This window comes from Heptranchias perlo, chromosome 11, assembly GCF_035084215.1.
Source record: "Heptranchias perlo isolate sHepPer1 chromosome 11, sHepPer1.hap1, whole genome shotgun sequence".
In the NCBI taxonomy this organism is placed as follows: Eukaryota; Metazoa; Chordata; class Chondrichthyes; order Hexanchiformes; family Hexanchidae; genus Heptranchias; species Heptranchias perlo.
The window spans coordinates 74,709,870-74,998,227 of record NC_090335.1 but is presented as its reverse complement, the minus strand read 5'-3'; the positions used below and the strand labels follow the sequence as shown (position 1 = coordinate 74,998,227).

Genomic DNA, 288,358 nt, shown 5'->3' with positions numbered 1-288,358 from the left:
GTCCCAAAGCCCCAGGAATTTAAGCCCTCTCCGCTGCACCATCTCTTCAGCCACGCATTCATCTGCTCTATCCTCCTTAGTTATGTGGGTAGACTGGAGAAGCTGGGGTTGTTCTTGCATTTACATAGCGCCTTTCATGACGTCAAGACGTCCCAACGCTTCACAGCCAACGAAGTACTTCTGAAGTGCAGTCACTGTTGTAATGTAGGAAATGTAGAGAAAGGAAACTATCATCCCATTGGTCCCACCTGAAATATTACATATTTATTATTATTATTTTTATCTGATTCCCCCAGTATTAGTAATACTGTCAGGGATTTGTAATAAATTGGATAGCCCGGTGGTGAAGGATGGAATACTAGAGCCTGGTCTTCAGTTGCTTCCAAGCCTTTATTCACAGAGCTCCACATTACACCCACACCACACCCTCGATCAGCCCTCTTATAAATGGATACAAGAGAGTTCCCAATTGATAGGCACCACCTGAATACAATTAACACTCATTGATATAAATCACACAGATACAATTAACAGGGCGCTCTATGCTTTGAAGTTTTTTTTATTCGTTCATGGGATGTGGGCGTCGCTGGCGAGGCCGGCATTTATTGCCCATCCATAATTGCCCTTGAGAAGGTGGTGGTGAGCCGCCTTCTTGAACCGCTGCAGTCCGTGTGGTGACGGTTCTCCCACAGTGCTGTTAGGAAGGGAGTTCCAGGATTTTGACCCAGCGACAATGAAGGAACGGCGATATATTTCCAAGTCAGGATGGTGTGTGACTCGGAGGGGAACGTGCAGGTGGTGTTGTTCCCATGTGCCTGCTGCTGTTGTCCTTCTAGGTGGTAGAGGTCGCGGGTTTGGGAGGTGCTGTCGAAGAAGCCTTGGCGAGTTGCTGCAGTGCATCCTGTGGATGGTACACACTGCAGCCACAGTGCGCCGGTGTTGAAGGGAGTGAATGTTTAGGGTGGCGGATGGGGTGCCAATCAAGCGGGCTGCTTTATCTTGGATGGTGTCGAGCTTCTTGAGTGTTGTTGGAGCTGCACTCATCCAGTCAAGTGGAGAATATTCCATCACACTCCTGACTTGTGCCTTGTAGATGGTGGAAAGGCTTTGGGGAGTCAGGAGGTGAGTCACTCGCCGCAGAATACCCAGCCTCTGACCTGCTCTTGTAGCCACAGTATTTATGTTATTCCAGTTCTGGGATAATGGCTTGCTACGGGATGTCAGACACGTTGCCCTGTAGTAAGATAGTGGGATACACTAAGGCCGAGAATTTCCTGGTTGCTGCTCCCATTCCTCTGCTGGAACTGCACCAGGAGTGCATCGGTAAACCTCCACTCATGCTCATGAATGGGCCTTTACACCGCATTTCCGGCGAGAGTACCCAAGAAATTCCCGGTGTATCCCTCCTGCCTCCTCATCCGAAGTCACCTGGTTCAGACCGTTCGCACTCCCCCCCCAACTCATTCCTGGTGACCAGGGAATTTGGATTAACATCAAAATAGCCTCACTGTGTTCCGCCTGAGAACTTTTTTTTCCAACCATAAATAAGACTTTCTCAGAACTCCCACGATCCCTCCCTAACGATTACGATAAGCTCACAAAAGCTCACGAGCAGAGTGGAAAGCCAGCAGAGATGGTGATAACAGTGTGGGGAGCTTTTTACAATGAATTATTCAGGCTTCCATATGCTGACAGGAGTGCGCTCCCACAGTGCACAGCCTGTTGGTCAGGGCACTCTGATGGGAAAGGGGGCAATTAGTCAAGCTACAAACAACAGTGATCTATTGATTCTGTGCACAAAACATGCATAAAGTAATTAGAGATTATATACTGAGGGAGATATTGTTTTAAATTTGGCTTGTCCAATCCAAGGGGGCTGAAGGTGGGAGGGGTTGGGCCTTGTTTGCTATTCTGACAACAAATGCAGAAAACGGACAGCTGTTCTACAGCTTTATGGCCAATGAAGTTCTTTTGAAGTGTAGTCGCCGTTGTAATGTGGGAAGGTTTCTCTTCCCTTCCTCTCTTGAGTCTCGCTGGCATTCAGGCCTCTCCCAAAGGTGCGCTCTTCACCTATGGGCCAAGACTTTGGGGACCAGCTGATCACTGAAGCCGAACCCCAGGCCCAGTCCTCACCCAGTGCCCACACAAGTGGACTTGCCAGGAGAGATCACTGGACAGTGATCAGCAGCAGGGTCTCAGCTTGGATTTTTTTGCCCCCCCCCATTAGGGGCTCAGGCAAATTGTAGCACCTCAACCAGCACCCCGTGGAGATCATAGGGACATAGGAACGGGAGTAGGCCAGATTTGAAATTAGCAATTGACCCCGAGCCTCAACAGCTTTCTGGGAGTGAGAGTTCCATATTTCCACTCCCCTTTGTGTGAAGAAGTGCTTCCTGACATCACCCCTGAACGGCCTGGCTCTAATTTTAAGGTTACGCCCCCCCGTTGTTCTGGACTCCCCCCACCAGAGGAAATAGTTTCTCTCTGTCCACCCTATCAAATCCTTTGATCATCAGCTAACTCAGCACAGAGTGGTGGATGGATCTTCCTGTCCTGTATGGCTCAGTTCCACACTGCGCACTGCGTCGACCAACTGAGCACTTTATTGTTCTTCTAGCAGTAAATTCCCTGTTCATTTTTTTTTAATTCGAGAGAAACTAGGTGGCAACATTGAGGAGAACACCTGCCTCTCACCTTCGTGAGCTGGGTTTGATTCCAGCTCAGATGGAGGAGGTGACCATCTCCAATCCCTGCTGGCTGTCAGGGCCCGAAATGAAAAAAAGACAGAAAGGATAGAGAGGCACCGGGGAAGGTGCAAAAAAGATTTTCAAGGATGATACCAGAACTGAGAGGGCACAACTATCAGGAAAGGCTGAACAGGCTGGGGCTCTTTTCTCTAAAAAAGAGAAGGTTGACGGGTGACCTGATAGAGATCTTTAAGATTATGAAAGGGTTTGACAGGGTAGACGTAGAGAAGATGTTTCCACTTGTGGGGGAGACCAGAACTAGGGGTCATAAATATAAGGTAGTCACTAATAAATCCAATGGGGAATTCAGGAGAAACTTATTTGCCCAGAGAGTGATTAGAACGTCGAACTCACTACATTAAGGAATAGTTGAGGTGAATAGCATAGATGCATTTAAGGGGAAGCTCGATAAACACATGAGGGAGAAAGGAATAGAAGGGTATGCTGATAAGGTTAGATGAAGAGGGGTGGGTGGAGGCCCATGTGGAGCATAAACACCGGCATGGACCAGTTGGGCCGAATGGCCTGTTTCTGGGCTGTACATTCGATATAATACGATGTACAGTTAGGCCATTCTCAACCCAGATCGCTTGCATTAGGGCTCACAGCTCCTCGTTCAGCATAAACCGACACTCAGAGATGGTCGGTTTGGGAAAATAGGAATGTCACACTGTTGCTGCAGGAGGTAGTCAGTTGTGATTGGTGCTGAAGCACATTGTTTAGACAGTGCAGAGCGAGCTTTACTTCTGTACCTGCCCTGGGAGTGTTTGATTGGACTGTGTAGAGGGAGCTTTACTCTGTATCTAACCCGTGCTGTACCTGCCCTGGGAGTGATTGATGGGACAGTGTAGAGTCATAGAATCATAGAAGTTTACAACATGGAAACAGGCCCTTCGGCCCAACATGTCCATGTCGCCCAGTTTAAACCACTAAGCTAGTCCCAGTTGCCTGCACTTGGCACATATCCCTTTATACCCATCTTACCCATGTAACTGTCCAAATGCTTTTTAAAAGACAAAATTGTACCCGCCTCTACTACTGCCTCTGGCAGCTCGTTCCAGACACTCACCACCCTTTGAGTGAAAAAATTGCCCCTCTGGACCCTTTTGTATCTCTCCCCTCTCACCTTAGATCTATGCCCCCTCGTTATAGACTCCCCTACCTTTGGGAAAAGATTTTGACTATCTACCTTATCTATGCCCCTCATCATTTTATAGACTTCTATAAGATCACCCCGAAACCTCCTACTCTCCAGGGAAAAAAGTCTCAGTCTATCCAACCTCTCCCTATAAGTCAAACCATCAAGTCCCGGTAGCATCCTAGTAAATCTTTTCTGCACTCTTTCTAGTTTAATAATATCCTTTCTATAATAGGGTGACCAGAACTGTACACAGTATTCCAAGTGTGGCCTTACTAATGTCTTGTACAACTTCAACAAGACATCCTAACTCCTGTATTCAATGTTCTGACCAATGAAACCAAGCATGCTGAATGCCTTCTTCACCACCCTATCCACCTGTGACTCCACTTTCAAGGAGCTATGAACCTGTACTCCTAGATCTCTTTGTTCTATAACTCTCCCCAACGTCCTACCATTAACGGAGTAGGTCCTGGCCCGATTCGATCTACCAAAATGCATCACCTCACATTTATCTAAATTAAACTCCATCTGCCATTCATCGGCCCACTGGCCCAATTTATCAAGATCCCGTTGCAATCCTAGATAACCTTCTTCACTGTCCACAATGCCACCAATCTTGGTGTCATCTGCAAACTTACTAACTATGCCTCCTAAATTCTCATCCAAATCATTCATATAAATAACAAATAACAGCGGACCCAGCACCGATCCCTGAGGCACACCGCTGGTCACGGGCCTCCAGTTTGAAAAACAACCCTCTACAACCACCCTCTGTCTTCTGCCGTCAATCCAATTTTGTATCCAATTGGCTACCTCACCTTGGATCCCGTGAGATCTAACCTTATGTAACAACCTACCATGCGGTACCTTGTCAAAGGCTTTGCTAAAGTCAATGTAGACCACGTCTACTGCACAGCCCTCATCTATCTTTTTGGTTACCCCTTCAAAAAACTCAATCAAATTTGTGAGACATGATTTTCCTCTCACAAAACCATGCTGACTGTTCCTAATCAGTCCCTGCCTCTCCAAATGCCCGTATATCCTGTCTCTCAGAATACCCTCTAACATCTTACCAACTACAGATGTCAGGCTCACCGGTCTGTAGTTCCCAGGCTTTTCCCTGCCGCCCTTCTTAAACAAAGGCACAACTTTTGCTCCCCTCCAATCTTCAGGCACCTCACCTGTAGCTGTCGATGATTCAAATATCTCTGCTAGGGGACCCGCAATTTCCTCCCTAACCTCCCATAACGTCCTGGGATACATTTCATCAGGTCCTGGAGATTTATCTACCTTGATGCGTGTTAAGACTTCCAGCACCTCCCTCTCTGTAATATGTACACTCCTCAAAACATCACTATTTATTTCCCCAAGTTCCCTAACATCCATGCCTTTCTCAACCGTAAATACCGATGCGAAATATTCATTTAGGATCTCACCCATCTCTTGTGGTTCCGCCAGAGGATGACCTTGTTGATCCTTAAGAGGCCCTACTCTCTCCCTAGTTACTCTTTTGCCCCTTATGTATTTGTAGAGGGAGCTTTACTCTGTATCTAATCCGTGTTGTACCTGCTCTGGGAATGTTTGATGGGACAGTGTAGAGGGAGCTTAACTCTCTATCTAACCCGTGCTGTACCTGCCATGGGAATGTTTGATGGGACAGTGTAGAGGGAGCTTTACTCTGTATCTAACCCGTGCTGTACCTGCCATGGGAATGTTTGATGGGACAGTGTGGAGCGAGCTTTACTCTGTATCTAACCCGTGCTGTACCTGCCCTGGGAGTGTTTGATGGGACAGTGTAGAGGGAGCTTCACTCCGTATCTAACCCATGCTGTACCTGCCCCGGGAGTGATTGATGGGACAGTGTAGAGGGAGCTTTACTCTGTATCGAACCCGTGCTGTACCTGCCCTGGGAGTGTTTGATGGGACAGTGTAGAGGGAGCTTTACTCTGTATCTAACTCATGCTGTACTGCCCTGGGACTGTTTGATGGGACAGTGTAGAAATCATAGAAATTTATGGCACAGAAGGAGGCCAATCGGCCCATTGTGTCTGTGCTGGCCAGGAAAATGCTATTCAGCCTAATCCCACTTTCCAGCTCTTGGTCCGTAGCCCTGTAGGTTACAGCACTTCAGCTGCACATCCAAGTACTTTTAAATGCAATGAGGGTTTCTGCCTCTACCACCCTTTCAGGCAGTGAGTTCCAGACCCCTACCATCTGGGTGAAAAAATTTCTCCTCAACTCCCCTCTAATCCTTCTACCAATTACTTTAAATCTATGCCCCCTGGTTATTGACCTCTCTGTTCAGGGAAATAGATTCATTCTATCCACTCTATCGAGGCCCTTAAATTTTATACATCTCAATTAAATCTCCCCTCAGCCAAAGAAAACCCAGCCTATCCACTCTTTCCTCATCGCTAAAATTTTCAAATGGAGTGAAATGGGGTCAAATGAAGAGAAATGGGGTCAAATGAAGTGAAGTAGATTTAAGTGAAGTGAAATGGGGTCAAATGAAGAGAAATGGGGTCAAATGAAGTGAAATGGGGTCAAATGAAGAGAAATGGGGTCAAATGAAGTGAAATGCGGTCAAATGAAGTGAAGTAGATTTAAGTGAAGTGAAATGGGGTCAAATGAAGAGAAATGGGGTCAAATGAAGTGAAACAGGGTCAAATGAAGTGAAATGGGGTCAAATGAAGAGAAATGGGGTCAAATGGAGTGAAATGGGGTCAAATGAAGTGAAAATGGGGTCAAATGAAGAGAAATGAAGTGAAATGGGGTCAAATGGAGTGAAATGGGGTCAAATTAAGTGAAATGGGGTCAAATGAAGTGAAATGGGGTCAAATGAGGTCAAATGAATTGAAATGAAGTGAAATGTGGTCAAATGAAGTGAAATGGGGTCAAATTAAGTGAAATGGGGTCAAATGAAGTGAAATGGGGTCAAATGAAGTGGAATGGGGTCAAATGAAGTGAAATGGGGTCAAATGAAGAGAAATGAGGTCAAATGAAGTGAAGTAGATTTACGTGAAGTGAAATGGGGTCAAATGAAGTGAAATGGGGTCAAATGAAGTGAAATGGGGTCAAATGGAGTGAAATGGGGTCAAATGAAGTGAAGTTGATTTAAGTGAAGTGAAATGGGGTCAAATGAAGTGAAATGTGGTCAAATGAAGTGAAATGGGGTCAAATGAAGAGAAATGGGGTCAAATGAAGTGAAATGGGGTCAAATGAAGAGAAATGGGGTCAAATGGAGTGAAATGGGGTCAAATTAAGTGACATGGGGTCAAATGAAGTGGAATGGGGTCAAATGAAGTGAAATGAGATCAAATGTAATGAAATGGGGTCAAATGAGGTCAAATGAAGTGAAATGAGATCAAATGTAGTGAAATGCGGTCAAATGAAGTGGAATGGGGTCAAATGAAGTAAAATGGGGTCAAATGAAGTGAAATGGGGTCAAATGAAGTGAAATGAGATCAAATGTAGTGAAATGGGGTCAAATGAAGTGAAATGGGGTCAAATGAAGTGAAATGGGGTCAAATGAACTGAAATGGGGTCAAATGAACTGAAATGTGGTTAAATAAAGTCAAAGGGAGGGAGCTTTACCCCTGCTGTAGCTGCCCTGGGAGTGTTTGATGGGGCAGCGTAGTAGGAGCTTTACCTGTGTTGTACCTGACCTATGCGTGCTTGATGCTAACACTCGGTGCCCGAAAGGATAAAATAACATATCTCTCCTTGATAACTGCAATGAAAACCAGGATGGTTGCTTGCAAGCAGAGTTTTTGAATCCAAAATATTGTTGTGACATGGAGGGATCCACTTAGTGAGAGAGGGGCTCTGCTGCTTCTGTAAACAGTGCATCCTGGAGCAGACGACCTCCTTGTGACCAACTTGTGGCTGTTCAGCATTTCACAGATATTTTTCCTTCATATTGCACAGGGATCGGCCAAGATCAAGTCAGGTAGGAGAGCTGGTGGGGCAATAATTAGAACCAAGCAGGACCATGTGGAGAGAGGATTTCTCAAAAGAAATTTGCCCAACTTGTACTACTTGTTGGTGTGCAGGAGCAGGAACTGGTGGTGGTCATTTTTTCTCATCCTTGTTTTCAATTCCCTCCATGGCCTCGCCCCTCCCTATTTATGTGACCTCCTCCAGGTCCACAACCAACAATAACAACAACTTGCATTTATATAGCGCCTTTAACTTAGTAAAACATCCCAAGGTGCTTCACAGGAGCGATTATCAGACAAAATTTGACACCGCGCCACATAAGGAGATATTAGGACAGGTGACCAAAAGCTTGGTCAAAGAGGTAGGCTTTAAGGAGTGTCTTAAAGGAGGAGAGAGAGGAGAGAGATGGAGAGGTTTAGGGAGGGAATTGCAGAGCTTAGGGTCTAGGCAGCTGAAGGCACGGCCGCCAATGGTGGGGTGATGAAAAACGGTGATGTGCAAGAGGCCAGAATTGGAGGAGCGCAGAGATCTTGGAGGGTTATAGGGCTGGGGGAGGTTACAGGGGTAGGGAGGGGCGAGGCCATGGAGGGATTTGAAAACCCTCCGAGATCTCTGCGGCTCCTCTAATTCTGGCCTCTTGCGCATCCCCAATTTTAATGGCGGCCGTGCCTTCAGCTGCCTAGGCCCTAAGCTCTGGAATTCCCTCCCTAAACTTTTCCATCTCTCTACCACTTTCTCCTCCATTACGATGCTCCAGAAAACCTACCTCTTTGACCAAACTTTTGGTCGCCTGTCCTAATATCTCCTTATGTGGCTCAATAGCACTCCTGTGAAGCCTTGGGACATTTTACTACATTAAAGGCGCTGTATAAATGCAAGTTGTAGTTGTAGTCAGGCGAGCAGAGGAGAAAATGGCGTTGGGGTCGAAATGACATCACTTGACCTCTATTTTGCATATACGCATGAGATTCCCGCCTGCCTCGGACGGGAGTTCTGGCCGCCAGTTTTCAAGCCCTCCCAAAAATCAGAACAGGCGTCAAAGCGGCCGTTAGTTGGTGCTCCGCTCGGCTCCTCTGCCACCCAAATTTTGATCGCAAACAGGGCAGGTCGAGAGAGGAAACTGGCTCCATTATAAAATAACAGGCAGCGGCTGCGTTACAGATGAAGGGCCTCCGCACAAATAAAGTGAATAACTAACTCAAGTGCGTGACGTTGACACGGTGTGGGGCATTAGAAAGGTTGTTCTCCAACCATGAGCCCTTGCACCACTGATCTCTGCAGTGCCTTCCATGCTGCAATGGGGCACCTCTGAGCTGGGACATCAGCTAAATGCCACTCTCTGGCATGGGGATCGGTTAAGCTGCCCAGAGAACAGTCACGTTATGGTGTTGATACCCGTGCCTTTTAACGTACTGAGATGGAGATTTGGGTCTATTTTTCTCTGGTTAATGCTCCGTCTTGTCAGCGCTCTGCCTTGAGCCCCGTAGGTCCTGTGAAGTATCACGTCTGACGGATTAAGAATGTCATCTGTAAGCAGCTCAATGCTGCGATCTTTCTCTCAGCCACACAAGGAGCAGGTGAGATAAACAAGAAAAGCTCATCTGCTCCACCTAGTGCCCCAGACACTGCTCAATGTTTATCGCTCTGATGTTAGGATCAAACATGAATAAAACAAAGAAAGAACTTGCATTTCTATAGCGCCTTTCACAACCTCAGGAAGTCCCAAAGCACTTTAAAGCCAATGAAGTACTTTTGAAGTGTTGTCACTGTTGTAATATAGGAATCATGGCATCCAATTTGCGCACAGAAAGCTCCCACAAACAGTAATTCGATAACGACCAGATAATTTGTTTTAGTGATTGATTTCAGTTGGTTGAAAGATAATTATTGGCCCAGGACACCGGGGAGAACTCCCCTGCTCTTACATCGAGGTACATCGAAATTACAGCATAGAAACAGGCCATTCGGCCCAACTGTCTATGCCAGCCTTGATGCTCGACATGAGCCTCCTCCCTCCCTACTTCATCTGACCTATCAAGATACCCTTCTCCCCCATGTGTTTATCTAGCTTCCCCTTAAATGTATCTGTGCTATTCGCCTCAGCTACTCCTTGTGGTGACGCATTCCACATTCTTACCATTCTTTGCGTAAAGAAGTTTCTCCTGAATTATTAGCGACTTTTATATTTATACCCTCTAGTTTTGGACTCCCCCACAAGTGGAAACATTTTCTCAAACCCTATCAAACCCTTTCATAATCTTAAAGACCTCTATCAGGTCACCCCTCAGCCTGATCAGTCTTTCCTGATCCTCCCAGTTCTGATCTCATCCTTATGAATCTTTTTTGCACCCTTTCCAATGCCTCCAGATCCTGTCTATAATATGGAGACCAGAACTGTTCACAGTACTCCGTGTGGTCTAACCAAGGTTCTATGCAAATTTAACATAACTTCACTGCTTTTCAATTTTATCCCTCTATAGGTGAACCCTAGAGCTCGTTTGCCTTTTTTATTGCCTTATTAACCTGCATTTCTGCTTTTGGTGATTTATGTACCTGTACCCCCAGATCCCTCTGCTCCTCTACCCCATTTAGACTCTTATTATCCAAGCAGTATGTGGCCTCCTTATTCTTCCTACCAAAATGTACCACCTCACACTTATCTATATTGAAATTCATTTACCAATTACCAATATTCATTATCCATTCTGCATGCATTTTTTTATTATTCGTTCATGGGATGTGGGTGTCGCTGGCGTGGCCGGCATTTATTGCCCATCCCCAATTGCCCTTGAGACAGTGGTGGTGAGCCGCCTTCTTGAACCGCTGCAGTCCGTGTGGTGAAGGTTCTCCCATAGTGCTGTTAGGAAGGGAGTTCCAGGATTTTGACCCAGTGACTATGAAGGAACGGCGATATATTTCCAAGTCGGGATGGTGTGTGATTGGAGGGGAACGTGCAGGTGGTGGTGTTCCCATGTGCCTGCTGCTCTTGTCCTTCTAGGTGGTAGAGATCGCGGGTTTGGGAGGTGCTGTCGAAGAAGCCTTGGCGAGTTGCTGCAGTGCATCCTGTGGATGGTACACACTGCAGCCACTGTGCGCCAGTGGTGAAGGGAGTGGATATTTAGGGTGGTGGATGGGGTGCCAATCAAGCTGGCTGCTTTGTCCTGGATGGTGTCGAGCTTCTTGAGTGTTGTTGGAGCTGCACTCATCCAAGCAAGTGGAGAGTATTCCATCACACTCCTGACTTGTGCCTTGTAGATGGTGGAAAAGCTTGGGGAGTCAGGAGGTGAGTCACTCGCCGCAGAATACCCAGCCTCTGACCTGCTCTTGTAGCCACAGTATTTATATGGCTGGTCCAGTTAAGTTTCTGGTCAATGGTGACACCAGGATGTTGATGGTGGGGGATTCGGCGATGGTAATGCCGTTGAATGTCAAGGGGAGGTGGTTAGACTCTCTCTTGTTGGAGATGGTCATTGCCTGGCACTTGTTTGGCACGAATGTTACTTACCACTTATCAGCCCAAGCCTGGATGTTGTCCAGGTCTTGCTGCATGCGGGCTCGGACTGCTTCATTAATTGAGGGGTTGCGAATGGAACTAAACACTGTGCAATCATCAGCGAACATCCCCATTTCTGACCTTATGATGGAGGGAGGGTCATTGATGAAGCAGCTGAAAATGGTTGGGCCAAGGACACTGCCCTGAGGAACTCCTGCAGCAATGTCCTGGGGCTGGGATGATTGGCCTCCAACAACCACTACCATCTTCCTTTGTGCTAGTCATGACTCCAGCCAGTGGAGAGTTTTCCCCCTGATTCCCATTGACTTCAATTTTACTAGGGCTCCTTGTTGCTACACTCGGTCAAATGCTGCCTTGATGTCAAGGGCAGTCACTCTCACCTCACCTCTGGAATTCAGCTCTTTTGTCCATGTTTGGACCAAGGCTGTAATGAGGTCTGGAGCCGAGTGGTCCTGGTGGAACCCAAACTGAGCATCGGTGAGCAGGTTATTGGTGAGTAAGTGCCGCTTGATAGCACTGTCAATGACACCTTCCATCACTTTGCTGATGATTGAGAGTAGACTGATGGGGTGGTAATTGGCCGGATTGGATTTGTCCTGCTTTTTGTGGACAGGACATATCTGGGCAATTTTCCACATTTCCAGTATTGTAGCTGTACTGGAACAGCTTGGCTAGAGGCGCAGCTGGTTCTGGAGCACAAGTCTTCAGCACTACAGCTGGGATGTTGTCGGGACCCATAGCCTTTGCTATATCCAGTGCACTCAGCCGTTTCTTGATATCACATGGAGTGAATCGAATTGGCTGAAGACTGGCTTCTGTGATGGTGGGGATATCGGGAGGAGGCTGAGATGGATCATCCACTCGGCACTTCTGGCTGAAGATGGTTGCAAACGCTTCAGCCTTGTCTTTTGCACTCACGTGCTGGACTCCGCCATCATTGAGGATGGGGATGTTTGCAGAGCCTCCTCCTCCCGTTAGTTGTTTAATTGTCCACCACCATTCACGACTGGATGTGGCAGGACTGCAGAGCTTTGATCTGATCCGTTGGTTGTGGAATCGCTTAGCTCTGACTATAGCATGTTGCTTCCGCTGCTTAGCATGCATGTAGTCCTGAATTGTAGCTTCACCTGGTTGGCACCTCATTTTTAGGTACACCTGGTGCTGCTCCTGGCATGCTCTTCTACACTCCTCATTGAACCAGGGTTGATTCCCTGGCTTGTTGGTAATGGTAGAGTGAGGAATATGCTGAGCCAGGAGGTTACAGATTGTGCTGGAATACAATTCTGCTGCTGCTGATGGCCCACAGCGCCTCATGGATGCCCAGTTTTGAGCTGCTAGATCTGTTCTGAATCTATCCCATTTAGCACGGTGGTAGTGCCACACAACACGTTGGATGGTGCCCTGAGTGCAAAGATGGGACTTCGTCTCCACGAGGACTGTGCGGTGGTCACTCCTACCAATACTGTCATGGACAGATGCATTTGCGACAGGTAGATTGGTGAGGACGAGGTCAAGTAAGTTTTTCCCTCGTGTTGGTTCGCTCACCACCTGCCGCAGGCCCAGTCTGGCAGCTATGTCCTTCAGGATTCGGCCAGCTCGGTCAGTAGTGGTGCTACCGAGCCACTCTTGGTGATGGACATTGAAGTCCCCCACCCAGAGTACATTTTGTGCCCTTGCTACCCTCAGTGCTTCCTCCAAGTGGTGCTCAACATGGAGGAGGACTGATTCATCAGCTGAGGGAGGACGGTAGGTGGTAATCAGCAGGAGGTTTCCTTGCCCATGTTTGACCTGATGCCATGAGATTTCATGGGGTCCAGAGTCAATGTTGAGGACTCCCAGGTCCACTCCCTCCTGACTGTATATCACTGTACCACCACCTCTGGTGGGTCTGTCCTGCCGGTGGGACAGGACATACCCAGGGATGGTGATGGAAGAGTCTGGGACGTTGGCTGAAAGGTATGATTCTGTGAGTATGGCTATGTCAGGCTGTTGCTTGACTAGTCTGTGGGACAGCTCTCCCAATTTTGAGGATGGGGATTTTTGCAGAGCCTCCTCCTCCCGTTAGTTGTTTAATTGTCCACCACCATTCACGACTGGATGTGGCAGCACTGCAGAGCTTTGATCTGATGGGGATGTTTGCAGAGCCTCCTCCTTTGCAGAGATCAAAAGTCCCCAGATTTTAGTGAGGAGGACTTTGCAGGGTCGACTGGGCTTGGTTTGCCGTTGTCGTGTCCAGTGCCTAGTGGTCCGATGCCGGGTGGTCCGTCCGGTTTTATTCTTATTATGATTTTTTTTTAGCGAGATTTTACAACTGAGTGGCTTACTAGGCCATTTCAGAGGGCAATTAAGAATCAACCACATTGCTGTGGGTCTGGAGTCACATATAGGCCAGACCGGGTAAGGACGGCAGGTTTCCTTCCCTAAAGGACATTAGTGATTTAAAGTAATTGGTAGAAGGATTAAAGGGGAGTTGAGGAGAATTTTTTTCACCCAGAGGGTGTTGGGGGTCTGGAACTCACTGCCTGTAAGGGTGGTAGAGGCAGAAACTTTCATCACTTTTAAAAAGTACTTGGATGTGGACTTGAAGTGCCGTAACCTACAGGGCTACGGACCAAGAGCTGGAAAGTGGGATTAGGCTGGATAGCTCTTTTTCGGCCAGCGCAGACACGATGGGCCAAATGGCCTCCTGTGCTGTAACTTTCTCTGATTTTCTATGATTCTAAATGTTGTAATACCTTTTTCGACCTCTTCTTCGAATACCCTGCCCACCTTGTTAGCCGCCCTAGTAAATACTGAGGCAAAGTAATTATTCAATATTTCTGCCATTTCGCTGTCATTACCTGTGAATTTATCTTGCGCATCCCTTGGTGGCCCTATCCCTCGCCTGATTTTTCTTTTGTTACTTATGTGTGGGTCGAATACTTTACTATTTCTTTTTATATTCCTTGATAATTTAATCTCGTCGTTCCTCTTTACTTTCCTAATTGTTTTTTTGACTTCTTTCCTAACCTCTCCGTATTCCCTTTTGTCATCCTTTCTTTGATTGTTTATGTACTTAGTGAGTGCCTTTATCTTTAGTTTCAATGTTGTCCTGATTTCTTTATTCATTCATAGTGTGTCATTACTGGCTAGTTTGTTCGAGCTTTTTAGAGGAATATATTGCTCCCGAACGCTATTGACCACAATTTTGAATATTATCCACTGATATTCCATTTCTTTGTCTGTCAATTTTTTTTTCCAGTTTACCTTCCCTAGTTCCATTCTCATCCCCATCACTTTGCTGATGATTGAGAGTAGACTGATGGGGCGGTAATTGGCCGGATTGGATTTGTCCTGCTTTTTGTGGACAGGACATTTGACTATGGTGGGCATCAACGATTAACCCAATTCTGTCCTCAACTGATATCTACGCACACTCACACCTGGGCAATTTTCCACATTGTCGGGTGGATGCCAGTGTTGTAGCTGTACTGGAACAGCTTGGCTAGAGGCGCAGCTAGTTCTGGAGCACAAGGCTTCAGCATGACAGCCGGGATGTTGTCAGGGCCCATAGCCTTTGCTGTATCCAATGCACTCAGCCGTTTCTTGAGACATTCCTGGGACATTTTATAAGGTTAAAGGTGCTATATAAATGCAAGTAGTAGTGGTAGTAGTAGTAGTAGTAGTAGTAGTAGTTGTTGTTGTTGTTGTTGATCTGTGCATTGGGCCTGGTGTTGAGATGTCACTGGCGGAGGGGTGAAATTGTGCCTGAGACGGCCATATGCCTGGATGTAGGGCAGATTTAGAGGAATGTTGGCAGTTAAAGGTGTGGCCACATAACGAAATAAACATGGAGGTAACATTTTCGAAGGTTGCTGGTATTCTTGATGGGTGTATTTCAGCAAGGGGTCAGCTGTGGCTCACTTGCCTACCCGCAGACTCCCACCAAAGTTACGGCCGGAGTCTGTCCCTCCACTCTAGAAACATGTTGGATCCCTGGTGCGGGCTGAGTTCGCTGATCAGAGTATCCCTGGGGGAGAAATATCAGCCCCCGCGGGCTCCTGCTCCTGATCGCTGTCCAGTGACCCTCCCCCACCCCACCCCGGCCTGGTGGAAAGTGCGTGTGCGTAGATATCAGTTGAGGACAGAATTGGGTTAATCGTTGATGCCCACCATAGTCAAATAGCTTGCTAACATTCACTGTCCAGCCTCATACGTGAAGAATGACCACTGAGGTGAAGCGGGGTTCGGGCGGCTGGGTGGCACCTATTGAACTGCACCTCAACAACGGTCAGTGCCTGCGGGAGATAGAAATACTGAGGTCACCTTTTCCTAAATCCAAGAGTGGAAGGAATGGGCCAGTAAGGCAACACTGTGCGCGTGGACAAACACATCTTTTTTTAAATGTCGCATTTGAAAACTGACTTTAATTGTCCAATTTTCAATGATCAAAGCTATCTAGCGAAAGGAGAAGGGGTCTCCCTGAGAGGAGGGGGAGAAAATATGGGGGGAGAAAAGGGCAGATGAGGGGTGGAGGGGGGGGGAGGGGGACATGATGAAAGATGAAGGCAACATTCAGTTGTCCTTTTTACAGTGAATTACTGGGAGGGAAATAAAATGAAAGACTTGCATTTATACAGAGCGTTTCACAACCTCAAGGTCCCAAAGTGCTTTACAGACAATTAAATTCTTATATCGATGTGTGATCACTGCTCTAATGTCACAGCCAATGTGTGCACAGCAAGATCCCACAAAGAGCAATAACCAGATTTATCATTTTGTGATGTTGGTTGAGGGATAAATATTGCCCAGGATACTGGGGAGAAGACCACCAGTTCTCTGAAATCTTTTACATCCACTTGAGAAGGAAGATAAGGCCTCAGTTTAATGTTTCACCTGAAAGGCAGCACCTCCGACAGTGCAGCACTCCCTCAGTACTGCACCAGAGCGTCAGCCTGGATCATGTGCTCAAATCTCTGGAGTGGGGCTTGAACCCATGACCTCCTGACTCAGAGGCATGAGTGCTACCCACTGAGCCACAGCTACTGTTGCTGAATTGCGGACAGGTAATACTGTTGTCATCTTTGTGTCGGTGTCTCTGTCTCCTGGGGCTCTCTGTGATTGGGATGTGACACTGGGCAAGTGATGAATTAGCCCATTTCCTACGCTGGCCGTGTTGTTACGTGATGCCGTTCAGTGCACTTTGCCCCAACGTGTCAGCGGGGAACGCTGTGAATATCTTGTGTTGAACTTTGCAGTCAGGGTCACCAAGGAAAAGGATTTCGGATCTCGTCTCTGGATTCCGATCTCTCCCCCCTCTGCACAGACATGAGCCTCGACACCACCATTCAGGAGCAGGTTAAGGTAAGAGGATCTGGTATATTCTCCGAGCTGTTGAACTCTATCTGTAACACACTGCACACACTTTGGAAATGCAAGGAAGCTGCAACTTTACCAGGAGTGCTGTGAACCAAGTGCACGTGACATGCAAAAATAGGAGGAGAAGTCACTGGAGAAAGAATCAGATTTAAACTGAATTTGGGAACTTATTACAGTAACAATGGTGGACATTGGCCTCTGGGTGTTTACACATTGCTCTCGGAGACTGTCCAGTTGGCTTCCCCTAGGTCCTAACACCCCTTGTGTTACACACACATAAATGGGAGAGCTGGCATAGAGTTATACAGAGAGTAATAGAGGGCTGGCAGTGAGTTATACAGAGAGTAATAGAGAGATGGCAGTGAGTTATAGAGAGAGTAATAGAGGGCTGGCAGTGAGTTATACAGAGAGTAATAGAGAGCTGGCAGTGAGTTATACAGAGAGTAATAGAGAGCTGGCAGTGAGTTATACAGAGAGTAATAGAGGGCTGGCAGTGAGTTATACAGAGAGTAATAGAGAGCTGGCAGTGAGTTTACAGGGAGTAATAGAGGGCCGGCAGTGAGTTATACAGAGAGTAATAGAGGGCTGGCATTGAGTTATACAGAGAGTAATAGAGAACTGGCAGTGAGTTATACAGAGAGTAATAGAGAGATGGCAGTGAGTTATAGAGAGAGTAATAGAGGGCTGGCAGTGAGTTATACAGAGAGTAATAGACGGCTGGCATTGAGTTATACAGAGAGCAATAAAGAGCTGGCAGTGAGTTATAGAGAGAGTAATAGAGGGCTGGCAGTGAGTTATACAGAGAGTAATAGAGAGCTGGCAGTGAATTATATGGAGAGTAATAGAGAGCTGGCAGTGAGTTATACGGAGAGTGAGTTATATCGAGAGTAATAGAGAGCTGGCAGTGAGTTATAGAGAGAGTAATAGAAGGCTGGCAGTGAGATATACAGAGATTAATATAGAGCTGGCAGTGAGTTATACAGAGAGTGAGGTATATAGAGAGTAATTGAGAGCTAGCAGTGAGTTATACAGAGAGTGAGGTATACAGGGAGTAATAGAGAGCTGGCAGTGAGTTAAACAGAGAGTAATAGAGGGCCGGCAGTGAGTTATACAGAGAGTAATAGAGGGCTGGCATTGAGTTATACAGAGAGTAATAGAGAACTGGCAGTGAGTTATACAGAGAGTAATAGAGAGATGGCAGTGAGTTATAGAGAGAGTAATAGAGGGCTGGCAGTGAGTTATACAGAGAGTAATAGACGGCTGGCATTGAGTTATACAGAGAGCAATAAAGAGCTGGCAGTGAGTTATGGAGAGAGTGATAGAGGGCTGGCAGTGAGTTATACAGAGAGTAATAGAGAGCTGGCAGTGAATTATATGGAGAGTAATAGAGAGCTGGCAGTGAGTTATACGGAGAGTGAGATATATCGAGAGTAATAGAGAGCTGGCAGTGAGTTATAGAGAGAGTAATAGAAGGCTGGCAGTGAGATATACAGAGATTAATATAGAGCTGGCAGTGAGTTATACAGAGAGTGAGGTATACAGGGAGTAATAGAGAGCAGGCAGTGTGTTATAGAGAGAGTAATAGAGGGCTGGCAGTGAGTTATACAGAGAGTAATAGAGAGCTGGCAGTGAGTTATACAGAGAGTAATAGAGAGCTGGCAGTGAGTTATACAGAGAGTAATAGAGAGATGGCAGTGAGTTATAGAGAGAGTAATAGAGGGCTGGCAGTGAGTTATACAGAGAGTAATAGAGAGCTGGCAGTGAGTTATACAGAGAGTAATAGAGAGCTGGCAGTGAGTTATACAGAGAGTAATAGAGGGCTGGCAGTGAGTTATACAGAGAGTAATAGAGAGCTGGCAGTGAGTTTACAGGGAGTAATAGAGGGCCGGCAGTGAGTTATACAGAGAGTAATAGAGGGCTGGCATTGAGTTATACAGAGAGTAATAGAGAACTGGCAGTGAGTTATACAGAGAGTAATAGAGAGATGGCAGTGAGTTATAGAGAGAGTAATAGAGGGCTGGCAGTGAGTTATACAGAGAGTAATAGACGGCTGGCATTGAGTTATACAGAGAGCAATAAAGAGCTGGCAGTGAGTTATAGAGAGAGTAATAGAGGGCTGGCAGTGAGTTATACAGAGAGTAATAGAGAGCTGGCAGTGAATTATATGGAGAGTAATAGAGAGCTGGCAGTGAGTTATACGGAGAGTGAGTTATATCGAGAGTAATAGAGAGCTGGCAGTGAGTTATAGAGAGAGTAATAGAAGGCTGGCAGTGAGATATACAGAGATTAATATAGAGCTGGCAGTGAGTTATACAGAGAGTGAGGTATATAGAGAGTAATTGAGAGCTAGCAGTGAGTTATACAGAGAGTGAGGTATACAGGGAGTAATAGAGAGCTGGCAGTGAGTTAAACAGAGAGTAATAGAGGGCCGGCAGTGAGTTATACAGAGAGTAATAGAGGGCTGGCATTGAGTTATACAGAGAGTAATAGAGAACTGGCAGTGAGTTATACAGAGAGTAATAGAGAGATGGCAGTGAGTTATAGAGAGAGTAATAGAGGGCTGGCAGTGAGTTATACAGAGAGTAATAGACGGCTGGCATTGAGTTATACAGAGAGCAATAAAGAGCTGGCAGTGAGTTATGGAGAGAGTGATAGAGGGCTGGCAGTGAGTTATACAGAGAGTAATAGAGAGCTGGCAGTGAATTATATGGAGAGTAATAGAGAGCTGGCAGTGAGTTATACGGAGAGTGAGATATATCGAGAGTAATAGAGAGCTGGCAGTGAGTTATAGAGAGAGTAATAGAAGGCTGGCAGTGAGATATACAGAGATTAATATAGAGCTGGCAGTGAGTTATACAGAGAGTGAGGTATACAGGGAGTAATAGAGAGCAGGCAGTGTGTTATACAGAGAGTGAGTTATACAGAGAGTAATTGAGAGCTAGCAGTGAGTTATACAGAGAGTGAGGTATACAGGGAGTAATAGAGATCTGGCAGTGAGTTAAACAGAGAGTAATAGAGGGCTGGCAGTGAGTTGTACAGAGAGTAATAGAGAGCTGGCAGTGAGTTATACAGAGATTAATTGAGAGCTGGCAGTGAGTTGTACAGGGAGTAATCGAGAGCTGGCAGTGAGTTATAGAGAGAGTAATAGAGGACTGGCAGTGAGTTGTACAGAGATTAATATAGAACTGGCAATGAGTTGTACAGAGATTAATAGAGAGCTGGCAGTGAATTATACAGAGAGTGAGTTATACAGAGAGTAATAGAAGGCTGGCAGTGAGTAATACAGAGAGTAATATAGAGCTGGCAGTGAGTTATACAGAGAGTGAGGTATACAAAGAGTAATTGAGAGCTGGCAATGTGTTATACACAGAGTGAGATTTACAGGGAGTAATAGAGAGCTGGCAGCGAGTTATACAGAGAGCAATAGAGAGCTGCCAACGAGTTATATAGAGAGTGAGTTATACATGGAGTAAGAGAGAGTTGGCAGTGAGTTATACAGAGAGTAATAGAGGGCTGGCAGTGTGTTATGCATAGAGTAATAGAGGGCTGGCAGTGAGTTATACAGAGAGTAATATAGAGCTGACAGTGAGTTATACAGAGAGTGAGGTATACAGGGAGTAATAGAGAGCTGGCAGTGAGTTAAACAGAGAGTAATAGAGGGCTGGCAGTGAGTTGTACAGAGAGTAATAGAGAGCTGGCAGTGAGCTGTATAGGGAGTAATAGAGAGCTGGCAGTGAGTTATACAGAGAGTGAGTTATACAGAGAGTAATCGAAGGCTGGCAGTGAGTAATGCAGAGAGTAATAGAGAGCTGGCAGTGAGTTGTACAGGGAGTAATAGAGAGCTGGCAGTGAGTTATAGAGAGAGTTATAGAGAGAGTAATAGAGGACTGGCAGTGAGTTATACAGAGAGTAATAGAAGGCTGGCAGTGAGTAATACAGTAAGTAATGTAGAGCTGGAAGTGAGTTATACAGAGAGTGAGGTTTACAGGGAGTAATAGAGAGCTGGCAGCGAGTTATACAGAGAGTGAGTTATACATGGAGTAAGAGAGAGTTGGCAGTGAGTTATACAGAGAGTAATAGAGGGCTGGCAGTGTGTTATACAGAGCGTAATAGGGGGTGGCAGTGAGTTATACAGAGAGCAATAGAGAGCTGCCAGCGAGTTATATAGAGAGTGAGTTATACATGGAGTAAGAGAGAGTTGGCAGTGAGTTATACAGAGAGTAATAGAGGGCTGGCAGTGTGTTATGCATAGAGTAATAGAGAGCAGGCAGTGAGTTATACAGAGAATAATAGAGAGCTGGCAGTGAATTATACAGAGTAATAGAGAGCTGGCAGTGAGTTATACAGAGAGTAATTGAGAACTAGCAGTGAGTTATACAGGGAGTAATAGAGAGCTGGCAGTGAGTTATGTAGAGAGTAATAGAGGGCTGGCAGTGAGTTGTACAGAGAGTAATAGAGAGCTGGCAGTGAGTTATACAGAGAGGAATAGAGAGCTGGCAGTGAGTTGTACAGGGAGTAATAGAGAGCTGGCAGTGAGTTATAGAGAGAGTAATAGAGAGCTGGCAGTGAGTTATAGAGAGAGTAATAGAGGACTGGCAGTGAGTTGTACAGAGATTAATAGAGAGCGGGCAGTGAGTTATACAGAGATTAATAGAGAGCTGGCAGTGAGTTATACAGAGAGTGAGTTATACAGAGAGTAATAGAAGGCTGGCAGTGAGTAATGCAGAGAGTAATATAGAGCTGGCAGTGAGTTATACAGAGAGTGAGGTATACAGTGAGTAATAGAGAGCTGGCAATGTGTTATACAGAGAGTGAGGTTTACAGGGAGTAAAAGAGAGCTGGCAGCGAGTTATACAGAGCGTAATAGGGGCTGGCAGTGAGTTAAACAGAGAGTAATAAAGGGCTGGCAGTGAGTTTTACGGAGAGTATTACAGAGAATTACATAGAATTTACAGCACAGAAACAGGCTATTTGGCCCAACAAGTCCATGCCGGTGTTTATGCTCCACTCGAGCCTCCTCCCTCCCTCCTTCATCTCACCCTATCAGCATACCCTTCTGTGCCTTTCTCCCTCGTATATTTATCTAGCTTCCCCTTATTTGCATCTATGCTCGTCACCTCAAATACTCCCTGTGGTAGCGAGTTCCACATTCTAATCACTCTTTGGATAAAGATGTTTCTCCTGAATTCCCTTTGGATCTATTTGTGGCCCTTAGTTCTGGTCTCCCCCACAAGTGGGAACATCTTCTCTACGTCTACCTTATCAAACCCTTTCATAATCTTAAAGACCTCTATCAGTTCACCCCTCAGTCTTCTGTTTTCCAGAGAAAAGAGCCCCAGCCTGTTCAGTCCTTCCTGATAGGTATAACCTCTCAGTTCTGGTCTCATCCAAGTAAATCTTTTATTGCATCTTCTCCAGTGCCTCTATATCCTTTTTATAATATGGAGAACTGTTCACAGTAACCAAGTTCAGTCTAATCAAGGTCCTGTACAAATTTAACATAACTTCCCTGCTTTTCAATTCTATCCCTCTAGAAATGAACCTCAGTGCTTGATTTGCTTTTTATGTGGTCTTATTAACCTGAGTCGCTACTTTTAGTGATTTGTGTATCTGTACCCCAGATCCCTTTGCTCCTCTACCCCATTTAGACTCTTATTATCCAAGCAATATGTGGCCTCCTTATTCTTCCTACCAAAATGTACCACCTCACACCTATCTATATTGAAATACATTTACCAATTACATGCCCATTCTGCAAGTTTATTAATGTCTTCCTGTATTTTGTCACAGTCAGTATTAACTGTACCCCCCAATTTGGAGTCGTTGAAATTGTACTTCCAACTCCCAAGTCCAAATTGTTTATGTAAATATTGAACAACAATGGCCCCAACACCGATCCCTGTGGAACACCACTTCCCATCTTTTGCCAGTCTGAGTAACTACCTTTAACCCCTACTCTCTGTTTTCTGGTTTGTAGCCAGCTTGCTATCCATTCTCCTACCTGTCCCCTGACTCCACATGCTCTGACCTTAGTCACGAGTCTATTATGCGGTACCTTATCGAAAGCCTTTTGAAAATCCAAATATATTACATCTATATTACTTTAAATGATGTGATAAGTATTGATGACTGCCAATCAACCTCTCTGGCACTTAAAATCGACTATTACAAGTGTGGAGTCTTCCTCCTTCAGGTTGTGAATTAATCTAGGAGATTCTACAAATGTCAAATTTTTAATTTTTAATTTTTTTTCTTACTTTTCCATTCTGTCTCTTTTTTTCTCGCTCTGTTAATCCTTTTCCCTCTCTTTACTTCTCTCTCTCTGTCCTTGCTTTGACGCTGAATATACTCTCCTTCTCGTTCCTTCCTGTGTTTATTTCCCAATCCTGAAATCTGATTCGTTATGGAGATACCCAGTTGCTTGCCCTGTTCACTCAGGTCCGAGATGCCCTGTTTCCCTCGCTGTGCCGTTATCAGCAACTCAGTGGGCACAAATGTTTTGAGCTGAAGGATGCAGGGGCAAGTCTAACTCACGGCAGATGCCATCGGATGCCCTGCAACAGCAAATTCTGTCCCGTCGTTCATTGAACTGTTAATAAAGCAAGTGTTAAAAGTGTAACAGCACCACTTATTGGGAAGGAGCAGTACTGCCTGAATACAGCTTTAAAGAGGCAAAGATGTGGTTTCGAAAGAAAGACACAGCTTGCAGTTATATAGCGCCTTTCACATCCTCAGACCATCCCAAAGCGCTTTAAAACCAAAGGATTATTTCGAGTGCAGTCACCGTTATTTATAACACAGACTCCAATTTGTGCACAGCAAGATCCCGCAAACAGCAAATGACCTGTGTGGTTTTTTTTTTGGAATGGGGATGTTGGTTGAGGGATGAATATTGGTCAGGATGACACCCTGCTCTTCTTCCAACAGCACCATCGGATCGTTAATATCCACCTGAGCAGGCCCTGGGTTTAACTTCTCATGTAAACCTCCGACAACGCAGCACTCCCCCGGTGCTGCACTGAAGTGCCAGCCCTGGGTTACGTGCTCAGGCCCGTAGTGCGGCATGAATCCACGGCCTCACTGACTCAGAATGCCCACCAATGCCAGGCTGATACGATATAACACTGTGGGGGATGCGGTGGGGGGGAATTCATGGAACAACCCAGAAGATCCTGCCCGTAAAACTCCACTTCCAGCACTTTTATTTGCTGCCATGATGCTTTAATGCAAAAACAAATGAGATCTCTGCTAGAAAGAACAATTTGCAATTCTATAGCGCCTTTCAGGACGTCCCAAAGCGCTTTACAACCAATGAAGTATTTTTGAAGTGTAGTCACTGCTGTAATGTAGAAAGAGCGGCAGCAATTTGCGCACAGCAAGATCCCACAAACAATGCGATAATGATCAGATAATCTGTTTTAGTGACGTTAGTTGAGGGATAAATACTGACCAGGACACCAGGGAGAACTCCCCTGCTCTTATTCAAAATAGTGGCCGTGGGATGATTTACATCCACCTGAGAGGGCAGACGGGGCCTCGGTTTAACGTCTCATCTCAAAGACAGCGCCTCCGACTCCGCAGCACTCCCTCAGTGCCACATTGGGAGCGTCAGCGTAAATTTTGTGCTGAAGTCTCTGGAGTGGGACGTGAGCCCACAGCCTTCATTGACTCAGAAGGTGAGAGTGTTACCCACTGAACCATGGCTGACACCTTAAACTACACTGTAAACGGTTCTGATGTGTTTTAGTGGTGCACATCAAACCCCAGCCTCAGAGGAGCGACCCCTCCTGAACTGCTGCCACACTTTCCCCAAGTCCCACATCAGCCATCCTGCGGCCTTTCACAGTGAGATTGTCAATTAGTGCAAGTGCGTTCAGAGCGGGCAAATTGAATCTTAAAGCAAACAAAGAGAGAAAGGATTGATCCCATTAGTCTGGGCCAGATTAGGACCCAGGTCCCAGAGGTCAAAGGGCAGTGTCCTAACTGACTGCATTATTCAGCTATCGTCGGATCTAATGGGTGATGCACATCAAAAGACACGAAAACTCCTCCCTGGAAGTGTGTGTTTTGCAGCGTGACTGAAATTTCGGACAATTTTTGTTCTGATGGATGTTGGTCTCCTTCACTTTTCATGCAAAATGTCATTAATGCAGAGGGAAGGTTTGGCAAAGGTTTGATATTGGCTTTTCACCACTGGGATCTGGGATTAACTCCAGCCTGGACTGGGCTCACAAGATAACACTGCCCCTAACACCGCACATTAAGTAAGTACTATCACTCAGAGATGCCATTTCCTGGTGTGGGAAATGGAGAAACATCAAACTGGTGTGGATGCTCTTTGGAGATTATGACTGAGGTACATTCTTGGGGCTGTTTGGAGGGAGCTTTACTCTGTATCTTTCCTGTGCTGTACCTGCCCTGGGAGTGTTTGATGGGACAGTGTAGAGGGAGCTTTACTCTGTATCTAACCCGTGCTGTACCTGCCCTGGGAGTGTTTGATGGGACAGTGTAGAGGGAGCTTTACTCTGTATCTAACCCGTGCTGTACCTGCCCTGGGAGTGTTTGATGGGACAGTGTAGAGGGAGCTTTACTCTGTATCTAACCCGTGCTGTACCTGCCCTGGGAGTGTTTGATGGGACAGTGTGGAGGGAACTTTACTCTGTATCTAACCCATACTGGAGCTGCCCTGGGAGTGTTTGATGGGACAGTGTGGAGGGAACTTTACTCTGTATCTAACCCATACTGGAGCTTCCCTGGGAGTGTTTGATGGGACAGTGTAGAGGGAGCTTTACTCTGTATCTAACCCGTTCTGTACCTGCCCTGGGAGTGTTTGATGGGACAGTGTAGAGGGAGCTTTACTCTGTATCTAACCTGTTCTGTACCAGCCCTGGGAGTGTGTGATGGGACAGTGTAGAGGGAGCTTTACTCTGTATCTAACCCGTTCTGTACCTGCCCTGGGAGTGTGTGATGGGACAGTGTAGAGGGAGCTTTACTCTGTATCTAACCCGTTCTGTACCTGCCCTGGGAGTGTGTGATGGGACAGTGTAGAGGGAGCTTTACTCTGTATCTAACCCGTTCTGTACCTGTCCTGGGAGTGTGTGATGGGACAGTATAGAGGGAGCTTTACTCTGTATCTAACCCGTTCTGTACCTGTCCTGGGAGTGTTTGATGGGACAGTGTAGAGGGAGCTTTACTCTGTATCTAACCCGTTCTGTACCTGCCCTGGGAGTGTTTGATGGGACAGTGTAGAGGGAGCTTTACTCTGTATCTAACCCGTTCTGTACCTGTCCTGGGAGTGTTTGATGGGACAGTGTAGAGGGAGCTTTACTCTGTATCTAACCCGTTCTGTACCTGTCCTGGGAGTGTTTGATGGGACACTGGGCATCAGTCACTATCACTAAACACAAAAAAAACCCAGAAATTCTATTAATTCTCTTTTCTCATTGGCCTCAGAGTTACTATGGGAAACAGCTGAAGCGATCTGCAGATCTCCAGACCGATGTGACCTGCTCCTTAAAGTGTGCCCCCCCGGGTAAATCAGCCTGTGAAGCCATGGCCCTCATCCACCCAGAGGTCTCCCAAAGGTGCTTGTTTTTCAGGGAACTGCCTTGTACCCATTGGAGGCTGGTTGGTTGTGTTGATGTGGATCTGTGTGAATTTGATACCCCTCATAGGAACATAAGGAGGCCATCCAGCCCCTCGAGCCTGTTCCGCCATTCAATTAGATCATGGCTGATCTGTATCTTAACTCCATCTCCCCGCCTTGGTTCAGTAACCCTTAATACCCAACAAAAACCTATCAGTCTCAGTTTTGAAATTTTCAATTGACCCCCAGCCTCAACAGCTTTTTGTGGGAGAGAGTTCCAGATTTCCCCTACCCTTTGTGTGAAGAAGTGTTTCCTGACATCACCCCTGAACGGCCTGGCTCTAATTTTAAGGTTCTGCCCCCTTGTTCTGGACTCCCCCCACCAGTGGAAATAATTTCTCTCTATCCACCCTATCAACCCCTTTAATCATCTTAAACACCTCAATTAGATCACCTCTTAATCTTCTAAACTCAAGGGAATACAAGACCAGTCTGTGCAACTTGTCCTCATAATTTAACCCTTTTAACCCTGGTATCATTCTGGTGAATCTGTGCTGCACCCCCTCCAAGGCCAATATCTCCCTCCTGAGGTGCGGTGCCCAGAGCTGAACGCGGTAACTCCAGATGGGGTCTAACCAGAGCTCTGTGCAGCTGCAACATAACTTCCACCCCTTTGAATTCCAGCCCCCGTTGAGATATAAGCCAACATTCCATTAGCCTTTTTAATTATTTCTTTGGACCTGCCCACCAGCTTTTAGTCATTTCCGCCTCCCGCAGGTAACCCCTCTTTCTGGGGTACAGTTCCAAGGGAGCAGATCGCCCTCTGGTTTCTCACCTGCATGGCCATTCCTCAGCAATGAGCAAGGGCAGCGAGCGCTGGTGGACTATTTGACTGCGGAGGGCATCACAGGGAGGCCGATCCTGTCCTAAACTGATGTCTGCACATAAAGTTTCTGATGTGGGGATTGCTGGACAATGATCAGGAGCAGGAAAGGCGTCGCTCTCTCTCTTTCTCCCTAGCTTCGAGATTCTATCTGAGCTAAATCAGGGCATCTGAAACCTTCTGGATTATGTATGTATGTATGTATGTATATATATGGGGAGAAATTATATAATCATTTGTTTTTCCAGGTATTTCGGATGTGGACTCGTGGTCCCGGAGAGACTGGAAGGATGTCATGTGTTGGATCTGGGAAGTGGGTCAGGTCGAGACTGCTATATCCTGAGCAAGCTGGTGGGACCCAGTGGTCATATAACTGGAGTGGACATGACTGATGAGCTAGTAAGGCAGTAGAAGAATTATTATTGCTGTGATTATTGTCCTCTAATATACACTCCAGGGACAATTTTTCTTCAGTTTTATTACCCTTACGCTACCAATTGTCTTGCCGTCTCCCCTGACTCAGTCCTCGAGTCACTCTCTGGTACCTCTTCCAAGTGGCCATTCTTCATATGTCAGCCTGAACAATAAGGGGTGGGAAGTTATTCAACTGTGGAAAGCATCACGGCTGAACTCGATCTTGTCCTCAACAACATGCGTACATAAACCATGCGAGCATCCCTTCTTTCCAACAGGAGCCATTTGACAGTAGACATGAAGAAAGAAAGATTTGCCTTTACATAGCGCCTTTCACGACCGCAGGATGTCCCAAAGCGCTTTACAACCAATTAAGTACTTTTTGAAGTGTAGTCACTGTTGCAGTGTAGGAAACGCAGCAGCCAATTTGCGCACAGCAAGATCCCACAAACTGCAATGAGCTAAATGACCAGATAATCTGTTTTTTTAGTGATGTTGGTTGAGGGATAAATATTGGCCAGGACACCCGGGAGAGCTTCCCTGCTCTTCTTGAAAATTATGCGATGGGATCTTTTACGTCCACCCGAGAGGGCAGGGTTGGGGGAGGGGAGGGGAGGGGTGGGGGGGTGGGTGGGGAGGGGAGGGGGGGAGGGGAAGACGAATTGCTCTGGCCGCTCGATGTAAAACATTGTAAATTTATTCAACATGGACTCCTGGAGTCACGACACTCACCAACCAATTCTCCTTCTTCTCTCAGACCTGGGATCAAATCCAGCCCAGGTTGATGACGAGTTTGGTCAGGTAATGCCCAGTAAAATACAGTACAATCATTGCCAACAGCTGGCCAGCTTAAAACAACACTACAATCCACAATAAACAACAATGGGGCCTCAGGTGCATGCGATCTATGGTGCGCTGAACACAGGCAAGACAGCCTACTCCAGCCGTGAGCAACGGGGCGGGTGGAATTGAATGGAGCTTTTCAGCTATTTTGGACATGGTGATGCATGCTGTACCTTCTGGTGCGCAGTGTGTTAGAGCCTGGGCTCAAATCCAGGCTAGACCGATGGGCTGAAAGACTTCTTGATCTCCTTTGTGAGACGAGTTTCGGCAATCTCAACCTACTTCGGAATGGGGACACCACCAAATAGCACAAAATGGGCAATCAAACAGAGCAACTGGGACAGGACATGGAAAGCTGTTCCATTCGGAGTACTCCTGAGATTGGGACTGAAGCATAGTGTTGGGGCAGTGGTGGAGGGAGCTGTCCTCTGAATCTGATCCTGTACCTGCCCTGAGTGTTTGTTGGAGCAGGGTAGAGGGAGCTTTACTCTGTATCGAACCCGTGCTGTACCTGCCCTGGGAGTGTTTGATGGGACAGTGTAGAGGGAGCTTTACTCTGTATCTAACCCGTGCTGTACCTGTCCTGGGAGTGTTTGATGGGACAGTGTAGAGGGAGCTTTACTCCATATCTAACCTGTGCTGTACCTGCCCTGGGAGTGTTTGATGGGACAGTGTAGAGGGAGCTTTACTCTGTATCTAACCTGTGCTGTACCTGCCCTGGGAGTGTTTGATGGGACAGTGTAGAGGGAGCTTTACTCTGTATCTAACCCGTGCTGTACCTGTCCTGGGAGTGTTTGATGGGACAGTGTAGAGGGAGCTTTACTCCATATCTAACCTGTGCTGTACCTGCCCTGGGAGTGTTTGATGGGACAGTGTAGAGGGAGCTTTACTCTGTATCTAACCTGTGCTGTACCTGCCCTGGGAGTGTTTGATGGGACAGTGTAGAGGGAGCTTTACTCTGTATCTAACCTGTGCTGTACCTGCCCTGGGAGTGTGTGATGGGACAGTGTAGAGGGAGCTTTACTCTGTATCTAACCTGTGCTGTACCTGCCCTGGGAGTGTGTGATGGGACAGTGTAGAGGGAGCTTTACTCTGTATCTAACCTGTGCTGTACCTGCCCTGGGAGTGTTTGATGGGACAGTGTAGAGGGAGCTTTACTCTGTATCTAACCCGTGCTGTACCTGCCCTGGGAGTGTGTGATGGGACAGTGTAGAGGGAGCTTTACTCTGTATCTAACCCGTGCTGTACCTGCCCTGGGAGTGTTTGATGGGACAGTGTAGAGGGAGCTTTACTCTGTATCTAACCTGTGCTGTACCTGCCCTGGGAGTGATTGATGGGACAGTGTAGAGGGAGCCTTACTCTGTATCTAACCCGTGCTGTACCTGCCCTGGGAGTGTTTGATGGGACAGTGTAGAGGGAGCTTTACTCTGTACCTAACCCGTGCTGTACCTGCCCTGGGAGTGTTTGATGGGACAGTGTAGAGGGAGCTTTACTCTGTATCTAACCCGTGCTGTACCTGCCCTGGGAGTGTTTGATGGGACAGTGTAGAGGGAGCTTTACTCTGTATCTAACCTGTGCTGTACCTGCCCTGGGAGTGTGTGATGGGACATTGTAGAGGGAGCTTTACTCTGTATCTAACCCGTGCTGTACCTGCCCTGGGAGTGTTTGATGGGACAGTGTAGAGGGAGCTTTACTCTGTATCTAACTCGTGCTGTACCTGCCCTGGGAGTGTTTGATGGGACAGTGTAGAGGGCGTTTACTGGAGATGGGTGAATGAGTGTTAAGCTTGTGAACAATAACCTGTTTCCTCAATCCATGATCCAGATCCAAATCTCTCACAAGTACATCGCGTATCATCAGGAGAAGTTTGGATATAAGGAAGCAAACACAGAGTTTGTCCAGGGATACATTGAGAAGTTGGGATACGCTGGGATTCAGTACAACAGCTTTGATGTTCTAGTGTAAGTCTGGGACAAATCTGATCAATTTGTGTTCGATGCCCTTTTAAAATATGGCTACAGACTTTCTTGGCCAATTCTCTCCCGTCCTCTCCTGAAGACACTAACTGTTTCTTTGTGATGGTTCTATTAATCGTGGGCAGCCCTCCCAGTACCTCCTCCAAGTGGCCATTCTTCACGCACAAGCCTAGACAGCTTATGCTGGTGGTTATTCCACAATGTGGGGCATCACAGCTGAGCCCGACCTACGACAATGACTGACCTCCTCAGCACCGAATCGGGGGGGGGGAGCATCTCCCCGCAGTGTTGAGGTCCAATGGGGACTTTCCACTGGGCAGTTCCTGATTGCTAATGGCCTAGGAGAAACACCCCATCTGGAGTTGCTGCGTCCAGTTCAGGAAGGATATATTGGCCTTGGAGGGGGCGCGGCGCAGATTCACCAGAATGATACCGGGGCTGAAAGTGTTAAGTTACGAGGACAGGTTGCACAGACTAGGCTTGTATTCCCTCGAGTTTAGCAGATTGAGGAGTGAACCGATTGAGTTGTTTACAATGTTAAAAAGATTCAATAGGGCCGATCTGGAGAAGCGGTTTCCTCTGGTGGGGGGAAATCAAGAACGACTGGACACAATTTTAAAATTAGAGCCAGGCCATTTAAGAGTGAAATGAGGAAGCACTTTCTCACACAAAGGGTGGTGGAAGTCTGGAAATCTCTCCCCTCAAAGCTGTGATTTCTGGGGGCCAATCAGAACTTTCAAGACTGAGATCGATAGATTTTTGCTGGGTAAGGTATGGAGCCATGGCTGGTAAATGGGGTTGAGGCACAGGCTCGAGGGGCTGAATGGCCTCCTTCTGTTCCTATGAGTCCATCAAGTGCATTTTTAAAAAACTTTCTAACATCTTGTCTCGTATTTTTTTCAGCTCGAACTGCGTCATCTGTCTGTGCCCGGACAAGCGGGCAGTCTTCGAGGAGGCCTACCGGGTGCTTAAGGTTGGTGCTGTCTTCTGGCTGGCGTTGGGTTGATTACTGTTCTGGTCAATAATTGTCTGGCGAGGCGAGGGGTCGCCACGTATCAGAGGCCCCAGAGATTTCCGTGTGTTAAAGGCTCCGCTGACAGGGTGCTGGACCGCGCCCGTGATCTCCTTGGCGCACGTCTGCCCGCCTTGGTGGTGAAATTCTTCGGAGGCACCGTGCTGAGACCAGGCACTGTCAATACCCCGGACCTATCCTCACCCAATATCTGCCTGCCTGCTTAGAAACGATCGGGAGGAAGCACCGCGGCTGATTTTCTTTCTCCCCACCTCCTTAGCCCCAGGACCGATCGCACGGCCAAGATCGGTCGGGGGGAGGGGGTTAAGCACGATGAGGATCATGGGGGGGGGGTGGGGGTTGGGGGGGGGAAACAAGGGGGAAGATTTGCCCCCCAGCCAGCGGCCGGTCCTGTGATGCTCCCAGCGTCACTCATTGCTGGCCACCTTCACCACGGGTAACAAGTGAGGCAGAAGGGGAACCAAGGTGGGGGGAGGGCAAGGTAGCGAGTAAGATCGGTCAGGGAGACCAGAGATGGAGAGAAAGGACAGATCACAGATTTAAAAATATTAAAGAGGGACTTTGGGCCCCACCCATCCTCACTGGGCTCCCACAGTGAGCAGCAAGATCCCAACTTTAATCCCTAAAACCTACCTCTTTGACCAAGCTTGTGGTCACCTGTCCCAATATCTCCTTATGTGGCTCGGTGTCAAATTTTGTTTGATAATCGCTCCTGTGAAGCGCCTTGTGACGTTTTACTACGTTAAAGGCGCTATATAAATGCAAGTTGTTGTTGTCTGTTGCAGGAAGGCGGAGAGATGTATTTCAGCGACATGTACGCAAGTGAGCCCCTGGGTGAAGAGCTGAAGAAGGATCCGGTGCTTTGGGGTAACTGTCCTTTCTCTCTGGAACACTGCGCACGTCATTGATTGTACAGCACATTGTACGGCCCTTTTGTATTTAGAGTAAACTGGGGCAAATGCCTACTCCAAACTCTCGCACTTATACAGCGCCATTAATGCGGTAAAACATCCCAGGGTGTTAATCAGACAAGAATTTGACGCCGAGTCACCGAAGGTGATATTAGGACAGGTGACCAAAAGCTTGGTCAAAGAGGTAGGTTTTATGGAGTGTCTTAAAAGGAGGAGAGAGAGGCGGAGAGGTTTAGGGAGGGAATTCCAGAGCTTAGGGCCTGGGCAGCTGAAGGCACGGCCGCCAATGGTGGAGCGATTAAAATCGGGGCTGCGCAAGAGGCCAGAATTGGAGGAGCGCAGAGATCTCATGAGGTTGTAGGGCCGGAGGGGGTTACGGAGATAGGGAGGGTGCGAGGTAAATGGAGGGATTTGAAAACAAGGATGAGAATTTTAAAATCGAGGCGTCCCTGAACCAGGAGCCAATGTAGGTCAGCGAGCACGGGGGTGATGGGTGAACGGGACTTGGTGTGAGTTACATTTACTCAGTGTGAACAGGAGCTAGCTTCAGCAGAGTAATTTCTATCTCCATTGCTCATTATTTGTGTGAGTAATGATGTCACCCTGTTGGATGCGGAGGAATCTGAAGCTTCCTGAGGCAGCAGTGAGAGGGCTCAAGGTTTTCAATCTTGTTGCTGACAGGGGAGGGGCTCGCAGGCGCCCTCTACTGGAAGGATTTAATCAGTCTGGTGAAGGAGCTTGGATTCAGCACACCATACCTTGTCAGAGCAAGTAACATCGCAATCCAGAGGGCCGAACTTCTCAAACAGACTGGTAAGTGACTTTGTTGTGGTTAATATTCTATTACTCCCTGTATAACTCACTGCCAGCCCTCTATTACTCTCTGCATAACTCACCGCCAGCCCTCTATTACTCTCTGTATAACTCAACGCCAGCCCTCTATTACTCTCTGTATAACTCACCGCCAGCCCTCCATTGCTCTCTGTATAACTCACTGCCAGCCCTCTGTTACTCTCTGTATAACTCACTGCCAGCTCTCTATTACTCTCTGTATAACTCACTGCCAGCTCTCTATTACTCTCTGTATAACTCACTGCCGGCCCTCTATTACTCCCTGTAAACTCACTGCCAGCTCTCTATTACTCTCTGTATAACTCACTGCCAGCCCTCTATTACTCTCTGTATAACTCACTGCCAGCCCTCTATTACTCTCTGTATAACTCACTGCCAGCCCTCTATTACTCTCTGTATAACTCACTGCCAGCCCTCTATTACTCTCTGTATAACTCACTGCCAGCTCTCTATTACTCAGTATAACTCACTGCCAGCCCTCTATTACTCTCTGTATAACTCACTGCCAGCCCTCTGTTACTCTCTGTATAACTCACTGCCAGCTCTCTATTACTCTCTGTATAACTCACTGCCAGCTCTCTATTACTCTCTGTATAACTCACTGCCAGCCCTCTATTACTCTCTGTATAACTCACTGCCAGCCCTCTTTTACTCTCTGTATAAATCACTGCCAGCTCTCTATTACTCTCTGTATAACTCACTGCCAGCTCTCTATTACTCAGTATAACTCACTGCCAGCCCTCTATTACTCTCTGTATAACTCACTGCCAGCTCTCTATTACTCTCTGTATAACTCACTGCCAGCTCTCTATTACTCAGTATAACTCACTGCCAGCCCTCCATTACTCTCTGTATAACTCACTGCCAGCCCTCTATTACTCTCTGTATAACTCACTGCCAGCTCTCTATTACTCAGCATAACTCACTGCCAGCCCTCTATTACTCTCTGTATAACTCACTGCCAGCCCTCTGTTACTCTCTGTATAACTCACTGCCAGCTCTCTATTACTCTCTGTATAACTCACTGCCAGCTCTCTATTACTCTCTGTATAACTCACTGCCAGCCCTCTATTACTCTCTGTATAAATCACTGCCAGCTCTCTATTACTCTCTGTATTACTCACTGCCAGCTCTCTATTACTCAGTATAACTCACTGCCAGCCCTCTATTACTCTCTGTATAACTCACTGCCAGCTCTCTATTACTCTCTGTATAACTCACTGCCAGCTCTCTATTACTCAGTATAACTCACTGCCAGCCCTCTATTACTCTCTGTATAACTCACTGCCAGCTCTCTATTACTCTCTGTATAACTCACTGCCAGCTCTCTATTACTCTCTGTATAACTCACTGCCAGCTCTCTATTACTCAGTATAACTCACTGCCAGCCCTCTATTACTCTCTGTATAACTCACTGCCAGCTCTCTATTACTCTCTGTATAACTCACTGCCAGCTCTCTATTACTCAGTATAACTCACTGCCAGCCCTCTATTACTCTCTGTATAACTCACTGCCAGCCCTCTATTACTCTCTGTATAACTCACTGCCAGCCCTCTTTTACTCTCTGTAAAACTCACTGCCAGCCCTCTATTACTCTCTATAACTCACTGCCAGCTCTCTATTACTCTCTGTATAACTCACTGCCAGCTCTCTATTACTCTCTATAACTCACTGCCAGTTCTCTATGACTCTGTGTAACTCACACTGCACATCCCCTTGACCATTGACTCCTCTCTGGTAATTATGTATCCTAGGAGATGTGAAGTATGCCTCTGGAACCTATCGCTTTTTCAAACTCCCAGCAGACGGGAGTGATAAGAAGGCTCGGGTCACGTATAAAGGAACAGTGACTGATCACCAGGAGCAGCTGCAGTTTGATTCAGTTCACACTTTCAAAGTAAGAAGTCTTAAATAAAGCAGGAGCTGGCGTTGATATAAACATTTAGATAATATTGCAGCTGATCGAATCTCCTCGAAATATCTCAAAGGGCTTCACATACAATGTTTGGTTAGCTTGTGGGTAAGTGAGAATTTTCTTCTATCGCAAGAGCTCCAAAACACAACCTCTGCCGTCCTCCCATTACAGGTCAGTGGGCACCACTCCTGCAACCCCATGTTCGAATGTCTCCAATCAGGTTTCCACCCCTCCCACAGCACTGAAGCCGCCCTAAGCAAAGCCACGAGTACCATGCTGTGTGACTGTGACCCTCATTATCCCTCTCGTTCTCTCTGCAGACACGGTCAGCCACACCATCTTCTTCCATTGCCTTTCCTCTGAGGCACAGCTCAGTGGGACTGCCCTCGCTTGGTTCCACTCTCACCTATCGAATGATAGCCAGACCACCTGCAGCCACGGCTTCTCTTCCCATCCCATTCACGCACCATCTCCTTGACCCCCTCCCTCCGAGGATCTATCCTTGGCGCCCCTCCCCCCCCCTCTTCCCCATCTGCATGCTGACCCTGCATGGTTAGCCGTGGGTAGCACTCTCACCTCTGAGTCAGAAGGTTGTGGGTTCAAGTCCCGCTCCAGGCTGACACCCCCAGTGCAGTACTGAGGGAGTGCTGCACTGCCGGAGATGAGGAATCGCTCTGGGAGCGGCAGTGTAAATTTTGTACTCAAGTCACTGGAGTGGGATTCAAACCCACAGCCTCCTGACCCAGGCGAGAGTGTGCGGCCCACTGAGCCTCAGCTGACATCATGGATAGGGTGTCAGCTTAGATCACACACTTCCCCCCTGTAATTTCTTCAGGATTTGCTTAACATAGGAACACAGGAACAGGAGTAGGCCATTCAGCCCCTCGTGCCTGCTCCGCCATTTGAGAAGATCATGGCTGATCTGTGATCTAACTCCATATACTTGCCTTTAGCCCATATTCCTTTGGTTGCCAAAAAGCTATCTATCTCAGATTTAAATTTAGCAATTGAGCTAGTATCACCCCATCCACCACCTTAAACATTCACTCCCTTCACCACCGGCGCACAGTGACTGCAGTGTGTACCATCCACAGGATGCACTGCAGCAACTCGCCAAGGCTTCTTCGACAGCACCTCCCAAACCCGCGACCTCTACCACCTAGAAGGACAAGGGCAGCAGGCGCATGGGAACAACACCACGACCTGCACGTTCCCCTCCAAGTCACACACCATCCCGACTTGGAAATATATCGCCGTTCCTTCATCGTCGCTGGGTCAAAATCCTGGAACTCCCTTCCTAACAGCACTGTGGGAGAACCTTCACCACACGGACTGCAGCGGTTCAAGAAGGCGGCTCACCACCACCTTCTCAAGGGCAATTAGGGATGGGTAATAAATGCCAGCCTCGCCAGCGACGCCCACATCCCATGAACGAATAAAAAAAAATTGCCGTTTGCGGGAGAGAATTCCAAACTTCTACCACCCTTTGTGTGTAGAAATGCTTCCTAATCTCGCTCCTGAAAGATCTGGCTCTAATTTTTAGACTGTGCCCCCTACTCCTAGAATCCCCAACCAGCGGAAATAGTTTCTCTCTATCCACCCTACCTGTTCCCCTTAATATCTTATAAACTTAGATCAGATCACCCCTTAACCTTCGAAACTCTAGAGAATACAACCCCAATTTGTGTAATCTCCCCTCGTAACTTAACCCTTAAAGTCCGGGTATCATTCTAGTAAACCTACGCTGCACTCCCTCCAAGGCCAATATGTCCTTCCGAAGGTGCGGTGCCCAGAACTGCTCACAGTACTCCAGGTGCGGTCTAACCAGGGTTTTGTATAGCTGATGTTTTTATTTGAAGGTGATGTTCCGCTCCCCGCAGCCTGCTGGTTTTCTCTCCCTCAGTTTGTCTTGGGCCCTGGGAGTCGGAGTGGATGGACAGTTCATTCCCCAAACACATGCTGCTCTTCGGCTGGCCACCAGGTGGTGTGCAAGAGCAACTTGGACACAACTCCCTCCAATTTTCTCTCCTGATTTTCAGTCACTGTTTCTCTTCCCACCTCTCGAGTTCAGACTTCAACTACATAGAATTACATTGATTTCTACAGCACAGGAACGGGCCGTTCGGCCCAACAGGTCTATGCCGGTGTTTATGCTCCACGGGAGCCTCCTCCCTCCCTACTTCATCTCACCCTATCAGCAAATCCTTCTATTCCTTTCTCCCTCATGTGTTTATCGAGCTTCCCCTTAAATGTATCTACACTATTCACCTCAACTACTCCGAGTTCCACATTCTCACCACTCTCTGAGTAAAGAAGTTTCTCCTGAATTCCCTATTGTATTTGTTCGTGACCATCTTATATTTATGACCTCTAGTTTTGGACTCCCCCACAAGTGGAAACATTTTGTCTGCAGCTATCCTATCAAACTTTGTCATTATCTTAAGGACCTCTATCAGGTCATCCCTCAGCCTTCTCTTTTCTAGAGAAAAGAGCCCCAGCCCGCTCAATCTTTCTTTATTCGGTATAACCTCTCAGTTCTGGTATCATCCTAGTCAATCTTTTTGCACCTTCTCCAGTGCCTCTATATCCTTTTTATAATATGGAGACCAGAACTGTTTACAATACTCCAAATGTGGTCTAACCAAGATTCTATATGTTTAACATAAATTCTCTGCTTTTCAATTCTATTCTTCTAGAAATGAACCCCAATGCTTTGTCTGATTTTTTTTTTTGTGGCCTTATTAACCTGTGTCGCTACTTTTGGTGATTTGTGTATCTGTACCCGGATGGGGATATGGTTCCACAGATGTAACTTGGTCCCCTAAAACCTTGCCTAAATGGCCTTCTTTATGTGTGAGCACAGTGAGTGTCAGCGGGCCATTCTACCCTGGAGGCATCACAGCTGAACCCAATCCTATCCTCGGCCAACCTCCACACACATGCATTTTGTGGAGAACAATCGGAGGAGGGACCACCCGATTGACTGTCCCCCCCCTCCCTCACCCAGGGGCACTGAGGCCAATGGTAATAGCCCTTGCTGCCACCCTGATTGAGATTAACTTAGACCAGGGATGGAATCTGAGACTTTCCAGTGTGTTTGGCTCAGTTTCACGTTGCCTTTTACCTGGTTTAGTAGCTCCTGACAAAAACACGCTAAGTGGAAAGTCATCGCTATCTCAGCTAGCAGTTGCAAACCCGATCTACGAGTCAGACACAGAGAAAATCCTTCTGTGCCCTCGCCATATTGTTCAACCTCTGTCTCTGTCCAGCTGCTGGCTGAGACAACTGATAAAGTAGGAGTCGGTGTGAAGCCGCACGATGGCAATGTCTCATTGACCTTGGCTCAGTGGGTCTCACTCTCTCTCATCTCTGAGTCAGAAGGTTGTGGGTTCAAGTCTCACTCTAGAGACAAAATCTTGGCTGATTACCCCCCCCCCCAGCGCAGTACTGAGGGAGTGCTGCAATGTCGTCTTTCGAATGAGACGTTAAACAAAGGACCCGTTTACCCTCTCAGGTGGACATTTAAGATCCCAGGGCACTATTTCAAAGGAGAGCTGGGGAGTTTCTCCCCGGTATCCTGGCCAATAATTATCCCTCAACCAACATCACTAAAACATTTTAATTGGTCATTTTTCTGAAAGCTGTTTGTGGGATCTTGCTGTGTGCTAAATGGCTGCCGCGATTCCCTACATTATATTACACTTGAAAAGCACTTCATTGGCTGTGAGATGTCCTGAGGTTGTGAAAGGTGCTATATAAATGCAATTCTTAACTTTTCCTTTAACATGGTTTAAATGCAAGTCTTTCTTTCCATAAAGCATAACGTGGGAGGAGACTCGTGTGGAGCATAAACACCAGCATGGACCTGATGGGCCGAATGGCCTGTTTCTGTGCTGTACATTCTATGTAATTCTATATAAAAGGAGAAATACTTCTTCACTCTTTCTTGCTTATAATTATGCCAACAGGGACAAAGCCAGTAAAACAGCCTAGGAACCTTTTATCCTATGGGTTAATGGTTCAATGTTCTGGTGAATTTCATCAAAAGTAGCACTGTACTAAACTGAACGGCCATACAACATAAGGAGTCTATCTTTAATTCCTACATTAGATCAGTCCTAAGCATACCGGCATCAATGGTGAGCATATCCTTTAAACAGTACACAGCATCTCTCAATCCCAGACCTAGCTTCTGCTGAGTGTTCTCGGGAGTGGTCTGAAAATGGCAGAGCCAGAAAGGAAAGCGACATGACAAATTCCGCCTGAAATAGCTGGCGCGTTTACCACATTATAAACAGCGCCTTTGTAATTGAGTCCTACGGTGATGGCAAATGGTTGGCGCCATTTGCCCACTGGATAAGCGAGGACGGTGTGGGTGGTGTTTACAAAAGAAAGGACTTGCATTTCTGTCGCGCCTTTCACAACCTCAGGACGTCCCAAACGCTTTACAGCCTTCGAAGTACTATTTTTTTTTAAAAGTGTAATCACTGTTGTAATGTAGGAAATGATATAACAATAGTTTTTTTCTTATTCATTCTCAGGATGTGGGCATCGCTGGCAAGGCTGGCATTTGTTGCCCAAATGCCCTAGTTGCCTCACTGGTGGGCCACCTTCTTGAACCGTTGATAGTGGTTTAATACAACTGAGTGCCTTTCTAAGCCACTTCAAAGGGTAGTTAAGAGCCAACCACGATGGTGTGGGACTGGAGTTAGAAATATTAAATGGTGTGGGTGAGATGAACCTAGATCATTGTGAAAGAGGAGGGAGGGGAGCGCTAATTCTTCGCACATCTTTCATTCAATTTTACTTCCAGGTCCTCGTTTTCAGCCGCCTCTCGTTTATTTCTTGCAGACGGACGAAGCAGTGGAGGTTGATGGGGAGCTGGCCGTGGTCCTGAAGACCTCTCGCTTTTCCCCTCATTTCGTCATTCAAACCACTGAGTGTGAGGCACCCTTAAAAGACGGCCCTCAGCAGGCGAGGGGATACTTTTCAGTTCAAATCTCTGCATGTTCTGCTGAGAAAGTGAGTGTTTCATTAAATAAAAAAAAACCCGCGCACAGCTCTGGAAGTAGTCCAGAAGATTGAGATATCACCCAGTGCATCACTGAGCCACATAGACTGGAAGGTCTTAGATTTGATCCCTGGTCTGTGCTGAGTTAGTACCTGTTCCTCTTGAACACGCTACACTTACCACATATCATGTCTCAAATTACTCACATACTGTATCATAAATTGATATTTTCTGAAAGAAATCTATCCGATTTGCGTTTGAATGAATCAATATGACCAGCTTCCACCGTCTGCCTAGACAGCCTGTTCCACAGATTGACCACTCGCTCACTGAAATATTGTTCCCGCAGATTAGTTTTGATATCGCAGCCTTTCAGCTCTCTGATATATTACATAGAATAGAAGCCATTCAGCTCTCCGATATCTTATATAGAATAGGAACCTTTCAGCTATTCGATATAAGAAGGGTCCTTCATTTAATTAGTCTGGGCTGAACTTAATCTTAGCTCCCAGAAGTAGACAGACACTGGTCCATCTGCCCAGTCCAGGGGTCTTAGGTATTAAGAGGTTAGTTTTTGGATCGAGTGTCGCCTGTGTGATTGGAATGCATACTTGCGGCATAAAGACCAATGATCCCGATTCGCAGTCTGCACAATTTTCCATCCATTAGTTTACAGAAAAATCGCATGGGCTTCAAATTAGACGTGCTGACCTCTCCATTCAAATTCTTGATATGCATTCCTGTCAAGTAAACTTTTGCATCAGGAGCACTCAATCATAAAATTTACCGTAAACGCCCACTCCCTCGACCACCAGCGCACCATGCACCAAGTACAAGGTGCACTGTTGCAACCCGCCAAGGCTTCTACAGCAACACTTTCCAAACCCGTGACCTCCACCACCTAGGAGGACAAGGGCAGCAGGTGCATGGGAACAACGCCACCTCCAAGTCCCACACCATCCCGACTTGGACATATATCGCCCATTCCATCATCGTCGCTGGGTTAATATCCTGGAACTCCCTACCTAACAGCACTGTGGGAGAACCTTCACCACACCGACTGCAGCGGTTCAAGGCGGCTCACCACCACCTTCTCAAGGGCAATTAGGGATGGGCAATAAATGCCGGCCTCGCCAGCGACGCCCACATCCCAAGAATGAATTAAAAAAACCTTAGATTCCCAAGTCATTCGCCCTAGAGTGCGTCAGAGAAACTGGTGATCAACTGTAGACCTCGCTATCCCCTCTGTCAATGAGGGGAACAGAATGCAATGCAGCTTCATCCTGTTTTATTTCATCCCATCAGCCAGGCACCTCTCCTTCCATCTGCCGTTGTATTTGACAAACTGGAAACGATCGGTCACTCTCTGTCCAAGAATGTTGGTGAGTGAGGCCCAAACCACAATCTTCCAGCAGAGAAGGAGGCCATTCGGCCCATTGTGCCTGTGCCGGCCGAAAAAGAGCCGTCCAGCCTATTCCCAGTTTCCAGCTCACGGTCCGTAGCCTTGTAGGTTTCGGCACTTCAAGTGCACATCCAAGCAGATTTTAAATGCGATGAAAGTTTCTGCCTCTGCCACCCTTTCAGGCAGTGTGTTCCAGACTCCCACCACCCTCTGGGTGAAATAAATTCTCCTCAGCTCTCCTCTAATCCTTCCACCAATTACTTTAAATCTATGCCCCCTGGTTGTTGACCTCTCTGCTAAGGGAAATAGGTCCTCCCTATCCACTCTATCGAGGCCCCTCATAATTTTATGCATCTCAATTAAATCTCCCCTCAGCCTCCTATGTTCCAAAGAAAACAACCCCAGCCTATCCAATCTTTCCTCATAGCTAAAATTGTCCAGCCCTGGCAACATCCTCGTAAATCTCCTCTGTACCCTCTCTAGTACAATCACACCTTTCCTGTAATGTGGTGACCAGAACTGTACGCAATACTCAAGCTGTGGCCTAATTAGTGTTTTATACAGTTCTAGCATAACCTCCCTGCTCTTATATTCTATGCCTCGGCTAATAAAGGAAAGAATCCCGTATGCTTTCTTAACCACCTTATCTACCTGTCCTGCTACCTTCAGGGATCTGTGGACATGCACTCCAAGGTCCCTCACTTCTTCTACATCTCTCAGTATCCTACCATTTATTGTGCATTCCCTTGCCTTGTTTGCCCTCCCCAAATGCATTACCTCACACTTCTCCAGACTGAATTCCATTTGCCACTTTTCTGCCCATCTGACCAGTCCATTGATATCTTCCTGCAGTCTACAACTTTCCTCCTCACAATCAACCACATGGCCAATTTTTGTATCATCTGCAAACTTCTTAATCATGCCCCCTACATTTAAGTCAATCATTAATATATACCACAAAAAGCAAAGGACTGAGCCCTGCGGAACCCCACTGGAAACAGCCTTCCAGTCACAAAAACACCTGTCGACCTTTGCTTCCTGCCACTGAGTCAATTTTGGATCCAACTTGCCACTTTCGCTTGGATCCCATTGGCTTTTACTTTTCTAACCAGTCTGCCATGTGGGACCTTGTGTAAAGCCTTGCTAACATCCATGTAGAGTACATCAAACACACTACCCTCCTTGTTACTGCCTTCAAGTTAGTCAGACACGACCGTCCTTTAACAAATCCATGCTGTCTGTCCTTGATTAATCCATGCCTTTCTAAATGATGATTAATACTCTCCCTCAGAATTGTTTCCAATAATTTGCCCACCACCGAGGGAAGGCTGACTGGCCTGTAATTACTCGATCTATCCCTTTCTCCCTTTTTAAACAACAATACAACTTTAGCAGTCCTCCAATCCTCCAGTACCACGCCTGTAGCCAGGGAGGATTGGAAAATGATGGTCAGAGCCTCCGCTATTTCCTCCCTTGCTTTTCTTAACAGCCTGTGATACATTTCATTCAGGCCTGGCGACTTATCTACTTTCAAAGATGCTAATCCCCTCAATATTTCCTCCCTCATAATGTTTATCCCATCCAATATTTCACACTCCTCCTCCTTAACTACAATGTCTGCATCGTCCACCTCTTTTGTGAAGACAGATGCAAAGTATTCATTAAGAACCACACCCACATCTTCTGCCTCCACAGACAGGTTACCTTTTTGGTCTCTAATAGGCCTTACTCTTTCCTTAGTTATCCTCTTGCTCCTTATGTATTTATAAAATCTTTGGGTTTTCCTTGATTTTACTTGCCAATATTCAAACTAAATCCAGAACTGCTCCCTCTCTTGTTGGACTTGCTGCGTACTGGCTAAAAAAGTTCTCCTGAGTGCATTTTTAGAATTCTGGGCCCTCTATACCTTTTACACTGATTCTATCCCAGTTAATATTCGGGTAGTTGAAATCCCCTACTACTGTTTTTGCACTTCTCAGAAATTTGCCGACATATTTGCTCTTTTCTCCCTCTGACTGTTTGGGGGTCTATAGTACACTCCCAGCAGTGTGACTGCCCTTTTATTGTTCTTCAGTTCAACCTATATGGCCTCTTTTGATGATCCTTCTAAAATATAAGAACATAAGAACATAAGAAATTGGAGCAGGAGTAGGCCAATCGGCCCCTCGAGCCTGCTCCGCCATTCAATAAGATCATGGCTGATCTGATCCCAACCACAAATCTAAAGAACACAAGAAGTCGGAGCAGGACCCGGCCACATAGCCCCTGGGCCCTCTCCGCCACCCACAGGGCATTGACCGATCCGAACTCAGCTTCATGTCCAATTTCCTGCCCGCTCCCCATAACCCCTAATTCCCTTTACTTCTAGGAAACTGTCTATTTCTGTTTTAAATTTATCTAATGATGTAGCTTCCACAGCTTCCTGGGGCAGCAAATTCCACAGACCTACCACCCTCTGAGTGAAGAAGTTTCTCCTCATCTCAGTTTTGAAAGAGCAGCCCCTTATTCTAAGATTATGCCCCCTAGTTCTAGTTTCACCCATCTTTGGGAACATCCTTACTGCATCCACCCGATCAAGACCCTTCACAATCTTATATGTTTCAATAAGATCGCCTCTCATTCTTCTGAACTCCAATGAGTAGAGTCCCAATCTACTCAACCTCTCCTCATATGTCCGCCCCCTCATCCCCGGGATTAACCGAGTGAACCTTCTTTGTACTGCCTCGAGAGCAAGTATGTCTTTTCTTAAGTATGGAGACCAAAACTGTATGCAGTATTCCAGGTGCGGTCTCACCAATACCTTATATAACTGCAGCAATATCTCCCTGTTTTTATATTCTATCCCCCGAGCAATAAAAGCCAACATTCCGTTGGCTTTCTTGATCACCTGCTGCACCTGCATACCAACTTTTTGATTTTCTTGCACTAGGACCCCCAGATCCCTTTGTACTGCAGTACTTTCCAGTCTCTCGCCATTAAGAAAATAACTTGCTCTCTGATTTTTCCTGCCAAAGTGCATAACCTCACATTTTCCAATATTATATTGCATCTGCCAAATCTCCGCCCACTCACCCAGCCTGTCTATATCCCCTTGCAGGTTTTTTATGTCCTCCTCACTCTCTACTTTCCCTCCCATCTTTGTATCATCTGCAAATTTTGATATGTTGCACTCGGTCCCCTCCTCCAAATCGTTAATATAGATTGTAAAGAGTTGGGGACCCAGCACCGACCCCTGTGGAACACCACTGGTTACTGGTTGCCAGTCCGAAAATGAACCATTTATCCCAACTCTCTGCTTCCTGTTAGATAACCAATCCTCCACCCATGCCAGAATATTACCCCCAATCCCGTGATTTTTTATCTTAAGTAATAATCTTTTATGTGGCACCTTGTCGAATGCCTTCTGGAAGTCTAAATACACTATGTCCACTGGTTCCCCTTTATCCACCCTATACGTTATATCCTCGAAGAACTCAAGCAAATTTGTCAGACATGACTTCCCCTTCATAAAGCCATGCTGACTTTGTCCTATTAAATTATGCTTATCTAAATGTTCCGTTACTGTCTCCTTAATAATAGACTCCAAATTTTACTCACCACAGATGTTAAGCTAACTGGCCTATAATTTCCAGCCTTCTGCCTACTACCCTTTTTAAATAACGGTGTTACATTAGCAGTTTTCCAATCTGCCGGGACCTCTCCTGAGTCCAGGGAATTTTGGAAAACTATCACCAAAGCATCCACAATCCCTACTGCCACTTCCCTCAAGACCCTAGGATGGAAGCCATCAGGTCCAGGGGATTTATCCGCCTTGAGTCCCATTATTTTACTGAGTACCATCTCCTGAGTGATTTTAATCGTATTTAGCTCCTCCCCCCCGAGAGTCCCCTGTTTGTCCAGTGTTGGGATATTCTTAGTGTCCTCTACTGTAAAGACTGAAACAAAATATTTGTTCAGCATTTTTGCCATCTCCATGTTTCCCACCATTAATTTCCCGGTCTCATCCTCTAAGGGACCTATGTTTGCCTTAGCCACCCTTTTTCTTTTTATATAACTATAGAAACTCTTGCTATCTGTTTTTATATTTTTTGCTAATTTCTTTTCATAATCTAACTTCCCTTTCTTAATCAATCCTTTAGTTACTTTTTGCTGTCTTTTGAAGAATTCCCAATCTTCTATCCTCCCACTAAGTTTGGCTACCTTATATGTCCTTGTTTTTAGTCGGATACTATCCTTGATTTCTTTACTTAGCCACGGATGGCTGTCATTTCTTTTACACCCTTTTTTCCTCAGTGGAATATATATTTTTTGAAAGTTGTAAAATAACTCCTTAAATGAACACCACTGCTCATGTACCGTCTTACCCTTTAATCTATTTTCCCAGTCCACTTTAATCAATTCCGCTCTCATACCATCATAGTCTCCTTTATTCAAGCTCAGTACGCTTGTTTGAGAATCAACCTTCTCACCCTCTAATTGGATATGGAATTCAACCATGTTGTGGTCGCTCGTTCCAAGGGGATCCTTAACTAGGACATTATTAATTAATCCTGACTCATTACACAGGACCAGGTCCAAGGTTGCCTGCCCCCTTGTAGGATCAGTTACATACTGCTCAAGAAATCCATCCCTGATGCACTCAATGAACTCGTCCTCAAGGCTGCTCTGCCCAATTTGATTTGTCCAGTTAATATGATAATTAAAATCCCCCATAATTATGGCTGTTCCCTTATTACATGCCCCGACTATCTCCTGATTAATACTTCTTCCAGCAGAGTTGCAACTATTAGGAGGCCTATATACTACGCCCACTAATGTTTTTTTTCCCTTATTATTCCTTATCTCCACCCAAACTGTTTCATTATCTTGATGCTTTGTCCCAATATCATTTCTCTGTATTACAGTGATTCCTTCCTTTATTAACATAGCCACCCCACCTCCCCTTCCTTCCTGCCTGTCCTTCCTGATTGTTAAATACCCTGGCATATTTAATTCCCAGTCGTTGTCACCCTGCAGCCATGTTTCTGTAATGGCCACAAGATCATACCCATACGTAGTTATTTGTGCCGTTAACTCGTCCATTTTATTACGAATGCTACGTGCATTCAGATAAAGAACTTTCAAATCTGTTTTGTGACGCTTAGTTCCTGCTTTTTCCTTTTTTAACACTTTACCTATTACTCCATACCTTCTGTCCCTTCCTGTTACGCTTTCCTCTCTCTCCCTGCTCAGGTTCCCAACCCCCTGCCACTTTAGTTTAAACCCTCCCCAACAGCACTAGCAAACACTCCTCCTAGGACAGCGGTCCCGGCCCTGCCCAGGTGCAGACCATCCGGTTTGTACTGGTCCCACCTCCCCCAGAACCGTTTCCAGTGTCCCAGGAATTTGAATCCCTCCCCCTTGCACCATTCCTCTAGCCACGTATTCATTTGAAATATCCTCCTATTTCTACTCTGACTAGCACGTGGCACTGGCAGCAATCCTGAGATTACTACCTTTGAGGTCCTATTTTTTAATTTACCTCCTAACTCCCTATATTCTGCTTTTAGGACCTCATCCCCTTTTTTACCTATATCGTTGGTGCCTATGTGCACCACGACAGCTGGCTGTTCGCCCTCCCCCTCCAAAATGTTCTGTAGCCGCTCCGAGACATCCTTGATCCTTGCACCAGGGAGGCAACACACCATCCTGGAGTCTCGGTTGCGGCCGCAGAAACGCCTGTCTATTCCCCTTACAATTGAGTCCCCTATCACTATAGCTCTGCCACTCTTTTTCCTCCCAGCCTGTGCAGCAGAGCTACCCGTGGTGCCAGGAAGTTGGCTGCTGCTGCCTTCCCCTGATAAGTCATCCCCCCCAACAGCATCCAAAGTGGCATATCTGTTTGAGAGGGGGATGGCCACAGGGGACCCCTGCACTACCTGCCTGCATCTCTTACTCTTCCTGGTGGTCACCCATTCACTTCCTGCCTGTATACCCTTTACCTGCGGTGTGACCAACTCGCTAAACGTGCTATCCACGAGTTTCTCTGCATCGCGGATGCTCCACAGTGAGTCCACCCGCAGCTCCAGCTCCGAGATACGATCGGTCAGTAGCTGCAGGTGGACACACTTCCCGCACACATGGTCGGCAGGGACACTGGTAGTGTCCATGACTTCCCACATCTTGCAGGAGGAGCATATCACGGGTGCGAGGTCTGCTGCCATGACTTGCCTTAGCTTAGTTACCCCTTTTAAATTACGTTGAAATTAGAAAATGTTAACTATACTAGGGACCTAGGTTCACTAAAAAAAACCACTATCTGCTATAAAACCTGCAGATCTTCCCTTTCTTATTACTTTACTTACAGTAAAATGGTAGAAATACTCACCTGAACCTACTCACCAATCAGCTGCCTCCCCTGTGCCGCGTCACTTTCTGACTGGTGACGTCACCCCGAACTCTGCCGCTGGTCTCAGAGTCTCGCTCTCAGAGTAAGCTCTGGTCTCGCTCTCTCCGCGTTGTTTATATCTCCGCTCTGGTCTCGCTCTCTCCCGCCGCTCACCGACTGGACTCTCGCTCTCTCCGCGCTGTTTATATCTCCGCTCTGGTCTCGCTCTTTACCGCCGCTCACCGACTGGACTCTCGCTCTCTCCGCGCTGTTTTTATCCCCGCTCTGGTCTCGCTCTCTCCCGCCGCTCACCGCTCTCAGGTCCACTACCGCTCTGCAGGAAAAGCAAGGCAAAGCAGCACCTCCTTCCCCCACTTTACCAAACTCCCACACGTACCGAACTCTCAGCACACTATGTTGTCCTCACAGCTGTAATTGTTTCTTTAACCAATATTGCCAGCCCCCATCCTTTTTTATTCTCCTTTCTATCTCGTCTGAAAACCCTGTAAACAGGAACGTTGAGCTGCCATTCCTGCCCCTTTAAGCCATGTTTCTGTAGTAGCTAAGATATCAAACTTCCACGTGTCTATCTGTGCCCTTAGCTCATCTGCCTTATTCACTATACTCCTTGCATTGAGGTATATATCATTAGGCACTGCCAAACTCTTTTGTTGTTTATTATCTGACCTTTGTTTCCTCTGCCTTCCAAACTCACTTACTAATTTTCTGTCTTCCATTTCCAACTCTGCTTCTCTCCCTTCTGAATCTTCAGAGAACGTAATATCCTCCTATTTCTATACCCACTAGCGTGTGGCACTGGGAGTAATCCGGAGATTACTACCTTTTGAGGTCCTGCTTCTTAATTTCTTTCCTAGCTCCTTAAAAAATCATTCCCCTTTCTACCGATGTCATCGATACGGATATGGCCCACGACCTCCCGCTGTTCACCCTCCCCCCCTCGGAATGTTCTGCAGCTGCTCAGTGACAACCTTGACCCTGGCACCAGGGAGACAACATACCATCCTGAAATTACGTCTGCGGCCGCAGAAACGCCTGTCTGCTCCCCTAACTATTGAATCCCCTATCACTATTGCTTTCCTCCTTTTTTTTATTCGTTCATGGGATGTGGGCGTCGCTGGCGAGGCCAGCATTTATTGCCCATCCCTAATTGCCCTCGAGAAGGTGGTGGTGAGCCGCCTTCTTGAACCGCTGCAGTCCGTGTGGTGACGGTTCTCCCACAGTGCTGTTAGGAAGGGAGTTCCAGGATTTTGACCCAGCGACAATGAAGGAACGGCGATATATTTCCAAGTCGGGATGGTGTGTGACTTGGAGGGGAACGTGCAGGTGGTATTGTTCCCATGCGCCTGCTGCTCTTGTCCTTCTAGGTGGTAGAGGTCGCGGGTTTGGGAGGTGCTGTCGAAGAAGCCTTGGCGAGTTGCTGCAGTGCATCCTGTGGATGGTACACACTGCAGCCACAGTGCGCCGGTGGTGAAGGGAGTGAATGTTTAGGGTGGTGGATGGGGTGCCAATCAAGCGGGCTGCTTTATCTTGGATTGTGTTGAGCTTCTTGAGTGTTGTTGGAGCTGCACTCATCCAGGCAAGTGGAGAGTATTCCATCACACTCCTGACTTGTGCCTTGTAGATGGTGGAAAGGCTTTGGGGAGTCAGGAGGTGAGTCACTCGCCGCAGAATACCCAGCCTCTGACCTGCTCTCGTAGCCACAGTATTTATATGGCTGGTCCAGTTCAGTTTCTGGTCAATGGTGACCCCCAGGATGTTGATGGTGGGGGATTCGGCGATGGTAATGCCGTTGAATGTCAAGGGGAGGTGGTTAGACTCTCTCTTGTTGGAGATGGTCATTGCCTGGCACTTATCTGGCGCGAATGTTACTTGCCACTTATGAGCCCAAGCCTGGATGTTGTCCAGGTCTTGCTGCATGTGGGCTCGGACTGCTTCATTATCTGAGGGGTTGCGAATGGAACTGAACACTGTGCAGTCATCAGCGAACATCCCCATTTCTGACCTTATGATGGAGGGAAGGTCATTGATGAAGCAGCGGAAGATGGATGGGCCTAGGACACTGCCCTGAGGAACTCCTGCAGCAATGCCCTGGGGCTGAGATGATTGGCCTCCAACAACCGCTACCATCTTCCTTTGTGCTAGGTATGACTCCAGCCACTGGAGAGTTTTCCTCCTGATTCTCATGGACTTCAATTTTACTAGGGCTCCTTGGTGCCACACTCGGTCAAATGCTGCCTTGATGTCAAGGGCAGTCACTCTCACCTCACCTCTGGAATTCAGCTCTTTTGTCCATGTTTGGACCAAGGCTGTAATGAGGTCTGGAGCCGAGTGGTCCTGGCGGAACCCAAACTGAGCATCGGTGAGCAGGTTATTGGTGAGTAAGTGCCGCTTGATAGCACTGTCGACGACACCTTCCATCACTTTGCTGATGATTGAGAGTAGACTGATGGGGCGGTAATTGGCCGGATTGGATTTGTCCTGCTTTTTGTGGACAGGACATACCTGGGCAATTTTCCACATTGTCGGGTAGATGCCAGTGTTGTAGCTGTACTGGAACAGCTTGGCTAGAGGCGCAGCTAGTTCTGGAGCACAAGTCTTCAGCACTACAGCTGGGATGTTGTCGGGGCCCATAGCCTTTGCTGTACCTCCCTCCCCTGGTACAGCTGAGCCACCCATGGTGCCGTGAACTTGGCTATGACTGTATTCTAATATTAACATTCACCTGTACCACTTTACATCCTTATCCATATGAACATAGGAAATGAAGCAGGCCTGTTCCGCTATTCAATTAAATCTTGGCTGATCTGTATCTTGACTCCATTTACCCGTCTTGGTTCCTTAACCCTTCATACCCTCGCCTAACAAAAATCTATCAATCTCAGTTTTGAAATTTTCAATTGATCCTCAGCCTGAACCATTTTTTTGGGGGAGAGAATTTCAGATTGCCACTCCCCTTTGTGTGAAGAAGTGCTTCCTGACTTCACCCCTGAATGGCCTAGCTCTAATTTTTAGGTTGTGTTCTCCTTGTTCTAGACTCTCCTCACCAGAGGAAATAACTTCTCTCTATCTACCCTCTCAAATCCAATACCTGTACGCCTTGGTCATAATTCTTGCTGCTAATTCTCCGTTCACTGAGCTACTGTTGGAAACATTAATTGTGAATACTAGATTGTGAAGCCAACTGGAACACTGTTCTTTCAGCTCGGAGACCCGGATTTCAATCTAGGCCTGGATGCACTTTGCCAGGCACAAGGCTGTTTCAATAAAGTTTAGACGGCCGCAATCCAGTTCTCAAGAATATTTATTCTAGTGAGCAGAGAATGGAGATTTGAATTTTTGAAAAATGAATTGAAAACAACTAACTTCAATGGGAAAACCTGCTTTACGCATCCATGACTTTACAAACCTCATTCAGAATATTATCTCAAAGTAAGCTGCGAAAGTAGGAGCAGGTAACAGAAATTTGCATTCGAGAAATGAACTAATTTTTGAGACAACAGCTACTTTATTAGGAAAATCTTTACTCAAAGTCCAATGGCTCCCTGTTCCTGAATATGTTGATTTCAAGGTGTTTGGCCTCCTTTACAAATCCCGTCACGGATTTGCCTTTCCCTCAGAGTGATTTCCTCCAATTCTTAGGCTCAAAACTGGCTATAATTCAGCATTAAAGTAGAACTGAATTAGCAGTCTCACCCAGTGAGGCCGTAGGCCGGTTATGTGGAACGCTGTCACGTGAATGCTTTTCCGGGGATTGGGGCTAAGGCGTATTGTAGGAGCAGCGTAGCAGGAACTTTACTCCTCAACTATAGCGCTGATCTGGAAGTGCTCGACGATGGCGATGGTTGACAAAAAATGGAAAAGATGTTTCATCCACCAGTATTGGAATTCCTCACCTTAAAACAGAGTTCATTATAATCAGCGTTTTATTTTTACGCAGTCTCTAACTCTAACAAATTCTTCCTCTCTTCCTCAAGTACTGCCACCTGAATCCCTTCCTGTTGGCCGATAAACTGGGATCATCCATTCGGAAATGCTCCAAAGCTGAGAAAGACGGTCTTTGTGCAAATCAGACTGAAGGGCCAAGCAAAGGCGAAGAGACTAAAAGCTGCGACAGCTAAATATTTACCCCGTGTCTTAAAGGGCTCTTGCAAACTGATTCACCAACACTGAATAAAAAAGAATAAATTGCTATTGTTTTATTTATTTACTTTTTAAGGCTCCACCTTCCCCGGCCTTCATCACATGGCATTCATTGATGAACAGAATTGGCAGGTGAGCTGGCTTTATATATATTCCCATTTCCCGCCCCCCCCCCCCCTCCTTTCCAGAAGATTCTGGCTCTTGCTGGGGTAAGGCTACACTTGATCTCCTTATACTGTGCACTGACCTGCTCTCCATCGTACAAAAAAAAAGCACATGGAGGCACTGGAGAAGGTGCAAAAAAGATTTACTAGGATGATACTGCGAGGTTAGAACGGTCAGAAAAGTCTGAACAGGTTGGGGCTCTTTTCTCTCGAAACCAGAAGGGTGAGGGGTAACCTGATAGAGGTCTTTAAAATTATGAAGGAGTTTGATAGGAGAGACGTAGAGAAGATGCTTCTACCTGTGGGGGAGACCAAAACTAGGGACGATAAATATAAGATGGTCACAGAGAAATACAATAGGGAATTCAGGAGAAACGTCTTTATCCAGAGAGTGATAAGAATGTGGAACTCGCTACCACATGGAGTAGTTGAGGCGACAAACATAGATATATGTAAGGGGAAGCCAGATAAGCAAATGAGGGAGAAGGGAATATGCAGATAGTGTTCGATGAAGTAGGGTGGGAGGAGGCTCGTGTGGAGCATAAACACTGGCATAGACCAGTTGGGCCGAATGGCCTGGCTGTACATTCCGTGTAATTCTATATAATATTATTGTCATAGGTAAGTGTGGGGAGCAAATTAGAGACAGAGAGGCAATCTGTCCACTCTAACAATATGCAAGGTGGCCATGTCAGTGTTACATCTGGCCTGTTGGTTGGGTATTGACAGGTGCACATCTGTCCCACATGGTTAACTTTGTTTGTTGCTGCAGAGCCTCTGGGTCATGTGGTTTATCCCAGATTTGGCCTTATAGGAGTAGGCCATTCAGCCCCTCGAGCCTGTTCCACTGTTCAATTAGATCATGGCTAATCTGTATCTTAACTCCATCTACCTGCCTTGGTTCAGTAACCCTTAATACCCTTACCCAACAAAAATCCATCAATCTGTCTGGAAATTATCAGCTTTTTGAATGAGAGTTTCAGATTTCCACTACCCTTTGTGTGAGAAAGTGTTTTCTGATATCACCCCTGAACGGCCTTGCTCTCGTTTTAAGGTTATATCCCCTTGTTCTGGACTCCCCCGCTAGAGGAAATAGTTTCACTCTATCCACCCTATCAAATCCTTTAATCATCTTAAAGACCTCAATTAGATCACCCCTTGTTCTTCTATGCTCGAGGGACTACAAGCCTATTCTGTGCAACTTGTCCTCATAATTGGGCAGCAGATAAAAGGTGCCCCCGCCTCATGGAACCACAGAGTGGATCTGGGCACAGGTGGCTGTTCGCTCCCCCCTTCCCAGTGAATTGGATATCCAACTGTGCCTCAGTACTATGTTTCAAGATGATAATTCCTCAGGGTTGGATATAGCAGGCTTGGATGAAGATGACGAGTTACCTCTGGAGAAAAAAGGACATTGGGGCCGATTCAAATTGTTTCCGCCGGATGGAAGACGGGCAGCATTTTGGCTGCTCATTTGACGCCCTGCCCGATTTGCCCTTTCATTAACCTCGGGGGAAGCGGGGATGGGGGGGGTGGCGTATGTTTGTAAAACGGATAAGTGATATGCTATCACCTGTTTCCCACCCGACTGGACCAGTTAAAATCGACCCCATTGTTTCATTAATTCACTGGGCAACACACACGGTGAAATAGCAGAGGCACTGCTGCAGATACCAGAGAGACAGACAGTATAACTCATGCAATCTGAGCACAGCAGAGGAATATGGACATGTGGGTGTTTTCAAGCGCATCCATGACTTTACAAACCTCATTCAGAATATTATCTCAAAGTAAGCTGCGAAAGTAGGAGCAGGTAACAGAAATTTGCATTCGAGAAATGAACTAATTTTTGAGACAACAGCTACTTTATTCGGAAAATCTTTACTCAAAGTCCAATGGCTCCCTGTTCCTGAATATGTTGATTTCAAGGTGCTTGGCCTCCTTTACAAATCCCGTCACGGTTTTGTCTTTCCCTCCACCCGTGATTTCATCCAACTGTACATCCCAACATATACACCATTTTCAACGAAAATTAACTTTTATAAATTTAGAAAAGATATTTTACTTTTTTTTCAAACTATAGAACATGGGAAGACATGCCGGTTGTATATATAGATTTAAAATGTTAAAAGGATAAAAGGAATACTGATTCTAATTGTTTCGAATGTCAGCCGTGACTCAGAGGGTAGCACTCTCAGCTCTGAGTCAGAAAGTCTTCGGTTCCAGTCCCACTTCGGAACTTGAACACATAGAGCTCGATTTTCGCACCTGCGATCAGGTGCATTCCTGGCGGGGGGGGGGGGCTACGAAAATCGGGGCTTCCCGGGGCGGGTCGGGAACCCGGCTCTAACCCGCTCACTTCCGGGTTTCCCACTGATGCGCTGATATGCGCGTGCAGCCCCCGCATGTGGGTCTCCCGCCGGCAATTAAAGCCAGCGGGGTGCCACTTAAGGTATTCATTTTGGTATTTCAAGTCGTTTACAGACCTGATTAACGAGATATTTTAGGAGGGGTGGGATTTTACAAACAACTGGGACTGTTTCCCGTACTGGGGGAAACACTCCCAGTTCAAATGGACGTGTTGCAGCCATCAGCCTGTGGCAGCTGCAAAGGTCCATTTGACAGGTGGTGGGGGGAAACCCTCACTCATTGCAGGAGGCCACTCTGTCACTTTGGACAAAGTTTGGCCTCCACCACCCTCCTCCTAACAATAAAATTCACCAACTTGCACACTTACCCCGGTGTCCAGACACATGTACCTACCTTGCGGACCCCCTCAGATGTACATCTTCCGGATGGGGGCCGCCGTAGCTGCAGTCATGACCTCCTCAGAGGGCGAACAGCATCACCAGCCTCACCGGCCACGCCGTCCACCTCTGACATGTGGAGCTCCACAACACAGTGCTGTGACACATCCACCTGCACAGCAGGAGGGAGGGCAACGGCAGAGAGAGATGCATCGCAGAGGGCACTACCCTCGCCACAGGGTCCACAGACCGAGGCTCAGCTTCCTGGACCTCTCTGAGCAGCAGTGCACACGGAGGCTCAGAGTCACTCAACATGTAGTCGTGGACATCTGCAGCCTCCTTCATGCCAAGCTGCTCCCTGCTGGCCCGAGCACCATCTTCATACCTGTCGCTGTCAAAGTCACCACTGCCCTCAACAACTTCTCCTCCGCATCCTTCCAGGGTGCCACTGGGGACATCGCCGAAGTCTCACAGCCGTCTGCACAAAAGAGCCCTGCAAATACACCTACACCCACTCTGCAGTGACACAATGGGTGTCATCAGGTGTGGGTCTTCATTGTGATCCTCAGGAAAGGGCATTATTGCACAAACCAGACAAGATTCGCAAAGACGTGGCAGTAGTGGTGCCAATATAATATGTTATGTGAGTTGCTCAGAAATTAAATATAAGTAAAAACCATGACAAACCCTCAAACACCCTTGTGCATCCCCTTCATGCTCACGACACGTTTGCCTTACGCTTCCTACTGCACATATGTGATGCATGCCCTGTGGCTGCAGCACAGGTAGTGGCAGGTTGAGTGAGGCTGACCGTGAAAGAGATGCATGAGAGGGTGAGTATGAGATAGAGCCATGAGATTGTATGAGGATTGGGTTGAGTGGTAGTGGCGGGATGAGTACTGGTGAGGTGAGTAAGTGCAGGTAAGATGAGGATGAGGTTTGAGTGGGTGTGAGGGGTGATGTGACAGAGTAGTGTTGGCAGTGCAGAAGGAGATGTGGGGTGGGGGCAGTGATGTGGCAGATGGAGTTTAGGGGAACGAGTAAGTGTACTCACTTTGGCTGACCTACTTAGGTCATTGCAGCGCCTCCTGCACTGTATGCAGGTGGGCGATATGTTGGTGGTGCAGGTGACCTCCTCTGCCACCTCGAGCCAGGCCTTCGTGGTGGCAGAGGCAGGTCGCTTCCTCCCGCCCGCCGGGGGGATGATCTCTGTCCTCCCCCTCCTCCTCACCCCATCCAATAAGAGCTGGAGTGAGGCATCATTAAACCTGGGAGCAGCCTTCCCCCTGGGCTGCTCCATGCTGTAATTTTTCCTATTTCTTGCAGCATCAGTCAGTGGAGGACTGCCCCTTTAAATAGGGCTCCTCCAGCTGACAGACCTTATTGCGCATGTGCAGTCCGCCTGCCGCACAGCTCAGCAGCGGGGAACCCGGAACAACAGGTAAGTGGATCCAATCAGCCTGCGATTGTGCGCAGGGCAGACTGATTTCACCGGGCTCGTTACCCACGCGCCCAATCGACCCCCCGCCGCGAACCCGCCGCCATGGTAATATCAGGCCTATAATCTCGGCTGACACTCCAGTGCAGTACTAAGGGCATGCTGCGCTGTTGGAGGTGCCGTCTTTCGGATGGGATATTAAACTGAGGCCCTGTCTGCCCACTCAGGTGGATGTAAAAGATCTTGTGGCACTATTTGAAGAAGAATAGGGGAGTTTTCCCAGTGTTCTGACCAATATTTGTCCCTCAATCAACATCACTAAAACAGATTATCTGATCATTTATCTCATTGCCGTTTGTGGGACCTTGCTGTGCGCAAATTGGCTGTTGCAATGCCCTATCTTACAACAGTGATTACACTTCAAAACGTACATCATTGGCTGTAAAGTGCTTTGGGATGTTCTGAAGTCATGAAAGGCGCTATACAAATACAAAGTCCTCTTTCTTTTTTGGAGAAAATAAGTTAATTAACAACTTAAATTAAGATTTAAATCTAGTTTTGTTTCTAATTTGAAAATAAAAACTAATACCATCAAAAAAAAACTTTACAGAATTTACTGCTTTTAAAATATGACAGAAAAATAAAAAATTCAAATTCACCAATTTTATCTATTGTTTAACGTACAATTGCAGCTGATGTTATTGAAGGGATGTCAGGATTGGGATTATTGTGGTTGAGACGCACTCTGCATTTTAGTGCTGGGTCAGATTTCCTGAAACTATAACTGTCAATGAAATTAACAAGAGTTGGAAAAGTTTGATTGCTTGAATGACATACTATTAAAAAAAATGACAATAAAACCAGCAGATCTCCCGTGGCATTGCTCATGATGATTCAGGTGCGCTGCCTTATGGCAATAGGGGTGTCAGCAATAAAGTGATGGGAAAAGTGTTACAGGAAGCAAGTGTGACACTTAAAGGGAGTGTGCATCATATGCAAGACTGTGAACGTATTATATAGGTGGAAGTAAGATAGAAGAGACAAACTGGACATACCCTGCTCAAAGTTTTGGAAACAAGATGCCAGTGAGAAGCAAGTCTTCACCAGCTGCAGCATAAAGTTCCACACACAACAACTTGCATTTATATGGCACCTTTAACGTAGTAAAACGTCCCAAGGAGCTTCACAGGAGTGGATTCAGAGAACCGTTGACACCGAGTCACATAAGGAGATATTAGGACAGGTGACCAACAGCTTGGTCAAAGAGGTAGGTTTTAAGGAGCGTCTTAAAGGAGGAGGGAGTGGCGGAGAGGTTTAGGGAGGGAATTCCATAACTTGGGACCTTGGCGGTTAACGCCTGATGCATAAAGAGGCAAAGGGAAAGAAAAGAAGTGAAATCCTCGTGTTTTGACTGAGCTGCCTGCCCACTGTTGGCTGCTGGGTTATTCCAGTGCCGAGTGGAATGGGAGTCTGGTTGGAAGTCAGGCACCAGATTTCTTCCCGTGCGTGCCTGGGACTTCAAATCACCGAAACTGGGAGAAAAACACGGAGAGCCCAGTCTTGTTTAAAAATTCAGAGTCTCCGTACTAAATGCGCCAAGTTTGACATTGTTGACACATGATGGCTTCTGGTGCCAATAGAATTCTACCCCGCCTGATCCTTCAGGAGAAGAAAAATTAGGGAAGATTAAAAAAGAGTTTATAGAAATCATTAAAACCAATAAAGCAATGCTTTCTTGAAAAGAGAAACGTTTTGGGTAGATGTTTGGGCAGGAGTTCTGACGAAGGGTCTATGCCTAAAATGGTAACAGCAAAATCTTGCATTTATATAGTGCCTTTAATGTAGTATAATGGCCCAAGGTGCTTCACAGGAGCGATTATCAAATAACATTTGACACCGAGCCAAGGGAGACATCAGGACAGGTGACCAAAAGCCTGGTCAAAGAGGTAGGTTTTAAGGAGCGTCTTAAAGAAGAGAGCGAGGTTTAGGGAGGGAATTACAAAGCTTAGGGCCTGGACAGCTGAAGGTACGACTGCCAATGGAGAGGCGAAAGAAGTGAGGGATGGACAAAAGACCAGAGTTCTCGGAACACAGAGATCTCAGAGGTTTGTAGGGCTGGAGAGGTTACAGAGGTAGGGAGGGGTGAGGCCATGGAGGGATTTGAAAACAAGGATGAGAATTTTAAAATCAAGAGTTTGCTAGTCCTGGAGGTCAATGCAGGTCAGCGAGCACGGGGGTTATGGGCGAACGGGATTTGGGAGTGAGTTAAAATAATGGGGCGGCTGAGTTTTGCAGGAGCTGAAGTTTACGGAGGGTGCAAGGTGGGAGGCCGGCCAGGAGAGCATTGGAATAGTCGAGTCTGGGGGTAAGAAAAATACGGATGAGGGTTTCAGCAGCAGTTGGGCTGAGTTGGGGGCGGGGACGAGCGATACTATGGAGGTGGAAGTAGGCAGTCTGTGTGATGGAGAGGATATGGGGTCGGAAGCTCAGCTTTTGGTCAAATAGGACGCCAAGGTTGCGAACAGTCTGGTTCAGCCTCAGACCGTGGCCAGGGAGAGGGATGGAGTCAGTGGCTAGGGAAAAGTTTGTGGTGGGGACCGAAGATATTACGGAGGTGGAGGTAGGCGGTTATTATTGCAGAGTTTGCAGTGGGTTTAACTGCAGATTCTCCACAGGTTGGTGTTGGGACCTCTGCTCTTTATGGTATATATTAATGACTTGGATTGCATATACAGGGCATAATTTCAAAGTTTGCAGAGGACACGAATCTTGGAAATGTAGCAAACAGTGAGGAGGATAGTAACAGATTTCAGGACGACATAGACAGACTGGTGAAATGGGCAGACACATGGTAGATGAAATTTAATGCAGAGAAGTGTGAAGTGATTCATTTTGGTAGGAAGAATGAGGAAAGGCAATATAAACTAAATGCTACAATTTTAAAGGGGGTGCAGGAACAGAGAGACTTGGGGGTGTACGTACACAAGTCTTTGAAGGTGAAAGGACAAGTTGAGAAGGCTGTTAAAAAGGCACGCAGCTTTATGAATAGAAGTATAGAGTACAAAAGCAAGGAAGTTATGCTAAACCTTCATAAAATATTGGCTCGGCCCCAGCTGGAGTATTGTGGCCAATTCTGGGCAACACACTTTAGGATGGATGTTAAGGCCATGGAGAGGGTGCAGAGGAGATTTACTAGAATGGTACCAGGGATGAAAGACTTCAGTTTTGTGGAGAGACTGGAGAAACTGGGGTTGTTCTCCTTAGAGCAGAGAAGGTTAAGGGGAGATTTGATAGAGGTGTTCAAAATCATGAAGGGTTTAGATAGAGTAAATAAGGAGAAACTGTTTCCAGTGGCAGAACGGTCAGTAACTGGAGGACACAGATTTAAAGTAATTAATTGGCAAAAGAACCAGAGACGACATGAGGAAAAAAAATTTAGGCAGTGAGTTGTCTGGATCTGGAATGCACGGCCTGAAAGGGCGGTGGAAACAGATTCAAAAGCAACTTACAAAAAGGGAATTGGATAAATACTTGAAGGGGGAAAAATTTGCAGGGCTATCGGGAAAGAGAAGTGGGGGATTGGGGACTAAATGGATAACTCATTCAAAAAGCCGGCACAGGCAGGGTGGGCTGAATGGCCTCCTTCTGTGCTGTATCATTCTATGATTCTAATAATTCTGATTGAGTTTGCAAAAGGGGGCGCGGTGTTTCGATTGAGAGTTCTGGAGGCGGAGTTTGCATTTTATTAGAAAATTGTTTTGTTGTGTGTCTGGCAAATTAGAGAATGCACATCACCCTCCCTCCTTGCAGCTCCCCCCTCCCGTCTCTGTTGAACCCCTCCCTCTACCTCCCCTCCTTCTCCCCACCATGTTGAGCTCCTCCCCCTCTCCCCGTCCCCCCTCTGTTGCCCCTCCCGGTCGAGCCCCTGCCCCTCCCGGTCGAGCCCCTCCCAGTCGAGCCCCAACTCCTCTCCCACTCCTGGTTGAGCCCCTCCCCTTCGAGCCCCTCCCAGTCGAGCCCCAACTCCTCTCCCCTCTCCCAGTCGAGCCCCTCCCCCTCTTCCCTTCCCAGTCAAGCCCCTCCCCTCTCCAAGTCGAGCCCCTCCCTTCTCCCATCTCCCTCCCCATCTATACCCTCCCCCTCCCAGTCGAGCCCCTCTCCCCCCCAAGTCGAGCCCCTCCCCCTCCCTCTCGCCCCTCCCCCTCCCTCTCAGTCGAGCCCCGCCCCTCCAGTCGAGCCCCGCCCCCCCACTCCCCTCGAGCCCCTCCCCCTCGAGCCCCTCTCCTCTCCCCTGGAGCCCCGCCCCCTCCCAGTTGTGCCCCTCCCGGTCGAGCCCCGCCCCTTCCACTCTCCACCTCGAGCCCTCCCCTCCCTCCTCCCGGTCGAGCCCCGCCCCCTCCCCTCTCCCCCTCCCGTCCCCCTCCCGGTCAAGCCCCGCCCCCTCCCACTCGAGCCCCTCTCCCCGCCCCCTCCCCGTCAAGCCCCGCCCCCTCCCACTCCCCCTCGAGCCCCTCCCCTCTCCCCCTGCGAGTCGAGCTCCTCCCTTCTCCCCTCCCAGTCGAGCCCCTCCCCCCTCAGTCGAGCCCAACCCCCTCTCCACTCCCCCTCGAGCACCTCCACGTCGGGCCCCGCCCACTACCCCTCCCCCTCGAGCCCCTCCCACTCGAGCCCCTCTCCTCCCCCTCCCACTCCCAGTCGAGCCCCGCCCCCTCCCCTATCCCCCACGAGCCCCTCCTCTCCTCCTCCCACTCGAGCCCCTCTCCTCCTCCCCCTCCCAGTCGAGCCCCTCCCACTTGAGCCCCTCTCCTCCTCCCCCTCCCAGTCGAGCCCCGCCCCCTCCCACTCCCCCTCGAGCCCCTCCCTTCTCCCCTCACAGTCGAGCCCCGCCCCCTCCCCTCTCCCCCACGAGCCCCTCACCTCCCACTCGAGACCCTCTCCTCCTCCCCCTCCCAGTCGAGCCCCACCCCTCCCACTCGAGCCCCTCTCCTCCTCCCCCTCCCAGTCGAGCCCCTCCACTCACCTCCCACTCGAGCCCCTCTCCTCCTCCCCTCCCAGTCGAGCCCCGCCCCCTCCCACTCGTGCCCCTCCCCCTCGAGCCGCTCCCTTCTCCCCTCCCAGTCGAGCCCCGCCCCCTCCTCTCTCCCCCACGAGCCCCTCAACTCCCACTCGAGACCCTCTCCTCCTCCCCCTCCCAGTCGAGCCCCACCCCTCCCACTTGAGTCCCTCTCCTCCTCCCCCTCCCAGTCGAGCCCCTCCCCTCCCACTCGAGCCCCTCTCCTCCTCCCAGTCGAGCCCCTCCCCGCCCCCTCCCACTCGAGCCCCTCTCCTCCTCCCCCTCCCAGTCGAGCCCCGCCCCCTCCTACTCCCCCTCGAGCCCATCCCCCTCGAGCCCCTCCCTTCTCCCCTCCCAGTCGAGCCCCGCCCCCGCAGTCGAACCCCGCCCCCTCTCCTCTCCTCCTCGACCCCCTCCCTTCTCCCCTCCCAGTCGAGCCCCTCCCCCTCAGTCGAGCCCCGCCCCCTCTCCACTCCCCCTCGAGCCCCTCCCTTCTCCCCTCCCAGTGGAGCCCCTCCCCTTTCCTCCTCGAGCCCCTCCCTTCTCCCCTCCCAGTCGAGCCCCGCCCCCTCCCTCTCCCCCTCGAGCTCCTCCCTTCTCCCCTCCCAGTCGAGCCCCGCCCCATCCCACTCCCCCTCGAGCCACTCCCTTCTCCCCTCCCAGTCGAGCCCCTCCCCCTCAGTCGAGCCCCGCCCCCTCCACTCCCCCTCGAGCCCCTCCCTTCTCCCCTCCCAGTCGAGCCCCGCCCCCTCCCTCTCTCCCTCGAGCCCCTCCCTTCTCCCCTCTCAGTCGAGCCCCTCAACCCCAAAGTCGAGCCCCGCACCCTCTCCACTCCCCCTCGAGCCCCTCCCTGTCGGGCCCCGCCCACTCCCCCTCCCCCTCGAGCCCCTCCCACTCGAGCCCCTCTCCTACACCTCGCACTCCCAGTCGAGCCCCACCCCCTCCCCTCTCCCCCACGAGCCCCTCCCCTCCTCCTCCCATTCGAGCCCCTCTCCTCCTCCCCCTCCCAGTCGAGCCCCGCCCCCTCCCCTCCCACTCGAGCCCCTCTCCTCCTCCCCCTCCCAGTCGAGCCCCTCCCACTTGAGCCCCTCTCCTCCTCCCCTCCCAGTCGAGCCCCGCCACCTCCCACTCCCCCTCGAGCCCCTCCCCCTCGAGCCCCTCCGTTCTCCCCTCCCAGTCGAGCCCCGCCCCCTCAAGCCCCTCCCCCTCGAGCCCCTCCCTTCTCCCCTCCCAGACGAGTCCCGCCCCCTCCCCTCTCCCCCACGAGCCCCTCCCCTCCCACTCGAGCCCCTCTCCTCCTCCACCTCCCAGTCAAGCCCCTCCCCTCCCACTCGAGCCCCACTCCTCCTCCCCCTCCCAGTCGAGCCCCTCCCCTCCCCCTCCCACTCGAGACCCTCTCCTCCTCCCCTCCCAGTCGAGCCCCGCCCCCTCCCACTCCCCCTCGTGCCCCTCCCCCTCGAGCCCCTCCCTTCTACCTCCCAGTCGAGCCCCACCCACTCCCCTCTCCCCCACGAGCCCCTCCCCTCCCTCTCCCACTCGAGCCCCTCTCCTCCTCCCCCTCCCAGTCGAGCCCCTCCCCTCCCACTCGAGCCCCTCTCCTCCTCCCAGTCGAGCCCCTCCCATCCCCCTCCCACTCGAGCCCCTCTCCTCCTCCCCCTCCCAGTCGAGCCCCGCCCCCTCCTACTCCCCCTCGAGCCCATCCCCCTCGAGCCCCTCCCTTCTCTCCTCCCAGTCGAGCCCCTCCCCTCCTCCCCTCCCACTCGAGCCCCTCCCCTCCTCCCCCTCCCTGTCGAGCCCCGCTCCCTCCCACTCCCGCTCGAGCCCCTCCCCCTCGAGCCCTCCCTTCTCCCCTCCCAGTCGAGCCCCGCCCCCTCAGTCGAACCCCACCCCCTCTCCTCTCCTCCTCGACCCCCTCCCTTCTCCCCTCCCAGTCGAGCCCCTCCACCTCAGTCGAGCCCCGCCCCCTCTCCACTCCCCCTCGAGCCCCTCCCTTCTCCCCTCTCAGTCGAGCCCCTCAACCCCAAAGTCGAGCCCCGCACCCTCTCCACTCCCCCTCGAGCCCCTCCCTGTCGGGCCCCGCCCACTCCCCCTCCCCCTCGAGCCCCTCCCACTCGAGCCCCTCTCCTACACCTCGCACTCCCAGTCGAGCCCCACCCCCTCCCCTCTCCCCCACGAGTCCCTCCCCTCCTCCTCCCATTCGAGCCCCTCTCCTCCTCCCCCGCCCAGTCGAGCCCCGCCCCCTCCCCTCCCACTCGAGCCCCTCTCCTCCTCCCCCTCCCAGTCGAGCCCCTCCCACTTGAGCATCTCTCCTCCTCCCCCTCCCAGTCGAGCCCCGCCACCTCCCACTCCCCCTCGAGCCCCTCCCCCTCGAGCCCCTCCGTTCTCCCCTCCCAGTCGAGCCCCGCCCCCTCAAGCCCCTCCCCCTTGAGCCCCTCCCTTCTCCCCTCCCAGACGAGTCCCGCCCCCTCCCCTCTCCCCCACGAGCCCCTCCCCTCCCACTCGAGCCCCTCTCCTCCTCCACCTCCCAGTCGAGCCCCTCCCTCCCACTCGAGCCCCACTCCTCCTCCCCCTCCCAGTCGAGCCCCTCCCCTCCCCCTCCCACTCGAGACCCTCTCCTCCTCCCCTCCCAGTCGAGCCCCGCCCCCTCCCACTCCCCCTCGTGCCCCTCCCCCTCGAGCCCCTCCCTTCTACCTCCCAGTCGAGCCCCACCCACTCCCCTCTCCCCCACGAGCCCCTCCCCTCCCTCTCCCACTCGAGCCCCTCTCCTCCTCCCCCTCCCAGTCGAGCCCCTCCCCTCCCACTCGAGCCCCTCTCCTCCTCCCAGTCGAGCCCCTCCCATCCCCCTCCCACTCGAGCCCCTCTCCTCCTCCCCCACCCAGTCGAGCCCCGCCCCCTCCTACTCCCCCTCGAGCCCATCCACCTCGAGCCCCTCCCTTCTCTCCTCCCAGTCGAGCCCCTCCCCTCCTCCCCTCCCACTCGAGCCCCTCCCCTCCTCCCCCTCCCTGTCGAGCCCCGCTCCCTCCCACTCCCGCTCGAGCCCCTCCCCCTCGAGCCCTCCCTTCTCCCCTCCCAGTCGAGCCCCGCCCCCTCAGTCGAACCCCACCCCCTCTCCTCTCCTCCTCGACCCCCTCCCTTCTCCCCTCCCAGTCGAGCCCCTCCACCTCAGTCGAGCCCCGCCCCCTCTCCACTCCCCCTCGAGCCCCTCCCTTCTCCCCTCCCAGTGGAGCCCCTCCCCTCTCCTCCTCGAGCCCCTCCCTTCTCCCCTCCCAGTCGAGCCCCGCCCCCTCCCTCTCCCCCTCGAGCTCCTCCCTTCTCCCCTCCCAGTCGAGACCCGCCCCCTCCCACTCCCCCTCGAGCCACTCCCTTCTCCCCTCCCAGTCGAGCCCCTCCCCCTCAGTCGAGCCCCGCCCCCACCACTCCCCCTCGAGCCCCTCCCTTCTCCCCTCCCAGTCGAGCCCCGCCCCCTCCCTCTCCCCCTCGAGCCCCTCCCTTCTCCCCTCCCAGTCGAGCACCGCCCCCTCCCACTCCCCCTCGAGCCCCTCCCTTCTCCCCTCCCAGTCGAGCCCCTCCCCCTCAGTCGAGCCCCGCCCCCACCACTCCCCCTCGAGCCCCTCCCTTCTCCCCTCCCAGTCGAGCCCCGCCCCCTCCCTCTCCCCCTCGAGCCCCTCCCTTCTCCCCTCCCAGTCGAGCCCCACCCCTCCCACTTGAGCCCCTCTCCTCCTCCCCCTCCCAGTCGAGCCCCTCCCCTCCCACTCGAGCCCCTCTCCTCCTCCCAGTCGAGCCCCTCCCCGCCCCCTCCCACTCGAGCCCCTCTCCTCCTCCCCCTCCCAGTCGAGCCCCGCCCCCTCCTACTCCCCCTCGAGCCCATCCCCCTCGAGCCCCTCCCTTCTCCCCTCCCAGTCGAGCCCCGCCCCCGCAGTCGAACCCCGCCCCCTCTCCTCTCCTCCTCGACCCCCTCCCTTCTCCCCTCCCAGTCGAGCCCCTCCCCCTCAGTCGAGCCCCGCCCCCTCTCCACTCCCCCTCGAGCCCCTCCCTTCTCCCCTCCCAGTGGAGCCCCTCCCCTCTCCTCCTCGAGCCCCTCCCTTCTCCCCTCCCAGTCGAGCCCCGCCCCCTCCCTCTCCCCCTCGAGCTCCTCCCTTCTCCCCTCCCAGTCGAGCCCCGCCCCATCCCACTCCCCCTCGAGCCACTCCCTTCTCCCCTCCCAGTTGAGCCCCTCCCCTCAGTCGAGCCCCGCCCCCTCCACTCCCCCTCGAGCCCCTCCCTTCTCCCCTCCCAGTCGAGCCCCGCCCCCTCCCTCTCTCCCTCGAGCCCCTCCCTTCTCCCCTCTCAGTCGAGCCCCTCAACCCCAAAGTCGAGCCCCGCACCCTCTCCACTCCCCCTCGAGCCCCTCCCTGTCGGGCCCCGCCCACTCCCCCTCCCCCTCGAGCCCCTCCCACTCGAGCCCCTCTCCTACACCTCGCACTCCCAGTCGAGCCCCACCCCCTCCCCTCTCCCCCACGAGCCCCTCCCCTCCTCCTCCCATTCGAGCCCCTCTCCTCCTCCCCCTCCCAGTCGAGCCCCGCCCCCTCCCCTCCCACTCGAGCCCCTCTCCTCCTCCCCCTCCCAGTCGAGCCCCTCCCACTTGAGCCCCTCTCCTCCTCCCCCTCCCAGTCGAGCCCCGCCACCTCCCACTCCCCCTCGAGCCCCTCCCCCTCGAGCCCCTCCGTTCTCCCCTCCCAGTCGAGCCCCGCCCCCTCAAGCCCCTCCCCCTCGAGCCCCTCCCTTCTCCCCTCCCAGACGAGTCCCGCCCCCTCCCCTCTCCCCCACGAGCCCCTCCCCTCCCACTCGAGCCCCTCTCCTCCTCCACCTCCCAGTCGAGCCCCTCCCCTCCCACTCGAGCCCCACTCCTCCTCCCCCTCCCAGTCGAGCCCCTCCCCTCCCCCTCCCACTCGAGACCCTCTCCTCCTCCCCTCCCAGTCGAGCCCCGCCCCTTCCACTCCCCCTCGTGCCCCTCCCCCTCGAGCCCCTCCCTTCTACCTCCCAGTCGAGCCCCACCCACTCCCCTCTCCCCCACGAGCCCCTCCCCTCCCTCTCCCACTCGAGCCCCTCTCCTCCTCCCCCTCCCAGTCGAGCCCCTCCCCTCCCACTCGAGCCCCTCTCCTCCTCCCAGTCGAGCCCCTCCCATCCCCCTCCCACTCGAGCCCCTCTCCTCCTCCCCCTCCCAGTCGAGCCCCGCCCCCTCCTACTCCCCCTCGAGCCCATCCCCCTCGAGCCCCTCCCTTCTCTCCTCCCAGTCGAGCCCCTCCCCTCCTCCCCTCCCACTCGAGCCCCTCCCCTCCTCCCCCTCCCTGTCGAGCCCCGCTCCCTCCCACTCCCGCTCGAGCCCCTCCCCCTCGAGCCCTCCCTTCTCCCCTCCCAGTCGAGCCCCGCCCCCTCAGTCGAACCCCACCCCCTCTCCTCTCCTCCTCGACCCCCTCCCTTCTCCCCTCCCAGTCGAGCCCCTCCACCTCAGTCGAGCCCCGACCCTCTCCACTCCCCCTCGAGCCCCTCCCTTCTCCCCTCCCAGTGGAGCCCCTCCCCTCTCCTCCTCGAGCCCCTCCCTTCTCCCCTCCCAGTCGAGCCCCGCCCCCTCCCTCTCCCCCTCGAGCTCCTCCCTTCTCCCCTCCCAGTCGAGCCCCGCCCCCTCCCACTCCCCCTCGAGCCCCTCCCTTCTCCCCTCCCAGTCGAGCCCCTCCCCCTCAGTCGAGCCCCGCCCCCACCACTCCCCCTCGAGCCCCTCCCTTCTCCCCTCCCAGTCGAGCCCCGCCCCCTCCCTCTCCCCCTCGAGCCCCTCCCTTCTCCCCTCCCAGTCGAGCCCCGCCCCTCCCTCTCCCCCTCGAGCCCCTCCCTTCTCCCCTCCCCCTCGAGCCCCTCCCTTCTCCCCTCCCAGTCAAGCCCCTCCCCCTCAGTCGAGCCCCGCCCCTCCCCTCACCCTCCCACTCGAGCCCCTCTCCTCCTCCCCCTCCCAGTCGAGCCCCGCCCCCTCCTACGCCCCCTCGAGCCCCTCCCTTCTCCCCTCCCAGTCGAGTCCCTCCCCTCCTCCCCTCCCACTCGAGCCCCTCCCCTCCTCCCCCTCCCTGTCGAACCCCGCCCCCTCCCACTCCCCATCAACCCCCCCCGCCCTCGAGCCCTCCCTTCTCCCATCCCAGTCGAGCCCCACCCCCTCAGTAAAGCCCCGCCCCCTCTCCTCTCCCCCTCGAACCCCTCCCTTCTCCCCTCCCAGTCGAGCCCCGCCCCCTCCCTCTCCCGCTCATGCCCCTCCCCCTCGAGCCCCTCCCTTCTCCCCTCCTAGTCGAGCCCCGCCCACTCCCCTCGACCCCATGAGCCCCTCCCCTCCCCCTCCCACTCGAGCCCCTCTCCTCCTCCCCCTCCCAGTCGAGCCCCTCCCCTCCCACTCGAGCCCCTCTCCTCCTCCCAGTCGAGCCCCTCCCCTCCCCCTCCCACTCGAGCCCCTCTCCTCCTCCCCCTCCCAGTCGAGCCGCGCCCCCTCCTACTCCGCCTCGAGCCCATCCCACTCGAGCCCCTCCCTTCTCCCCTCCCAGTCGAGCCCCTCCCCTCCTCCCCTCCCACTCGAGCCCCTCCCCTCCTCCCCCTCCCTGTCGAGCCCCGCTCCCTCCCACTCCCCCTCGAGCCCCTCGCCCTCGAGCCCTCCCTTCTCCCCTCCCAGTCGAGCCCCGCCCCCTCAATCGAACCCCGCCCCCTCTCCTCTCCTCCTCGACCCCCTCCCTTCTCCCCTCCCAGTCGAGCCCCTCCACCTCAGTCGAGCCCCGCCCCCTCTCCACTCCCCCTCGAGCCCCTCCCTTCTCCCCTCCCAGTGGAGCCCCTCCCCTCTCCTCCTCGAGCCCCTCCCTTCTCCCCTCCCAGTCGAGCCCCGCCCCCTCCCTCTCCCCCTCGAGCTCCTCCCTTCTCCCCTCCCAGTCGAGCCCCGCCCCCTCCCACTACCCCTCGAGCCCCTCCCTTCTCCCCTCCCAGTCGAGCCCCTCCCCCTCAGTCGAGCCCCGCCCCCTCCACTCCCCCTCGAGCCCCTCCCTTCTCCCCTCCCAGTCGAGCCCCGCCCCTTCCTCTCCCCCTCGAGCCCCTCCCTTCTCCCCTCCCAGTCAAGCCCCTCCCCCTCAGTCGAGCCCCGCCCCTCCCCTCACCCTCCCAGTCGAGCCCCTCTCCTCCTCCCCCTCCCAGTCGAGCCCCGCCCCCTCCTACTCCCCCTCGAGCCCCTCCCTTCTCCCCTCCCAGTCGAGACCCTCCCCTCCTCCCCTCCCACTCGATTCCCTCCCCTACTCACCCTCCCTGTCGAGCCCCGCCCCCTCACACTCCCCCTCGAGCCCCTCCCCCTCGAGCCCTCCCTTCTCCCCTCCCAGTCGAGCCCCTCCCCCTCAGTAGAGCCCCGCCCCTCTCCCTCTCCCCCTCGAGCCCCTCCCTTCTCCCCTCCCAGTCGAGCCCCTCCCCCTGAGTCGAGCCCCGCCCCCTCTCCACTCCCCCTCGAGCCCCTCCCTTCTCCCCTCCCCCTCAGTCGAGCCCCTCCCCCTCAGTCGAGCCCCGCCCCCTCTCCACTCCCCCTCGAGCCCCTCCCCCTCCCTGCAGTTGAACTCCTCTCTCGACCGGCCATGACGGTGGAACAAAATGTTCTTCAGCAGCACTCGCAGAAGGTAAACCGCCACCTCCTCATCCCTCAGATAACCTCCCTCGCCTTTTACCACCCTGTGACAGCCCCCTTAAATCGTTCTTTTAATTATTATATATGAAAAAAAAATCCAGCGCCACTCCCTTCTGAGGCCGGGCTGAAGCGCTTGTTATCCCCGTCGGTCCCACTACGCCAGTCGCAGGCTTCGGGCCTCGCATAGCAACAAGAAGAATAATATTAATATCCAGTGCTGGCTGAGGTGATACTAACCCAGGGGAAAGGGGAGGGGGCGGGGTTGTGTTTTAATTCTGGTCAATAATTAATTTAATTCTGGTTGTTTTTTTTTGTCTGGGTGTTTGTTATCGGGTTGTAATATTGTAGCAGGGCTGGGCAGCAGTTTCTGGCTTGCGTCTTGTGTTTACTTTTAGATATTGTAACATTTCTCCCGTCAAACTCAGCCCAGCATTATATAATTTCCCCAACCCCTAATAAGGGACATTTTATAAAGTGTATGTGTTGTGTATATAGCATCAAATTCAATTTGATCTGATATGACATTCTTAAAAGGATGTGAATTACATTGTGTATTTTTCGTATAATGGCTATTTTTTTATATATAACACATTCTTGAGATATTTTACTTATTGAGTGCTGCCAACCTACCGTCTTTTGGATGAGACATTAAACCGAGGCCCCCGTCTGCCTTCTCAGGTGGACATAAAAGATCGTACGGTACTATTTTAAAGAGCGGGGGGTTTTCTGGCCGATATTTATCCCTCAATCGCTGCAAAAAAAAATCATCTGGTCATTAGCGCTTTGCTGTTTGTGTGGGACCTTGCTGTGTGCAAATTGGCTGCCGCGTTTCCTACATTACAGCAGTGATTATGTTGTGCCTCGTTGGCTGTAAAACGCTTTGGGACAACCTGAGGTTGTGAAAGGCGCTATAAAAGAGTCTTTCCTTTTTTATTTATAAAACAAATTGTTGAGCTGTTTCCATATTGAGTATCGATTAGTTGTGAATTATAATGTATATTATGTGTATACTGTTATATAACACACTCCTGACATTTTCTCACTGTGTATTGAAAAATCCCGGGTTATGATGTTGGCCTAGATTTGAAGGGTGGCCGAGAGATGCAGCTTTTAAGATGCTTTTATTTGTTGCTTGTGATTTTTTTTGATAAACACTTTTTTTTTCCCTGCCCCCTCTTCCTTTGATTGAGGGATGTTGAAACTAAACCCCAGGTTTTGAGTGGGGGACCCACCTATCGGCAGAGTGCTGGGATCAGTTGCCCCTTTGATGGAATTCAAGGATTTTTTTTTCAGGATTCGTGGATTGCTCCTCTACAGATTGGTTTTGGAGAGTTGAAGGCAGATAATGGGGGTACCACTGAAAGCTTTGAAACTTTTCTATCTTATAATCAGATCTAATTTTTTTCTTGCAAGTTTTGTACTCTTTTCTCTGGTATCCCAACCAAGAGCCCATTATTCATTTGACGGTTTAGATACTGTGTTTGAGAGTCGTGAGATGCATATAACTTATGTATGGGTCAGTTGTAGCTTTCAAGACGGAGCGATAGATTTTTGTTCGGGTATCAAGGGATATGTTTCAAAGGCGGCTAAATGGGGTTGAGGTACATAGCGGCCATGATCTAATTGGTGGCGTAGACTCTATTGTCTGAATGGCCTACTACTGTTCCTATGGGCGATGGAGCTCGTAGAGGTAAGCTCAGAGTGATCTGGCCTAAGTGTGGGATAGGATGTGGGCGACAGAGTTTTGGATAAGTTGGAATATGTGCAGGACAAAGCTTAGGGAGTTGTTGAGGACATTCAAGAGGTTGATCTGGAGGTAACGAAAGGGTAGATAAGGGTTTCAGTGGCGGTTGATATTGGGCAGGGGCTAAGGTTAGCGTTGCAGAGGTAGGAGGTCTCAATTTTATGTGGTGTGAAGTTCAGCTCTGGGTTGAACAGGATGCCAAAGTTGAGCACTGCCAGGGAGGGGGGGTGGTGCAGGGGAGGGGCAAGGGCTTTTCTACCAAGGGGATTATCACATAACATGATGTCTATACATCTGCATTCTCCAGCAGGGGTCACTGAATAGAGATTAGGACCCATGTTCTGAGACTAGTTGCAGTGCCTACTCTACCACCCTGACCAAGGTGTCTCACATTAGAAAGTACTATGTTCCTGCACTGTGCTGAGTTAACTATAGGGTGGCAGCAGAGGCACTTTGACTTGCCTGCCCCTAGGTTAACCGTCCATGTTTTCCGCTCCTGATTGCACTTCAGCCCACAGAGCGAGTGTCAAAGAATGGCCAACTGGTGAGGTGACAGAGGGCAGCCATTGTCTGTGGATAATATAAATTATGTGTACACTTTATAATCCAAACCTGGCAGATTGTTAACGTAATACAGACCACTATCACAGGTTGAACTGTGATTTACGGTGTGTTAGTATGGATACATTACATTTATTTAGAGTGCATGCCGGGGGATGTGGAGTACAGGCTAGGATGGTGGGGCCCACCACGACAGTATTTTAAAGACTGTCGTAGTGATCATTGGCGAGATAACAGTTTTTGTACGATACACGGCCTCGGCTGTATATGATCATGTGACAGGACAGATCAGCGATGCAGAAACGCCTGTGACTGAAGCTAAAAAAAATGATGCATCTGAAATTGCCAACCTTAACCAGCACAAAACTAAGGAAAGGGCTTATCAGGATTTATTTTCAGCTTGTTAAAAAAAATGACCACTTTGCTTTTGTTTAAATTTTCAAATTGATTCCTCTTGACCCTTGAAGGACACTGACTTTTGCTGGGGTTTGGTTTCACAGGCACTGGCTGCCGTCTGATACCTCGAGCACGTGACGAACATGTGTTATTCCCATTTGATGAGCATCAGCCGGCTATTCGATCGTGAAAGGGCATCACAGCTGATCCTGTTTTCACCTGACTTGCTCAGATGCATACACATCCAGCAGGGGTCACTGAGTTGATCAGGAGTAGGGACATTAGCTGATCTTCCCTCTGCCTAGCTGACTGATACAGAAACCTAGTGTAGTGCACCAAAAAGTTTCCCTGCTGAGATGAGCTAACTCAACATGGACCAGGGATCGAGTGTGGGACCTTTCTGGTTTGTTTTGCTAAGTGTTACATTCTGTGGTGCCTTTAGCCACTGGGTTGAAGAACTGTTATGTGAACAGAACAACCATTAAGTTTGGAGTTACTGCAACTTTAGTGCGGGTCTTTATTACGTCTAAAGTTGGGGAGCATGATTTGGAGATTCACTCCCTCTGTAAAGGTTCTGCTGACTTGGAAGTGAAATTGTGCAATTGAGGATGTTGAGTTTGAGCGTTTAAACTGATTAATTACAAGGTCCAGAATGGTTTTAAGTTGATTTGCAGGCCTGCTGCTGTGCATGAAACACAATTAGCAGCTGATAAATGTTAAATCAACAGCTTCTCCAGAACAAACATTTTCAGCCAGATGTCATAGATCACACATAAAGCCTGGAAAAATTACATAGAATTAACAGCACAGAAACAGGCCATTCAGCCCAACTGGTCTTTGCCGGCATTTATGCTTCACATGAGCTTCCTCCCATCTTACCCTATCAACATAGTCTTCTATTCCTTTCTCCCTCACGTGTTTATCTATCTTCCCCTGAAATGCATCTTGCTGCTCGCCTCAACGACTCGTTGTGGTAGCACGTTCCACATTCTTATCACTCTCTGGGTAGGTGATGTGCTACAGTATGTTACAATGCCGGTGGACCGTATAGAGTGATGTACTTGTATATGGTTTGTACCCTTCCGAGTATAATGCACGCCAGTAACACACACAGTACTGTGTTAGTTTATTTAAGAAAAGAACCGCTTATTTTTAATGCCTTATCACATCTTTGCCGGGTCTCAGTGTTTCATAGGGAATGAATTGCATTGTACAGTTACTTTTGTTATGTAGGTAAATGTGACAGCCATTTTGTGCATGTTTACACAAACAACATTGAAATAGATGTTTTTGGCGGTGTTGGTTGGGGGACATGTGTTGGTCTGGGAGAACTCTCTACTCTTCAAATATTGCTGAGATCTTTAATGTTCTCCTGAACCACTGGAACAGGCAGACTAGGTCTTGTTTTAATGGCTCCTATCCAGTCCCAAACAAGATCCCACTCATTAGACTTGCCGACCTCTGTTGGCTTTGTTCCCCTCAGCACATCGTATTCAAAATCCTCCTCTACAGATCCCTCCTTAGCCTCACTCCTCCCTGCCTTTGTGAACTTTTCCAGCCCTGTATCCCCAGAACAACCTTCTCTCTTCTAACTGGTCTACTGTGTGTTTCTTCCCTCCCTCTACTGTTGGTTGAAGAGCCCTCAGCCCCCACTCTCTGAAACTCCCTCAGCCCCCACTCTCTGAAACTCCCCCTAAACTCATCTGCTTTGTGGTATCTCTCCCCACCTTCGACCATGCTTTCAGCCACCTTCTTTAATTTCCCCATTATTCCAGTCTGATCCCTAACTGAAGTAGCTTTGGGACATTTTACTAAGTTAAAAGGTACTTTATAAATGCAAGATGTTGCACTTATGTTACATTGATCCTACAAGATGAACAGGACACTTCAAATCTGCCTGAATGAACTGACAACTCCTGCCTGCACTGGTTAATCTGATTGACAGGTTGAGATGGTTTACATATCTACCGAGCTCCCCGATAACTTGGTGTCTGATATGCTGCTGAACCGTACAGAACTGCGCTGAGTTAACTGATAGCAGCCGAGGCAGCAATTGGAACGCTACAGGCATAGGAAAGGAGTAGGCCATTCAGCCCCTTGCGTCTGTTCCACCATTCTGTTGGATCATGGCTGATCTGTACCTCAGCTCCATTTACTCACTTCATCTGCATATCCCTGATGCTCGTGTAACAAAAATATATCGATCTCAGTCTTGTCCCAACATCCACAGCCTTTTGGGGGAAGAGAGTGTTCCTGATTTTCACCATCCTGTGTGTGTTGAAGTGCTTCCTGATTTCACTTCCTCGCTTTTATATTCCAGTTCCCTTGAGGTAAAGGCCAATGTTCCATTAGCCTATTTGATTACTTTTTGTACCTGAGCACTATCTTTTAGTGGTATATATAGACACCTAAATCCCTTTGCTCCTCCATAGCTCTTAGTCTCTCACTATTAAGAAAATATTCTGATTTGTCTTTCTCTGATCCAAATTGGATGACCTCACACTTCCCCACACTGAACTCCATCTGCTATAGTTTTGGCCACTCACTTAATCTGTTTATAAGAACATAAGAACATAAGAAATTGGAGCAGGAGTAGGCCAATCGGCCCCTCGAGCCTGCTCCGCCATTCAATAAGATCATGGCTGATCTGATCCCAACCACAAATCTAAAGAACACAAGAAGTCGGAGCAGGACCCGGCCACATAGCCCCTGGGCCCTCTCCGCCACCCACAGGGCATTGACCGATCCGAACTCAGCTTCATGTCCAATTTCCTGCCTTTGTATCCCTTTGTAACTTCCTGCTTCCATCTATACAACGTACTATGCCTCCCAAATTAGTGTCATTTGCAAACTTGGATATACAACTCTATTCTTCCATCCAAGTCAATATTATACGGTGACGAGCTGAAGTCCCAGTACAGAACCCTGGGGAACGCCACTTATCACGTCCCACCAATCAGAGAACAATTCCTTTATCCCTACTCATGTCTCCTACCTTTCAACCAATTACCAACCCATGTCACAAGGTTTTTGATGATTTCTTGTGTGGAACCTTATCAGATGCCTTCTGAAGGTCCATATAGACAACATCCACAGGCACTTTCCTAACTACCATGCCAGTGACCTCAAAAAATTCAGCTAGATTAGTGAGACATCTACATTGACTCTCTTTGATCAGCTTATACTTGTCCAAGAGCTCAGTCACTCTGTCCCTGATGATTCCAGTACTGATGTTGAAGTGACAGGTCAGTAGTTATCTGGATTCTCCTTCCCACTCTTGATTACTGCCCAGTGATTGTGTCTATCCATGCAGCTCATTCATTCAAAGCACCTGTTTTCTCTCTGAATTCGTTTGTCTGTGGCTGTTGCATCTGTTCCATTCCTATTTAGCAGCTTGTTAATGGTATTTGTGCTTTTCTGATCTTGTACTTGCATCAGGTGCTCACAGATGGGGTATGATTTCTGAGCTTTTGTTTCAGTAGTTTGTAGTTTGTGAATGTGTTTTTGTTAGGAAAGGATTATAATGTGATGATATTGATGGAAGATATCCAGAATTTTGTATGCCTCGACCCATTGCGGAATATTAAATCCTTTCCCGTTCATTCTCATTGTAAAGCACTCTACGGGAGAAAACTTGCTGCTGTTCCCCTACTTCCGATTGTAGTCTTTCCATTTCCTTAGTGGAGATTGTGGCTGGAGGCCTACTCCCGGGCTTCACAACTGTCTACCAAGCACATGGCAAGACAGGTCTAGGCATGACTACTCCACTGACTAGTCCTTACTGTGTTCCTTCATTGCCTCTGAGTCAGAAGGTTGTTGGTACATGTTCCGTTCCAGAGACGTGAGCACATAATCTAGACTGACACTTTAGTGTAGTACTGAGAGAGCTTTTGGCTGAGACGTTAAACTGAGGTGGCTCTCGGGTGGCTGTAAAAAAAAAAATCCCATGGCACTATTTGAAGAGCAGGGCATTCTCCTAGTATCCTGGCCAATATTCATTCCTCAATCAAAAACAGATCAGCTGGTTATTGATCTCATTTGCTGTTTGTGGGACCTTGCTGTGTGTGAATTGGCTGCTGCATTTTCCTACATAAGTGACTGCATTTCAAAAGTGCTTTATTGGCTGTGAAATGCTTTGGCGACCCACCACCACCTTCTCAAAGGTAACGAGGGGTGGCAATAAATAATGGCCCTGCCAGCGATGCCCACACCCCGAGAATGAACTTTTAAAAACCTTCCCATACCCACCAGTACTTCATCCTAGTTAGGCTATCCAAAAAGCTCTCAGCAGCCACAATCCAAATTTTGCTAGCTCAAAATCTACATTTTTTTTATAACAACTGTGGATCCAGTAGGAAAATGTTCCAATTTTTCATTAAGCTTCACTGAAATCCTAGTGAATTAGTGCCTAAAGGGTGTGTGAATGCCCACTGTTAACGCTCTAGTGAAATCATAATTCGTAGTCTAGCCGTAACCTTTTATACACAATCTTCTTGTTACTGCTGTCCTGTGGTTCGGATCTTAAAGGGAATGAATATTGGTTTCAGTGAACAATGGGCACTTGGTGCCAGTCCTTGTGGGAAAGAAGCAGTACCCCCCCCAGCAAGAGTTGGTGCTGAGAGGAGGGGAAGAAAACTGGGTGGTGGGAAGGACTATCTTTGAAACAAATTCACATTGGTGCTGTGATTTTTAAAAAGGTCGAGTATTGCACCATTTAAAATAAGATATGTAGGGCAATGTGCTGAATTTTTTTGTTACTACAGTGTTGCCACTTTTTTTTCCTTGATTGACACCAACACGTTGCTGAGCTCAGTAACCCCAAATCTCTCCTCCCTCTCCTCCCACCCCTGACGGTGTCATCAGCACTTACTATTTATCAAAAATTGTTCAAATGCCACCTGAATCAGACAAAAACAATTAAAGCTAACGATAAGTCTCTAATGGTTTGATTTATCCATTGCAGTTTTTTTTATTTTGCCAGTTCTCATCCCTTTACTCCTCTGCTGTCTTCCAAAAGCACTGACCCTTCCTGGGGTACAGGCCCACTGGCATTAGTTGCCCTCTGGTGCTTTGCCCGACTGGCCATTCTGTCTCCCAAAATCAGATTAAAAGATGTGACTGTAGGTAAGCAATGGTGAACATTTAAAGAAATATTTCATAATTCTCAACGCATATACATTCCCTTGAGAAATAAAAACTCCACAGGAAAAGTGATCCAACCATAGCTGACTAGAGAAGTTAAGGATAGTATTAGATTAAAAGAAGAGGCTTACAATGTTGCCAAAAAGAGTAGCAAGTCTGAGGATTGGGAGGGTTTTAGAAATCAGCAAAGGATAATTAAGAAATTGATGGAGGGAGAAAATAGAATGAGAGTAAACTAGCAAGAAATATAAAAACAGATTGTAAAAGCTTCTACAAGTACATAAAAAGGAAGAGATTAGCAAAAGTAAATGTTGGTCCCATAGAGGCAGAGACAGGAGAAATTATAATGGGGAATAAGGAAATGGCAGAGACATTAAACAAATATTTTGTATCTGTCTTCACAGTAGAAGATACAAAAAAACAATAGTGGGGAACCAAGCATCTAATGAGAGTGAGGAAATTAAAGTAATTAAGATTAGTAAAGAAAAAGTACTGGAGAAATTAATGGGATTAAAAGCTGACAAATCCCCTGGACCTGATGGCCTACATCCTAGGGTTCTAAAAGAGGTGGCTGCAGAGATAGTGGATGCATTGGTTTTATCTTCTAGATTCCATAGATTCTAGTGGATGTAGTATATTTGGATTTTCAAAAGGCATTCGATAAGGTGCCGCACGAGGTTGTTACACAAGATTAGGGCTCGTGGGATTGGGGATAATATATTAGCATGGATTGGGGATTGGTTAACGGACAGAAAACGCGTCATTTTCGAGTTGGCAGGCTGTAACTAGTGGAGTGCCGCAAGGATCAGCGCTTGGGCCTCAGCTATTTACAATACTTATCTAATGACTTAGATGAGGGGACCGAGTGTAATGTGTCCAAGTTTGCTGACGATACAAAGCTAGGTGGGAAAGTAAGCTGTGAGGAGGATGCAAAGAGGCTGCAAAGGGATATCAACGGGATAAGTGAATGGGTGAGAAGGTGGCAGATGGAGTATAATGTGGGGAAATGTGAAATTATCCACTTCGGTAAGAAGAATAGAAAAACAAAATATTTTCTAAAAGGTGAGACACTAAGAAATGTTGGTATTCAGAGCAATTTGGGTGTCCTTGTACACGAATCACAGAAAGTTAACATGCAATGTTAGCAAGCAATTAGGAAAGCAAATAGTAGGTTAGCCTTTATTGCAAGGGGGTTGGCGTATAAGAGTAAGGCAGTCTTGCTGCAATTATATAGGGCTCTGGTGAGACCATATCTGTACTGTGTACAGTTTTGGTCTCCTTACCTAAGGAAGGATATACTTACCTTAGGGAAGATGCAACGAAGGTTCCCTACCTTGGTTCCTGGGATATGAGAGTTGTCCTATGAGGAGAGATTGAGTCGAACGGGCCTATAGTCTCTGGAGTTTAGAAGAATGAGAGGTGATCTCATTGAAACGTATAAAATTCTGAGAGGGCTCGACAGGGTAGATGCTCTGAGGCTGTTTCCCCTGGCTGGAGAGTCTAGAACTAGGGGTCATAGTCTCAACATAAGGGGTCGGCCATTTAGGACCGAGATGTCGAGAAAATTCTTCACTCAGAGGGTTGTGAATCTTTGGAATTCTTCACCCCAGAGTGCTGTAGATACTTCGTCGTTGAGTATGTTCAAGACTGAGATTGACTTTCCCGCCCTATCCCCATCAAGGGATATGGGGATAGGGCGGGAAAGTAGAGCTGAGGTTGAAGATCAGCCATGATCTTATTGAATGGCGGAGCAGGCTTGAGGAGCTGTATCACCTACTCCTGCTCCTATTATGTTCTTATAAAAACGCTGACCCTTCCTGGGGTACAGGTCCACTGGGGCCAGTTGCCCTCTGGTACCTTGCCCAACTGGCCATCCTTCATTTTCAAGGCTATTCTGAGTGTCAGCAGGCATTTTCACCATGCACGATATTGCATGCCAGTTCTCACTGACTTCCAAATGTGCATGATTTCCAATATGTGTGTTGGGATAATAATCAGGACAAGCAATGCTGACTGGCTTTCCTCTCCCTAGCTGAGATGCATCGAGGACAATTGTAACACCCCAAACTGACTGAAATAAACAAACTCAGCAATACAGACATCAAACGTGGGATCTTCTAGTCTGTATGGCTCAGTTGTATTTTGCCTTTTACCAACTGTGCCACTGGAGGAGTGTCCAAATATTTATTATTTTCCCTTTTCCTGAGTGAATGTCTCATTGTGCACCACCTCCGACTGAGACTGCATGCAGGCGATCTGCTCCCACACTGCAATAATGTTAACTGTGGCTCAGTGGTAGTCATAAAGTCGTGGGTTCACGTTCCACTCCAGAGACTCGAGCACAAAATCTGGGCTGACACTCCCGGTGCAGCATTGAGGGAGTGCTGCACTGTCGGAGTACCCTTCTTTGGGATGGATGTAAAAGCTACCAAGGCACTATCCAAAGAAGAGCAGGGGAGTTCTCCCTGGTGTCCTGGCCAATATTTTATCCCTCAACAAACATCACTAAAAAAACATTTTCTGGTCATTATCTCATTGCTGTTTATGGGACCTTGCTGAGCACAAATTGGCTGCCGTATTTCCTACATCACAACAGTGACTACACTTCAAAAGTACTTCATTGGCTGTAAAGCACTTTGGGTTGTCCTGTGGTCGTGAAAAGCACTATATAAATGCAAGTTTTTCATTTTTCTTTTTTGCTAGTGGGTATTTGAAGTGAGTTTTCTCTGACATTAAACTGTGTTACCCTCTGGGTAATAGGAACATAGGAACAGGAGTAGGCCATTCAGCCCCTCGTGCCTGCTCCACCATTTGATAAGATCATGGCTGATCTGTGATCTAACTCCATATACCTGCCTTTAGCCCTTATCCCTTAATACCTTTGATTGCCAAAAAGCTATCTATCTCAGATTTAAATTTAGCAATTGAGCTAGTATCAATTGCCGTTTGTGGAAGAGAGTTCCAAACTTATTAGCCTCTGCTTGAAGACTCCCTTTTAAGAGTAAGGCTGAGATCTGGAACGTGCTCTTGGGTAGACCACGAGAGTGATCCAATTCCTATCTAATGGGAGTGAGAGCTCCAAGGTGCTGCGACACCACATTACCCTACATTGCTTAATTTTGATGGCATCACGCACTTTTTTTTAAGTCATATGGGATGATGGACTTCAGTTATGTGGAGAGGCTAGAGAAGCTGGGGTTGTTCTCCTGAGAGCAGAAAAAGTTAAGGGGAGATTTAATAAATGTGTTCGAAATTATGAAGGGTTTTGATAGGGTAAATAAGGAGAAACTGTTTCCACTGGCAGGTGGGTTGGTAACCAGAGGAGACAGATTTAAGATAATTGGCAAAAGAATCAGAGGGTAGATGAGAATTTTTTTTTATGCAGTGTGTTATGATGATGTGGAATGCAGTGCCTGAAAGGGTGGTGGAAGCTGATTCAATAGTAATGTTCAATGAGGAATTAGATATGTACTTAAAAAGGAAAAAAATTGCAGGATTGTGGGGAAGGAGCAGGGGAGTGGGACTTACTGGATAGCTCTTTCGAAGAGCTGACATGATGGGCCGAGTGGCCTCCTCCTGTGCTGTAAGATTCTATGACATTTCTAATGTTTCGATGATTGAATTTCCAACCCTTTATACTGTTTGGTACCCAGTCCGTGCTGCGTTGGTTGATCTCAGCCACGGCAACAATTGGGATCAGTGCCCCTGGGGTAGGAAGGGGAGAAATCGGGCATGGTTTAATTTTGTGATGGCCATCCAGCAACTCCTGCTGAAAAGCATCCTTGCGTGTGGATGTTGGGAGAGGACATTCTCTCCTTCGGTCTCTCCACTCCTGCAGGTGTAGTCTCCTTCCTGAGTGCCAGCAGACCTCCAGTATCTCAAATAGCTGCCGTTCATGTGTCAGCCCAATGTATTTTGGCAGACTATTCTACTGTGTATGACATCGTGCAAGAGCCCAGCCCTGTTTTTAACTGTGATCCACATTGACGCTGTTTCTGGCTGGAATCAATACCCAATAGAATGGTTGACTGCAGGTACTCTTGTCGATTTTTTCCTTCTTATTTTCCCATGCCATGCCTGAGATCAGCTAACTCAGCGCAGGCCAGGAAATGAAACCTGCGACTTCTTGGTTCGTCTGGCTTCTTGCTACACTGGGTAGTGCCTTCATCAGGGTAACTAAAAGGTGCATTTGGTGCCGACAGTCCTTAAACCATCTGCACTGGTAGTCTTGCAGTTTAACGTGCGTGACCGGTATTGCGACTTTGTACATTTTGGACCGATGGAAATAATCATTTTAATTAAATAGTTGTGTGTAAGCGCCTTGGAATGTTTGTACTACGTTAAAGGCACTATAGAAATGTAAGTTGTGTGTACAATAATGTGATCATCACGTGAGATTATAGCTGTTGAAAGGAGCTACTGGCCTAAGATCTGTCTCCCTATTAGGGATGATATATTTAGTTTAGAACAGACAGAATTAACCTAGATTTGTGTCCACTTTGCAAGCTTCATTCTCTTTTTTAAAAAAAAATCTCATTTCAACTCCCACCACCACCTTGTAAGTGAAATAAATCACTGCAATTCAGAAAGAATTTCATTGATCCTCATTTCATAATTACTAATTTACATTACAAATGACACAATATACTTGTTTTCTCTACATTCTCCCCTCTCCTTGTGAAGATGCTATCTGGAGCCTGGAGCCCTCCAGTGCCCATTTTCTATATATAATAGGGGTTGGGGGGGTGGTGGGTCACAAGTGAGCCAGATATAGTCCTCTTCCAACGCCTATACTCGCAGTGCTTTCTAGTGAGGGTGCCTGGATGGTAGTCGGGAACAGAAACTGGCTGACTTCACCACTCTCCCCCCCACCCCCCAATTCTATCTGCTACTTAACTGTGAAATTCTTTCCAGCAAGAGTCAGTATCTTTGGGGGAGGGGATGGCTAAGTGATTATTCTTGTGTGGCAATAAATGGTTCCGTGGCCCAAAGTACAGCCAGAGCTAATTACTATCATTTAGCTCCTGTTTTTATTAGTAATGCGTTACTTGATGGAGCCTACCAGTTGACTGTACTTTCGTTCCATTGCGTAGAATTTAGAGCTCAAGCAGGCTACTTGGCCCAACAGTTCCTTGCCAGTGTTTATGCTCCACACGAGCCTCCTCCCACCCGACTTCATCTTACCCTATCAACTTAACCACCTATTTATTTCTCCCTCATGTGTTTATCTAGCTTCCCCTTAAAGCCATCTATGCTATTCGCCTCAACTACTCCACGTGGTAGCGAGTTCCACATTCTAACCAATCTCTGAGTAAAGAATTTTCTCCTGCACTCCTTATTGGATTTATTAGTGACTATTTTATATTTACGGCCCCTAGTTTTGGACTCCCCCACAAGTGGAAACATCATCTCCACGTCTACCCTATTGAACCCCTTCATAATTTTAAAGACCTCTTATCAATTCACCTCTCAGTCTTCTAGCCTGTTCATCCTTTCCTGATAGTTATAAGTTCTGGTATCATTCTTTTACATATGTTCTGCACTTTCTCCAGTGTTTCTATATTCTTTTTGTAATATGGGAACCAGAACTGTGCACAGTATAATGTGGTCTAACCAAGGTGCTGTATAAGTTTAACATAACTTCATACTCCGGTTTCAAGTTTTTTTTTTGTTAGAGCATGAAATGGGATTTTTCTGTAGTAATGGCAATTAATTTTTTTTTCTATTCTTTAGCATCAACAGACACTAATAAACCAGCTGAGGGAGGTCACCGGTACCAATGACATCCAGTTATTGCAACAAGCTTTACAGGTACAGTACAGTTTTATAATAAAAGGACCTCCTTGATCAGTTCATAACTGCCTTGCAATTTATCTAGCAATAGCGTTCCTGTAATCTGTGGACTTTATTCGTTCTTAGGATGTGGGTGGTGCTGGTGAGGCCAATGTTTATTGCCCATTCCCTAGTTGCCCTGAGAAATTGGTGGGGGTTCTCCTTGAACCACTTTGGTCCTTTTGGTGATGGTGCTGCCATGATGGTTTAAGGAAGGAGATGCCAGGATTTTGACCTGGTGACGATGGGACCCTTTTGAAGGGTTGATCAAAATGTGGTTTTATGGGCAGTGCATTACTGTTGCAACAAATTATGTTTGTAAAGTCCTGGTCAGGTTTGAGCCAGAAATTTTACACCAAGTGAAAATATAATTCTGGCCTTACTGATAATTGGATGGCAGCAAACTGAGGCCAGGTGGATTGGTAACAGAAGGGTAAGCTACCTCCTCGAAGTAGGCGTTAGTACCTTTCGCAGAGGCCTTGGGGACATGTCAGTAGTCCTCCCTCTTTGGCAGTAGTGACGTGTGGAACCAGTGGTATCGTTAAAGTGCTGAAAGATTGCTCTCACAGGCCAGAACATCCCAGGTTCAATTCTTAGCCAGTGCTGAGTAAGTCAGGGTGTCAATTGGAATGTGACAATTTGCCTCAGCGTCCTAAACTAGGGAGGGAAAAAAGTAAGCCAGGTTTCACACCCCTGATCACTGCCTAGAGACTCCTGCTGAAAAGTGTGTATGGATGTTGGCTAAGGATTGGACTTGGCTGTGATGGTTTCTTAGCTGATACTTAACTGGGCGGCTGTTATGATCTGGAATGCACTGCCTGAAAAGGTGATAGAAACTGAATCAATAGTAACTTTCAAAAGGGAATTGGATATAAGCTTGAAAAAGAAAAATTTGCAGAGCTTTGGGGAAAGATTGGGGGTGTGGTATTAATTGGACAGATCTTTCAAAGAACCAACACTGGCACGATGGGCCAAATGGCCTCTTGTACTGTATGATTCTATGGGCTCACACATGAAGGCCAGCCACTTGGAGGAGGCACTTAAAGGAAGTGCCTAGTCCAAGTGTTACTATGCTCATGTATGATTCAGTGCCTTTAGGAGCTGAGGGGAGAAAATTGGTGAAAAAAATTGTCTTAAGTGGGATTGAATACAGAGAATGTACTGTATTATTCAATCTCGGGATGTGGGCGTCATTGGCAAGCCTGGCATTTATTACCCATCCCTGTTTCCCACAAGAAGCTGATTGTGGGCCAACTGAATGGCTTGCTGGCTACTTCAGAGGACAGTTAAGAGTCAACCACGTTGGTGTGTGTCTGGAGTCACATATAGGCCAGACCAGGTAAGCGTGGCAGGTTTTCTTCCCTAAAGGGCTTTAGTGAACCAGTTGGGTTTTTACCACAATCCAATATTCGTGGTCACTTTTACTATTACCAGCCTTTCTATTTCTAAATTTATTTTAAAAACTGAATTTATATTCTCAAACTGCCATGGTGGGATTTGAACTCATATTCTCTGGATTATTAGTCCAAGCAACGTAACCAGAACACTACCGTACCATGCTTGCCCTTTAAAGGTACGGACAGTTCAGATTATTGTGGACAGCATCAAAAGGAAAAGAGACAGATGCTGTAGTGGAATCCTCCTCCACTGATTTTGAAAAGGGAAATATATCGCCTGCAGTCTGAAATTTGAGAACCCATTTTTCTATTAAATTTTGTTTAAGTTGAAACTAACGTTTAAGAGGCCGAGACATTGTCAATAGTTGACATGTGTCATCGACTGAATCTAACATGACCATCTCTTCTTGATAGATTAACCCAACCACCTGCCTTTTCACGCTATGCCTCAATATCTCTAGAATACAGCCAATTGCCTCCCAGTCCCCCATTCAAGTAAGTGGCAGGTGGTCAAGTGTCACTCTACTCACAGGTCAATATTTACTATTTAGAAATAGAAAGGCTGGTAATAGTAAAAGTGACCACGAATATTGGATTGTGGTAAAAACCCAACTGGTTCACTAATGTCCTTTAGGGATGGAAACCTGCCGTTCTTACCCGGTCTGGGCCGATATGCGACTCCAGTCCCACACCAACGTGGTTGACTCTTAACTGCCCTCTGAAGTGGCCTAGCAAGCTGCTCAGTTGTATTAAAAGACCTCCACGCAGGGGTTCAAGAAGAAAGCCCACCAACATTTTCTGAGGGCAACTAAGGATGGGCAATAAATGCAGGTTATGCCAGCAACACCCACACCCTGAGAATGAACTTAAAAAAAACGCAGTGAGTATTGATACCACTGTGTCAGCCAATGAATTAGTGGTGGGGTGGGACTTACAGCAAACGGGGTCTATTTTCACAGCAAATGGGGTCTATAAGCAAAAATAAGAGAATGCTATTGAACAGGCTACCCAAAATGGTGGGAATGGAGTAGAGTTTAAGGTGAGGCTAGCAAACACCTTGCCCTCCGTGCGAATTGTTGAGAATTGTTCGAATGTGGAACTCGCTACCACAAGGAGTAGAGACGAATAGCATAGATGCATTTAAGGGGAAGCTAGATAATCACATGAGGGAGAAAGGAATAGAATGTTATACTGATAGGGTGAGATGAAGAGCGATAGGAGGAGGTTCGTGTGGAGTTCGCCTCTCAGTCTCTTTGCTGGAGAAAAGAGCCCCAGGCTTGTTCAGCCTTTCCTAATAAGTATAGAGAGAAACAGTTTCCACTGGCAGAAGGGTCGGTAACCAGAGGACATAGATTTAAGGTAATTGGCAAAAGAATCAGAGGTGAGATGAGGAGAAATTTTTTTTTGCAGCGATTGTTTTGATCAAGAATGCACTGCCTGAAAGGGCGGTGAAAGCAGATTCAGTAATAACTTTCAAAAGGGAATTGGATAAAAGCTTCAAGGGGAAAAATTTGCAGGGCTATGGGGAAAGAGCAGGAGAATGGGACTAATTGGAGAGCTCTTTCAAAGATTTGGCACAGGCACGATGGACTGAATGGCCTCCTTCTGTGCTGTATCATTCTATGATTCCAAGATTCTTATCAGTTAGTCATACATTTACCTACTTTATCTTGGAAACTCTGATGCCAACTTTCCTTTGCTTGGATATGCATCTTTCTCTGGGGCTGGAGTATAAAGGTTCCCAGGTGTTGCTGTTCTTAACTGAGCATTGAGAATACGTCATCTCAATTTTCAACCTGCGACAGCTTGTTTATACCTGGCAGCTCTCTGTTCTGCCTGAATAAAGAGAGAATAAAGTTGGGCTGCACTGGAGAGGCCGTATTTAGCCGATACAAATAGTTATTGCTTTTGGGGAAAGGGGTCTTTTTGCAGCTTTCTGGGTAGCAACATTGAATAAAGTACGATATAGATTCCTGCTCTGGCGAATTAACTGAGTTTGTTCAAAAGCTATGAAGCGACCAGAGGAAAAAAGATAACATGCCAAAGCTCCTGACTTTATAAGTGGAGGTAAGCAGGGTCTCTGGCTTCAAGATCACATGCCTGTGGTGGAAGTTTGGAACCGAATTGCCCCTCCATGGTGGACTTTGTAAAACAAAGGGTACCTGAGGGTACTAATTGACCAGCCAACCTGGCCCATTAATGGAACTGAGAAGGAAAGGACTGGGATTCGTCCAGCTCAGCTTTGGACGATCCTGCAAGCAGCCAGAAGCTCCCCAGGATTCTACAGTTAAGTTGTGTAGTTTTAACTGGTTAAACTCCACAATAATTAAATAGATACTAGAGGGACCCTAAATCTAGGCTCTGCCAACCTATGCCTAAGCTCTCTGCACAAGATACAAAGGATGTGTGGCCCAGCTAAGAGTTCCATATACAAATGCACGGAGTATAAGGAATAAATTAAATGAACTACAGGTTCAAATTCAAATTGGAGGGTATGACATGATAGCTGTTTCTGAGACATGGCTGCAGGATGGTCAGGATTGGGAACTAAATATACCGGTTTATAAGGTCTACAGGAGAGATAGGGGTGGAGTAGCCTTAGTGATTAGAGATGAAATCACTTCAATGATAAAGGAGGATATAACGAGAGGTAAGCAGGCAACAGAGACCTTATGGGTCGAATTGAGAAATAGGAAAGGATCTAAGACTATAGTGGGAGTTGTGTATAGGACCCCTGGCAGCAGCTCTGAAGTGCTAGATTATATAAATGCAGAGATTAGACAAGCGTGTAACAAAGGCATGGTGGCCTTATGGGGGACTTTAACCTTCACATAGATTGGGAAAAGCAGACTAGCAACTGTCAGAAAGGTAGTGAATATCTTGAGTGTGACCGGGATAGTTTTCTACAGCAGTATGTCCTGGAGGCAACAAGGGGGCAAGCCATACTAGATTTAGTAATGAGCAATGAACCAGATTTAGTTAACAGCTTAACTGTGCGTGAACATCTATCCAATAGCGATCATAAGATCGAGTTCAATGTAGTGTTTGAAAGGGAAAAAAGTGAATCAGCTGCTAAGATTCTAGACTTGGGCAAGGCCGACTTCAATGAGATGAGACAGAGACTGTCCACAGTAAACTGGGCAAATCTGTTAATGGGTAAAACGACTGATGATCAGTGGGAAATGTTTAAAGAAACATTTAACGAGATACAGAACCGGTTTATACTCCTGAGGGGCAAGAAGTCGACTTGCCAAAAAAAACAGCCATGGACAACTAAAGAGGTAAGGGACAGTATAAAACATAAGGAAAGGGCATACAAAAAGGCAAAAAATGGCACAGATCCTGGTGAATGGGAAAGATACAAAGATCAACAAAGGGTCACGAAACAGATAGTAAGAGCTACAAAAAGAGACTTGCAAGGGATATCAAAACCAATACGAAGAACTTTTATAGTTACATTAGGAAAAAAGAGGGTGGTCAGGAGCAGTGTTGGCCCCTTAAAAACTGAAAGTGGAGATATTGTCATTGACAATGGGGAAATGGCGGACATGTTGAATGATTACTTTGCGTCAGTATTTACAGTCGAAAAAGAGGATAGCATGCCGGAAATCCCAAGAAAACTAATATTGAAATGGGGACAGGGACTCGATAAAATTAACATAAGTAAAGCAACAGTAATGAAGAAAATAATAGCACTAAAGAGTGACAATTCCCCAGGACCAGATGGTTTCCATCCCAGGGTTTTAAAGGAAGTAGGTGAGCACATTGCAGATGCCCTCACTGTAATCTTTCAAAGTTCTCTAGATTCAGGAACTGTCCCTCTAGATTGGAAAATTGCACATGTCGCTCTGCTTTTTAAGAAAGGAGAGAGAGGGAAACCAGGGAATTATAGACCAGTTAGCCTAACATCTGTGTGGGGAAAATGCTGGAGTCTATAATTAAGGATAGGGTGACTGAACACCTCGAGAATTTTCAGTTAATCAGAGAGCCAGCATGGATTTGTGCAAGGTAGGTCGTGCCTGACAAACCTGATTGAATTTTTTGAAGAGGTGACTAAAGTAGTGGACAGGGGAATGTCAATGGATGTTATTTAAATGGACTTCCAGAAGGCATTTGATATAGTCCCACATAAGAGACTGTTAGCTAAGATAGAAGCCCATGGAATTGAGGGAAAAGTATGGACTTGGTTAGGAAATTGGCTGAGCGAAAGGCGACAGAGAGTACGGATAATCGGTAGGTATTCACATTGGCAGGATGTGACTAGTGGAGTCCCGCAGGAATCTTGGGGCCTCAATTATTCACTATTTATTAACGACTTAGATGAAGGCATAGAAAGTCTCATATCTAAGTTTGCCGATGACACAAAGATTGGTGGCATTGTAAGCAGTGTAAATGAAAACATAAAATTACAAAGGGATATTGATAGATTGGGTGAATGGAATTCAATGTGGACAAATGTGAGGTAATCCACTTTAGATCAAAAAAGGATAGAACAGGGTACTTTCTAAATGGTAATAAGTTCATAACAGTGGAATTCCAAAGGGACTTAGGGGTTCAGGTACATAGATCATTGAAGTGTCATGAACAGGTGCAGAAAATAATCAAGAAGGCTAATGGAATGCTGACCGTGATATCTAGAGGACCAGAGTACAAGGGGGCAGACGCTATGCTGCAGATATACAAAACCCTGGTTGGACCGCACCTGGAGTACTGTGAGCAGTTCTGGGCACTGCACCTTCGGAAGGACATATTGGCCTTGGAGGGAGTGCAGCGTAGGTTTACTAGAATGATACCCGGACTTCAAGGGTTAAGTTAGGAGGGGAGATTACACAAATTGGGGTTGTATTCTCCAGAGTTTAGAAGGTTAAGGGGTAATCTGATCGAAGTTTATAAGATATTAAGGGGAACAGATAGGGTGGATGGAGAGAAACTATTTCCGCTGGCTGGGGATTCTAGGAGTAGAGGGCACAGTCTAAAAATTAGATCCAGACTTTTCAGGAGCGAGATTAGGAAGCATTTCTACACACACAGGGTGATCGAGGTTTGGAACTCTCTTCTGCAAATGGCAATTGATACTCGCTCAATTGCTAAATTTAAATCTGAGATAGATAGCTTTTTGGCAATCAAAGGTATTAAGGGATATGGGCCAAAGGCAGGTATATGGAGTTGGATCACAGATCAGCCATGATCTTATCAAATGGCGGAGCAGGCACGAGGGGCTGAATGGCCTACTCCTGTTCCTATGTGTCCTTATAGAGAATGAGTCTGCCCTCCTATTGGCCACAGAAATTGCACATAAGTACATTTCTTAACAGCTGGGTTACAAAGTTCTTAAATATGGTGTTGGTTTCCACATGTGTTGGGTTCATGGCTGCCTCCTGGCTTCATACTCCCCACGCCTCTCCCTACATCCTGAACCTTGCCCCTTCAGCATCACACATTCTCCAATTAAGTATAACTGCAGAGTAAAACTTGTTCTACTCTGCCCCGTCACATGCTGCCTGGCCCATTATTACATAAGCGTTAGCTGTGGCTCAGTGGGTAGCACTTTCACCTCTGAGTCAGAAGGTTTAGGGTTCAAGTCCCACTCCACACACTTGAGCACAAAATCTAGGCTGACACTCCAGTGCAGTCCCAAGGGAGTGCTGCACTGTCGGAGGTGCCGTCTTTTGGATGAGACATTGAATGGAGGCCCCGTCTGTCCTCTCAGGTGGATGTAAATGATCCCATGGCACTTTTGAAGAAGAGCAGGGGAGTTCTCCTCTGTGTCCTGGCCAATATTTATCCCTCAATCAACATCACAAACAGATTATCTGGTCACTATCACCCTGCTGTTTGTGGGACCTTGCTGTACGCAAATTGGCTGCCGCGTTTCCTACATTAGAACAATGACTACATTTGAAAAGTATTTCACTGGCTGTAAAGCGCCTTGAGACATCCTGAGGTCGTGAAAGACACCATATAAATGTAAGTCTTTCTTTCTAGCTAGATGCAGGGTAAAGCTCCCCTCAACTCTGCCCCAATAATACACCTCAGCTCAACCTCACGAGTGTTGCTGACCAGTGATGCTTTTTTTTTGATGTCCCAAACCAAGCACTCTGTGTATATGGCAGGTTAATGTCAGTCATTGCCAAATAAAGGGTAGTGTACTCTGGGTGGGGGACTTCAATGTCCATCACCAAGAGTGGTTCGGTAGCACCACTACTGACCGAGCTGGCCGAGTCCTGAAGGACATAGCTGCCAGACTGGGCCTGCGGCAGGTGGTGAGCCAACCAACACGAGGGAAAAACCTACTTGACCTTGTCCTCACCAATCTACATGTCGTAGATGCATCTGTCCATGACAGTATTGGTAGGAGTGACTACGACAGTCCTCGTGGAGACAAAGTCCCGTCTTCGCACAGAGGACACCATCCAACATGTGTGGCACTATCACCGTGCTAAATGGGATAGATTCAGAACAGATCTAGCAGCTCAAAACTGGGCATCCATGAGGCGCTGTGGGCCATCAGCAGCAGCAGAATTGTATTCCAGCACAATCTGTAACCTCATGGCCTGGCATATTCTTCACTCTACCATTACCAACAAGCCAGGGGATCAACCCTGGTTCAATGAAGAGTGTAGAAGAGCATGCCAGGAGCAGCACCAGGCGTACCTAAAAATGAGGTGCCAACCTGGTGAAGCTACAACACAGGACTCCATGCATGCTAAACAGCGGAAGCAGCATGCTATAGACAGAGCTAAGCGATTCCACAACCAATGGATCAGATCAAAGCTCTGCAGTCCTGCCACATCCAGTCATGAATGGTGGTGGACAATTAAACAACTAACGGGGGGAGGAGACTCTGCAAATATCCCCATCCTCAATGATGGCGGAGTCCAGCACGTGAGTGCAAAAGACAAGGCTGAAATGTTTGCAACCATCTTCAACCAGAAGTGCCGAGTGGATGATCCATCTCAGCCTCCTCCCGATATCCCCACCATCACAGAAACCAGTCTTCAGCCAATTTGATTCACTCCACGTGATATCAAGAAACGGCTGAGTGCACTGGATACAGCAAAGGCTATAGGTCCGACAACATCCTGGCTGTAGTACTGAAGACTTGTGCTCCAGAACTAGCCGCACCTCTAGCCAAACTGTTCCAGTACAGCTACAACACTGGCATCTACCCGACAATGTGGAAAATTGCCCAGGTATGTCCTGTCCACAAGAAGCTTGCAAATCCAATCTGGCCAATTACCACCCCATCAGTCTACTCTCAATCATCAGCAAAGTGATGGAAGGTGTCGTCGACAGTGCTAACAAGCAGCACTTACTCACCAATAACCAGCTCGCTGATGCTCAATTTGGGTTCTGCCAGGACCACTCGGCTCCAGACCTCATTACAGCCTTGGTCCAAACATGGACAAAAGAGCTGAATTCCAGAGGTGAGGTGAGAGTGACTGCCGTTGACATCAAAGCAGCATTTGACAGAGTGTGGCACCAAGGAGCCCTAGTAAAATTGAAGTTAGTGGGAACCAGGGGGAAAAGTCTCCAGTGGCTGGAGTCATACCTAGCACAAAGGAAGATGGTAGTGGTTGTTGGAGGCCAATCATCTCAGCCCCAGGGCATTGCTGCAGGAGTTCCTCACGGCAGTGTCCTAGGCCCACCCATCTTCAGCTGCTTCATCAATGACCTTCCCTCCATCATAAGGTCAGAAATGGGGATGTTCGCTGATGACTGCACAGTGTTCAGTTCCATTCGCAACCCCTCAGATAATGAAGCAGTCCGAGCCTGCATGCAGCAAGACCTGGACAACATCCAGGCTTGGGCTGATAAGTGGCAAGTAACATTCGCGCCAGACAAGTGCCAGGCAATGACCATCTCCAACAAGAGAGAGTTTAACCACCTCTCCTTGACATTCAACGGCATTACCATCGCCGAATCCCCCACTATTAACATCCTGGTGGTCACCATTGACCAGAAACTTAACTGGACCAGCCACATAAATACTGTGGCTACGAGAGCAGGTCAGAGGCTGGGTGTTCTGCGGCGAGTGACACACCTTCTGACTCCCCAAAGCATTTCTGCCATCTACAAGGCACAAGTCAGGAGTGTGATGGAATACTCCCCAGTTGCCTGGATGAGTGCAGCTCCAACAGCACTCAAGAAGCTCGACACCATCCAGGACAAAGCAGCCCGCTTTATTGGCACCCCATCCACCACCCTAAACATTCACTCCCTTCACCACCGGCGCATAGTGGCTGCAGTGTGTACCATCCACAGGATGCACTGCAGCAACATGCCACGGCTTCTTCGTCAGCACCTCCCAAACCCGCGACCTCTACCACCTAGAAGGACAAGGGCAGCAGGCACATGGGAACAACACCACCTGCACGTTCCTCTCCAAGTCACACACAATCCTGACTTGGAAATATATCGCCGTTCCTCCATTGTCGCTGGGTCAAAATCCTGGAACTCCCTTCCTAACAGGACTGTGGGAGAACCGTCACCACACAGACTGCAGCGGTTCAAGAAGGTGGCTCACCACCACCTTCTCAAGGGCAATTATGGATGGGCAATAAATGCTGGCCTTGCCAGCGACGCCCACATCCCATGAACAAATATAAAAAATAGTTTTGAGCTGTGAGCTGATGCACACTGGAAGTGAGACCACCCAAGCCCATTTCACATAGGACCCTTATATCCAAAAGAGAGCGTAGACATTCATCACATTAGCCTACTCATCACATTAGTCTACGCTAGGAGTTATGTCCATTTAATTTTACCCTTCTGATGGGTATCACATTTCTGGGCAATGAGAGATTGGTACCATTCATCATGTAATGAATAGCACCAGTGTGTTGACACGTCCTCATAATGGATGATCTGACTGGGAAACGTACTAACGCCAAAGTTGGGTCAGGAAATGTGACCCATGTGTCTTGTAATTGAAGTAGCACCTCCGTACCCATCTGTTTGTACCTTGAAAGTGCTGACATAGTATCAGTAGTGTTTTTGAAATGTATGCTTCTGTAGAGTTAGAGTTGAGTGGAGCACAGTTTTGTGAGTCAGTCTGTTGTATGGTATAGGTTTTCATTATTGTTTTGTTGAATTTTTCTCGCTTTCTCACCCAAGGCACTGACTTGCTCCTTGAGCCTTTGGTGACTCTGACTAACCTTCCTGTGTGAACATCGATAGGCGATGCGAGCATGGGAATTGGGGGGGCAGAGAGAGAGAGTCATCACAACTGACCTGATCCTGTTCTCACCAGACTTCCACCCATATGCACTTTACAGCTGGGGTTACTGGATAGCATTCGGGAGCTGCACTGGTTAATGGTTTTTAACTCCTCAGTGCCTTTATCTCCTTGGCCATCAGGGGAGCTTATGTTCTTGCTGGGGTTCCTGATGTATCTCATTGATAGCAAGTCCATGCCAGAGGTTCCATGTGCAATTGCGATGACTGCTTTTGATGTCCAATCCAAATATGTTCCCTCTCTTCCTTCTCCCTCCTTCCATACAAAGAACTGAAAATAATTTCCCATCTGGGTGTGCTGATACAAGACATTGGTTGGGCCATCGTTGGAGTTTCAACATGCGATTTTGGGCACCCCATTATAACAAGGATGTTTGAGCCATGCGAAGCATACAGTTAATAGTCACTAGAATGATTACAGGAATGATAGCCCAGAGTTATGAAGAAAGGCTGGAAGAATTGGGGATTTTTCACTGGAAATGGCTGAGGGGGAATCTAAAAGATTCTCAACATTATGAAAGGCTTTGGGTGGGTAACTAGTGAAAGATTGTTTCCACTAGTTGGCTAATCGACAGCAAGGGGGCATGAACTCAATTATTATTTACATAGAATTACATAGCATTTACAGCACAAAAACATCACGTGATGTCGGCCCAACTGGTGTGTGCCAGTGTTTATGCTCCACGCGAGCCTCCTCCCACTCCTCTAATCTCATTGAAACATATGAAATTCTGACAGAGCTAGACAGATTGGATGCAGGGAGGATGTTTCACCTGGCTGGGGGGGGTGTCCAGAACGAGGGGTCACAGTCTCAGGATCTGGGGTAGGACATTTAGGACTGAGATGAGAACTTTCTTCACTCAAAGGGTGGTGAACCTGTGGAATTCTCTACCACAGAGGGCTGTGGAGGCCAAGTCACTGAATATATTTAAGAAGGAGCTAGATAGATTTCTAGACACAAAAAGCATCAAGGGTTATGGGGAGAAAGCGGGAATATGGTATTGAGATAGGAGGATCAGCCATGATCATATTGAATGGCGGAGCAGGCTGGAAGGGCTGAATGGCCTACTGCTGCTTCAATTTTCTATGTTTCTATGAACCCTATCAGCATATCCTTCTCCTTTCTCCCTCGTGTGCTTATCTAGCTTAAAGAGCGAAGGGGGAAGTTGGAAGAATTTTTTTCACCCAGTCCATTCGTAGAATGTGGAATGCTTCGCCATAAATAGCTATAACATTTAAAAGAGAATCGGATAGATATTTGAAAAGAAAGAATATAAAAGAATGCATGGAAGTTGCATTAGAATAGATAATTCCAGTTGAAGAGCTAGCAGCTGTATAGATGTGATGGGCTGAATGGCCTCCTGTGGTGTAATTTTTATGATTCTGTGCTTCTAGCTCAGGCCTGGGTTATCATTTGTCCTCCCCTCACAAAATTAAAAAAGGAAGAGGAAGTAGTTGCTAAGTTGTGATGTTGCATTTGGCCATTACTGAAGTTAATGCCGTTGTTCTTGTGTGGGCCCCGATGCATTGTAATGGGAGTAATGGCTGCCTGCCAGGGACAATTTAGTACATTGGGTTGTATGCAGAATATCATATTCAGCTACAGATGGGTTACATGCCAGTAAAAGGTCACAGCATTTTAGATGAGCACTTAGTTGCTAAGACACTGATCGCTCCAGCAGAGTTGTCACCAGGTTTATTTAGTGAGTTGGTACCAGTATGCCAGCTGAAGAACTACACTTCATTAAATGTACTTTAATGTACCAATGCAATCCTTGTGTAATACCCTTATTTATCACCTCCACAATGCTCTTGAGTTCACTACCAGGACCACACCTTGCATTTATATAGCGCCTTTAATGCTTACGGTCATCAGTGATGGACCTGTAAACAGCAGTCCTTCACGCCTCGAGTTTGTTACAAGGCAGTAACACACCTTGGGGTTCAGATGGTATGGACCCTGTTCATGAGGTCATTGAAGCAACAACAGTTGCATTTATCTAGTACCTTTAACATAGAAAAATGTCCCAAGGAGCTTCACAAAGACGTAATAAAAAAAAAATGGATGCTGAGCCAAAGAAGGAGCTATTAGGCGGGGGTCCAAAAGCTTGGCCAAAGAGGTTGTTTTCGAGGAGGGTCTTAAAGGAGGAGTCAGAGGTAGAAAGCAGAGGGATTTAGGGAGGGAATTCCGGAGCACGAGGCCAAGGTGGCTGAAGGCACGGCTGTCAGTGGTGGGGTAAAAGGAGGAAGATGCACAAGAGACCAGAGTCACAGGACTGGGGCATTTGGAAACAGGGTGGTGGGTGGGTGGGTTTGGGGGTTTTCAGCTGGAGAGGGTTACAGAGATAGGGAAGGGCAAAGCCATGAAGGGATTTAAACACTAGGATGAGAATTTTAAACTTGAGGCATTGGGGACCAGGAGCCAATGTAAGGGTGATTGGTGCAGGATAGGATATGTGTTTTGCATGTGTTGAAGTTCATGGAGTGTGGAGAATGGGAGGCTGGCCAGGAGAGCATTGGAATAGTTGAGTCTGGGGGTGACCAATGGCATGGATGAGGGTTTCAGTGGCATATTGGATGAAGTAGGTGTGAGGTGGGTGATGTCATAGAGGTTGGAAGTAGGTGGTCTCGGATGGAGAGGTTTTGGGGTTGGAAGTTCAGCTCGGGGTCAAATAGGGGACCCAAAGTCGCCAACATACTGATTCAGCCTGAGACAGTGGCCATGACAGGGGATGGAACCGGTGGCAATGGTATAGAATAGGTGATGGAGGCCGCATATGATGACTTTGGTCTTCCAGTATTTAACTGGAGGAAATTGCAGCTTATCCAAGACTGGATTTCAGACAAGCAGTCTGACAGCACAGGCAGTAGATAGGTGGCGGAGAGGTAGAGCTGGATGCTGTCAGTGTACATGGGGATGCTGATCCTATTTCTGCAGATGATATTGCCTAGGGGCAACGTGTAGATGAGGAAGAGGAGAAGGCCAATGGGTCGGTGCTGCCCTCTGTGGCATTCGTTCCAGCCTCATTGTCGCTCTCTATGTGGTACTCAATCTAGCCCGCCTTCCTCTATGCACTCGCTTTGGCAACGAGTATCCTGCGTTCTTGTTCAAAGTCCAGCGCATTGTCTGCTGTTAGCTTATCTCTCGTGCTTTTGCAGGCAAGTAATGGGGATCTCGCAGAAGCTGTGGCTTTCCTGACTGAGAAGAATGCCAAAGCACCACAACAAGAAGAAGCCTACTATCACACAGGGCAAACCGGCAACGATCGGTACATCAGCGTGGGAAGCCAGGCTGACACAAGTAAGTGAAAAGTAAAATGCTGCGGGTGCTGGAAATCTGAAATAAAAACAGAAAATGCTGGAAATGAAGTCAGGCAGCATCTGTAGGGAAAGAAGCAGAGTTAACGTTTCAGGTCGATGACCTTCCGTCAAATGAAAGATTTAACAGTTTTTGAGCAAGTACAGAGCCAAGCAAAAGGGGGGAAGGAGGGGAGGAAAGAACAAAAGGGAAGGTCTATGATAGGGTGGAGGGCAGGAGTGATGGTGCAAGGCATGGAGGGTGGTAATGGGACATGTAGAGAAACAAAAGATGGATTTAGAGGAGTTGTAAATGGCAACAGACCATTACCAGCACTTGATGTCCGGAAAAAAAATGGGAGCAGTGGTTATGATCTGAAGTCATTAAAATCACTGTTGAGTCTGGAAGGTTGTAAAGAGCCTAATCGAAAGATGAGATGCTATTCCTTGAACTTCCGTTGAGCTTCATTGGAACAGTATAAGAGACCGAGGTCAGAGTGGGAGTGAGATGGGGAATTAAAATGGCAAGCGACCGGAAGGTCAGGGTCACGTTTGCGGACTGAGCGGAGGTGTTTAGCAAAGTGTTCACCAATCTGTGTTTGATCTCCCCAATGTAGAGGAGACTGTGTTGTGAGCAGCGAATACAGTATAACTAAATTGAAAGAAGTACAAGTAAATCACTGTTTCATCTGGAAGGAGTGTTTGGGGCCCTGGACGATGGGAAGGGAGGAGAAAGGGCAGGTGTTGCATCTCTTGCGCTCACACAGGAAGGTGCCGTGGGGAGGAGAGCGGATGTTGGGAGTGATGGAAGAGTGGACCAGGGTCTCGCGGAGGGAGCTTTCCCTTCGGAATGCTGAAAGGGGAGGGGAGGGGAAGATGAGTTTGGTGGTGGCATCGTGCTGGTGGTGGCGGAAATGGCAGAGGTTGATACGTTGAATGTGAGGGCTGGTGAGGTGGAAGGTGAGGACAAAGGGGGACCCTATCATGGTTCTGGGAGGGAGGGGAAGGAGTGAGGACAGAAACGCAGGAAATGGGACAGACATGGTTGAGGACCCTGTCAACTACAGTGGAGGGGAATTCTTGGCTGAAGAAAAAGGAAGACATATCGGACGCACTGGTGTTGAAGGTGGCATTGTCAGAACAGATGCGATGGAGACGGAGAAATTGGGAAAAGGGAAGAGAGTCCTTACAGGAAGCATGGTGGGAGGATAGCTGTGGGAGTCGGTGGGCTTACAGTAGGTATTGGTTGACAGCCTATCCCAGCAATGGAGATAGAGAAGTCGAGGAAGGGAAGGGTCGGAGATGGACCATGTGAAGGTGAGGGAAGGATGGAAATTGGAAGCAAAGTTAATGAGATTTTCCAGTTCAGGGCGAGAGCAGGAAGCAGCACCGATACAGTCATCAATGTACCAGAAAAAGAGATGGGGGGGGGGACCTAAGTAGGACTGGAACTAAGAATGCCACGTATCCCACAGAAACCCAGGCATAGCTAGGACCCATACGGGTTTCCATAGCGACACCTTTACTTGGAGGAAGCGAGTGGAGTCAAAGAAGTTGTGCAACATAAGAGCAAGTTCAGCCTGGCGGAGAAGGGTGGTGGTGGATGGGAACTGGATGGGCCTCGGTTCAAGGAAGAAACGGAGGCCCACAGGCCATCCAGGTGGGGGATAGAGGTGTAGAGGGACTGCACGTCCATGGTGAAAAGGAGACGGTTAGGGCTGGGGAACTGGAAACTGTTAAAGTGGTGGAAGGTGTCGGAAGAGTCACGGATATAGGTGAGAAGAGACTGGCCAAGGGTAGAAAAAATAGAGTTCCGCGGGGCAAGAACAGGCTGAAACGATGGGTCTACCCAGGTGGTCCTGTTTGTGGATCTTGGGAAGGAGGTAGAAGCGGGCTGTGCGGAGTTGGGGGACTATGAGGTTGGAGGTCGTGGGTGGAAGATCTCCAGAGGAGATGAGGTCAATGACTGTCTGGGAAACTATGGCTTGATGTTCGTCAGTGGGGTCATGGTCCAGGGGGAGATAGGAGGAGGTGTCGGAGAGTTGGCGTTCAACCTCCGCAAGGTAGAGGTCTGTTTAATCAACAACAACACCGCCCTTGTCAGCAGGTTTAATGACAGTGTCAGGGTTGGACCTAAGAGAACGGAGTGCTGCAAATTCAGAGGGAGGTAGGTTAGAGTGAATGAGGGGAGTAGAGAAATTGAGACGGCCGATGTCATGTCAGCAGTTCCCAATGAAAAGATCAAGAGGGTAAGAGGCCAGAGGGAGGGGACCAGATGGAACAAGAGTTCTGAAGATAGGCGAAAGGGTCTGCTGTGCAGAGGGAAGATTCCTGGCCAAAAAAGTGGGCGTGGAGGCGAAGGCGGATGGCAGAAGAGCTCTGCATCGTGTCGAGCTCGAAATTCATTGAGGTGGGGCAGAAGGGGATGAAACAGCGGCCTTTGCCGAGGACTGATCGTTTGGGGTCAGAGAGGGGAAGGTCAGAGGGGATGGTGAAAACACGGCAAAGGGTGAGATTGGAGGGAGGAATAGGAGCAGAGGAAAGTGAAGGGGAAGAAGGATCAGGAGGGGTGTTGGAGTGATGTGCGGGAGGGAAGGCTTGTTACGAAGTAGTTGTCTTGACAACAAAGCTGCCTTCCGTTTTTGAAGAGTTGCCGAGCGAGCTGATTATTCTTCTTTACGCTAACTTCAGTACAGATGACCGGTTGCTTCAGCATTTGCATTATTTGATCTGTGGTTTTGTTCCAGTTGTCTCTCACTATCGTGCGCCATAACCTTTGGTAGCCACAAAAAAAAATGAGCAAATGAATCCTAGTGTTGCATCTTTTTGTTAGATATTTTCAATTGAAAAATTCAAAAACTGAGATTGACCAGTTTTTGTTGGGTAAGGGTTACGGAACCAAGGCGGATAGGTGGAGTTAGGATACAGATCAGCCATGATCTTATTGAATGATGGAACAGGCTCGAAGGGTTGAATGGCCTCCTCCTGTTCCTATGTTATATTTCCTTGAGTTTACAGCTGACAAATAAATGTACTGTAAGTTGCCACACAGGATGCTTCGAATCGAATGGAATGACTTGACCCATCGATCCGCTCCAAACATTTTGAAAGATCTGCAAGGCAGATCTCCGCACAAGGAGAGTGGCAGCGTTACAAACTTCAGGTCTATCCTAGATATTTTTCTTGGGTTAACATGACTGGTCCCTCCTGTAAGTGGATCTTGCATCCCTTACAGAAGTTTACTTTCGCTACGCAATATCCAGACGTGACCCGGGGAGCAGGAGCTGTAACCTTGAAACCCCCTTGATACGTGGACAGGATACCGTAATCGACTGTACATAACGTAGTGTGTGCTTCGGTCTTCTGAAAGATGGAACTGATGAGCACACTACTGAGATAAGATCAATGTAAAATCAAGATGCTGGTTTATTTTATAGATTATATGTGGTTGAACAGAGTGGTCATTCCAGACTCTCAACTCCTTCTGTAATGGTTTTCGTAACACACAAAACAACAAAGCGTGATACACAATCCTTATTTGTGGGATAAATACTTTATTTTTCCTTTTTGATTATCTCTAGCTAAAATCGGACTGTCGATCTCAATTTCCGTCCTAGGCTCTAGTCTGATTCTCGCAGCGTGTGATACATTCTTTTGCTGTCTCTGTGGACAGGAAATTCGAACACAGTGAGCCTGGATAGTTCGCAGGAGAGGCTTAACAAGCCTCATTGTTTGATCAGAAGACAGGCCACATTCCAAAGACTGGCCTGTCCAGCTTGCCTGAATATACACCAACCATCCCCCTGAAAATTTGGCTGCACAGTGAATATTAAACCTTTGTGAATTACATTTAGCTTAAAGATATTACTTTCAAGGCCTTCCAGAACTAAGCTACGTGTTTGCCTTGTTCTGAGGTTTGTATATCAACTAGACTAAGATGTGTAGTCTCTACAGAAACAGTGAGCAGTAGCCAATTGTAATAGTGTGTGCGCTCTGACTAGCAAGAAAGAATTCCATAAATACTTCATCATTGACACACATGCTTCATTTTTATCACCCCTGTGCTCGCTGACCTACATTGGCCCGGCAATGACCCGAATTTAAAATTCTCATCCTTGTGTTCAAATCCCTCCATGGTCTCGCCCTTCCATATCTCCATAACCTCCTCCAGCCCTACAACCCTCCGAGGTCTCTGTCCGCCTCTAATTCTGGCCTTTTGCGCATCCCCAATTTCCATCACTCCATCATTGCTGGCCCTAAGATCTGGAATTCCTTCTCTAAACCTCTCCGCCCCTCTACCTCTCTCCTCCTTTAAGACGCTCCTTAAAACCTACCTCTTTTGGCCACCTGCCCTAATATCCCCTTATGTGGCTCGGTGTCAAATTTTGTTTGATAACGCTCCTGTGAAGTGCTTTGGGATGTTTTACTACACTAAAGGGGCTATATAAATGCAAGTTGTTGTTACATCATCACAACATGAACTTTCTGATCCAAATCAAGGTCTCTGAGAAATGGAGTCAAAGCTCGCTTCTTCCTCTTGACTGCCCCCATGGGACTAGGCACAGGCAAAATGGTTTTGGTTCAACACTGCTCTGTTTGTTGCATTGAAGATGTTAGTGGCAGGGGTCATGCTGGGTATTTCCTAGTGAATGGACGTTTTGTGCTGTAACTTCTGTCGCTTACACAGTACCCTGTTGAGGGAGGCCAAAAAGACTTTGCTAGTGCCATGCAAGATGCAGTAATGGCAAGACAGTGATCCACACAGTGACTGCTATCTGAGATCATTGCCCTAATTCAACAACACAGTTCATCCTACTGTCAAATATCAGTTTGTGTCCTATGATATGCTTATCATTTATCCAGTTTACAGCATTGTGCATGTACAAGAAACTTGTAATGATCCATGCTGCACCAAATGTGAGCTAGCGTCAGCTTCTACATAAAACCTATTCTGAGAACGGGAGCTGAGTGAATGCTCCACTTCTGTCCACTGTAAACACAAGTGGAGTCAGTTCTCTGCCTCTACTTAGTGTGTGTGTGTGCATCATGTAGAGGTGATTGGGGTCTGATGAGAGTGAATTGTCATCTTTTGCCTATCCTGCATTGTAAACTGCCCTGTCCATTGTTTTGGATGTTCTTTTTGGGAAAGTGGGAGGGGGTGTTCCTGCAATTTTCTCTCCCTCTACCCACACCCTCTTCTCCCTTGAGGGGCTGTTGCAGGAGTACAGTTCTGTGAGCACTAGCAGCCCTCCCAACAACTCCTGCAGCCATTGTTAGTGTGCAAGCCAAGAAAATGAGTGGCAACAGAAGAATGGGGTAACCAAGAAGATAGATGAGGGCTGTGCAGTAGACGTGGTCTACATGGACTTCAGCAAAGCATTTGACAAGGTACCGCATGGTAGGTTGTTACATAAGGTTAAATCTCATGGGATCCAAGGTGAGGTACCCAATTGGATACAAAATTGGCTTGACGACAGAAGACAGAGGGTGGTTGTAGAGGGTTGTTTTTCAAACTGGATGCCTGTGTCCAGCGGTGTGCCTCAGGGATCGGTGCTGGGTCCGCTGTTATTTGTTATTTATATTAATGATTTGGATGAGAATTTAGGAGGCATGGTTAGTAAGTTTGCAGATGACACCAAGATTGGTGGCATTGTGGACAGTGAAGAAGGTTATCTAGGATTGCAACGGGATCTTGATCAATTGGGCCAGTGGGCCGATGAATGGCAGATGGAGTTTAATTTAGATAAATGTAAGGTGATGCATTTTGGTAGATCGAATCGGGCCAGGACCTACTCCGTTAATGGTAGGGCGTTGGGGAGAGTTATAGAACAAAGAGATCTAGGAGTACAGATTCATAGCTCCTTGAAAGTGGAGTCACAGGTGGATAGGGTGGTGAAGAAGGCATTCAGCATGCTTGGTTTCATTGGTCAGAACATTGAATGCAGGAGTTGGGATGTCTTGTTGAAGTTGTACAGGGCATTGGTGAGGCCACACTTGGAGTACTGTGTACAGTTCTGGTCACCCTATTATAGAAAGGATATTATTAAACTAGAAAGAGTGCAGAAAAGATTTACTAGGATGCTACCGGGACTTGATGGTTTGACTTACAGGGAGAGGTTAGACAGACTGGGACTTTTTTCCCTGGAGAGTAGGAGGTTAAGGGGTGATCTTATAGAAGTCTATAAAATAATGAGGGGCATAGATAAGGTCGATAGTCAAAATCTTTTCCCAAAGGTAGGGGAGTCTATGACGAGGGGGCACAGATTTAAGGTGAGAGGGGAGAGATACAAAAGGGTCCAGAGGGGCAATTTTTTCACTCAAAGGGTGGTGAGTGTCTGGAACGAGCTGCCAGAGGCAGCAGTAGAGGCGGGTACAATTTTGTCTTTTAAAAAGCATTTGGACAGTTACATGGGTAAGATGGGTATCGAGGGATATGGGCCAAGTGCAGGCAATTGGGACTAGATTAGTGGTATAAACTGGGCGACATGGACATGTTGGGCCGAAAGGCCTGTTTCCATGTTGTAACTTCTATGATTCTATGATTCTATGATTCTAATGGAGCACGATAGCACCACAGGGGAGCTCGATCCCATTCACAAACACATTTTTCCAGCAGGAGCCAGAAATGGGAACCCTACCTGAATTTTTTTCCCCCCTTCCCTGATCCAGTGGTGCTAAGGCCAATTATAGCCCTACTGCCTGCCAGATAAGCTAATTCAGTATAGATCAGGAATGGAAACTGGGACTTTCCAGTCTGTGCAGCTCTATACAGCATTGCATTGTGTCTGTAGTCTTGACTTCCACCTGCCGTTCCCTTTTGTAGAATCATACAGCTCAGAAAGGAGGCCATTCTTTGAATTAGAACCACTCCCCCTGCTCTTCCCCATAGTTCGACAATTTTTTTCCTTTTCAAGTACTTATCCAATTCCCTTTTTAAAGTTACCATTGAACCTGCTTCCACCATCCTTTCAGGCAGCGCATTCCAGATAACAACTCACTGCGTAAAACAAATTGTTCTTCATCTTCCCCTGGCTTTTTTCCCACTTTCCACTTTTTTTTTCCTCAGTCCTATACAAGAGGCTTCTCCTGCCACCTGCCATTTCGCTTCTGATAAATGTTCCCAACTGAAATGTTAACCTGTCTTTCTCTGACTGAATTGCAGGGCATTTACAGCCTTTTCAGTTTTTTGTTTTCATTTCAGATTTCTCTAGCATCTGCATTTTTAAAAAAAAATCTTGAACTCATTCTTGTTGCTTCCTGATACAATACTTCCCTTTTGAGTTCTTCCTAATCAAGAGGTTTTGATATTCTCGACCCTGAGAATGAAATGCACTTGCTGCAAGTGCAGTGCTGTCACTAGATTTATTGTTTAGAACACCAGTGCCAATATTGACAATTCTGCTCAATGCTCTTGCTATTTTCTATTCTGCAGGAGAAATCATACTTGAGCCGATATGTGTAATGCGTGATGCACTTAATCCATCACCTTAAATTGCTCCCCCTCAGTGAGCAGACCTATAACCACCAGTATTCACCCAAGTGTTATGTAGCTCAAAGTATTCTCTACAGATACAACCAAGGCCACTAATTTATAGCGACCGGGTAAGCCAAATTCCATTTTTAATTACACGGCTTTCTGGGATGTTTTAGGGATCACGTCCTGCAATTCCGTTCCATTTTCTGTGAAAACTGCAAGTCATTTGCCTTTGATAAAAAAAATCCTAGTTTGTAAGGATAGAATACCTAATTGTATTGCTGGTTTTTTTTTCCACATAATATAAACATTTCACCAAAGTCGTTGTAGTTGCACAGATAGCTGTTGTAATTTTACCTGTACTGACTGGTCTTTATTACCCTCCAGAATAGCTTTTTTTCTTCACCGACCCCCCCCCCCCCCTCCCCCTCCCAAACCCCCAAAATAAATTTGAAATTTGTTCCTAACTCAAGGATTTTGTTTGTGGTGGTTACAGATGTTATTGACCTTACTGGAGATGACAAAGATGACCTTCAGAGAGCAATCGCACTGAGTTTGGAGGAATCCAACCGAGCATTCAGGGAGACTGGCATCACGGACGAGGAGCAAGCCATCAGTAGGTGAGGGGTCAGGAGAGGATCCTGCAGCAGCACTGCGATGCTGTTTTAACTAACTCTGTTGGGGGGGGGAGGCCTGCCTAATTACAAACCTGCTGGAGGAACCCTGCGTGAGGCAGCGGAGTGGCCAGAAGAGGCGACGGTCAGTTTTATCTTTTTACTCTTCGGGAGGATTCCTTTGGGGGAGGCGGGGGCGGGAACCAGGAAAAGCAGGAATGATTTTCTGGGCCGCAGAAGGAATCCTTGGGTCTCCCATGTGTTAGAGGAGGGGTAATTGTGTGTGTGTTCTTCTAATCTACTCCTCAAATAGGGTTTGAAACATTGAATGTCAGATGTCACAGATTTAATAAACATACACCGAACAGGAATACATACGACAAAACTTTGTGAGTTTTAGCCGGAGAATTCAAACATTCCAAGCTTGGGATACTATTACTATATAAAGAGAAATCAGTAGCAGTATAACATTAGCAGATTTCAAGACAGTCTGATTAACTCTTTGTTTACACCTGCCTTCCCCCTCCCTCCTCACACTGGCATATGTTAGGAAAACCCCTAACACTTACATTATGCTGGGGACCATTCCCTTGGGTCTCCGGCAGCATCCACCCCTCGCCTAGCAATTAAAATGGCTTGGGTGTGCCTCCCACTTCGGGCCCCCACGCACCGACCCCACCCAGAGTTAAAATCGATTCTCCACCCCCCCCCCCCCCAGGGTCGTGTCAGCATCAAGCACCCCAGGTCAGATGCAACATGGGTTAAAAGCAAAGGGAGGCTCCCTCTACTCTGTCGCAACAATATGCCTCAGCCCCAACCTCGGAAGAATACCCCCTATGGCATTAGAATAACATTTATTTCCCCCTTCGCCCCCCACATCAGTCCTGCCTGTGGCCACCAGTTACGGAATTGGGGTCAGTTTTGTGCTGTGGATCCACAGTGTACTGGATTGAGACTGTGCAAACTTTGTTTCGCACAGGGCCCTTACAGCCAGCAAACTGAAGGGACTTTCACCCAGTCAGTCTGGGCTGTGTCTGAACCTGTGTTCTAGAGATGGAAAGTCAGTGTGAGACCTGTTCCTTCCTTCCCTTGAAACTAGGTTGAAAGGTGCTTGTGGAGGAGTACTGTGCTTTTTATTACATTACTAAATATTATCAGGCTGGTTTGCTATTAGTTGAAGATTTGAGATTGCAAAGTATGTTCTGGGGCTCAGGTCCATCGGTGCTGCAACAAGTGCATCAAAATACTTCTTATTAAAGAAAAACTTGTAGCAATGGTGCTACTGCTAGCTAAATGTGTGCTTCATTTATACTCGGGACCTCCATTAGAATGCGATTGATGAGAGGGTGGGGGACTGTGAATACTTCCCACTGCCATGTTCTGATCTCCCAGTGAGGGGTGCTAAAGTATGATCTGAGATAAGAGTTCCTTATTTTTTCGGAATTTGCCAAGGTTAATGGAGTAAGAGAGAGTCGTAAGTAAATTTGGATGCACTGATTAGGTGAAGCCAAGGTTGGGTTGTAAAAGGCTGAAGATCGCACAAGGAATTTTCCACAGCATCTTGGGAACAAATAAGTTAGAGTTGGAGGTAGTGTGATGAGCATTGATTTCAATACATCGAGGGTGTAGGGTGAAGGAAGGGCCTTACAGAGGCTAAAACCTAAAAAGAAAGAAAGATAGGTTAACTGGGGCTCTTCATCAGTGCTGCTGGAGGCAGGTGTTATGGAAAGTAATGTGGCTGTCAAAATGTGTTTTGGCAAATAAAGACTCACAAAGAAAGAGGGATGGGGAGAACCGTGATCAGCAGGATGAAAGACAGATGAAAATCATGTACCGAGGAATAGATCATTTTCAGATCTGCTGTAACTGGAAGAAAAATGGTCGCAAATCAAATAGATATAATGGCGTTAGGCGAGTGGGTGCAGTGGTTTCGGTGCTGATCTTTCACCTCTGGGGCCTAGGTTCAGCACCAGACTGCTGGGATGAAAGTTTCTTCTGTCTGCTGGCTGTAAGGGTCTAGATGAAATCAGTTTAAATAATCTCAGTTCCTAGTGAACATGAGCCCCCAGAAAAAACTGCACGTGGTTCTGCGCGGGATTATAGACCTCTTGCAGGGAGGCTGCTGTGTGAAACCTCTTCCGAGGTTGGAGCTATAGGCTTTAGACATTGCTCAGGCAGAGCAGAGGGGGGACTGTACTGTTCATCCAACCCTGCTGTACCTGATTTCGGAGTTCTTGATGGCAACAGGTGGGTGATAGAAGTGGCAAGTGTTCCACTTACTCCGAGCTGAGATCCCTCAGCTTCGTGAGCACAAAAATTCAAACCACTTTTTTTTTTAGAAAAAGACCGTCAAAGGTGAGTGTTCTTTTTATCTCTGTAATATTTGAATCTTCCATGGATTAGTGCTTCAATACTCTTTTTGCCTCCTTCCATGCAAGTCAGTCTTTTATATTTTTGATTCAGCAGTGAGTGCTGATGACATTCACCGTGTTACTGCTGCGCTTATTTAGTGCATTGGTATCAATATGCTGTGGGGGAAAAACTGCACTCAAACTAAAATGCTCCTTGCTGGATACTCTGTACTCACCTCAAAATTGCTCCCACACCCGCCTTCACCATTGACAGACCTGTAACCACCGGCACTTTATTGTAATATTATACAGTCCAAAACACGCTCTCTTCAGACACCTTCCAGGCTTGGAAGGATAGAATCTAAAATTGTACTGCTAAATGTTCACTGCTTGTGTTGTATAGAAATTTTGGACACTTGACATTATGCTTAACTGAAGTGAAAAAGTGGCTGTGAAAATTTGAAACGGCAGCCATTTTGCTTTATTGAGATCAGGTTTACATGTTCCTATGTTTAATATCAATATTTGTTACCTCACATTCCGCCTCAGGAGCTACTTTTAAGCAAAGCAACTGATTAAAAAAGCATACGAGGTCCTTGGCTTTATAAGTAGAGGCATAGAGAACAAGAGCAAGGAAGCTATACTAAACTTTTATAAATCACTGGTTAGGCCTCAGCTGAATTATTGTGTCCAATTCTGGGCACAGTCTTAGGAAGGATAAATTCCCAGCCTTTGAGAGGGTGCAGAGAAGATTTACCAGAATGGTACCAGGGATGAGGGACTTCAGTTATGTGGAGAGAGTAGAGAAGCCGGGATTGTTCTCTTTAGAGCAGGGAAGGTTAAGGGGGAGATTTAATAAAGGTGCTCAAAATTATGAGGGGTTTTGATAGAGTAAATAAGGAGAAACTGTTCCCACTGGCAGGAGGGTTGGTAACCAGAGGACACAGACTTAAGATAATTGACAAAAGAACCACAGGGGTGAGGAGAATTTTTTTTTTACGCAGGGAGTTGTTATGATGTAGAATGCGTTGCCTGAAATGGTGGTGGAAGCAGATTCAGTAGTAACTTCCAAAAGGTGAATTAGATAAATACTTGAAAAGGAAAAAATTGTCGGGCAAGAGTGAGGGAGTGGCACTAACTGGATAGTTCTTCCAAAGAGCTGGCACAGACACGATGGGCTGAATTGCCCAGGAGTTAAAAAGGAAATCGAATCTGAAACTGATGGACTAAATAAAAATTGCTTGTAACTCTTCAATTTGTGTAAGAGGTCATGCTGATCAAAGGTTTTTAGTTTCACTTTTCTTGTGTTTCTTCTCCCCCACTGCCCATTGCAATCGACAAAGCTTCATCGGTGAAGTAAGAACGATATGCCACAGTCCGCATTGCTTTTCACAGCTTCCTTGAGACCTCTGGAAGCAGCTGAACTGCCTTCGAAGACAACACTTCATTCACACGTTTTGAGTCTTTTCTGCACCATTCCAGTATAAATAGAATACCTACCAGACGTGTGCACGTAATACCTATTTATATTCCACTGACAGGGCTCATGTTTCTGACGAGCTTGTGAATTATGAGGTTAGCCTCAACCGTGAAATACAGATGGGCATTACATACTTCCCCAATTCATTATCAGTTTCTCTTTTTAGTCTCAGTTTTGGTTCCTTTGGTCTTGTTCTACCTTCAGTTTCTTTTTTCTATTTGTGTTTTTTTTTCTTGCTGTGTTTCACCAGTGCTCTTGCTTTCCCCCCACCCCCCCCAAAATGCCTGGTCACCAAGTCTCCCTTTGCAAGTAGCGTAGCTCCTACTTGTGATGCTTCTCATTTTCTTTTTCACTTCACTATCACCAGCTGGAGGTGGTCTTCAGCAAAAAACACGGGACTAACACTGCATCCCTATCTTGTGTTCCTGGGGTTTTTCAAAGTTCAAGAATCCTTTTCCCCGTTCCAAAGAAAAGAGAGACACCTTGTCGGTTCAATTAGCAAAGGTGTGGAACTGAGCCATTAGGAATAGAAAGTTCCTTGGTTCAATCCCAGTTAGCCGATCTTGGGAGTGTAGGGACAGAAGAAAAATTCCCGTCAAGAGTTCCTGCTCCTGACCACAAAGTGCGCGCGTGTGTGGGCGCAAACTCGGCTGTGACGTCTCTCTGGTTGAATAGCCTGCTGTTGCTCACTGCTCAGGCTTGTGCTCGAAGCGTTGTCACTTGGATGAGGCATTCCCAGAGAAGTTGGTGTTTGAGTCAGCCCCAGCATTAGTCAGTGCCTTCAGGAGAGGAGGAGAATTTCTTTTGTGCAAAACTAATTTTAAAAAGAATCCTGTACCTGGAAGCTGTCAATTGGTGTAACTTTTTGCATTGGCACTGTGAATTTCTCTCTTGATCGGTTGTTGCACACTGCTCTTTCAATAATGGGACTTGGGTTTGAATCCAACGCAGAGTGATAGACTAGAAGTTTGCCTCCTTTGAGTGATTCAAAAGTAATTCATTGGTTGTGAAGTGCTTTGGGATACCCTAAGGCGGTGAAAGGCACCACCTAACTAAAGGTTCTTGGTTGGGAGGGTCTGGGAGATTTGTGGGGGGTTAGTGCGGGAGGAAGGTTGCATGGAGGGTTCTGGCAGGAAATGTTGAAGGAATTCATATATTGATTGAATACTTTTGGGTGATTATTTTTCTATTCAAAAGGATGGCTATCCTTTTGGAAGGGAATGGAATGCTTCTCCACTTCTGTTGTCCATTATCAGTGTTGGGCACTCCCCAAGTTAGATATAGAGTAGAGCAGACCAGCTATAGAGCAACACTGCTTCTATTGTGTCCCATCAATGGGCCTCAACTCCGCCCGCAAAAGAGTACCTCTACTTGAACCAATGTCAGTTTTTACTTGTTTCGCTCAACCCCTTCATTCTACCCTTTCTCTTTCTGGGGTAGAGTTCCACACTCCAGTACTTCATTGGATAGTGTTTAGGAGTTGGGAATCCTGGCAACTTTTTCTCTCCCTACCCAGGGCTACTGAGATGGACAATAGCACTGTCATTGCTATTCTGGGTGAGGTCAGCTAACTCAGCGCGTCGTGGAGAATTGAACCTGGATCCTCTGTTATGTGTAGCTTACTGAGACACTGGGAAATGCATTTACAAGGGGAGAAGAGGGAGCCTCCATAATACTTTGTTTTAATGGAAAGTAGTAGTTTATTGAAAAGCATACTATAGAGAGACTGTAAACTAACTTTTGTGGTTTTGTTGATCTGTGTACTTGTGTACCCATGAGAGACTCTTAAGATATTTGCCTCGATGGCTGTGTTCATGAAGTAGACTTTACTGACAGCGTGAGTAATTGGCTGCAGATAGTCCTGGTATCCAGTCGCACGATGAGCGCAAATGTTATCTGAAACCAAAGCCGATGAGATCATCTAAACATTTGAGCATATGTTGCTGTGTGTGTTTGAAGTTTATTGAGCTTTTTAGGTCGCTAGGACATTTTGCCCATGAGGACGTTGACATTGCTTCCTATCCTTAGGGTGAAGAAGAGGAAAGTGTGCAAATATTATATTAAAACTAGTCGATGTGCTGTGGCATAATCAAGGCCAAAGTCAGGTTAAACAGTTAGAGGATGGGTTATAACTGAGTTGGATAAAGGGGTAGGGAGAAGGAGGCATATGAGTGAGAGGAGGAAGAGCAGGAGGAGGATCAAATGGGTGGAAGAGAGATGGAGGTCTAAGAAAGAGGTGATAGGGGGAGGAGGAGGGGAGAGGATTGACTATTCCACTATTCCAATGCTTTCTGGCCAGCCTTCCACTTTCCACCCTCCGTATCATGAGCTCATCCAAAACTGCTGCCTGTATCCTAACTCGCACCATGTTCCATTCTACTATTACCCCTGTGCTTGCTGGCCTACATTGGCTCTTGGTCCAGCAATGCCTCGATTTTAGAATTCTTATCCTTGTGTTCAAATCCCTCTGGCCTCGTCCCTCCCTATCTCTGTTGACTTCCTCCGGCCCTACAGCCCTCTGAGATCTCCAAGCTCCTCCAATTCTGGCCTCTTGTCCATCCCCCCCTTCCTTTGTTCCACCATTGGCAGCCGTGCCTTCAGCTGCCTACGCCCTAAGCTCTGGAATTCCCTCCCATAACCTCTTGCTTCTATCACCTCCTTTTAAGTTACTCCTTAAAACCTACCTCTGACTAAGCTTTTGGTCATCTGTCCTCTATGTGGCTTGGTGTCAAAGTTTGTTCGATAATACTCCTGTGAAGCGCCTTGGGAGGTTCTACTACGTGAAAGGCTCTGTATAAATGCAAGTTGTTGTTGATTGTGATTCGTGAGCAGCACGAGTTGGAGGCTGTGATCCTCTCTCTAAGGGGAGGTGACCCACCTTACTCATCGGGGCTGGTTTGGTTTGTGCTCAATGAGGGGGGGGGTGCGATTTGAGCTCAGCATGGGGTTTTGCAGTTCGTGATGGGAGCGTTTGGGGCTGGGATTCATGCCCGGCGAGGGAGGATTGTGCCTCGAACTCAGCAAAGGGGAACTGGGGGTGGTTTCTACTCAATGGGAAAGGGGCTGCGATGTAAGTTGCCTACCTTCCTCCCGGTTGTTTTAGCACACCTAACGCTCGTGTTAATTTACCAAAGCAGTTGCTCCATTACTTCTGACCTAAAGATTTGGCGGCTGCTGTCACTCGGAGTCTTCCAGTTCTTGCCTTTCGCTTCAGGGGGGGGGTGGGTTACAACTTGTGGCCCGATTTGGGGGTGGAGAAGGGGGGTTGAGATTTGTGCTCGGAGGGGATGGGGGAATGATTTATTGTCTGTGGTTGAAAGTTGTTCTGGTTATATAAATGACACCTCCCGGGGCATATCAGATACCAATGCAACCCAGGTAGACAAAGGTTTGGGCATCCCTGCTGCACCCTAATCCAGGGTGCTTAATGGGACAACGTAGAGGGAGTTTAAATCTGCATCCTCCTTGCGCTGAACCAATCCTAGAATTGCTCGATGATGCCATAGTCCTGTAGTGGGAAAGTGTTCAGTTCCCCAGCACTAACATTTCTGACTTTGATGAGCACAAAATTCACAAAGTCATTATAAAAATAAGGAACTTCTGCACCAATACACTTCATCTCCCATTGCCCCATCGTGATTAGAGAAGGGCAGCTTGCATCCTGCTATCAGTGGATCATGCTGTCGGTCAGATTTCAGCCACTGCACCCATTCCACTTTGTCCATTCTTAGGGGAACAGTAGGATTTACAAATCAGCTTCTTCAATTTGGAGTATGTTGTACTATTTCATAAAAACATAGAATCTTACAGCACAGAAGGAGGCCATTCGGCCCATTGTGCCTGTGTCGGCTCTTTGAAAGAACAATCCAATTAGTCCCACTCCCCTGCTCTTTCCCCATGGCTCTGCAAATTTCTCTCCTTCAAGTATTTTTATACACATGTTTCAGATCCCTCTCAACTTTATAAGTGGGAGAATGGAGTCTACTCTTAATTCAGGGTTGCTTAATTCGAAACACTGGATAATTTGAATTTTTTTCAGACAAAAAATGATCAGATTATCTGGAGTAGACTGTGTTGTGCCGTATTGCTGATCATTCTTTGCAAGGCTAAATTAATTAGGTGTATCAGTGTTGTCCTTGGACTTATATAGCACATTTGTACTAATTCTACAGGAAATTATTCCACCTAACCTTGTACACTTTAATGTGTGATGGGCTTCTTGTGCTATACCATAAATCCATCGCCTCACATTGCTCCCACTGCCAATAATTCGCTTTGGTGTTACACAGCAGAAAATGCTCTCCCTGGACACAGCCCAAGTTAGAAGGACAGACCTATAATTGTATATTTGGGAGGGCTTTCATAATTCCAGTGGGCACTAGTATGAGTACTCTGCAAGCTCACTTTCACCCAAATCCGAGCAACAGCACTAGAATATCTTCGATTAGCGTTTGCTCATTCACAGTTTGGTCTGGTAGCATTTTAACTTTTACTTTTTCTAACAGAGTCGGGGCTGCTGCTTTTTAAAGTTCTGACTGATTCTCAAAATTGAGACTCTGTCTGAAATAAGAAGCAGTCTGTGAAAAATCGGAACAAGGGCTCCTTCATTCCCAGCATCACCTGATCGTTAGTCTTGCTAAGGTATGATCTGAACAGATTTCTTATTTGATAGTATTTGATGTAATTTTTATTTTTATTGACACTAAAGAGTGCTGGAAGCTAGTATCGCAGAAAACAAGGCCAGCTTGAAAAGGACTCAAGGAGAGGTATGGAGTGACTCGGTGAACCCACACGACCGGAAGCGGCAAGACAACTGTCCTGTCGGGCTGAAGAACGTGGGAAACACCTGCTGGTTCAGTGCAGTCATTCAGGTGAGAGCCCGGTTTGTTCTTTCTCTCCAAAATGTAATTTTCTCCTGGAGGCCCGGGCAGGGGTTACCATCCCACAGGTGCAGGGTGTGGTTCCAGAAACATCTTCCACCCCAGGCCATCGCTTCTCCTTTGTGAGCTGTGAGGGATGAGAATCATCAGGCTGTTCCACTGCAAGGGGAATCGGAATCGAGCCCAACCTTGTCCTCACATTGACGTACACGTATGTACGGCAGGAGTCACCTAGGTTCACCTTCTTGCCTTGTCTGGCTGAATTACAGGCTGAGGTAGTGGGGAAGCTGTAACCTTTCCTGAAGACTCCTTCTTTCATATAAGAAAGAAAGAACTTGCATTTATACAGTGCCTTTCATAACCTCAGGATGCCCCAAATCGCTTTACAGCCAATGAAGTACTCTTGAAGCTGTTGTGATGTAGGGAAATGCAGCAGCCAATTTGTACCCAGCAAGATCCCACAAATAGCAATGAGATAATGACCAGATAATCTGTTTTTAGCGATGTTGATTGAGGGATACTGGAGAGAACGCCCCTGCTCTTCGAATTAGTGCCTCAGGACCTTGTCCGTCCACCTGAGAAGGCTGACGGGGCCTCGGTTTAACCCCTCATCTGATGGACAGCAGCTCCGACAGTGCAGCATTCCCTCAGCGCTGCAGTGGGAGTGCAGTGTTCGCTGTTTTTGATCTGATTGAATGAGCTGTGGTGCAGAGTCCTTCACAAAACAATTTATGGTATTAACCTGAATAGATCCAGGCCAGGGTTTTGCTCTCCTGGGGAAAGCAGATATATTCCACAACAGTTTGTTTTGCTCTACCATCTCCCTCCATCCCCCCAGTGCTGGAATGATTGGCCGGCGACAACCGATTTAGAAACCAGCGAGCCTGGAAGTGATACCGAAGCTGGTGGATCAGGTAGCTGCTACCATCAGAGTGACTCAGTTGTTTATGTAAACTAGTTGTACTTGTTTTTAAGGGAGCAGCCTACTCCAGCACGCTTGCTGCGTTAATTGATCCTGTCACGCGGCACGTCCTATTCGTTCTCCAAGAATTATAGAATCTTACGGCGCAGAAGGAGGCCATTTGGCCCCTCGTGCCTGTGCCGGCTCTTTGAAAGAGATATCCAATTAGTTCCACTCCCCTGCTCTTTCCCCATAGCCCTGTAAATTTTCTTCCCTTCAAGTATTTATCCAATTCGCTACGGAAAGTTACTACTGAAGCTGCTTTCATCGCCCTTTCAGGCAGCGCATTCCAGATCGTAACAACTTGCAGTGTTGGTAGGGTGGGGGGGTGGAAGAGACACACATGTGCGATGTCGGTTGCGGGGGTGGGGGGGGGGGGGGGAAGAGACGCCTGTGCGATGAGAGCTGGGGTGAGGGAAGACGCCTGTGCGATGGGGGGGGATGGAGAGAGAGAGAGAGAGAGAGAGATGCCCGTGCAATGTCGGCTGGGCTGGGAGGTGGAAAAGAGACGCCCGTGCGATGTGTGGGGGGGAGAGAGACGCCCATGCGATGCCGGCTGTGGGTTGGGGGCACGGGGGAGAGAGACGCCAGTGCGATGCTGGCTGTGGGGGAGGGTGAAGAGGGAGAGACGCCAGTGCGATATTGGGTGGGTGGGGGCAGGCGGTGGGAGACACCCGTCCGATGTCGGCTGCAGTGGGGCTGGAGGTGGTGAGAGAGACTCCCGTGTGATGTCGTCTGTGGGGGGCCGGGGGGGAAGAGACGCTTGTGTGATGTCGGCTGAGGGGGTTGGGGGTGAGGGTGAGGGAGAGACGCCTGTGTGATGTCGGCTTGAGGGGGGCGGTGGGGAGAGACACCTGTGAGATGTCGGCTGCGCTGGTGGGGTGGGGTGCGGGGGGTGCGGAGGAGAGTTGCCCGTGCCATGTCGGTGGGGGGATGCGGGGATGCCCATGCGATGTTGGTAGAGGTGGAGAGGGGAGTGAAGCCTTTGCGATGTCGGCTCCACTTTAATATAATGTGTTTATAAAAGTGCCCACGGTTTGCAATCAGCTGCCATTCACTGTCGGTGTAAACAAGTGATCATGATTCTGTTCCACTGCAGTAGATCCAGTTACAAATTGGCAAAAGTTATTGAGGATTAATAGCTTCATGGGGCTTTCACTGACCTTGACATGTTTATTTGGAGATCTCGTGGGTCAGGAGTTAAGTACAGAAATGCCCTATAAATTATTATTAAGGAGCACTTACTTTACATGTAGAAAATTCTTTTACCTCCCTTTCTTCTCCCTTCACTGCCTCTCTCCCCCCCCATTGATTCCTCTGCTGTAAGTGACAGGAGTCTCCTCAGATTAGAAATAGTATTTTGTCATTGCATTGGAATTGAAAAGTGTCACTAAGTGCAAACATCTCATACCAAGATGCAGTAAAGACCTAGAGCCTGATGTTTCGGGAATCAGTAATCACACGCCTACCCTGTGCTCTCAATGGCACCGTGCTTTCATGATGCACTGCCATGCTGCACCCTGCATGGAAATTTCCATCGCCCATGTGCTAAAATCTTTCACCTTGGCGAAGACCAATTAAGAGGAAAGAGGCAAAAAAAAATCACACAGGAGTAAACAAATAGGTCCCTTTTGAAATTGCACTCTTAGTGTTTCTTAAAATGTTTACTGATCAGGGATCTTCAAACTGGGTTTGTGGTCCATGCCTGGCCTATGAGCTCTGGCAATGGGACACTTGAAACACACGGCAATTCTGTTCTACCTGTGCTCATGTCACTTAAGCCTCTGATCTGTCCTGTCTGAATTTTGGGAGCCTGGAGTTTTGTAAATGGCTGTTGTCTGATTGATCGACAAATCCTGAATCAAAACCAAGATCCCTCAGTTACAGCAACTTGAGATATATGCAGAACATGGATTTTAGCAGCGTGGAAGGCTCCTTGCTATGTTCAGGTATGAAGGATGAGAAAACACCATAAGGCCCATATGTTCTTCCTTGCATTCTTCACGCGTCGGTGCAGATCGGATAGCCTGCCCTCGATATGTCTGTCTTGAGGCATATTTTTCTCTGTTGCAAAGTTGCGTGTCTGGTTTGTTAAGGAATGTCCCGATAGCCATACCTCACCCTCAACAGCAGAGACAGTCAGATCATTTGCGGTAAAACATTCCATGTTCCAATAAACCTTTGTGGGGAAAAAGAATTCGTATAACTTCAGCCTTCATTCTTCAGGTGATAATCCCGAGTCTTTGAGAATAGATATCAGTCTTTCTCCATTTGGTCTTTTTCTTTCATTTATCGCTTTGTCGTATATACATAGAGCTGTTTGGTCTCCTCTGTGTTAAAACTCCAGCACTGACTGTACCTAACATGCTGTTTCTTTTCAGTCCCTCTTTAATCTGCTTGAGTTTCGGAGACTGGTCCTCAACTATGTACCGCTGCCGACTGATCCTCAGGATGTGCCTCAAAATCAGAAGGTGCGTGACTTCTCGACATCTTTGCGAATGCTTACAGCTGGCACTTGGGACACTGGGCACAGCAGGTACCTTGTCAAAGCCTTTGACAAGGTACCGCATGGTAGGTTGTTACATCAGGTTAGATCTCACGGGATCCAAGGTGAGGTAGCCAATTGGATATAAAATTGGATTGACGGCAGAAGACAGAGGGTGGTTGTAGAGGGTTGTTTTTCAAACTGGAGGCCTGTGACCAGCGGTGTGCCTCAGGGATCGGTGCTGGGTCCGCTGTTATTTGTTATTTATATTAATGATTTGGATGAGAATTTAGGAGGCATGGTTAGTAAGTTTGCAGATGACACCAAGATTGGTGGCATTGTGGACAGTGAAGAAGGTTATCTAGGATTGCAACGGGATCTTGATAAATTGGGTCAGTGGGCCGATGAATGGCAGATGGAGTTTAATTTAAGTAAATGTGAGGTGATACATTTTGGTAGATCGAATCGGGCCAGGACCTACTCCGTTAATGGTAGGGCGTTGGGAGAGTTATAGAACAAAGAGATCTAGGAGTACAGGTTCATAGCTCCTTGAAAGTGGAGTCACAGGTGGATAGGGTGGTGAAGAAGGCATTCAGCATGCTTGGTTTCATTGGTCAGAACATTGAATACAGGAGTTGGGATGTCTTGTTGAAGTTGTACAAGACATTAGTAAGGCCACACTTGGAATACTGTGTACAGTTCTGGTCACCCTATTATAGAAAGGATATTATTAAACTAGAAAGAGTGCAGAAAAGATATACCAGGATGCTACCGGGACTTGATGGTTTGACTTATAGGGAGAGGTTGGATCGGTTGAGACTTTTTTCCCTGGAGAGTAGGAGGTTTAGGGGTGATCTTATAGAAGTCTATAAAATAATGAGGGGCATAGATAAGGTCGATAGTCAAAATCTTTTCCCAAAGGTAGGGGAGTCTATGACGAGGGGGCATAGATTTAAGGTGAGAGGGGAGAGATACAAAAGGGTCCAGAGGGGCAATTTTTTCACTCAAAGGGTGGTGAGTGTCTGGAACGAGCTGCCAGAGGCAGTAGTAGAGGCGGGTACAATTTTGTCTTTTAAAAAGCATTTGGACAGTTACATGGGTAAGATGGGTATAGAGGGATATGGGCCAAGTGCAGGCAATTGGGACTAGCTTAGTGGTATAAACTGGGCGACATGGACATGTTGGGCCGAAGGGCCTGTTTCCATGTTGTAAACTTCTATGATTCTCACGGTGACTCACCCCACCACTCTTAGCAGATGGAAACTAAATTAATTATTATAATCTGAGGCACGCATCCCACTGAGGGTTGGGCCTATTCCTGGAGGTATCGTCACATGACCCTTGAGCCTCCAACCGCCCCGCCCCCACACACCCACCATTGGTCACCCGACGCAACCATCCTCGCGATGCCCCGCCTTCCCACGGCCAATCGGAAAGTGAACAGGCTACTCGTTACCCAAATGGATGATTCTAGACTGTCATACCTGAACAGCCTGTCTTCTCGCCCCCACCCACCGCCATCTTCAATATTTTTATAACTAATAAATGAAAGTGTTCAAAGAAAATGGAAACAAAAACTCTTTTTAATGTCCCTATGGTTTTTCACCCGGGCTGCTGGAAGCAGTGTCCAGGAGATTAATCTTTCATTCCTGGAGACTCCAGGACTATCCTGGAGGCTTGGGGACCCTAATCCCACTGGGCAGCGGTGGTGGGCTTCCACTAAAGCAAACACGAGATGCGTGTGAGCAGACCAAGGACCGGCTTTTTTTTTTAAAACAAAATACATGCAACACTTGTGCTTTTGCTATCCAGGTTTCATTTCTCAGACTCACCGGCTGGCCACTCCTGAAGCCAGACTGGCCGTTGCTGGAGGCTGTGCATGCTGCCTGTGTCAGACTTACCTTCGTCTTTAACACAATATAATAGAATTGTGGCCAAGGCCTCATTCCCCCCCCCCCCCCACCCCCCCCCCCCCCCCCCAACCTGCACTGTAGCATCCCCTGGTGGTCAATAAATGATGTATTCCAAGTGTCAAGACAGGTAACCCTGTAAAATGAAATCATTGGATTTCCTTTATATGTGAATCATTTTCTCCTTTCCTACCCAAGTCATCATTCATATATTCTTAATAAAACTTGCTAATTTTGTGCTCTTCAAGGGGAAGGTTTTCAGTAACAGAGGACATAACACTTTCCATTTCAGGCATCAAGCCCTCCAGGTCAAGGTGCTATACAGCATGGCAGAGATGCAGAATATTGAGATTATGGGGTAAAGCTTCTTCCACCCTGTTCCAACAATGTGCCCGCTACAGTGTGACTTTTCTTTCCCATTTCTTCACACCAGCCATGCTGTAGCCCCTCTGAGTGAAGTGCTATTTTTCTTTACTGAATTAGAAGCAGTTTTTGCAGTGTGCCCTTACACACTAGGAACTGGATTGAGACTGCACGAACTAATGCTTCGCTGGGCCCTCAGTCAGCAGGCAGCGGACCCTCATCCCATCATTCTTGGCTGTATTTGAAGCTAGGTCCCAGAGGAGAAAGGCCAATGTCTAACCCTCGTTCCAGTTTTAAAAACTGACCTTTTTTGCTTGTGTGTTTAATGTTTCCCCTGTTTATTCCTCTAATGCCTCCTCCTCCTCCTCCTCCTCCTCCTCCTGTGGGATCTCTGGCACAATGACACTTTTAGGATGCACATCATGGAAGGAGAATTCCGTAAATGCTAGTAATTTTTCCCGACAATATGTTTTTTGGGAGATGGTTTCTCCCACCCTTTTCCCCTAGTCACCCACTCCCCGGTCCAGACAGATGTCAGGCAAGTGGCCTGGTTGAACTCTGCTATAAATAGATACAACAGTCGCTTGGCTATGGCTGTGCCCTTCAGTTGGCCTTCCCCCACCCTTCCTTGCAGAAAGTGTCTAGATCTCTAGTTGTCACCACCTACTTCCTTCCCACTACCATCAACAAGATAGCTTTCCAGAGACGGTGGACAAACTGTGTGGGAGTGTTGAGAAGGTGGCAATGACGACAGTGCATCTTGACAATTGGCAGTACTGAGTTAGTACAGCAGTGTGAACATTTGCCTTCGGGATTTCAGTAAAGTGTAATAATGGTGGGTGTGTGAACTATGAACAAAGCCAAACGGTACAGCTATACCGTCTAAGCTCAGGCTGTACCTCGATAGAGTGCTTTGAGCTGTAGGACACTGGGGTGAAGTGCAGGTGTTTACAGGTTTATCCTATAGGTGGTGGAAGCGTTTTGAGATGATGTATTAAGAGCATCGCACAAGAATGGTATTGGCACAACATTGAAGTGTTGTGAAGTGTGATTCTTCCCTTGTAGCTTATTAGTATTGATATGTTAAATTAACCTGGTGACAACACAGCTGCTAAAACCAATGCAGCTAAGAGCAGGTCTGATGAGAGCATATTTTGAAAAAAACTCAATATTGGAGGACAATAGGTCATTCTTTTTCACTTTAACTCGTCTATCTGCATTAATCTACGCGGACTTTGAATAAACAGTGTTGCAGATGGCATCGATCCAACTTGCTGTTTGCCCTTTTTCTATAAATTTTTTGTGCTCAAGGTTGCTGGATGTCACTGCTAGTGAATGGGATTCTTTCTGCACCACGGTTCCCCCCAGGTTAAATATAGCAGAGAAGATGTAGAGTAAACCTCTCTTTCCCCCCCCCCCCCCCCCGCCCCCGCCAACACTTCTCTCTCTCTCTCTCTCTCTCTCTCTCTCTCCACTACTCCAACATCGTTCTAACTCAGAACGACACTCTTACTGTGTCACTGGGACATTTCCAACGATGAGTTAGCCTTGTAGCTTTAATGAGCAAGTGCAAGATTTTGACATTACCAGCAGTTTTGTGCTGTTGACCTACCATCACTAGGAACTAGAGTGAGACTGCAAAAAGTTATTTGGTGTAGGGTCCTTTGCTTATAATAGAGAAGGGGGATACTTTAATCTGTCACTCTGGGCTGAATGAGAACTTAGGGCTCCCAAGTGGAAAGCACAACTTAATAACCCACACACCTTCCCATTTTTTAAATGACATTTCCATTTACAATATTCCAATAAGAAGTTTTAGCAGAATGAGTAAAAGATAAGTTACCAGGAGGTTCCGAGCTCGATTCCTGGACTGTGCTGAGTCAGCTGATTGTGTTTGAGTGATCCCAGCCAGTGGCCTTGGTGTTTCTAGGCTCGGGCAAGGAAAATCAGCCAGGATTCCTGTTCCTGATTGCAATCCATGGACTGCTACTCATGTCAGGTGAGAACAAGACCTCGTTTGATCATGGTGACCTCCATGGGTGAATAACCTGCTGACTCTTCAGCATGAATATGGAGCTATTAGGGCCTGTTCAACTGTATCCCAGCAAGAGTCAGGAGGTGAGGTGAAAAATGGCAAGAAAACATAATGTTGCATCAACTTGTACTTGATTCTATTCTGTGCAATTAAAATTGCATGTTAGGAAGTCTAATCAAGAGTTCATTCTCTCTCTTTCCTCCTCCAAGCCTCACCAGAACATTTTGATTTCAACATTGGGCACAGTTCACCTGTAGCATCTGTATTAGATCTATGCTCACAAGATGAATTTGCATGACTGTTGTAATTGCACTGCATTTATTTTAATAGGGTCTATGCACATACCCCTGCAGGTTGCTAGACTGCTGGCTGGCAACTGGAGCAAGTAACTAGCACGAACCTAAAAGGCTACTAGATCAAATGATTGTAGCTGGTCTTTAGGAAATAAAACAGTTATGCTTGAGTGACTCAGAGCATGTGAGGAGGGCGGAGGGGTCTGAAAATCCCTGAGCTTGGATCTGATGTAAGAAGAAAATCTCTAGGCAGCAAATGATTTGAAAATAGTCAAAACAGAGAGAATGCCTTATCTTCCTCACCCATTTAAAAAAAAAAATCAGTTGCTTTGAAAAAACAAATTTACTTTGTTAATGTCTAGTTATTTTCCCTCTTTGTGGAGGAAACTTTCATTTTTTTTTCTTTTCTGAAGTTGCTGGCTCCCTGTGGTGTACAGCTTTAATCATTCTTCGGGTTGTGGGCGTCGCTGACAGGGCCGGCATTTATTGCCCATGCCTAGTTTCCCTTGAGAAGGTGGTGGTGAGCTGCCACCTTGAACCGTTGCAGTCTGTGTGGTGAAGGTACGCCCACAGAGCTGTTAGGTGGGCAGTTTCAGGATTTTGACCCAGGGGCCGTGAAGGAAAGGTCGATTATATTTCCAAGTGAGGACAGTGTGTGACTTGGAAGTGATGGTGTTCCCACGCACCCGCTGCCCTCGTCCTTCGAAGTAGTGGAGGTCGCGGGTTTCACAGGGCCCTTCAGTATCTCACCCGAGTGACCGTTCCTCATGCGACCCTGTACAGCGACTGTCTGTATTTGCTGCCTTTTATAGGATAAAATCCCAGATAAAATCTATCCATCTGTGGTAGAGCCCCAACAGTGTGTAGAGGATGCTATCCACTGGCAGGATAGAGCACCTCATTATCTTGCTTTCATTTCTTTCTCCATTTGGTCATCTCTGTCTTAAAAGCGTGACCTGTAAAAACCCTAGCGCTAATTGTGCCGAATGTACTGTGTTTTTCTTCCACCTTCCTCTTCTCTTCATTCCTTCTTTAATCGACAGGCTATCTTGGGTTTGTGTTTTGGGAACCCCTGTTCATTTTTTTTCCCCCTAATCTGCAGGAGCGTCGGAATCTTCCATTTATGCGTGAATTGAGGCATCTATTTGCGCTCATGGTTAGCTCCAAGAGGAAATATGTGGATCCCTCAAGAGCCGTGGAAATACTGAAAGATACCTTCAAATCCAATGACTTGCAACAGGTAAGTTGGGAGGGGAAAGAGAGATTTTGAAAGTTATTAAAATGTTAATTTTTTTTCCTCGCACCTGGTTACATTTGATGGTTCTGTTGATCAAGGCCAGATGTGACTCAGCCATCCAGACCAGAAGGTCCCGGATTCAATTCCTGCTACGTTAGCTGATCTCAGCTCGTAGATAGGGCATTTTAATTGGACTCGGCCCTCCCAAAGATCATAGGAATAGGCTGTTTAGCCCCTTGAGCCTGTTCTGCCATCCACTGAGATCATGGCTGATCTGTGACCTAACTCCTTATACCTGCCTTAGCCCCGTATCCCTTAATACCTTTGGTTAACAAAAATCTATCAATCTCAGATTTAAAATTAACAATCGAGCTAGCATCAACTGATGTTTGCAGAAGAGAATTCCAAACTTCTACCACTCTTTGCGTGTAGAAATGTTTTCTAACTTCACTCCTGAAAGTCCTGGCTCTAATTTTTAGGCCCAAGTTCTAGACTCCCCATCCAGCGAAAATAGTTTCTCTCTATCTACCCTATCACTTCCCCTTAATACATTAAAAAAAATTAGATCAAATCACCCTTTAATCTTCTAAATTCCAGGGAATTCAACCCTAGTTTGTGCAATCTCGCCTTGTAATTTAACCCTTGGGAGTCCAGGTATCGTTCTAGTAAATCTACGCTGCACTCACTCCGAGGCCAATATATCCGACCTAAGGTGCGGTGCCCAGAACTGAACACAGTACTCCAGGTGTGGTCTAACCTGGATTGCCACTCCTGCTTCCTATCCAGTGACTTCTGCTGGAAATTTGAGAGAGCTAGATTAGCCTATGTTGTGATGCCCCAAATGGACTGCCAACACTCATCACTGTGTAGGCTCATACATAAAGAATGGTCTCTTGGGCAAGGTACTGGAGAGAGGCGTTGCCTGTTGGGATTATAGCCAGAGAAGTCATTTCTAACAGGAAGGAACCCTCTATTTCAGGAGCGAGGAAAAAGGTGAGAAAATTAACACAAAAAAAACCCTATACTGATGTTACCTCCAGTGTATCACAAGTTAAGTGTGCACAAGGGTCTGCACCGTTGATCTTTTACTATTTCCCATCCCAACTGCATGAAAGAGATGACTACTTCTGTGCTCGTGGGCAAGAGATGCACGATAGGTCGGGCTGACCTGCCCATCCCTTCCTTTCCCCTCCCTTCCTTTCTGTGAGAATCTCTTGATCACCACCTTATGCCTCTTCCCTGATGGTGTGGCGACGGTCAGGAGAAAGAGCTTGGTATGGGGAATGATGGCAGACCTGTTGCAGCACTGCATCTCCCTCAGGTTTTTATTTGGTGTTGATTTTTCTCATTCTTGCTCTTGAAGCTATAGACTGCTGATACACGGGTCCATGGCTGCCCCCTGGTGCCTTATCCAACTGATGGTATTTTCATCTGTAAAACTAGTGTGCGCTGTTTGACTGCAAAGGGGACATCACAGTCAGTCCCACCTGTCCTCACCTGACTTCCGCACACATGCATTTTCCAGTAGGGGTCACTGGATAATGATTAGGAGGGAGAACCCTAGCTTACTTTATTACCACACTCCCTCCCCCAATGTGTGAGGCCAACTGGAATGCTCCACAGAGGCCCTGGCTGAAACCAGGAAACCCTGCGCTCCTCCAACTCTGGCCTCGTGCATCACCCCACCATTGGTGGCTGTTACTTCAGCTGCCCAGGCATAAGCTCTGGACTTCCTTCACTAAACCCCTCGGCCTCGCTTCCTTTCTCTCCTCTTTTAAGATGCTCCTTAAAACCTACCCCCTTTGACCAAACTTCTAATCACCTGTCTCTTAATATCGCCTTATGTGGCTGATAATGCTCTTGTGAAGCGTCATAGGAACATAGGAACAGGAGTAGGCCATTCAGCCCCTCGTGCCTGCTCCGCCATTTGATAAGATCATGGCTGATCTGTGATCTAACTCCATAAACCTGCCTTTGGCCCATATCCCTTAATACCTTTGGTTGCCAAAAAGCTATCTATCTCAGATTTAAATTTAGCAATTGAGCTAGTATCAATTGCCGTTTGCGGAAGAGTGTTCCAAACTTCTACAACCCTTTGTGTGTAGAAATGTTTTCTAATCTCGCTCCTGAAAGGTCTGGCTCTAATTTTTAGACTGTACCCCCTACTCCTAAAATCCCCAACCAGCGGAAATAGTTTCTCTCTATCCACCCTATCCGTTCCCCTTAATATCTTATAAACTTCGATCAGATCACCCCTTAATCTTATAAACTCTAGAGAATACAACCCCAATTTGTGTAATCTCTCCTCGTAACTTAACCCTTGAAGTCCGGGTATCATTCTAGTAAACCTACGCTGCACTCCCTCCAAGGCCAATATGTCCTTCCGAAGGTGCAGTGCCCAGAACTGCTCACAGTACTCCAGGTGCGGTCTAACCAGGGTTTTATATAGCTGCAGCATAACTTCTGCCCCCTTGTACTCTAGTCCTCTCGATATAAAGGCCAGCATTCCATTAGCCTTCTTGGGACGTTTTACTATTTTAAAAGTATTATATAAATGCAAGTTGTTGTTGAATACATTGGAGAGGTGCCTTTTCAGGTATCATCCTGTGCAGAGGCTATTGCCTTTCCTATAGAATCTAACAGCACAGAAGGAGGCCATTTGGCCCATTGCACCTGTGCCTATCCAATTAGTCCCTCTCCCCTGCTCTTTCCATGCAATTTTTTCCCCATCAAGTATTTATCCAGTTCCCTTTTGAAAGTTGTTGTTGAATCTGCTTCCACCACCCTTTCAGTCAGTGCATTCCAGATCATAACAACTATTTGCGTAAAAATATTTTTCCTCATGTCGCCTTTGGTTCTTTTGCCAATTACCGTAGATCTGTGTCCTCTAGTTACTGACCCTTCTGCCACTGGCAACAGTTTCTCCTTATTTACTCTATCAAAACCCTTCATGATTTTGAACACCTCTATCAAATCTCCCCTTAACTTATTCTGCTCTAAGGAGAACAACCCCAGCTTCTCTACTCTCTGAAGTCCTGCATCCCTGGTACCATTCTAGTAAATCTCCTCTGCACCCTCTCTAAGGCTTCAACATCTTTCCTGAAGTGTGATGCCTAGAATTGGCCACAATACTCCAGCTGGGGCCTAATCAGTGTTTTAGAAAGGTTTAGCATAACTTCCTTGCTTTTGTACTCTGCCTTTATTTATAAAGCCAAGGATCCCGAATGCCTTTTTAAATGGCCTTCTCAACTTGTCCTGCCACCTTCATAGATGTCTGTACACACCCCTAGGTTTCTCTCTTCCTGCACTCCCTTTAAAATGGCAACATTTAGTTTACATTGCCCCTCTTCGTTCTTCCTACTGAAATGAATCACTTCGTACTTCGCTGTTAAATTTCATCTGCCATGTGTCTGCTCATTTCACCAGTCTTTGTACTTCTGAAGTCTGTTACTGTCCTCACTGTTTGCTACATTTACAAGTATTGTGTCATCTGCAAACTTTGAAATTATACACTCTATACGCAAGTCCAGGTCATTAATATATCTCAAAAAGAGCAGTGGTCCCAATACCGACCCCTGGGAGACACCACTGCACGCTTCCCTCCAGTCTGAAAAACAACCGTTCACTACTCTCATGCTTTCTGTCTCTTAGCCAATTTCATATCCACGCAGCCACTGCCCCTTTAATCCCATGGTCTTCGATTTTGCTAACCAGTCTATTATGTGGTACTCTATGAAAGTCCATATGCACAACATCAACTGCAATACCCTCATCAGCCCTCTCCATTACTTCATCAAAGAACTCAATCACGTTAGTCCAACATGATTTGCCCTTAACAAATAAATGCTGGCTTTCATTAACCCATATTTTTCCAAGTGCCAATTCATTTTGTCCCGGATTATTGTCTCTACCGCCACCGACGTTAGGCTGAGTTGCCTATAATTGCCGGGTTTATCCCTCTCCCCTTTTTTGAACAGGGGTGTAACATTTGCCATCCTCCAGTCCCCTGGCGCCATCCGCATATCTAAGGAGGATTGGAAGATTGTGGCCAGAACCTCCGCAATTTCCACTGTTACTTCCCTCAGCAATCTAGGATGTGTCCCATCTGGACCGGTGACTTTTCTACTTCGAGTTCTGCCAGCTTTTTAAGTACCTCCTCTATCTATTTTTATCCTATTCCGTTTCTCTACCACCTCCTCCTTTACTGTGACATTGGCAGAATCCTCTCCTTTAGTGGACAGTACTCATTCAGTATCTGAACCGTGCCCTCTGCCTTCACAAGAAGATCACCTTCTTGGTCCCTAATCGGCCTCACTCTTCCTTTGACCATCCTTTTACTATTTATATGTGTATAAAAGACTTTTGGGTTCCCTCTCATGTTACCCGCTAATCTATTCTCATAAACTCTCTTTGGCCCTCTTATTTCCTTTCTCAGTCCTTCTCTGTGCTTTTTGTATTCAGTTTGGTTCGCTGCTGAATTATGAACCTGACATTTATTATAAGCCTCCTTTTTCTGTTTCATTTTAATCTCTATATCTTTAGTCTTCCTGGGAGCTCTAGCTTTGGATGCCCTTCCTTTCCCCCTCATGGGTATGTGTTTAGTCTATACCCAAACTGTCTCTTCTTTCAAGGCCTCTTGTTGCTCAATTACTGTTTTACCTGCCAGTCTTTGATTCCAATCCACCTGGGCCCGATCCCTTTTCAACTCTGAAATTAGCCCTCCTCCAGTTGAGTATTTTCACTCATATTTCCTAGTTTTACTCAGTATTTTTCCCCCCTTGTCCTGTTTTACAGCAAGATGTCAGTGAGTTTACACACAAGCTTTTGGACTGGCTAGAGGACGCCTTTCAGGTGAAAGCAGAGGAGGAGAGGTAAGCTTAGAATGGCTTTAAGGAAAAACTGTAGCTGATCTCTGGTGGCATTGCTCATTGGTATCTAATGCTGATCCCCGGTGGCATTGTTCGTTGGTATCTGAAGCTGATCTCCTGTGGCATTGCTCATTGCTGTCTGAAGTTCATCTCCCGTGGCATTGCTCATTGGTATCCGAAGCTGATCTCCGGTGGCATTGCTCATTGGTATCTGATCTGTGGCATTGCTCATTGGTATCTGAAGCTGATCTCCTGTGGCATTGCTCATTGCTATCTGAAGCTGATCTCCGGTGGCATTGCTCATTGGTATCTGATCTCCTGTGGCATTGCTCATTGGTATCTGATGCTGATCTCCGGTGGCATTGCTCATTGGTATCTGAAGCTGATCTCTGGTGGTGTTGCTCATTGATGCTCTGGAAGGCAGTTGTATTTAACGTAGTCATATTTCAAGCCGGGCAGTGGTCCTCAGTGATTGGTTGGTTGGGTTTGTGGGTCAGCAGTGTACAAAATTTTAAAATAAAAATCACTCGATCTCGAGAGAAGTAGGGGTTTTGCCCTCTTAACGGTGTCAGAGATGTGCAAAACTGTGACGGCGGATGAAACGGAAAGCGCTGGAAAGATTGTTCTGAGGGTTCCACTTCAAACTTTAATTGTCTTCTCTGTTTGCAGCTGGTGGGTATTTTCAGCATTTTCTGTCTTAATTCCGGATTTCCAGTATTTGGAGTTTTTCTTTCTTTTTGTGATGGTCAACGTTCTTATTGTCCAATCAGAAGATTTGGATGTGTTCTTAAAGCACCAGAATTGTTTTTATGATTGATAAGACCGGCCAATCACAGAGTATACCTTGACTTTCTGTTTATAAGCCCCACCCTGTTTGTCCAGTACTGTATTGGACTGAGGAGAAAGAAACAGACTTAGTCTGTATGCTGGGAATTGTAGTACATCAGAAGGTTGTGGGTTGAAGTCCCACTCCAGAGACTTGAGCACATAATCTAGGCTGGCACACCCAGCGCAGTACTTTGGGAGTGTTGAACTGTTGGAGGTGCCATCTTTCGGATGAGATGTTAAATCATCTCGTAAAAATTCCATGACGCTGTTCAAAGAAGAGCAGGGGAGTTCTCCCTGGTGTCCTGGCCAATATTTATCCCTCAACCAACATTAGTAAAAACAGATTATCTGGTCATTATCATATTGCTGTTTGTGGGACCTTGCAGTGCGCATATTGGCTGCTGTGTTTCCTTCATTACAATAGTGATTACACTTTAAAAGTGCTTCATTGGATGTAAAGCGCTTTGGGACGTCCTGAGGTTGTGAAAGGTGCTATATAAATGCAAGTCTTTTTATCAGTGTGACGTATACAGTGATATTGACGCATTCTGGACTTAGTTAGGCCTCTTCACTGAAGTAAAATGTATCAGAACTCAAGTCTCAGGTTTTGGTGATCGGGATTGGCCTTTGCTAGAAGACTTTCTTTGGGCCATATCTAGGGTGCAGTAGCTGATTTTATGAGTAAGTTTAATGTTTTTTTTGAGAGCTATCACGGTTTTGTTACCTTTATAAATGCTGTTTATACCACTATATATTTAGCTTGATCAGAAATAAGCGCTTTGAGAAACAAAATACAGCAATATGAATGTTTGAAGTTGCAGCCTTTCAGTTGGTTGTCATTCTATAAAATCTTTGCTGGTCTACATTCCAGCGAATCAGTGAAGAAAGACTTGTATTTGTACAGTACCGTGTCACATCTCAAACATCCCAAAAGCGTTTAATTAGATAATGAATTGCAGTATGGTTACATTTTTTTATTGTGAGCCAATGGGACACTTGATTTCCCCCCCCCCCCCACCACTACAAACAGGTTTATTGTGCAGACTCAAAATGGTAACGTGATAACCTGGAGGCAAGACTTTAGTTATATAGGTAGATCCATTTAAAATTGCAGGGACACAGCAACTGTGGATATACAAACATCTGACTGCTGGAGTAACATCCCACTCAGGGAGCACTTGAGTAGAGTGAAATCCCACACAGGGAGCTCCAGTGCAGCCGACTCCTGGAGTGAAATCCCACACACAGGGAGCACTAGTGCAGCCAATTCCTGGAGTGAAATTCCACACACGGAGCACTAGTGCAGTCGACTCCTGGAGTGAAATCCCACACGGAGCACTAGTGCAGTCGATGGTCAGAGTGCGGTGGTTCCTCTTTTGGCCGCTGTCCTTAGGGCAAGTCACCCACCGTTTGGTTAACTGGCAGCATCGTAGAGCTGAGAGATTCTGGGTCTATGAATCTGCAGTTGGGTTCAGGCGGCCTCTTGGATGAAAGTAAACGTGAGGAGTCGTGCCCCTGTGCCTGCATTCTGGGGCTCTCTACGATACAGTGGAGCCCAGAGCAACTGCAGCACAGTGTAACCTGGCAGAGCAGGGCATCGAGCACGCCCTCCAGGAACAATCGGGCACAAAAAGACACAAAATATCGAAGTATCTTTTGATAGAGTAGGTAGGGAGAAACTGGCAGGAGGGTCGGTAACCAGAGGACACAGATTAAGATAATTGGCAAAAAATCCAGAGGGGGGGAATCAGGAGAAATATTTTTACTCGGCGAGTTGTGATGATCTGGAATTCACTGCCTGAAAGGGCGGTTGTAAACAATTTTACAACACCAAGTTATAGTCCAACAAATTTATTTTAAATTCCACGAGCTTTCGGAGGCTTCCTCCTTCCTCAGGTGAACGGTGTGGAAATGAAATTTTCGAATCCTTCGCATTTGAAAATCACAGAACAATGCCTGGTGATTACTGCCCGTTGCCAAGGCAATCACAGTGAGCAGACAGAAAGGTGTCACCTAAAAGGCCACCGAATATACAAACCCCCAAAAAAAAGAGAGAGAGAGAAGGAAGATAGTCAATGACCCATTATATTAAAAACAGATAACATTTGTTCGCTGGTGGGGTTACGTGTAGTGTGACATGAACCCAAGATCCCGGTTGAGGCCGTCCTCATAGTTGCGGAACTTGGCTATCAATTTCTGCTTGACGATTTTGCGTTGTCGTGTGTCTCGAAGGCCGCCTTGGAGTATGCTTACCCGAAGGTCGGTGGCTGAATGTCCATGACTGCTGAAGTGTTCCCCGACAGGGAGAGAACCCTCCTGTTTGGCGATTGTTGTGCGGTGTCCGTTCATCCGTTGTCGCAGCGTCTGCATGGTCTCGCCAATGTACCATGCTCTGGGGCATCCTTTCCTGCAACGTATGAGGTAGACAACGTTGGCCGAGTCACAGGAGTATGAACCGTGCACCTGGTGGGTGGTGTCCTCTCGTGTGATGGTGGTATCTGTGTCGATGATCTGGTATGTCTTGCAGAGGTTACCGTGGCAGGGTTGTGTGGTGTCGTGGACGCTGTTCTCCTGAAAGCTGGGTAATTTGCTGCGAACGATGGTTTGTTTGAGGTTGGGTGGCTGTTTAAAGGCGAGTAGTGGAGGTGTGGGGATGGCCATAGCGAGGTGTTCGTCATCATTGATGACATGTTGAAGGCTGCAGAGAACATGGCGTAGTTTCTCCGCTCTGGGGAAGTACTGGACGACGAAGGGTACTCTGTTGGTTGCGTCCTGTCCATGGTAACCTCTGCAAGACATGCCAGATCATCGACACAGATACCACCATCACACGAGAGGACACCACCCACCAGGTGCACGGTTCATACTCCTGTGACTCGGCCAACGTTGTCTACCTCATACGTTGCAGGAAAGGATGCCCCAGAGCATGGTACATTGGCGAGACCATGCAGACGCTGCGACAACGGATGAACGGACACCGCACAACAATCGCCAAACAGGAGGGTTCTCTCCCTGTCGGGGAACACTTCAGCAGTCATGGACATTCAGCCACCGACCTTCGGGTAAGCATACTCCAAGGCGACCTTCGAGACACACGACAACGCAAAATCGTCGAGCAGAAATTGATAGCCAAGTTCCGCACCCATGAGGACGGCCTCAACCGGGATCTTGGGTTCATGTCACACTACACGTAACCCCACCAGCGAACAAATGTTATCTGTTTTTAATATAACGGGTCATTGACTGTCTTCCTTCTCTTTTTTTGGGGGGGTTTGTATATTCGGTGGCCTTTTAGGTGACACCTTTCTGTCTGCTCACTGTGATTGCCTTGGCAACGGGCAGTAATCACCAGGCATTGTTCTGTGATTTTCAAATGCGAAGGATTCGAAAATTTCATTTCCACACCGTTCACCTGAGGAAGGAGGAAGCCTCCGAAAGCTTGTGAAATTTAAAATAAATTTATTGGACTATAACTTGGTGTTGTAAAATTGTTTACAATTGTCAACCCCAGTCCATCACCGGCATCTCCGCATCATGTAAGGGCGGTGGAAGCAGATTCGATAGTAACTTTTGAAAGGGAATTGGATATATACTTGAAAAGGAAACATTTACAGGGCTATGGGGAAAGAGTGGGGGGAGTGGGACTAATTGGATAGCTCTTTCAAAGAGCCAGCACAGACAAGATGGACCAAATGGCCTCCTTCTGTGCTGTAAGATTCTATGATTCTATGTTTGCAGACCCAGCGTTGAAGTGTGTTTTGGGAACTTTTCCTTTGATATTTTGTTAGGGATGGCGAGAAGCCAAAGAACCCAATGGTGGAGCTCTTCTACGGGCGGTTTCTGGCTGTGGGAATGCACGAAGGTAATGTGTCAACTTGTGACAATATTAGTCAGTAAATGTCATTTTTTTATGCCTTTTTTTACAGTCAAAGGAAAAAGGAATTTTTGTGTCCCCATGTGTGGGATTTCATCTCATTCTCCACACACATTTGTCAATGCTGCCAAGTCATGTACATCACACTTTAGAATAAAACTGGGGGGAGGGCAGCAGTAAATGGGGGAATTGGGGGGAAAGCAGCAGCAAATGGGGGAATTGGGGGGAGGGCAGCAGCAAATGGGGGAATTGGGGGGAGGGCAGCAGCAAATGGGGGAATTGGGGGGAGGGCAGCAGCAAATGGGGGAATTGGGGGGAGGGTAGCAGGAAGTGTGGGAAATTTGGGGGAGGGCAGCAGGAAGTGTGGGGAATTTGGGGGAGGGCAGCAGGAAGTGTGGGGAATTTGGGGGAGGGCAGCAGGAAGTGTGGGGAATTTGGGGGAGGGCAGCAGGAAGTGTGGGGAATTTGGGGGAGGGCAGCAGGAAGTGTGGGGAATTTGGGGGAGGGCAGCAGGAAGTGTGGGGAATTTGGGGGAGGGCAGCAGGAAGTGTGGGGAATTTGGGGGAGGGCAGCAGGAAGTGTGGGGAATGGGGGGGGAGGGCAGCAGTAAATGGGGGGAATTGGGGGGGGGGGGCAGCAGGAAGTGGGGGGAATTCGGGGGAGGGCGCCAGTAAATGGGGGATTAGGGTGTTCTATCATTGGCATTATGGCCGAGCCCATCCCTGCCCTTTACCCGATGCCCATGCTTGTGCACTTCCAGCAGCGGTCTCTGGATTGGGATCAGGTGCGGGAACCCTGCCTGATTTTCCGTCCCCGGCACAGGATTGCTTAGGCCAATTGTAGCTTCCCTACTGCACGATGACTGAGATCAGCTAACTCCGAACAGACTGAAGATTGAACCTGCCTTTTTTTGTCCGCATTGCTCAGCTACACAATTCCTTCTGCAACTGAGTCAGTGAAGAACATACTTCATTTTTTAAAATGCAGACATTAAATTGAGCATATTGAACTTCTAAAAAGAGCTCAAGTTCTGGAACGGGGCTTAACACCACAACCATTTGATTCAGTTGAACATACCTTTAATTTTGCAATAGGGAAAAAATTTGAGAACTCTGAGACATTCGGGCAGTATCCGCTGCAGGTGAACGGATTTAAGGATCTCCACGAGTGCCTTGAAGCTGCGATGGTTGAAGGCGAGATCGAGTCCTTACAGTCGGAAAATTCTGCTAATTCTGCAAAGTCTGGGCAAGAGGTGGGTAGTCCCAGAAGGATTCTGATGAATTCTCTAGTTAATTCAGTGGCACCTTTGATTTGCTAGGTTTATGTAAAGCTTCTCAACCTGCTGGCCTCTTGAGCATTGGGGGTACATTGATACAGTGAAGGGAGAGGCAACTTTAAGGGAGTCCCTTTTTATTCAAAGTAGCCTCCCATTCAGTGCCACTGGACTCCACCCCTCCAGCCTGCACTGGGATTGTGTGGCACTTAACTTTTCACCAGCACAAAAGCAAATTGTGTTTCCACTGGATTAACTCCAGAACACACAGTGCAACCTCCCATTGGTGATGTGTAAGAGTGGCCCAACGAGGAGAGAGACCTTACCTCAAGTGGCTCCCAGCAGGTCTGAAAACTTTGACAATTGCGATATTTGTGAGTCTGATCTATTAGTATAAAATTGGGTGAGTTCTGAGAGTAAAGAGCACTCGCCCAAGACTTGCCACCACCTTTTAAAGCAAAATTGCTAAACACCTATATATGGAAACATTTAGCTTCGTCCAAGTATCTGCCCAGGCTGTCGGATTGCCCCGTTAATGGGTTAAATTTTTGTTGGATTGAGTGCTGTGACCGAGATTATACGACAGTCACTATTTTGAAATGCGCGACAAGGCTGTTTAAAGCGACACGTATTTTAGCAACAGGAGAAGATGGGAAAGCACTAAGTCTTGCTAGACAGCCCCACGTGTTTGAGTTTTAATCAACCGTGGCTCAATGGTATCACTCTCGCCTCTGAGTCAGAAGGTCATGGGTTCAAGTCCCACTCTAAAGCCTTGAGCACATAATTCAGGCTGACACTAGGGCGGTACTGAGGGAGCGCTGCACTGTCGGAGGGGTGGTACTGACGGAGCGCTGCACAGTCGGAGGGGCGGTACTGAGGGAGCGCCGCACTGTCGGAGGGGCGGTACTGACGGAGCGCCGCACTGTCGGAGGGGCGGTACTGACGGAGCGCCGCACTGTCGGAGGGGCGGTACTGACGGAGCGCCGCACTGTCGGAGGGGCGGTACTGACGGAGCGCCGCACTGTCGGAGGGGCGGTACTGACGGAGCGCCGCACTGTCGGAGGGGCGGTACTGACGGAGCGCCGCACTGTCGGAGGGGCGGTACTGACGGAGCGCCGCACTGTCGGAGGGGCGGTACTGAGGGAGCGCCGCACTGTCGGAGGGGCGGTACTGAGGGAGCGCCGCACTGTCGGAGGGGCGGTACTGAGGGAGCGCCGCACTGTCGGAGGGGCGGTACTGAGGGAGCGCCGCACTGTCGGAGGGGCGGTACTGAGGGAGCGCCGCACTGTCGGAGGGGCGGTACTGAGGGAGCGCCGCACTGTCGGAGGGGCGGTACTGACGGAGCGCCGCACTGTCGGAGGGGCGGTACTGACGGAGCGCCGCACTGTCGGAGGGGCGGTACTGACGGAGCGCCGCACTGTCGGAGGGGCGGTACTGACGGAGCGCCGCACTGTCGGAGGGGCGGTACTGACTGAGCGCTGCACTGTCGGAGGGGCGGTACTGACGGAGCGCTGCACTGTCGGAGGGGCGGTACTGACGGAGCGCTGCACTGTCGGAGGGGAGGTACTGACGGAGCGCTGCACTGTCGGAGGGGCGGTACTGACGGAGCGCTGCACTGTCGGAGGGGCGGTACTGACGGAGCGCTGCACTGTCGGAGGGGCGGTACTGACGGAGCGCTGCACTGTCGGAGGGGCGGTACTGACGGAGCGCTGCACTGTCGGAGGGGCGGTACTGACGGAGCGCTGCACTGTCGGAGGGGCGGTACTGACGGAGCGCTGCACTGTCGGAGGGGCGGTACTGACGGAGCGCTGCACTGTCGGAGGGGCGGTACTGAGGGAGCGCTGCACTGTCGGAGGGGCGGTACTGAGGGAGCGCTGCACTGTCGGAGGGGCGGTACTGAGGGAGCGCTGCACTGTCGGAGGGGCGGTACTGACGGAGCGCTGCACTGTCGGAGGGGCGGTACTGACGGAGCGCTGCACTGTCGGAGGGGCGGTACTGACGGAGCGCTGCACAGTCGGAGGGGCGGTACTGACGGAGCGCTGCACAGTCGGAGGGGCGGTACTGAGGGAGCGCTGCACTGTCGGAGGGGCGGTACTGAGGGAGCGCTGCACTGTCGGAGGGGCGGTACTGACGGAGCGCTGCACTGTCGGAGGGGCGGTACTGACGGAGCGCTGCACTGTCGGAGGGGCGGTACTGACGGAGCGCTGCACTGTCGGAGGGGCGGTACTGACGGAGCGCTGCACTGTCGGAGGGGCGGTACTGACGGAGCGCTGCACTGTCGGAGGGGCGGTACTGACTGAGCGCTGCACAGTCGGAGGTTGGTTTCTCAATTAGAAATAAACGTTGGCAGCTACTAACGAGTTTACCTAAAGCGGCCTAGCAAAATTAAACCGCTTTCCCATCTTCCCAGATTCACCAGGGTGACATCGGGTAGGAAACTGTAGTTCCACTGAGAGACTTGAGATACTGGAAATATTTCCACTGGAGCAGAGGAGGCTAAGGAGATTTAATAGGTATATTTAAAACTATGAAGAATTTTGATAGGGTGACTGGGGGATAAAGTATTTGGGGAGTCGGTGATGAGGGGTCATCGATTTAAAATTGTCACTGAAAGAGTAAGAGAGGGTTGTTGGAGCACGGAATGCTTTGCCACAGAGGACAATTGCGGTAGAGATCATTTAATTTTTTAAGGGAAAAGTGGATAAAATGTTTGAAGCGGAGGATGAAGCAATGCTGAGAGTGAAGAAAGCAGAACATTTTTGGATTGCTCCAGCAAACAGCTGGAACAGAAATGATGGGTTAAATGGGCTCCCTTTTGCTGCAGACCTGTGTGGCTCCCAGCACTGTTACCTCACACTAGCGGAAAGTTACCTTTAAATTATCTTTGAGCAGAGAAGGTTATGGGGAGATTTGATGGAGGTGTTCAAAATCATGAAAGGTTTTGATAGAGTAAATAAGGAGGAACTGTTTCCAGTGGCAGAAGGATTGGTAACTAGAGGACACAGATTTAAGGTAATTGGCAAAGATCCAGAGGCGAGATGAGGAGAAATTTTTTTTTAACGCAACGAGTTGTTATGATCTGGAATGTGCTGCCTGAAAGGGTGGTGGAAGCAGATTCAATAGCAACTTTCAAAAGGGAATTAGATAAATACTTGAAAAGGAAAAATTTGCAGTGCTATGGGGAAAGAGGAGGGAAGTGGGACTAATCGGATAACTTTGAAAGAGCCGGCACAGTCACAATGGGCCAAATGGCCTCCTCCTGTCCTATATAGTTGTATGATTCTGTGAAGTTGAGTGATGTTCACAAAGCTAGATTTATCGCAAGAGTGAGCTTAACAAAAAACTTGCCTGGTTTTAATTTTGTTCAGTGCTGTGGTAATCTTCAGCAACGATGATTAATTTTGTCAACAGGGCATGTGAAATTCACAAACCAGTGAGAGTCACCCTTGCACTTTTCCGGGACAGTTACGGTTCCTACCCTTTTTTTAAAAAAAAATGATCGCCTGGCCATTTTCTGTTGCAACAATTGTTTGTCTTCTGTTCCCACAGCACTGGTTCACTGCACTCCCACCTGTTCTAACCTTCGAACTTTCCAGATTTGAGTTTAATCAAGCTTTGGGCAGACCCGAGAAGATCCATCACAAATTGGAATTTCCATCCGTCTTATACATGGACAGGTACAGCAGCCCTCTAGTTTGTGTATTAATATTGAACAGGACTGGAATGGAGGAATGTCCTGGCGCTCCAGAGAAAGATCGTTGCAGTGAAGCCATAACAACAACTTGCATTTATATCGTGCCTTTTAATGTACTAAAACATCCCACGGCGCTTCACGAGCGTTATCAAACAAAATTTGACTGAGCCACGTAAGGAGATATTAGGACAGTGGATGTAGGTTTTAAGGCGTGTCATAAAGGAGGAGAGAGAGGTAGAGAGGCGGAGAGGTTTAGGGAGGGAATTCCAGAGATTAGGACCTATGAAGAGCCTAAGCGTATGAGGTATGTGTTCATTTTGTTGCAAACAGCAGAGGAAGTTCCAGCCTTCCCCATTGTGCCCCCGTCAGTTAGGACTGTTTGCAATGCAAGAAAGTCCAGAACAAATATAAACTATCAGGGACGTCAAGCTCGCTTCATGCAGAGTGCATGTATGATTCTACCATGGACTCCATTGCTCTCCTCTCTCTCTGCTGCTACTGCCTGTTGATCCCCCTACTTTCAGGAATACTGTTCCTTCCCTGATCTCTCCTGGAAAGAAAAATATCGAGCATTGTTGTTAATATCTCTGCAAATGTAAAGAATCTTACAACACCAGGTTATAGTCCAACAATTTTATTTGAAAAATTTCATTTTCAAATAAAATTGTTGGACTATAACCTGGTGTTGTAAGATTCTTTACATTTGTCAACCCCAGTCCATCACCGGCATCTCCACATCATGGCCAATACTTCTGCAGCCCTTGGTTCCCCTACTCCAATGATGCTGATCCAGCTCCCCTTTAAAGGTTTCAATTCAATTCGAATCAAATACCTTCTGTCAGAGACTGTTCCACAACAAAGTTTGTAATGGTTGTTTGTAAAGTTCCCCTTTATCACCTTTATATTCAAAATTATCAGGGGTTTTGATAGAGTAGATAGGAAGAAACTGGCAGGAGGATTGGTAACCAGAGGACACAGATTTAAGATAATTGGCAAAAGAAGCAGAGGGGAAATGGGACATTTTTTTAAGCAGCGAGTTGTTCTGATCTGGAATGCGCTGCCTGAAAGGGCAGTGGAGGTAAATTCAATAGTAACTTTCAAAAGGGAATTGGATAAATACTTGAAAAGGAAAAATTTGCAGGTTGTGGGGAAAGAGTGGGCGATTGGGACTAATTGGATAGCTCTTTCAAGGAGCCGGCACGATGAGCTGAATGGCCGTCTCCTGTGCTGTATGATTCCACGATGACTCTCCGATCTCCTTTGATGTCTTTTGATTCTCATATTTCAGGGAGTGAGATCAGCAGCTCTTTCTTAATTGGGTGGTGTGGTTATTTGAAAACAGGTACATGGATAAAAACCGAGAAATCACCAGGATCAAACGGGAAGAGATCCGACGGCTGAAGGAGCACCTTACGATATTGCAGCAACGATTGGAAAGGTACGAGAACCGGGAGTCTTGTTGGAGAATAGTAGTTAAGAATGAGCAAAAAAAGAAACTTGTCTCAGCAACTTAATTTGATCAGAGGTCTGGTAGATAAACAACAGCTGTTTTGTGCGGAGGTGTTACCACTTCTTTCTGATCTGAGTTTAGCGTAGATGCATTTAAGGGGAAGCTGGATGAGGGAGAGAGGAAAAGAAGGATATGGTGATGGGGTTAGATGAAGTAGGGAGGGAGAGAGCTCGTGTGGAGCATAAACACTGGCATAGACCAGTTGGGATGGATGGCCTATTTCTGTGCTGTACATTCTATGCAATTTTAGCAGGTAGCTCAGTGTTAAATGTTGCAATTGGACACCTCGATGGCTTAGCTGGTGTGGGACTGTGACATACAGAGCAGGATGGTCCTAGATTTGATTCCCTATCTTTACTGAATTAATTAATGGCAGTGCTGGTGCTACAATTTGCCTCAGCATCCCATGGGATGGGATGGGAGGGGAGTAATCGGCCTGGGTTCCTGCTCCTGATTGGTATCCAGTAACCCTTGCTGGAAAGTGGACATTGGGTGAGAACAGGATCACGCGTTCTCCTCCACGTGTCGTCGTTCACTATCCTAGCTCACACATGAACAAAAGCCACTTAGTGGCCAGCACCTGTGACACCGTAGCCCAGCAAGATTCATCCCCTTCAGGACAGGAGGATGGGAGAAAATGAGAAAAGTGATTAAATTTAGCAGTTGGTCGGAGAATGCTGCTTGGAATACAGGTAGATGTACCCAGAAAGGGGAGAAAATAATATTAAAACAGGCACTGAAGAAACATCTCCAAGCTGGTAATTGTACACACTGTTTATTGTTATGGATAAAGGCAGCTAAGGTAGAGAAAGAGCTTGCATTTATATAGTGCCTTTCATGCCCTTGGCCAATGAAGCACTTCATGATGGCAAGAGAATTATTTTTGATCTGTAGTGGCTGTTGTTTTGAAGGCAAATATATGCAGCAAATTTGCACACAGCAATATCCAACAGCAAGTATCCAATTCATTTATGTTGGTCAAGGACACGAGGAGAATGCTCAACTCTTCGGAAAAGTGCTTTGGGATCTTTTACACCTACCTGAACAGGCAGATATAGGGCCTTGGTTTAGTGCTTCAGCCAAAAGACAGCATCTCCGACAATGCAGCACTCCTTCAGAACTTTATTGAAATGCCAACCGAGATTATGTGCTTGGGTCCTTCTTACTCAAAAGCAAGAGTGTTACCAGCTGAGCCAAACTGACACTTAAGCCAGGTGCTTAAACTCGTTTGAACAGATCCTGGTGGTTGTGATTTTTACAAACTTTTGATTCTTGTTTTCCCCTCTTGCTCTCGCTCTTTTTCACTTTCTCGCTTTCTCTTTCTCTCCCTTTCTTTTATTTTCCCTCTTGCTTTATCCCCCCCCCCCCCCCCCCCCCCCCCCACTCTCTCCCTCCCTTTCTCTTCTATTCCTCCAACCCCACTGGCTTTCTTTTTCTCTTCCAGGTATTTAAGCTATGGTTCTGGCCCCAAACGATTCCCGCTGGCAGATGTCCTCCAGTATGCCTTGGAGTTTGCCTCTAGTAAGCCAGTGTGTACCTCACCGGTGGAAGATGTGGAACCTGCTCCCCCCAGTAGTACGGCAGCACCTCAGACAACAGCAAGGCAAGAGAGGTTCGTATATGAAATAGGAAGTTCTGAATAAATTAGCAATAAATAAATACCTTGCTGCTGAATTTTCTAGAAAAAAACCCAAAAAGGGCTACATTTGTATAGTGCCTTTTCAGATCTCTCAGATATGTTTTAATTGATTGCTTTGAAGTTGTAATTGATTATTGAGTACTGTTATATAGGCAAACATGGCAGCCATTTTTTTACACAAGATTCCAAACACAGCAGTGAGATGAATCACTAGTTACTCTTTAATGGTGTTGGTTGAGGGGGGAAAGTTGGTCACGATACCAGAATAACTTGTGCTTTTTCTCTGGAAGTTCCAAGTGATCTTCAAAACAAACCACTCCCTTGATCAGTTGTTTTTTCTCCTTTCGACATAAAAGGGTTTGTAGGACATACAATGTAAGTAAAGCATTACTTGCAGTTGAGAATGTGTACATTTTGGAGATGTTTTTGTTTGGAGAGAGTGGGTGAAGCAGTGGGTTAGAAACAGATCTGGGGCCTTGGGTTTGTAGTGTTTGGATGAAAATTTCCTCTGACTGCTGTCTTGAGAGCTGTGTTTGGATAGTAACAGTCTGGTTCCTTCTGAAGCTTGAGAGGCTGGTGCAGGAAATGGAAAGATCTCTCATCCATATAGTAGGGGATGTTGAGAGAAGAACATGTGTTACACCTACCCTTAGTGCGTAATGCCTGAAATGCTTACATCCTTCGCTTTGCGCACCTTAATATTGTGTCTGCAGTGCCCCCTCTTTTAAAAAAAAAATAAAAGGCTGTCAGTAGCACAGGAGAGATGGGACATGCAGCCGCTCCGTTCTCCAATGTTGTTTTTCTCAACTGTACTGTTCTGTGGAGCTGCAGAGTGGAGGCAGGATGCTCCCTCACAAGGATTGAGTAAATTGGAGCAAGAATCACCCTGCCGTAAGCTCACACTTACCGGTTTTTGCAAACGGTGTTGGTAGAGCTTGAAGGCTTCTTGGCTGGAGGTGGTGTGTGATTTGGATAAGCTGAGAATTATTTTATTTTAGAGAGAGGAAGCCTAGCCCTTAATAAAACCATTATATGTCAAAGAACCGACATGGACTCCAGAAGTTCAGAATAGTTGCAAAAATGCTTGGAAAGATTAACTAACTATCCTATTTTTATTGTACAAAAAACCGCCTACAGCCCAACAGAACAAGGACCCTTGGCGCCCACGGAAGCCCCCTGCACACCCCCTCTACAGCGGCCAGTCGTTCACAAACCATTTACACAGTCGAGGGTTCCACCGGAAATTCCCATGCATCCTGCACCGCGACACATCACTGAGGACGAGCTGAGTGTGTTGGAGGGTTGTCTACATCGCTGGAGGATGGAGGTGGAGAATGACACTAGAGGTATGAATCTTCCCACCCCGATCTGGTTTTATATGGTAGTATTATTGTGATGATATCATAAGACAACCCTGCTCTCCATATTCACTGAGGAATCTAGGAGAAAGGTGAGGCCCCATAGGCAGGTTACCACCAAAGTTGAAAAGAGAATATGAGATCAAGACATAGTGATTAGGTAATTCTAAATGCCTTTAGATTGTAGGAGGAAGGGAAGACTTGAGGGAAGTAAGGAATTCCACAGGTTTGAGGTTCTGGGAAAGAATGACGGTGCAGTAATATAGTAGTTCTGGTACTGATTTAGTAACCAGAGTTTAAATTCGTCATGGTAAGTTATGAAATTGAATTCAATAAATTTGGTAATTTGTGGACCAGCACCAGAAGATAATCATGAAACCTGTTGGATTGTTGTAAATGGTTCACTATTGTCCTTCAGAGAAGGGCGCCTACCGTCTCCCACCCAGTCCGTCATACATACGACTTCAATCCCACGCTGCGTGATTGACTATTTATGTTCTAAGGGCAACTAGAAATGGGCAGTCACATCCCAAAAGCAAACAACATTGTGGGTGTGCTATCACCACAAGAACTGCGATGGTTCAAAAAGAAGGCTCACCACCTCAGGGTAATTAGGGATAGGCAATACATGCAGCCTTGGCAGTGTGACCCCCAAATCCCAAGAACAAATAAATAAAAAGTTGAAATAGGAGACTTGCCACAGTGAGGATGCAGGAAGGAGAAACAGCATGGAAGATGGTGTATTTGGAGCTTAAGAGGAGCAATGGCAATAGTATTGATCAGAATGATAAAAACTGTGCGTGCGTGCGTGGAACCTAGAAAGGAGGGAAGGAATTCATATCCACGAGTTTGGGAGGTGCCAGAAGAAGCTACCCAGATGTGAAAGCAGCACTTGAGCCAGCATGTAGAAAGTCCGACAAGAGAGGGGACGGTACTGGACCTAATTCTAGGGAATGTGGCCGGCCAAGTGGAAGAAGTGCTAGTCGGTGAGCACTTTGGTGACAGTGACCATAATTCGGTGAGATTTAAGGTGGTCATGGAAAAGGATAGGGAGGGGCCGGAAATAAAGGTTCTAAATTGGGGGAAGGCCGATTTTAATAGGATAAGGCAGGATCTGGCCAAAATGGACTGGGATCAGCTGCTTGTAGGAAAATCCGCATCGGAGCAATGGGAGTCTTTCAGAAGGGAGATTGAGACCATACAATGGCAACATGTTCCCATAAAGGTCAAGGGTGGTTCCAAGAACTCCAGGGAACCTTGGATGTCGGGACATACGAGAATGGATTAGGAAAAAAAGGAGGGCTTTTGGCAGATACGAAAGGCTAAAGACGGAGGAAGCCCTAGAGGAGTACAAAAAGTGCATGGGGATACTTAAAAAAGAAATGAGGAGATCAAGGAGGGGCCATGAAATAACACTGGCGAGCAAAATAAAGGAAAATCCTAAGATGTTTTATAAGTATATTAAGGGTAAGAGGATGACTAGGGAAAAAATAGGGCCCATTAGGGACAAAAATGGCAATCTGTGTGTGGAGCCGGCAGATGTAGGAGGGGTTCTAAATGAATTTTTTGCATCTGTTTTCACTATGGAGAAGGACGATGTAGACATAGAAATACGGCAGGGGGACTGTGATATACTCGAACATATTAACATCGAGCGGGAGGAGGTATTGGCGGTTTTAGCAGGCCTAAAAATGGATAAATCCCCAGGCCCGGACGAAATGTATCCCAGGCTACTGTGTGAGGCAAAGGAGGAGATTGCGGGGGCTCTAACACATATATTCAGAACCTCTCTGGCCACAGGGGATGTGCCAGAGGACTGGAGAACCGCTAATGTAGTACCATTATTCAAGAAGGGGAGTAGGGGAAAAACTGGGGAACTACAGGCCAGTGAGCCTAACATCAGTGGTAGGAAAATTATTGGAAAAAATTCTGAAGGACAAAATTAGTCTCCACTTGGAGAAGCAAGGGTTAATCAGGGATAGTCAACATGGCTTTGTCAAGGGAAGATCATGTCTGACTAATTTGATTAAATTTTTTGAGGGGGTGACTAGGCGTGTGGATGAGGGTAACGCAGTGGATGTGGTATACATGGATTTCAGTAAGGCCTTCGATAAAGTCCCCCACAGGAGACTGGTCAAGAAGGTACGAGCCCATGGAATCCAGGGTGCCTTGGCACTTTGGATACAAAACTGGCTTAGTGGCAGAAGGAAGGGGGAAGCCTCCGAAAGCTTGTGGGATTAAAAATAAAATTGTTGGAATATAACTTGGTGTTGTAAAATTGTTTACAATTGTCAACCCCAGTCCATCACCGGCATCTCCACATTAGTGGCAGAAGGCAGAGGGTGATGGTCGAAGGTTGTTTTTGTGACTGGAAGCCTGTGGCCAGTGGGGTACCACAGGGATCGGTGCTGGGTCCCTTGCTGTTTGTGGTCTACATTAATGACTTGGATATGAATGTAAAAGGTATGATCAGTAAGTTCGCTGATGATACAAAAATTGGTAGGGTGGTGAATAGCGAGGAGGATAGCCTCAGTCTGCAGGACGATATAGATGGGTTGGTCAGATGGGCGGAACAGTGGCAAATGGAATTTAACCCGGAAAAGTGCGAGGTGATGCACTTTGGAGGGACTAACAAGGCAAGGGAATACACAATGATTGGGAGGACCCTAGGCAAGACAGAGGGTCAGAGGGATCTTGGTGTGCAAGTTCACAGATCCCTGAAGGCGGCGGAACAGATAGATAAGGTGGTAAAGAAGGCATATGGGATACTTGCCTTTATTAGCCGAGGCATAGAATATAAGAGCAAGGAGGTTATGATGGAGCTGTATAAACCACTGGTTAGGCCACAGCTGGAGTACTGTGTGCAGTTCTGGTCGCCACACTACAGGAAGGATGTGATCGCTTTGGAGAGGGTGCAGAGGAGATTCACCAGGATGTTACCAGGGCTGGAGCGCTTCAGCTATGAAGAGAGACTGGGAAGATTGGGTTTGTTTTCCTTGGAGCAGAGGAGGCTGAGGGGGGACATAATTGAGGTGTACAAAATTATGAGGGGCACAGATAGGATGGATACTAAGGAGCTTTTTCCCTTCGTTGAGGGTTCTATAACAAGGGGACATAGATTCAAGGTAAAAGGCGGGAGGTTTAGAGGGGATTTGAGAAAGAACTTTTTCACCCAGAGGGTGGTTGGAGTTTGGAACTCACTGCCTGAAAGGGTTGTGGAGGCAGGAACCCTCACAACATTCAAGAAGCATTTGGATGAGCACTTGAAATGCCATAGCATACAAGGCTACGGACCAAATGCTGGAATATGGGATTAGAGTAGACAGGGCTTGATGGCCGGCGCGGACACGTTGGGCTGAAGGGCCTCTATCCGTGCTGTGTAACTCTATGACTCTATGACTAGGATGGGCTGGGGGTTCAAAGGCAGCTTAAGAGTTGTTGTTGGGGGGATTAAGCAGTGTTTGATACAAAACCAAATTTTCTAGTGACTGACTAAACACTGGAAGAGATATGCAATGTTTCATTTAAGATCCGAGGACATAGTGAGGCCAAGAATGTCTATGATGCTGTCGTCAAAGCTAAAAGGTTGGTTGGATTGGAGAGACTTGAAGAAACAAAATTGTCACTTTTGTTTCTCCTTCAAAGGGAATGCAGGAGATCAAGGTTTAGTGGAGCCCTCGGAGAACTTGATAGGCAGAACAATGGGGGTGATGAGGAAGTATATTGAGCATTGGGAAAGCTAGAAAAATACTAGAGAAGTAACAGGCTTGGAGGACTGAGTAAAGTAATTAAACTTCACTATCATGGGTTGATATGCCTAAACCCCACTGAGATTATTTTCCTGTGACATTTTTACTAAAGCTCTTCCAGATGTTGTTCTTATTTTATATTCGTTCTTGTGCTTGCCATCTGAGCAATGAGGAAATCCTGGAAATCTGAAACAGAAAATCCTGGCAGTAAACAGTAGGTCTACCAAGATCTGAGAAAACAGGTTAGCGATTTGAGTAGAGACTTGAGTTACCTAGAATTGCATAGAATCTACAGCACAGAAACAGACCTCCTGGCCCATTCCGGTGGTTATACTCCACACAAGCCCCCTCCTATCCCTCACCCATGAACACAAATATGGCCCGGACTTCTGATGAGTGTCTGTATTTCAAACGTTAACCAGTTTGCAGATGGTGATGGAGTGGCATTTTCTATTTTTATTTTATGAGGGATATTGGTGCCTGTGATCGGAACACTTCACATCTCAAGCATTCCTTGTCCGCACTCAAGCTGTGACCCCCCCAAGTCTGTACTGAGTTAACGGATTTAAGCTCGGAAGTTGCAATAAACCTCCAGGCTTAAAAAAAATCTTAAAGTCACTCCTGCTGTAAGGTACGTGCGTGCTTGATGTGTGACAGCAGCGCTGGGCTTGGTTGTGATGCCTTCTCTGCTCAAATAACCTGCGGACAATCTCTGTCTGGCTGATGCATGAGGAATGGCCACAGCCAAAACCTGTCGAATTTTCTCGAGAAATGGGTGAAGAGAAGGGGTAAGGGGTTTTGCATTTTGGCTAGCCATAACTCGAAGCCAATCGCCGAGATCCATGGATTGAGCAGACCCTCCGAAGTGGCAATTTGGACTCTCAGCAGCCAGTTTTTTGCATATATATATTAAAAAATAGAATTGCTTACGTTCATTCAGAGTTCAGTCATTGTACCCACAGGGGTGTAAACTGTGCTTTCTGTTCAAACTGTTGATCACAATTTCTGTCGTGTTTTCAGATCTGCAAGAGAGCATCGCCAGGCTTCACCGCACGATCGAGCTGATGTACACCGACAAGACCATGATGCAAGTGAGTCACTGCCCACGTGATTCTAATCGAGCTGCAGGCCATATACCGCAGTATTAAGCAGGTCGAATGAAGGGCAGAGCCCACTAGGCTGAGCTCCATTGGTGGTGGCGCGATTAATAGGAAAACCGCAAGTGCGGGAACTCTGATATAAAAGCACCGAACAGGCCCATCAGCCTCTGAAGAGGAAAGACCAGATAACATTTCAGCTGGAACCCTTCATTAAAACCATTCTGATGAAATGTCCTCCATGGAATTTTAACCTGAGAATTTTAACAAGAATGCTATTATTTCAGGTTATATGTGCATGTTATTCTGAGGGGCTGGTTTAAATCAGTGTAACACAATAGAGTGCGGGTGTGGCAGAATTTAATGCTTATCAGAAGCTATAGCATCAGCTTATGGAGTAACTTGTATACGTTTGTGTTTTTTTAATGTAAGGAGCCCTTGTTGGTCATATCTTCCCTTTGTACTCTAGGTTCCTTACCGATTGCACGCAGTCTTGGTGCATGAAGGTCAGGCTAATGCTGGGCATTACTGGGCCTACATCCATGATCACCACCATGAGAGATGGATGAAATACAACGACATAGCTGTTACCAAATCCTCCTGGGAGGAGCTGGAACGCGACTCCTTTGGTGGTTACAGGAATGCTAGTGCATACTGTTTAATGTACATAAATGACACGGAGCGATATTTAATAGAAGGTACTACATTGGCTACATACTCATCGTTTACACATACTACATTCTGCAGATTATGTATTGTGTGGAAGGCATTTGTGTTGGAATGTTGCTTTCGTGTTTGTGAATTGTGCTTCAGTTTCTACTCATAGAATCATACAGCACAGAAGGAGGCCATTCAGCCCATCATGCTTGTGCCAGCTCTTTGAAAGAGCTATCCAATTAGTCTCACACCCCCTGCTTTTTCCCCATAATCCTGCAAATTTTTCCTTTTCAAGTGTATATCGAGTTCTCTTTTGAAAGTTACTATTGAATCTGCTTCCACCCCCCTTTCAGACAGAGCGTTCCAGATCATCAAAATGTGCTTTGTGTAAAAAAAAAAGTCTCTTCATCTCCCCTCTCTTTTTTGCCAATTACCTTAAATCCGTGTCCTTGTTACCGACCCTCTTGCCAGTGGAATTCTTCTATTCCATCTCTAAAATTGATGGCTTTCCCGTCTTCTACCAGTTCGTTCCGTTGAGAACAAGTTACTGCATTTTGAAGTTAGGTTTCGGTGGTTGAAACCATACAGCTGGTGCACTAATAATTTATTTCCTTGTAGGTTATTGCAGTCTCAATAAATAGGAGTAGAGCTGAAAAATAGAGGGTGCTCTTCTCAGTTGTTTGGTATCACCTCCCTTTCCTCTCCAATGTCCTTGAATGTGTTGTTGCCTCCCAATTGGCGCCCATCTTTCCTGCAACTTCACTTTTGAATCTCTCCAGTCAGGTTTGAAACAGCCCTAATCCAAGTCAAAAATCCTCCGTTAATGTGACCCTTTTGCACTATCCCTCCTCATCCTTTTTGACCTCTGCAGTTTTTGACTCGGTTGAAAGCCTCTCCTCCGTTATCCAGCTGAGTGGCACTGTCTTCTTCTTCCACTTCTAACTTAAATCGTAGCCAGAGCACCTCCTACAATGGCTTCTTTTCCCGCCCCCATACCGTTACCTCTGGAGTCCCCCAAGGATCTATCCTTGGCCCCGTCCTACTTCTCAACTACATGCTGCCCCTCGAAGACATCATCCGAAAACACGTCAGATTTCACGTATATGCTGACAACACCCAGCTCGACCTCATCACCACCTCTCGATTCTTCCACCGACTCTGTGTTGTCAGCCTGCTTCTTCTACATCCAGTGATGAGCCGCAATTTCCTCTAGTTAAACATTGGGAAGACCGAAGCCATCGTCATTGGCTTCTGCTGCAAACTCCGTACTCTTACCACCGCTTCCATCCCCCTCCTTGGTCACTGTCTTACGCTGAAGCTGACTGCTCGCAACCTTGGCTTTCTATTTGACACCGAGCTGTGCTTCTGACCCCATATATCCATCACAAAGAGCGCCTACTTCCACCTCCGTTACATCGCCCATCTCTGTACATGCCTCAGCCCATGTGCTGCTGAAACCTTTATCCATGCTTTTGTTACCTCCAGAATCAACTATTCCATTGCCTTCCTGGTCGGCCTCCCATCCTCCACGCTCCACACATTTGAGGTCGTCCAAAACTCTGCTGCCCGTTTACTAACCTGTAGCAAGTCCTGCTTCCCCCATCACTCCTGTGCTCGCTGTCCAAACTACAGTCGTATTTCACCGATGCCCTCAATTTAAAATTCTCACCCATGGCCTTGCCCCTCCCTATCTCTGTAATCTCCAGCCATACAACACTCTGAGATCTCTGTGTTCCTCCAATTCCGGCCGCTTGGGCATCCTTGATTTCCATAGCTCCACCATTGGCGACCGTGGCTTTAGTTGTCCAGACCCCCAAACTCTGGAATTCCCTTCTTAAACCTCCGTGTAAGCTTTTAGTCCCCCTCCTGATATCTCCTCCTTTGGTTCGGTGTCACTTTTTGTCTGATTGCACTTCTGTGAAGTGCCTTGGGATATTTTTCTACATTAAATATAAATGCAAATTGTTGTTGTTGTAAAGGTACTGTTTTCCTGTAGAGGGGGCTCTTAGTTTCATGGTACAGGAGCACCAACAGAAAGTGAGTGAGGCTGAGGAGGCCAAGCTAGAGGAACATTATTGGCCAGAAGAAAGCGAGGGGGGCAAGCACAGCAAGAAGAAAGCTTGAGGGCAGAGAAGAGGCAGGAGCTGGGAGAGATAGCCGGACACAGCAGCAGCAAAGCTATCGTCTTAACGTTACTGACCTTCATCTTTCAACCCAATTATGTCACGATGGGGCAGAGAATCCCTCCCCTGATATAAATGTCAGCAGCAGTGGATCTCTGATAAGATCTGGAGCTCCCGTCAAACAAGTCAGGCAGGCCTTTGATGAGACTTAGAATCGAAACATGGAATTTCAGACCGAGCAGCACTTAAGTTCAGGAACCTGCTCTGCAGCATCTGTGCACTAAATACAGCCAACGTTGGGTTAACACTTTAACTGTCCCAGCAGAAAGTCTCGGGCTCCTACTACTGAATTTCCATGTTTTGATTCCAAGTCTCATCAAAGGCCAGTAGACTCATGACTAAGGCATGTGGAGTCAGGGGACAAGTAGCAGAATGGATAGCAAGCGGGCTACAATACAGAAAACAGAGAGTAGCGGTTGAAGGTATTTGCTTAGACTGACAAGTGATGGGAAGTGGTGTTCCACAAGGATCAGTGCTAGGACCACTGTTGTTCACCATTTACATGAACGATTTGGACTTGGGAATCGGAAGTGCAATTTCAGAATTTGTGGATGACGCCAACTTGTGGGGGGGTATAGTCAATATCGAGGAGATAAAATACAGGAAGACGTTAATAAACGTGCAGAATGGGCGTATAATTGGCAAATGAATTTCAGTATAGATAAGTGTGAGATATATTTTGATAGGAAGAATAGTGGGGCCACATATTGTTTGGGTAATAGTCTAAATGGGGTAGAGGAGCGGAGGGATCTGGAGGTACAAATACATAAATGACTAAAAGTAGCGACGCAGGTTAATAAGCCCATTTTATAAATGAAAAGCAAACCAAGCACTGGGGTTCATTTCTAGAGGGATAGAGTTGAAAAGCAGAGAAGTTATGTTAAACGGATAGAACCTTGGTTAGACCACACTCTGGCCTTCATATTATAAAAAGGATATAGAGGCACGGGAGAAGGTGCAAAAAGATTACTAGGATGATACCAGAACTAAGATGTTTCACCTATCAGGAAAGATTGAGCAGGCTGGGGCACTTTTCTCTAGGAAAAAGAAGACTGAGGAGTGACCTGAGAGAGGTCTTTAAGATTATGAAAGGGTTTGATAGGGTGGACTTGGAGATGATGTTTCCACTTGCGGGGGAGACCAGAACTAGGGGCCATAAACATTAGATAGTCACTAATAAATCCAATAGGGAATTTAGGAGAAACTTCTTTACCCGGAGGGTGGTTAGAATGTGGAACTCACTACCACAAGGAGTAGTTGAGTCAACTAGTATAGATGCATTTAAGGGGAAGCTAGATAAACACGAGGGAGAAAGGAATAGAAGGATATGCTGATAGGGGTAGATGAAGTAGGGAGGGAGGAGGCTCGTGTGGAACATAAACACTGGCATGGACCTGTTGGGCCGAATGGCCTGTTTACATAAGAACATAACAGATAGGAGCAGGAGTTGGCCAGTTGGCCCTTCGAGCCTGCTCCGCCATTCAATGAGATCATGGCTGATCTGATCCTGGCCTCAATTCCACTTTCCAGCCCTTTCCCCGTATCCTTTGACTCCCTTGCTGATCAAAAATTTGTCTAACTCAGCCTTGAATATATTCAATGACTCAGCCTCCACTGCTCTTTGGAGCAAAGAATTCCAAAGGTTCACAACTCTGAGAGAAGAAATTTCTCCTCATCTCCATCTTAAATGGGTGACCCCTTATTCTGAGACTCTGCCCCCTGGTTCTAGATTCCCTTATGAAGGGAAACATCCTCTCAGCATTTACCATGTCAAGTCCCCTCAGAATCTTATATGTTTCAATAAGATCTCCTGTCATTCTTCTAAATTCCAATGAGTATAGGCCCAACCTGCTCAATCTTTCCTCGTAAGAAAACCCTTCCATACCCGGAATCAACCTAGTGAACCTTCTCTGAACCGTCTCCATTGCAAGTATATCCTTCCTTAAATAAGGGCACCAAAACTGTACGCAGTACTCCAGGTGTGGTCTCGCCAGCGCCCTGTACAGTTGTAGTAAGACTTCCCTGCTTTTATACTCCATCCCCCTTGACATAAAGGCCAATATTCCATTTGCCTTCCCAATTACCTGCTGCTCCTGTGTGCTAACTTTTTGTGTTTCATGCACGAGGACACCCAAATCCCTCTGTACTGCAGCATTGTGTAGTCTTTCTCCATTTATATAATATTTTGCTTTTTTATTCTTCCTACCAAAGTGGATGACTTCACATTTTCCCATGTTGTACTCCATCTGCCAAATTTTTTGCCCACTCGCTTAACCTATCTATGTCCCTTTGCAGACACTTTGTGTCCTCCTCACAACTTACTTTTCCACCTATCTTTGTATCAGCAGCAAATTTGGCCACAGTACACGCGCTTCCTTCATCCAGGTTATTGATATAGATTGTGAATTGTTTAGGCCCAGCACTGATCCCTGTGGCACCCCACTAGTTATAGATTGCCATCCTGAAAATGACCCCTTTATCCCGACTCTCTGTTTTCTGTTAGTTAGCCAATCCTCTATCGATGCTAATGTATTACCCCCAACACCATGAGCTCTTGCCTTGTGCAGTAACCTTTTATGTGGCACCTTATCGAATGCCTTTTAGAAATCCAAATACACTACATCTACTGGTTCCCCTTTATCCACCCTGCTTGTTACTTCCTCAAAGAACTCTAATAAATTTGTCAAACACGATTTTTCTTTCATAAAACCATGTTGACTCTCCTTGATTTTATTTTGAGTCTCTAATTGTCCTGCTACTACTACCTTAATAATCGATTCTAGCATTTTCCCAATGACAGATATTAGGCTAATTGGCCTATTGTTACCTGCTTTCTGTCTTCCTTCTTTCTTGAATAGGGGCGTTACATTTGCAGTTTTCCAATCCGTTGGGACCTTTCCAGAATCTAGTGAATTTTGGAAGATTACAACCAATGCATCCACTGTCTCTGCAGCCATTTCTTTTAAGACCCTCAGATGCAAGCCATGGGGTCCAGGAGACTTGTCAGCTTGCAGACCCATTAGTTTGCCTAGTACTTTTTCTCTAGTGATAGTGATTATTTTTAGATCCTCTCTCCCCTTTGCCCCTTGATTTTCTACTATTATTGATATGCTTTTAGTGTCTTCTACTGTGAAAACAGATACAAAATATGTCAGTGCCTCTGCCATTTCCTTGTTTTCCATTATTATTTCCCCAGTCTCATCCTCTAAGGGACCTATACTTACTTTAGCTACTCTCTTCCTTTTTATATATTTATAAAAGCTCTTACTGTCAGTTTTTATATTTCTTGCTAGTTTACTCTCACAATCTATTTTCTCCCTCTTTATTTTTTTAGTCCTCCTTTGCTGGTTTCTAAAGTTTTCCCAGTGTTCAGGCTTACCAGTAATCTTTGCCACGATGTACACCTTTTCTTTTAACTTGATACCATCCTTAACTTCCTTAGTTAGCCATGGTTGGTACACCCTTTTCGTGGAGTCTTTCCTCCTTACTGGGATATATTTTTGTGGGGAGTCATAAAATATCTTTTTAAATGTCTGCCACTGCTTATCCGCTATCATACCTTCTAATCTGTTTTCCCAGTCCACTTTAGCCAACTCTGTCCTCATGCCATTGTAATTGCCTTTGGGTTAATACAGTAGTTTCAGATCCAAGATCCTCACTCTCAAACTGGATGTGAAATTCTATCATATTATGATCAGTGTTTCCGAAGGGATCCTTTATTTTGAGGTCATTAATTAATCTTGTCTCATTACCCGTTGCCAGATCTAAAATGGCCTGTTCCCTGGTTGGTTCCACAATGTATTGTTCTAAGAAACAGTCCCGAATACACTCTATGAACTCATCCTCAGAGCTACAATTGCCAATTTGATTTGCCCAATCTATATGAAAGTTAAAATCGCCCATGATTATTGCATTACCTTTTTTACAAGCCCTCATTATTTCCTGATTTACATTTTGCCCTACAGTGTAGCTACTATTAGGGTGCCTATATACTACTCCCACCCTTGCTATTTCTTACCTCCACCCAAATTGATTCTACAGTTGATCTTCTGAGCCAAGATCATTTCTCACCATTGTACTAATTTCATCCTTTATTAACAGAGCTACCCCACCACCTTTTCCTTTCTTTCTATCCTGCCGAAATGTCAGATACCCCTGAATATTCAGTTCCCGACCTTGGTCACCTTGCAACCACGTCTCTGTAATGGCAACAAGGTCATACCCATTTGTTTCTATTTGTGCCGTCAATTCAAGTATCTTATTACGAATGTGGCGTGCATTCAGATAAAGAACCTTTAATTTTGTCTTTTTACCATTTTTTCCTACTCTGACCCCATTTACTAGTGCACTCTTATTTTTGTTTGCTCTGTCCCTTCCTGTCACATTATGGTTATCATTACCCCTATCTCTTCCCTGGACTACTTCCTTGTCCTTTCTCTTCAATATTCTAAATTTCCCCCTACCTGAACCCCCCGCCCCTCCCATTTAGTTTAAAGCCCTATCTACAGCCCTAGTTATTCGATTCGCCAGAACACTGGTCCCAGAATGGTTTACATGAAGCCCTCTTTCCCCAGTACTAGTGCCAATGCCCCATGAATCGAAATCCACTTCTCCCGCACCAATCTTTGAGCCACGCATTCATCTCTCTGATCTTATTTACCCTATGCCCATTTGCTCGTGGCTCAGGTAATAATCCAGAGATTATTACCTTTGTGGTTCTGCTTTTTAATTTAGTCCCTAGCTGCTCATACTCTCTCAGCAGCACCTCTTCCTTAGTCTTACCTATGTCGTTGATACCTACATGGACCTACGACAACTGGATCCTCCCCCTCCCACTCCAAGTTCCTCTCCAGCCCGGAGGAGATGTCCTTAACCCTGGCACCGGGGTAGGCAACACAGCCTTCGGGACTCACGCTCTTGGCTGCAGAGAACAGTATCCATCCCCCTAACTATACTGTCGCCTACTACAACCACCTTCCTTTTTACTCCCCCCTGTGCTGTACATTCTATTTAATTCTGTGGTAGAGCATTTTCTACTAATATTGCATGTGGCTGAAACCGCGTCACCTTAGCCACACCTGTGACTAGTCAGCAATTTCTATTGGACAATGTGCCCTAGTGGCCATTTTAAACAGCACAGGCGATTTTTTTTTTAAAGTAGCGAATTTATATTTCTATTTTGAAAATTCAAAGAAAGATGCAAATTTCCAACAGGATGTGTGGCTGAATCTGATCTCGTCTTCACCCAACATTCACCTTCCGCCAAGGGTCCCCGGATACTGATCAGGAGCAGGGACCCTGGCTGGCTTTCTTTTTGTTTCCTCTCTGCTGATGCTAACTGTTCCGGTGGCCTGTACTGCCACCAGAACTGAGGTCAGCTCACTCCGCTTAGAGCAGGGATCAAACCTGGTCTGTGTACCTTACTTTATTGCCTTTATCAACTCAACCTGTGACAAACGAGGATGTGTGATGTGCAAGAGGAATGATAGGCACTTAATCTCGAGGCTGCTGCTTGTTACTTAGTTTACAGAATAGAAACCATTTCTTCCCTATTACTCTTGTAGAGGAGTTCGATAAGGAAACTGGTCAGGCGTTGACCGGAATGGACACATTGCCTTGCGATTTGAAAGAGTACGTCAGGGATGACAACCGACGGTTTGAGAAGGAGCTGCAAGAATGGGACGCACAGCAGGAGAAGAAAGCCCACCAGGAAATGATGGAGACACACACTACCCCGAGGGATCCCGCTGCAGCATCTACCTCCGGTAGGAGCTTAACATTATTAGGTTGTGTCCTTACTTGCAGTTCTGAATTGTAATTTCTTCATGTGCATTAATTTTTTTTGAGAAAATGTTCAGTTGGTGCCTTGAGGCATCTGTTAAATTTGCAGTCTTCGCTGCCAAACGCTGTGTAAAATGCCGTGAAAAAGACTGAGCTGTACATGATCAAGAAGGTCGCAGGTCCGATTCCTGCTCTGTATTGAGTTAGCTGAACTCAACCCAGGTTTGCAGTTGGGTCCCAGAGTTGTCCTTGTACCCCTGAGCTACAGAGGGGAAAAATGAGCCCACATTCACCCTCCTGATCTGGTGTTTGGTGACTCCTGTGTGTATTTGTCTGTGGTGAGAACAAGACAGGGTTTGGCTGTGTTGGCATCTGCAGTTGAATAGTTTGCCGACGCTCGTTGGGCAGGCTCACGGGAAGAACGGCCAGTTGAGCAAAGCATCGGAGGACTGTTGCCGCCTATAGATTCCTGCCCGGATAAAAACGCCTTTCAATGAGGAGGGGAGACACCTAGAAATATAGAATGATACAGCACGGAGGAGGCCATTCAGCCCATTTTGCCTGTGCCGGGTTTTTGAAAGAGCTTATCCGATTAGTCTCACTCTCTTTCTTCCCTCCCCCACTCCTCCCGCACTCTTTCCCCACAGTCCTGCAAATTTTTCCCCTTCAAGTATTTATCCAGTGCCCTATTGAATCTGCTTCCACCGCCCTTTCAGGCAGTGCGTTCTAGATCTCAGCTCGCTGCATTAAAAAAAAATGCTCCTCGTCTCGTCTCGTCTCTGGTCCTTTTGCCAATTACCTTAAAATGTAAAGCATACATTGTTTAAAACATTCTGTTCTTTGTAGTGCAAGGAAGAGAGTTGGAATACCTGGAGCAGCCATCAGCAACGGATCCCTCTAATGTTTGTGAAGAGGACACAGTAAGGACCGTCTCCAAAGCTGCCGCGGAGGGTGAAGACCGGGGCCCAGAGGCTGCACTGCAAGCGGTATGACTTGCAACAAGCCAACTTTTCTTTCCTCTTTACTTTTGATATCAAATAAAGAAATGCTGAATAGATAATGTCAGGCCGCTCTCGGTTATTGCTCGCTAATAAAAGCCCCGGCCCCCGTCGTCTTTACCCACCCCCAGTAACAGTTCTAAAATTCATGATTTACTTACACTATATACAGGAGTATTGCAGCTCAGCACGAGAGCAGTGTTGTTTCCCCCCCCCCCCACCCCACCTCCTCTCAAATCTGTGCCCGACATGACGTCAGTGGCTGCACTTTGAAAATAATTCATTGCTTGTGAAGCACTTTGGGGTTTCCCGAGGCTGTGGCAAGGTCCTATATATAAATGCAAGTTCTTTTCACTTTCTTCCTGAGGGCTGATGCTGTTGCCAGTCTGGTTTTGACCCCCCACCCCCCTACGAATATCTCTCTCTTCCCACTCTTTCTCCCAATTCCCAGAGACGGCCATTCCCGTCGGGGTTCGGTCAGTGCCAGCAGCCGCCCCCCCCCCCCCCCCCCCCCGCCCCGGCACCTCACTCAAGCGAACATTCCTCGCCGAGCGAGTGGCTTTGACGCACTGTTCGATGGCTGTCGGCGTCGCAGCTGAGCCCGTCCCAGCCCAGCTTACGCACCCGAGCCTTCTAACCAGAGTCACTGGACAGTGATCAGGAGGGAGGGCCCTGGATATCTTTACTGTTCTTTAGCCCAGTGGCGTAGAGGCCTCTTTTCCCCCCCCCCCCCCCTACCCACCCACCCACCCAGTTGCAATGCTGAATTCAGCACAGACCGGCGTCCCTCTGGTCTGCACAGTTCGCCTACTCACTGGATGAACTTGCTGAGCCGCCGAACAGCATAGTAGCAACATTGCACTTAACAGAGGCGCAGCACTCCTGTATATAATCTGCTCGTAACAGTCTGTAAGCTAATCTTTAACTTTCCCATTCTGCCACGTTTCGTTTCTAGCCCTGACCGCCAGTTCTAGCCTTGCTGGTTCAAGCTTCGCTGTCCCACAGTTGTCTTGAAATAATTTATTTTTAAAACAAAACGCAGATGTACGAGAGTTAAAGAAGCCGACTTAATGTTCTTCCAATAAACAGATTCTGATGCTCCTCCCGGATACAATATTTTGTGTTTTATTTGGGGGGAGGGAGAGGCAGCAGTGGAGTTGGAGTCTGTGCTGTCCACCTCGGCTTTGCACCCCGTGTTCTGACTGTGATTGTCGGGAAATCTGAACGGAGGTCATGGGGCAGAGGTCAGTGGGGCAGCGCACAAACATTGCATTCCTGAAATTGACCTTGGCTGTAAAGACCAGTTTGGTTTCTCCCCAACAAGTGGTGTTAATGTTTTACTGGTTATTTTCGGCTGGCGTGCTTCTTTTGCTCCTGACGTGCGTTTGTGCACATCTGTGGAAAAGGTGTTTCTTGGGGAAGAGGTTATAACTTTCAAAACCAACTGTGGAACAGTGCGGTTTAAATCTGTCCCAACAGCGGAGAGGGAAGGAGGAAGACCGGCAGATAGGCTACTCTCAGCCCCTGTCTGTGGGAACTCGGGCCTTAAACCTGTCCAGGGATTACACCTCCTGGATTGTCCTGGAGTCTCCCAGAATGAAGGATCAATTACCCGCACATTTCTGCGAGACAAATCACAAGAGACGTTGTCTTCTCTTGTATTGCTCCGGCTGGACTGGCGGCAAACAGCAGGGCTGCACGGCTCCCAGGGTGCAATGCCGCTCCAGTAAAACCGCGCGATGGGATAGAGCCGTTTCTGGGGCGCAGAGAATTGTCGGTGCTGCAGTTGCCATTATTGACTGATTGACGTGTCGGGTGACCAATGGCGGCAGTGTGGGGGCGGGGCGGTTGGAGGTCATGTGATGAAGCCTCCCGGAATTTGGTCCAACCAGGGTTGGTGACCCTACAATTTTTGTGACTGTCTCCCAATGGAATGGAGTCTGTTTACCATAGTGCATATTAGATATTGTAGATTGAAGAGCTCATAGTGTGGTCTGAAAGCGCAGGCATTGTGCGTTATCAGGGCCACTAGTTTACAGTGACTGAATGAGTTAAATAATTCTATTGTTAAATGCATGGGATCCCAGTGTTTCGGCATTGCATTCTGCACTTGTGTCTCTGTGAAAACTGTAAACCAGTGACTCTGGGCATCCTAAAACTATAAGTTCATCCAGTAGTGGGATAACAAGCGTTTCTTAGCATCTTGCAGGCTGGGTTGACGTAAGCTAGTGCTGACACTCTTACTTTATTAGCCCTGATGTCCAAACCACCACATGGCCACCAGAGTTCCTCTGCCAGGCCGGGGATGAGAAATTAAACCAAGGTCCTTGTTGGGCCCATCACGGTGGTCAGTAAAGATCCGAGGGGAGTAATCTCGGAGTAGGTGGTAACCCCGATCTCCTCGTCAGTTGCACTTTAACATTTTTGACTTATTTCTCTGAAGGTTTGAGTCCTCCTGTTTTTGCTCCTGAGCTGCGCACGCAGTCTGCCCACAGCCGGGAAGCGTTGTCAATGATAATTCATATCGTGCTCCCAGACAGAGGAGCAGACGTCGAGGCTTTTCAAGGGGTAGTTAGCAGGGTCAAAAAGAAAAGTATGTTGATTTTAAAGGCAATGTGAGGGGGGGGGGGGCGAGAAACTGAAGGGTTTGAGGAGGGAGTTACAGAGCAGAGGGTCGAATAGCAGGAACGGTGATAAAACGGTTGCAGTGGAAAGAGAGAAGGATTAATTTCAGCACCCTGAGAATATAGGGAGGAGGAAAGCTGCCTGGGTTGCCGTACTTGGAGCTTAGAAGGAACCAGCAAAGTTCAGAGACCCATTGAGGTATGATATTGAGCAATATAAGGACCTTGACTTTGCTGCTTTTTGTTTACATCCTCAACTTGTGTTTGGATTTTAAAAAAATTGTTATTCATTCTCGGGATGTTGGCATCGCTGGCATGGCGATGCCAACATTTATTGCCCCTTCCCAGTTGCCCTGAGAAGCTGGTGGTGGGCCTTCAGCTTGAAATGTTGGTAGTGGTTTGATACAACTGAGTGGATTGCTAGGCCATCTCAGAGGGCAGTTCAGAGGTAACCATGATGGTGTGGGACTGGAGTCACATACAGACCAGACCAGGTAAGGACGGCAGATTTCCTTGCCCAAAGGGACATTCATATGTTCATTACATACACTTGACCCTCGGTATTCCCTGCATTTGGTAAGCAAAGTAACCATTAGGGTCAGTTACTATATTGGGCCCAATGCCCTGTGCGAAAGCCCTCTATCTGAACCAGTGTGGTTCAATGTGTAACATGCTTCTTGTGTGATACTTTTAATTCCTAGCCTCACGCTGCTCCTTCCACTAGTGTTAGTACTCCACCCTGGCGTTGTACAGCTCAAAATGTTGTTTCCAGGCATAACCCAAGTTTTATTAAATTAACAAAAGTTTAATTGTCAGGTCCGCAGGTCCCGGTGTTGAAAAGAGCAAAGATGAGATAGCAAGTAGTTATTGGAGAGACCAAGCTTAAGTAGGAGAGTGGGGTTATTGGAGGGAAGGAGAGAGAGATGTGTGTTTTTAAAAAAAAATGAACTGCAGTCACTCTGGGACACTGGCACATCCTTGTGGGATTTAGCAGTGTCTATGGCAGATGGTGGTGCTCTGACCCCAGGAGATCCCACAGCATCTGCCCAGCTGTTTGTGTGTCAGATTCAGAAAAATAAAAACGACTAACATTGGACTCTGGGGTGTCTTCCCAGTCAACAAGCGGGCATAGAAAGTAAAATTTCACACGCCCAGCGGTGCACTTCACTGAGATCCCAGTGACCACACTGTCGCTCCCCACGATATTATGGGGATACTATGCCTTGTGCTGGAGACAGTGGTTTGGGATTGGCCTGCACACTTTCTAAAAGCATGTTTGGAGACGAGAAGTGCCCCGAATTTGTGCTGTTGTTGGAACTGCTGACATATTCCAAGGCGCGCCGATTGTGTTTGTGTCTTACAGTTTGTGCGTGTATATTATAGAAGTGAACGGGTTAGCATTCATGGCCAGAGGTGGGCAGTATTGAATGTCGTCTCCTTTTATATGTCTGTGCATTCTACCCGTTCCCAGCAAAGTATCCCAGTCTGTCCTGGTGTGAACGCTCCCAGGGTCCGACGTGCATCCTGTTGCTGCCCTGCAGCCGCTGATGTCATCACTTTGCCGCTGAGCTTTAAAACTCTTTTCTCCATGCCATTCTCGCCCTCTGCCTGCTCCTCCATCGAGGTTTCTGTCTTATGTACACTGAATGTAGATGCTATATGTCCTGTCATCCTGCTCATGTTGGAGCAGAGTGTAGGGGAAGTAATGCTAACGATCTCTTCCAATCAGCCCCGTGGGATCAGTAAAGATGTCCGAGCTCCCGTTTTTTCAAAGGTGCCCAGTGTAATCTATATTTTTATGTCTTTCCTTGTTTTGGCTATCAACGTTGTCGTCAGACTGACTTGAAGTGTTTGTATCAATCTATGGGAAAGGTTGCACTTAAGCTGTACACTCGTGCTGCAGAGAGCGTCCCGCTCCCGGGGAGTCCCCGCAGGGAGCGCCCCGCCCCCGGGGAGTCCCCGCAGGGAGCGCCCCGCCCCCGGGGAGTCCCCGCAGGGAGCGCCCCGCCCCCGGGGAGTCCCCGCAGGGAGCGCCCCGCCCCCGGGGAGTCCCCGCAGGGAGCGCCCCGCCCCCGGGGAGTCCCCGCAGGGAGCGCCCCGCCCCCGGGGAGTCCCCGCAGGGAGCGCCCCGCCCCCGGGGAGTCCCCGCAGGGAGCGCCCCGCCCCCGGGGAGTCCCCGCAGGGAGCGCCCCGCCCCCGGGGCGCCCCCGCAGGGAGCGCCCCGCCCCCGGGGAGTCCCCGCAGGGAGCGCCCCGCCCCCGGGGCGCCCCCGCAGGGAGCGCCCCGCCCCCGGGGCGCCCCCGCAGGGAGCGCCCCGCCCCCGGGGCGCCCCCGCAGGGAGCGCCCCGCCCCCGGGGCGCCCCCGCAGAGAGCGCCCCGCCCCCGGGGCGCCCCCGCAGAGAGCGCCCCGCCCCCGGGGCGCCCCCGCAGAGAGCGCCCCGCCCCCGGGGCGCCCCCGCAGAGAGCGCCCCGCCCCCGGGGCGCCCCGCAGAGAGCGCCCCGCCCCCGGGGCGCCCCCGCAGAGAGCGCCCCGCCCCCGGGGCGCCCCCGCAGAGAGCGCCCCGCCCCCGGGGCGCCCCCGCAGAGAGCGCCCCGCCCCCGGGGCGCCCCCGCAGGAGAGCGCCCCGCCCCCGGGGCCGCCCCCGCAGAAGCGCCCCGCCCCCGGGGCGCCCCCGCAGAGAGCGCCGCCCCCGGGGCGCCCCCGCAGAGAGCGCCCCGCCCCCGGGGCGCCCCCGCAGAGAGCGCCCCGCCCCCGGGGCGCCCCCGCAGAGAGCGCCCCGCCCCGGGGCGCCCCCGCAGAGAGCGCCCCGCCCCCGGGGCGCCCCCGCAGAGAGCGCCCCGCCCCCGGGGCGCCCCCGCAGAGAGCGCCCCGCCCCCGGGCGCCCCCGCAGAGAGCGCCCCGCCCCCGGGGCGCCCCCGCAGAGAGCGCCCCGCCCCCGGGCGCCCCCGCAGAGAGCGCCCCGCCCCCGGGGCGCCCCCGCAGAGAGCGCCCCGCCCCCGGGGCGCCCCCGCAGAGAGCGCCCCGCCCCCGGGGCGCCCCGCAGAGAGCGCCCCGCCCCCGGGGCGCCCCCGCAGAGAGCGCCCCGCCCCCGGGCGCCCCCGCAGAGGAGCGCCCCGCCCCCGGGGCGCCACCCGCAGAGAGCGCCCCCGCCCCCGGGGCGCCCCCGCAGAGAGCGCCCCGCCCCCGGGCGCCCCCGCAGAGAGCGCCCCGCCCCCGGGGCGCCCCCGCAGAGAGCGCCCCGCCCCCGGGGCGCCCCCGCAGAGAGCGCCCCGCCCCCGGGCGCCCCCGCAGAGAGCGCCCGCCCCCGGGGCGCCCCCGCAGAGAGCGCCCCGCCCCCGGGGCGCCCCCGCAGAGAGCGCCCCGCCCCCGGGGCGCCCCCGCAGAGAGCGCCCCGCCCCCGGGGCGCCCCCGCAGAGAGCGCCCCGCCCCCGGGGCGCCCCCGCAGAGAGCGCCCCGCCCCCGGGGCGCCCCCGCAGAGAGCGCCCCGCCCCCGGGGCGCCCCCGCAGAGAGCGCCCCGCCCCCGGGGCGCCCCCGCAGAGAGCGCCCCGCCCCCGGGGCGCCCCCGCAGAGAGCGCCCCGCCCCGGGGCGCCCCCGCAGAGAGCGCCCCGCCCCCGGGGCGCCCCCGCAGAGAGCGCCCCGCCCCCGGGGCGCCCCCGCAGAGAGCGCCCCGCCCCCGGGGCGCCCCCGCAGAGAGCGCCCCGCCCCCGGGGCGCCCCCGCAGAGAGCGCCCCGCCCCCGGGGCGCCCCCGCAGAGAGCGCCCCGCCCCCGGGCGCCCCCGCAGAGAGCGCCCCGCCCCCGGGGCGCCCCCGCAGAGAGCGCCCCGCCCCCGGGGCGCCCCCGCAGAGAGCGCCCCGCCCCGGGGCGCCCCCGCAGAGAGCGCCCCGCCCCCGGGGCGCCCCCCGCAGAGAGCGCCCCGCCCCCGGGGCGCCCCCGCAGAGAGCGCCCCGCCCCCGGGGCGCACCCCCGCAGAGAGGCGCCCCGCCCCCGGGGCGCCCCCGCAGAGAGCGCCCCGCCCCCGGGGCGCCCCCGCAGAGAGCGCCCCGCCCCCGGGGCGCCCCCCGCAGAGAGCGCCCCGCCCCCGGGGCGCCCCCCCGCAGAGAGCGCCCCGCCCCCCGGGGCGCCCCCGCAGAGAGCGCCCCGCCCCCGGGGCGCCCCGCAGAGAGCGCCCCGCCCCCGGGGCGCCCCCGCAGAGAGCGCCCCCGCCCCCGGGGCGCCCCCGCAGAGAGCGCCCCGCCCCCGGGGCGCCCCCGCAGAGAGCGCCCCGCCCCCGGGGCGCCCCCCGCAGAGAGCGCCCCGCCCCCGGGGGCGCCCCCGCAGAGAGCGCCCCGCCCCGGGGCGCCCCCCGCAGAGAGCGCCCCGCCCCCGGGGCGCCCCCGCAGATGAGCGCCCCGCCCCCGGGGCGCCCCCGCAGAGAGCGCCCCGCCCCCGGGGCGCCCCCGCAGAGAGCGCCCCCGCCCCCGGGGCGCCCCCCGCAGAGAGCGCCCCGCCCCCGGGGCGCCCCCGCAGAGAGCGCCCCGCCCCCGGGGCGCCCCCGCAGAGAGCGCCCCGCCCCCGGGGCGCCCCCGCAGAGAGCGCCCCGCCCCCGGGGCGCCCCCGCAGAGAGCGCCCCCGGGGCGCCCCCGCAGAGAGCGCCCCCGGGGCGCCCCCGCAGAGAGCGCCCCCGGGGGCGCCCCCGCAGAGAGCGCCCGGGGGCGCCCCCGCAGAGAGCGCCCCGGGGGCGCCCCCGCAGAGAGCGCCCGGGGGCGCCCCCGCAGAGAGCGCCCCGGGGGCGCCCCCGCAGAGAGCGCCCCGGGGGCGCCCCCCGCAGAGAGCGCCCCGGGGGCGCCCCCCGCAGAGAGCGCCCCGGGGGCGCCCCCGCAGAGAGCGCCCCGGGGGCGCCCCCGCAGAGAGCGCCCCGGGGGCGCCCCCGCAGAGAGCGCCCGGGGGCGCCCCCGCAGAGAGCGCCCCGGGGGCGCCCCCGCAGAGAGCGCCCGGGGCCCCGAGCGCCCCGGGGGCGCCCCCGCAGAGAGCGCCCCGGGGGCGCCCCCGCAGAGAGCGCCCCGGGGGCGCCCCCGCAGAGAGCGCCCCGGGGGCGCCCCCGCAGAGAGCGCCCCGGGGGCCGCCCCCCGCAGAGAGCGCCCCGGGGGCGCCCCCGCAGAGAGCGCCCCGGGGGCGCCCCCGCAGAGAGCGCACCCGGGGGCGCCCCCGCAGAGAGCGCCCCCGCCCCCGGGGCGCCCCCGCAGAGAGCGCCCCGCCCCCGGGGCGCCCCCGCAGAGAGCGCCCCGCCCCCGGGGCGCCCCCGCAGAGAGCGCCCCGCCCCCGGGGCGCCCCCCGCAGAGAGCGCCCCGCCCCCGGGGCGCCCCCGCAGAGAGCGCCCCGCCCCCGGGGCGCCCCCGCAGAGAGCGCCCCATCCTTACCAAAGAAAGGATATACTTGCCATAGAGGGAGTGCAGCGAATGTTCACCAGACTGATCCCCGGGATGGCAGGATTGTCTTTTGAGGAGAGATTGGGTCGACTCGGCCTGTATTCACTAGAGTTTAGAAGAATGAGAGAGGATCTCATTGAAACGTATAAAATTCTGACAGGGCGAGACATCTGGATGCAGGGAGGATGTTTCCCCTGGCTGGGGGGTGGGGGGGGGGGGGCGGTCTAGAACGAGGGGTCACAGTCTCAGGATACGGGGTCGGACATTTAGGACTGAGATGAGGAGAAATTTCTTCACTCAGAGGGTGGTGAACCTGTGGAATTCTCTACCACAGAAGGCTGTGGAGGCCAAGTCACTGAATATATTTAAGAAGGAGCTAGATAGGTTTCTAGACACAGAAGGCATCAAGGGGTATGGGGAGAGAGCGGGAATATCGTATTGAGATAGAGGATCAGCCATGATCATATTGAATGGCGGAGCAGGCTCGAAGGGCCGAATGGCCTACTCCTGCTCCTAGTTTCTATGTTTCACCCGGGGAGTCCCTGCAAAGAGTGTCACTGCCTCCATCTCCTCCCATCTCTCCTTTTTCTCCTCCCTCCTCCTCACACCCCCCCTCCTCCTCACACCCCCCCTCCTCCTCCTCACACCCCCCCTCCTCCTCCTCACACCCCCCCCCCTCCTCCTCCTCACACCCCCCTCCTCCTCCTCACACCCCCCCCCTCCTCCTCCTCACACCCCCCCTCCTCCTCCTCACACCCCCCCTCCTCCTCCTCACACCCCCCTCCTCCTCCTCACACCCCCCCTCCTCCTCCTCACACCCCCCCTCCTCCTCACACCCCCCTCCTCCTCCTCACACCCCCCTCCTCCTCCTCACACCCCCCTCCTCCTCCTCACACCCCCCCTCCTCCTCCTCACACCCCCCCTCCTCCTCCTCACACCCCCCTCCTCCTCCTCACACCCCCCTCCTCCTCCTCACACCCCCCCTCCATCTCCTCACACCCCCCTCCTCCTCCTCACACCCCCCTCCTCCTCCTCACACCCCCCCCTCCTCCTCCTCACACCCCCCCTCCTCCTCCTCACACCCCCCTCCTCCTCCTCACACCCCCTCCTCCTCCTCACACCCCCCTCCTCCTCCTCACACCCCCCCTCCTCCTCCTCACACCCCCCCTCCTCCTCCTCACACCCCCCCTCCTCCTCCTCACACCCCCCCTCCTCCTCCTCACACCCCCTCCTCCTCCTCACACCCCCCCCGCCTCCTCCTCACACCCCCCCCGCCTCCTCCTCACACCCCCCCGCCTCCTCCTCACACCCCCCCCGCCTCCTCCTCACACCCCCCCCGCCTCCTCCTCACACCCCCCCCCGCCTCCTCCTCACACCCCCCGCCTCCTCCTCACACCCCCCCCGCCTCCTCCTCACACCCCCCCGCCTCCTCCTCACACCCCCCCCGCCTCCTCCTCACACCCCCCCCGCCTCCTCCTCACACCCCCCCCGCCTCCTCCTCACACCCCCCCCGCCTCCTCCTCACACCCCCCCTCCTCCTCACACCCCCCTCCTCCTCACACCCCCCCTCCTCCTCACACCCCCCCTCCTCCTCCTCACACCCCCCTCCTCCTCCTCACACCCCCCCTCCTCCTCCTCACACCCCCCCTCCTCCTCCTCACACCCCCCCTCCTCCTCCTCACACCCCCCCTCCTCTTTCTCACACCCCCCCTCCTCTTTCTCACACCCCCCCTCCTCCTCCTCACACCCCCCTCCTCCTCCTCACACCCCCCCTCCTCCTCCTCACACCCCCCCTCCTCCTCCTCACACCCCCCCTCCTCCTCCTCACACCCCCCTCCTCCTCCTCACACCCCCCCTCCTCCTCCTCACACCCCCCTCCTCCTCCTCACACCCCCCCTCCTCCTCCTCACACCCCCCCTCCTCCTCCTCACACCCCCCCTCCTCCTCCTCACACCCCCCCTCCTCCTCCTCACACCCCCCCTCCTCCTCCTCACACCCCCCCCTCCTCCTCCTCACACCCCCCTCCTCCTCCTCACACCCCCCCTCCTCCTCCTCACACCCCCCCTCCTCCTCCTCACACCCCCCTCCTCCTCCTCACACCCCCCTCCTCCTCCTCACACCCCCCCTCCTCCTCCTCACACCCCCCCTCCCTCCCTCCTCCTCACACCCCCCTCCTCCTCCTCCTCCTCACACCCCCCCTCCTCCTCCTCCTCCTCACACCCCCCCTCCTCCTCCTCTCCTCCTCCTCACACCCCCCCTCCTCCTCCTCACACCCCTCCTCTCTCCCCTTTCCTCCCCCCATCTCCCCCCCTCTCTCTTTCTCTCCTCTTAATCTGGGGCACTGTTGGTAATAGTTAAATTCCTCCCAGCTGCCCTGCCTGCCGTTATTATCACCAAATCTTGAGTAGTTTTGCTTGTGTTGTGCAGCTGTGCGCAGCAGGAATTAATATTGCTCTGTCCCAAATTCATTTCATTCGTGATCCTCCTTCTAAAGGAACATACAGGTCAAGATGTTAAATATTAGATTGTAGGAGTCAGAAAAGCCCATTTGCTGATTCAACACTCTGATTCCTACATGACCTAAATAGGTTTTTGTTCCCCAAGCCTTTCCTCTTTTTTAAATAAAACTAAGGGACAGCTGAGAGGAGCTAAAAAGACATTGTTCAGAGCGACTCACGGGATCAAAAAGTCATGCAGAAGGTCCAGTTTTGATCTGTCAGTTAGGGTGCTATAATTTGTCTCCGTGCACGTGCGCATCAGACGCAGACAGCTTCGGTTGGGCTGCGATGCCTTCCGTGGTTGAATTGCCGGACAACGCTGGCTGCCGAGGCTCACACACGAGGAATGGGGCAATTGGGCGAAGTAACAGCGGGGGTTTTTTGCCCTCATGAGAGGAGGAGAGGGTGAAAAGAAGAGGAGAAATTGACCAAAACCAAGACTGGGCAAGCAGTGCAGTGTCACTTCTAGGGATCGGAGATAGTACTCCTTGGGTAGTTGGTAATTTATTATTTGGCACAGGTTTGAGTTACTCTTCCCTGTTGATGTTGTCAGCCATTAACAAGTCAGTAATCGCAATAATTGTGACCTCCTGACTGAAAGCTGCCTTTTCTGACTGTAAAATCACTGAGATCCTTGTGGCTCTCTAATTCACTGAAACATAGGAGCATGGAAAATAGGAGCAGGGGTAGGCCATTCGGCCTTCCGAGCCTGTTCCGCCATTCAATATGACCATGGCTGATCCTCTATCTCAATACCATATTCCTGCTCTCTCCCCATACCCCTTGATGCCTTTTGTGTCTCAAAATCTATCTCTCCTTCTTAAACATATTCAGTGACTTAGCCTCCACAGCCTTCTGTGGTAGAGAATTCCACAGGCTCACCACCCTCTGAGTGAAGAAATTTCTCCTCATCTCAGTCCTAAATGTCCTACCCCGTATCCTGAGACTGTGACCCCTCGTTCTGGACCCCCCAGCCAGGGAAAACATCCTCCCTGCATCCAGTCCGTCTAGCCCTGTCAGAATTTTATATGTTTCGATGAGATCCCCTCTCATTCTTCTAAACTCGAGTGAATACAGGCCGAGTCGACCCAATCTCTCCTCATACGACAGCCCTGCCATCCCAGGAATCAGTCTGGTGAACCTTCGCTGCACTCCCTCTATGGCAAGTATATCCTTTCTTAGGTAAGGAGACCAAAACTGCACACAATACTCCAGGTGTGGTCTCACCAAGGTCCTGTATAATTGCAGTAAGACATCCTTGCTCCTATACTCAAATCCTCTTGCAGTGAAGGCCAACATACCATTTGCCTTCCTAACTGCTTGCTGCACCTGCATGTTTGCTTTCAGTGACTGATGTACAAGGACACCCAGGTCCCTTTTGTACATCAACATTCCCCAATCTGTCACCATTTAAATAATACTCTGCCTTTCTGTTTTTCCTTCCGAAGTGGATAACTTCACATTATACTGCATCTGCCATGTATTTGCCCACTCACTCAACTTGTCTAAATCGCCTTGAAGCCTCTTTGCATCCTCCTCACAACTCACAATCCCACCTAGTTTGTGTCGTCAGCAAACCTGGAAATATTACATTTGGTTCCCCCATCCAAATCATTGATATATATTGTGAATAGCTGGGGCCCAAGCACTGATCCCTGCGGTACCCTAGTAGTCACTGCCTGCCACCCTGAAAAAGATGCATTTATTCCTACTCTCTGTTCGCTGTCAACCAATTTTCAAATGTAAGTAATCTTACAACACCAGGTTATAGTCCAACAGTTTTATTTGAAAATCACAAGCTTTCGGAGGCTTTCTCCTTCGTCAGGTGAGATTACTTACATTTGTCCACCCCAGTCCATCACCGGCATCTCCACATCAAACCAATTTTCAATCCATGCCAGTATATTACATCAATCCCATGTGCTTTAATTTTGCACACTAACCTCTTATGTGGGACTTTATCAAAGGCCTTCTGAAAATTCAAATAAACCACATCCAATGGTTCTACCAGTTACATCCTCAAAAAAAAACTCCAGTAGATTTGTCAAACAGGATTTCCCTTTCATAAATCCATGTTGACTTTGTCTGATCCCGTTGATATTTTCTAAGTGTCCTGTTATCACATCCTTTCTAATAGACTCTAGCATTTTCCCTACTATTGATGTTAGGCAACTGGTCTGTCGGTCCCTGTTTTCTCTCCCTCCTTTTTTAAATAGTGGGGTTACATTTAAAGAATCACTGGATTGGGGGTAATATTCTGGCATGGGTGGAGGATTGGTTATCTAACAGGAAGCAGAGAGTTGGGATAAATGGTTCATTCTTGGACTGGCAACCAGTAGCCAGTGGTGTTCCGCAGGGGTCGGTGCTGGGTCCCCAACTCTTTACAATCTATATTAACGATTTGGAGAAGGGGACCAAGTGTAACATATCAAAGTTTGCAGATGATACAAAGGTGGGAGGGAAAGTAGAGAGTGAGGAGGACATAAAAAACCTACAAGGGGATATAGACAGGCTGGGTGAGTGGGCGGAGATTTGGCAGATGCAATACAATATTGGAAAATGTGAGGTTATGCACTTTGGCAGGAAAAATCAGAGAGCAAGTTATTATCTTAATGGCGAGAAACTGGAAAGTACTGCAGTGCAAAGGGATCTGGGGGTCCTAGTGCAAGAAAATCAAAAAGTTAGTATGCAGGTGCAGCAGGTGATCAAGAAGGCCAATGGAATGTTGGCTTTTATTGCTAGGGGGATAGAATATAAAAACAGGGAGGTATTGCTGCAGTTATATAAGGTATTGGTGAGACCGCACCTGGAATACTGCATACAGTTTTGGTGTCCATGCTTAAGAAAAGACATACTTGCTCTCGGCAGTACAAAGAAGGTTCACTCGGTTAATCCCGGGGATGAGGGGGTGGACATATGAGGAGAGGTTGAGTAGATTGGGACTCTACTCATTGGAGTTCAGAAGAATGAGAGGCGATCTTATTGAAACATATAAGATTGTGAAGGGGCTTGATCGGGTGGATGTGGTGAGGATGTTCCCAAGGATGGGTGAAACTAGAACTAGGGGGCATAATCTTAGAATAAGGGGCTGCTCTTTCAAAACTGATATGAGGAGAAACTTCTTCACTCAGAGGGTGGTAGGTCTGTGGAATTTGCTGCCCCAGGAAGCTGTGGAAGCTACATCATTAAATAAATTTAAAACAGAAATCGACAGTTTCCTAGAAGTAAAGGGAATTAGGGGTTACGGGGAGCGGGCAGGAAATTGGACATGAATTTAGATTTGAAGTTAGGATCAGATCAGCAAATTTAAAACAGAAATCGACAGTTTCCTAGAAGTAAAGGGAATTAGGGGTTACGGGGAGCGGGCAGGAAATTGGACATGAATTTAGATTTGAAGTTAGGATCAGATCAGCCATGATCTTATTGAATGGCGGAGCAGGCTCGAGGGGCCGATTGGCCTACTCCTGCTCCTATTTCTTATGTTCTTATTTGCCACCCTTCGATCTGCAGGAACTGGTCCATAATCTATAGAATTTTGGAAGATGACAACTAATGCATCCACTATTTCCATGGCTACCTCTTTTAGTACTTTGGGTTGCAGATTTTCAGGCCCTGGGGATTTATCGGCTTTCAATCCCATTAATTTCTCCAGCACTATTTTTACTAATACTAATTTCCTTTAATTCCTCCTCCTCACTAGTCCCTTGGTTCCCTAACATTTCTGGGAAGTTGGTTCTGTCTTCACGGAAGAGGACACAAATAAAGTATTTGTTTAATTCCTCTGCCATTCCCTTGTTCCCCATTATAAATTCTCCCATTTCTGACAGTAAGGGACCTACATTTGTCTTCACTAATCATTTTCTTTTTACATACTTGTAGAAACTTTTACAGTCCACTTTTATGTTCCTTGCAAGTTTACTCTCATACTCTATTTTTCCCCTTTTAATCAATCTCTTGGTCCTTTTTTTGCTGAATTCTAAACTGTTCTCAATCCTCAGGCTTGCTACTTTTTCTGGCAACTTTATATGACTCCTCTTTGGATCTAATGCTATCTTTAATTTCTTTTGTTAGCCATGGTTGGGCCACATTTTCTTTTGTGTTCTTGCGCCAGAAAGGAATGTATAATTGTTGCAATTCATGCATTCGTTCCTTAAATGTTGGCCATTGCCTATCCACCGTCATGCCTTTTAATGAAGCTTCCCAATCTATCATAGCCAACTCACTCTTCATACCTTCGTAGTTTCCTTTGTTTACATTTAGGACCCTAGCTTCGGATTGGACTACTTCACTTTCCATCTTAATGAAGAATTCTATCATGTTATGGTCACTCTTCCCTAAAGGACCCCGCACAACAAGATTATTAATTAACCCCTTCTCATTGCACAATACCCAATCTAGGATAGCCCGTTCCCTAGTTGGCTCCTCAACGTACTGATCTAAAAAAAATTTTTACACACTCCAGGAATTCATCCTCCACAGTATTATTGCTAATTTGGTTTGGCCAGTCTATATGCAGATTAAAGTCACCCATGATTACTGTAGTACCCTTGTTACATGCATCTCTAATTTCCTGTTTGATCCCATCCCCTACATTACCACTACTGTTTGGAGGCCGATAGACAACTCCCACCAGTGTTTTCTGCCCCTTGGTGCTTTGGTGACTTCTGTTTTTGTCTGTATACCTCTTCCCTTTACCTGCGTGTTTTTTTTTGTTTTCTATTTTTCACTTTTCAAACTTCCTCCGTCCTCTTACTCTTTCAGCCAAGGGAGAATTCCCCTTTGACATCTTTGGTTTTAGTGCGTTGCTGTAGTAGTTAACGTTTGCCACTGGATGGCGCTGCGAGGTATTCTTGCAGTGCCCATTTCTTCCATTGGGTGGTGCCGTGGAGACCAGTCTTTGCTGCATGTTGTGGTTCCTGGTTCTTGCCAATTTTAACCAGCGGGCGTGGTGCCAGTTATTTTGCCGAAACTCCCAATCAGCAAGCAGAACCACAGTCACTGTTGACGCCACCCCGGCAGCTGCCTTGGTGACTTTTTCTTTCCTAAGTCGTAGGGAGGACTGAAGGGTAGGGATCACTTGAGGGCCAGTGAGTGCGCAGCTTAAAAAGTTTAATGTTAAACAGGATTGGGGAGTGTGCATGTTATAGGAACAGGAGTAGGCCATTCAGCCCCTCGTGCCTGCTCCGCCATTTGATAAGATCATGGCTGATCTGTGATCTAACTCCATATACCCGCCTTTGGCCCATATCCCTTAATACCTTTGGTTGCCAAAAAGCCATCTATCTCACATTTAAATTTAGCAATTGAGCTAGTATCAATTGCCATTTGCGGAAGAGAGTTCCAAACTTCTACCACCCTTTGTGTGTAGAAATGTTTTCTAATCTCACTCCTGAAAGGTCTGGCTCTAATTTTTAGACTGTGCCCCCTACTCCTAGAATGCAGGGTAGGGGAGAGTGCACGTTACAGTATGCAGGGTTAGGGGATGGAGGAGTGCACGCTGCAGAACGCAGGGTAGGGGATGGAGGAGTGCACATTTCAGCAGGCAGGATAGGGGAGCGTGAATGTTACGTTATGTAGGATGGGGGAGAGTGAACATTACAGAATGCAGGAAGGGATACGGCAATTAGGTTGGCAAATGGAATGTTGGCCTTTATTGTAAGGGGGTTGGAGTACGAGAGTAGGGAAGTCTTGGTAGAATTGTACAGGGCTATGGTGAGACCTCACCTGGAGTGCTGTGTAGAGTTTTGGTCTCCTTACCTAAGGAAGGATATACTTGCCTTAGAGGCGGTGCAACGAAGGTTCACCAGATTGATTCCTGGGTTAAGAGGGTTGCTCTTGAGGAGAGATTGAGTGGAATGGGCCTATACTCTCGAGTTGAGAAGAATGAGAGGTGATCTCATTGAAATATATAAGATTCTGAGGGGCTTGACATGATGTTGCCCTGGCTGGAGAGCCTAGCACTAAGGGTCATCGTTGCAGGATAAGGGGTCGGCCATTTAGGACTGAGATGAGGAGAAATTTCTTCACTCAGAGGGTTGTGAATCATTGGAATTCTCTACCCAGAGGGCTGTGGATGCTCAGTCGTTGAGTATATTCAAGACTGAGATGGATAGATTTTTGGACTCTAGGGGAATCAAGGGATATGGGGATCGGGCGGGAAGTGGAGTTGAGGTCAAAGGTCAGCCATGATCTTATTGAATGGCGGAGCAGGCTTGAGGGGCTGAATGGCCTACTCCTGCTCCTATTTCTTATGTTCTTATGTAGGGGAGAGTGCACATTATACAATGCAGGGCGGGGGGAGAGTGCACATTATACAATGCAGGGTGGGGGGAGAGTGCACGTTATACAATGCAGGCGGGGGGGGGGGGAGGGAGGGAGGAGAGGGAGAAGAGTGCACGTTATACAATGCAGGGGGGGGAAGAGTGCACATTATATAATGCAGGGCGGGGGGAGAGTGCACGTTATACAATGCAGGGCGGGGAGAGAGTGCACGTTATACAATGCAGGGCGGGAGAGAGTGCACGTTATACAATGCAGGGCGGGGAGAGAGTGCACGTTATACAATGCAGGACGGGGGGGAGAGTGCACATTACACAATGCAGGGCGGGGGGAGAGTGCACATTACACAATGCAGGGCGGGGGGGAGAGTGCACGTTACACAATGCAGGGCGGGGAGAGAGTGCACGTTATACAATGCAGGGCGGGGGGGAGAGTGCACATTACACAATGCAGGGCGGGGGGGAGAGTGCACGTTACACAATGCAGGGCGGGGGGGAGAGTGCACATTACACAATGCAGGGCGGGGGGGAGAGTGCACGTTACACAATGCAGGGCGGGGGGAGAGTGCACGTTATACAATGCAGGGCAGGGGGGGGGGTGGGGGGGTGGAGTACCCAATGACATTGGATGTCTTTGTGACTTGAAGTGACATTTTCAACAGAAGAGAATTGGGCTCCATCGAGCTGGCACCGATTATACCTGACTTTAGATTACAGTCTAATTCTATTCTGACTCTGATCGTATCAGATTTTTGCTTTGTACAAAATGGAAGTCTGAATATATGCATTGTATATTATAGAATCACTTCTTGAATATCTGACTTTTATAGAATTTCTTTTTAAATTTGACTGGGTGTTTACTTGTCGAACTACTTGGATAGTTCTTGGGAGGCAGGCGGGTGTTTGAAGTTCAGTTGATACTTTGGGACAGAACTTTTAATTTCTCCCCTTCCACATTTTTTTTTCTGTTTCTGACTGACGTCCGCCGATCCTTGCCGGGAAAGTCCGCGTGTGCGGGCGTCGGGCTCGGCTGCGATGGTTCCCCAGGTCGAATACCCCACTGGCATCACCCGCCTAGGCTCACGCAAGAAGAACGAGCCCCTCAGGCGAGGTACCTGCGGAACCCCACCCCAGCAAGAGACGGCACCTTCGAAGGAGGAAGAGGGAACATTTGGAGAGAAAAACAAATTACCTTTTAAACATGTTTCTTCTTCCTCCTTTTTGCACCAGCATGCTTGTGTGTGCTTTTTGTTAACCATATTTCTTCCCTCTTCTCTTGGCCTGGGAGGGAAGTTCAGAAGCACACTGCGGAGTGTAGGAAAAATTATGGAGCCGTATTTCTTTTTTAGTTGTTGACTATGTGCTGCAGTGTGCTAGCCTGGAGCGTAAACATCGGCATAGATTCCCCCCCCCCCCCCCCCCCCCCCCCCGTAGGGCCGAATGGCCTGTTTCTGTGTTGTAAATTCTATGATTGCGCTGCCCCGAAAGGGCGTTGGAAGCAGATTCAATAGAAACTTTCAAAAGAGAATTGGATAAATACTTGAAAAGAAACAAAAAAATTTGCAGGGCTATGGGGAAAGAGCTGGGTCTGGGAGGTGGTGGAGGAGTGGGACTAATTGGATGGCTCTTTGAAAGAGCCAGCACAGGCACTATGGGCCGAATGGCCTCCTTCGACGTTGTATGGTTCCTATATATTTGAGCAAGCGATCTGAGCCGCGAGTGCTGGTAGCTTAAACGCGTGAAAGAGAGAATTGCATTCAGTGTACGGACTGAGCGTTTGTGGACTGCATCGTAGACAGCATGTCGACGTACATCTGCATTTCACAGTTGTTAGCATTTGCAGGGCAAATAAAATCTCACTGGTTTCTTTCAGATTTCTGTCTATGCTCCGTTTCAATCACCGTCTAATTTTTATATACAAGCGTACAAAAACCATTGCTTAATCACTGCTTACTTCATTGCAGCCTAAATCATTTTAAGATGATTTATAAAGCAGTTTTTTATTTGATACTTTTTCTTTATGTGATCCTTTTTTTTAAAAAAATGCAAAAATAAAAAAAAAATTGTTGCCAATTCATGTGTTTTGAATAGCTTTATCCATATCTGACCTTTTACCTACGACCCCTTATTGGCAGGTCATGCTGACCCCAACCATGCAAGGTATTATCATGGCTATAGGTAAAGCCAGGAATGTGTATGACAGGCATGGGCCTGAAGCGGGTTTCTTCAAGGTACACACTCCCTTTATTTCATTCACTGTGATTTAAATGCTGTCTGCTATTGCATATTAACTCAATATTGAACCCAGCATCGTGCGTTTTGTCACAAGGACTTGTAACGGTCTACTCTGGTCAGACCCTTCAGAAGCAGTTTTTATTGGCTCTCTTTTCCCCCTCTCTTTTCCCCCTCTCTTTTCCCCCTCTCTTTTCCCCCTCTCTTTTCCCCCTCTCTTTTCCCCCTCTCTTTTCCCCCTCTCTTTTCCCCCTCTCTTTTCCCCCTCTCTTTTCCCCCCTCCCTTTCCTTCCCCTTCCTCATTTTGTCACACCCTCCCTCCCTTTCTCGCTCATTTTTTCCCTCCCCCTCCCTCTTCTCAACTTTTCTCACCCACTTCCTTTACTGACTCATCCACAGCTCTTCTCTCCCCCGAGCTCTTCTCTCCCCCGAGCTCTTCTCTCCCCCCGAGCTCTTCTCTCCCCCGAGCTCTTCTCTTCCCCCGAGCTCTTCTCTCCCCCGAGCTCTTCTCTCCCCCGAGCTCTTCTCTTCCCCCGAGCTCTTCTCTTCCCCCGAGCTCTTCTCTTCCCCCGAGCTCTTCTCTTCCCCCGAGCTCTTCTCTCCCCCGAGCTCTTCTCTCCCCCGAGCTCTTCTCTCCCCCGAGCTCTTCTCTCCCCCGAGCTCTTCTCTCCCCCGAGCTCTTCTCTTCCCCCGAGCTCTTCTCTTCCCCCGAGCTCTTCTCTTCCCCCGAGCTCTTCTCTTCCCCCGAGCTCTTCTCTCCCCCCGAGCTCTTCTCTCCCCCCGAGCTCTTCTCTCCCCCCGAGCTCTTCTCTCCCCCCGAGCTCTTCTCTCCCCCCGAGCTCTTCTCTCCCCCCGAGCTCTTCTCTCCCCCCGAGCTCTTCTCTCCCCCCGAGCTCTTCTCTTCCCCCGAGCTCTTCTCTTCCCCCGAGCTCTTCTCTTCCCCCGAGCTCTTCTCTTCCCCCGAGCTCTTCTCTTCCCCCGAGCTCTTCTCTTCCCCCGAGCTCTTCTCTTCCCCCGAGCTCTTCTCTTCCCCCGAGCACTGCAATTTTGGAACAATGCCTCCAGCCCAATGACCTGCCCATCAGATTTAGTGTTAATATATGGTTACCTGCATACAATATGTATCTACCTGTACTGTATTTAATCATCATCATGTATGAAAAGGCTGAATGTTCCAGGAATATGTTTTTTAAAAAAAATTCCACTCTCTGCCCTTCCAGCACTGACTGTTTTACTTCCCATTCAGTGTTTGTGGGGCTCCAGTATGGTTTAAAAGTGAAAGGGAATGCACGATTTTTGAGTTCATTATTGCTGTTAGATTACGGGTACGTGTTTATGTGGTATGTTGATTAATATGATTTAAGGGGTTTTAACAATGCTTTCAAATTTATCCTCCCATCACGGTCTGTGATTCTCCTAACTGCAGCAGCTCTGACTTGTAGCTCAGTAGGTTTCTGAGCTTGAGTGAAGCTGCAGTTTTATAGTGTGGTACGCTGAATGGTATTTGGAGAGGGGCAGGAGGGGGAGGTGCTGGGGTTAAGAACTACCTTTAGCAGAGCCCCTCCTTAACTCTACCCATGATCTAATGTGTTTTCTAATTCCTGTTTTTTTTCTGCTACTGCTTTTATTCGAACTTGCATCTCGTTTTTAAATTTTTTTTTTAATTTTAAAAAGCATGATGAGCACAAAATCTACACACAAGCTGGAGGTTCGGAGGTACTTCATTCCCCCACTAAATTGGGGGGCACTATAATCTTAATAGGCGACTACTTGGCTTCCCCTTCATTTTAGACCCCACCCTATTCTTGTCTCACAACTTTCAAAAAAAAAGGGTGCAGGCAGAAAGGATCTGTGGTAATCTGGCCTCTGCCAATGCTGCTTTACATCAGGCTATCAAAATAGATAGAAAGAAAGACTTGCATTTATGTAGCGTCTCTCACGACCACAGGGCGTTACAGCCAGTTAATTACTTCTGAAGTGTAGTCGTTGTTGTAATGTAGGAAACGCAACAACCAATTTGCACACAGCAAGCTCCCACAAACAGCAATGTGATAATGACTGTCTTTTTTAGTGATATTGGTTTCGAGATAAATATTGGCCAGAACACCCCTGCTCTTCAAAATAGTGCTATGGAATCTTTTACGTCCAACTGAGAGGGCAGAAGGGCCCTCGGTTCAATGTCTCAACCGAAAGACGGCACCTCCGACAGTGCAGCACTCCCTCAGTATTGCACTGGGTGTGTCAGCCTGTGCTGAAGTCTGTGGAGTGGGACTTGAATCCACAACCTTCTGACTCAGAGGCGAGAGTGCTACCCACTGAGCCACGGCTAGCACCTGATATGAAAGAGCAGCCCCAGTTGTATTGTTCTTCGATTCTCATTTTGGGATCCTACAACACCAGGTTATAGTCCAACAGTTTTATTTGAAAATCACAAGCTTTCGGAGATTATCTCCTTCACTCACTCACCTGACGAAGGAGATAATCTCCGAAAGCTTGTGATTTTCAAATAAAACTGTTGGACTATAACCTGGTGTTGTAAGATTCTTTACATTTGTCAACCCCAGACCATTACCGGCATCTCCACATCATCTCATTTTGGGGGAAGAGGAAACATCCAGCCTTCCCTCCACACCTATTCTCCTCCCCTCCTATTTCCCCGTTGATCAGGAATTGGCCACAAGGAGATGGTGGAAAGGAGTACGTATCCCACCGCTCCACGGACTGATCCCTTTTTTTTTATCGTATCGTTGCATTGTGCCACTGAACCCCTCATTTGCGCCATGAAACAAGTACTGTAGTGAGTAACAAAGCCTTAATACCACACACACACGCACAGTTTACATCGTGTTTACAACTTCATGGACCAGCATTATAACTCATTTCACCATCAAAATCCTACCAGTTTAATGCGAGTTTTGTGCATACGGAATTTGGTCGAGTTATCCAAAATCGTTTTGCTTATTGATTAAAACCCTAACCGCCAGCAGAGAGACTTTCATCCCGTCAGACAGGGCTGTATTTAAAACAAAATCCCAGAAGTGACACAACAGCATGCTAACAAACAAAACCTGTCCAGTATCCCATCAGTGAGGTATTTATTTATGACCATCTGTAAAGGAGGCTTGACTGCAGTTGTTAATTTGCCAAGTTGGGGGGAGGATTGGCCAGGGCTCCTATTGCTGATTGCTATCTCTGGTGATTCGTGTTGCAAAGCACGTGCATGGGTGGGTGAGGACGAGATCGAGCTTGGCTGTGATGCCCTCCACAGTCGCATAGCTTGCTGGCACTCAACTGCTGACGTTCATTAGCCACTTGCGTATGGGTTACACAGGGCCTCCAGCGCTCGTGGAATCCGACCCCATGGCAAGAGTCAGTGTCTTCAGGAGAAATTGGGATTAAATTGGCATCAATGTAAAAATCTAAAGATAAGCTGTTTCCCTGTTCCCATAGTAATCTCATTTGTTTAATTAAGAATGAACCATTATAATGTTACTCCTGTTCATACCTAGAATTTTTCAATGCCTTTGCGAAAAGCTCAAATCTTCTAGCCCTGCATGAAGTTATGGTTATTTAAACCTGTTTGCCAGAGTTTTTTTTTAAAAATAGGGCAAAAATGAACTTTCAAAATGGAACCTCTTCCTATCATGACCTCGATTCTTTACATTTATCATGACCTCTAAAAACCTGCCCTCCTTCCCCCTTTCCAACTTAAAGGCCGTAAGGATGACACTCAGGATGCCGTTATCAAAACGTTCTATCGAATTGAAGGTTACATGTCTCGGTTTATATATGTGAACCGCATTGTTGCTTTTGAGCACATTGCTTGACCTGCCACCTTATCCCAGCCATATCTAATTTCCATACCAGCAGTTCCACTAATTAGAGTAGGTGAGGGATGCTGCTGACTTTGAGTAAATAGCTTACCTGTTGGTCTAGTAAAGGCACTGCCCAGTGTAATACTGAGCCAGGCAGAGCAGAGGGTTCCACAGTCCATCCTTGATCTATGTTGACTTAGCTGATCTCAGTTGGGGCTCTGCGGTTGGTCCCTCAGTGCCCCTGGAGTAGAGGGGGTGGGGAGAAATATCAGCCAGGGTTCCTGCTCCTGATTTGCGATCCAGTCGCTCCTGCACAACAGCGGAGAACAGGATTGGGCTTGGCCGTGATGTCGTCAGTGAGGAATAGTCCGGCATTGCTCGCTGTGTGTTGACACACAGAGAATGGCTGCCTGGGTGAGGTACCAGAGGGCTGCTATTGTGTTTCACGCCTAAAAGATTGATGAATGACAATGAAGATGGCCTAGTGGGTAAAGTCGTTGCCATGTGTAATACTGAACCGTACAGATCAGAAGATTAACGACAGGGGCACCTGTAAATGTTAGGCCCTTTAACAAAACCTCAACAGCTTCTCCAAAGCTTGGCATTATTCTAGATTACATCGAATCGTAGAATCGTACAGCACAGAAGGAGGCTATTCGGCCCATTGTGCCTGTGCTGGCTTTTTGAAAGAGCTGTTCTATTTAGTCCCACTCCCCCTGCTCTTTTCCCATAGCCCTACAGATTTTTCCTTTTCAAGGCTATATCGATTCCCTTTTGAAAGTTACCATTGAATCTGCTTCCACCACCCTTTCAGGCAGTGCATTCCAGATCATCATAACTCGCTTCTCATCTCATCTCTCTCATTCTTTTGCCAATTACCTTAAGTCTGTGCCCTCTGGTTACCGACACTCCTGCCAGTGGAAACAGTTTCTCCCTATCTACTCTATCAAAACCCCTTATACTCCGAACATCTATATTAAATCTCCCCTTAACCTTTTTTGCTCTAAGGAGGACAATCCCGGCTTCTCTAATCTCTCCACATAACTGAAGTCCCTCATCCCTGGTACCATTCGGAAAAAATCTCCTCTGCATCCTCTTCAAGGCCTTGACATCCTTCCTAAAGCATGGTGCCCAGAATTGGATGGCCAGAACTTCTGGCTGTACATTATAAATGGTGCTACAGTGAGCACCTATTGCTCATGCACTTCAAACCAGACTGAGGTGCTCTCGAGTTTCCAGTTGTCCAGAACACACGTGCACAATAATATGGCAGCGCGACAGCACAAACTTTAGGGGTGAAGCCACCAGTGACCTGCCGTTACATAGGATCACCAGCACAGAAACAGGCCATTCAGCCCAACTGGTCTATGCCGGTGTTTATGCTCCACATAAGCCTCCTCCCACCCTACTTCATCTCACCCTATCAGCATATCCTGTTATTCCTGTCGTCCTCATGTGTTTATCTAGCTTACCCTTCAAGGCATCTATGCTATTTGCCTCACCCACTCCTTGTGGTAGCATGTTCTACATTCTCATTTACTCTGAGTAAAGAAGTTTCTCCTGAATTCCTTATTGGATTTATAACTGACTATCTCCAATTATGGCCCCTAGTTTTGAACACCCCCACAAGTGGAAACATCTTCTCTACGTCTACCCTATCAAACCGGCTGAATGGCCTACTCCTGTTCCTATGTTCTCTTCATAATTTTAAAGACCTCTATTAGGTCACCCCTCAGCCTTCTCTTGTCTCGGTGCTTTTAATCTGTCGTGCGACAGGGCCTACTGATCTTTGTGTGTGACGTGTTCGGACATGGTAGCCAGCCTCCCATCTCGTCGACATCCCTGTAAAACCCAACCTAAGCGAGTCACCACACAGCATAAAAATGGTTTGTTACAGGACGCACCCAGTGCTCTTTTTTTTTTTCTCCCCCACCCTACCCGTCAGTTTTTATTCCCTCCTCCCCCGGAAGGCACTGACTCTTGGCGTATAATTCAGTTACCAAGAAGCCATTCTCCACGAGTGAGCCTAGACAATAAGTATTGGCAGATTATTCCACTGTGACATCACAACCAAACCCAATCCTGTCCTTGGTGTTTAAAATAATAAAGGGATTTGATAGAGTAGACACGGAGAAACTATTTCATCTGGTGGGGGAGTTGAGAATGAGGGGACGTAATTTTAGAATTAAAACTAGGCCATTTAGGAGTAAAATCAGGAAGCATTTATTCACACAAAGGGTAGTAGAAATCTGGAACTCGCTCCCTCAAAAGGCTGTGGGTGCTGGGTCAATCGAAATTATCAAGGGATATGGAACAGAAGTGGGTAAGTGGAGTTGAGGTACAGATTAACCATGATTAAATAGAATGGCGAATCAGGCTCGAGGGGCTGAATGGCCTACTCCTGTTCATAACGTTCCTTTCTCAACTTCCACACACTTGCAGGAGGAATCAATGGATGGCGATCAGGCAGATATTTTGTTTCCACTGCCAATCCGTGGGTGAGGCGTGCCATCGGGCCAGACTGGGACTAGCTTCAGGGGGTTAACCTGGGCCTTCTGCTCTGTAGGGCTGAATTTTACAGCGCCTTTATCAATCGAGCCGTCTGGGGAGCTAAAGGACTGGGGTGCATATGCCTGCAGGGGGTTGCCCAACGCACACACCCACCCCCGGCGGGAGAATATGGAACGTGAATTTGCAAAATGTAAAATGCTTAGCCCATTATTGCATTCACCTGCAGCACGTAACCCTTTGAGAAAATGGAAGTATTGGAGTAGCTACAAGTTCTGCTTGTGTGTATTGTTTGTGATTGTTTTTGAGACGTGCATTGAATGTACTCGCATGAACGCAAACAAGCCCATCCCTTTAACGTGTTTTTAATGACAAATTCCTCAAATTCAGTTCCTAACGGCAAACTTTTTTAAGGAAGAATCGCAGTGTGCAATCCAATCGAGTCCTTGTTCAAATTTTAACGCATTGAGATCCTGAGTTGATCATACTGTCAACTGTATTCATACTGCCACCCTATTCTCAGCGGGATTTAAAAAACTTCCGGTGCGATATCATCCGGCAGAACAGAAAAGAGAGGAAGTGGCTGAGGCATTTCAAAAGGGCGGGGGGTGAACTTATTCACACAGTTATTGGTCTGATATTCAACTCATCTCTCAGCTGGCCTGTACGGTGGAGGGAGGCAGTGAGGCGAGTCTCTCCGTCCTCCCTCTTCCCCCACCACCTCAAAATAAACTGGGGGAGCAATCCAAGAGATCTTGCTCTTGCCCAGCTGTTGGTTGCACAATACCATTAACAGCAACTGTCTGTTCTCCCACCCCCTGTCCTGTCCCGTCTGTTGGGGAGGGGAGGGGGAAGAGAAGGGTTAAGAGAAGTGTGTTCAGAATAGTGGACAATTGTAAACAATTTTACAACACCAAGTTATAGTCCAGCAATTTTATTTTAAATTCACAAGCTTTCGGAGACTTCCTCCTTCCTCAGGTAAATGTTCAGGATCTCCTTGAAGCCTACGCATTCAAGGAGATCCTGAACATTTACCTGAGGAAGGAGGAAGTCTCCGAAAGCTTGTGAATTTAAAATAAAATTGCTGGACTATAACTTGGTGTTGTAAAATTGTTTACAATTGTCAACCCCAGTCCATCACCGGCATCTCCACATCAGAATAGTGGAGTTTGGGGAAGGAAGGGAGCCATGTAAATTTGGGAATAAAGCTTGAGATGTAGGATTTTGGACGATATATTTTATTTCTTCCCTCCTCACCTGGGATACGGCTGCACTGCATTAAGGCGCCATCTAGTGCCCTGCCCAAGTGGCCAACCATTATGGGTGACTCTGGACGGCGAGTGTCAACAGGCAATTTGATTGCAGGGCAGGTCCCAGCTGAATCCAGTCGTGTCCTCGGTCAACTTGTGCACTTCCAGCCTGCGTCACAGGATAGTGATCAGGTTGCTGAGAGCCCCAAGTCAATTGTTTTCTCTTTTTCCCCCCCCCCCCCACCCATAACCCATTACCACCGAGATCAATCTGTCACCACCCTACCTCTCAGACTCGGAATCAAACCCCCAGGACCTTTTGGTCTGCAGGGCTCGGCTAATTAAGCAACTCAAGTCGCTGAGCTGAGCTCACACCCAAGCTTTAACAAGGGACCCATTTACGGTCGGGATTGCAGATGTCTGCCGTTAGGTAATGGATTTGCTTTCGTCACGTGGCGTCAGCAGGCCCCCTTGTGGTTCGTTTTCTGAATTTTACTGTGAATTCCCAAAGTTGGGGCTCCGCGGCAACTCAAAGCAGTGTCACCGTTCTGAATGCATTTGGATTGGATTTTTCCTCCAGGCTTTCACAGCGGAGTACTCCCGTTTGGTGAGGCTGGCCCAGGAAGGCACTACGCTGGAGAATGATAACCGGTTAAAACATGTGGTGGTCTACTTCCTGCGCAACGAGGCGCCAAAGAAGATCATCGAGAGGACACTATTGGAGCAGTTTGCAGATCGGAATCTCAATTTTGATGAACGGTAAAAAGTGACTTATTGTCTTTACAAAAAAAAAGACTTGCATTTCTGTAGCGCCTTTCGCTATCTCAGGATGTCCCAAAGCGCTTTACAGCCAATAAAGTACTTTTTAAAAAAAAAGTGTGGTCACTGTTGTAAAGTAAGAAACGTGGCAGTCAATTTGCGCACAAACAGTAATGTGATAATGACCAGAAAAACTGTTCTTGGTGATGTTGGTTGAGGGATAAATATTGACCAGGACACCCTGCTCTTCTTTGAAATAGCAGCCGTGGGATCTTTTGCATCTACCTGGGAGGGCAGACGGGGCCTCGATTTAGTGTCTCAGCCGAAAGATGGCACCTCCGACAGTGCAACACTCCCTCAGTACTGCACTAGGAATGCCAGACTGCATTATGTGCTCAAGTCTCTGGAGTTGGAGTTTGAACCCACAGCCTTCTGAATCAGAGGCGAGAGTGCTATCCACTGAGCTATAGCTGACCCTATAAGTCGAGTAGAAAATGCAGGCATCGATCCCGCTACCTCTCGAAGGCCGAGCGAGTTTATGCGGCTGCATGCGAGGAGGCCTCGCGCGGCCATGCGGGACGAAGCACCGCCTGATTCAGCACAAAGCTAAAGAGACCGCCAGGCCTTGGGCTCCTCTCCCAGTCCGTGCCGAGTAAGTTTGATCTCAGCTAGGCAGAGTGGCCTATCACTGATGGCCTCGTACCCCAGCAAGGGTCAGTGCCATCAGGAGACGAAGGGGGAAAATCTGAATCAACGTTTCTGTGTGTCTCACACGGGTGATATCCTTTCTTCAGCCTGCAGTATACCTCAAAAGGGACTGGCACTAATTCAAATATGAAGCGTCATCTTATATTGAAAATTAAATTCTAATAGTTTGGAATGCAGTAACCTCCCCCACGACCCTTGTCGTTTAATCGTACCTCTTCAACTCCCAATGACCTTCCACTCCTGAAACTTTTTTTAAGAAAGAATGTTACATTGACAATTATTTTATGATTTTTTTTTGTAAACTAAGAGGAACATAAGAAGAGCTCCTTAATTACACTTATCCCTGTTAATTTACCACTTTAACTCTCGAGTGAGTCAGTCAGTTAATAAAAGCACTAGCAACAATGTACTTGAGCCCTACAAACCAGGAGGTTCCCAGGTTCGATCCTGCTCTGTGGTGAGTTAACTGATCTCAGGGTGCGACACTGTGCCTCCCGGCGATGGGACTGAGGCATTCAGACCATCAAGGAAACAAAATTGGGCACGGTTCCCGCTCTTAACCCCAGCCCAGTGACCTGTTTCTGCTCTTAATCACAGCCCCGTGAACTGTAAAGTGCTGTAAAGTGCATGTCAGGTGAAGGTAGGATAGAGCTTAGCTGTGACGCTCGATAACGTCCAGGCTCGTTCGTGCAGAATGGCCACTTGACCTGGAGGTCACCTGGCACTTGTGGAAAGGTACCCCGGTGAGGATGGAGGGAGCACAGGGTGGGGGAAAAAAAAAAAATCACCACTTTAATCAATATCAGTAGGGAGAGCTGACTCGCAGACCGTAATAAGCGAAAGTAATCAGTGACAGCTTGGCTCGACGGGTAGCACTTTCATCTCAGTGAAGAGGCTGTGGGTTCAAAACCTGCTCAGGGATTTGGGTACCATCTGGGCCAAGAGACCGGTGCTGTACCGAGGGAGTGCGGCATCGTCCCAAGTGCCATCCTTTGGATGAGGCATTAAACTGAGATGTGTTGAGGTGATTTAGGTGCATGTTAAAGATCCCATGACTATTCAAAGAGGAACAGAGATGAAAAGGAGCAGAAATTTCTTGCGGTGCCCTGGACAACGTTCCTTTCTCAAGCAACACCACCAAGAAACAGATTTGTTTTTTTTCATACTAAAACGACGGGCAGGAAATGAACAGCTGGTCCTTCAAACCTGCCCCACACACCACGGTGGCCGGAGCATCCTGACTAGACACTTCCTACTCCCCTCCCCACTATGCCATCTAATCTCCTGGGAGAGGCAAAAAAAAAAAGATAGAAAATCCCAGGAGCAATGAGGGGAAAAAAGAACACACTCGGATTCTCCTCCGACCCCCCCTCAGGCGATTGAAACCAATCCAGGAGATCACACGGACCAAGTGTTATCTATTACCTTCTGTACGATGCGATCTCTGCCCCAGTCAGGAACTGGTCCAGCTCCCACTTGAAGGCGTGCAGAGAGTCAGCCCGCACCTATACAAAATGGCTGCTATGTCAGCTGTGGCTCAGTGGGCAGCACTGAAGGTCAGTCAGAAGGCTGTGGGTTCAAAGCCCACTCCAGAGACTTGAGCACCAAATTCAGGCTGACTCCAGTGCAGAACTGAGGGAGTGCTGCACTGTCGGAGGTGCCGTGTTTGGGATGACAAGTTAAACCAAGGCCCCGTCTGCCCTCTTAAGTCGATGTAAAAGATCCCACAGTACTATTTCTAAGAAGAGCAGGGGAGTTCTTCCCAGCATCCTGGTCAATATTTATCCCTCAACCAACATCACTAAAACAGATTATCCGGTCATTTATCACATTGCTGTTTGTGGGATCTTGGTGTGCGCAATTTGGCTGCCGCGTTTCCCTACATTACAACAGTGACTACACTTCAAAAGCACTTCATTGGCTGCAAAGCACTTTGGGGCGTCCTAAGGTCGTGAAAGGCGCTATATAAATGCAAGTTCTTTCTTTACACAACAGTGATTGTGCTTCCGTAGTAATTCAGTTGTAGTAACGTGCTTTGAGATATCTCTGACACGTGACATGGTGCTGTATAGATGCACGTTTTCTCCTTTTTGTTGCCTGCAACAGGAGCAGGGTGCTTTGAAACTCTCATTAATTCCGCTACCAATGTGTTTCAGGTGTCGCAATGTAATGAAAATTGCTCGGGCCAAACTTGAGCTGATCAAACCGAAGGAGGTCAACATGGAGGAGTACGAGGTACGTGTAACGTGAGGTGACAATATAGGAAGGTGCCCAGAAGGAGTACTGCATACAGCTTTGGTCTCCTTATCTAAGGAAGGATACACTTGCCTTACAACGAAGGTTCACTGGATTGATTCCTGGGATGAGAGGGTTGTCCTATGAGGAGAGATCGAGTAGAATGGGCTTATTCTCTCTGGAGTTTAGAAAGTCTCAGGATACGGGGTATGCCATTTAGAACTGAGATGAGGAGAAATTTCTTCACTCAGAGGGTGGTGAACCTGTGGAATTCTCTACCACAGAAGGCAGTGGAGGCCAAGTCATTAGATGTATTCAAGAAGGAGATAGATATATTTCTTAATGCTAAAGGGATCAAGGGATATGGGGAAAAAGCGGGAACAGGGTACGGAGTTAGACGATCAGCCATGATCATTTTGAATGGCGGAGCAGGCCCGAAGGGCCGAATGGCCTACTCTTGCTCCTATTTTCTATGTTTCTAAGAATGAGGGGTGATCTCATTGAAACATATAAGATTATGAGGGGGCTTGACAGGGTAGATGCTGAGAGATTGTTTCTCCTGGCTAGAGAGTCTGAAACTAGGGGGCATAGTCGCAGGATAAGGAGTCAGCCATTCAGGACTGAGATGAGGAGGAATTTCTTCACTCAGAGTGTTTTGAATCTTTGCAATTCTCTACCCCAGAGGGCTGTGGATGCTGAGTCGTTGAGTATATTCAAGGTTGAAATAGATAGATTTTTGGACTTAAGGGGAAATCAAAGGATATGGGGATCGGGCGGGAAAGTGAAGTTGAGGTGGAAGATCAGCCATGATCTCGTTGAATGGCGGAGCAGGCTCAAGGGGCCGAATGGCCTACTGCTGTTTTTATGATTCTAGATATCTGCCTCGTGGGTGGAAATCTGTCGTGAAGTGACTTTTATAAATGCAAGCTTTCTCCTGAACATGTTGGCTCTTGCTTGGGATGCAGTTCATAAATACCTTCCGGGGCTTTGGCATTCTTCACATGGTAGCAAAGACAGTTCTCAAATGTCAGCAGGCTATTTGAATGGTGTGTGCATCAGAGCCGATCCCGATCCTGCTCCCACCTGCACTCATTTTCCATCAGGAGTTGCTGGACGGTGAACAGGATCAGGGACTCCTGTAGTAGGAGGAAATATTAAGGGGTTTAGCTTCTTTGAAAGTAGATAAATCGCCAGGCCCAGATGAAATTTATCCCAGGCTGTGAAGAGAAGCAAGGGAGGAAATAGTGGAGGCTCTGACCATCATTTTCCAATCTTCTCTGGCTACAAGCATGGTGCTGGAAGGATTGGAGGATTGCTAATGTTGTACCGTTGTTTAAAAAGGGAGAAAAGGATAGACCGCCTAATTACAGGCCAGTCAGCCTTACCTCGGTGGTGGGCAAATTATTGGAAACAATTCTGAAGGAGAGTATAAATCATCATTTAGAAAGGCACAGATTAATCAAGGACAGTCAGCATGGGTTTGTTAAGGGAAGGTCGTGTCTGACTAACATGATTGAATTTTTTGAGGAGGTTGATGAGGGTAGCACGTTTGATGTAGTCTACATGGATTTTAGCACGGCGTTTGACAAGATCCCACATGGCAGATTGGTCAGAAAAGTAAAAGCCCATGGGATCCAAGGGAAAGTGGCAAGTTGGATCTAAAATTGGCTCAGTGGCAGGAAGCAAAGGGTAATGGTCGACAGGGGTTTTGGGACTGGAAGGCTGTTTCCAGTCACAGTGGGGTTCCACAGGGTTCAGTACTAGGTTCCTTGCTTTTTGTGGTACATATTAATGATATGGACCTAAATGTAAGAGACATGATTAAGAAATTTGCAGATGTTACAAAAATTGGCCATGTGGTTGAAAGCGAGAAGGAAAGTTGTAGACTGCAGGAAGATATCAATGGACTGGTCAGGTGGGCAGAAAAGTAGCAAATGGAATTCAATTCGGAGAAGTGTGAGGTAATGCATTTGGGGAGAGCAAACAAGGCAAGGGAGTACACAATAAATGGGAGGATACTGAGAGGATTAGAGGAACAAAGGGACCTTGGAGTGCATGTCCACAGATCCCTGTAGGTAGCAGGACAGGTAGATAAGGTGGTTAAAAAGGCATATGGGATACTTTCCTTTATTAGCCGAGGCATAGAATATAAGAGCATGGATGTTATGCTGGAATTGTATAAAACACTAGTTAGGCCACAGCTTGTGTACTGCATACAGTTCTGGTTACCACATTACAGGAAAGATGTGATTGCACGAGAGAGGGTACAGAGGAGATTTACGAGGATGTTGCCAGGACTGGAGAATGTTAGCCATGAGGAAAGATTGGATAGGCTGGGGTTGTTTTCATTGGAACAGAGGCGGCTGAGGGGAGATTTAATTGAGGTGTATAAAATTATGAGGGGCCTTGATAGAGTGGATAGGAAGGACCTAATTCCCTTAGCAGAGGGGTCAATAACCAGGGGCATAGATTTAAAGTAATTGGTAGAAGGATTAGAGGGGAGTTGAAGAGAATTTTTTTCACCCAGATGGTGGTGGGGGTCTGGAACTCACTGCCTGAGAGGATGGTAGAGGTAGATATCCTCAACTCATTTAAAAAGTACTTGGATGTGCACCTGAAGCGGCTTCGGACCAAGACCTGGAAAGTGGGATTAGGCTGGATAGCTCTTTTTCGGCCGGCATGGACACGATGGGCCGAATGGCCTCCTTCTGTGCTATAACTTTCTATGATTCTAGTAGGCGAAGGCCAATTGTACCCACACTGCTGCATGGGCGCAGGGATCATCGACAACCTGCCACTCCACACAATGCAGTGGCGTGTCGTAGAGCTTTATCAAGAAGGACAAAATAGTGGACACTAAACAGGAGAGCCAAAGGGCGAAATGGAGACCAAAGGCAGGGTCGAAGAGACGGGCTTTTGAGGAGGCTTTTCAAAGCAGGGAGTTCGGGAACTGAGCAGGAAGTTTCAGAGGGATGGTGTATAGCAGCTGAGGGAGCGAGGGACCAGGGGAAACCTGGTGCTGGAGGAACAAGGGGGAAGTAAGGCAGCCAACTCTAACTGTGAAGTGAATAAGAGACCTACTGGTGTGTGTGGCTATATTATACGTTGCATTTTATCAACTTAGTCACTTTTAAAATCTACCTTGGTCTTGACTTTTATTTGTTATGGAGAAACATAAGTTCAGGGCCAAGTGCAGGTCACCGAAGTGGAAAAGAGAAACGACGAGATAAATCAAGAAATGGGTAAGAAATCCTACAGTTTTGAGTTAATGGGAAAAATTGAGTTAGAGTAAGAGATGACTCAATGAGTGTTAATTTAGACTCAATGCCACACACTGCATTTCCAAGAAATGCGCTAGTTAGCACTCTCTTGATGTCCCCAACTCCAGTTTCTGTTGAAAATAATCTCTCCGGCCCGCTTTGGGCATTTTGCGGAAGGTATGCGTGGGATGCACTTAATAATGCTGAATGTATCTTATTGCCCAGGACTGTCCAAGGCACCCTAATTTAATGTGCTGAATGGAAGTGCTGCTTGGAGCTCATTTTTTTTTTGGAGGGGAAGGGAGAGCTCGGAGTCAGTGTACCTAGTGATGCTGCTGGTTTGTAATATAATAAACGACTGTAATTGTGGCAATTGAAGCATGGAGCAACACCGACATAGGTCCAAGTGGTTTGGCCAAGTTGAGTGCCTTTCGTTTCTTCCTTTTTCCTATCGTTCATGTTTGAATAAGGTTTGTCTGCCGTATTTTGTGTGCTAATGATGCCTTTCCACATTGTTGGCGGTTACACTGAGATGGAAGTTATCGCTCGTAGTTAATGCCCATGTATGAGAAACTTAAATCCTTGTGATTGGAAGCCACCGACCATACAATCAGCCATGATCTCATTGAATGGTGGAACAAGCTCAAGGGGCTGAATGGCCTACTCCTGCTCCTATGTTCCTAATCACTGGAGACTGGAACTGTTGGCTTTCAAGTTCTCCTTCCCCCGTGCAGTTGTAACTTTCCATGTGCACAATTTGTTGCGTGTGCAGGAAGCAATTCCACTAACCTGCCTCGCCACAATATTGGAAAGCTTCCATCAGATTCATGCAGGTCTGCCTTAAGGAAATAATGACAGAACATTACCCCTACACTACTTTCTGTTTGAATCATTGTGCAAATGACTTGTAACCAACTTTCTCAGTAGATCGTAGTTAGTTACAACAGACATATCAGGTCTGCAAGGCCAAGTTCGCTGTAAGTGACTTACACTGTAGTAAGAAGCAAGGAGTTAAATGTTTGTAACTGGGAGGTGGCAACATCTCAGTAAATCTTTCCCAACAGGTTTATTTGTCATATTGTCTACCTATTGCCCAAGGCTTTGATGGGCCAGCTGGCTCTACGTGACAGCCTTGGATCAGTGGTAGCACGCTCGCCTCTGAGTCAGAAGGTTGTGGGTTCGAGCCTCACCCCAGAGACCTGAGCACGTATCTCGGCCGACACTCGAGGGAGCGCTGCACTGTCGGAGGTGCTGCCTCTCGGATGAGATGTTGAACCGAGGCCCCGTCTGCCCTCTCAGGTGGATGTAAAAAAATCCCGTGGCACTGTTCAAAGAAGAGTAGGGGAGTTCTCCCCGGTGTCCTGGCCAACATTTATCCCTCAACCAACATCACTAAAAAACAGATTATCTGACCATCTATCTCATTGCTGCTTTTGGGACCTTGCTGTGCATAAATTGGCTGCTGCGTTTCCTACATTACAACAGTGAAACAGCAACCACACTTCAAAAATAATAATTGGCTGTGAAGCACTTTGGGTTGCCCTAGTTTGTGAAAAGCGCTGTATAAATGCAAGTTTGTTCTTCCTTCTTGCATAGCTTTACTATTGGGATCATAGAATCATACAGAATTTTTCCTTTTCATAATTCTCTTTTGAAAGTTACTATTGAATCTGCTTCCACCACCCTTTCAGGCAGTGCACTCCAGGTCGTAACAATTCACTGTGTAAAAAATATTTTTGAGAGGATATTGCAGAGGGTTCTGTGAAGTAGGTTTTTTTCATAGGGGCAGGCGAGGAGATATGGATGTTGAAGGTGTGATCAGAGAGATGGCCTTGTCAGCAATGGAAAGTTATGAGGTAGTGAGGTCAAGTGGATGGCTTTGGATGGGGGAGTTGGTGTACAAAGTGAGGTTGAGTGAGGACAGGAGTGACAGGAATCTGAGGAGTAGGGCTAGAGAAATGTAAATGGTCGAAATCAGGTGAGGATGAAGAGTTTCACAGTGTAGAGGTTAAGCGAGGAGAGGAGTATGAGATTTTGGTGAGGAAATTGTCACCGGACTAGGGAGGAGAGTAGTCAGTCGGAGCTTTGAAGGATAGATGTTCAAAGGAGGAGATGGTGCTAGAGGAGCAAGAGGACAGGTCAGGTTAGGACCTGGCGATGAGAAGCACAGTGATCAGGCAGGGGATGCTTCAGAACGCGTAGACAGTCAACGAAGAGAAAGGAGTCACTATCTGACTGGAAGGTAGACAGAAAAGTGTGGTGGTATGTTAGAGATATCAATGGAAACTGGTTGAAAATGCAGTCCCACAGGCATTGGCTTTGAGACTGCTACTGTATATAATTTTTATGTGACTTGAAGCAGAGAATATTGTCCATGGTGTCAAGAATGAAAGAACTTGCATTTATATAATGCTTTTCACGTCTACAGGACAAAGCACTTTACAGCTAATTACTAAGTTTGTGGGCGACACCAAATTTGGTGCAGTAGCCAGTGATGCTAACCAATGTGAGGTAATGCGATGGAATCCAGACAGATGGGTGGAGAGGTATCAGATGGAGTTCAACACAGGGAAGTGTAAAGTCATGAGAGTAGAAGAATCAAGAATGCCCAGCACATATTAAATGGTAAAGTGCTTGAGGTAACGCAACAGGATGGAGTTCGAGGGGTTTTGATGGACAGGTCATTGAAACCATTGTTTTGGTATCCACAGATGGTCAGTAAAACAAACTGTTGGAATGTATGGCTAGGATTTGTGACTTATAAGCCAATTGTGATTTTGTATCTGGCTGTGGTGAGACTGCACCTGGATTACTGTGTTTAGTTTTGGTCTCCATGTTACCAATTCCATCATTACACAAACACTGTTGAGTTTTAATATTACACAGTGACTGAAAACATACCATCTAATCAAAAATGTTCCTTCTGTAAATTAAGCTAGCGCGTGAACATTTATCAATATTTCAATTAGTGGCCTCTTCATCCTTGGGACCTAGGTTAAAATCCAGCCCAGAGTGATGGGATGAAAGACTCATTTATTTGCTGGTTGTGGTTCAAGGAAGTCAGTTAAATTCGAGTTTCTTGCCTCGTTTATGCCTAATTTACAAAATAGTAATTCTGCTAATAAATGTCGGTGGTGTTGGGAGTTTCTGCATTTGTTGAATGACCAGTGCCTGACAGTTTGATTCATTGTGTGTGACAAAACTGGGGGTCCTCCAAATGTGTCCAACACCATTTTGTATGGGACCATGTAGACGAGGGATGCACCAGTGTGCAGAACAGTGTCATAGAGACCAGCAAAGTTGCAAACTTTCCATCCCCAGTCTGTGCTGAGTTAGCTGATAAGTGGAGTGCATTTAGGTGCTCCAATTGGCCTCTGAGTTACGGAGTGGAAAATCAGCCAGTGTTCCTGCTGCAGACAGGAATCCAGCGTCCTTGCAGGAAAGTGCACTTGCGTGGACGATTGGTGATTGGGCTCAGGTGTGATGCCCCCCCGTGTTGAATAGCCAGCCTCCTTTCACTGTCTAGACCTGACGTGAAAAATGGCCAGTTCGATGAGCTATCAGATGTCCCTCTTGATAGTCCAGCAAGAAAACATATGGCTGATTTTATCTCTGAGATTCCTAGTCTGTGCTAAGTTAGCAGTTTAGATCAACGCAGCAAGGCACGGAGGCTACAATTAGTCTCAGCCCAGCACCCCCCTCCCCCCAACCCCAGAACTGGGAGGATGAAACCGGGTTCCTGGTCCTGATCACTTTCCGCTAACTCAACAACAATTTGCATTTAACGTAGTAAAGCATTCCAAGGCACTTCACAGGAGCGTAATCAGACAAAATTTGACACGGAGTGAAAGAAGGAGACCTTGGGACAGGTGACCAAGGAGGAGGGAGAGGCGAAGAGATTTGCGGAGGGAATTACAGAGCTTGGGCTAGATGGCTGAAAGCACAGCCGCCAGTGTTGGGCGATGGAAGTGGGGAATGCACAAGAGGACTGCTGCTGGAAAGGGTCGGTGTGTGGGTATCGGGTGAGGACAGGATGCAATCCGTAGTCCATAGTCGGTCAATGCTCACTGCCTGGGCTCTAGACGCATGGCCACTTGGACAAGGTGCCAGAGGGCACCACAGAACCTTACTGCCAACAAGGAGCTGACATTCTGAGGAGGGAAAGAAATTGGCTGGAGAAGGAAGCTATAGGGGGCCATGATACTTGCACGTTAAGTAACCAGCTACCCTGCTTTGCTTTTGTTACAGAGTTGGCACTACGAATATCGAATGTTTCGAGAAATCACAATTTGTATTATGATTGGCCTGGAGCTGTTTCAAAAGAAAAGGTAAGATGGGGATGGTGTTGTACACAGCACGTCTACCCTGATTTTATTGTGAAGCTTTGCATCTGTTTAGTTCTGCTCTGTTCCATCCACAGGGTTAAAAAAGGAAGCTGATTTGCATTCGATCATTGTCAATTTCTACCTGCGAATGCATGAAATGGCGTTGTCCTTACTGTTGTGGTTTAAATTCTGATCGTTCCTCTAGATGGCAGTCGTGCCGCTGGCTTCTCCCTCTACAGCCCTGTGGAGACAGAGCTTTGCGGTTTCCTCTGCTTTGAGACAAGGCAGTAATCCAGCCAGAGAGTTGTGTGATCTACCTAACAGCAGCAGTCGGCAGCCGCTGCTTTAACCCTGTAACTTAATAGAAAATAGCCATTTATGCAGGTCAGCTAATTTGCGCAGAGCAGCATCCCACAAACAGGAATGTGATAATGACCAGATAATCTGCTTCTTAGTGATGATGGTAGAGGGATAAATATTGGCCAGGACACGGGGAAAACTCCCCTGCTCTTCTTCGAAATAGTGCCGTAGGATCTTCTATGTCCACCTGAGAGGGCAGACAGGACCTCGATGTCTCATCTGAAAGACGGCACTTCCAACAGTGCCGCACTCCCTCAGTACTGTAGTGAAGTGTAAGCCTAGATTATATACGCAGGTCTCTGGAGTGGAACTTGAACCCATAACCTTCTGACCAAGCGGGTTCCTTTCCTGATTCGTTCCCCCTTAACTGACCTTAGTCGGGGCAATATTAAGGTTTCAGCATCCCTTAGCCAGAGACGTGGAATGTATGTTGCATAGACTAGGCTTGAATTTCCTTGAGTATAGAAGATTAAGGGGTGATCTAATTGAGGTGGTTAAGATGTTTAAAGGATTTGATAGAGTAGACAAAGAGAAACTATTTCCTCTGGTGGGGAGAGTTCAGGACAAGAGGGTACAACCTTAAAATTAGAGCTAGGCCGTTCAGGGGTGATGTCAGGAAGCACTTCTTCACACAAAGGGTAGTGGAAATCTGGAACTCTCCCCCCCAAAAATGTTGAGGCCGGGTGTCAATTGAAAATTTCAAAACTGAGATAGATAGATTTTTGTTAGGCAAGGGAATTAAGGGTTACAGAACTAAGGCAGGTAGATGGAGTTTACAGGTCAGCTATGATCTAATTGAATGGTGGAACAGGCTTGAAGGGCTGAATGCCATACTCCTGTTGCAAAATGATCATTGGACATTGCGTAAGAACTGAATTGGGCTTGGCTGCGATGCCTCTTCAGTCACGTAAGCTGCCAACACTCAGTGACTGGGCTCACCAGTGAAGAATGTTGCCTTGGGTGAGGAGCCAAAGTGCTGCCAGTTCCTGTGGAATCATATCCCAGAAAGGAGTTCAGAAGCTTCAGGAAAGGAAGGGAGAAAATTTGGAGTGGGGAAGGGAACAACTTAATCAAAAGCAAAATACTGCAGATGCTGGAAATCTGAAATAAAAACGGAAAATGCTGGAGAAGCTCAGCAAGTGAGGCAGCCTCTGTGGAGAGAGAAACAGAGTTAATGTTTTAGGTGGATGACTTTTATCAGATATGGAAGATGTTAAAAGAGTTAAAGTCTTTGAGCAAGTACAAAGCCAGGGAAAGGAGGGGGAGGAAAGAACAAAAGGGAAGGTCTGTGATAGGGTGGAGGGCATGAGTGATTAAATGACAAAAGGAATGATGGTGCAAGGCAAGGAAGGTGATAATGGGACAGGTTAAGAAACAAAAGATTGATCAGGAGTAGATGTAAATGTCAGCAGCAGAACCATTACCAGCACTTGCTGACTGAAAATGGGAGCGGTGGTTATGATCTGAAGTTATTGAAATCAGTGTTGGGTCCGGAAGGTTGTAAAGTGCCTAAACCAAAGATGAGGTGCTGTTCCTCGAGCTTCCATTGAGCTTCATTGGAACAGTGTAAGAGGCCGAGGACAGAGAGGTCAGAGTAGAGGTCAGTGGGAAGGGGAAATAAAATGGCAAGCGACCGGCAGGTAAGGAACACGCTTGTGGACAGAGCGGAGGTGTTCAGCAAAGCGAACTTAAGTTTGTAACAAAAACAAGAAATTGATTGTTTCTACTTTTTCATGTATGTGACAGTTTTGAAAGATCTTCCAGCGTGCTTATTTGAAACCCTTTCCAGTTTTCGTCAAAGCTTTTCAAACTATGATTCTCAAGGGCAATTAGGGATGGGCAATAAATGCCAGCCTTGCCAGCGACGCCCACATCCCATGAACGAATATAAAAAAATACTCAATATTTTTTGACACTTACCTACATTTTAAGAGAATTATGCAAAGTTGCTGACATTCCAGCCCTCCATATATGGATCTAATTTTGGTGATTTTTTCAGTCCGTTGCGGAGTTTTACTCGGAGCTGGTGTACGTGGTCATGGCATTTGCCCCTTCCGACACGGCCAGCTTCCCCGGGCAACAGCGAGCACACGGCGGCCTGGATCTCCCGGGAGCCGATGGTCGAGCGCTTGTTGTGACGGGCCAGGTGGGAAATTTCACCTGCAGTGCGCCTGAAAATGTCCATCACAAAGGAGTTCATGAGGAAGCAGAGGCTTCTGAACCTTTTGGAATGAGTTGATATCAAACCGGGAAGATTACGTAGAATTACATAGAATTTACAGCACAGAAACAGGCCATTCGGCCCAACTGGTCTATGCTGGTGTTTATGCTCCACACGAGCCTCCTCCTTCCCTACTTCATCTAACCCTATCAGCATATGCTTCTATTCCTTTCTCCCTCATGTGTTTATCTAGCTTCCCCTTAAATATATTCACTGAATATATTTAAGGGGAATATATTTAAGAAGGAGCTCGATAGATTTCTAGACACAAAAGGCACCAAGGGGTATGGGGAGATATCTGGAATATGATATTAAGATAGAAGATCAGCCATGATCGTATCGAATTGCGGAGCAGGCTTGAAGGGCCGAATGGCCTACTCCTGCTCCTATTTTCTATGTTTCTATGTTTTAAATGCAGCTTTGCTATTCGCCTCAACTACTCCTTGTGGCGAGTTCCACATTCGCGCGACTCTCTGGGTAAAAAGGTTTCTTTGAAGATTTTTTTTAAAAAGATGTGCTGCATGTGTGAATAAATTGCAGAGTTCTATCATTTCCTTTCCCCACAGAGCTGCTGTGTTTCTGTAAATGCCATGGGAACTCTGGCCTGTTGGGATTTAGTGTGTTTTTGGTGGGGGAGAGAGGAGTATGAAAGGCTTCATGATGTGCTGAGACTTGTTTTTAAATTCAGAAGATGAAAGGCCGGGGTCCATAATGCATGTTTTCAGTGCCGTTCACACACACCTCACTGCATAAAACCTTTGCCATCTCCCAAGCACTGTGTATATTGTGGGGTATCCATAAACTGATATGGGGTATCACTGTGGGGTATCCATAAGCTCAGGACGTCCCAAAGTGCTTTACAGCCTATTAAGTACTTTTTGAAGTTTAGTTACTGTTGTAATGTAGGAAACGCTGCAGCCAATTTGTGCACAGCAAGGTCCCACAAACAACAACATTTTAACGACCAGATAATTTGTTTTTGTGATGTTAGTTGTGGAATAAATATTGGCCAGGACACCAGGGAGAACTCCCCTACTCTTTGAATAAGTCAAGGGATCTTTTACGTCCACCTGAGAGGGCAGACAGATCCTTGGTTTAACGTCTCATCGAAAAAACGGTACCTCCGACAGTGCAGCGCTTCCTCAGTACTGCACTGGGAGTGTCAGCCGAGATTATACGCTCAAGTCTCTGGAGTGGGACATGGGCCCACAAGTCTCTGACTCACAGGCAATGGTCCTACCCTCTAAGCCACTGAGCAAACACTGTTGAAGGGCTCTGACCCATATTAGAGGGGTACCACCAAGGTTGAAAAGAGCAGGAGAAGAAGGTAAGATAACTCAAGTTTGGTGACACCAGGCTTGGGCATTTAAAGCTTGAAGCTTGAAGATTGTAGAAGTGTTTGGATTGAGAGCAATCATAACAGAGGCCTGAATTGGGCAAGTGGCAAAGAAGACCTTTTCACTCAGAGAAATACTTGGAACGGAAGACCTTCAATAGTGAACGTGGTGCTTTTTTGGACAGAGAGAAGAATTGAAGCTTTCAATGAGAAGTGCTGTTATCTGCCCCACGCCCAAAGCACCCAAAAGTCCGGGCAAGTTTAAAAATAAAAACTCCAAATCCCTCAGATGGCTCAGCGAGTTGATCTGTTGCGGAGCTGAAGCGTACAGATCAGGAGAGACCCCCTGGTTGGATCCCTAGTCCAGTTGAATTAGCTAATTTTGGGTGGGGCAGAGGTAGAGGTGCTTCAGTTGGCCATAACACCCCCTGATTTAGGGAGGGGGAAAATCAACCTGGGTTCCCACTGCTGATCATTATCTAGTGACCCCCCCCCCCCCCCAAAAAAAAAATCCTGGAAAATACATGTGTGAACTTCATGTGAGGACAGAATTGAGTTTGGCTGTGAGGTCTTCAGCAGTCAAATAGCCTACCGTTTCTCACTGCCTAGGCTCACACATGGAAATGGCTACTTGGGCAGCAGGAGCCCCTGCCTTTAGAAGAAGTCAACCAAATGGAAAATAAAAACGCCTCAATTGTAGGATTTAAAACAGGCAATATATTTCCATGGAATACTCTTCATCTCATGGAGATAATATCACAACACACTAATTACTGAAACTGTGTTTTTTGTCCTTTCTGAAATATTCATCTGAAAGAAACGTGCCAAGTATAAACATTCTGAACTCGCGTCATGCAACAATAGACCAAATTTGGCACTCTCGGCCACCAGCTGCACTGGGACCGAAACATGAGCAAGTGCGATGAATTAAGCTCGAGATTTTCTTTTTAACCCCTTTTACCCATTTGCTTACCCAGTTTTTAAACAAAGAAAGAACTTGCATTTTATATAGCGTCTTATCACACCTCAAAACATCCCTATGCACTTTCTGCAGAATGAATAACCAGAGTCTTTGATTAAAATAGAGAAACTTGACATTAACAACCACATTAACTTGCATTTGTGCAGCACCTTTAACGCAGAAAAACGTCCCAAGTTGCTTCACAGGAGCATAATCAGAAATAAATGGATGCTGAGCCAAAGAAGGAGATATTAAGAGGATTGACTAAAAGCTCGGTCAAAGAGGAGGGCCTAAGAGGAGAGGGAGGCAGAGGGGTTTAGGAAGAAATTTTTTAGGGAGGGCTTAGACAGCTGAAGGCACGGCCGCCAATGGTGGGGCGAAGGGAGTGGAGGATGCACGAGGCCCGAGTTGGAGGAAAGCAGATTTCTCGGAGGGTTGTAGGGCTGGAGGAGGTAACAGAGGTCGGGAGGGGGGGCGAGGCCATGAGGGGATTTAAATACAAGGATGAGAATTTTAAATTTGAGGCAATGGGAGAATGGTAGCCACTGTGGGTCAGCGAGCGCAGGGGTGATTGTGGGTGGGACTTGGGACGAGATAGGATAATGGCAGCAGAGTTTTAGTAGCTGAAATGTGACTGCAGCAGGATTGGCAATTAAATATTCCTGAGTATAGGAAAGGGAGGAAGGGGGGGGATGGTATTAATGAGAGACAATATCATAGCGCTCGAGCGCTAAAGAGAGAAGTGGTGCAAACAGAATTGTTTTGAATTGAGCTGAGGCATCAGTAACTGGGAGCATCTTCTCGGGGAAAGTATCACTCCTTCCCCCATGGGTAACCTTTGTCCATAGTGCCATGGTGTAATTCTTGATTACCCACCACGGTACCTTCATCCTTGACCTCACCATAGGTGTCAAAAAGTGTATATCTATTGGACATGAGCAGACCAAAAAAGGTATTCCTGTGCTGGTTCCTCCTGTTTTGTCCTGTTCCATCTACTTCCGTCACTCACTTCTTCCCCTCTCTCTCACTATTCCCCTCTCTTTGTGGGATGAACCCATCCTGGAGCAAATCTTCAGAAACCTTTCTTCCATGTTGCAGAGCGGAGCTGTCTGGTCTTTGAACTCCGCGTTCCTCTGCTGAGCCACACTTCATGTGTACTCCTGGGTCCTTTGCGGTTCCAGGATATTTCACAGCATGCTTGCCACATCCATCACTTTTCTAGCTCCCTTTTCCACCATTTCTTATAGTCCTTACCGCTGTGCTGTTCACAAGTACTAACCGCAGAATTCATTTTCTCACTTAGAATCATAGAATGGTTACAGCACGGAAGGAGGTCATTCGGCCCATCGAGTCTGTGCCAGCTCTCTTCAAGAGCAGTCCAGCTAGTCCCACTCCCCCGCCCTTTCCCTAATTTTTTCCCTTCAAGTACTTATCTAATTCCCTTTTGAAAGCCACGATTGAATCTCCCTCCACCACGCCCTCAGGCAGTGCATTCCAGATCATAACCACTCGCTGCGTAAAAAAGTTTTTCCTCATGTCGCCTTTGGTTCTTTTGCCAATCACCTTAATTGCAGGTTCGTGTCCACTCTATCTCAGCACCAAACTCCAACTCCAGACCGAACCTCTTACCTCCTTTCACTCAGTCAGCTTCCCACTCAATCGGCCTCTCCCAGCTCAAGTCCTCGACATTACTGTTTGCCCCCAATGGCCCTTCCACTCTGCAGCCTGTCTGCCTCCACCTTCTGGACCTTTCTACCAAAATCACTTCATCTTGCCACTCTCTCCTCACCTTGAACTGCTTGCTGCAAACCAATCTATTTGATTTCCTTGGCGTTCTGCTTGGTATCCATTATAAAGCTCTCTGAGACATTCCTTTACCAGCACTATATAAATGGAATATGTAGTTTCCTCCCCTGGGACCTGGATTCATGTCCAGTTCAGACTGCTAAAAAGAAAAGAAAGGCATACATTTATATAGTGCTTTTCACAACCTCAGGATGTCCCAAAGCGCTTTACAGCCAATGAAGTATTTTTGAAGTGTAGTCACTGTTGTAATGTAGGAAATCCGGCAGCCAATTTATGCACAGCAAGGTCCCACCAACAGCAATTTGATAATGACCAGATAAACTGTTTTAGTGATGTTGGTTGAGGGAAAAATATTGGCCAGGACTCCCCTGCTTTTCTTCGAAATAATGCCGTGGGATCTTTTACACCCACCTGAAAGGGCATCTGATCCGAAAGACGGTACCTCCAACAATGCAGCACTCTCTCAGTACTGCACTGGGAATGTCAGCCTAGATTTTGTGCTCAAGTCTCCAGACTGGGACTTGAACCCAAGACCTTCTGACTCAGAGGCGAGAGTGCTACCAACTGAGCCACAGCTGGGAGAAACCCGCTTCTGTTTGCTGGCTGTATGGGTCCTACATTAAACAGGTTTGGGGAATTTCAATCCAGTTTCTAATGGGCACGGACTCACAGTACCAAATCGCCCCTAATTTGGCATTAGTTGATATGAAATTGGCAACCTCATCCCTAGCGACCACAGATGTGGAGTAATAGAAAAAATGTCACACCCGATGTCGCAGGAGTCAATCTTAAATATTGAGGCTGGGACAGAATAAAGGGAGCTTTACTCTGCATCTAACCCATGTTGTACCCGACCTGGGAGTATTTGGGTGCCTGAAATGGAAAATGTTTCATACCCCGGCACTAATAAAAAGTAAAAAGAAATGTTTTCTCTATATCTGGTTTTGTAATTCTACAAAAACACAAGTGGTAGAAATATATCGGAATGCCAACACACTACAATGGGCCTTGGTTTCTGACATTTGGTTATTTCAGGGGGCATTGAAATATGTGAACTCCCTCTTCCAGAGAACTTTTTACAAGGAGCTCTAAACTTGCATGTGACCTCAACTTCACCTTCATCCATACATAAATGCAACTTGTGACTCTAGCAAATTGAGCTGAGTTCTTTCAAGGACGCTCTTCCCCAGATCCCAGTTAGCCTGAAGTCATAATGAGTTGCACTTTCACTCCTGTTGGATACAATTCCAGTTGACTGAACCACACCCATTCATAGCATTCTATTCACTCCCCAACATTCTTTCTGTTAACCAGCCAAACCCCCTCAATTAGATGCAGCCTGTGAGTCACTCCCTATATAAACCACCTGAATCCCTGAACAGAATTCCAGTCTGTATCTCTCTCTCTCTCCCACACTCTCTCGCTGTTATTCATTACTCTGTATAAACCATCCAAACCCAGTGATTAGATTCCAGTCCAGCTCCATCCCAGTGTCCTCCATACACACACACCATCCAAACCCCAACAAGACCTATTGAGCCACAGTGTGTCAGCTGATGGCACTTTTACTTCTGAGTCAGAAGGCCGTGGGTTCAAGTCCCACTCCAGAGGCTTGAGCACCTAATCTAGGCTGACACTCCCAGTGCTGCACTGAAGGAGTGCTACACCATGGGAGGTGCCGTCTTCAGCTGAGAAGTTAAACCGAGGCTCCTTCTGCCCTCAGATGGACGCAAAAGATCCTGTGGTACTATTTTGAAGAAGAGCAGGGGAGTTCTCCCCAGTGTCCTGGCCAATATTTATCCCTCAACTAACATCACTAAAGCAGATTATCTGGTCATTATCACATTACTGACTGTGGGACCTTGCTGTGCTAAAATCAGCTGCTGTGTTACATTACGATGTGGAGATGCCGGTGATGGACTGGGGTTGACAATTGTAAACAATTTTACAACACCAAGTTATAGTCCAGCAATTTTATTTTAAATTCACAAGCTTTCGGAGGCTATCTCCTTCCTCCTTCCTCAGGTGAACGATGTGATTTCCACATCGTTCACCTGAGGAAGGAGATAGCCTCCGAAAGCTTGTGAATTTAAAATAAAATTGCTGGACTATAACTTGGTGTTGTAAAATTGTTTACAAGTGTTACATTACAACAGTGACTACACTTCAAAAGTACTTTGTTGTCCCTGAAGCGCTTTAGGACGACCTGAGGTTGTGAAAGGCACTATATAAATGCAAGTTTTTTTTTATAAATACAAGTCTTTCTAACAGTGTGGAAGGTGTAATAAGATGAAGCACCATTTCAAGTTGAAGGTTTTCGCTCCTTCAGTTTCCCATCCCCTTGAACAGGAATCAGTTGCCATACTAACATCTGATGCCAGTGTACATAAGACTGGATGTTTCAGGTCTGTGTTATCCTTAAGATTCTTTGGCAAAGCTCCTTGTTCCTGTCCTCTAAGAAGCAATTCAAATTAAGTGGGTGAGCGGCCAAGTTAGTCTGGCTAGCAACCAGTAAGAGCACGAGAATGTCCTGCTTTTCATCTGCTGGGGATCTGTTTTTGCACTGTCAGCACTCGCCAGTATGGTTTAATCTGCCCAGCGACTGGTCAGAAGCAGGGCTTTTATGTGCGTGCGTATGTGTGTGTTTGTGTGTTGTGCCTGTTTGTGTTTTCAGCTGACGCTCCTAGGGTCTGAATGTTTTGGTTCGACCACCAAGGATCACTCCAGGAAGGAATTTAAGCTCCTTGCTTGTCTGGCTGCTGGCCCGCAGTCCCAATTTCCGAGAAAAGTCCCAGAACATTCCGACAGCTGCCGAACGTGGTAGATGAGTAACGGGCCACACAGTGCGGGGAGCTGGCTGGGAGTGGGTGCTTTAAACGGTTGCGCCGTGTCTCCCCCAAAAAAACCTTGCCAAAGGAACAGAAATTGGAGGTTGCCCCTATGCGGTGGATGATTGGGTGGTTGGAGGGGAAAACACAATCGGCAGCGATAGCAGTTATTTTCGTGATGTCTGGGCTTTTGAAATCGTTTCAAAGAGGAATTCTAGATTGTATCTCTGAAACTGTTCCCAGAACCAGCCCTGTGTATTCACAGCTGTCAAGTTTAGCCACTAAGATTTTTCATAGATGATGACTTGGCCCATTTAAAGAAAGAATCTCGCTATCAATGGAATCCCTTGTTCAGTTTTTCCCTCCCCTTGCTCTCAACGCACTGACTTCTTGTCGGTTACGGTTCCACGGGCGCCCAGGAACCTTGCCTGAGCGGCAGGCCGTCAACAGTGAGCGGCGACTAGACTGTTCGACCTTGGGGAGGGGGCATCGCTGCCAAGCCCCGATCCTGTCTTCACCCGACATCTACATGCACAGCTTTATGGTAGACTGGGAATGACACCTGGGATCTTCTTTTCTGAATGACACCCCGCACTTTACTGACTGAGTAATCGGGGAGCACTAGAGTTTTGTTTCATTACTAATATTGGGCCATTGAAGCCATTTGGAATATTGTAGTTGGTATTGTCTTAGGAAGGATATCCTGGCCTTGGAGAAAATCCAAAGGCAATTCACCAGGACGCTACTTGTATGAAGGGACTTGGTTGTGTGGAGAGAATGGGTAAACAGGTTATAGTCCCTGGGGATGAGGTGGTTAAGGGTTGAAATAATTGAGAACAATGGAGGGAATTGCCCGGGTCAATAGGGAAGGACTCTTCCCTGTATTGGGACAAAGAGACATAACCTTAGATACAGCGCTTTTCATGACCTCAGGACATCCCAAAGCACTTTACAGCCAATGAACTACTTTTGAAGTGTACTCACTTGTAATGTAGGAAACGCGGCAGCCAATTTGTGCACAGCAAGGTCCCACAAACGACCAGATAATCTGCTTCAGTGACGTTCGTTAAGGGATAAATATTGGCCAGGACATGAAGTATAGTGAAAGGGCAAGGAGTTGGAATTAGAAAAATAAAGGGTTGTCATGGCTAAGAAAATAGAGCAGGTTGGATGGGTGGAAAGGCTGACTCCTGTTCCTAAATGATTTGGTGGCGAATCTTGATGGGGAGGTGGGGTAATCGCCACCACTTCAGTAAGGGAGACAGTCCAGATGAGCCGCATATAAATTTGTGATGACATTGTGCGGAAGTGATGTAATTCTTTTGTGAATTTTGCGCTCCGTGAACTGAGCGATATTAGTGCTGGGGAATGGAACGCTTTTGAGTTAAGGTATCCAGTGTTAGTATCAAGTGCCTTCAGTGTCAGAAATGGCATGGTTTCATGGAAAGTACCCTCTACACTGTGCTGACAGTGTGGCTCAAACCCAATCTCAGAAGAATGCTAGTGTTTCCATGTCTCACACCAGCCATCGTATGTCCTCTCTGGAGTGAGATTACCAATTTAGTCTTTAACGAGGAGCACTTTTTGGGCTGTAGGTCCATCCTCACCAGTAGCCGGATTGAGAGTGCCGCAAACTCGAGACTTTCATTCCATCAGACTGGGACTGGGCTGAATTCAAACCAAGTTTCCAGAAACGAAAGACCAGTGAATGGTGATTATTTATGCATATTATATAATTATATCACATATCAACAAATAAATTAAGCGAGCTGTTATGCTACGCAACTGGTAAAGTTACCACCTGGTGTAGTACTAAACCATACAGACCCAGAACATATAATCTCCACAGTCCTGGTTAGTTGCTGAGTTAATTAATCTCCGCACTCCTGGTCTACAAAGCAGGAAAACGCCACCAGAATTCCCACTTCTACTTGGGAACATAGGAACAGGAGTAGACCATTCAGCCCCTCGAGCCTGTTCCGTCCGCCATTCAGTTAGATCATGGCTGATCAATACCTCAACTCCATTTTCCCAACTTTGCTTCATATCCCTCGATACCCATACACAACAAAAATCTATCGATCTCAGTCTTGCAAGCTCCAATTGTCCCAGCATCCACAGTCTTTTGGGGGAGAGAATTCCAGATTTCTACTACCCTTTGTGTGAAGAAGTGCTTCTTGATTTCTCTCCTAAATGAACTGGCTCTAATTTTAAGATTATGTCACTTCATTCTTAATTACCCCACCAAAGGAAATAGTTTCTACGTATCTACCCTCTCGAATCCTTTTAACGTTTTAAACATCTCGATCAGACGACCCCTCAATCTTTTATATTCAAGGGAATACAACCCAAGTTTATGCAACCTGTCCTCATAATTTGACCCTCTAAGTCCCGGTATCGTTCCAGGATTTGTGAAGGTAGATCGGGCTCAGCTACGATGTCCTCCATAGTCGAGTAGTTTGCCGGTGTTCACCGTCTAGGGTCACACATGAAGGATGGGCAGTTGGGCTGCCAGCACTTGTACAACCAAACCCCAGCATCAGTCTGAGCCTTAAGAGTGGGGGGCGGGGGAGGAGCAACGATGCCCCTTTAACGTTGGATTTCAGGGTGGTCTGCATATGTATGTTTTACTGCGTTAAAAGCGCTATATAAATGCAAGTTGTTACTGCATATATTACATAAAATGATAAGTACCTGTGGGTCTTTTTTCAGTTACAATGAAGCCTTGATGTATCTCATCCACGCTTACCAATATAACAAAGAGCTGCTGTCCAAAGGCATATACAGAGGCCACGATGAAGATCTGATGTCACATTACAGGCGAGAGTGTTTGCTCGTAAGTACAGTTTGACAGAAACAATGTATAATTAACGTATTCCTAGAGGAATTCCTCAGGGCAGTGTCCTAGGCCCAACCATCTTCAGCTGCTTCATCAATGACCTTCCCTCCATCATAAGGTCAGAAATGGGGACGTTCACTGATGATTGCACAGTGTTCAGTTCCATTCGCAACCCCTCAGATAATGAAGCAGTCCGTGCCCGCATGCAGCAAGACCTGGACAACATCCAGGCTTGGGCTGATAAGTGGCAAGCAACATTTGCGCCAGACAATGACCATCTCCAACAAGAGAGAGCCTAACCACTCCGCTTGACATTCAACAGCATTACCATCGCCAAATCTCCCATCATCAACATCCTGGGGGTCACCATTGACCAGAAACTTAACTGGACCAGCCACATAAATACTGTGGCTATGAGAGCAGGTCAGAGGCTGGGTATTCTGCAGCAAGTGACTCACCTCCTGACTCCACCATCTACAAAGCACAAGTCAGGAGTGTGATGGAATACTCTCCACTTGCCTGGATGAGTGCAGCTCCAACAACACTCAAGAAGCTCGACACCATCCAGGATAAAGCAGCCCGCTTGATTGGCACCCCATCCACCACCTTAGATATTCACTCCCTCCACACCGATGCACAGTGGCTGCAGTGTGTACCATCCACAGGATGCACTGCAGCAACTCGCCAAGGCTTCTTCGTCAGCACCTCCCAAACCCGCGACCTCGACCACCTAGAACGACAAGAGCAGCAGGCACATGGGAACACCACCACCTGCACGTTCCCCTCCAAGTCACACACCATCCCGACTTGGAAATATATCGCCGTTCCTTCATCGTCACTGGGTCAAAATCCTGGAACTCCCTTCCTAACAGCACTGTGGGAGAACCGTCACCACACGGACTGCAGCGGTTCAAGAAGGCAGCTCACCACCATCTTCTCAAGGGCAATTAGGGATGGGCAATAAATGCTGGCCTTGCCAGCAACGACCACATCCCATGAATGAATAAAAAAAAGATAACCTCTAAGATACAACGCACTTAAGTCAAAATGTAACATTTGCTGTTTTTGATTGCAGTCCTGTTTCATGTATCTTTGTGATATTTGGAATCTGCTGTAAAATCTGAGCAATAAGATGTTTTATTATATAATTCACTCTCCTTTATGTGACGGATAAAACACATGCATGAAAGGTGCGATTTGTACATTACATTTTAGACATATCCTGGTGTTGTTAATGATGTTTGAGTGGTGTATTGGGCTAGATAGTGCCCTATCACCACCTGGACATTGGTTCAAATCTAGCCCTGACTGATGGGATGAAAGTTCTCTTACTGTTGGCTGGAACGGTTCTGCATGAAGTTCGGGCAATCTCAACCCAGTTCCTCCTGAGCGGGGGACATAGCATTAAAACTCCTTTTAATTTGCATTAAGTTGGCACTCTCACGCCGAGAGGCCACAGGTGACAGAAATAGAAAAACATCGCACCAGTGCAAAAAGTTGAGCCTGAGGCACATGAACCGAATACTGGGCGTTTTACTGTGCATCTAACCTGACCCGGGGATACTTGTCGCTGACACTGGTTACTTGAAATGAAACACTAACATCTCTCATCTTGATGAGCACAACAACATTTTAAAAAAGTATATGAAAGATGTAACTTACCTATAAGTATACGAGTAATTTGAGACATGATATGCGGTAAGTGTAACATGCTTGGGAGGAACAGGTGACTTTGGACCTGTGGTTCCCATAGCTCTCCACCAGTGGGGGTTTTCATTGCCTCATGTCTGGGTCTGTTGTAGACTAATTGATAGAGATTGATTGCTACGATTAGTCAACAACTCCATTATCATTGTATCACGCGACTACCAGGATGGTAAAAGGCGAACTTGATGGACCCTTGGGTCTTTTATCGTCTAGCGATTCCTATGTTCCTATCAATTGTATTTTATATAACATTATAGACCATTTAAGGGTGTTTGACATTTTCCTTTGCTGTGCTTGTGGTAGAAACTAAATGAGCATGCGGCGGCTCTCTTTGAGTCTGGGGATGATCAAGAAGTGGAGGAAGGCCTCACCACCATGAACGAGTTGGTCGTACCCTGCCTGCCACTGTTGTTGGTGGATGAAATGGAGGAGAAAGACATTGTGGCTGTAGAGGACATGAGGAACCGGTGGTGCTCGTATCTGGGTCAAGAAATGGAGCGTAAGTATTGTTGGATGAGCATTGAGCCATCTAGACCTGAAGGTCCTTCATAAATGATAAGTGTAGGTGGTGGAGGTCCATGTCATAGACTGAAATGTATTGAACCGGATTAAAAGACTAGCTAGTTAAAAGAAAGCAGAGTAATAAATGGGAAGATATCACCAGACATGTTAGAACAGAGGAGATTACAGGAGATTTGATTTGAAGGGATGCAGTAGGTAGCAAGGGGCTGTTTCCAGTGATTGAGAAGTCTAGAACAAAGGGATGTAGATATAAGAACAAATGCAAGAGCAGGAGGAACTGTTCTTACACAGAGGAACAGAGAAAGGAAGTACATCTTAAATGGCAAGATTTTAAGTGGAGGAGAGGAGCAGAGGAGCCTTGGTGTACAAATACACAGGTCATTAAAGGAGATGACACAAGTCGTAAAGGCCATAAATGGAATCCTTGGTTTTGTATCTGGAGGCATGGAACACAGAAAAGCAAGGCGATAATGTTTGACTTGTACTTGATTTTAGTTAAGCTGTGGTTAGGGTATTGTGTGCAGTTATTATGCACCCCATTATGAGGATATAGAAGCATTGGAAAATTCACTAGGATGTTAACCATGGATGAGGAGTTACAGACATTCTGGTTCTTGTGTCAGCCAGTGAGTCATAGAGTTATACAGCACGGATAGAGGCCCTTCAGCCCATCGTGTCCGCGCCGGCCATCAGCCCTGTCTACTCTAATCCCATATTCCAGCATTTGGTCCGTAGCCTTGTATGCTATGGCATTTCAAGTGCTCATCCAAATGCTTCTTGAATGTTGTGAGGGTTCCTGCCTCCACAACCCTTTCAGGCAGTGAGTTCCAGACTCCAACCACCCTCTGGGTGAAAAAGTTCTTTCTCAAATCCCCTCTAAACCTCCCGCCTTTTACCTTGAATCTATGCCCCCTTGTTATAGAACCCTCAACGAAGGGAAAAAGCTCCTTAGTATCCATCCTATCTGTGCCCCTCATAATTTTGTACACCTCAATCATGTCCCCCCTCAGCCTCCTCTGCTCCAAGGAAAATAAACCCAATCTTCCCAGTCTCTCTTCATAGCTGAAGCGCTCCAGCCCTGGTAACATCTTGGTGAATCTCCTCTGCACCCTCTCCAAAGCGATCACGTCCTTCCTGTAGTGCGGCGACCAGAACTGCACACAGTACTCCAGCTGTGGCCTAACCAGTGTTTTATACAGCTCCATCATAACCTCCTTGCTCTTATATTCTATGCCTCGGCTAATAAAGGCAAGTATCCCATATGCCTTCTTTACCACCTTATCTACCTGTTCCGCTGCCTTCAGGGATCTGTGAACTTGCACACCAAGATCCCTCTGACCCTCTGTCTTGCCTAGGGTCCTCCCATTCATTGTGTATTCCCTTGCCTTGTTAGTCCCTCCAAAGTGCATCACCTCGCACTTTTCCGGGTTAAATTCCATTTGCCACTGTTCCGCCCATCTGACCAACCCATCTATATCGTCCTGCAGACTGAGGCTATCCTCCTCGCTATTTACCACCCTACCAATCTTTGTATCATCAGCGAACTTACTGATCATACCTTTTACATTCATATCCAAGTCATTAATGTAGACCACAAACAGCAAGGGACCCAGCACCGATCCCTGTGGTACCCCACTGGCCACAGGCTTCCAGTCACAAAAACAACCTTTGACCATCACCCTCTGCCTTCTGCCACTAAGCCAGTTTTGTATCCAAAGTGCCAAGGCACCCTGGATTCCATGGGCTCGTACCTTCTTGACCAGTCTCCTGTGGGGGACTTTATCGAAGGCCTTACTGAAATCCATGTATACCACATCCACTGCGTTACCCTCATCCACACGCCTAGTCACCCCCTCAAAAAATTCAATCAAATTAGTCAGACATGATCTTCCCTTGACAAAGCCATGTTGACTATCCCTGATTAATCCTTGCTTCTCCAAGTGGAGACTAATTTTGTCCTTCAGAATTTTTTCCAATAATTTTCCTACCACTGATGTTAGGCTCACTGGCCTGTAGTTCCCCGGTTTTTCCCTACTCCCCTTCTTGAATAATGGTATTACATTAGCGGTTCTCCAGTCCTCTGGCACATCCCCTGTGGCCAGAGAGGTTCTGAATATATGTGTCAGAGCCCCCGCAATCTCCTCCTTTGCCTCACACAGTAGCCTGGGATACATTTCGTCCGGGCCTGGGGATTTATCCATTTTTAGGCCTGCTAAAACCGCCAATACCTCCTCCCACTCGATGTTAATATGTTCGAGTATATCACAGTCCCCCTGCCGTATTTCTATGTCTACATCGTCCTTCTCCATAGTGAAAACAGATGCAAAAAATTCATTTAGAACCCCTCCTACATCTGCCGGCTCCACACACAGATTGCCATTTTTGTCCCTAATGGGCCCTATTTTTTCCCTAGTCATCCTCTTACCCTTAATATACTTATAAAACATCTTAGGATTTTCCTTTATTTTGCTCGCCAGTGTTATTTCATGGCCCCTCCTTGATCTCCTCATTTCTTTTTTAAGTATCCCCCTGCACTTTTTGTACTCCTCTAGGGCTTCCTCCGTCTTTAGCCTTTTGTATCTGCCAAAAGCCCTCCTTTTTTTCCTAATCCATTCTCGTATATCCCCTGACACCCAAGGTTCCCTGGAGCTCACCACCACCTTCTCAAGGGCAATTCTATTTTTAATTGTTGGGGGATTGTGTACATTCCAGATGGCTGCTTGTTTCTTTATACTTTTCTTCTTAAATGTGACATAGAAATTCAGGGTGTGATACTTAAAAGTGTGACAGACAGGAAATCCAGTTAGAAGCACTGTTGTTAAATGTAAAAAGAAATATATATAATTAAATGCACATTCACTAATAGATTTGAATTGGAAGAGTGTCACGGGGAAAGTGAGCGCTGAGAGGAAGGCTTTTATTTTGTAAATTAGTTTAAGACAATAAGCATGGTTCTCAAATTGTGCATATATTTAGTGATATGGTTAGTAAAGTTACAGGGTAAGAAAGTATATTTCTATGGGGAGGGGGAAAAGAGGAGCTATTTTTTAAGCGGTTGCTCATTATACTGATAATGTGAGTATCTGATGAAGCGTATCCTGAAATATGTATAGTTGACGAGTGTATTAAGTGGATGAAGCAAGATGACATTTATATTACAGTGATGTATAGAGCAAAGGAAGTGTGGGATAAAGAACAGCAGATCTGTTGAAATAAAAACTATCCTAACCAGTTGAGAATTGTCCACGGTTAAAATTGGTGAGATTATCCATATACTTTACTGTAAAAGGTTTGAGAAATCTTATGGTAAAAGCAGCCTTAAAGGGTTGTTTGAGTAACAGCATATTTTTGCTTTGTGTGTTGAAAATAGTTCTGAGTATACAAAAGCGTTAGCTGCAATTGTGGGAAAAGTCCATTTTCCAGACCTTGTGATGTACGTGAGTGAAAGATGATGTTTGGAGCCGAGTGGTCTGTTGTCAGTGGATAAGCAGACATAAAAGTTATGGGGAATAAAAACATATGCTCATAGTGAGATCAAAAGGACCAATTCATACCAGTGCTGCAGGGGGTTGAAGGGCAAAGGATTGTTAGTATCTGCACTGCAGAATAGTTAGCCTGAAGTGGAGGCGAGAAGCAGCTGGAAGCCGGGATAGAGAGCACACCTACAAGACCCCTCGGGCCTGGAGCACCTGCAGGAAACCAGGAGAGAAAACAAAATGGCAGGCCACCAAGGGACCTTGTCCTAGAAGGACAAGGGCAGCAGGCACATGGCACATGGGAACACCATCACCTCCAAATTCCCCTCCGTGTCACACACCACCCCGACTTGGACGTATATCGCCGTTCCTTCATCGTCGCTGGGTCAGAACCCTGGAACTCCCCACCTAACAGCACTGTGGGAGAACCTTCACCACAAGGGCTGCAGCGGTTCAAGAAGGCGGCTCACCACCACCTTCTCAAGGGCAATTAGGGATGGGCAATAAATGCCGGCCTTGCCAGCGATGCCCACATCTGGAGAATTACATTTTTTTAAATTACACTGTGACAGGCAACTATTTACATAGGAATTCCCATTATAAATGTTTACATAGCATTTTACATTTTAAATGTTGACAATAAAGCATTACTTAAAAATCGTGACAGCAAGAAGTGGTGTGGGCACTGGGAGTCATTGACCAAATGAGGCCTTCAGGTGAAGTGGGGGTTAGAGGGCAGGGGGACCAGTGTGTGCAGATGTAATTCCGCCTCCATCGTAAAGACATACATTCTGCTTTGATTTATATATAATATTTTAATTTTATATGATTAAAAGAAAGAACTTGCATTTATCAAACACGTTTCACGACCTCAGAACGTCCCAAAGCACTTTACAGCCAGTGAAGTGCTTTTGAAGTGTAGCCACTGTTGTAATGTAGGAAGAGCGGCAGCCAATTTACGCTCAGCAAGGTCCCACAAACAGCAGTATGATAATGACCAAGTAATCTACTTCATTGATACTGGTTGAGGGATAAATATTGGCCCAGGACACTGGGGAAAACTCCCGTACTCTTCTTGGAAATAGTGCCATGGGATCTTTTGCGTCCGCCTGAGAGAGCAGCTGGGGCCTCGGTTTAACATCTCATCCGAATGGCGGCGCCTCCGGCAGTGCAGCACTCCCCCGGTAATGCCCTGGGAGTGTCAGCCTGAATTTTGTGCTCAAGTCTCTGGAGTGGGACTTGAACCCACAACTTCTGACTCAGCAGCGAGAGTGCTAGCTGCTGAATCAAGGCTACAGCAAAAGTTATGGCAGTTTGGGAAGCAGAGAAGTAGTGTCGGTTGGAGCACAGGAGTATCTCTGCAGGACAGGCTGAGGAGTTGGGAGATATGAAACTGAGGGGCCGATTTTCGGATGGCCGAGCGAGTGCATTAGGGGCGGGGGGCTGCTAAAATGGCGGAATCCCGGAGCGGGTTCGGAGCCCGGCTCCAACCCGCTGACTTCCGGGTTCCCCAATGACGCGTTTGGGTGCGCACCATAATAATATTTAATGTGCCATTAACAAAAATCAAATATAAATAAAAAACATGGCAAACTGTCAAACACCCTTGTGCATCCCCTTTGTGCTTACAAAACCTTTGCCTTATGCTTACGAGTACTCCTAAATGGTGCTTCCCCTGTGGCTGCAGCAGAGGTGGTGGCAGGTTGCTCTTGTTCATGCCCTGATCGATTAGATGCCTTGGGCCAACCTGTGCAGGGGCAGACTCGGCCACCTGGAGAGGAGGCAGCAATGAGGGTACTGGTTGAGAGGGGGGCAACGGGTGAGACGTGGGAGCACTTTGAGTGGCGTCCCCACTTCCATGTCCCCTTTCGCCTTCATCCCTCTCCTGGGCCAGGCCCGCATCACTCCTACCATCCTGCTGGACAACAGTTTGGAGGACATGTGTGAAGCCTTGTAAGGCCAGTGCTAGTGTATCTGCCTGCTTGTTTAAGGCGGCAGAAAGTTGCTCACTCTGAGTCCGAAGAGCCATTGTCAGGACCTCAATGGACTCATTGGTGAGCCGTGCATGAAGCTCGATGGAGGCTAGCCTTCCCTCCATCGCAGACATTCCCGCACTTACCCGCGACACTATCTCAGAGATGCCCTCACAGCCCTGTGACAGTATCTCAGAGATGCCCTCACTTCCCTGTGACAGTATCTCAGAGATTCCCTCCTGTACCTGTGCCACCATTTCACTCATGCAGGAGTTGGACTCCTCCATCCTCTGCACGATTGTGGAGAGTACATGTGGCACCTGTTCCAGCACTTAGCAAATGTGCTGCTGCCCCTCGATCATTCTCCTTTTAAAGGATGACCCCCAAGGTTCAGCATCTGTGTCCAGCTGAGCAGAGCATGGAGAAGAGTTCTCCCACCGACGCGGACTCTCCACAGCTGCCCCTGCCATCAGTGTTTGCTTGTGCTCACATGTGTGGTAACTCACCATATGTGACTCCAACTAACTGACGACGGGGACCCACCGAGGTGTGTGTATCTGCGCTGGTGGATGACTCGCTCAGATATGATGGCGTCCCCTCAGAGGCCAGCTGGTTCTCTGAGGAATCGCCCTCCACCGTCACAACGACCGCAGAAGGCCTTGTAAGAGAACGGAAGGCAATATTAAGCATGATGACAGATGTTGAGGTGCTGAAGACGGCAAGGCATATTAATATCGTTTGCTATTGTGTGTGCTGAATGTTAAAGTTCTGTCACCAGCCGTTTGTCGGGTGGCAGTCTCGGCATCCCCAGTGGACAGGCACTCGAGGGTGCAGCTCAGTTCAAGAGCCTCCTGCTCCGCGTCAGTGAGGACGACCTGATGTTGTGGCCCCCCCGTGCATTCTGGGCTCTCTTCTCCTATAAGGGGAGAAAGTAGAGAGGTGTGAGTGAGTGATGGTAACGTGGCCAACCACTGAATGCATTGGTTTGGGTGAGGCTGACCGTGAAAGAGATGCTTCAGAGGGTGAGTATGAGACAGGGCCATGACATTGTATGAGGATTGGATTGAGTGGTAGTGTTGGGATGAGTACTGTGGAGGTGAGTAAGTGCAGGTCAGTTGAGGATGAGGTTTGAGTGGGTGTGAGGATTGATGTGATAGAGTAGTGTTGGCAGTGCAGAAGAAGTTGTGGGGTGGGGGCAGTGATGTGGAAGAAGGAGTGTAGGAGAATGAGTAAGTGTACTCACTTTGGCTGACCTAGTTAGGTCATTGAAGCTCTTCCTGCACTGTATCCATGTGCGGGAGACGTTGCTGCCGCTGGTGATCTCCTCTGCCACCTCGAGCCAGGTCTTGGTGGCAGAGACAGGCCACTTCCTCCTGTCCGCTGGGTAGAAAATATCCTTCCTCCTCCTCACCCCATCCAGTAGGACCTGGAGTGAGGCATCGTTAAATCTGGGAGCAGCCTTTCCCCGGTCTGCTCCATGCTGTACTTTTGGTTGTTTGCTGCAGGAGCAGCATTGGAGGATTGCCCCTTTAAATAGGGCTCCTCCAGCTGACAGCCTGTGATGTGGGTGTGCAGTCCGCCCGCTGCGCAGGTTAATGACGGGAAACCCGGAAGCCATGGTAAGTGGCTTCAATTTACCCGCGATCGCGTGGGGAACGGACCGATTTCACTGGGCGGGTTACCCATGCGCCCAGTCGCCCCCCCCCGCTGCCATCCCGCCTCCCTGGCAATATCGGGGCCTGAGTTACTAAAGTGCCATCAGTGGCCGGAGAGTGTAATTACAGTGTGATAAATTTACCTAGGTAGTTACCATTATATATGTGGACATAGGAATTCATAAAGTTGACAGGGATGCTCTTCTGGCCAGCCTCTCACCTTGCACCCTCCATAATCTTGAGGTCATCCAAAACTCAAGTCCCATTCACCCATCACCCCTGTGCTCACTGACCTACATTGTCTCCCGGTCCAGCAATGCCTCAATTTTAAAATTCTCATCCTTGTTTTCAAATCCCTCCATGGCCTCGCCCCTCCCTATCTCTACAACCTCTTCCAGCCCTACAACCCACCGTTATCTCTGCGCTCCTCCAATTCTGGCCTCTTGCGCATCTCTTATTTTCATCGCTCCACCATTGGCGCCATCCTTCAGTTAATTAGGCCCTCAGCCCTTGAATTCCCTCCCTAAACCTCTCCGCCTCTCCACCCCTCTCCCCTTTAAGATGCTTCTTAAAACCTACCTTTTTGTCCAAGCTTTTTGGTCACTTGTCCTAATATCTCCTTATGTGGCTCAGTGTCTGAATACACTCCTGTGAAGCACCTTGGGATGTTTTACTACGTTATAAATGCAAGTTGTTGTTGTTGAATTGTGCACAGGCATAAGATTTGTAATATATTATAGATGTTAGCAGACCTCCTGCGGTGTTGCTCCTTTGAGTCATGGATAGGCTAAAGGCGGATCTCTGAAGTGTGACGGGAAGTAGTGTGACGCTTACAGGCAGTGCGTTGGCAGTGTTTCTTTTTATATATGTAAATGTTCTCTCTCTCTCTCTCTCTCCCCCTTTTGTAGCCAACTTACAAGAGAAGCTGACCGACTTCCTGCCAAAGCTGCTGGACTGCTCGACCGAGATCAAAGCTTTCCGCGACCCGCCAAAACTACCTTCCTTCTCCGCGCACGAACTGTGCGAGTGCTTTGCTCGCGTAATGGCGTCTCTCAGTCGAACTCCCGCAGACGGCAGATGAAAAGAAACACGGGATTTTTTTTTTTTGGGAGCACGTTACAACCAACAAAGGACTTCTTTTCGTTTTAATTTCTTTTTTCTCCGAAATATATATATATATATATAAAAATATATATATAACCCTTGCCTTCCCGTCACAGGGTTTGCTTGCTGCTGCTATAGATTTTACCCATTTTTTTAAAATAAAAAAATTAAATTAATCGCAACCAAGGCGTCCATTACCATAATGAACTTTTTAAACACCACGACTGACACAGCTCATGCGCATGATGCTTTGGGCACAACCGGAGGAGATGATGATGATGGTGAAGCAAGAGAAAAAAAAGAGACAGATGTTTAAATTAAGAGTTGAACTTTTTAAAACGAGAGACGAGAGATTTCCTTTTTTTTTCCCCCCACCAGGTTTCTGTTACAGTGCTAACTACCACACTGTAATTTATTTTAAAGAACCACCATTTCATCCGCTGAATCTTATTCTTTCTAAATTACTCTTTACTACAGCCAATGATATTAGAGGTGTAGGTGCTGACCTTTGCCCCCCCCCCCAGGAAAATGACATCACCAGGCTTGTGAAGGAACTGAAAGAATAAAGTTTTATTTATGGCTATTTTTTGATGTAACTATGAAAGCTCTGCTGTTCTGTGTTTTTTTATTTAATATGCCTGTTCGTTTTGAGAGTGAAGTGTGGAAGATAGGGTTGCCAACCCTCCAGGATGGTCCTGGAGTCTCCAGGAATTGAAGGTTAATCTCCAGGACACTGCTGCAAACAACCCAGGAGAAAAATCATAAGGGGCAGTACACAAAATTGTGGTTTTTTTCAATTTCATTGAACACTTTCATTTATTAGTTATAAAAATATTGGAGATGGGAGAAAAAAGGCTATTTCACTAACAGTCAAAATTAATCCAATTGGGTAACGAAGAATCCATCCCCTTTCCAATTGGCCGTGGGATGGCAGTATACCTGGAGGATGGACCAATGGCGGGAGTGTGGGGCCAGTGCGGTTCGAGGCAGGAGGTCAGATGAACTCGCATCTTTCTCTAGTTTCTCTCCTATCTCCCCTCATGCCCTTTCTGAGCTCATCTTGACCATGAGATCCACCTCCTGCTCCCTCGACCCTATTCCCACCAAACTGTTGCCCACCAAACTTCCGTTCCTGACCCCCATGTTAGCTGATATTGTTAACGGTTCCCTCTGCTCAGGCACTGTCCCTCTCCCATTCAAGTCTACCGTCATCACCCCACTCCTCAAAAAACCCACCCTTGACCCTTTTGTCCTTGCAAACTACCGCCTCATCTCCAACCTCCCTTTCCTTTCCCAACTCCTTGAATATGTTTTCGCCTCCCAAATCCCTCCCCACCTTTCCCGCAACTCCACGTTTGAATCCCTCCAATCGGATTTCCGCTCCGCCACAGCACTGAAACGGCCCTTACCAAAGTCACAAATGACATGTTATGTGACTGTGACCATGGTAAACCATCCCTCCTCATCCTTCTCGACCTGTCTGCAGCCTTTGACATGGTTGACCACACCATCCTCCTCCAACGCCTCTCCTGTGTCGTCCAGCTGGGTGGGACTGCGCTCGCCTGGTTCCATTCGTATCTATCCAGTCGTAGACGGAGAATCCGAAAACACGTCAGGTTCCAAATATATACTGATGGCACCCAATTCTACCTCACCATCACCTCTCTTGAACGTTCCTGTGCCTCTGATTTGTTACGCTGCTTGACCAGTACCCAGTGCTGGATGAACAGAAATTTCCTCCAACTAGATACTGGGAAGACAGACGCCATTGTCTTCATTCCCCACCACAAACTCCGTTCCCAGCCACTGACTCCATCCCTCTCCCTGGCCACTGCCTGAGGCTGAACCAGAGCGTTCGCAACCTTGGCGTCCTGTTTGACCCTGGTGACCCTGTATCCGCTCCATCACCAAGATTGCCTACTTCCACCTCCGTAAAATCGCCTGTCTCCGCCCCTGCCTCAGCTCATTTGCTGCTAGAACCCTCATCGGTGCCTTTGCTACCTCTAGACTCGACTATTCCAATGCTCTCCTGACTGGCCTCCCACCCTCCAGAAACTCCAGCTCATCCAAAACTCTGCTGCCCGTATCCTAACTCACACCAAGTCCCATTCACCCATCACCCCTGTGCTTGCTGACCTACATTGGCTCCCAGTCCGGCAACACCTCGATTTTGAAATTCTCATCCTTGTTTTCAAATCCATCCTTGGCTTCGGCCCACCCTATCTCTGTAACATCCTCCAGGCTTACTACCCGCCGAGATCTCTGCGCTCCTCCAATCCTGGCCTCTTGCGTATCCCCAATTTTAATCGCTCCATCATTGGCGGCCGTGCCTTCAGCTGCTTAGGTCCTAAGCTCTGGAATTCGCTCCCTCAACTTCTCCATCTCTCTGCCTCTCCTCCTATTCTTTAAAACCTACCTCTTTGACCAAGCTTTTGGTCACCTGCCCTAATATCTCCTTATTTGACTTGATTAAATGTTGTTTCATAATGCTCCTGTGAAGTGCCTTGGGACATTCTACGAAGTTAAAGGTGCTATATAAATGCAAGTTGTTGTGATGAAACCTCCATGAATACATCTAACCAGAGTTGGCAACCTTAGTGGAAGACTGATATTCATGCTTTCCCCAAGTATGTTTTGGGGGTAGAGTTAATGCTATGTGTGTATTTGATGGAAGTATGTTGATATATATCTTTTTTTTTCTCCTCCCATACGTTCCAGTTTCCTCTCTTTTCGTTTACCTAAAACCATCTGAGGCGCACTATACAGGAATAACTTAATAAGAAACAGCCAGCATGGATTTAGGAGTGTAAGATCCAGCCTGACAAAATCCCTTAACTGCTTTGATGACGCTACAGGTAAAGTTGGTAGTGACACTCCCAAATTATGTGGCTTGTTTATACCTTCAGAAAGCTTTTGGCAAGGGTGCACATGAAAGACATTTGATGGAACCAAAGCCAAGTAGAATCCAAGGCAGAAGTGGACAAAAAAAATAGGAAACAGAATACTTCTGAGACATCTAATGGCTGATATTTGAGAAGTATTAAATGGGCCTTTGTTTCTATGTTCTCATAAATGACCTGGATTCTAAAACTGCTGATAACAACTTGCATTTATATAGCGTAGTAAAATGTCCCAAGGAGCTTCACAGGTGTGTAATCAGACAGAAATTTGACAATGAGCCACATAAGGAGATAATAGGACAGGTGAACCAAAGCTTGGTCAAAGGGGCAGGTTTTGAGGAGAGCCTTACAGGAGGGGAGAGAGGCGGAGAGGTTTAGGGAGGGAATTCCAGATCTTACAGCCTAGACCGCTGAAGGCACAGCCGCCAATGGAAGGGCGAAGGAAATCGGGGATGCACAAGAAATAACATTAACATTAAAATAGATCAGTAGAGACTGCTGAAGATTTGCAAAACGTATTAGATCAATTATATAAGCAATTGGAAAAACAAATAGCAAACAAACTTTAAAACTGATGAATGTAAAGTATTGAGTGTAAATCAAGAACTCGGATTTGAAGAATATAGTGAATGGAACAAAATTAGCACAGGGAGACGTAGTAGGGAGCTGGGAGTAATGATAGGTACATCGCTCTCTGTCTCGATAATGTGGTGAAGCACTTCAAAAAGCTAATAGAATACCGGGATGATGTAGTCGGGTATAGAACAGTAGAATGCAAGTCACTAGAAGATGTTCCGAGGCCTTTCGATGCACTGAAATGAGAGCGCGGCACTTTCCGTCTTTCAGAGCGGATGGGGTACGTTGTGAGCAACTCCGGCAATCTCCGAGGTTAATATTGTGGCGAAAGTAATTGTGAGTCCTGAGACATGCTGTACCTGTTCATGACATGCATCAGGTTATACGTTAAAAGTAGGCCTGCTTATGAAAACATGAATGAATAAGTTGGGAGAGAGCTCGAATTGTAACATGGCCTTTCTTGCCCATATCCAGCTCATGATCTTGTGAGACTCATTCAAGAAGTAATGATTAGCAATAGTCAAACTTGGATTTGGAACCCCATCAGGATTGGCGCCCCATTCACTGAATTAAACGACTACTTCCCTCCACCACCGGCGCACCGTGGCTGCAGTGTGTACTATCTACAGGATGCACTGTAGCAACTCGCCAAGGCTTCTTCGATAGCACCTCCCAAACCAGCGACCTCCACCACCGAGAAGGACGAGAGCAGCAGGTGCATGGGAACACCATCACCTCCAAGTTCTGCTCTGAGTTACACACCATTCCGACTTGGACATATTTCTGCTGTTCCTTCATGGCCATTGGGACAAAACCCTGGAACTCCCTACCTAACAGCACCGTGGGAGTACCTTCACCACACGGACTGCAGCAGTCAAGAAATACCACCAGCACCTTCTCAAGGGCAATTAGGGGTGGCCAATAAATGCTGGACTTGCCATTTACCTGCTGAACTCTTTTTTGCACTGAACTATTCACAGACTGAATTGCAAAGTGCAACATCGCCACTTGCTGATGTAAGATAAATCTACGTTAAAAAATATTTCCAACTTTTTTTTGCCATACGAAGAGGCCATTTCTTGCTCTTGCCCAATTCTCACCACCTCAAAAGCATTCAGCATTCGGATGCTCTTTCCCTCCCCCCTAGGTATCAGTATGAATGTTACAGTAGTCCTCAGTTGCCCTGGGGGATGAGGGGGGGGGGCACGACCCCCACTATTGCTACCCAGTGGCACCTGCTCAAAAGTGCATATGTGTAGATGTCAAGCGACAACAGGACGGTGCTTGGCTCTTACGCCGTCCATGATCAAAACGCCTGGTGACTCCCGCTGCCCACGTCCGCATATGCAGACTGGGGCAAATGGGCCTCAGCACTTGTTGACGTGTACTCCAGCAAGAGTCGGCAACTTCAGGAGAATAATTGGGTGGGAAAAGAAATAAGAATTTAGGAACACCAATGCATTTTAATATTGTGTTTCGGTCCTTATCACATTTCATTGATTGTAGGGGTGGGGTGGGGGGGGATGCGGTAGGGAGAAATTAATGTTTTACGAATACTAGACTAATGAGGTCTGACAGCCAATGACAGCGGAACAACCCACACGGTAAATTGAATCCCCTTGGGGACTGCTTCCCCAAGGACGTGAAGCTCTAGCTATTAGAAAGGCTGCTTCATAAATATCACGGCAGTGTCTGTCAGGCAGTGTCATTATGGGTCAATTCTCTTGCTCTATCCATCCATGCTTACCATATAAGATCTGTATAAGAGATAAACCCGGTAACTTGAGTGGTCTTTTTGATAAATATTTTAGTTTTAAACCACTCGTATTACATGATGTTACTAGCAATGAGGATATATGAACGTTGATATGAAACTTTTATATTCCCCTGTGGAAACCTTATCCTTAATTAATAGACATGGTCTGGATCATTGATCATTCCCTCTATGAATTTTCTCTGGTTCTTCCTAAACTCCTACACATTCTTCTGCCTCCTTGCACCCTCAGCATCTTCAAATCAAGATTGATTGCACCATCTCCTCCTCTAACTCCTTCACCAAGCTCTCAATACTATAGTACCCCATACTACCTGTAGTCATCCCTTGCTCATGCAACCTACAGGCTTTTAAAAACTAAACGTGATGTCCCCCTAATCAGTACGACCTGATTTACCTTATCTTCTCTCCTGCTCTTTTCAAATTGGTGATGTCCAGTGGGATGCACTGCAGCAACTCACCAAGGCTTCTTTGGCAGCACCTCCCAACCCACGACCTCCACCACCTAGAAGGACAAGGTCAGAAGGTACATGGGAACACCACCACCTCCCAAGTTCCGCTCCAAGTCACACACCATCCCGACTTGGAAATATATCGCCGTTCCTTCATCGTCGCTGGGTCAAAATCCTGGAACTCCCTTCCTAACAGCACTGCGGGAGAACCTTCACCACACGGACTGCAGCGGTTCAAGAAGGCGGCTCACCACCACCTTCTCAAGGAGTAACTAGGGAGTAACTAAAAACTAGAGACGGTTTCCTAGAGCAATACGTCATGGAACCAACCAGGGAACAGGCTATTTTAGATCTTGTATTATGTAATGAGATAGGATTAATTAGTAATCTCACAGTAAAAGAACATTTGGGGACGAGTGATCATAATGTGATAGAATTTCACATTGAGTTTGAAAGTAACGTACTTAAATCAGAAACTAGAGTCTTAAACTTAAATAAAGCCAATTACATAGGTATGAGGGGTGAGTTGTCAAAGGTAGATTGGGAAATTAAGTTAAAGGGTTTGACAGTTGAAAAGCAATGGCAAACATTTAAAGAAATATTTCAATATTCTCAACAAATATACATTCCATTGAAAAATAAAAACTCCATGGGAAAAATGATCCACCCGTGGCTAACTGAAGAAGTTAAGGAGAGTATTAGATTGAAAGAGGAGGCCAACAATGTTGCCAAGACCTCACCTGGAGTGCTGCATACAGTTTTGGTCTCCTTATCTAAGGAAGGATATACTTGCCTTAGAGGTGGTGCAACGAAGGTTCACTGGATTGATTCCTGGGATGAGAGGGTTGTCCTATGAGGAGAGGTTGAGTAGAATGGGCCTATACTCTCTGGAGTTTAGAAGAATGAAAGGTGATCTCATTGAAACATATAAGATTATGAGGGGGCTTGACAGGGTGGACGCTGAGAGATTGTTTCCCCTGGCTAGAGAATCTGGAACTAGGGGGCATAGTCGCTGGATAAGGGGTCGGCCATTCAAGACTGAGATGAGGAGGAATTTCTTCACGCAGAGGGTTGTGAATCTTTGGAATTCTCTACCCCAGAGATGTTGAGTTGTTGAGTATATTCAAGGTTGAGATGGATAGATTTTTGGACTTAAGGGGAATCAAAGGATACGGGGATCGGATGAGAAAGTGGAGTTGAGGTCGAAGATCAGCCATGATCTTATTGAATGGCGGAGCAGGCTCGAGGGGCCGTATGGTCTACTGCTGCTCCTATTTCTTATGTTCATATGTTTTTGACATCACCCCTGAACAGCCTAGCTCTAATTTTAAAGTTGTGCTGCCTCGTTCTGTACTCCCCACCAGAGTTTCTCTCTATTCGCCCTGTCAACTCCTTTAATCATCTTAAATACCTCAATTAGATCACCCTTAATCTTCTATATCCTATGTCCAAATGCAAGCCTAATCTATGCAACCTGCCCTCATAATTTAACCCTTTTAGCTGTTGTAATGTGGGAAACACGGCAGTCATTTCACAAACAACAAAGTGACAATGACCAGATAATCTTTTTTTAGTGATGTTGGTTGAGGGATAAATATTGGCCAGGACACACCGGGGAGAACTCCTCTGCTCTTTTTCAAAATAATGCCATGGCATCTTTTATGTCCACCTGAGAGGGTCGTCGGGGCCTCAATTTGACGCCTCATCCGAGAGATGTTAAATAACTTCTGTTAAATATTCTGCTAAATAGCTTCTGTTGTGGGATTTCTGATGCACTGTGTGACAGAGGCTGTAGAGGTCAGTCAGTCCGTGCCCGCACTTGGTAACCTTGTACAGTCTGTGTTATGTGACTCGGAGGTGACCAGGGTGCAAAAGTACAGGTTGCACTGAACCTTGCTATACTGCCGAGAGGGTCACTTGTTTTCCTATATTTTCCGTCTCAGCCTCATAACCAGTAGATAACAATGCTGCCTCCGGTGCCCTATTTACAGGTCGGTTTCAGGGCACTTACGTTTCAGACCGTAAGAGAAATGTTTCAAAATTCCTCTTCTGGCATTTGTGAGTATGAGTTTTTATGTTCTAAACTTAAGTAAACAAAAAAAAACTGCTCATTTGAGTTTTTTGACTGGAAGAAAACGGTTCACTTCTTTTGGAATCGGATATTCCTTTCGAGCAGACAGGTGTCAGTGAGTGAAGGAGGGAGGAGTTGGAACAGGAACATGTAGAAAACCAAAGGCGTAGCCAGAAAGGAACAGCCAGGCAGTGAGAGGAACAAAAGGAGAGAGACAGAGTCAGGAGGAGAAATTGACACAGGGTCGAGTGGGGAGCAGCCAGACCCCAGTTTTGCTCTTTTTCGAAATAGTGGCCGTGGGATCTTTTACATCCACCTGAGAGGACAGATGGGGCCCCGGTTTAATGTCCCATCTGAAAGACGGCACCTCAGACAGTGCAGCTCTCCCACAGTACTGCACGGAAGTGCCAGCCTAGATTATGTCCTCAAAAGTCTCTGGGAGTATGACGAACCCACAACCTTCTGACTCAGAGGCAAGAGCACTACCAACCGATCAATAAATACAATTTTGCAAAGGATCGGACACGGCAGGAGATTAAAGAAAGCAGGTTGGTATTAACATACTGAGGGATCACAGAGACAGGTGTAAACACACTGAGGGATCATAGGTATAAAATCACTGCAGGATACAGAAGTCATGGCTCAAAGGTCACAATGAAAAGCTTTGGTTATAACAAACCAGAAAGGATTTGCTTCCCTGGATGCAATGAGTGAAAGATTAAAGATGGAATATAGTTCAAAAGTTCAAATTTTTGCTTTACTCTGTTTCTAACCTGTGTTATACCTGCTCTGGGAGTGTTTGAAGGGACAGTGTAGAGGGAGTTTTACTCTGTATCTAACCCGTGCTGTACCTGCCCTGGGAGTGTTTGACGGGACAGTGTAGAGGGAGCTTTACTCTGTATCTAACCCGTGCTGTACCTGCCCTGGGAGTGATTGATGGGACAGTGTAGAGGGAGCTTTACTCTGTATCTAACCCGTGCTGTACCTGCCCTGGGAGTGATTGATGGGACAGTGTAGAGGGAGCTTTACTCTGTATCTAACCCGTGCTGTACCTGCCCTGGGAGTGTTTGACGGGACAGTGTAGAGGGAGCTTTACTCTGTATCTAACCCGTGCTGTACCTGCCCTGGGAGTGTTTGATGGGACAGTGTAGAGGGAGCTTTACTCTGTATCTAACCCGTGCTGTACCTGCCCTGGGAGTGTTTGACGGGACAGTGTAGAGGGAGCTTTACTCTGTATCTAACCCGTGCTGTACCTGCCCTGGGAGTGTTTGATGGGACAGTGTAGAGGGAGCTTTACTCTGTATCTAACCCGTGCTGTACCTGTGCTGGGAGTGTTTGACGGGACAGTGTAGAGGGAGCTTTACTCTGTATCTAACCCGTGCCGTACCTGTGCTGGGAGTGTGTGACGGGACAGTGTAGAGGGAGCTTTACTCTGTATCTAACCCGTGCCGTACCTGTGCTGGGAGTGTTTGACGGGACAGTGTAGAGGGAGCTTTACTCTGTATCTAACCCGTGCTGTACCTGCCCTGGGAGTGTTTGACGGGACAGTGTAGAGGGAGCTTTACTCTGTATCTAACCCGTGCTGTACCTGCCCTGGGAGTGATTGATGGGACAGTGTAGAGGGAGCTTTACTCTGTATCTAACCCGTGCTGTACCTGCCCTGGGAGTGATTGATGGGACAGTGTAGAGGGAGCTTTACTCTGTATCTAACCCGTGCTGTACCTGCCCTGGGAGTGTTTGACGGGACAGTGTAGAGGGAGCTTTACTCTGTATCTAACCCGTGCTGTACCTGCCCTGGGAGTGTTTGATGGGACAGTGTAGAGGGAGCTTTACTCTGTATCTAACCCGTGCCGTACCTGTGCTGGGAGTGTGTGACGGGACAGTGTAGAGGGAGCTTTACTCTGTATCTAACCCGTGCTGTACCTGCCCTGGGAGTGTTTGACGGGACAGTGTAGAGGGAGCTTTACTCTGTATCTAACCCGTGCTGTACCTGCCCTGGGAGTGTTTGATGGGACAGTGTAGAGGGAGCTTTACTCTGTATCTAACCCGTGCTGTACCTGCCCTGGGAGTGTTTGACGGGACAGTGTAGAGGGAGCTTTACTCTGTATCTAACCCGTGCTGTACCTGCCCTGGGAGTGTTTGATGGGACAGTGTAGAGGGAGCTATACTCTGTATCTAACCCGTGCTGTACCTGCCCTGGGAGTGTTTGATGGGACAGTGTAGAGGGAGCTATACTCTGTATCTAACCCGTGCCGTACCTGTGCTGGGAGTGTTTGATGGGACAGTGTAGAGGGAGCTTTACTCTGTATCTAACCCGTGCTGTACCTGCCCTGGGAGTGTTTGATGGGACAGTGTAGAGGGAGCTTTACTCTGTATCTAACCCGTCCTGTACCTGCCCTGGGAGTGTTTGATGGGACAGTGTAGAGGGAGCTTTACTCTGTATCTAACCCGTGCTGTACCTGCCCTGGGAGTGTTTGATGGGACAGTGTAGAGGGAGCTTTACTCTGTATCTAACCCGTGCTGTACCTGCCCTGGGAGTGTTTGATGGGACAGTGTAGAGGGAGCTTTACTCTGTATCTAACCCGTGCTGTACCTGTGCTGGGAGTGTTTGATGGGACAGTGTAGAGGGAGCTTTACTCTGTATCTAACCCGTGCTGTACCTGTGCTGGGAGTGTAAGAGCAGTGTACTTGGTACGTACAGGACTGGAGAAGCCCACTGTGGTCCATGTGACTGGTCCCGATGTGGAGACACCTTTACTGTGCAACTAACTGTGCTGTATCTGACTTGGGAGCACTTGATGCTGACACTGGATACCTGAAGGTTCTCCATTCACCAGTAGTAATCTTGATGAGCACTGACATCCACACAAAAAAAGTCATTAAAAAAATACTTTCTGTGAAGTTCCAGCATTGCTTCTTGGGTGATTTTGGGGAGAGGATCATTTCCTGGAACCAGCTGCCTGTATTGGCTGTCGGAAGAGTTTGTGCTGCAGCTGATACACTATCTTTCAAAAGCTGGCTTTCTTTCAAATTATACATCACTTCTGTCCACACTCAGTGGAGCAAAGTTTAAATCTTGAGTAATCTGTGCATTAGATCAGCCTATGATATGCTTTATAAAGTGCCAGACTCCTCGATCAGTGCAGCAAACGTGCGGCAATGGTATTTTTCTTAACGGATTGCTGCCTCTCCGGAGAATACTGACTCTCACTGGGGTGCTTTCCATGGACGCTGGGAGCACCACAACCTCTCACCCTTGTGAGAAAGAAAGAAAGAAAGTCTTGCATTTATATACCGCCTTTCATGACCTCAGGACGTTCCGAACCGCTTTACAGCCAATGAAGTACTTTTGAAGTGTAGTCACTGTTGTAGGGAACGCGGCAGCCAAGTTGCGCTCAGCAAGATCCCACAAACAGCAATGAGTTAATAACCAGATAATCTGTTCTTAGTGATGTTGGTTGAGGGATAAATATTGGCCAGGACAATGGGGAGAACTCCCCTGCTCTTCAAAATAGTGCCATGGGATCTTTTACGTCCAGAGGGCAGACAGGGCCTCGGTTTAACATCTTATCCGAAAGACGACATCTCTAACAACGCAGTGCTCCATCAGTACTGCATGGGGAGTGTCAGCTTGCATTCTGTGCTCAAGTCTCTGGAGTTGGACTTGAACCCACATCCTTCATGACTCAGAGGTGAGAGTACTACCCACCGAGCCACAGCTGACAAATGTGCAAGAGAAGGTGGTGTCAACAGGCTAATCAACTTGGTGAAAAGGGAGTAGGGGTGAAGAGGGTATCACCACAGCTGAGTCTGATCCTGTCCTCGTTGGATGTCCACAAATGCACACTATCCATGGTGGGAAGACATTAGCAATTAGGATTTGAAAACCCTGATACCTTCTCCGGTGCCTCTATATCCTTTATGTTATATGGAGAACAGAACTGTGCACAGTGCTCCAAGTGTGGTCTAACCAAAGTTCTATGCAAGTTTACCATAACTTCTCTGCTTTTCAATTCTATCCCTGAGGCACCAAGAGAGAGAATCTGTTGGACCTTCAGTCAAAGGTCAGTTGTGCAAAAATATCTTTTCTGTGTATTCGGCTTAACGTGAACAGTGCGTAATTACTTAGGCTTGTGTGACAGAAGATCTATAACTTCAGCTCACCCACGCCAGGCTGCTTCATTTCCCTGACGCACATGGACACTCTCTCACTGAGGCAATTCCGAACACCGACTCTTTTACCCCTCCTCTCCTCTTGCCAGAGTGCAGTTCCAAACACGGTGGCCACCTTTCCAAGTGGCCTTGCCCATGTGGGGCCAGAGAGTGAGTGCTGGCGGGCTGTCCAACCCTGAGACTGATCCTGTCCTCTCGCTCTCTCTGGGCGATCAGGAGAAGGAACGCTAGCCATTTTCCCCTGCTCCACAGCTGAGGCCAAATCTGCCGCCTTGTCAACTAACTCAGCGCAGGATCGAGCTTCAGACCGCACTCCGCTCCCTCATTCCCCCCTCAATGATTGTTGTCTAAGGTATAGTTTGGCCTTTAGTAATTCTGAAAATAATGATTAAGGATTAGCTACTAGATTTGTTGTGGTTTTAAACAAGTTCACACTCACTGCCAGCTTGCAAACTCCATCTAGTGGATTGATTGATTTCTGAGGGTCGATATTTTGGTAACAGCTGCCTGATGCGGTGAAGCTGCCGCTCTCTGGAAAATTGAAGAGGGAGGCCTGACTACTAGGTTCATTAAACCTTGAGTTGTGCTTAAATAAGGCGCCTGCCCCATAATATGCCTCAGCAATGCTCCGGATGCACTGCATCCTATGGGATAGGTGTCGAAGGTGAGGCTCTCTTTAAATCTCCTTCTTTGGTTCGGTGTCAATTTTCATCTGATTACCCCCCTGTGAAACGCCTTGAGATGTTTTACTACGTTAAAGGCGCTATATAAATGCAAGTTGTTGTTGAACTAACCAATTGCTCCTTAACTGTTACGTTGAGTCTACAGCACAGAAACAGGCCAATCGGCCCAACTGGCCTATGTCGGCGTTTATGCTCCACATGAGCCTCTTCCCTCCCTATCTCATCTAACCCTATCAGCATACCCTTCTATTCCTTGCTCCTTAGTATGCTTATCTAGCGTCCCCTTAAATGCATCTATGCTATTTGTCTCAACTACTCCTTGTGGTAGCGAGTTCCACATTCTTACCACTCTCTGGGTAAAGAAGTTTTCCCTGAATTCCCTATTGGATTTATTACCGACTATTTTATATTGATGGCCTCTAGTTTTGGACTCCCCCACAAGTGGAAATATTTTCTCTCTGTCTACCCTATCAAACCCTTTCATTATCTTAAACACCGCTAGCAGGTCACCCCTCAAACTTCTCTTTTCTAGAGAAAAGAGCCCCAGACAGTTTGGTCTTTCCTGATAAGCATATTCTCTCAGTTCTGGTATCATCCTTGTGAATCTTTTTTGCACTTTCCCCAATGCCTCTATATCTTTTTTATAATATGGAGACCAGAACTGTACACAGTATTCCAAGTGTGGTCTAACCAAGGTTCTGTACAAGTTTAACGTAACTTCTCTGTTTTTCAATTCTATCCACTCTAGAAATGAACCCCAGAGCTTGTTTTGCCTTTTTTTATGGCCTGATTAACCTGCATTGCTACTTTTAGCGATTTGTGTATCTGTACCTCGAGATCCCTTTGTGCCTCTACCCCATTTAGATTTAACCGAGCAATAAGTGGCCTCCTTATTCTTCCTACCATTGACACTTAAGGGAGCATCTGTAAATGTCCATACCCAAATTAACGCATCACTAGAATGGTGGGGGTGAAAGGTTAAACAGCGAATGCTAAACAGTAAGCCATTCAGCCTCTGAAACAGTGAGGTGCATAGTTTGACGTTGAAATAGGACCCAGATCTGATGAAGGATTCGCTCGAAACTTTAACCCGTCATTACTCTTTCAGACACCAATTGGTCTGCTGTACTTTTCCAGAAACTTCTGTTCTTATTACAGAATTTTGAAAAAAAATTAAAATGGTCATTGATTTCCCTTTGTAAAGCAATGTGTAGCTGGGATGCGTTACTCCTTAAAGGCTTCATGGTGGGGGGGGGGAGAAATATTTGGCAAAACCTTTCTTTATCAGGGGAGAAAAGGACAGAGAGGCACGAGAGTGATGTCACGTCCAGGTGCCGTCAGTTACATCATTGAGTTGTGTGTTTTTGAACAAGTAGGCACCAAAGTTTGTCGAACATTTATTTGAGACCTTGCATACCTCTTTAAGCAAAAATAAATGAATTAAAAATGGCAGAGATTTTGGTTGACATTAGTTATCATCTGAATCTTGGTTTGTTCATACTGAAATAGAGCTTTTGTGAGGTGAGTAGATACTGGCGTTTCATCTTTGGAACCTGTTTTGAAATGTCAGTGTCAGCCATGGCTCAGTGGGTAGCACACTCGCCTCTGAATCTGAAGTTTGTGGGTTCAATCTGGGCTGATACTCCCAGTGCAGTACTGAGGGAGCGCTGCACTGTCAGAGATGCTGTCTTTCGGATGCTACGTTAAACCGAGGCCCCGTCTGCCCTTTCAGGTGGATGTGAAAGATCCCATGGTGCTATTTCGAAGAAGAGCAGGGGAGTTCTCCCCGGTGTCCTGGCCAATATTTATCCCTCAACCAGCACCACTAAAACAGATTATTTGGTCATTATCTCAGTACTGTTTGTGGGAGCTTGCTCTGCTCAAATTGGCTGCCAAATTTTCCTACATTACAACAGTGACTACATCTCAAAAGTACTTAATTGGCTGTAAAGCGCTTTGAGACGTCCTGAGATTGTGAAAGGTGCGATATAAATGCAAGTTCTTTCTTCTTTCAAATCCAACCCAGACTGATTTGGTGAAGGTCTCCTCAGTTTGCCAGCTGTTAAGAGTCCAGTGTGGCGTGAGTTTGGGCAATTCTCGATCCAGTTCCCAGTGGCAAAATGATCCACCTCCAAATCTGCCCTTAATCGGTACTGACTTTTCACTCTGACTCAGAGAGACCACTTGGAGCCTGGTGCAGAAGCGGAAAGATGTCACGCTGGCCAGTGCAAGGGGACGATGCTTTTCTGAGGTTTGGGTAGTGCGGATAGTGCTTTACTCTGCACCTCACCACACTGAATAAGCACTGGGAGTGGGGTTACCAACTCTGGATGTATTCCTGGAGGTTTCTTCACATGACCTCCTGCCTCCGACAGCCCCGCCCCCCTCGCTCCTGCCATCGGTTGCCCGCCACATCCACCCTCACGGCGCACCGCGCTCCCACGGCCAATTGGAAAGCAAACAGTACTCGATTGGATGATTCTTGACTGTCACTCAAACAGCCCTTTCCCCCCCCCCCCCATTTCCAATACTTTTATAACTAATAAATGAAAGTGTTGAAAGAATTTTTTTAAAGCAATTTTTTAATGGCTTCTATGGTTTTTCTCCTGGGATTTTGCAGGCAGCAGTGTCCTTGGGATTAATCTTTATTCCTGGAGACTCCAGGACAATCTTGGAAGGCTGATGACCCTGCTCGGGGAAAACTAACCTCACCTCGTGCGCACAGAAATTCACGAGAAAAGGAACCGGAAAGTGAAAACATTCTTGGCCTTGTGCGAAATGTATGGACAGTAGATACTGTATAAAGGCACGGGTGAGCTATTGGGTTTAATGAAAAATCTCCTAAGAACACCTTTTAAACTAATGTCAGTATATTAAAAAAACCATCAGGACATTCCACACCCAGCCCCCACTACACTAACACTTCTCCCTCCCGAGTTCACTGAAAGGTCAGGCCTGTTTTCATAAAGTGGTACGTATAATACCCTACCATAGCAATCTTGTCTTACAGTTTGTGTTTTTTTCCTTATTGATGCTACAGCTCAGTATTACCAGAAAAAAAACCTGAGTGAACTCTAAAAGCAAAGCGAAAATCGATTTCAGTTTTGCTTATAATCAAAGTAAAAGGACCTGGCTCCCTTCATGTACTAAAGTTAGATGCTGCTATTAATAATTTATAATGAGAGCAGCACTGGGATTGTAGCACAGTTAGAGCTTCATGGAAACTGAGCTGAACACATCATCTCACGAAACACAAGAATAATTGGGATAGAGAGAGAACAATGTATACCCGGGAGTGAGTTACAGGCTGGAATCTAATCGAGGGGTTCGGGTGGTTTATGTATAGAATAATGCCTACTCAGGAGTGAGTTACAGGCTTGAATCTAATCGAGGGGTTCAGATGGTTTGTATATAGAATAACAGATACCTGGAAGTGAGTTACAGACTGGAATCTAATCGAAGGGTTCAGATGGTTCAGTGAACTGTGAAAGCGAAGTTCAAATAGTTTATAACTGTGATCACTGGTAAATTATGGTATGTGCGTTGCAATTTCTGGACTGCATATGTTTAAGAGCAGAGGGTTAGGGACCGGCAGTATGCGCAGGTGTACTGCTGAACTTAAACCAGCTAAAGCCGCACATTTTACCAGCACAGGGCATAGGTAAGGTTCCCCCGACTTGTCCAGTCAGCAGCTTTCTTGTATGTGCCAACGCTCATTGCACTATGTAGTGCACATGAACAATGGGATTTGGATGGTGATTGTGTGCACTTTCCAACAGGATCCCTGGGTAATTTATGTCCCTCTCCCCACCTCACCCTCCCACCGAGACCAAAATTGTTACTGTGCCCCTGGCTGAAATTAAAGAAAGAAATACTCGCATTTATATAGCACCTTTCACAACCTTGGGACATGAACCAAAGTGCTTTACAGCCAATGAAGTACTTTTGAAGTCTAGTCGCTGCTGCAATGTAGGAAACGCAGCAGTCATTTTTGCGCAGAGCAAGGTCCTCAAACAGCAACGTGATAATGACCGGATAATCTGCTTTATTAGTGATGTTGGTTGAGGGATAAATATTGGCCAGGACACCAGGGAGAACTCCCAGGCTCTTCTTTGAAATTGCCAGGGAACTTTTACGTCCACTTGGGAGGGCAGAGGGGGCCTCGGTTTAATCGCCTCATCCAAAAGACGGCACCTCTGTCAATGCAGCACTCCCTCAGTACTGCACTGGAGTGTAAGCCTGGATTTTATGCTTAAGTCTCGTGGAGTGGGAGCTGAACTCATGACCTTCTGACGAAAGGCGAGAATGCTACCAACTGAGCCAGGGTTGATATGGAGATCAACTAATTCAGCACAATAGGTAAAGAGAGCAATTCCCTCCTGTCCAAGACCGTACATCTTGACTGTGTCTCAGTTTTGTACATGTAGTGGAATTTATACTGAAGCTGCCACAAAAGGTGCTCTACCAGATGTAGACAAGTTGTCAACTTTTAGTTGGTGTGTGCTACACATGTAAGGGCATGAGCCAAGAGCAGCAAAGGGGGAATATTCTGTTATTCTGTACTGTACACAGAGCCAAACAAAGGCTTGTTTGTGAAGGCAGGAAGGGGGGAATCTGTGGATTATCAAGAGGAGGATGTGCGTTGTGCTGTCGGATGTGTCGCTTAAGGTGTCTCACGAGGCATGCCTGCCCCTTTAATTTCAGCTACACAAACACGTCAGAAGATGAGCATTGCTCCACAGTCTGCTGAATCAGCTGATCTCAGCCAGAGGGTGGTATAATCGGCCTCCGCACCTCCAGCGAGGGAGTGGGGGAAACAATCAGCTCGGGTTCCTACCCCTTAAACCGCCTCGCGAGACCCCTGTCAAAAAAAAAAGTGCACGTGCGGACATCAGGTGAGGACATGGGCGGGCTTAGCTACGATTCACCCCATGGTCAAATAGCCCACCTACGCTCTCAGGGTCTGTGCTCACATATGAAGAACGGCCGATTGAGCGAGGTACTGCTGGTGCCTGCGGAATCGTACCTCAGCAAGAGTCAGAAAGGGAGTGAAGAAAATTGGCAAAAAAATACCTGACATTTTGACACGGGTAATTTTATGGGTTAAACGAGGAGCACCCATTTGATTTCTCATCTTCGCGTATCCCTGGTTGGTTGCCTTCACCTAGGCTCGGCCAATCTTTCGCTTGACATCGCTGAGTCAATTAGACACATGAAGAGCGAGTGCAAAAGGACGAACAGGCACAGCCTGATTCTCGCCTGTAGCCAGACGCAAGATTGTTTTTTATTTTCATTCCCTTATATTATTCGACTGACAAGCAGAGTCCTTAGCAACAGAATTCCGTGTGGATCTTGTTTGTCAGCTCCTAGATCCGTGCTCAAAGCAACTCAAGTGACTTTGTGTTAGAAATCCTGGGATTATTTCCCCCCTCCCACCCCCCCCACCCCCACCCCCCTCACAAGCAAGGACAAAATTAGGTCAGTGCCAAACAGAGGCCTCCGTACAAGACGAGGTTCTGAATAAGGGAGTGCGTTCTGCTAATTGCTCCTTCCAAACTCACGGCAGGAGCTTTCAATCCCTTGGAGCTTGAGGTAGGTGAAGTTCTTCTTAAGTTGATTCGGCTGCTGCCTGTAACTAACGGCATACATTTTCTGAGGCAGTGTGTTCACCATAAACCTGCACATATCTTTCTTTATGAATCTTATTTTTACTTTCGTCGACTGCAGTTGTTGAATCTGTCTGCAGTCACACTGCTGTATTATCTGTCAATGTTTAAAGATGCTGTTAAAAAACCTAACTCCATAATGGATACCAGCACAATCTTAGTATTATCAGGAGTAAAGGGGTAATATACTCCTTATTCTGTACTGTACACAGGAGCAGTGTTATCAGGAGTAAAGGGGTAATATACTCCTTATTCTGTACTGTACACAGGAGCAGTGTTATCAGGAGTAAAGGGGTAATATACTCCTTATTCTGTACTGTACACAGGAGCAGTGTTATCAGGAGTAAAGGGGTAATATACTCCTTATTCTGTACTGTACACAGGAGCAGTGTTATCAGGAGTAAAGGGGTAATATGCTCCTCATTCTGTACTGTACACAGGAGCAGTATTCTCAGGAGTAAAGGGGTAATATGCTCCTCATTCTGTACTGTACACAGGAGCAGTGTTATCAGGAGTAAAGGGGTAATATACTCCTTATTCTGTACTGTACACAGGGGCAGTGTTATCAGGAGTAAAGGGGTAATATGCTCCTCATTCTGTACTGTACACAGGAGCAGTGTTATCAGGAGTAAAGGGGTAATATACTCGTTATTCTGTACTGTACACAGGGGCAGTGTTATCAGGAGTAAAGGGGTAATATGTTATTTATTCTATATTGTGCACAGGGACAGTGTTATCAGGAGTAAAGTGGCAATAAACGGAAATAAGTAAGATGAGAGACATAGAAATGGAAGACAAGAGAGAAAGAGGTAACTGAAGGAGGACAGCAAGAGAAACAAAAGCAAAGAAGTGAAGAGGCAAAGAGGAGAACAAAAATACGAGGAGTGAGACTGAAGTGACGGAATAAAGAGAAACGCACATGAAGCATGAAAGAAACTGGTGAACCAGAGAAAGGAAAGAAGTGAAGTAGAGAGCAAATCAAATGAAGGAGGAGAGAGAAACAGCAGTCACAGAGGAAAGAGAACGAGTGAATGGAGAGAGAGGGAGTGAAGTAAGTAAGTGAAGAGGAAGTGTTAAAAAGCAGAATTGCCGGATGGTAAACAAGTGAAGGAGGAGAAAGAAACAGCAGAGGTAAATAGAAATACAGGAAGAAAGAAAGAAATGTGGAGAAGAGAAAGAAGTACTGGAGGAGACAAAAAGAAGGGAAGCAGGAGAGGGAGAAACGAGGGAGCGAGAGCAGAGGGAAATGGAAAGGGAGGAAGAGAGAGAAAGAGGTGAAGGCAGAAAGAGGGGACAGAAACAAAATAAAGAGGGAATGAGGGGAAGAGAAGTGAAGAAGAGAGAGCACAGAAAGGAATAAGACAAACAGAAGCCAAGGAGGAGAGAGAAACCAAAGTGAAACAGGAGAGATGGAAATAGGTGTGCAAGAGGAGAGAGGGAAACATAAAGGTGAGACTGAACAAGTGGATAACAAGAGAAAGAGCTGAATGAAGAGAGAAGAAAGTAAGTGGAAGGCAGAAACAGAAGTGAAGGAAGAGAAATAGAATAAGAAGTGGGGGGACAATGAGAATGAGGGAAGGCGTCAAAAGAAGTGAAAAACAAGAAGTGAAGGAAGGGAGAAAAAGAGAATCGAAGGATGATATAAAGAGGAGAGAGAAACAGAAGTAAAGGGGGAGAGAGAAAAAGTGGAGAGGTAAACAGAAGGGAAGAAGACAAAATAAACAGAGGTAAAGATAGATGCCTTTGTCACCTCCATGATCAATTACTCAAATGCTCTCCTTGCCAGTCTTCCATCCTCTACCTTTCATAGACTCTAGCTCATCCAAAACTCTGCTGCCCTTATGCTATCCTGCACCAAGTCCTGCTCCCCCATCACCCCTGACCTCACTGACCCACATTGGCTCCTGGTCCCCAAATGCCTAAAATTTAAAATTCTTATCTTTGGCTTTAAATGCTTCTATTGCCTAGCCCTTCAATCTCTGCAACCTCCTCCAATCCTACAATACTGCCCCCACCACCACCCCCCCAACACAACCCAAACTCACATCGTCTGACTCTGGCCCCTTGTAAATCTGTCCCTTGCTCTATCATTGGCGGCTATGCTTTCAACTGCCTAGGACCCGCTTTCTGGAAGTCTATCGCTACTCCCCTGTCTCTCCATTTCCTTCTTGTCCTGCTGAAACCCATCTCCTTGGCCAAGTCCCCCCTTTGGTCATCTGTCCTTACCACTCCTCCTTTGGCTCAATGTCAATTTCCTCTCACCTCTGTGAAATGCCTTGGAACATTTTTCCACCAAATAAAGGCACCAAATAAGGGCAAGCTGTCGAGAGAGGGAAACATAAGTGAAGGGGGAGAGAAGTGGGGGAGGAAATTAAGGAGAAAAATCCAAAAGGAGAGAAACAGAAGTGGAGGACAGTTGTGAGAAAGATAAATAGAAGAGGGGGAGGGGGAGAAAGAAAGAGAAACAAGGGAAGGTGAAGTAAAGAAATAGGAACACAAAAGTAAAGGAGAAAGGAAAATCGAAATGAAGTGGTAGAGAGTTAGAAATCATGGAAAGAGCAAAAGTAGTGAAGGTGAGTGAAATGGAAGTGAAGGAGATAAAACAGTTAAAGGAGAAGAGAAACAGTTGTGACAGTGGAGAGAAAAGAACTGAGGAAGGAGAGAGACAAAAACAGAAGTTGAGAGAGAAATGGAACAGGAGAGGGAAAGAAGAGAAGGAAGGCATAGTAAAAAGTGAAGGGTGGGAGAGAAACAAAAGTGAAGAAGGGGTGGGGAAGAGTGAAAGAAAAGGAAGTGTAGAAGGAGAAGTGGAGCAGGAGTGAAACGGAAGTGAAGGACAGGAACAGGAGTAAAAAAAGACTTGCATTTATATAGCGTCTTTCACGACCTCAGGATGTGCCACAGTGCTTTACAGCCAGTGAAGTACTTTTGAAGTGTAGTCACTGTCGTAACGTAGGCAACACAGCACCAAATTGCGCACAGCAAGGTCCCACAAACAGTAATGTGATAATGACCAGACAATTTGCTTTTTAGCGATGTGGGTTGAGGGATAAATATTGGCCAGGACACCGAGGAGATCCACCCTGCTCTTCTTCGAAATAGTGCCATGGGATATTTTACGTCCACCTGAGAGGGCAGACAAGTCGGTTTAAAGTTTCATCCGAAAGACGGCACCTCCAACAGTTCAGCGCTCCCTCAGTGCTGCACTGGAGTGTCAGCCTAGACCATTCAGCCCCTCAAGTCTGCTCTGCCCCTCAATTAGATCATGACTGATCTGTAGCACAACTCCATTTACCCACCTTTGCTCTATATCCCTTGATATCCTTACCTAACAAAAGTCTATTGATCTCAGTCTTGAAATCTTCAATTGTCCCAGCATCCACAGCTTTTTGAGGGAGCAAGTTCCTGATTTCTGTTACCCTTTCCATGAAAAAATACTTCCTGATTTCACTTCTAAACGGCCTAGCTCTAATTTTAGGATTGTGCCCACTTGTCCGGAATTCCCCCACTCGGAGGAAATAATTTGCTGTATTTACCCTATCGAACCCCTTTATCATTTTAAACACCTGGATTATATTACCCCTCAACTTTCTAAAGTCAAGGGAATGCAAGCCAAGCTTATGCAACCTGGCCTCATAATTTAACCCTTTTAGTTCCGATATCATTATGGTGAAGTTGCGCTGCACCCCCTCCAAAGCCAATACATCTTTACTGAGGCTCGGTGATCAAAACTGAACGCAGTACTCCAGATGGAGTCTGAACAAGTCTTTATATAACTCAGTTATCACTCCCTCACTTTTGAATTCCAACCCCCTTGAGATAAAGGGCATTCTCAAGGGGGAGGGTGAGCAGGCAGAGGTCGTGGTCCACATTGGGACCAACGACATAGGTAGGAAGGGAGATGAGGTCCTGCATCAAGAATTTAGGGAGCTAGGTAGCAGATTAAAGAGCAGGACCTCAAAGGTTGTAATCTCTGGATTACTCCCAGTGCCACGGGCTAGTGAGTATAGAAATAGGAGGATAGAACAGATGAATGCGTGGCTAAAGAGTTGGTGCAGGAGGGAGGGTTTCAGTTTCCTGGATCACTGGGCCTGCTTCTGGGGAAGGTGGGACTTGAACAAGTCGGACGGGTTGCACCTGAACCAGAGCGGGACAAATATCCTTGCGGGGAGGTTTGCTAGCACTGTTGTGGGGGGTTTAAACTAACTTGGCAGGGGGATGGGATACAGAGTGGAGCTACAATAGGGGGTGATGTGCAGCCAAATATAGAGAAAAAAACAAGTCAGCTTGGAAGACAGGGCAAATATGTAAGGGCAAGGCTGGATGGCATCTATTTTAATGCAAGGAGTCTTGCGAATAAGGTGGATGAACTGAAGGTGTTGATAAACACATGGGAGTATGATATTGTTGCTGTCACAGAGACATGGTTGAGGGAGGGGCAAGACTGGCAGCTCAATATTCCGGGGTACAGAATCTTCAGGCGAGACAGAGGGGGAGGTATAAGAGGAGGGGGGGTTGCAATATTAATTAAAGAATCAATTACTGCCATAAGGAGGGATGGTATATTAGCAGGTTCCTCTAATGAGGCCATATGGGTGGAGCTTAAAAACAAAAAGGGGGCAAGCACTTTGATGGGAGTGTACTATAGGCCCCCAAACAGTCAGGGGGAGATAGAGGAACAGATATGTAGGCAAATCTCAGAAAATTGTGCAAATAATAGGGTAATAATAGTGGGGGATTTCAACTTCCCCAATATTAACTGGGATACTCAGAGTGTAAAAGGCTTAGAGGGTACAAAATTCTTAACGTGCACCCAAGAGAGCTTTTTGAGCCAGCATGTAGAAAGTCCTACAAGAGAGGGGGCGGTACTGGACCTAATTCTAGGGAATGTGGCCGGCCAAGTGGAAGAAGTGCTAGTAGGTGAGCACTTTGGTGACAGTGACCATAATTCGGTGAGATTTAAGGTGGTCATGGAAAAGGATAGGGAGGGGCCGGAAATAAAGGTTCTAAATTGGGGGAAGGCCGATTTTAATAGGATAAGGCAGGATCTGGCCAAAATGGACTGGGATCAGCTGCTTGTAGGAAAATCCGCATCGGAGCAATGGGAGTCTTTCAGAAGGGAGATTGAGACCATACAATGGCAACATGTTCCCGTAAAGGTCAAGGGTGGTTCCAAGAACTCCAGGGAACCTTGGATGTCAGGGGATATACGAGAATGGATTAGGAAAAAAAGGAGGGCTTTTGGCAGATACAAAAGGCTAAAGACGGAGGAAGCCCTAGAGGAGTACAAAAAGTGCAGGGGGATACTTAAAAAGGAAATTAGGAGATCAAGGAGGGGCCATGAAATAACACTGGCGAGCAAAATAAAGGAAAATCCTAAGATGTTTTATAAGTATATTAAGGGTAAGAGGATGACTAGGGAAAAAATAGGGCCCATTAGGGACAAAAATGGCAATCTGTGTGTGGAGCCGGCAGATGTAGGAGGGGTTCTAAATGAATTTTTTGCATCTGTTTTCACTATGGAAAAGGACGATGTAGACATAGAAATATGGCAGGGGGACTGTGATATACTCGAACATATTAACATCGAGCGGGAGGAGGTATTGGCGGTTTCAGCAGGCCTAAAAATCCCCAGGCCTGGACGAAATGTATCCCAGGCTACTGTGTGAGGCAAAGGAGGAGATTGCAGGGGCTCTAACACATATATTCAGAACCTCTCTGGTCACAGGGGATGTGCCAGAGGACTGGAGAACCGCTAATGTAGTACCATTATTCAAGAAGGGGAGTAGGGAAAAACCGGGGAACTACAGGCCAGTGAGCCTAACATCAGTGGTAGGAAAATTATTGGAAAAAATTCTGAAGGACAAAATTAGTCTCCACTTGGAGAAGCAAGGATTAATCAGGGATAGTCAACATGGCTTTGTCAAGGGAAGATCATGTCTGACTAATTTGATTGAATTTTTTGAGGGGGTGACTAGGCGTGTGGATGAGGGTAATGCAGTGGATGTGGTATACATGGATTTCAGTAAGGCCTTCGATAAAGTCCCGCACAGGAGACTGGTCAAGAAGATACGAGCCCATGGAATCCAGGGTGCCTTGGCACTTTGGATACAAAACTGGCTTAGTGGCAGAAGGCAGAGGGTGATGGTCGAAGGTTGTTTTTGTGACTGGAAGCCTGTGGCCAGTGGGGTACCACAGGGATCGGTGCTGGGTCCCTTGCTGTTTGTGGTCTACATTAACGACTTGGATATGAATGTAAAAGTAAGTTCGCTGATGATACAAAAATTGGTAGGGTGGTAAATAGCGAGGAGGATAGCCTCAGTCTGCAGGACGATATAGATGGGTTGGTCAGATGGGCGGAACAGTGGCAAATGGAATTTAACCCGGAAAAGTGCGAGGTGATGCACTTTGGAGGGACTAACAAGGCAAGGGAATACACAATGAATGGGAGGACCCTAGGCAAGACAGAGGGTCAGAGGGATCTTGGTGTGCAAGTTCACAGATCCCTGAAGGCGGCGGAACAGGTAGATAAGGTGGTAAAGAAGGCATATGGGATACTTGCCTTTATTAGCCGAGGCATAGAATATAAGAGCAAGGAGGTTATGATGGAGCTGTATAAAACACTGGTTAGGCCACAGCTGGAGTACTGTGTGCAGTTCTGGTCGCCACACTACAGGAAGGATGTGATCGCTTTGGAGAGGGTGCAGAGGAGATTCACCAGGATGTTACCAGGGCTGGAGCGCTTCAGCTATGATGAGAGACTGGGAAGATTGGGTTTGTTTTCCTTGGAGCAGAGGAGGCTGAGGGGGGACATGATTGAGGTGTACAAAATTATGAGGGGCACAGATAGGATGGATACTAAGGAGCTTTTTCCCTTCGTTGAGGGTTCTATAACAAGGGGGCATAGATTCAAGGTAAAAGGCGGGAGGTTTAGAAGGGATTTGAGAAAGAACTTTTTCACCCAGAGGGTGGTTGGAGTCTGGAACTCACTGCCTGAAAGGGTTGTGGAGGCAGGAACCCTCACAACATTCAAGAAGCATTTGGATGAGCACTTGAAATGCCATAGCATACAAGGCTACGGACCAAATGCTGGAATATGGGATTAGAGTAGACAGGGCTTGATGGCCGGCGCGAACACGATGGGCCGAAGGGCCTCTATCCGTGCTGTATGACTCTATGACTAACTCTATGACTCTATTCCATTAGCCTTTTTGATTACTTTTATTTACCTGTGCACTAGCTTATAGTGATTTGCGTACATTGCATCTAAATCCCTTTGCTCCTCCACAGCTCCTAGTCTCTCACCATTAAGAAGTTATTCCAATTTGTCTTTCTTCACTGGCTTCTCCCCAATGGTGCAACTTGCTCATATTAAACGAGCATTAGTGCGTTTGTTGGCCTGGGCCTGGAGAAGTATTCTTCATAAAGCTGTAACAGAGTTTTCAATATTGGTTGTAAAGTGTAATTTATTTTTAATCTTAGTCTTTATTGTCATGTGCAATTTTCTTTGTGTAGTAATACCAATTGCCAGATATTTTGTATTGAAAGAAAGAAAGACTTGTATTTCTGTAGTGTCTTTCACAACCTCAGGACATCCCAAAGCACATTACAGCCAATGAAGTGTGTTGTAATGTAGGAAACACAGCCACCAAATTGCACACAGCAAGATCCCACAAACAGCAATGTGATAATGACCAGGTAATTTGTTTTCAGTGATGTTGGTTGAGGGATAAACTCCTCCTGCTGTTCTTTGAAATAGTGCCATGGGATATTTTATATCCACCTGAGAGGGCAGACTGGGCCTCAGTTTAATGTCTATGTTAAATCGGGTTCAGTTAAGCAGCACTCCCTCAGTACTGCACTGAGCATATCAGCCTAGGTTTTGTACCTAAATCTCTGGAGAGGGACTTGAACCCACAACCTTCTGACTCAGAGGCAAGACTGCTATCAACTGAGCCATGACAGACACCTACATTAATGGACTGTATGATGGTACAATCGTACTATAGCTTAAATGAGTAAATTTGATTACCAGAACCTTCCATCCATCACTGTCTGCTGTACCGCCCAGCTGTTTGCAAAAAACAAAAACTGATCATAGACAGAATTTAAAATATTTCAAAGCAAGAAAAAATATACTAGACCTGAGAGAGGGAAAGAGAAATCAAAACTAACCACAGATTCAGCTAGGACTTTGATAGTGGCTTAGGTTTACAGAGTGAACTCAAAATAGAGTTTTAAAGATGGAAGAGGTGCTAACGCCTATCAAAGGCTTGTCAGAGACTGAAGGGGCAAGAGAATAAAGATCTAAAAATAAACCCCACAACCTTATTTGCATGAAATCATCAAGTTGCCACTTTTTTCTGTCGTGAAAACTTGGTGAATGATGAAGGGCAAAGGGCCCAGTGCAAGACATCTCTGAGGCTGAAGGTTAGGAGAAAGGTGAGGTGATAGCAAGCTTGGGTTTTACAGCCTTTATAGATTGTAGTAGGAAGGGAAGTGAAGACTGAGGCAGGTGCGGCGTTCCACAGTCTTGAGACCCTCAAGTGTCTAGTGCTTAAGCACTCTCACCACTGAGTCAGAAGGTCATGGGTTCAAGTCCCACAGGAGTGGGACAAGAGTGGAAAGTGGAACTCGATACCACAAGGAGTTGCTGGAATTGGAAGTAGCCCCAGCTTTCAGCTGCAAGGCAAGTCATTGGTACCCTAACCGTGCATGCTTCCAATTGATCAAAGCTGAAAATATCCTCATGGCACCATTTTGAGCAGCACTGAACACCATGTGAATGTGCAGGAGCGCAAGTCCGACCTCCCTGCAGCAGTTCATGAAGGAATTTTGCAATTGCAGTGCACCACAGAGCAAGTGGCTTCTTCCCAGGCACGTGCAGGGGAGCCCAGAGGACGGAGAGACCAAAACCATACATACACTGCCTCATTTACACCGTCATTTGGGGGAAGGACGTCCTGCATGCCATTTCTTGACATTTGGGCATGCATGTTATTTCTAAAGGTTACTCATGGAATGGGCAGACAGTGTTACCAGGAATCAGGTACGTTAAATCTGCAATATTTTACTCAGTTTGACCATTTTTACTAATTTTGTTTTTTTCACCCGCTGGTATTTATATTCTCAGGACCCTTTGTGCCAATTGTTCAAACTTTCAATCCTGGCACCAATGGGTTTCCCAATGGGATTTCCTCAATCTGAGGAGCTTGGAAGAAGAGGAGGGGGCTGGGGGGCCTATGGAGGGTTACCAAGCAGGACCAGCCTGCATGAGAAGTGCCTTGTACCCACTCACTGGGGACCTGCGTCTGCAGACAGTGGCCAGACTTCATTTTGGTAGACACTTAATGGAGGTGGACGCTCTTCTTCCCAGAGGAAGCTGGGATAGCAGAACCAATGTCACCACTAAGGTATGTGAACATTTGACTAACTATAATATTGAATACTTCCTCAGTAGCATTCCAATCACAGCCAGTCACACTTTCAGGAGCGCTGCAGGGTACTAAGCAGACAGCACACCCTTATTGGTCACACCTGCCAGGATGCTGCTGACCATTTCTGGGACCCTTACCTGGCAATAACCATGGTCAATTATCTTAGAATCATAGAATTATGCAGCACAGAAGGAGGCCATTTGGTCCATCATGCCTGTGCCATCTCTTTAAAAGAGCTATCCAATTAGTCCACTCCCCTGCTCTTTCCCCACAACCCTGCAATTTTTTCCTCTTCCAGTATTTATCCAAATCCCTTTTGAAAGTTACCATTGAATTTGCTTCCACTGCCCTTTCAGGCAATGCATTCCAGATCGTAACAACTCGCTGAGTAAAAAGATGTGTCCTTATCTGTCTTTTTTTTGCCAATTACCTGGGATTACTTGGGAACAACACCACCTGCACGTTCCCCTCCAAGTCACACACCATCCCGACTTGGAAATATATCGCCGTTCCTTCATCGTCGCTGGGTCAAAATCCTGGAACTCCCTAACAGCACCGTGGGAGAACCTTCACCACACAGACTGCAGCGGTTCAAGAAGGCGGCTCACCACCACCTTCTCGAGGGCAATTAGGGATGGGCAATAAATGCCGGCCTCGCCAGCGACGCCCACATCCCATGAATGAATAAAAAAAACCCTTAAATCTGTGACCTCTGGTTACCTTCCCTCCTGCCAGTGGAAACAGTTTCTCCCTGTCTATCAAAACTCCTCATTTTTGAACATCTTTATTAAATCTCCTGTTAACCCTCTCTGGCCTAAGGAGAACAATCCCAGCATCTCCAATCACTCCAGTTGCCAGTTCTCTAGTCTTCCCAGCATTCAGGATGTTAGAGAGTCAGAGGCAGTGCTGAGCCATCTATTGCAAGGATAACTGTAGCTACCATGCAGCTTAGAGTTGGCACATGCAGCGGCTGTAATGGTTAGCTGTAGCCTGGTATTTGGCTGCATCTCCTTGTCAGCATGCTGACCTATGGCTAAGATACCATGGAGTAACAGAGTAACGTCCTCTTTGCAAGCACTTCAGCAGCCACCAAACAGGAGATCAACCCTGCATTGCTCATCTACAGACTCATGTCTGCCCCTGGATTCTCTTCTGTCTTGGTAAAGGCAGCTAATGGGCAAACGTGCCTTGTGACTATTTCAGAATTTTTGTCCCCCTATCCTATCACTCCCCATTAATGTATCCTTCCCATTAAATTTAATTTTCTGCTTCTTTACCAGTGTGTTCCAATCCAAATCTGCATCTGAAGTTACATTAATGAGCTGACATTAGAATATCAGGTGTAAACAGCACACTCCCATTTGAGTCTATCTAAAACTCATCGCTAAGCCACTAATTCATTCACTAAACTGTACCCATATTGGAAAATCTATGTGTGGGGCTTCATTGGTCAGGATCTAGAAAGCCTACTGGCACTCATTTCTCCTGCTCATCTTCATCCTCTTCCTTCTCAGGTACTCCTGCACCAGGGCTGCCTCTTCATCTTGCCATATGATGCCTCCTCTTCGAAGTGTCAAAGGTATTAAGGGTTACGGAACCAAGGCGGGTAGACGGAGTTAGGATACAGATCAGCCATGATCTAATTGAAGGCCGACCAGGCTCGAGAGGCTGAATGGCCTCCTCCTGTTCCTATGCTCCTATTAAGCAACGTGCAGCAGACGGTGTTATTTTGGAGGCCTTTGCAAGGCTTCAGACCTCCGAGTGTTCCAAACAACGCAATCTTTGCTTCGGCATGCCGATGGTGTGCTCCACATTAGTTTTGGTTGAGGCACGTGCCTCACTGTCTTTCCATTCTGCTGCTCTTTAGGGGTTTTTCAGTGGGGTCAGCCATCAAGGGTGAAGAGGACAACCCTGATCTCCTAGCAGCTGTCTGCCCAATGTGTAATTGGGGCACTGTTGACTGTTGCATACCAGTTGCAGCAAAATATCCAAAGCTGACCAAAAAACCTTGCATTACCTCCTGTCCAAAAATCTTACTTTCCATGTTAACATTTTTAATGGAAAATCTCCATAGGAACGTGTCAACAGTTCACGAGCATGATGTGTTGAACCAATTGAATCACTCAAAACGCTGTGGAAAAAAAATTGCCCACCATGTTTTTCTTTCAAACTGAAGTTTCTAACATCCAAAATCAGTTTTTTTTAAAAACCGTTGAAAAAATTTGCAATGTTTCATAATAAGGCGATTGAATTTACCCATTGAATTATCTATTTTTCTCTTGTAATACATTTATTAAAGTTTCTACTTCAAGGCCTCAGCATCTCTCAAAAGCCTGAGCTTTGGCTGAATATTTTTACCTCAACAGTTGTCCACAGCTTTCAATCATATCCGTGCATTCTGAGCATGTGCAGAATTTTCCAACGTGCAACCATCGCAGCAACAGGAGCTGAAGGCTAGAAGGCCGTGTCTCCTCATCCAGTGAGCGTTTGAGAACTGAATGTCAACAGTTCTACGTAGGCAAGGGGTGGCCTTTATTTTAAGTTATTAATAGAGAGGTTAACAATGCCACATTTGAACAGTGAACACGTGAACAGGAGCCCCTGTGTCTGTCGTTTCATTGTATCATAGAATCATAGTATGTTATAGGATAGAAGGAGGCCATTCGGCCCATCGTGCCTGTGCCAGCTCTTTGAAAGAGCTATCCAATTAGTCCCACACCCCCGCTCTTTCCCCATAGCCCTGTAAGTTTTTTCCCTTCAAGTATTTATCCAATTCTCTTTTGAAAGTTATTATTGAATCTGCTTCCACCACCCTTTCAGGCAGTGCATTCCAGACTATAACAACTCCGCGTAAAAAAATGTTTCCTCATATCGCCTCTGGTTCTTTTGTTGATCACCTTAAATCTGTGTCCTCTGGTTACTGACCCTTCTGCCACTGGTAACAGATTCTCCTTATTTACTCTATCAAAACCAATCATGATTTTGAACACCTCTATCAAATCTTCCCTTAACCTTCTCTGCTCTCAGGAGAACAACCCCAGCTTCTCCAGTCTCTCCAGATAACTGAAGTCCCTCATCCCCAGTACCATTCTAGTGAATCTCTTCTGCAGCCTCTCTCAGGCCCTTGTTGATGGTCAGAGAAGGAAAACAAAAGGGGTCATTTTGACTTTGGGTGATAGTGTAATCGAGGTCTTCAAAATAATGAAGGGGTTTGATTGGGTAAACGTAGAGAAGGACTTGTGGGGGAGTTCAAAACTGGGGGGGTCATCAATGTAAGATAGTCACTAATAAATCCAATAAGGAATTCAGGAGAAATTTCTTTACTCAGATACTGGTTAGAATGTGGAATTTGCTACCACAAGGAGTAGTTGAAGCGAATAGCAAAGATGCATTTAAGGGGAAGCTAGATGAGTACTTGAGGGAGAAAGGAATAGAAAGTTGTTCCCATTAAAACCATTACTCTGTCTCACCCTGGTCGTTCCCTCTGGTATGGCCCCCATCTCTGCTCCCTTAAGTCCAAGGGACGCAGACTTGAAGGTTTGTGGGGGACAACTGGTGTAGCCATTCGTCGCCAGATCTGGCTGGATCGCATAAAGCACTATCGGGTCCTGCTCTCCTTTGCCAAAACGGCTCATTATTCCAGGATCATCCTGGAATGCAAAGATAACGCCCGGCTTCTCTTCACTACAAACCGTCTTCTTAAACTCCTCTCCCCTGCCCTCTCCACCCTCACCTCCAACAACAAGTGCGAGGAGCTCATGGACTTCTTTGTCAGTAAGATTGAGACCATCCATCCAGTTGCCTCTGCCGCTTCGCTTCCTTCCCCTAGCCCACCGAGCCAAACTTCCCCTAAGGTTCCCCCCTGCCCAGGCCCTGAACTCGCATCTTTCTCTAGTTTCTCTCCTATCTCCCCTCATGCCCTCTCCGAGCTCATCTTGGCATGAGACCCACCTCCTGCTCCCTCGACCGTATTCACACCAAACTGTTAACCACCCAACTTCCCTTCCTGGCCCCCACGTTAGCTGATATTGTTAACATTAACCCTCTCCTCAAGTACTGTCCCCCTCCCCTTCAAATCTGCCGTCATCAACCCCCTCCTCAAAAAACCCACCCTTGACCCCTCTGTCCTTGCAAACTACCACCCCATCTCCAACCTCCTTTTACTCTCCAAAGTCCTAGACTTGTCGCCTAGTCCTTGGTGACAATTTGGGAGGTTGTCGCCTCCCAAATCTGCGCCCATCTTTCCCCGCAACTCCATGTTTGATTCGCTCAAATCAGGTTTCCGCCCCTGCCAAGGACCGAAACGGCCCTTATCAAAGTCACAAATAACATCCTATGTGACTGTGACTGTGGTAAATTATCCCTCCTCATCCTTCTCGACCTGTCTGCAGCCTTTGACACGGTTGACCACACCATTCTCCTCCAACGCCTCTCCTCCATTGTCCAGCTGGGTGGGACTGCGCTGGCCTGGTTCCATTCTTATCTATCCAGTCATAGCCAGAGAATCAATAGCTTCTCTTCCTGCTCCCGCACCGTTACCTCTGGATCTATCCTTGACCCCCTTCTATTTCTCATCTATATGCTACTCCTCGGCGACATCATCCGAAAACACGACGTCAGGTTCCATGTATGATGACGACACCCAGCCCTACCTCACTAACCCTCTCTCAACCCCTCCACTGGCTCTGAATTGTCACACTGTTTGTCCAACATCCAGTACTGGATGAGCAGAAATTTCCTCCAACTAAATATTGGGAAGACTGAAGACATTGTCTTCGGTCCCCGCCACAAACTCCCTTCCCTAGCCATTGACTCCATCCCTCTCCCTGGCCACTGTTTGAGGCTGAACCAGACCGTTCACAAACTTGGCATCCTATTTGACCCTGAGATGAGCCTCAGACCACAAATCCGCTTCATCACCAAGACGGCCTACTTCCACCTCCGTAACATCACCCGTCTCCACCCCTGCCTCAGCTCAACCTTGCCTTTGTTACCTCCACACTTGACTATTCCAATGCTCTCCTGGCTGGCCTCCCATCTTCCACCCTCCGTAAACTTGAGCTCATCCAAAACTCTGCTGCCCGTATCCTAACTCGCTCCAAGTCCCGTTCACCTATCACCCCTGTGGTCGCTGATCTACATTGGTTCCCGGTCCGGCAACGCCTTGATTTTAAAATTCTCATTCTTGTTTTCAAATCCCTCCATGGCCTCGCCCCTCCCTATCTCTGTAACCTCCTCCAGCCCTACAACCCTCTGAGATCTCTGCACTCCTCCAATTCTTGCCTCTCGCACATCCCCGATTAATCGCTTCACCATTGGCGGCCGTGTCTTCAGCTGCCTCAGCCCTAAGCTCTGGAATTCCCTCCTTAAACCTCTCTGCCTCTCTATCTCTCCTCCTTTAAGACGCTCCTTAAAACCTACCTCTTTGACCAAGCTTTTGGTCACCTGTTCTAATATCTCCTTGGTGTCAAATTTTGTTTGATAATCGCTCCTGTGAAGCGCCTTGGGACCTTTTACTACGTTAAAGGTGCTATATAAATGCAACAAAGTTATGCTAAACCTTTATATAACACTGGTTCGGCCTCAGCTGGAGTATTGTGCTCAATTCTGGACACCGCACTTTAGGAAGCATATGCTATAAATTCTATGTAATTCTATATAAAATGGGCTATAATGCTTCAGCTGCCTGTTAAATATCTCTCCCGATTTCAATCTCCAGTGAAATCAGTGGAAATGAAAATCAGGAGCGATATATAACCGGCGACTGAATCAATATCGTCTGCTTTACACTATCGCCCAAAATCAAAATGACCCCCCAAAGTGGTTGTTCATAAAGAATGGATTGTTTTTTCTTGCTGTTGAAAATTCAGTTAAAAAAAACTCTCTTCTGAAAGTTCTAACTCTAACCCTAACCCTAAACCCTCCCCTCCCCCCTCAACTGCTGCTCCAGCTGAGGGCAGCTAATTTAGCACAGGCCCCAGTGGGGCTGCTGGCGGGAGCACTGATGGGGTTGCCAACTCCGGTTGAATGTATTCCTGGAGATTTCATCACATGACCTTCTGCCTCCAACAGCTCTGCCCCCACACTCCCACCATTGGTCACCCAACATGTCCACCCCCATGGCCAATCGGAAAGCAGAAAGACTCTTCGTTATCCGATTGGATGATTCTTGGCTGTCAGCCTTTTTTCCCATCTCCAATATTTTTATAACTGATAAACAAAAAACGTTCAAAGAAAACGAAAATAAAAAAAAAACAAGCATTTTTTTTAACGCCCCTATGATTTTTCTCCCGGGTGTTGCTCGCAGCAAAGTCCTGGCGATTAATCTTCAATTTATGGAGACTCCAGAACAATCCTGGCAGTTTGGCAACCCTAAGCATTGATGTAATGTGAAGAGGAACCATAAGATTCATAAGAGCCTCCAGGACCCGTATTTTGTGGTTAGCTACAGACTGATTACAATCAATTTGTGAGGAATGTGCTCTTTTCATAGAGCAGAGAAGGATAAGGTTGAGAAATTGCATACTTGACATTTCTACCGCCTGACCTCTGGTGACCCTTTGTGGCTCCACCCGAGCAGCAGCCAAGCCAATCGGTTCTGGTATGTGGTGAAGTGAAAGGCTCGATGATTGGCAGTCCGAGGGTCGGTAACCGTGGCAGCGATCCAGCACGGTCCTCCGAAAGGGTGAGGGTTAAAAACGTTTTTTATAAAAGGGTTCAAATAGTTCATGTTTGGGGTTAGAGAGAGCAGTGCTCCTTTTTTAAAAAAAATTCTTTCACGGGATGTGGGCGTCGCTGGCAAGGCCGGCATTTATTGCCCATCCCCAGTTGCCGCTTGTGAAGGTGGTGCTGGGCTGCCTGTTTGAAACGCTGCAGCCCGTGTGGTGAAGCTGCTTCCACTGTGCTGTGACAAGCAATGGCCACTTCACCCTCTGCTGTTAAATAATTATTTTGAAGGGTGGATGTGACGTGTTTGGATATTGGGTGCACTATCTGCGTTGGGAGGCAGGTGTCAGGAACAATAGCCTCAAGCATTGGACTCATTAGTCCCTCCCTTCTTGTCCCGAAAGAGTAATCGTCCTGGGGTACAGTTCCACCAGTAACACTAGCCTTTAGCCACCTCTCATCTACAATGGTGAGTGGCCGTTCTTTCATGGGTGAACCCAGACAGTGAGTATCAATGGATTCTTTGACCAACCTTGGGAGGGCAGACTAGCAGAGCACCATCTTGGTCCTCACATCGCAGATGCACATGTGCACACTTTCCAGCAGACGTCACCAGATAACGATTACGAGCAGGAACCACGGTTGATTTTTCTCCTAGCTGAGGCAAATTATTGTATCCCAGTGAAAAGATAATGGACCAGAATTTCCTGCAGTGGGGCATCTCGCGACATGCCCCATTAATTAGACTTTTCCCCTCACCCTTCAGCTCGAAAATCTTTTGCCCTGTGACTTGCTGGAAGTGCAAGCTCATAGTGGTGTGGTGAGGGTTTCGGGCATCTGGGACCTTTGTGAACGATGGGGCCAACAGTCTATCTCCTTAACCCATGAGATTTAATGATTGAGAAAGTAACAGAGGAACGACGGAGAAGGAAATGGGGTGAATTAGAGTCAAATCAGGTACAGAAAAATTAATAATGGGAAGGAAAGAAAGATTGGATAAGAGAGAGACAAAAAAGAGACAGAAAGGAAAAGTAAGAAAAAAATACAAAAATTTTAAATTTCTGTGGTGAGTTTAATGGGTAATTAATGCACAATTGCAGCAACTTCATGAAACTCACAGGGAGGTTGAGGACGAGCTGCAGTTTTCGCAAGGCTAACAGCGGAGTAGCGCAAATCGTCCAATGATGTGGTACTTTGCAATTCACAGGGCATCTCTTACTCACCAAAAGTTGCTGGGTGATTTACACATCAGTAACGGCGAGGGCCATTAAACTCACCGTTACTTTGGCAGCAAATTCTGGGCCAGTGGTTAAAAGGCAGGAAGCAATACTTGTTAGGTGAGTGATTTTGGAGTGCGGGGAATGGGATAGTTAGGGATTGGCACTAGGACCTCTACTGTTTCTAATTTATATCAATGAGCTGGACTCAAGATTTTCCTTTTTAGATCTTGGGCACAAACCATCACTTGGGCGGGGAGGATTGCACTTCAATACGGAGCCTGTCAGATCAGGCAATGCTTTACGTTCCATACAAACATACGAACTAAGAGCAGGAGTAGGCCATTCGGCCCCTCAAGCCTGCTCTGCCATTGGATAACATCATGGCTGATCTGATTGTGACCTCAACCCTACTTTCCCATCTACCTTTGACTCCCTTGTTAATCAGGAATCTATCTAACTCAGCCTTAAAAATATTCAATGACCCTGCCTCCACCGCTCTCTGGGGAAGGGAGTTTCACAGACTCACGACCCTCTGAAAGAATAAATTTCTCCTCATCTCCGTCTTAAATGGGAGACCCCTTATTTTTAAACTGTGGCCCCTAGTTCTAGTCTCTCCCACAAGGGGAAACATCTCCTCAGCATCGACCCCTTCTCGTCCCCTCAGGATCTTATATGTTTCAATAAGATCACCTCTCATTCTTCTAAACTCCAATGTATACAGGCCCAACTTGTCCAACCTTTCCTCATAAGATAACCCCCTCGTCCCAGGAATCAGTCGAGTGAATCTTCTCTGAACCGCCTCCAAAGCAATTATGTCCTTTCTTAAATAAGGAGAACAAAACTGTACACAGTATTCTAGATGTGGTCTCACCAATGCCCTGTACAACTGTAGCAAAACATCTCTACTTTTATATTCCATTCCCCTTGCAATAAATGACAACATTCCATTTGCCTTCCTAATCACTTGCTCTACCTGCATACTAACTTTTTGTGATTCATGTACAGGACACCAGATCCCTCTGTACCTCAGAGTTCTGCAATCTCTCTCCATTTAAATAATATACTGCTTTTCTATTCCTCCTGCCAAAGTGAACAAATTCACATTTCCCCACATTATACTCCATCTGCCAAATTTTTGCCCACTCACTTAACCTATCTATATCCCTTTGCAGACTCCTTATTAAAAAGCAGGACCTCAAAGGCAGTGATCTCAGGATTACTACCAGTGCCACGTGCTAGTGAGTACAGGAACAGGAGAATAGACAGGATGAATGGTGTAGGAGGGAGGGATTTAGATTCCTGGGACATTGGGACCGGTTCTGGGGGAGGTGGGACCTGTACAAGCGAGATTGGTTACACCCGAGCAGGACCGGGACCAATGTCCCAGGAATCTAAATCCCTCCTTCCTACACCATCCCTGCAGCCACGCATTCATCCTGTCTATTCTCCTGTTCCTATACTCACTAGCATGTGGCACTGGTAGATTCAACCTTCCCCAACAGCATTAGCAAACACCCCCACGAGGACATTGGGACCGGTTCTGGGGGAGGTGGGACCTGTACAAGCATGACGGGTTACACCCGAGCAGGACCGGGACCAATGTCCTCGTGGGGGTGTTTGCTAGTGCTGTTGGGAAAGGTTTAAACTAGAGTGGCGGGGGGATGGGAACCTTAGCGGGGAGTCAGAAGGGAGTAAAGTTGAGAGCAGCAAGAGAGGGGAAGACCCAGGGGAAATTTACAATACAAATAGTACAAACAGTTGTTCAAGAACGAGTGAAAGGGAAAAGCATAGAGCAGCAGAAAGAAAGTGTACTTTAGACACTACAGATAAAGTGAAAACTAGAAGGCATAAGGCGATTAACCCAGCATCAAAGCTGAAGGTCAGGCTAGGGTGTGTGGCCCAACTAAGAGTTCTATATATAAATGCACGGAGTATAAGGAATAAATTAAATGAACTACAGGTTCAAATTTAAATTGGAGGGTATGACATGATAGTTATTACTGAGACATGGCTGCAGGATGGTCAGGATTGGGAACTAAATATAAACTGATTAGAGTTTAAATCAATTCAATGATAAAGGAGGATATAACGAGAGGTAAGCAGCCAACAGAGACCTTATGGGTTGAATTAAGACAGAGGAAAGGATCTATGATGATAGTGGGAGTTGTGTATAGGACCCCTGGCAGCAGCTGTGAAGTGCTAGATTGTATAAATGCAGAGATTAGACAAGCATGTAACAAAGGCAAAGTGGTCTTAATGGGAGACTTTAACCTTCACATAGATTGGGGAAAGCAGACTAGCAACTGTCAGAAAGGTAGTGAATATCTTGAGTGTGTCCAGTAGAGTTTTCTACAGCAGTATGTCCTGGAGGCAACAAGGGGGCAAGCCATACTAGATTTAGTAATGAGTAATGAACCAGATTTAGTTAACAGCTTAACTGTGCGTGAACATCTATCCAATAGCAATCATAACAAGATCGAGTTCAATGTAGTGTTTGAAAGGAAAAAAAGTGAATCAGCTGCTAAGATTCTAGACTTGGGTAAGGCCGACTTCAATGGGATGAGACAGAGACTGTCCACACTAAACTGGGCAAATCTGTTAATGGGTATAACGACTGACGATCAGTGGGAAATGTTTAAAGAAACATTTAACGAGATACAGAACCGGTTTATACCCCTGAGGGGCAAGAACTCTACTTGCCAAAAAAAACAGCCATGGACAACTAAAGAGGTAAGGGACAGTATAAGACATAAGGAAAGGGCATACAAAAGGGCAAAAAATGGCACAGATCCTGGCGAATGGGAAAGATACAAAGATCAACAAAAGGACACAAAACAGATAGTAAGAGCTACAAAAAGAGAGTATGAAAAGAAACTTGCAAGGGATATCAAAACCAATACGAAGAACTTTTATAGTTACATTAGGAAAAAGAGGGTGGTCAGGAGCAGTGTTGGCCCCTTAAAAACTGAAAGTGAGGATATTGTCATTGACAATGGGGAAATGGCGGACATGTTGAATAATTACTTTGCGTCAGTATTTACAGTAGAAAAAGAGAATAGCATGCCGGAAATCCCAAGAAAACTAATATTGAATTGGGGACAGGGACTCGATAAAATTAACATAAGTAAAGCAACAGTAATGAAGAAAATAATAGCACTAAAGAGCGACAAATCCCAGGACCAGATGGTTTCCATCCCAGGGTTTTAAAGGAAGTAGGTGAGCATATTGCAGATGCCCTAACTATAATCTTTCAACGTTCTCTACATTCAGGAACTGTCCCTCTAGATTGGAAAATTGCACATGTCACTCCGCTTTTTAAGAAAGGAGAAGGAGGGAAACTGGGGAATTATAGACCAGTTAGCCTAACATCTGTTGTGGGGAAATTGCTGGAGTCTATAATAAAAGATAGGGTGACTGAACACCTCGAGAATTTTCAGTTAATCAGAGAGAGCCAGCATGGATTTGTGCAAGGTAGATCGTGCCTGACAAACCTGATTGAATATTTTGAAGAGGTGACTAAAGTAGTGGACAGGGGAATGTCAATGGATGCTATTTATATGGACTTCCAGAAGGCATTTGATAAGGTCCCACATAAGAGACTGTTAGCTAAGTTAGAAGCCCATGGAATCGAGGGAAAAGTACGGACTTGGTTAGGAAGTTGGCTGAGCGAAAGGGATAATGGGTAAGTATTCATATTGGCAGGATGTGACGAGTGGAGTCCCGCAGGGATCTGTCTTGGTGCCTCAATTATTCACAATATTTATTAACGACTTAGATGAAGGCATAGAAATTCTCATATCTAAGTTTGCCGATGACACAAAGATTGGTGGCATTGTAAGCAGTGTAGATGAAAACATAAAATTACAAAGCGATATTGATAGATTAGGTGAATGGGCAAAACTGTGGCAAATGGAATTCAATGTAGACAAATGTGAGGTCATCCACTTTAGATCAAAAAAGGATAGAACAGGGTACTTTCTAAATGGTAAAAAGTTAAAAACAGTGGCTGTCCAAAGGGACTTAAGGGTTCAGGTACATAGATCATTGAAGTGTCATGAACAGGTGCAGAAAATAATCAATAAGGCTAATGGAATGCTGGCCTTTATATCTAAAGGACTGGAGTACAAGGGGGCAGAAGTTATGCTGCAGCTATACAAACCCTGGTTAGACCGCACCTGGAGTACTGTGAGCAGTTCTGGGCACCGCACCTTTGGAACGACATATTGGCCTTGGAGGGAGTGCAGCATAGGTTTACTAGAATGATACCCGGACTTCAAGGGTTAAGTTACGAGGAGAGATTACACAAATTGGGGTTGTATTCTCTAGAGTTTCTAAGATTAAGGGGTGATCTGACCGAAGTTTATAAGATATTAAGGGGAACAGATAGAGTGGATAGAGAGAAACTATTTCCGTTGGTTGGGGTTTCTAGGAACAGGGGGCACAGTCTAAAAATTAGAACCAGACCTTTCAGGAGTGAAATTAGAAACCATTTCTACACACAAAGGATGGTAGAAGTTTGGAACTCTCTTCCGCAAATGGCAATTGATACTAGCTCAATTGTTAAATTTAAATCTGAGAAAGATAGCTTTTTGGCAACCAAAGGTATTAAGGGATATGGGCCAAAGGCAGGTATATGGAGTTAGATGGCGGAGCAGGCATGAGGGGCTGAATGGCCTACTCCTGTTCCTATGTTCCTATGTTCCTCTTCACAACTTACTTTCCTACCTACCTTTGTGTCATCAGCAAACTTAGCAACCATACATTCGGTCCCTTCATCCAAATCATTGATATAGATTGGAAATGGTTGAGGCCCAAGCATTGATCCCTGTGGCACTCCACTCATTACATCTTGCCAACCTGAAAATGACCCATTTCTGTCTGCTCTCTGTTTCCTGTTAGCTAACCAATCCTTTATCCATTCTAATATGTTACCCCCTACACCATGACCTCTTATTTTGTGCAGTAGCCTTTGATGTGGCATCTTGTCAAAAGCCTTCTGGAAATCCAAGTACATCACAGCCACAGGATCCCCTTTATCCACGTTGCTTGTTACTTCCTCAAAGATCTCTGATAAATTAGTGAAACACAATTTCCCTTTCACAAAGCCGTGTTGACTCTGTCTGATTGCATTGAGATTTTCTAAGTGCCCTGTTATAACCTCCTTAATAATAGATTCTAGCATTTTCCCTATGACAGATGTTAAGCTAACTGGCCTGTAGTTTCCTGCTTTCTGTCTCCCTCCTTTCTTGAATAGAGGAGTTACATTCGCTATTTTCCAATCTGATGGGACCCTTCCAGAATCTAGGGAATTTTGGAAAATTAATACCAATGCATCTACTGTCTCTGCAGCCACTTCTTTTAATACCCTAGGATGAAGTCCGTCAGGACCTGGGGACTTGTCAGCTTTTAGTTATAATATTTTTTTCAGAACCCTTTCCCTGGTGATTGTAAATGTAAGTCCCTCCCTCCCTTTCACCTCTTGATTCACAATTTCTGGCATGTTATTTGTATCCTCTACAGTGAAGAAGGACGCAAAATATCTGTTCAATTAATCCGCCGTTTCCTTATTCTCCATTATTAATTCCCCAGGCTCACACTCTGGCAGACCAACACTCACTTTACTTACTCTTTTCCTTTTTAAATACCTGTAGAAACTCTTACTGTCTGTTTTTATTTTTCTAGCTAGCTTTTTCTCGTACTCTAATTTCTCCCTCCTTATTATTTTTTTAATCATTCTTTGCTGTTTTTATATTCTGTCCAATCTTCTGACCTGCCACTAATCTTTGCACTAATTTGATACGATCTTTAACTTCCTTAGTTAGCCATGGATGGTACGTCCTTCCCCTAGAGTCTTTCTTTCTCACTGGAATGTATCTTTGCTGAGTATTATGAAATATCTCATTAAATGTCTGCCACTGCATCTCTACTAACCTATCCCTTAACCTAATTTCCCATTTCACTTTAGCGAGCTCTGTCTTCATGCTCTCAAAGTTACCCTTATTTAAGTTTAAAACACTAGTTTTAGACTTACTCTTCACTCCCTCAAACTGAATGCAAAATACAATCATATTGTGATCGCTGTTACCCAGAGGCTCTTTTACCATGAGGTCATTAATTAATCCTGTCTCATTACACATTACCAGATCTAGAATAGCCTGCTCTCTGGTTGGCTCTAGAACGTGCTGCTCTAAGAAACTGTCCCAAAAGCACTCTATGAGCTCATCTTCCAGGTTACCTTTGCCAATCAGATTCTTCCAATCTATAAGTAGATTAAAATCACCCATGATTATCGCTGTTCCTTTCTCATAAGCCCCCATTATTTCTTCCTGTATACCCTGTCCTATAGTGTGGTTACTGTTAGGGGGCCTATAAACTACTCCCATAAATGACTTCTTGTCTTTACTATTTCTGATTTCTACCCAAACTGATTCTACATCTTGGTCTTTAGAACTAAGGTCATTTCTCTCTATTATACTTATGTCATCCTTAATTAACAGAGCTACCACTCCACCTTTTCCTAGCTTCCTGTCCTTCCGAAATGTTAAGTACCCTCGAATATTCAGGTTCCAGCCTTTGTCATCTTGCAGCCATGTCTCTGTAATGGCTATCAGATCGTACATATTTATTTCTATTTTGTTACAAATGCTATGCACATTCAGATACAAAGCCTTTAGTGCTGTCTTTTTACTATTTTTGCAACCTCTAGCCTTATTTGCTGGCGGACTCTTAGGTTTGCATGCTCTGTCCCTTCCTGCCACTCTCTGATTATCATTTCCCTTATTGCTACCTTGCTCTCTTGCCTTGTTCCAGTGCTAAAGAGGAAAATCTGCCCAGAAATTCAACGTAAAATGGTCAAGCTTGCAAATACTAAACTGGGGATGAAGAGGAGAAGGAGAAGGAAGGCTTTTAATATTTGTTCTCAGGATGTGGGGGTTGCTGGCAAGGTTACATTTATTGCCCCATCCCCAGTTACCTTGAGAAGGTTGTAGTGGGCCTTCTTCTGAACCGCTGCAGTCTGTGTAGTGACGGTGCTCCCACAATGGCGTTAGGTAGGGAGCTCCAGGAGACTGACGCAGCCACAAAGATGGAACAGCGATATATGCCTAAGTCAGGGTGGTGTGTGCCTTGGAGGGGAACAGTCAAGTACCACAAAAGGAGTTAGATAAAACCTGTAAATGGCTGAAACAGTGGTTGATTAAATTTAATACCAACAAGTGTAAAGTATTGTACATTTACTGTACTCTATAAAAGAGAAAGCTGTGGCCTAACAGAGGCCTTTAAAAGTATGAATGGAATCGATAGGGTAGACGTAGAGAAAATGTTTCCACTTGTGAGGGAGTCCAAAACTAGGGGCCATAAATATAAGATAGTCACTAATAAATCCAATAAAGAATTCAGGAGAAACGTCCTTATCCAGAGAGTGGTTAGAATGTGGAACTCGCTACCACATGGAGTAGTTGAGGCAAATAGCGTAGATGGCTTTAAGGGGAAGTTAGATAAACACATGAGGGAGAAAGAAATAGAAGGATATGCTAATATGGTGAGACGAAGTAGGGTGGGAGGAGACTCGTGTGGAGCATAAACACCGGCATAGATCAGTTGGGCCGAATGGCCTGTTTCTGTGCTGTACATTTTAGCATATTAGGAAGCCACGTAGCACCAAAAAAGGCGCTTCTCAGCCCAATTTAGCCCCCGTACCGTTTAGCCTTGAAAGGCGATGCCTGAAGTGGGACCATATAGAGAAGGTAAACCCAATGCATCACTTAAAGGTGAACCAAGACAGTAGACAGGGAGGCATAGGTACACACCAGAGAAGGGAAGGCTCAGGACTGATGTCAGGAAGAATTACTTCACACAAAGAGTGATCAATCATAGAGTAGGCACCTACAGGAGGTGAGAGCCTGTTGGATGGTAGGATGGGGTGGGGGTTATTGTAGGCTTTTCCTCTTTCGACAGGTGAGCTAACATGAGCTGAATGACCTTCCTCAACCACATTCATCCCGTGATCTTGTAATCCTCCCCAGCTGAGATCCGCTAATGTTGGACAGGTGGAGTATTGAACCTGGAACTTTATGGGAGGTATTATTGTGAGATGTTGTGTTAGGAACCGCTGTTAGGAAATGATCTTTTCTGAATAGTAACCTGCTGGACAGTGTGACCCATGGGACAAATCAGATATGGGGGTCCAGGGGGGAGTGACGTAACTCTAATTTTCACAGAAAGGAAAACTGTACGAGGTATAAAACGGGCTGATGATTCACCATAAGAGCATATCTTAAGAAATAGGAGCAGGAGTAGGCCATACGGCCCCTTGAGCCTGCTCTGCCCTTCAACAAGATCATGGCTGATCTTCTACCTCAACTCCACTTTCCCGCCCTATCTCCATATCCCTTGATTCCCTTAGAATCTAAATATTCGTCAATCTCAGTCTCGAATATACTCAATTACCGAGCATCCACAGCCCTATGGGGTAGAGAATTCCAAAGATTCAAAACCCTCTGGGTGAAGAAATTATTCCTCATCTCCTAAATGGCCGACCCTTTATCTTGAGCCTATGACCTCTAGGTCTATACTCTCCAGCCAGGGGAAACAGCCTCTCAGCATCTACCCTGTCAAGCCCTCTCAAAATCTTATCTGTTTCAATGAGATCACCTCTCATTCTTCTGAACTCCAGAGAATATAGGCCCATTCTACTCAATTTATCCTCAAAGGACAACCACCTCATCCCAGGAATCAATCTGGTGAACCTTCGTTGCACTGCCTCAAAGGCAAGTATATCCTTCCTTAGGTAGGGAGACCAAAACTGTACACAGTACTCCAGGTGTGGCCTCACCAGAACCCTGCAGCCAGGCCTCCTTACTCCAACCCCCTTGCAATAAAGGCTATCATACCATTTGCCTTCCTAATTGCTTGCTATACCTGCATGTTAACTTTCTATGATTCATGTACAAGGACACCCAAATCCCTCTGAATACCAACATTTCTTAGTCTCTCACCTTTTAAAAAATATTCTGCTTTTCTTTTCTTCCTACCAAAGTGGATAATTTCACATTTCCCCACATTATACTCCATCTGCCACCTTCTCACCCATTCACTTATCCCGTCGATATCCCTTTGCAGCCTCTTTGCATCCTCCTCACAGCTTACTTTCCCACCTAGCTTTGTATCGTCAGCAAACTTGGACACATTACACTCGGTCCCCTCATCTAAGTCATTGATATATATTGTAAACAGCTGATGCCCAAGCACTGATCCTTGCGGCACCCCACTGTTTCTGGCTTTTCACCATTTAAAAAATACTCGGATTCATCCTTTTTTTGTCCAAAATGGATGACCTCACACTTACCTGCATTGAAATCCATCTGCCCACTCACCTAATCTATCAATGTCTCTTTGCAATCTTATCATAGAATCATAGAAAGGTTACAGTGCGGAAGGAGGCCGTTCGGCCCATCGAATCCATGCCGGCTCTATGCGAGAGCAATCCATCTAGTCCTATTTCCCCGCCTTATCCCCGTAGCCCTGCAATTTTTTTCCTTTCAAGTACTTATCCAGTTCCCTTTTGAAAGCCACAATTGAATCTGCCTCCACCACCCCCTCAGGCAGTGCATTCCAGATCCTAACCACTCACTGTGTAATAAAGTTTTTCCTCATGTCACCTTTGGATCTTTTGCCAATCATCTTAAATCTATGTCCTCTGGTTCTTGACCCTTCTGCCAATGGGAACAGTTTCTCTCCATCTACTCTGTCTGGACCCTTTATGATTTTGAATACCTCTATCAAATCTCCTCGCAACCTTCTCTGTTCCAAGGAGAACAACCCCAGCTTCTCCAATCTATCCTTGTAACTAAAGACCCTCATCCCTGGAATCATTTTAGAAAATCTCTTCTGCACCCTCTCTAAGGCCTTCACATCTTTCCTGAAGTGCGGTGCCCAGAACTGGACACAGTACTCCAGTTATGGCCGAACCAATGTTTTATAAAGGTTCATCGTGACTTCCATACTTTTGTACTCTATGCCTCTACTTATAAAGCCCAGGATCCCGTATGCTTTTTTAACCGCTTTCTCAACCTGCCCTGCCACCGTCAACCATTTGTGTACATATACCCCCAGATCTCTCTGTTCCTGTACCCCTTTTAGAATTGTGCCCTCTAATTTATATTGCCTCTCCTCATTCTTCCTACTGAAATGTTTCACTTCGCAATTTTCTGCATTAAATTTCATCTACCACGTGTCCGCCCATGCCACCAGCCTGTCTATATCCTCTTGAAGTCTATCGCTATCCTCCTCACTGTTCACTACACTACTAGGTTTTGTGTCATCTGCAAATTTTGAAATTGTGCCCTGTACACCCAAGTCCAAGTCATTAATATATATCAAGAAAAGCAGTGGTCCCAGCACCAACCCCTGGGGAACACCACTGTACACCTCCCTCCAGTCCGAAAAACAACCGTTCACCACCACTCTCTGTTTCCTGTTACTTAGCCAATTCTGTATCCATACAGCTACGGACCCTTTTATTCCATGGGCTTCAATCTTGATGACAAGCCTATTATGCGGCACTTTATCAAACGCCATTTGAAAGTCTATACACACCACATCAACTGCATTGCCCTCATTGACCCTCTCTGTTACTTCATCAAAAAACTCTATCAGATTAGTTAAACACAATTTGCCTTTAACAAATCCGTGTTAGCTTTCCCTAATCAATCCACACTTGTCCTAGTGACTGCTAATTCTGTCCCGGATTATCGTTTCTAAAAGTTTCCCCACCACCGAGGTTAAACTGACTGGCCTATAGTTGCTCGGTTTATCCTTACACCCTTTTTTGAACAAGGGTGTAACATTTGCAATTCTCCAGTTGTCTGGCACCACCCCCGTATCTAAAGACATTTGGAAGATTATGGCCAGTACCTCTGCAATTTCCACCCTTACATCCCTTAACAACCTAGGATGTATCCCATCCGGACCGGGTGACATCTACTTTAAGTACAGACAGCCTTTCTAGTACCTCCTCTTTATCAATTTTTAGCCCATCCAGTATCTCAACTACATCTTCCTTTACTGAGACTGTGGCAGCATCTTCTTCCTTGGTAAAGGCAGATGCAAAGTACTCATTTAGTACCTCGACCATGCCCTCTGCCTCCATGAGTAGATCTCTTTTTTGGTCGCTAACCAGCCCCTCACCTCCTCTTACTACCCGTTTACTGTTTACGTGCCAATAGAAGACTTTTGGATTCCCTTTTATGTTGGCCGCCAGTCTATTCTCATACTCTCTCTTTGCCCCTCTTATTTCCTTTTTCACTTCCCCTTTGAACTTTCTATATTCAGCCTGTTTCTCACTTGTGTTAATTACCTGACATCTGTCATACACCCCTTTCCTCTGCTTCATCTTACTCTCTATCTCTTTTGTCATCCAGGGAGCTCTGGCTTTAGTTGCCCTACCTTTCTCCCTCGTGGGAATGTACCTATACTGTACCGAACCAACTCCTCCTTAAAGGCCGCCCATTATTCTATTACAGTTTTGTCTGCCAATCTTTGATTCCAATTTACCCGGGCCAGATTCATTCTCATCGTACTGAAATTGGCCCTCCTCCAATTGAGTATTTTTACTTTAGAGTGGTCCATGTCCTTTTCCATAGCTATTCTAAACCTTATGATACTCTGATCGCTGTTCCCTAAATGTTCTCCCACTGACATTTGCTCCACTTGGCCCGCCTCATTTCCCAGAATCAAATCCAGCAATGTCTCCTCCCTCGTTGGGTTGGAAACGTACTGGTCAAGAAAGTTCTCCTGAACACACTTCACAAAAATTCTTCTTATATTATTGCTATCCCCGTCTATATTAGGATAGTTGAACTCCCGTTATCACTCTATGGCTTTTGCATCTCTCTGTAATTTCCCTGCAACTTTGCTCCTCTATCTCCTTCCCACCAGTTGGTGGCCTATAGAACACACCCAGTAATGTAATGGTACTTCTATTGTTTCTTAATTCTAACCAAATAGATTCTGTCCGTGACCCCTCCAGGAGATCCTCTCTCTCCAGCACTGCAATATTCTCCTTAATCAATACTGCCATCCCCCCTCCTTTCTTTCCTTTCCTATCTTTCCTGAACACCTTGTAACCCAGAATATTTATTACCAAATCCTGCCCTTTTTTGAGCCAGGTCTCTGTTACCATCATATTCCCATGTGGCTATTTGCACCAGCAGCTCACCAACATTGTTTACCATGCTTCGTGCATTTACACACATGCACGCTAAACCTATCTTAGACTTTCTTGTACTCTCTTATGCTCCCATCTACACCACTTACTATGCCACCAATCTTTGACTTTGCCATAGGAGCACTATGTAGATGAGGAAAATAAGTGGGGCCAAGGATGAAACTTTGGGATATGCCAACATTGACCTTGTAGGGGCCAAAGGAGAAGAACTTCATTGGGGTAGGTAGGAGGAGGCAGGATTACGCTAGCTTCCATATTGCAAGAGAAATGCCCCAGTTAAAATATAACTGGTTGTCCTATATATTTTCCTTTCTTTTACCTGTATATAAGTCATGACCACCATTTGACAGCAGTCCACAGAGGTAGAACTGAAATCAAGAGCTCAGAGTGTGGGAAATCGCAGGCTGAGACCTGTATCCCATCACTCTCGCAGGGTGTTGCAGCATTCCGGAAAACAACATCAAGCAGGATTTTCTATTGGGATTAAGGCATATTGTACAAGTACTGAACAGTGTACTTAAGCAATGAATGATCCTACATTGCCAAAGATATGAATTTTCAGCAGTGGTTTTATGTGAGTCACTAAATACTTACCAGAAAATCAGATACAATTAGGTAGGGAGAGAAAAGTTCAGAGAGAAATTATTCCACACAAATCCTGCAGTGGCTTGTCGGAATTAAATATATGATGAGACGGAAGAGTTATCACTACTGCTCATATTGATTGTACATGCTGCTCATTACACCATCAACCGCAGGCACATGGTCTAAGCTCATGCTCACTCCACTCCTGTACTGCTTTCTGTCTCATTAATCCCAATTGCCTGAATCTATCACAGGATGTACCGAAGCTAATGAGAAATGGAATGGAATCGGCAGTGTGTCAGTCACCAATCATGGAATGCAATGGAATGTATTTGTCTCCGTGAAAAGGATATATGGGTCTTGGAGGGGGTACAGCGCAGATTTACCAACAGCTTAAAGGGGTAAATTATGAGGACAGGTTGCATAAATGTGGGTTGTATTCTCTTGAGATTCAGCTGTGTCCGATGAGGTTCAATAGCAGCACTCTTTCCTTTGAGACAGAAGGTTGTGGGCTCAAGCCCCACTCCAGAAACTTGAGCATATATTCTAGGCTGGTACTTCAGTGCAGTACTGAGAGAGTGCTGCACTGTCAGAGGTACTGTCTTTCAGATGACACGTTAAACCAAGGCCCCGAATACCCTCCTATGTGGATGTAAAAGATCCCATGGCACTATTCGAAGAAGAGCAGGGGATTTTCCCCTTATGCCCTGGCCAATATTTATCCCTCAACCAACATCATGAAACAGATGACCTGGTGATTATCACATTGCTGTTTGAGGGAACATGCTGTGTGCAAATTGGCTGCCGCATTTCCTATATCACAATAGTGACTACATTTCAAAAAGTACTTCATTGGCTGTAAAGCGCTTTGGGACGTCCTGAGGTCATGAAAGGCGGTATATAAATGCAAGTTCTTTCTTTTCATTTAAAGTTTCCACCTACTTTGCTGCCTTGTGGAAAGGTCCTGAATGTTATTTTTTTTTAACCACGGGTCATTTATACTTGAGGAGGACAATATGGTGCCATTGTACAAAGCTCAACATCAGACCTGTACAGTCCTGGCAACATCCTCGTAAAGCTTCTCTGCACCCTCTCTAGTGCAATTGCATCCTTCCTGCAATGTGGTGACCAGAACTATATGCAGTACCCAAGCTGTGGCCTAACTAGTGTTTTATATAGTTCTAGCTTAACCTCCCTGCTCTTATATTCTATGCCTTGGCTAATAGAGGAAAGTATTCCGTAGGCCTTCTTAACCACCTTATCTACCTGTCCTGCTACCTTCAGGGATCTGTGGACATGCACTCCAAGGTCCCTCACTTCCACTACATTTCTCAGTATCCTCCCATTTATTGTGTATTCGCTTGCCTTGTTTGCCCTCCCCCAAATGCATTACCTCACACTTCTCTGGATTGAATTCCACTTGCCACTTTTCTGCCCAAAAAGCAAGGGACTTAGCACCGAGTCCTGAGGAGCCCCACTGGAAACAGCCTTCCAGTCACAAAAACACTCATCGACCGTTACCCTTTCCTTCCTGCCACTGAGCCCATTTTGGATCCAACTTGCCACATTCCCTTGGATCCCAATGTGCCATGTGGGAACTTGTCGAAAGCCTTGCTAAAATTCATGTAGACTACATCAAATGCACTACCCTCATCGACCCTCCTTGTTACCTCCTCAAAAAATTAAATCAAGTTAGTCAGACACGACTTTCCCTTAACAAATCCAAGCTGACTGTCCTTGATTAATCCGTGCCTTTCTAAGTGATGGTTTATCCTGTCCCTCAGAATTATTTCCAACAATTTGCCCACCACCAAGGTTAGACTGACTGGCCTGTAATTACTCGGTCTATCCCTCTCTCCCTTTTTAAACAACGGTACAATGTTAGCAGTCGTCCAATCCTCCGACACCACTCCTGTATCCAGTGAGGATTGGAAAATGATGGTCAGAGCCTCTGCTATTTCCTCCCTTGCTTCTTTTAACAGCTTGGGATACATTTCATCTGGACCTGGTGATTTATCTACTTTCAAAGGTACTAATCCCCTTAATACTTCTTCCCTCACTAAGTTTATCCCATCCAATATTTCACACTCCTCCTCCTTAACTGCAATGTCTGCATTGTCCCTCTCTTTTGTGAAGACAGACGCAAAGTATTCATTAAGAGCCATATCAACGCCTTCTGCTTCCGCACATAGTTTACCTTTTTGGTCTCTAACAGGCCCTACTCTTTCCTTAGTTATCCTCTTGCTCTTAATGTATTTATAAAATATCTTTGGATATACCTTAATTTTACTTGCCAATGCTTTTCCATGCCCTCTCTTTGCTTTCCTAATTTCCATTTTAATTTCACCCCTGCACTTTCTATACTCCTCTAGGCTTTCTGTAGTATTGAGCTCTCGGTGTCTGGCATAAGCTCCCCTTTTTTGCCTTATTTTACCCTGTATGCTCCTTGACATCCAGGGGGCTCTAGATTTGGCAGTCTCACCCTTTTTCTTTGTGGGAACATGCTTACTCTGAACCCCTTGAATCTCCTCCTTGAATGCCTCCCACTGCTCTGACACTGAGTTACCTTCAAATAGCTGTTTCCAGTCCATTTTTGCGAAATCACTTCTCAGCTTAGTAAAATTGGCCTTTCTCCAGTTGAGAACTTTAACTCCTGTTCTATCTTTGTCCTTTTCCATAGCTATGCTAAATCTAACTGAGTTATGATCACTACCAACAAGACGTTCTCCCACTGATACTCCTTCCACCTGCCAAGCTTCATTTCCTAAAACTAAATCTAGAACTGCCCCCTCTCTTGTTGGGCTTGCTACATACTGGTTAAAAAAGTTCTTCTGAATGCAATTTAAGAATTCTGCACCCTCTATACCCTTCACACTGTTTATATCCCCTACTATTACTGCCCTATTGTTTTTGCACTTCTCAGAAATTTCCCTACATCTTCCATCTATAGTACACTCCCAGTAGTGTGACTGGCCCTTTTTTGTTCCTTAGCTCAACCCATATGGCCTTTTTTGATGATCCTTCTAACAAATCATCCCTCCTCACAGCTGTAATTGTTTTTTTAAACAGTATTGCCGACCCCCTCCTTTTTTACCCCCTCTCTATCTCGCCTGAAAACCCTGTAACCAGAAACATTGAGCTGCCATTCCTGCCCCTCTTTAAGCCATGTTTCAGTAATAGTTATGATATCGTACTTCCACATGTCTATCTGTGCCCTCAGCTCATCTGCCTTATTCACTATACTCCTTGCATTGAGGTATTTATCATTAGGCACTGCCAAACTCCCTTGTTCTTTATTTTCTAACTTTTGTTTCCTCTGCCTTCCAAACTCACTTACTAATTTTCTACCTTCTATTTCCAGTTCTGCTGCTCTCCCATCTGAATCTACACTCAGGTTCCCATCCCCCTGCCAAGCTAGTTTAAACCCTCCCCATCAGCACAAGCAAACCTCTCCACAAGGATATTGGTTCTGGCCCTGTTGAGGTGCAACCCGTCCGGCTTGTACAGGTCCCACCTCCCCCAGAACCAGTCCCAATGCCCCAGGAATCTCAATCTCCTTCCTGCACCATCTCTCCAGCCACTCTTTCATCTGCTCTATCCTCCTATTTCTATGCTCACTAGCACGTGGCACCGGGAGTAATCCGGAGATTTCCACGTTTGAGGCCCTGCTTATTAATTCCTTTCCTAGCTCCTTAAAATCTGCTTGTAGGACCTCTTTCAACCTAAGTCATGGGTACTGATATGGACCATGACCTCTGGCTGTTCACCCTCCCCCGTCAGAATGTTCTGCAGCCGCTCAGTGACATCCTTGACCCTGGCACCAGGGAGGCAACATACCATCCTGAAATCATGTCTGTGGCTGCAGAAACACCTGTCTATTCCCCTAACTATTGAATCCCCTATCACTATTGCTCTCCTGAACTTTCTCCTCCCCCCATGTACAGCTGAGCCACCCAGCATCTACTGCTTTTTGTGGGAGAGAGTTCCACACTTATACCACCCTTTGTATGAAGTACAGGGATAGTGTTGGATTGGAAGGAGATTGGTCCAGTACAAAAAAAGGAAGAGGATGCCTATAAGCTTGGAGCGAGTCAGGCCTGGAAGGAGATTGGTCCAGGAATAGGGTTGGAGAGAGAAAGGGAGATCGGGAGAGATGGAAACAGTAGGCCTGAGGGAGACTTATCCAAGGAAAGTCAGGGAAAGGAAGTGTATATAGGCACAGTGGATCAGGGTTGAAAGGTTTGGATGGAATGAAAGGAGGCAGGCATGGTTAGCTGGTAAGCAAGGATACAAGCTGCCCATTCTGTACCAGTTCAGTAAGAAAAAGAGGCAAACTGAACCTGCAGTGTTATAAGATGACTATCAGGAAAGACTGAACAGGTTGGGGCTCTTTAGAAAGAGAAGACTGAGGGGGTGACCTGATAGTGGTCTTTAAGATTATGAAAGGGTTTGATAGGGTAGACGTAGAGAAGATGTTTCCAACTGTGGGGGAGTCCAAAATTAGGGGGCATAAATATAAAATAGTCACTAATAAATCCAATAGGGAATTCAGGAGAAAACACTGCCTTTACTCAGAGAGTGGTTAGAATGTGGAACATGCTACTACACAGAGTAATTGAGGTGAATGGCACAGATGCCTTTAAGGGGAAGCTAGATAAGCACACGAGGGAGAAAGGAACAGAAGGGTATGTTGATGGGATGAGATGAAGAAGGGAGGGAGGAGGCTCGTGTGGACAACAAACACCGGCATAGACCTGTTGAGCCGAATGGCCTGTTTCTGTGTTGTAAATTCTATGCAATTCTACGGAATACAATTTACTGTCACTACAGTGAGTGGGAGCGGGGCGGGGGGTGGGGGAGTGGGTGGGGAGCGATAGAAAAATGATTATCTGGAGAATATTTTATACCAGTACCCAATAATGAAGCAGTACGTGGGGACGGGGACGGGGTGGAAATCACAAAATAAAATATTTTATTTTAAACCCTCAGGCCAGACCAGTGGACTCTGATGAAGAAACATCACTAAATTTGTAATTTTGCAAAAGTTTATTTGCAAAGCACCGTCTGCGTTCTGCCCGGTCTGTTTTAGCAGCCTGCAAGGTGAAAAATACAATATCACAGCTTGCTGATACTCACTGTGTGAGGGAGAGAGAGTGAGTGCACCGCACCCATCCTCATTTATATGTAAATCGTGCACGCATCAAAAATAATACACACACAAATTAGTACAGAGTTCCCTTGTCGAGGACTGCCCTAGGTATTTAATTAATGCATGGTAATTGATGGTTAAGGGTTTCTTTTATATATATATATATATATATACGTAAGCCTTGCGGATTTTAAATGCGAAAAGGCGTGACCGAGACGTGAGAGTGACTGATGTCGAATCGCATCTGGTGACGACCTTCAAATTCGCGGGAGCTTTACGCGTTTTAATTACTCGGCATTAGAGGCAAGTGGCTTTGAGAGGGCCGCATGCAAATTAATTTACAGGGTGGGAGTTTGTTTAATTCTTTCCGACAGGAAAAGAAAGAAAGAGAGAGAGAGAGAGAGAAGGGAAAATAACATCCGCTCAAGGTCTTATTTCCCTATCAGCTCACCAAGAATTCTGGGAAAATAAGATTATTTTTTGCGTACACATGTAGAATTTAATGTTTACTGCGATTAAAACCGATTCACTATTTTTTTTTGTACGTGTTGTGCCTCAGGTGAATTTTTTTTTTTTTGCTTATAAGTTACTGCAGCCGGGGAGGGAAGTGTGAAATATTTTATTTTCCACAAGCTAAAGCCGAGCTCGTACATATTTATTCATTTGATCAAAAGTGTAGGGAGTGGTCTGTGGCAAAAGTTGGTTAACAGAGCCCCCAAACAGCAATTATAGGTAACTGTAATTAAATGCTGGCCACAGAGGGAGGGAGAGAGAGGCGAAGATCCCATGTGATTATTAGGAACCACACGCGCTTAGGTACACTGGGGGCCCTTCAATTAAATTAACTTGAACCTGCGCTCATAAGGACAGCATGTCCAGCGCACCCTATCGTGTCCCCGCTACGCAGAGTGGCCCGCTGATTGGCTACTGTCAGCAGTACAATACAGTGACTGGTTATAAAGGACTCGGTATTGAGGGAGTTGCTGAGCAGGAATTTCACTGTGTGCTAAAGTTGATATGACTGCATTCTTTGGCAAAGGGGGTCAGAGAGAGAGAGGAAGAGGGAGAGAGAGCGAGAGAGAGAGAGCTAAACAGCAAAAAGCTCCATAGCATTTTTTCTCACCACTTTTTATTTAAACCAGAATTATTTTTTAAATTAACCCCCCCCCCAACTCCCCCTCCCCCCCAACTCCCCCACCCCCACCTCCCCACCTCCCCACACCTTGGTCTCAATTCACATCGTTAAGGAGAGAGCTAATTGCCGGCCGATTCATTCTTGTTTTTTTAAATTTAAAAACAAACTTTTCAGGCGATGGAAAGATCTATATATATATTTTTTTTGTATGATTCATCAAGAAAAGAAATTTCTAGAAATCGCCGATAGTTTTTGAAAAGATTGCTGGGCAATTGATGCGAAACTAAAGAGAAAGAGAGAGAGAGATGGAAAATGAAGATTTCTGCACAGAAAGAGACAAAGAAGGGAATTCTGACTGGGGGTCATTTAAATCGCAGGTCAGCTCCTGGCTTTTTATATTATTAATATTTTTTGTTTTTGTAAAGATCTTTACCAGATTTTAGTTTTTAAAAAGCAAACAAATGATTACGCTATTTAATCTAGATGAATGGATTGATTTTACTTTGCTTTTGTTTCCCAGATAGATCAAAGTTTTTTTTTTACTTTCCTCCAAATAAACCGCCCCCCCACCCCAAGGAAAGAATGCAGCCTGGGCTCGATGCCAAGGGCTGGCATTGACAGCAGCAGTTGCTTTTCAGAGTGGACTGTGAGGATGCAGGAAGGAGGGGAGTCTGTCGCTCTCTCTCTCTCTCTCTCTCTCTCAGGGGTGTCCAGTGCTATGGAGATACAGCTGAGGCTGAACAGGATCGCATGAAAAAACAGCAACAAAAGAAAAAGAAAGAAAGATAGAAAGAAAGAAAGAAAGAAAGACGGCAAAGTCTGTGGTTTCGGTGGCTGCCAAACGCAAAGGCAATTGCTTTAGGAGGGGCGAACAGCCAATCCCATCGAGCTCCTTTGAGCCCAGCTCTCCGTCTCAGCCAATCGGTGACATCATTGGTGAGGAACTCATTTCCATGATACGGTAATGAGCTTTGTTTAACATATCCCTCTCCGAGCCATTAGGGCTTCTCATTAATGACTGTTCGTATTAAGTGATTCGCTGAGATGGCATTTCCAGGTATCTCTTTTATTTGGGTGGGGGTGGGGGGGGGGGTTGGCAATAGTCTAGAATTTGGGTGGGGGTGGGGGGGGGGGTTGGCAATAGTCTAGAATTTGGGTGGGGGGTGGCATGTGGCAATAGTCCAGAATTTGGGTGGGGGTGGCAATAGTCCAGAATTTGGGTGGGGGTGGTAATAGTCCAGAATTTGGGTGGGGGTGGCAATAGTCCAGAATTTGGGTGGAGGGGGGCATGTGGCAATAGTCCAATACTTGGGGGGGTGGCAGTAGTCCAGAATTTTATTTTGGTTTTTTTTAAATAGAGCTTTCTAAATAATAAAAGGATACATAAAACAAAATTTACCTGAGACTGGGCATCACAGCCTCTTCTGACCATCGTTCTCCCTCCCTCTCTCCTCTTCATCTTTTTCCTCTACCCTTTTCTCCATATCTCTCCTCTCTGTCCTTTCTATCTATCACTTCCTCCCTCTCCCTTCCTTATATTTTTCCTCTGTCCCTCCCTCCTTAATCTTCTCTCTGCCCTTTTTTCTATCCTTCCCTCCCTGTTTCTTTCTTTTCTCTCTCTTTCTCCATTTATCTCTATCTCTATTTCCTTCTCCTCCCTGTCCTTTTCCCCTAAGCCTATCTTCCTGTCTCTCTTGTCCACTCCTCACTCTATCTTTCTCCTTTTTTCTATGCCTCCTTCCTTTCCTCTCTCTCACTCATCGAGTATCCCTGTTTAAGGAAAGCCCGGAGATGGATTCAGAGTTGCCACATACACAACCCCTAATGCGGACTAATGCAGCAATTGGAACACTGATGTACACAGTATGCACCACAGCACCTTGTGTCTAAATCCTCACTCTATGTATAGATATATATATATTGAGCTACACCAGAACCATAATAAAATCAGTATCTTGTCACAAACACCATACACAGTATCAGTATCTTGTCACAAACACAGATTACATTCTGATTAAAATAAACTTTTCTTGTGAAATCGATTGACGTTGTCTATCATAGCCTAGTAAGAGAGGTATCATGATGGGCGTTTTATGCTTATTTTATTGTGGGGGGGGGTGCGGGGGGTGTTGAGACACTGTTTTATTAATGAATAGAACTGAGGTCAGTCTGCCCCTTTACACAATGTGCCCTGATTTGCATCTATTTTACAGGAACAATCAAGAGTGAGAGAGAGAGGGAGAAAGCAAGAGCAAGAGCGCGTCAGCGAAAGAGAGACAGAGAAACAGAGAGAGAGACACAGACATAGACAGAGAGAGAGAGAGAGAGATAGAGTGAGAGACAGAGAGACAGACAGAGAGAAACAGAGAGACATAGACATAGAGAGAGAAAGATATATAGAGAGAAAGATATATAAAGAGAGAGACAGAGCGAGAGAGAGACAGAGTGAGAAACAGAGAGGGAGACATAGATAGAGAGAGACACACACAGAGGGAGACAGAGAGAGAGATAGAAACAGAATGAGAGACAGAGAGTGAGACAGAGACAGAGAGAAAGAGAGAGACAGAGAGAAAGAGAGAGACAGAGAGAGTGAGAGAGAGACAGAGAGCGAGAGAGAGAGAGAGAGAGATGGCCGGAATGTGCCAGGCTGTGACAGGTAGACTGACGTGGTGCTGGTATCCTGTTACTGTGCCACATTGCACTGTTAGTGTAAAAACCTTGTGATCTGCATGCATTCCATCGTCTCCGCATCAGTATTCCTTCCGCACGGCTGTTCTGATTCGACGATTAGCTCCCCCTGCTATAAATCTCGGAATATGTATCGTACATAATGCATAAAGTACACGTCGGCAGGAGGGGGCGATGTGGGGGGGAGAGGGGGGAGGGGGGACGGGGTTTCTTTTACAAGATTAAAGTGGCTCGCTCGCCTTCGCCTTCGTAGGGAGCTCTTGGCTCTGTGCCAGGGTCTAACCCATTATTCACCCAGGCAATGAGACAGCTGCACTGGTCATGTGTGCCAAAAAAAATGTACACCCTGCCCAACCTCATAAATTAAGATTTCAGAGACCCTCGTACTCTGGTAAAGGTTACCGGGTAATCGAGAGGTACTTTCCTCCCTTGTTCTGTTATTTTTCAGTTTTGTTTTGTGCGCATCTGCATCTGTGACTGCAGTAATTTGAAAAGGAGCCACTGTCTCTCTTTTTTTTGCATGTTATTTGACAGAGGGCAAAAACAATACAGTAATAATAACCCTTTCAGGGCCGTAGCTCATGCAGAGCTGGGCTGCACACCAGACCAGGAGAGAGGGGGCCTTTAAAAAAAAACGGTGACATGATTTTAAATTTCTCATCCTTGTTTTCAAATCCCTCCATGGCTTCGCCCCCTCCCTATCTCTGTAAGCTCCTCCAGCCCCACAACCCTCCCAGATCTCTGCGCTCCTCCAATTCTGGCCTCTTGCGCATCCCCGATTTTCATTGCTCCACCATTGGCGGCCGTGCCTTCAGCTGCCTGGGCCCTAAGCTCTGGAATACCCTCCCTAAACCTCTCCGCCTCTCTTCTTCTCTCTCCTCCTTTAAGACGCTCCTTAAAACCTGCCTCTTTGACCAAGCTTTTGGTCACTTGTCCTAACATCTCCTTATGTGGCTCGGTGTTAAATTTTGTCTCATTAATGCTCCTGTGAAGTGCCTTGGGACGTTTTACTATGTTAAATGCGCTATTTAAATGTCAGTTGTTGTTGTTTGACCTGCAGTCATATTGGCGACAACAGACCATGGAAAGGGCTGACAGTGAAACTGGCTGTGCAAATGGCCTTTCATCTCCATCCCAACTCCCAAGCTTCTTCTCAGATAAGCACATAATTGAAAGAAAGAAAGAACTTGCATTTATTTCACACCTTTCCCAACCTCAAGGTGTCCCAAATACTTTGAAGCCAATTAAGTACTTTTTGAAGTGTAGTCACTGTTGTAAGGTGGGAAACATGGCAGCCAATTTGCACACAGCAAAGTCCCACAAACAGTACTGTGATAATGACCAGATCATCTGTTTTTTAGTGATGTTGGTTGAGGAATAAATATTGACCAGGACGCTGGGGAGAACTCCCCTGCTCTTCTTCGAAATAGCGGCCGTGGGATCTTTTAGGTCCGGCTGAGACTGCAGACGGGGTCTCGGTTTAACGTCTCATCCAAAAGACGGCACCTCCGACAGTGCAGCACTCCCTCAGTACTGCACTGGGAGTGTCAGCTGAGATTTTGTGCTCAAGTCTCTGCATGTCTTCTGCAAATGTGCAGTCTCCCAACTCCATCCAAACTCAAGGTTCAAAGTGTAAAGTGCAAGTTGAAAAGACTAGGAGAAAGGTAAATCAGGATCAGTGGGTAACTGGCGCCAAGTTTGGGTTTTTAAGGTCTCTGTAAATTGTAAAGGAGTTCCACAGCTTTGAGGTTCCAGGAAAGATTGAATTAGAGTCAGAGACAGTGGGAAGAGTCTTGATTTCAACATACCAAGGGTGTAGAGTGGAGCAAAAGGGTATAGAAAGATATATTTGCATTTTAGAAAGAACAAGAGAGAGAAGTTCAGAGGTGTTATGACTGTAGCAGTATTGATAGAGGAAAAAAGGTTTTCATAGAGTGAGAGATTAGAGGGTGAAGGTATTAATGGGATCACCCATCAGACTATTATATTACTCTACTGTACATAATATATACAATATAACATAAATTACATATACAGTAGCAATATAAACCAGTGTATAATAGATATATCCTACTGGAGTAGTATTATGTGATACATACAGCAGTAATATAACCCAGTAATAAAGCATTATATACAGTACTAATATAACACTATACTAGACCATTATTACATAATACATACAGCAGTAATATAACTGAGCAATAGAGTATTAATATAAAATATATACAGCAGTAATATAACTGAGTAACAGAGTATGAATGTAAGATACATGCAGCAGTAATATAACTGATTAACAGAGTATTCATGTAAGATACATACAGCGGTAACATAACTGAGTAACAGTATTAATGTAAGATACATACAGTAGTAATATAACTGTGTAACAGAGTATTAATGTAAGATACATACAGCAGTAATATAACTGAGTAGCAGAGTATTAATGTTAGATACATACAGCTATAATATAACTGACTAACAGAGTATCAATGTAAGATACATGCAGCAGTAATATAACTGAGTAACAGAGTATTAATGTAAGATACATACAGCAATAATATAACTGACTAACAGAGTATCAATGTAAGATACATGCAGCAGTAATATAACTGAGTAACAGAGTATTAATGTAAGATACATGCAGCAGTAATATAACTGAGTAGCAGTGTATTAATGTAAGATACATACAGCAGTAATATAACTGAGTAACAGAGTATTAATGTAAGATACATGCAGCAGTAATATAACTGAGTAGCAGTGTATTAATGTAAGATACATACAGCAGTAATATAACTGAGTAGCAGAGTATTAATGTAAGATACATACAGCAGTAATATAACTGAGTAGCAGAGTATTAATGTAAGAAAAAATACAGCAGTAATATAACTGAGTAACAGAGTATTAATGTAAGATACATACAGCAGTAATATAACTGAGTAACAGAGTATCAATGTAAGATACATACAGCAGTAATATAACTGAGTAACAGAGTATTAATGTAAGATACATACAGCAGTAACATAACTGTGTAACAGAGTGTTAATGTAAGATACGTACAGTAGTAATATAACTGAGTAGCAGAGTATTAATGTAAGATACATACAGCAGTAATATAACTGAGTAGCAGAGTATTAATGTAAGATACATACAGCAGTAATATAACTGAGTAACAGAGTATTAATGTAAGATACATACAGCAGTAATATAACTGAGTAACAGAGTATTAATGTAAGATACATACAGCAGTAATATAACTGAGTAACAGAGTATTAATGTAAGATACATACAGCAGTAATGTAACTGAGTAGCAGAGTATTAATGTAAGATACATACAGCAGTAATATAACTGAGTAACAGAGTATTAATGTAAGATACATACAGCAGTAATATAACTGAGTAACAGAGTATTAATGTAAGATACATACAGCAGTAATATAACTGAGTAACAGAGTATTAATGTAAGATACATACAGCAGTAATATAACTGAGTAACAGAGTATTAATGTAAGATACATACAGCAGTAATATAACTGAGTAACAGAGTATTAATGTAAGATACATACAGCAATAATATAACTGAGTAACAGGGTATTAATGTAAGAAACATACACAAGTTGAACTTCAGCAAAAATGTTCTGAAAATCTGAATAAAGTTTGTCACATGGAATTCCACTCTATTTTTTTTGTTACATTTTCAACATATTTAAAGAGGGTTTCTCCAGCAGGATATTCCGCCTGGTTGTTCTTTATTAAACTGTACAAGTAAATTCTCAAGCCCACTTAGAATGCATTTGACAAGGTCTTTCGTTGGCACATATGGTTAAAGGGAAGGCCCATGGGATCCATAATGGAATTGTAAATTAATTTATTGAATAGATATTAGGAAAGAAACAGTACAAAACTGCAACGTTCAGTCCCAATAATCATAGGCCTATAAATTCCCGACCCCCGGCCTCTAATTTCCCGCACCAGCTTCCTATCCCCTGAACCCCCGGCCTCCGATCCTCCTCTCCCGTCTCCTACCTCCCGACCCCCGGCTTCTGACCTCCTAACCCAGCCCTCAGCAGCCCGATCTTCGTTTGCTCTTCACCAGCTGGCTCTTTGCGCCACGGCATCTTGATGGAAATTAGACCAAAGGCCCAATATGGGGGCGCCTCAGTCCTCACCAATCAGGCGCAGGAACATAGGAATTAGGAACAAAGAAAAAGGAGTCGGCCGTTTAGCCCCTCGAGTCTGTTCCGTCATTCAATGAGATCATGGCTGATCTGTGACCTAACTCCATATACTCGCCTTAGCCCCATATCCCTTAATACCTTTGGTTAACAAAAATCTATCAATCTCAGATTTAAAATTAACAATTGAGCTAGAGTCAACTGCTGTTTGCAGAAGAAAGTTCCAAACTTCTCCCATTCTTTGTAGAAGTGTTTTCTAACTTCACTCCTGAAAATCCTGGCTCTAATTTTTAGGCTATGTCCCCTAGTCCTAGATTCCCCAACCGGTGGAAATAGTTTCTCTCTACCCTATCAGTTCCCCTTAATATCTTAAAAACTTCGATCAAATCACCCCTTAATCTTTTGAATTCCAGGGAATACAACCCTAGTTTGTGTAATCTCTCCTTGTAATTTAACCCTTGGAGTCCAGGTATCATTCTAATAAATCTACACTGCACTCCCTCAAAGGCCAATATATCCTTCCTAAGGTGCGGTGCCCAGAACTGAACACAGAACTCCAGGTGTGGTCTAACTAGGGCTTTGTATATCTGTAGCATAACTTCTACTCCCTTGTATTCTAGTCCTCTAGATATAAAGGCCAGCATTCCATTAGCCTTTTTGATTATTTTCCATACCTGTCCATGACATTTTAATGATCTATGTACATGGACCCCTAGGTCTCATTGGAGCTCCACTGTTTTGAGCTTTTCACCATTTAGAAAGTACTCTGATCTATTCTTTTTAGGTCCAAACTGGATGACCTCACACTTGCCTACATTGAAATTCATTTGCCTCAGTTTTGCCCATTCACTTAATATATTGATATCTCTCTGTAATTTTATGCTTCCATCTACACTGCTTATGCTGCTGTCTATTTTTGTGTCACGGCAAACTTGGATATGTGACTCTCTATCCTGTCATCTAAGTTGTTAATAAATACAGTGAATAGTTGAGGCCCGAACACAGATCCCTGTGGGACTCCACTAGTCACATCCTGCCAATTTGAGTACCTGCCCATTATCCCTACTCTCTGTCTCCTGCTGCTCAGCCAATTTCCCAACCAGGTCAATAATTTGTCCTCAATTTCATGAGCTTCAACTTCAGCTAACAGCGTCTTATGAGGGACTTTATCGAATGCCTTCTGGAAGTCCATATAAACAACATCCATAGATATTCCCCTGTCCTTTACTTTAGTCACCGCTTCAAAAAATTAAATCAGGTTCATCACATATGACCTGCCCTTTACAAATCCATGTTGGCTCTCTCTGATCAGCTAAAAATTTTCAAAGTGTTCAGTCACTCTATCCTTAATTATAGACTCTAGTAATTTCCTGACACCAGGGTGCATAGGGATCCTATCCTGAGCACCCCCGTCCACCAGTGCTCAAAAATGGGCACGCCTGAATTTCTTCCCCCTTAAGTATTATACTTGTTAAACAGTGTTTAGTGTACTAGCTTCCACTGCTAACTTAGATGGTTAAGGCAGTGTATACAATCCGTCACACACTGCAGCCACAGTGCGCCGGTGTTGAGGGGAGTGAATGTTTAGGGTGGTGGATGGGGTGCCAATCAAGCGGGCTGCTTTGTCTTGGACGGTGTCGAGCTTCTTGAGTGTTGTTGGAGCTGCACCCATCTAGGCAAGTGGAGAGTATTCCATCACACTCCTGACTTGTGCCTTGTAGATGGTGGAAATGCTTTAGGGAGTCAGGAGTTGAGTCACTCGTCGCAGAATACCCAGCCTCTGACCTGCTCTTGTAGCCACAGTATTTATGTGGCTGGTCCAGTTAAGTTTCTGGTCATTGGTGACCCCTAGGGTGTTGATGGTGGGGGATTCGGTGATGGTAATGTCGTTGAATGTCAAGGGGAGGTGGTTAGACTCTCTCTTAGAAACATAGAAACATAGAAAATTGGAGCAAGAGGAGGCCATTCGGCCCTTCGGGCCTGCTCTGCCATTCAAAATGATCATGGCTGATCGTCTAACTCAGTACCCTGTTTCTGCTTTTTCCCCATATCCCTTGATCCCTTTAGTATTAAGAAATATATCTATCTCCTTCTTGAATACACCTAATGACTTGGCCTCCACTGCCTTCTGTGGTAGAGAATTCCATAGGTTCACCACCCTCTGAGTGAAGAAATTTCACCTCATCTTAGTTCTAAATGGCATACTCCGTATCCTGAGACTGTGACCCCTGATTCTGGACTCCCCAGCCATCGGGAACATCCTCCCTGCATCTAGTCTGTCTACTCCTGTTAGAATTTTATATGTTTCGATGAGATCACCTCTCATTCTTCTAAACTCTAGTGAATATAGGCCTAGTCGACCCAATCTCTCCTCATATGTCAGTCCTGCCATCCCAGGAATCAGTCTGGTAAACCTTTGTTGCACTCCCTCCATGGCAAGGACATCCTTCCTCAGATAAGGAGACCAAAACTGCACACAATACTCCAGATGTGGTCTCACCAAGGCCCTGTACAACTGCAGTAAGACATCCCTGCTCCTGTACTCAAATCCTCTTGCAATGAAGGCCAACATACCATTCACCTTCCTAATTGCTTGCTGCATCTGAATGCTCGCTTTCAGCGACTGGTGTACAAGGACACCCAGGTCTCGTTGCACCTCCCCTTTTCCCAATCTATCACCATTCAGATAATAATCTGCCTTTCTGTTTTTACAACCAAAGTGGATAACTTCACATTTATCCACGTTATACTACATTTGCCATGTTCTTGCCCACTCACCCAACTTGTCTAAATCACATTGGAGCCTCTTTGCATCCTCCTCACAGCTCACATTCCACCCCAGCTTTGTGTCGTCTGCAAACTTGGAAATGTCACATTTAGTTCCCTCATCCAAATCATTGATAAATATTGTGAATAGCTGGGGCCCAAGCACTGATCCCTACGGTACCCCACTAGTCACTGCCTGCCACCCAGAAAAAGACCCGTTTATTCCTGCTCTCTGTTTCCTGTCTGTCAACCAATTCTCAATCCATGCCAGTATATTCCCCCCAATCCCATGTGCTTTAATTTTGCACACTAACCTCTTGTGTGGGACCTTATCAAAAGCTTTCTGAAAATCCAAATACACCACATCCAATGGTTCTCCCCTATCCTACTAGTTACATCCTCAAAAAACTCCAATAGATTTGTTAAGGATGATTTCCCTTTCATAAACCCATGCTGACTTTGTCCAATCCTGTTAATGCCCTCCAAGTGTTCTGTTATCACATCTTTTATAATAGACTCTAGCATTTTCCCCACTACTGATGTTAGGCTAACTGGTCTGGAATTCCCTGTTTTTTCTCTCCCTCCTTTTTTAAATAGTGGGGTTACATTTGCCACCCTCCAATCTGTAGGAACTGTTCCAGAGTCTATAGAATTTTGGAAGATGATCACCAATGCATCCACTATTTCCAGGGCCACTTCCTTTAGTACTCTGGGATGTAGATTATCAGGCCCTGGGGATTTGTCAGCCTTTAGCCCCATTAATTTCCCGAGCACTATTTTTTTGCTGATACCGGTTTCCTTCAGTTCCTCCCTCTCACTAGACCCTTGGTTCCCTAACATATCCGGGAGATTATTTGTGTCCTCCATTGTGAAGACAGAACCACAGTATGTGTTTAATTGTTCTGCCATTTCTTTGTTCCCCATTATAATTTTCCCCATTTCAGACTGTAAGGAACCTACATTTGTCTTCACTAATCTTTTTCTCTTGACATATTTATAGAAGCTTTTACAGTCAGTTTTTATGTTCCCTGCTAGTTTACTCTCATACTCTATTTTTCCCCTCTTAATCAATCTCTTTGTTCTCCTTTGCTGAATTCTGAACTGCTCCCAATCCTCAGGCTTGCTGCTTTTTCTGGCAATTTTCTATGTCTCCTCTTTGGATCTAATACTATACCTAATTTCTTTTGTAAGCCACGGTTGAGCCACCTTTCCTGTTTTATTTTTGCACCAGACAGGGATGAATAATTGTTGTAATTCCTGCACACGTCTTTTAAATATTAGCCATTGCCTATCCACCGTCATCCCTTTTAGTAAAGTTCCCCAATCTATCAAAGCCAACTCGTACCTCGTACTTTCGTAATTTCCTTTATATAGATTCAGGACCCTAGTTTTGGATTCAACTACTTTATTTCTCCATCTTAATGAGGAATTCTATCATGTTATGGTCGCTCTTCCCTAAGGGACCCCGCACAACATGATTGTTAATTAATCCTTTCTCATTGCACAATACCCAGTCTAGGATCACGTCTTCTCTAGTTCCTCTTGTTGGAGATGGTCATTGCCTGGCACTTGTCTGGCGCGAATGTTACTTGCCACTTATCAGGCCAAGCCTGGATGTTGTCCACGTCTTGCTGCATGTGGGCACGGACTGCTTCATTATCTGAGGGGTTGCAAATGGAACTGAACACTGTGCAATCATCAGTGACCATCCCCACTTCTGATCTTATGATGGAGGGAAGGTCATTGATGAAGTAGCTGAAGACGGTTGGGCCTAGGATGCTACCCTGAGGAACTCCTGGGGCTGAGATGATTGGCCTCCAACAACCACTATCATCTTCCTTTGTGCTAGGTATGACTCCAGGCACCGGAGAGTTTTCCCCTGATTTCCAATGACTTCAATTTTACTAGGGCTCCTTGATGCCACACTCGGTCAAATGCTGCCTTGATGTCACGGGCAATCACTCTCACCTCACTTCTGGAATTCAGCTCTTTTGTCCATAATTGAACCAAGGCTGTAATGAGATCTGGAGCCGAGTGGTCCTGGCGGAACCCAAACTGAGCATCGGTGAGCAGGTTATTGGTGAGTAAATGTCGCTTGATAGCACTGTCGACGACACCTTCCATCACTTTGCTGATGATTGAGAATAGACTGATTGGCTGGATTGGACTTGTCTGGCTTCTTGTGGACAGGTCATACTGGGCAATTTTCTACTTTGTCGGGTAGATGCCGGTGTTGTAGCTGTATTGGAACAGCTTGGCTGGAGGCGCAGCTAGTTCTGGGGCACAAGTCTTCAGCATTACAGCCGTGATGTTGTCTGGACCTATAGCCTTTGCTGTATCCAATGCATTCAACCGTTTCTTAATGTTTATTAATGTCTTCTTGTATTTTGTCGCATTCTTCCTTTGTATTAACTATAGCGCCCAATTTGGTGTTTTATGCAAATTTTGAAATTGTACTTCTGATTCCCGAGTCCAAATCATTAACGTAAATTGTGAACAACAGTGGTCCCAGCTCCGATCCCTGTGGATCACCACTTCCCACCTTTTGCCACTCTGAGTAGCTACCCTTAACCCCTACTCTCATTTCTGTTTTGTAGCCAGCTTGCTATCCATTCTGCTACTTGACTCCTGACTCCACATTCTCTGACCTTAGACATGAGTCTACAATGCGGTAACTTATTGAAGGCCTTTTGAAAATCCAAATATACTACATCTACTGTATTACCCTTGTGTACTCTTTCTGTTACTTCTTCAAAGAGTTCAATAAGGTTGGTCAAGCATGATTTTCCCTTCTGAAATCTGAGCTGACTATTCTTCATTATATTTTCGGTTTCTAAATGTTTTTCTATTACATCTTTGAGGAAAGATTCCATCATCTTTCCTAAAACCGATGTTAAGCTAACTGGTCTATAGTTCCCTGGACTTGTTTTATCGCTCTTTTTAAATATAGGAATAACATCAGCTGTCCGCCAGTCCTCTGGCACTATTCTCTTTTCTAAATAATTTTTATATATATGTAATAGTGCCTCTGCTATCTCTCTCCTCACTTCTTTTAATATGTGCGGATGTAATCCATCTGGACCAGGGGTTTTATCCTCTCTAATTTTACTAGTTTATCAATTATCTCCCCCCTTTCTATATTAAATGTCTTTATATCTTTTTTGATCTCTTCTTCTAGTATCTTGTCCACCTTATTAGTCTCCCTAGTAAATACTGAGGCAAAGTAATTATTTAATATTTCTGCCATTTTGCTGTCATTACCTGTGAGTTGATCGTGTGCATCCCTTGGTGGCCCTATCCCTATCCTGATTTTTCTTTTGTTATTTATGTGTCTGTCGAATACTTTACTATTTCTTTTTATATACCTTGATAATTTAATTTCATAGTTCCTCTTTGCTTTCCTAATTGTTCCTTTGACTTCTTTCCTAACCTTTCCGTGTTCCCTTTTGTTATCCTCTTCTTTGTTGTCTATATACTTAGTATATGCCTTTTTCTTTCATTTTAATTTTCCCCATATCTCCTTATTCATACATGGTGTTTCATTATTGGCTAATTTGTTCTTTTTTTAGCAGAATACATTCTCCTGAACTCTATTGATCACCTTTTAAAGCATTTCCCACCTCTGTTTAATCTTTTTGTCAAAGTTCTGTTCCAGTTTACCTTCCCTAGTTCATTTTTCATCTCCTCAAAATTAACTTTTCTTTTCAATCTATTACTTGCTCTTTGTTTTACTTATGTCTTAATCATTATTTTAAACCTGATTATGTTATGATCACTATTGCCTCGATGTTCCCCTCTGCTTACTTCTCTTATCTGCTCCAGTTCATTTCCCATTACTGGATCCAGCAGTGACTCCTCTCTTATTGGGCTTCTTACATACTGGGTAAGAAAGGAATCCTGTACACACTGGAAAAACTCTATTCCCTTTTCCCCTTTCCCTCCCTCTTTCCAATTTATTTGGGGGTAGTTGAAATCTCCCATGATTATTATTCTATGTCTTTTACTCATTTCATAGATTTGCCTGCATATTTCTTCCTCCATGTCCCTTCCACTATTAGATGGTCTGTAAAATATCATTATTAACGTGATTGATCCCTTCTTATCCTTTATCTCAATCCATATGGATTTTGTTTTTATCTGTTTCGATCTTAATGCTAATTACGTCCCTTTTTTTTCTACTGCCATTGTTCTACCTCTAAATGAGCTCGTTGATCAAACTTTGATGCAATAGAACCTCGGCTGAAATCTGTCAACTTGGCACAGACCAGGAGACCTTCTGGTCCTTGTGGCTTGGTATTATACCAGGTATTGTTCTTAACCGCAAGCAATCAGAGAGCAGAAGCCATCTCTTAGATACTTCCCAGGAATGTTCACGGGTCTGAATAATCTGTTCCAGGATTGTTTCCACCGGGTCTCCATTGCACTTCATCACAAGCTACCAACACATGAATTCTGCAGACGGGCAATAATGATTGAGCGTTGGAGGGGGAATGGAATTCGTCAGGCATAAAACTACACTGAAAGGTGAGTCATTGAAATGCCTTCCATTAAAATTCTCTTCTCACAATGGCAAGCTGAACAAAAGTAACCAATTTTCCTCTTCTAGTGCAAGTTTTGCCAAAATATTTAAGAACTGGGGCTAAATCCACTTCAGTGGTAATGTGTTAATAGCATTCAAGTTTCCTGGGTCAGCTCATTTTCACCTTTATTTGTAGGTTCAGATGCAGACTTTGGCAGGTGTAGGGCAGACACTAGTGGTAGGAGAGGAATTTGTATGTAAGGGAAATTTAAAGAAATAGGGACATCTGAAAGGGAAGTAGCACAAGGGATCTGGGGTAAATTCTTAGAGTCTTTAAAAAGGCCCAAACAGCATCTCGACCCATTAATAGCCTATGCCAAGGCTGAAGGGGACAAGGGATTGAGAAGAGGCAGTCAAAACTGAAAGCAAAGGAAGTTCCATGTGTAGGGTTGAGATTGCAACTGATCGGTTCTGTCCTGGGCCAATATTTATCCCTCAACCAATATCACTAAGAAATAGATTATCTGGTCATTATCCCATTGCTCTTTGTGGGATCTTGCTGTGCCCAAATTGGCTGTCACGTTTCCTACGTTACAACAGTGACTACACTTCAAAAGTACTTCATTGGTTGTAAAGCGCTTTGGGACATCCTGAGGTCATGAAAGGCGCTGTATAAATGCAAGTTCTTTCTTTTTTTTTCTGACAGTGCCATTTGTGTGGTGCACGTTAGCAGCAGGAGTCCTTGTATCTAACAGCACAGCTCTACATCTGTCTCTACTGATCCAGACCCTGTGAAGATACTCCCGAACGGCCATTGTCAAGTGGGCGCAATGATGACCTAGAATATGGTTGGTGGCATCTTTTCAGGTGAGGCCACTCAGGATGATCATCACCCTGGCTTGGTTTTCATTAATGTAGTACCACGTAAAACATGACAGGCTGAGATTGGGGTGCTTCTAAAGAATCAGTTATGATAACCATTAGTTGGGCCTTGACGTGCATCTGTGTCACTGGGCTTCCTGTCCCAACCTACTTTGGGAGTTGGGGACTCTGCTTGCACATCTGCCAAAGTGAGGCCAGGCCACATCTGTTGGCAGATGTGGCTGTGTTGGTACAGGCAGGAGGGCACTGAGCCCTGATCTGCCTGCCATCCCTTGCTGTGGGTGGGTGGGGGAAGATCTTCTCTTCTTGTCAGCATCTCACATTGGGGGAATTCCCATTGGAAAACTCACCGATAGTTGTATTGGTGCTGTATGACAATAAACAATAGTTATAAAGGCTCATGAGGTCCTGTGTGCCATGAAAGATAAAATAAAAACAAAATTAGGAAAAGTGAGCTGAAATGGCCCTTTAAATGTTCTTGCCTCCCATGCTCATCACCTGATGACCCAATTATATTGGGAATTGATTTCACTTGGCATCGATCGGCCGTTGACCTAAGACCAAGGTGTGGGAGGCCTCAGAATGCCGTGGCATTAGCATATATTTGCATCTCTTCAATGGACCCAAACGCTAAGCTCCCGCCCCCTGACCATGACATCAGTGGAAATGTGCAAATGGCAACAGACACATAAAGAGCGGTAGGCTGAGGAAAATCGGGGCGTAGGTGTTTTACATTCGAAGCAAAATCAGCAGACGTGCACAATCCCACATGCAAAACTCTCTCATCTGAGATTGGCCAGATGAACTGTATACTCATCATACAGCACCTCCCAAACCCGCGACCTCTACCACCTAGAAGGACAAGAGCAGCAGGCACATGGGAACAACACCACCTGCACGTTCCCCTCCAAGTCACACACCATCCCGACTTGGAAATATATCGCCGTTCCTTCATCGTCGCTGGGTAAAAATCCTGGAACTCCCTTCCTAACAGCACCGTGGGAGAACCTTCACCACACGGACTGCAGCGGTTCAAGAAGGTGGCTCACCACCACCTTCTCAAGGGCAATTAGGGATGGGCAATAAATGCCGGCCTTGCCAGGGACGCCCACATCCCATGAACGAATATTAAAAAAAAGATTTCTGGTCCTGTGTTCTACATCATCAATATTACAATGGTCAATGCTGCTCTGAGCTTTCCGCTCTTGTTCTCTGTTAGCCCTAAATGCTCAGTTCAATGTTCTCTGCCTCCCATTGGCCATGACTCAGGGGGTAGCACTCTCGTCACTGAGTCAGAAGGTCCCACTCCAGGGTCATGAGCGCATAATCCAGGTTGACACTCCCAGTGCAGCACTAAGGGAGCACTGCACTGTCAGAAGTGCCGTCTTTAGGACACCTTATATATATATATATATATATATATATATACACACACAAATAATAATATACAGAGAGAGGGAGAGAGACATAGATTCACATTACTGGACAGTAACCCCTACCAACATAATAATTGTAAGGAATCTTACAACACCTGGTGTTGTAAGATTTCTTACATTTGTCCACCCCAGTCCATCACCGGCATCTCCACATCATAACATAATAATTAACA

The 288,358-nt window shown here is 47.1% G+C and overlaps 4 protein-coding genes across 5 annotated transcripts; all 4 read left to right on the top strand.

The window, feature by feature from the left end:
- The first annotated feature begins 16,372 nt into the window (after positions 1-16,372).
- On the top strand, positions 16,373-52,103 carry zgc:153372 (uncharacterized protein LOC767695 homolog). The gene is made up of 10 exons (XM_067993375.1): positions 16,373-16,684; positions 26,153-26,283; positions 27,417-27,567; positions 30,250-30,386; positions 31,305-31,374; positions 32,220-32,301; positions 33,027-33,158; positions 34,953-35,095; positions 39,965-40,135; positions 51,889-52,103. Exons 1-10 carry the CDS (start codon positions 16,649-16,651, stop codon positions 52,030-52,032), a joined length of 1,197 nt encoding a protein of 398 aa, XP_067849476.1. The 5' UTR covers positions 16,373-16,648; the 3' UTR covers positions 52,033-52,103.
- Positions 52,104-67,018: 14,915 nt separating this feature from the next.
- LOC137327023 (uncharacterized) lies at positions 67,019-67,489 on the top strand (the record flags this gene model as incomplete). Its single annotated transcript, XM_067992401.1, has 1 exon — positions 67,019-67,489. A coding segment is annotated over one exon (471 nt), but the record flags the coding sequence as incomplete, so codon positions are not given.
- Positions 67,490-69,036: 1,547 nt separating this feature from the next.
- On the top strand, positions 69,037-217,616 carry usp25 (ubiquitin specific peptidase 25). Of its 2 annotated transcripts, XM_067993372.1 has the most exons (25): positions 69,037-69,117; positions 82,702-82,779; positions 96,594-96,735; positions 104,702-104,825; positions 113,359-113,521; positions 116,873-116,962; positions 122,680-122,817; positions 127,609-127,685; positions 132,299-132,372; positions 133,479-133,636; positions 137,207-137,334; positions 138,694-138,789; positions 140,306-140,473; positions 141,638-141,846; positions 146,628-146,698; positions 147,174-147,402; positions 155,109-155,309; positions 156,172-156,311; positions 175,268-175,363; positions 183,518-183,696; positions 186,561-186,639; positions 194,148-194,227; positions 206,449-206,572; positions 208,586-208,781; positions 216,817-217,616. In XM_067993372.1, exons 1-25 carry the CDS (start codon positions 69,076-69,078, stop codon positions 216,987-216,989), a joined length of 3,255 nt encoding a protein of 1,084 aa, XP_067849473.1. In that variant the 5' UTR covers positions 69,037-69,075; the 3' UTR covers positions 216,990-217,616. The 2 variants fall into 2 exon arrangements, with proteins under 2 accessions (XP_067849473.1, XP_067849472.1); XM_067993371.1 differs by lacking the exons at positions 69,037-69,117; positions 175,268-175,363.
- LOC137327527 (collagen alpha-1(I) chain-like) lies at positions 157,920-171,192 on the top strand. The gene is made up of 5 exons (XM_067993429.1): positions 157,920-158,049; positions 158,767-158,938; positions 160,851-162,081; positions 162,179-164,413; positions 171,115-171,192. The coding sequence occupies exons 1-5, from the start codon at positions 157,920-157,922 to the stop codon at positions 171,190-171,192; spliced, it is 3,846 nt and encodes a 1,281-aa protein (XP_067849530.1).
- Positions 217,617-288,358: the final 70,742 nt, after the last annotated feature.

What these genes read in the sequence shown, in the direction of transcription:
- zgc:153372 (XM_067993375.1), top strand. Translation starts at nt 16,649, where the DNA reads ATGAGCCTCGACACCACCATTCAGGAGCAGGTTAAG. An exon ending in GAAGGATCCGGTGCTTTGGG is followed by an intron (nt 32,302 to 33,026) that starts GTAACTGTCCTT and finishes TGTTGCTGACAG; the next exon opens with GGGAGGGGCTCGCAGGCGCC. An exon ending in ATTCAGTTCACACTTTCAAA is followed by an intron (nt 35,096 to 39,964) that starts GTAAGAAGTCTT and finishes TATTTCTTGCAG; the next exon opens with ACGGACGAAGCAGTGGAGGT.
- usp25 (XM_067993372.1), top strand. Translation starts at nt 69,076, where the DNA reads ATGACGGTGGAACAAAATGTTCTTCAGCAGCACTCGCAGAAG. An exon ending in CGCTGCAGCATCTACCTCCG is followed by an intron (nt 155,310 to 156,171) that starts GTAGGAGCTTAA and finishes TGTTCTTTGTAG; the next exon opens with TGCAAGGAAGAGAGTTGGAA. An exon ending in ACAGGCGAGAGTGTTTGCTC is followed by an intron (nt 206,573 to 208,585) that starts GTAAGTACAGTT and finishes TGCTTGTGGTAG; the next exon opens with AAACTAAATGAGCATGCGGC.
- LOC137327527 (XM_067993429.1), top strand. Translation starts at nt 157,920, where the DNA reads ATGAAGGATCAATTACCCGCACATTTCTGCGAGACAAATCACAAGAGA. An exon ending in ATGTTGATTTTAAAGGCAAT is followed by an intron (nt 158,939 to 160,850) that starts GTGAGGGGGGGG and finishes CTCGTGCTGCAG; the next exon opens with AGAGCGTCCCGCTCCCGGGG. An exon ending in CCGCCCCCGGGGCGCCACCC is followed by an intron (nt 162,082 to 162,178) that starts GCAGAGAGCGCC and finishes GCGCCCCCGCAG; the next exon opens with AGAGCGCCCCGCCCCCGGGG.